The 288,358-nt window shown below is 41.9% G+C and overlaps 2 protein-coding genes across 2 annotated transcripts; both read left to right on the top strand.

The window, feature by feature from the left end:
• Positions 1-33,815: 33,815 nt before the first annotated feature.
• LOC126455935 (glutamate receptor ionotropic, kainate glr-3-like) lies at positions 33,816-103,408 on the top strand. Its single transcript, XM_050091694.1, has 7 exons — positions 33,816-33,917; positions 51,130-51,429; positions 54,215-54,276; positions 63,674-63,844; positions 66,911-67,134; positions 88,494-88,720; positions 103,151-103,408. The coding sequence occupies exons 1-7, from the start codon at positions 33,816-33,818 to the stop codon at positions 103,406-103,408; spliced, it is 1,344 nt and encodes a 447-aa protein (XP_049947651.1).
• Positions 103,409-120,156: 16,748 nt separating this feature from the next.
• On the top strand, positions 120,157-240,847 carry LOC126455934 (glutamate receptor ionotropic, kainate glr-3-like). The gene is made up of 8 exons (XM_050091693.1): positions 120,157-120,179; positions 121,524-121,659; positions 167,145-167,444; positions 177,001-177,092; positions 191,777-191,947; positions 194,843-195,063; positions 202,032-202,258; positions 240,827-240,847. Exons 1-8 carry the CDS (start codon positions 120,157-120,159, stop codon positions 240,845-240,847), a joined length of 1,191 nt encoding a protein of 396 aa, XP_049947650.1.
• The last annotated feature ends 47,511 nt before the right edge of the window (positions 240,848-288,358 follow it).

The following is a 288,358-nucleotide window of genomic DNA, read 5'->3' as shown; positions in this document are numbered from 1 at the left end:
CCATCGACCAGTTATGGGACAAATTGAGAGGTGAATTCATGCACAAAATCCAGCACCGCAAACACTTCCACAATTATGGATGGTTACAGAAGCAGTATGGCTCTGTATTTCTGCAGGGGGCTTCCAACGATTTGTTGAGGACATGGCACCTCGAGTTGGAGCACTATGCCAGCCAAAAGGAGGCCCGACTTGATACCTTATTGATTGTATCCTGATATTTTTATTAGATAGTATATGTATGTATGTACACCATAAAACTATTCATGCTGCTAGTAACTGGGAGGAAATCAAGTGTGCACATGTGCATTAAAGGCATTCCACTGTGGAATAGAATGTGGAAAAACGAACAATGTGCTCATTAAACAGTGACAGGCAATGGCTATCTGTGTCTAGGTAGCCCAGCTGACAGGTTTGGCAGTCAAATCCTCGTTCATTTTGTAGTACAGTATTGTGACTTATGTGATGTATGAATATGTTACAGTACTTGTATGATTCATGGATGGGGATTTCATACTGTGATACAAATTCTAAAAAAGTCATAAAATTATTTGTTGATATGGGTGCTATTGTATGATGAAATATTCTAAAAGGATAATCACATTATTTTGTATAGTGTGTGGGATGATAGTAAAGATTTATTTTGGATGTATGCTAGGGAATTAGAGTCGTGTAACTGAAGATATTGGAACAGTTGATACAGCCTGCATTCTATGTTTATTAGCAGCTGGCTGCTTCTGATAGCATACTGATCTTATCACTTGTGCGTGTGCTCTCTTGTGCTGGTTTTCTGTGTTGCATGGGTGATGATGTTGGGTTAGCATCGTCTTGGAAGGGGGGGGGGGGCGCTGGAGTGAGCCTGGAGAGCAATGTAAGGTAATGGAACAAAAGCTGAATGAAAACTGCTGTTAAAGTTTGCAAATAAATTAAAATGACACTGAAGTTAAATAATATAGTTAAAATGCAATCTTCGTAAGTTATTCCGTGTCCCTGTGCCGTTTGATATGGCCGACAGCAATCAGTCATAGGCTCGTGCTGTATTGCGTTTTCTGATACTCTGAAAAAATAAGCTATTAGTTTCCTGACATGTATGGATGCTAAAGATACATAAATGAAGGTTTTAAGAGCAAATAAACACACATATTTAACCAAAATGCAACAAAATATACTTACAATGTCTCTAACGTCTACCCTCACCCAAGGTCAAGACCAGAGTAAGTAATTACATACAATCAGTCGACTGTTTCACAGTTATTAATATTTATAATATAAAACAAAGAATAATCTACAAAGAAACCGATATTGTATTTATGCAATTACGTTGAATGATAAATGTTTTTCTGTACATGTTTACGTAATTCTTTCAAGATTCATAAAAGTCTTAATTCATTTTACTTTTTGTAATTCCATATGAATAAGAATTATTCTCCCCAGGGCAACCAGTTTAATGGAAACCTGGGATTATTACCTCACAAATTCGAATCGTATGTGTGGACAGTAATTCCACTAGTACTGGTTCTGCACTGTCACAGTTGATTGGCTTGGTCGTACTTCTGAAAGACACATTTAACATTAGTTTGAGTTCATTATTACAATTTGTATGATCTCCTTTTCAGAATGTTCATGATTAGCTATAATTATTACATCAATCGAATGTTCAACGTTTTTAAAAGTTTTTAAATATCATAAGACATTGAATATTATTGGTTATATACATTCCTTGCGTAGTTATTTGAGTTTATATGGGCACTATATTCTTGGTTTATGGTCCCCTTATAAATTACAACTATCGAAAACAGTTCAGCAAATTTACATTCTCCCAAAAGACATTGACCGACATCCCATTCGGGTAAAGGACTTGGTAATTATTATGTAAAGCTCCATCATTTACAGTCAGACTGTGAATGATGGAACTTTGCGTAATAATTACCAAGTCCTTTACAGGTTACGTTATTCCAGTTATTATGAATGCGGTAAAAATCAAAATTATTTTGTTATGATAAAGAAATTTACAAAAACATATTTGTTATATAAATAACATTACAACATTCGTTTGCAAGATTGTCTTTTGTATATCAGAAACAGGAACGAATTCAAAAGTCTTTCTCAATAAAGGTTTGGTAAACAGTTCATGCTAATAACTTTTGCGGAATTACGGAGTTTTTACAATCTTAGTTCGTGAATACATAAGTAATTCTTCGTTAATTGAGTTGGTTGCTGCGGTGTGGGGGCAGTGTCCTGGAACAGAAGCCATGGTTCGACGTGTGGCTAGCTGTAGGGGTGCGACGGCTCGAGGTCAGAAACACGCCCTACTCGAAAAATTAGCTGTTGCGGCCGGCTCCACCCCGAGAGGCGATCAGTTGGTCTGGTTCCGCACTCCCAATTGGTTTAGCTGTTAGAAGTTTTATTAGTCTGCATTCATTCTAGGGCTTTTGATAAAATACCGATATACAGATATTTATTCCTGGAAATGTTGATATATATCGGCGATATTTTTTCCCACGGTACATCGATATATCGATATACCTTACTATCGATGTCGTTTTTCATGACGTCTATCTCATTCTCGCAGTTCCTACACGTACGTGGGTAATTGTTCCGCATATACTCGCAGGCTATGTGCAATAATTTCGGCCGGTCATAAGTAACGTTTAACTCCCTATACTACTGTTGTGCAGGGCACTTGTCTGTGTCATTGGCAGTTCTACAGTTCTATCTTCATTCCTTAGCGAACAGCCAGCCCGAGAAAGGGCTATTTTGGCATCCCTCTCTCTCAAGATTTCCCATCCCAAGATACAGGGGACCGCCAATTTTTTATGGCTAGGAATGAGCATTTAATTGTTTCGTTTTCACTTGTACGTATCAAGGCCTCCACGAGGTTCTGGATTCTTTGTATACGTCCACCCATGGCTCTGACAATTTTGCAGTTCTGCACCGGCAATGACGGTAACATACGTACCTGGTTTATGCACCTGAATAATTCTGAATTCATCGTGGATACACTTGCACCAGTGTCGATAATGATATTCACAGGCATTCCATGAATTGTTCCCTTAATCGCAGCTCGCACCAATTCAGTGTTCAGCTGGCCACATTTACGTGTATCAGCGCACAACTCCTTCTTCACGTCCAACCCCTCGTTGTACCTGAGCATGGATACATTTATTTGACAATTGCCGCCCATCCCCCTTTGCGCCCCTACGGCCATATGGGGAGAGGTTACATACGCTATGTGATCAAAAGTATCCGGACGCCCCCAAAAACATACATTTGTCATATTAGGTCCATTGTGTTGCCGCCTACTGCCAGATACTTTGTATCAGCGACCTCAGTAGTCATTAGACATCGTGAGAGAACAGAATAGTGCCCTCCGCGGAACTCACGGACTTCGAACGTGGTCGGGTGATTGGGTGTCACTTGTGTCATACGCCTGTACGCGAGATTTCCACACTCCTAAATATCCCTCAGTCCACTGTTTCCCATGTGATAGTGGAGTGGAAACGTGAAGGGACACGTACAATACAAAAGAATACAGGCCGACCTCGTCTGTTGACTGACAGAGAAATTGTTCAAATGGTTCTGAGCACTATGGGACTTAACTTCTGAGGTCATCAGTCCCCTAGAACTTAGAACTACTTAAACCTAACAAACCTAAGGACATCACAGACATCCATGACCGAGGCAGGATTCGAACCTGCGACCGTAGCAGTCGCGCTGTTCCGGACTGTAGCGCCTAGCACCGCTCGGCCACTGCGGCCGGCCCGCTGACTGACAGAAACCGCCAACAGTTGAAGAGGGTAGTAATGTGCAATAGGCAGACTTCTATCCAGACCATCATACAGGAATTCCAAACTGCATCAGGAGCCACTGCGAATACTATGACAGTTAGGCGGGAGGTGAGAAAACTTAGATTCCATGGTCGAGCGGCTGATCATAAAGCCACAAATTAAGCCGGCAAATGCCAAACGACGCGTCGCTTGGTATAAGGAGAGTAAACACTGGATAATTGAACAGTGGAAAAGCTTTGTGTGGAGTGACGAATCACGGTACACGAAGTGGCGATCGACCGGGGGCGATCTTCTCGCCCCAGGAATAAATCTCCGGCCAGTACGGGCTCTCCTCCAAAGCACAGGGGCAGGGTGAAAATTCAGCCACCCTGATCACTGGCTCCCATATTACAGTGGAACCTGAATGGGTTCAGGAAACATGTGGCCGAATTACAACTCCTTGTACGAGAGCGCCCCTTGTGCTTATGTCTCCAAGAGACACATTTCCGGGCCACTGATGCTCCTTCTTTACGGGGCTATACCGTGTATCGAAAAGATGATCTGATGGGGGAAAGGGCAAAGGGTGGTGTTGCGGTTTTTGTCCATGACATGCACCACTCATCTGAGCTCCATCTCGTTACGGACTTGCAAGCAGTTGCAGTGGACCTTCTTGTGGGGCGGAGGCTCACAATTTGTTCCGTTTACTTACCGCCTCAGGATGCAATAGACTCTGAGGCTCTCACAGACCTTATTACCCAACTTCCCCGTCCATTTCTCCTTCTGGGGGACTTCAATGCTCATAATGTCTTCTGGGGCTCTACGACTACTTGCCCCAGGGGTCGCATTCTGGAAAGCCTCATGGCATCCGAAGAACTGTGCATCCTCAACTCTGGTGCTCCCACTATTTCTGTACTGCTTCTGGGTCGTCGTCAGCTATTGACCTTTCCTTTTGCTCTCCAGCACTTGCGGATTCTGCTCTGTGGGAGATTGCCGCTGACCTCCATTCTAGTGACCACTTCCCCCTTTGGATTCGCCTCCTGGATGAGACTGTGGCATTACCAGTGCCGCCAGGTGGCACCTCTGCAGAGCTGACTGGACACTTTTCAGCGATTTAGCTGTTTTGGAACACCGTGCCAGCGTCCACGAATGGGTCGACCATGTTACAGCCGTGATCTCCCATGCTGCTGAATTGTCGATCCCACGGTCCTCAAGTCATCCCAAGAGGCGCCCTGTCCCTTGGTGGACCACTGAGTGCCGCTCAGCCATCCGAGCCCGCCGTGCAGCTCTGCGCCGCTTCAAGTGCCGTCCCTCAGCTGACAATCTTGCGGCCTTTCGGGTGGCAAGGGCCAAGGCGCGGCGAGTGATTAAAGAGAGCAAACGACGGTCATGGCAATCGTTCCTGAACTCCATCTCCCGCTCCACTAGTTCTACAAAAGTATGGGAAGCCATCAGGAGGATTTCCGGGAAACGCAGCCAACTACCTGTCACGTCATTGCTGCATCAGGGATGTCTCCTCACGGCGCCGAAAGACATAGCCCAGACACTGGCCATGCATTTTGCCGAATCTACTGCCACTATTAACTGTGATCCAGATTTTTGCCGCTACCGCACTGCCATCGAGAGGGATCACTTGGACTTCCGGTCTCCAAATTCTGAACCCTACAACTGCCCCTTCACAATGTGGGAACTGGATTCGGCGCTGTCTGTGGCTCATGATACTGCGCCAGGTGATGATCAAATCCTGTACAGCATGCTGCAGCACTTGTTGCTGCCATCCAAGGAAGTTCTCCTGAATTGTTTTAATATGATATGGTCATCCGGCACGTTCCCTGACTCGTGGAGGGAGGCGATTTTGGTTCCCCTCCTCAAACCGGGAAAAGACCGAATGCATCCCAGTAGTTGTCGAAGTATTGCTTTGACGAGCTGTGTCGGGAAGACATTGGAACGCATGGTCAACCGTCGCCTGGTTTGGCCACTCGAGACCAGGCAGCTCCTTAGCCACTCTCAGTGTGGCTTTCGGAGATGTCGTTCAACTATAGACAACTTGATCCTGCTTGAGGCGGCCATCCAGCAGGCATTCCTACGTAACCAGCATTGTCTAGGGTGTATTCTTTGACATTAATAAGGCGTATGACACTACTTGGCGCCGCCTTATCCTCAGTCAACTCCATCAGTGGGGCTTTCGTGGCCATCTCCCCATCTTCATTCGGTCCTTTCTTTCCCGCCGCCTCTTTCGATATCGGGTTGGTAATGTGCTATCTGATTTGTACGTGCAGGAGAATGGTGTTTCTCAGGGAAGCGTTTTAAGTGTCACCCTCTTTGCCGTCGCCATTAACAGTATCACGTCCACTATCCGGAGTCCTGCCCAGTGCTCCTTGTTTGTGGACGATTTTGCTGTTTTCTGTTCTTCCTCCAGTCTTGTCACTGCTAGTCGGCAGCTGCAGCTTACGATAAAGCGATTAGAGGCATGGACTGCGAAGACGGGTTTTACCTTTTCTGCAGACAAATGTGTGTGTGTTCATTTTAATCGTTCTCGACGTGCTTTTACCTCCCCTGAATTGCGTCTGAGGGACACCATTCTTCCTTTTAGAGACACTGTGAGGTTCCTGGGCCTCACTTTTGATTCCAAGTTGTCGTGGTTGCCGCACCTTAAAGACCTCAAGGTGCGGGCCCTGAAGGCGCTGAATATTTTGAAGTGTCTGAGCCATCGGTCCTGGGGAGCAGATCGGGCGCGTCTGCTGCAGTTTTATAGGGCTTTCGTCCGGTCGCGTCTTGACTATGGATGCACTGTGTATGGGTCAGCGAGGCCTTCGTATCTGAAGATTCTTGACGCAGTACACCATGAGGGTATCAGGCTGGCTACTGGTGCCTTCCGTATCAGTCCCATCCCCAGCCTGTGTGCTGAGGCAGGGGAACCGCCGCTCGCCATCCGGCGGAAACTCCTCATGGTGCGACGGGTGTGTCAATTCCTTGCCTGTCCTACCTCCCCTGCATACCCTACTGTTGCCCGACCGCCTATGGAACGTCTCTTTTCCAGTCGTCCAAGGGCAACGAGACCATTTGGGATTCGTGCCAAGCATTTGCTTGAGTCCCTTGGTGTGGAGCGTGTGGCACCCCAACTCCAGGGTTTTACTCGCCTGCCTCCCTGGTTGCTCCAGAGGCCCAGCGTCCTTTTAGACTTGTCAGAGTACCGGAGGAGCTGCACTCCTGCGTTTGTTTTTACCTCCTTATTTTACGATATTTTAAACCAGCATGCCGACCATGTACCAGTATTTACGGATGGCTCTAAACAGGGGGACTCTGTTGGTTGTGCTGCTGTTTTCCTTGATCGAGTCGTCAAGTTATGGCTTCCTGCAGCGTTTACCATCTTTGATGCCGAATTGTTTGCGATCTTGCGGGCATTGGAGCAGATGAGATGTGTTCCCAGTCTTAAATTTCTCATCTGTTCTGACTCCCTGAGTGCCCTTCAGACCATGCAACACTTGTACCCAGCGGATACGGTCGTCCAGAACATCCATGATGCCCTACTCCACCTGCAACGGCAGGGGAAAGAGGTTTCTTTCTGCTGGGTGCCGGGGCACGTGGGTATTAGGGGAAACGAACTGACGGATGTGGCTGCCAAAGATGCATGTTCCCTCCTTCACGTTGTTGAATGTGCCGTCCCCCTCCATGCTGTTACCTCCCTTTTGCGTTTTCGTGTTATGCGTCAATGGGAAGAGGAGTGGCTGGCAGTCGGTGAAAATAAGCTGCGTCTGGTCAAGGCCACCACGTGGCCATGGCGTACGTCCTACCAGTCATGCAGGCGGGATGAGGTTCTCCTCACTCGCCTCCGCATCGGGCACAGTCCCTTAACGCACGGTTTTTTACTCCGGCGGGAGGGCGCCCCAATCTGCAGTGCTTGTGGCGTCCAGATTACTGTCCGCCACATTTTACTTGACTGTCTTTTATTCTCTGACCAGAGGGCGGTGGTTTCCTTGCCACCGGATTTGCCCTCTATTTTGCAAGACGACGCAACGACTGTGGTTAAGGTCTTACGGTTTTGTGTCCTGTCCAATTTGTTGCCTCGGATTTTAGGGAGAGGATTTTAATGTGCTGCTGGGTGACTGGCTCACCCAGGCTTTAGGTAAGAGGTCCGCCAGTCACGATTACCTACTTGTTTCACTTCGATTTCTGTTCTCTTTTCCTTGTGTTTCCTTTTCTTTTTTAGTGCGTTTCTTCTCCTCTTGTTTTGCCTCTGTATGTGAGGATTTGTAACTGCGTCAGGTCTGTGTCTTTTAGCCGTTCTCCTTGTTCGCTGTTCGTCTTCGTCCCTTCACTGCATGTGTTCCTGTTTCTATGCGTTTGGGCGCTGATGACCACGCTGTTTAGCGCCCGAAAACCTCAAACCACACACACACACACACACACACACGAAGTGGCGATCCGATGGCAGGGTGTGGCTATGTCGAAAGTCCTGTGAACGTCATCTGCCAGCGTGTGTAGTGCCAACAGTAAAATTCGGAGGCGGTGGTGTTATGGTGTGGTCGTGTTTTTAATGGAGTGGGCTTGCACCCCTTGTTTTTTTGCGTGGCACAGGCCTACACTGATGTTTTAAGCATCTTCTTCCCACTGTTGAAGAGCAATTCAGGGATGGCGATTGCATCTTTCAACACGATCGAGCACCTGTTCATAACGCACGGCTTGTGGCGGAGTGGTTACACGACAATAACATCCCTGTAGTGGACTGGCCTGCACAAAGTCCTGACATGAATCCTATAGAACTACTTTGGAATGTTTTGGAACGCTGGCTTCGTGCCAGGCCTCACCGACCGACATCGATACCTCTCTTCAGTGCAGCAGTCCGTGAAGAATGAGCTGCCATTCCCCAAGAAACCTTTCAGCACCTAATTGAATGTATGCCTGCGAGAGTGGAAGCTGTTATCAAGGCTAAGAGTGGACTAACACCATATTGAATTCCAGCGTTTCCGATGGAGGGCGCCACGAACCTGTCATTTTCAACCACCTGTCCGGATACTTTTGATCACATAGTGTAGGTCGCTAGGAGTTTGTCACTTGTGACGTGCTGGGCTGGGGTTCGTCAATAACCTCAACAGTCCTAACGCTGTGAGTGGATCCCAGGGCACGTTGGTATTCGCGAAAGCGTGGCAGCCGATATAGCGCCCGAGGCTGCAGTCTCTCTTCCTCGGCCCGCTGTTTACATGGTTCCCTTTGCTGATCTACAGAGCGTTATGTCGTCGTGTTTTTCTTTTATCGCACACGCATTGGGTTACACTTCCCGATAATAAATTACGGGACGTAAAACCTCTTGCCTGTGTCTGGACCTCTTCCTCCCGGCCTCGTCGTCGAGAGGAGGTGATTTCAACTAGACTCCGGATAAGGCACTGTCTTTTTAGCCCTTGACATCTTTTTAGTGCTGATCCTCCCCCGCTTTGCCCCCTTTCGACGGTCAGACACCTTTTACTTCAGTGCCTCTATTTTAATCCGCTACGCGCCCGTTTACAGTTGTCGCCTGATATATGTTACCTTTTAGCAGATGACACGCGCTCAGCCGGTCGCATCCTTGAGTCTAACAGTGTCAGTGAGATGTCTTCGGTCGTTTGAAGCTCTTTTTTGGGGGTACAACCTCCCCCCCCCCCACTTCAACAAAAGTTTTGTAAAATTTACTTCCGTTTTTAGTTTCCCTCCTTCTTGAGTTTCACTCCCGTTGCTGCTGATTTAACATTCGGTTTTTTTACCCTTCCCTAAGCCACAGAATGGGAGCTAATGACCGTAGCAGTTTTGCGTTCTCAAACCACATAAAAAAAAATTAGTGCTGCATGTGCGGCGGCATTTCGTTTTGTGGCGGTATCCACTGTTGCTATTGGTTAGGAGGTGGCATTGGTATTACATCGACATTATTTACAAGATGATTTCTATACCGTAATGGATTCGACTGCCAGTTTACTGGACCTGCTCTTTGTCCGGGGTCATTCATTTCACGTATGTTTTTAGGTTGGAATTGGGCAGTATAACCATATTCATTCAGTCTTCTTCTGTTAATATTACCGTTTCCACTGCGAAACTGATTACTGTTCGATCGGTAGTTAAGATCGATGTTATCGTTAGGGTGGTTTACATGTCCGTTTGGTTGTTTACTGTTATTCTACATATAGTAATCACTACTTCTCTTTTGACCGTTCTTATGTGGATTGTTGTCATTCTGGTTTTTGCTTTCGGCGTAGTTGTTTTGACCACAGTTGACTGCTTCGCTCTGTTTCGCATCCTCTTGGATAAGATCGAGCGAGTCATCTGTGTCAGTAAACAATTTCAGGCCCGTTTCAGGTCTGCGGTAGCGATCGATAATCTACCTTTTAAAATTCTTAAGACGTCGCGCGAAAACATGGATTCATCCCAGTATTACGTTTTGTTCGAGTACGTTTCAAAGTACTTGCGCAGGTTTCTTGCGTTGGGTTGTACGGATCAGGGTTATAAACTCGTTTTCTTAAGCGTTATTGTGCAAACTTCGAACAGAACTGACCCAAGAATGCCTTCTCAAATTCGAAAAATGTTTGTCAGCTATCAGCGACGTCCATCGCCCACTGCGCTTCATCGTCAGTTATAAATTAGATCACGAACAGGATCTTTTGTCTTTCAGTCCATGACATAGGCAGTACATTCCGGAAACTCTTAATAAATATCACGGAACGCACAGTTCTCCTCTCTTCCGAGAAGGTTTGGAACTGGCGGTGTTTTATTAATGAGTCCTCATGTTTTATGTGCGCCAATGTTGGCAGCTCCAGTGCTCGTCACGCCAACAATGAGTTTTCGCTAAACGGACTGTACCTAACATTGTGATTCAAATTCTCGCAACGCTTAGCCTTTGTTGGACTATTTCGATGCAGATAAATCGTATGTGGGGTCTCAGTACTTTGTCGATACCTATTGTCATTGTTCTCAAGTTCTGTCCCAGGCATAGGCTGCGGTACTTCATGCCCATTAGAGATGGGCAAACTGAAACACGTAACTGTTTCGAAACAAATGAAACAATACAATGTAATGTTTCGATTCGCTGTTTCGAAACAGTGGAACAGTTTGTATTTTGTGATCTAATAAACACATTTTATCATCTTGAATGCCTGCTGTATAAGTATGTCCATATAAACACAAATGAGGTGCGAGAGCGCTAATCATGTCGCAGAAAGTATGAAACTATCACTTAGGCGTCTTGGCAGTTTCGTATTTACTGCAGCAAATGCGCTGCTTTCGCGTCGTGTGACTTTCATACTTTTCAATTGGCTGAGGACAACCATAGCTGAAGACAGAAGAACCACCACGAACGGAACTGGAGGTAGGAGCAAAGTGCAGAACCAACGGATATGGTACTGGGATTCCCACATTCCGTTAGTATGGGTAATATACCCGTCCTGCTAATTTCCATGCACACAAAGGGAATCATTGTGGATAACAGGCACAGTGACTATAGAGTCACAAATAACGCCAACTAATTCGAATATATAACAAAATATAACAGAAAAAAATTTTGTCTTTCAAGGTGTTTCGAATCGTTGCTATAAATTCACCAAGCTTCCCAGCCCTTCCCGTTCACCGTTACACTATCAGTGATATGTCAAACAGATTGCTTGCAATTATACCTACATCAAATTTATGTATATGTCTAATAACGGTCACTCTACGCCTTTTTTTATTCAAAATGTTGTAGGCTTACTTGCGTTTCTTAATATGATTAGTATACATGAACAGAGAAGCGTATGTTATTAAAAAATGTGTAATTTAACTGAATGATTTTCACATATTTATAATTTTGAATGTGAATAGTATGCGTTGTTTTTAATTGTTTGGTTAGTGTTTATACAGCAGATGTTACGCCATTTCGAAATAGGACAGTCAGCTAGAAACGAAACTTTATTTTAGGATATCTTAAGCTTCATGCTATTGCTTGTCAAAAAGATTTCGACACTCTTTAAAGTGTTTCGTGAAGCGGTATGTTGTGTTTCAGTACCTGTGCCAGGCCCGAATCTCGTCCCACACAGAGCGGAATGAAACATCACTGTTTCGAGACAATTAGTCTGTTCCAAGCACACATGGACTGAAACAGCCTTACTTTGAAACAACGATACAGTTTCTGTGTCTGGCTCGAGATCGAATCTGGTCCGGTTATCCGAGACAGCGGCGGAATGAAACACCACTGTTTCGAAACAGTGAACCATAGCCGTTCCGAAACACTGAAACAGTTCCACGTATCGATACACTGTATCGAAACATAGAAACAGTGGCCAAGTCTAATGCCCATCCTGTGTCAACCGTGTACTATATTCATTTTCCTCTCAACTCGCTGCAGTATTCATACGCTGCAGAGTCGCGGCCACTTCGGTTTCAGTTTTTTTTTATCTGAGTTGATAGACAAATTGCCTACAGCCGTTGTAATCTTTTTAACCTGTTCTTCAAGGGCTTGATGGGCTTTCACTTTGCTAGGCAAATATTAGTTTTGCGTAACAACTTCTTCGACCTGGGCGCACGTTTTATTGATTCATTTTTAATATGGTCAACGATTCGCTTATCTCGCGCATCGAGTTAATTTCAGTGAATTTACGTAGCTAACATAAAAGATAACCGTTATGCGGCAACCACAAGAATTTCATGAAAACTGCTATTAATCTTTGCATGTAAATTAAAATGTTTCACAGTTATTAATATATTTAACATAGAAGAAAGAATAATGTACATAATAAATCGACACTGTTTTTAAATGCAGTTACGTTGAATGATAAACGTTTTTCTGTACATTTTTACGTGAGCCTTTCAAGAATCATAAAAGTCTTAATTCATTTTATCTTTCATGATTCCATATGAATAAATATTGTTCTCCCCAGGGCAACCTATTCATTTTCGCTTGTAGGACAAAACTTGCTCAAGCAAGTCTCAACTTGCTTACTCGAAGTCATGATTAGACCTTCTAATGTGTTTGCATATATATTGATGGAATTTCCGAACATATCATATTTGCCGAGTCAAAATGAAAGCACATGTGCAGTAGTGGCAATCACCATATTAACTGACCATCGCCCCACCCTCCACTATATGCAGGGAATGGTGTTCAGTTATTCGTGGAAGAATCTGTGTGAATGAAATTCCAATCTATTCTGTTCCTCTCTGTCATTTCCCCACTTCATTGCCCCACACGATAGAATCAACCATGCATTTGGTGTAATAGTAGTCACCCAATACACATATAAATGGTCAGCCAGTGGTGCTACAATGCAGTTTTAAGAACCAGCTGCTGAAACCCCCAGAATGTGATACCCTGAGTGGGTGAGACTCCTGGTGGCCGACACACCCATTCTTTTCACCTCCAAGAGCTGTCACCCTAGTGGATTGCACCTACTGCGCATACACACTGTCAGCTTCTAGTGTTAAAATTCTGTTTTTTGTTCCAGTAATAGTCATCCACTGTCACGTTATGGCACAAAAATTGTCAGGTTACGGCACATACACTGTCAAGTTACGTCACATACATTGTCAGCTCCTGGTTTTACAATACTGTTTCACTTCTGAATGCCTATTTGATTGACTCAACTATCGCTGCCTGCTTAGCATTATATTTTCCACTACGTGACACCATAAATTAGCATTATCAGCAGATTACGACAAACGTTTTGTATTACAAGAGTCAGTTAATACTACAGCACGAGATTTATCGTAATGTTGAGCATTATCAGCAGAAACTAACAAACATTTTGTACTGCAAGGTATAAAGGCAATGCCCCAGCTGTAATGTTTGGCTGACTTTGTAAGTGGGTAATTAACAGCTTAGCAACCATTGTTTCTTACCTATATTAATGTGTATTACTACTGTTCAGTTTGATATTCAGGAAAAAATGTTTCAAACGCTCTTGTTACTAGTATGATGTGTCAACAAAAGAACTTGCTGATGGTAGGCATTCAGATCATACTGCTATGCTAAATGCATTCCAAGCAAGAGAAGACATTTGTCCAAATGGTGAACTAGTTGAACTGCTTTATGTTAGCATAAGGTCTTGTCAGTAGTAGCATCGTGGGAACTACATTTTTTATGTTGGTGATTCTTATCAACAAGAGCACTTTAAGCTAGAAGTTGGATCAACAGTAATGGCGGAGTATGTTTTGCAATGTTACAGAACCAATTTTTATGTGTTTCGATCAATGAATCATTCAAATAGCAAACTATAATTTATGCCCATGGTCACAATCAGTGAGCCACGTGTATTTTGATTATACAGTCAATTCGTACATGGAAATATTTAATTTTAGGATCGATTGTGCGTGAAAAATATCGTATGAAAAGTTAACTTCGGCCGTCAGCAAGTGCTGCTTATCCCATAAGTTTTATCAGCAATGCCAGTACATAAAACATGTTTACTTTTTAAAAACTCTTATGGAATAATTAAATAATGGCAGTAGAGGCATGTGTGTTTTATGCTTCGAGAGTTACCCATTTTGACAAACAGTTTTACTTTCGTGAAAAGTTCGACTTTTCATTTACAATGAGAGGTCTGTGATTATACTTGCATATTATGATAAACAACTTGTGTGCGTGTGTTTCTGTCTTTGTACTCGAATTTGTTGCTTATTTCGATAAATAATGTAGTTATGGTGCAGAGATTGTGTTTTTGAGATATCGACCTATTATCCATGCCTACTCCTATAATTTTCTTTGGCTATGATTCATGTGTTTCGTCAGTTTGTTTGTCTTCAGCTATCTTGTGTGTTTTCACACGCATTTTCGAGCATTCCAATCAGTTTTTTTTTAGTATGATTCAGTAACTGGTTGCGTGTCTTACATGTCTGATATTAGCTTATGACTGTACGATGTTTTACTGTCCTTTTGCGTATACTGGATTTTGACTAGATAATTCTGTTGTTATTATTCTTTTCTCCATTACGGCCGGCACCTGCAAAAGAAATGGTATTCAGTTTTTCCATAAATAAGCACACACAAGATGTTGCTCGTTTGCGTGATTGCTTATTAATTTTTACGCTTAAACCGTTGGTGATGTGCAGGGTTTGCGGAGAGCCTTCATTTCCTACTATGCCCATTTAGATAATTACTGATAATTTACGTAATTTTAGTAATGGATTTGCAGTGAGGTTCAGTGGGAAAATATCACCTCAGTCAGTTCTTCTTCCAACTCATGAACTTGGATAGCGAGAACCTTAATTTACAAATCAGCGGCGGGAATGGCTACATCCGTCGCCGTGGTGCGGCTGCTGGCGACATTGGCGCTTTTGGAGAGCAGTGACTGCCTTTCGCTTCGCAGTGACACAGTGGCTGAGACTGTGCTTTCGCTCCACGAGCGGCTCCACTTCAGCTGTGTCTATATTGTACGCTCTCAGCAGGAAACAGGTAACGCTATGTCATAATAGAAAAACAGCAGATATTTCCTTAAAACCAGAGTAATATCGTTTCATGTATATAGAACCTTCTATCCTTTAATTAATATACTACTGCCCATTACTATTTCTCAATGTACAGTTCGAGTTTCAAAACGCTCTACAAAGAGAACCACTGCTCAAAATGACTTCAAATTTGAACAGCATATTACTGACGCTGGCGGATACGTCACCGAACAAGAAAATTTAAGGAAAATTTGACGAAGAGATGGCACTATAAGCGTCAGAATATGCACACAAACAGACGAGCGGCGCACGTCTGTTGCTCAGGTTGCGTCCGAGACACGCCCAACATGAAGGGTCGCGAGCTCCTGGTAAAGCTGTTTCACAAGAACGGTGACTGTGCGCCAGTACTCCTGCAGAAGTTCCAGACAGTCACGGGTATGAAAAAAGTCATTGCTCCGATGTCTGCTAAGGGACTGGAGAGAATGAATACAAAACTCGAAAAGGCAGGTTCTTTTGAATTGCAGTGCGACAGAGGGAGGAAAGCATTTGACCCGACGTCTGTCGAAGCAGTGGCCACAGCATTGCAGGAGTGGTCGAGCGGTGGTGTGCAATGGTGCAGTGCACGGGGAATTTCCTAATGTTGGACATGAGTGCGAGCACCCTGAAGAAAATCCTACGAAACATCGTGCATTGCTGCCAACACAAAATCACCTATATTCAGGAGTTGCTTACTGCTGACTTACCACCAATACAAATATTCGTTCTAGAATTTCTTTCTCGCGTGGAAATGGGCAATGAATGGCCATGGAACATTCTGTGGACAGGCGAAACCCATTTCCATCTCCAAGGACGTGTCAGTACACAGACTTGCAGAATATAGGCAACGGGTAATCAGCACGCGCATCAGCCGGTACCTCTTTATTCTGCAAAGCTGACTTTGTGATTCTGTTTGATGACATCGTTTATCGTAGTGTGGTAGTTTTTCGAGGAGCTGAGTCGTATGCATCCTGTTACCTGTACCGTCACTGCTAAATGCAATGAGAGTCTTTTGCGCACCAGAGTCATTCCAATCCTTCAATAACGTGGACGTATGGGTAAGATGATTTTTATCCAAGATGGCGATCTTCCGCACATTGCACAGCCAGTGAAGCGGCTGCTGCAGAGGCGTTTCGGAAGTGTTAGGGTTATCAGTCGTCATATCCTTACAGCCTGGCCATCCAGATCAAATGGTTCAAATGGCTCTGAGCAGTATGGGACCTAACTTCTGAGGTCATGAGTCCCCTAGAACTTAGAACTACTTAAACCTAACTAGCCTAAGGGCATCACACATATCCTGTGACCGTAGCGGTCATGCGGTTCCAGACTGTAGCGCCTAGAACCGCTCGGCCATTCCGGCCGGCGCCGCCCAGATCACCTGATCCTAATCCGCGTGGCTTCTGGCCGTGGGATTATCTACAGATGTGTTAAGTGTTCCAATTACGGATGTAGCTGAATGTAAAGCACACATTGCGCAACGCATTCTGAAAGTTACCCCCGAGACACTCCGACCTTTTGGGGAACATGCTCTTTTTCTATTTCAGCTTGTGGCAGAAAACGCTGCACCAGTCTCACGGCAGTTAGAGACCGTTGTACACTACTGGCCATTAAAATTGCTACACTACGAAGATGACGTGCTACAGACGTGAAATTTAACCGTCAGTAAGAAGATGCTGTGATATGCAAATGATAAGCTTTTCAGAGCATTCACACAAAGATGGCGCCGGTGGCGACACCTACAACGTGCTGACAAGAGAAAAGTTTCCAACCGATTTCTCACACACAAACAGCAGTTGACCGGCGTTACCTGGAGAAACGTTGTTATGATGCCTCGTGTGAGGAGGAGAAATGCGTACCATCGCGTTTCCGAATTTGATAAAGGTCGGGCGTAGCCTATCGCGATTGCGGTTTATCGTATCACGACACTGCTGCTCTCGTTGGTCGAGATACAATGACTGTTAGCATAATATGGAATCGGTGGGTTCAGAAGGATAATACTGAACGCCGTGCTGGATCCCAATGGCCTCGTATCACTAGCAGTCGAGATGACAGGCATCTTATCCGCATGGCTGTAACGGATCGTGCAGCCACGTCTCAATCCCTGAGTCAAAAGAAGGGGGAAGTTTGCAAGACAACAACCATCTGCACGAACAGTTCGACGACGGTTGAAGCAGCATGGAGTATCAGCTCGGAGACCATGGCTGCGATTACCCTTGATGCTGCATCACAGACAGGAGCGCCTGCGATGGTGTACTCAACGACGAACCTGGATGCACGAATGGCCAAACGTCATTTTTTCGGATGAATCCAGGTTCTGTATACAGCATCATGATGGTCGCATCCGTGTTTGGCGACATCGCGGTGAACGCACATTGGAAGCGTATATTCGTCATCGCCATACTGGCGTATCATCTGGCGTGATGGTATGGGGTGCCATTGGTTACACTTCTCGGTCACCTCTTGTTCGCATTGACGGCACTTTGACCAGTGGACGTTACATTTAAGATGTGTTACGACCCGTGGCTCTACCCTTCATTCGATCCATGCGAAACCATACGTTTCAGCAGGCTAATGCACGAGCGCATGTTGCAGGTCCTCTACGGGCCTTTTTGGATACAGAAAATGTTCGACTGCTGCCCTGGCCAGCACATTCTCCAGATCTCTCACCAATTGCAAACGTCTGGTCAATGGTGGCCGAGCAATGGCTCGTCACAATACGCTAGTCATTACTCTTGATGAACTGTGGTATCGTGTTGAAGCTGCATGGGCAGCTATACCTGTACACGCCATCCAAGCTCTGTTTGACTCAATGCCCAGGCGTATCAAGGCCGTTATTACTGCCAGAGGTGTTTGTTCTGGGTACTGATTTCTCATGATCTATGCACCCAAATTGCGTGAAAATGTAATCACATGTCAGTTGTAGTATAATATATTTGTCCAATGAACCAATGAATACCCGTTTATCATCTGGATTTCTTCCTGATGTAGCAATTTTAATGGCCAGTAGCGTATTTTTGCTTTTTTTAGCTGTTTTTGGGCTCAGGACAGTTAAAAACAATTTTTCATATCCGATGTGGTACGACCTTCTGCGGTGAACAGATTCACCTAACTAACAGTACCACAACTGTTCACTGCCAAATATGTGTAGTCGTGCACCTGAATAGTTCGGATGGTGTAATGTGCAACTCAAAACCACAGCCATCGTATTGAAACTCATCTGTAATTTGTAGTCGACCCCATTTACGTTAAGACGCAAAAGGCACCATCCATTCGTAAAATTTTCCTTAAATTGTTTTCTTCCATGACGTTTCCCCAAAAGTCAATAATAAACTGTTGAAATTTGACGTCATCCTGAGCAGCGGTTTTTTTCTACAGCTTTTTGAAACTGGAACTTTGATTATCGAAGCTCTGTATTTCATCTTCATTGAAATGTCCGGTTGAGATGATCATAACAGTTTTGTCATCAGAGATGGACGGCTCACTCGTTATTTGACATTGTTAGTCAGAAAATACGAAGTCATGTTATATCGGAGAGAGAAACTCAAAACATTTGTCTCTGAGCGGAAGGATATAGAGGAAACGTAGTTCGAATTTGGAAAAATATTTGACCATACTATGGATAGATACACTGAAGTACCAAAGAAAATAGTATGGACATGAGTATTCAAAAACAGATATATTTAAACAGGCAGAATACGGTGCTGCGGTCGGCAAGCCTGTATAAGACAACAAGTGTCTGGCGGAGTTGTTAGATCGGTTGCTACTGCTACAGTGGCAGGTTATCAAGATTTAAGTGAGATTGAACGTGGTGTTATAGTCGGCGCACGAGCGATGGGACACAGTATCTCCGATTTAGCGACGAAGTGGGGATTTACCCGTACTACCATTTCACGCGTGTAACGTGAATATCAGGAATCCGTTAAAACATCGAATATCCGTCATCGCTACGGCCGGAAAAAGATCCTCAAAGAACGGGACCAACGACAACTGAAGAGAATCGTTCAGCGTGACAGAAGTGCAACCCTTCCGCAAATTGCTGCAGATTTCAATGCTGGGTAATCAACAAGTGTCAGCGTGCTAATCATTCAGCGAAACATCAACGATATGGTCTTTCAGAGCCGAAGGCCCACTCGTGTGCCCTTGGTGACCGCACGACACAGGCTTTACGCCTCGCCTGGGCCCGTCTACAGCGACACTGTACTGTTGATAACTGGTAACATGTTGCCTGGTCGGACGAGTCTCGTTTCAAATTGTATCGAGCGGATGGACGTGTACGGGTATGGAGACAACCTCATGAATCCATGGACCTTGCATGCCAGCAAGGGACTATTCGAGCTGGTGGAGGCTCTGCAATGGTGTGGGGCGGGTGCACTTGAAGTGATATGGGACCCTCGACATGTCTAGATACGACTCTGGCAGGTGACACTTATGTAAGCATCGTGTCTGATCACCTACATTCATTGATGTCCATTACGTATTCCGACGGACATGGGCAATTCCAGTAGGACATTGCGACACCACACAGGTCCAGAATTGGCTCCGGGAACACTATTCTGAGTTTAAACACATCCGCTGCCCACCAAACTCCCCAGAATTGAACATTATTGATCATATCTGAGATGCCTCGCAACGGGGTGTTCAGAAGAGATCTCCACCCCCTGGTAATCTTACGGATTTATGGACAGCCCTGCAGGGTTCATTGTGTCAGTTCCCTTCAGCACTACTTCAGACATTGATCGAGTCCATGTTACGTCATGTGTCACGGCTCGCGGGGGCCCTACACGATATTAGGCAGGTGTACCAGTTTGTTTTGCTCTTCAGTACCTGTACATAGTAGAACAGTTCTGCATTTACATACTTACCCTGCCACCACTGTGAAGAGCAAGGTAGAGGGTTCTTAGCGTGGTTCCACATATCAGGGTTTGTTCCTGTTCCAAGCATGTATGGAGAGTGGGAAGAATGATTGCTGAAGTTCCTCTGTAAGTGCTGTAATAATTTTTGTTCTCAAGAATCTTCACTTACTATTGGCCCTTGAAACACTTTAAGTAGGTTTTTGCAGAACGATGTGCGCTTACCTTCAAAAGTCTGGCAGTCTTGGTTTTTCAACTTTTCCGTGAAGTGTCAGATAAAACTATGAAGATTTGTGTCACTCTTCTTTGCATTATTTCAGTATCCCCTGTTAGTCATATGCGGTCTGGGTCCCAAATACTTGAGTAATATGCTTAACTTGGCCGCACAAGTGGTTTCTAAGACTGACTGGATTTTCGCAGTATCCTACTTATGAACCGAAATCTGCTACCTGGGTCATCTGCTGTTGAGCCTATCTGATCATTCCATTTCATAGCCCTACAAATCGTCATACCCAGATATTTCAAGACTGATTATAATTGTGAATTTTCAGCGGTTTTATCACAAGGGCACAACTTTACTTTTCTGTACCTTTAGAACAAATTTCTAAACATTGCACCACTTTGATATCTTTTAAGACCTGACTCGATATTGCGCGTCCTTTTTATTTTAGATAACGCCTCATCTGCAAAAAATCTGAGGTTTCTATTAATATTGTTTGCTAGGTCATTAACTGATACTGTCATAAAAAAGCTAACACCCTGAAGGACTGTTCAGTGGCATCAGGTATAATATTTGTATACAGATTGGGTGTAGCGTCAGTAATTCATACGTCACGGTCAACAGCGATCAGATGGCGTGCGGCAGGCCAGTCAGTGCACCCTCTGTTTTGACTCTGCAGGCAGTAAGTGTACTGAGTTTCCAACATTCATTCTAGGCTACAACCATCATCGACTGCATACATACAGCTTCAGCCATTCGAATAGGGTCACGTTGAAGGCCTGCAGGGAGCTGGGTGGACGTATCGATGGATTCCCTGAACATGTTGGGCACAATGCATCAGCGATGTGTCCTTGCTATCAGCGGTGGTCTGTGGAACATTCCCACTCCTGCAGATCAGATTCTGAACTTTCACATAGTACAGACACACGTCAATATCGCCGTAATGTGCGAGCAGCGGTAGCCGACCAAACAACAAAAATGGTTCAAATGGCTCTGAGCACTATGGGACTTAACTTCTGGGGTCATCAGTTCCCTAGAACTTAGAACTACTTAAACCTAACTAACCTTAGGACATCACAAACATCCGTGCCCGAGACAGGATTCGAACCTGCGACCGTAGCGGTCGCGCGGTTCCAGACTGTAGCGCCTAGAACCTCTCGGCCAACACGGTCGGCGACCGAACATCATCCAGGGACGAAATCTGGGCATAAGCTGAGCCTTGTGTGTCATCAGTAGGCCCTGGATTTTAATTACCTAAGAACAGTGAAATATGCAAGCATTTATGACCTAAAACTTACATAAAAATGATCTTAAAAAATAAAATACGACTTAAAAGAAGTTTGTTTATTTAATTTTTTATTCACGATAAAGTAATACAAAATTCACTTCTCAAAATATTGTAAGTATAGTTCTTTCTTTCTGTAGGGTTTGTGGCTATTTTGCACCTATTTTTTGAATGTCTGAATGGTTTATTTTCTAAACACAAAGTACAGTGAAAAGGTCATCTATCGAAACAGTAAAATAATGTTTTTATTTCTACATAGTATTTAAAGCGTTTCACATTATTTAGTACCACATGTCAATCTTCAGTATTTGCAAAGTTACACTGGATCACAAGGTGCACTTTCAGGTTTTCCATTGTCAAAGATCTACGGTTGTCGCTGAGGATAGTTATCTACCTGGAAAAACTGCTTTCCACTTCACAAGACGTCACTGGAGCGTATTTGAAGGCAGTCACTGCACAACAATATTTTATGTTCGCGAAACGCCTGTTGTGGTACACCGATTTTCTGCTACAGTCCTGAGAAATAAAGCTGTGTACTAATTTATCTGCTTATCTTTCATAATAGCACGTTAAATATTGTCACGTGAACAACATATTCATTTTCTTATTCGTGTGTCCCGTAAGATACGAGAAAAACAGTATATGCATTTTTGGCAAAAGTTGACGGAAATATGACCTATTATATTAAAAGTTAGCCGCAATATGACCTATTACTAAAATTGGTTGAAATACACTACTGGCCATTAAAGTTGGTACACCAAGAAGAAATGCAGATGATAAACGGGTATTCATTGGACAAGTATAATATACTACAACTGACATGTGATTACATTTTCACGCAATTTGGGTGCGTAGATCCTGAGAAATCAGTACCCAGAACAACCACCTCTAGCCAAATAACGGCCTTGATACGCCTGGTCATTGAGTCAAACAGAGCTTGGATGGCGTGTACAGGTATAGCTGCCCATGCAGCTTCAACACGATACCACAGTTCATCAAGAGTAATGACTAGCGTATTGTGACGAGCCATTGCTCGGCCACCATTGACCAGACGTTTGCAATTGGTGACAGATCTGGAGAATGTGCAGGCCAGGGCAGCAGTCGAACATTTTCTGTATCCAGAAAGGCCCGTACAGGATCTGCAACATGCGGTCGTGCATTATGCTGCTGAAATGTAGGGCTTCGCAGGGATCGAATGAAGGGTAGAGCCACGGGTCGTCACATCAAAGTGCCGTCAATGCGAACAAGAGGTGACCGAGAAGTGTAACCAATGGCACCCCATACCATCACGCCAGGTGATACGCTAGTATGGCGATGACGAATACACGCTTCCAATGGGCGTTCACCGCGATGTCGCCAAACAAGGATGCGACCATCATGATGTTGTCAATAGAATCTGGATTCATCCGAAAAAATGACATTCATGCACCCAGGTTCGTCGTTGAGTACACCATCGCAGGCGCTCCTGTCTGTGATGCAGCGCCAAGGGTAACCGCAGCCACGGTCTCCGAGCTGATAGTCCATGCTGCTGCAAACGGCGTCGAACTGTTCGTGCAGATGGTTGTTGTCTTGAAAACATTCCCAACTGTTGACTCAGTGATCGAGACGTGGCTGCACGATCCGTTACAGCCATGCGGATAAGATGCCTGTCATCTCGACTGCTAGCGGTACGAGGCCGTTGGGATCCAGCACGGCGTTCCGTATTACCCTCCTGAACCCACAGTTTCCATATTCTGCTAACAGTCATTGGATCTCGACCAATGCGAGCAGCAGTGTCGCGATACGATAAACCGCAATCGCGATAGGCTACAATCCGACCTTTATCAAAGTCGGAAACGTGATGGAACGCATTTCTCCTCCTTACACGAGGCATCACAACAACGTTTCACCAGGCAACGCTGGTCAACTGCTGTTTGTGTATGAGAAATCGGTTGGAAACTTTCCTCATGTCAGCAAGTTGTAGGTGCCGCCACCGGCGCCAACCTTGTCTGAATGCTCTGAAAAGCTAATCATTTATATATCACAGCATCTTCTTCCTGTCAGTTAAATTTCGCGTCTGTAGCACGTCAGCTTCGTGGTGTAGCAATTTTAATGGCCAGTAGTGTATGACTTTATATGCAAAATCAAAATACATTTTTCGACACTAAAATGCCTAGATTTGTGTATAAATTGTTCTAAAATTCACCCTATAGTTCAGAAAAAAATATGACTTGTCATTAAAATCCGGGCCCTAGTCATCAGCGTTCGCTGAGAACCGTCTGCTGGAGCACGATTAAGATAATCTTTTCCGCTGGCCAGGCTACCATCGACCTCATAAAACCACCAAACAGGTACTCTGATGTCATGAAAGAGTTGACTGGAGAATGGAATGGCGCCCCGTTGTTTTCAGTGATGAAAGTACACGTACACGTATATGGCGTAGATGTGGTGAGTTGCCTATTCAGAGTGTATTATCCCACGACACAAATTTAACGTTACTTCACAGTGTATGGGGCCGCCAGTTACAGTTCGTAGTCGTATTTGTTTCTGCCCGCTACATTGCACAGGCTACAATCGCCGTCCTCTGCCGCATCTTCGACAAGAAGCTGATTTACTTTTTTGTTGGGCAGTTCACTTCCACATACTGCTGCTATAATGCAACGTGCTCTTTGAGGTGTACAACAACAACCTTCGCCAGCAAGATTACCAGGCCTCTCGCCAGTTGAACATGAATGGGACACGATGTAGCGGGAACTTACTCGTTCTCCAGCGGCTGCAAGAACCATTGCCGAATTGTAACAAATGGCTCAAGTATTGGGGCAAGGGGGGCAGCATTCCATCTTGGCCGCCATCTTGGATGACGTAATCGCCGCCATCTTGGATAACGGTACTTTTGAATGGTGTCCCCCTTGTCCCAATACTGGCTCAATATGCTTGGCGCAGTCTATCACAGGATCCCATTCGGCACCGTTATGATCGTTTGCATGGGAGAATACATACTGGGCACTGAAGCTACTGTTTGGGAACCCTTTACTTTAACATGTGTGTTTCATTCGGTCTGAATTTGTTATATACTCCTGTAATGATGGACTACATGTCAACCTCATTTGTCTTTAAAATGACCTTCTCATTGAGGCTGTTGAATTTTTTTCCCCGGTAGTGTACAGTATGAACAACATCTACATCTACATCTACATAGATGCCAAGCAAGCTGCCGTATGGTGCATGGCGGAGACTGCCCCGTACCACTACTTGTCATTTCCTTTCATGTTCCACTCGCAAACAGAGCGAGAGATAAACGACTGTCTATTTGCCTCCGTATGGTCCCTAATTTCTCATATCTGATCTTCGTGTTCCTTGCGCGCAATGCATGTCGGTGGCAGTAGAATCGTTCGGTAGTCAGCTTCAAATGCCGGTCTCTAAATTTTCTCAATAGTGTTTCTCCAAAAGAAACATGGGTCCCAACACAGTGTCCTGAGGCAAACCAGAAGTTATTTCTATATCCATCCATGACTCCCGACACAAGACAACATGTTGCGTCCTCCCTATCAAGAAACTCTCAGTCAAGTCACAAAATTCGCTTGCTACCCCGCACTATGGTACTTTCTATAGAAAACGTGTGCATGCTACTGAGTAAAACGCCTTTCGGACGTCAAGAAATGGTACATATACCCGACTCCCTCGATTTATGGCTTTCAGCATGCCAAGTAAGAAAAGCGCTAGTTGCGTTTCACATTAATGATGTCTTCGGAATCCATGTTGGCTGATATGGAAGAGGTAATTTTGTTTAAGACACCATTATTTTTGGGCTTAGAATATGTTTTAAGACTCTACAACAGACAGAAATAAATGAGATTAGATGCTAGTTTTGTGGACCAACTCTGATATCCATCTTGTAGATGCTTTTTATTCGAGTCACCTGGGTACGATTTTTTGTTCAGGCTATCTACGACATATTGCGGTTAAAACAGGAGGTAACTCGGTTACAAATCCTGTGTAGAATCTGTCAGGTATCCCATCAGGTCCTGTAGCATTGCTTACTTTCAGTGATGAAAGTGTCCTCTTCTTCCTCTGCATCTTTTGGAAGCAGTGAAACCTTGCAGCCATATTTTCCTCCTCCTACTTTATTGTGTTTATTGTGCTGCTGGAGCGGCTAGCTATTCGTGGAACCCTCTCAAACACAGCTGTTAATGAGAATTTTGTTTCCTCGTTTTTAGTTTCCAATCAAAATTTAGTGACATTGCATACAATTACACTTTCCTGATTATGAACTTCCCTGCACCTACGGTGCACAAAGACTGCAGTACCGTGCTATGTAGTAAACAGATAGCAGAGAAAACAGTCCAAGTGTACAGGTCAGTAGGCGGCGGTCAGCTGAGGCGGCCGCCGCTTTGGAACAGCAGGATGGACTCGCCCAACTCTCACGTCGAGAACGCGTTTCTGCACATGGGTCACCTTTATTTGCACAACTTCTACGAGACGTTGGCTGTACGACCCTGTACAGCTGAGTGAGCAATGCGTCTGTCCTATAGTGTGTTACTAGTGTCATGGCATTGAAATCCTGCTTGGCATTGAGTATGAACTCCTAAACTGAGCTATTTTGTATCCTCATAGCAGTCATCTCTCTTCTTCTGTTTTAGTAAAATTATTTTTTATAAGAGCAGATATAATAAAACGTGATAATTAAATCGAGACCTTACGCTATCGATAGGCTTAGTGCCCCTGCTGACTACACCCATTACTCGCGGCAGACAATCTGACCGAGTCCCGTAAAAGTTCGGGCAATGCGTGTGCATCCGCACAGAAGAAGCTCATGGCCGGTTAGCCTGAACTATATATGGAGATGTCCGAGAGAACAGATACCATCAGTGACCATGCAGCGCTATAGAAAGAAATGATAATTCAATCAAGACCCTAAGCTGTCGACAGGCGTTGATATACATGAACGGGGACAGTTGAAAATGTGTGCCCCGACTGGGACTCTAACCCGGGATCTCCTGCTTACATGGCAGGCGCTCTATCCATCTGAGCCACTGAGGGCACAGAGGATAGTGTGACTGCATCCCTTGCACGCTCCCCGTGAGAGCCACATTCCCAACTTAATGTCCACACACTATATTCGTAGTGCCCCTGCCCACTACACTCATTACTCGCGGCAGACAATCTGACCGAGTCCCCGTAAGAGTTCGGACAATGCATGTGCATCTGCACGGAAGAAGAAGGTCATGGCCGGTTAGCCTGAACTATATATGGAGATGGTATCTGTTCTTTCGGACATGTCATGCGGTGATAAATATGGCAAGAAGGGGTGGTTATACAATAATTAAAATAATCAAGTTTACTATAATAATTCATTCTGCTAGAGATCATTTTACAAAAGTACATAAGATAAGTCTTCCAACCCCAAAATACCTTTCATTTGCGAACAAATTGCTAAGAAAGAAGAATATTTTTTATTTTGAGGTCCATGTTTCTTCTCACGCTCTCATTTTGAATGCTGATGGTTCACATTACTTGCGCGTTATTGTCTGGTTTTTGCTTTGCGCTTTGCAAATGTTTTCTGTTAGAAGAACACCTCTCGCGTGTCAACAGACAGTGACCAAAACCATTTCCAGCAATGAAATCACTCTTTACCCTTTATTTGGTGTGGGGCGAGCGTTATCTACTTCGTCTCCTGTTTTAGCTTTTGGCTCGAAGTGATGGATGGATATGCATGTAATCCCCAGTAACAAATCGGCGTACAAGCTCATTTATAAGTGATCACTATAGCAAAATCTACTAATACCAGTATTGCTGACCCCTGTTTTGATCACAGCCGAGATAGATTCTTCCTACACGTCGGCCAGGGGCCTGAAAATGGCGTAGTAAAACGCTGAAACTGGTTGCCAAATAAAATTAGATTGAAAACTTGACAGCTGAAAGGTTTTTAATTTGACATGCTGTATCGAACAGCAGAGAACCACAACCATCTCTCAAAAGGTGGAGATATAAAGTCATTTGTAAACTTTTAAAAGGGTTCAAATATTGCTAATGAATTCGTTATCGCATGTTTTTTCGCAAAACGGAACAATCTTGCACAAAGCTTTTGATCATTAAATATTCAAGTAAAATGAACTGCACTGTTGTTCTGGCATGCCAATGGCACCAGCTATTTAATACACATTTAATCACTGGTCGTGAAAAACTGCGTTGTGTATTCTCTCCATGTTTTCGTCTCTGGTATTTCTGAGACGTTAGCCTCATGGAGGATCTTCGAGAGTAGTACCGTCGTGTTCAAATTCAGCTACCCATTCCGTAGCTGTTGAATGTGAAAAACTGTTCGTTCAAACTTTTTGAATTTTAGGTTGTGAGAAAGATGCTAAAGCACTGTATTTCATTTTATTCACGTAAACAGAGCTCATAGTACAACAGCATGGTCAAAACCATTTCACAATACTATATACGTGACATGTGACAAAACAATAAAGAGTCAATGATACAGTACCGTGTGCGTGTGACAGCCCGAAATTTTCGATTTGTCCTCGTAACTGTATATTGATGAGAATTTTCTCTCCATGATGTGTCAATAACCACTATTCAGAGTGATTCGTTCGTGGAAATGTTTAATACGCTGGTTAGATAGAACATACGCTTCCCTATGACTGGAAATGCGATCCAGTAGCGATGATGAAGTTGCAGGAATCGTCACTAGGCAGTTTTATTCGCAGCTGAAATACTTCTGCAGCAAATGTGTGAAGTACACTGGGTCCACTCTACGATAACTCGCCCAATAGCGGGAATAATCATAAAAGAGGTTGGAAACTACAAGTATCTTAAACACTCCCGTTAACGCCTTTTTCTTGTATACTCTGTGCAGGATGAACCTCTTGTCTCAAGGGTTTCTTTTTCAGAACTGAATAATTTTGAGTTTTAAGTGGCTAGAAGATAGACAAAATGTTATACGATAGTGTCGTCGCCAGAACTTTAATTCCCTTACGAACAATTATATATTACATACATCAATTTTTGCGTTGGTCATGTTAAAAAAAAAGTGAGATGTTGTGGGGTATCAAGTGAAATTTATGACTGAATTGACGATTTCTTGGTAGGGAGACCCAAAATAACGTGTTGGATGGATAGTAATCGTTAATAGTAACATCCAATTTTTTGCAGCTGAATGTAGCTGTCTGTAACAATATACTATCTGAAACAGGCAGCGCAAATATTCATTCAGATCTGGATAACATTTGAAAGTGGAGAAGTTATTGATAACTACCTTTAAATGTCCCGAACTGTAATATTTCGTACCTCACAAAACGCAGAAACATATTATCTCAGAACTACTATATCGATGAGTCAGAACTGAAATGAGTCAACTTGCACAAACATTTGGGTATAACAATTTGTAGAGATAAGGCGTGGGATGACTACAAAGGCTCAACCAGAAGTAACTGAGGGATCTAGAATATACTACAGCTTCTTATGTATAGCTTCTGTAAGGACCGCGAACACAGAGTAAGATTGATTACATTGTTCAAAGGTTTCATTGACGTTAGCCGCATATGGGCATTGAAATGTGTACGTGGTAACAGGTGGAAATTTGTGTCAGACCTGGACTGTAACCCAGATTTCCCGCTTAACACAACCGGTTGCCTTAATCACTTCGGCTATCCGAAAACGTTCCCTCCCCCCTCTCCCCACCACAAGTTCAAAATTCCCAGCCTTTTACACACTACTGCCGTACGTTACATTTCCGAAAGAACACACATCACATATAAGCGAGCTCGGATAATCGGCAAATCAGGGTTCCAGTCTCCACGTGTTACCATTGAGACACTTCAATGCCCAAACGCGGCTAACGTCAATGAAACCTTCGAACAGTGTGTTTATATTGCTGCTGGATCAAACAAGGTTTCTGCTCTTACGGACATGTCCGAAAGAACTGTCACCACATACACTGATCAGGCAAAACATTATGACCACTGCCCACCACGAGGCACGTAACGCAGTAAGGAAAGAATGTAAGCGGAAGAGAGACGGAATGTATCGCTACCGCCCAGGTCCAGACACCATCCGAAGTATACTTACGGTATCCTCAACGAATGTGACGAAAAGAGTGTAAGAACAACTTAACGCCTAACCTTATTAATATTTATGCCCGGCAAGAGCGTGAATAGAGCACATATGTGGCAGAGCGGACACAAGAAAGAACGATGATACTGTGGGGGACGGACTCTACACTTTCGTAAAATAGTTCTCTTAGTTCTGATTATTTAACAGCACATGACTCACAGCCTTATTAATACAGGATTGCGTGAGACGCGTTTGTAATCTGTTAAAAGTGAAGTCTACGTGGAGCGCTCATAGAGACAAAAACGTAAACGTAATCTCAGGGATTATATTTCGTGTTATCACATTAAAATATTGCTGCAGGATATCTTTACCATAGGAAAATTTCATGAAAAGGAACCTTTGAATTAAAGAAATTTTTCCTTCGTTTAAACTGAATAATCTTTGTTTTGCCGAGAACGGCCGATGTCTGTACTGAAATGAATGTTCTTAGTTTTTACTCGTATATATCACTTCACAGTGTCTTGAAAGGAGGATATAAGATGAACGTCAACAAAAGCAAAACGAGGATAAAGGAATGTAGTCGAATTCAGTCGGGTGATGCTGAGGCAATTTGATTAGGAAATGAGACGCTTAAAGTAGTAAAGGAGTTTTGCTATTTGGGGAGCAAAATAGCTGATGATGGTCGAAGTACAGAGGATATAAAATGTGGACTGGCAATGGCAAGGAAAGCGTTTCTGAAGAAGAGAAATTTGTTAACATCGAGTACAGATTTAAGTGTCAGGAAGTCGTTTCTGAAAGTATTTGTATGGAGTGTAGCCTTGTATGGAAGTTAAACATGGACGATAAATAGTTTATACAAGAAGAGAATAGAAGCTTTCGAAATGTGATGTTACAGAAGAATGCTGAAGATTAGATGGGTAGTTCACATAAATAATGAGGAGGTATTGGGTAAAACTGAAGAGAAGAGAAATTTGTGGCAAAACTTGACTAGAAGAAGGGATCGGTTGGTAGGGCATATTCTGAGGCATCAAGGGATCACCAATTTAGTATTGGAGGACAGCGTGGGGGGTAAAAATGGTAGAGGGAGACCAAGAGATGAATACACTAAACAGATACAGGAGGATGTAGGTTGCAGTAGGTACTGGGAGATGAAGAAGCTTGCAAAGGATAGAGTAGCTTGGAGAGCTGCATCAAACCAGTCTCTGGACTGAAGACCACAGCAACAACAACATATCACTGCACAATGGTTGGTAATTTACATTTATTTTGTTAGAAATAACATTTTCCTTTTTTACAAGGTTTCAAGTATTTCTACTGTGGGCATTGCTCTATCTTCCGCCCTTACACCGCTTGACGAGTGAGAACAGCTTGATAAGATTGAATCATCCCGGTAAACATTAGCTTTTTCCTTTATTTAGGTTACAGGTGACGGGAAAAAACCGGGTTAAAAAAACCTTCCCGGAGTCTTCAAACTGCTCACTCTCCCGCTACTCACAAGTATTGATTGAGAAATATGTTATCATTTGATTACCTTGATCTGACGATCATTTTTACAATAAACAGTTTTACAATTTTAAATCATTTTGCCGCCGGAGTGGCCGAGCGGCTCTAGGCGCTACAGTCTGGAACCGCGCGACCGCTACGGTCGCAGGTTCGAATCCTGCCTCGGGCATGGATGTGTGTGATGTCCTTAGGTTAGTTAGGTTTAAGTAGTTCTAACTTCTAGGGGACTGATGACCTCAGAAGTTAAGTCCCATAGTGCTCAGAGCCATTTGAACCATTTTAAATCATTTTATCGAGCATACAATATGAAAATATGCAAATCATACTTAATTTGACTCAGTTCGTTCACTTTTCAAAGCGCTTCAACTATCAATATACGTCCACTTTACATATGTAACATAATTTTTAGGAGATACATATAGCACAAAAACTGTTTTTAGGAGATACATACAGCACAAAAATTTTTTCATTCATGTCTCTCGCAGTGAATACTGCAGAATATATCAATAATTTGTGGTTATGGATTTTAACGTATTTTATAACAAATTAGGCCATGTCCTTGCCGCAGTGGATACACCGGTTCCCGTGAGATCACCGCAGTTAAGGGCTGTCGGGCGTGGTCGGCACTTGGATGGGTGACCATCTAGGCCGCCATGCTATGTTGCCATTTTTCGGGGTGCACTCAGCCTCGTGATGCCAATTGAGGAGCTACTCGACGGAATAGTAGAGCCTTCGGTCAAGAATACCATCATAACGACCGGGATAGCGGTGTGGTGACCCCACGCCCCTCCTATCCGCATCCTCCACTAAAGATGACACGGCGGTCGGATGGTCCCGGTAGGCCACTCGTGGCCTGACGACGGAGTGCTTTTTTTAATGACGAATTATTACGACGCTCATCATCGGTTGACATTGTTGTTCGATGCCGCTGGAATGATGGGCAGACGATTGGGTACACTGAGTTCACTTCCGTGGGATCCGAGGTGGTAGTCGAAGGCATCATGACAGCAGTGGACTATGTGAACATTATTGCGGACCATCGGCATCTCTTCATGCTTCAAGCCTCCCCCTGCGGCGAGGAATTTTCAGCAGGATAACTGTCTGTGTTGGAAGGCCAGAATTGTGCTACAGTGGTTTGAGAGACATTATAGTGAACTCATATAGATGTTTTGGCCAAGAAGTGTGCCTGATCTGTACCTACCGGAACATGTATCCGGCGCCAGCTGCTTGCCTGTAAACCGTCATCCCGCAATTTTCGGGAGCTGCTTGACGCCTGTGTGTAGACACCTGATGTCATCTAGTTCTGGAATCCGTCAAGTACTTACAGAAGCCATTTCAAGCAGAATTTCTGTTGTACTGTGTTTGAAAAGTGGAATAACACGGTACTAAACAGTTGGTCATAATGGTTTGTCTCATCGGCCTATACGGATATGGAAGATTAATTGCGGTGTGCACAGAGTTAATTCAGCAGTAATTATTCCTACACTTCATACGTCATACACGGGAGGAATCTCTTATGTTCACTTTACAGTGGTTTACAGAATGTAGGTGTAGATGTAGATGGTGTCGTGGTACTAAATTGTGTCCAATTTCGTATAAAATCAAGTAATACAGGGAAGTTTCTTAAGAGTGGTAAAATGTACCTACCCGAAGACGTGTGATGGTAACATTGGAGAGAATTCGAGAGGAACAAGGAAATAGGTGTATTTTAGTTTTATAATGAAGCTTGGAAATAGAACGGAATGTCTAAGTTCCCGAATAGAGTAAAAGAAAGTACTCGTGAATACTGGATGGCATTCTTATTCAGCCATTATAATTTCATTATAATTACTTCTTACACAATACGTTAGTTCGCCTCAAGGATTATTTAGCTGATCGAGTGACACAACTCCATCGTAAAATTCACACTTTCACGGACGACCGGCACTATTAAACATAGTAAAACATTCCAGGCTACTGTGTGGTTGTCCGACAGATTCTGTAGCCTTCCTGCGTCGATGCGGTAATGAAACCCTCGATCTTCAATTATCAGAATATGGTTGCAAACGACTCTCAGCATGATGTAACAAGTACTAAGTAGGAAGTCGAAGAAGGTATCCATCCGATATTGCTTTTCGTAAAGAAGTAAATTTTTGGGGACCACAAACTGAAAACCTGTCAAATGCGCTTAACATGACACACGACATGTGTACCTCATGCTTCGACTCTCAAGTGTTGCAAGAGAGGAGATGAGTAATTCGTATTGCGCTTATCGATCATAACAGAAGAAAAACGATGACCATTACAATAGTGTGCGCTATTCGGAAGTTAACTGGCTGTATACCCCCATGCTCATCAAAGTTACTTTAAATATGTGTAGTCACTTCTCCTTTAGCAAAGCCACAGTCGATTGCTCGCCCAGCATTGAGTCCTACTTGTTCACAGACACCACATGACAGCTGACAGGCTGCTGCACTCAGCCTCAGTAAAAGAAGCTACTAATCAAAATACATGTAGTCAACATGGCGATGTTAATTCTAAGTCAGAAAGCCATTCGTATCACTAAATTAAGTTTTTTCATGTTTCAAAATAATTTATGATATTCAGATTACTAGCACAGTGTTAGTTACCCCATTTGTTTTCTGACAATCACTTCGTGTGAATATACTTGAATAGACAATTAAGATTTTTAATGCTCTCCAGAAATGCTACGGAAATCAAGAATTCTATCAAAATTCCTCAGACAAATGGCAACATATCATCAGACGGGAATTATGCAGAATACATTCCAAAAAGAATTTATTCACAACTGTCCAGGAGTGCCGCTACTCATTGTGCCAAACAAAGATTTGCTCTCCAAGGCCTCTAACCTGACGGTAAGTGAAAAATCTCAAAAAAATTCTTGACCGATTTACTACAAATTTTTAGCCGATACTCTAATTAACATTCCGACGGGTACAGATGATGTACCAGATGGTTGTAATTGAACTTTTCCTATTTAACACTTTATAACACGGAAACAAATTACCGTACGAGGACCAAACTTGGCAACATTAATGTCAAGAACATGGAGAAGAGAAATAATGTAGAATCAACTCAAGTGAAACAATTTTAATTTGCTGCTACGGTACACCATACCATTACATACCGGTACTGCTACAATAGAGGCTCAATATGGCGTCCATCACTGTCCAGTAGAGCTTGAAAGCAAAGGATTGCATTCTGCACAGCAGAACGAAGCATGTCCGTAGATATACTGGCTGCCTCTCTTGATACGCTGCACTTCAGAGGAGCACATGTGTGAATGCGCTCCTAGTAAACTCTGTCCTTCAGGTAGCCCCACAACGTGAAATCACAGGGAGTGAGTCAGATGGTCGTGCCTGCCAAGCATTTGGAAACGATCGGCTGATATTTCGATCGTTTCCAAATGTGTTTCGGAGAAGCAAGTGAACTTCACGAGCGATGTGCGGTGAGGCCCCATATAGCATGAAAACTGTTCAGTTCAATGCGTCTCTCTCCTGTAGGGCGGGTATGACATGCTGGCGAAGCATATCGCAATAACGCTGGCCAGTCACATTGCACGTCTTTCGTCCTTGAGCGCCAACCTGTTCAAAAAAGAATGGGCCAGTCATGAAAGCAGCCGTGATGCCATATCATTGTGACACATTCACCATACAGAGGAACTTCATTTACGGTGACTGGAGGTGAAGATCCCCACACTCGGAAATTCTTGTGTTCACCTCACCTGTCAGAGAAAAATGAGCTATGTTCATAGGATGGTCCAGGGCCAGCCCTCGTCAACTTCAATCCTTGCCAGTGCAAGCTGCTGTACGATATGGATCTTGTAAGGATACCATCTGAAAATGATTCGAAGCACCTTCCGTTCAGTGGACCACGGGATGGTCAACTGTCGTGACGCAGCATGCACACTGCCTGACGATCGAGAATTGTGACAGCCTCGTCTGCCATAGCAACAGCGATTTCATCAACCACCAGTGGTGCAACCTGGCTATGAATCACAATGACTGATCACGGCACATTGTGGTCACAGTTGGAACTGGACGGTGGCGGTGTGACGCATAGAAATCATGCACCCCATACTCTGGATATTAATGCTACCAAGTTTGGTATTCGTACGGTAATTAGTTACCGTGTTATACCGTGTTAAATAGAGGAAATTTAATTATAACCACCCGGTATTTCTTTGAACAGATTTTGTGTTGAAATCGACTGCGAGGAAGCAAATGTGCTGTGTTGTACTATGAAAATGTGTGATTTCGGTTTCTTCCTCTACAACATCTGGGCACTGATACCACTGGACAAATTGTTTCTCCCACAAGCATTCTTTCTCATTTACAATTTTAAATAAAAATTGTATACACAACAATGTGTAATTTTTTTCCTTCCTCGCTTTCGGTTTCTGCAGAAAGTAAGAAAGTTGTATTTATGGTTTACCGGTTTATGACTACAATGCTACTGCGGTATGTGAATTGTCTGAAACTTCGTAATCCTATTCGTTTGTAGATTAACTTGTATGAAGTTACTATCTTAACAGATCCAGCAGCTTGAGAGATCTCTCTCATACCCTGTGTACCGATTTAAACATTCATTATAAATGACAACAGGGACAGAGAAAGGGGGGAGGGAGACAAGATGGACGGGGAGAAGGTAGAGAAGGAGATGGAGACAGGTGTGTTATGACGAGAGGTAGGGAGGTAGGGACGAGGAAGTGAACAGAGTGGGGGGGGGGGAGGAGGGAGGAGGAGGATATGGGTAAAGAGAGGGGAGGAAGAGAAGGTGTAAGAGACTAGAGGAAGAAGGAGATTAGCATGTATATCCAATTCTCATGTATAATTAGCAACTGTGAATGATTACTGGGTTTGCTAATGTTTTTATATGTTCTTGCAAAGTTTTGATGGCAGAATGACGAGCAGATTAATGTATTCTCAAACTATTGGTGTGAAATGTCGTAACAATACCTGCTTCTATAAATATTTACACTTTGATAATGATTTTCCTTTCCTTTCCGTCTGTTACGTTAACTGCGTAAGTTCATATAACTTAACTATCTAATCAGCTTTATTGATATTGGTTATGAGGAGAAACTTAATATCTGTGTTGTGTAAACATAATCATTGTACAGATAAAACCTTCTTTTGCTGGTCCGTGTCTGTGTAAAATAATATGGGATATTAAATGTAATTATTTGCCACTCACAGAAGGACACAACTGAACAGGCAGAAGACATAGAAGTTGAGTACACTGATAATACAACAGACTACATCACATCTGGAAAAAGAAGCGGGTGGTACACACAAACACATACTAAGAAAGTAATACATAGAACTGGAAACACAATGAAGCAAGGGGTAAGAACAGCATACAGTACAAAGAAGAACATGAAAAAGAATGACAGACAACAGAACTCCAGACAAACTCATTAGATCAAGTGCGTACCAACTCCCATCCACCTTCTGTCTGTTCCAATAATAGGATAAATATACAAGAATATCCGAACAAGGTACACAGTACTCATGAGAGCTCTAACGAGTAGTAGCACGCCCTCCCCTTAATAAATGAAAACCACCAGGCCACAAATATCGAAAATGATTTACACATTGTAGGCCACCCACACTTTTTGGGTAATGATCTGAGTATCTGAAGATATGTCTTCAAAATAATGCTCTTAATTTGTACCCCTCTCTACATAAACTTTTGACTCAGGAAGTAGTTTATATACAAGTAGCAATCTGGCTACAATTCATAAACATATTCAAGAGTAGGATATGATTACTTTGCGAAACGGAAAAAATTAGAGCATAAATGAATACCTGAACACAATTCAAGATTACTGTTACTTCTAGCATTTTCTTGATCTGACTTGGAGAATGTACAATTAATCTTCATTGTTGGAAGATCATGTCCAATAAACATTTATGGCTCCACCTGATAATCTAGCACATTTCCACACAAAACCTGAAATATTAAGATGTACCAAGCACGTCGAACATAGTCTGATAACCAGCAAGCTGCTTCAGAGTCTCCACACCACTACTTTCATTCTAAGTGTAAGGCATACAAAGAACAGAGAAAGGTGCCTGCTGACTACAGCTTAGAAGAGGCTTATATTGATTGCAGTTTTGCATTACACTGACAATCGTTCCTGCTGAAGACTGACTTCAGATTGTAAAAGAATACAAGGCACGTGCTATAAGCACAATCTAAGTTTACTCTCGGAACATTGACTGATGGGAGCAACTGTAAATGGGAAATGCCTTTACGACCACTCCCATTGTGTCGAGTATCAATTTAGTTTACACATACAGCACTTGCCTTTGGGCATTTAATTTCGTAGAAATAAACCTGATAAACTCCAGTTAAATTTATGATTATTGCGAGGCAGCCCATTTCTATTGATATGCGATAGAGTAAAATTGTCTGTACATGGAACACATGGCACACAAGCAGTTACATGAGAAAACAATGAACAAAGAAAAATTGAGTATGTACACTGGAAAATTCTGAACACATTAAAATATACTACAATGGAAAATCCAGGATGTAACGTAACAATATTGTGAAAAGGAAAGTTACTACCTACCATATAGTGGAGATGCTGAGTCGCAGATAGGCACATCAAAAAGACTGTTGCAAATATAGCTTTCGGCCAGTAACGCCTTCTTCAAAATTAGACGACATACACACACAAGCGCAATTACACAAACGCAACTCACACACACATGACTGCAGCCTCAGGCAAGTGTTGCCACACTGCGAGCAGCAGCACCAGTGCATGATGGGAGTGGTGACTGGGCGGGGGTAAAGAGGAGGGAGGGGCAGGGATAGTGGGATAGGGCTGGCAGACAGTGACATGCTGCTGGGGAGCACGCAGGGACGAGGTGGAAAGAGGGTAGGGCAGCTGTGTGCAGTCAGGCGGTTACACAGAGGGTGGGAGAGAGATGGGGAGAAGGGGATAGCGGAAAAGGAGAGAAGTAAGAAGACTGGGCGTGATGGAGGAATGAGGGCTGTGTAGCACTGGAAGGAACAGGAAAGAAGGGGATGGATGAGTGAGGACAATGACTAACGAAGGTTGAGGCCAGGAGATTTATGGGAATGTGAGAGATATTGCAGGGAATGTTACCACCTGCGCAATTCAGAAAAGCTGGTGTTGGTGGGAAAGATCCATATGGCACAGGCTGTGAAGCAGTCATTGAAATGAAGAATATCATGTTTGGCAGCGTGCTCAGCAACAGGGTGGTCCACTTCTTTCTTGATCACAGTTTGTGGGTGACCATTTACGTGGACAGAGAGCCTGTTGGTTGTCATGCCCAAATAGAATGCAGCGCAGTGGTTGTAGCTTAGCTTGTAGATAACATGGCTGGTTGCACAGGTAGCCCTGCCTTTGATGGGATAGGTGATGTTTGTGACTGGACTGGAGTAGATGGTGGTTGGAGGATGTATAGGACAGGTCTTGCATTTAGGTCTATTACAGGCATATGGGAGATGAAAAAGCTTGCACGGGATAGAGTAGCAAACCAGTCTCAGGACTGAAGACCACAACAACAACAACAGGCATATGAGCCATAAGGTAAGGTGTTGGGAGCAGGGTTTGTGTAGGGATCGACGAATATATTGCATAGGTTCGGTGGGCAGTGGAATACCACTGTGGAAGGGGTGGGAAGGATAGTTGGAATGACATTTCTCAATTCAGGACATGAAGAGAGGTAGTCGAAACCCTGGTAGAGAAGGTAATTCAGTTGCTCCAGTCCTGGGTGGTACTGAGTTATGAGGGGAATGCTCCTCTGTGGCCAGATGGAGGGACTTTGTGAGGTGGTGGGAGTCTGAAAAGATAAGGCACGGGAGATTTGTTTTTGTGCAAGGTTGGCAGGACAGTTACGGTTTGCGAAGGCATGTCTTCATTCGACTAGCGAAAGGCTATGATACCTTATATGCTAGAGAATATCCTTGCGACAAGCTTGCAGTTCTGAATTAGTAGAAGAATGAATACCGTTTGAGCCCTAATGGACCATAATTCCTCTTGTACAGAGCTCTGTTAATTAGTTGGAATTCTCCCTTTGTCCTTCTTCAAGACTTCTATGGTTTCCAGCAGTGCTGGATCTTCTCTCTGCCCAGCATTTAATGTAGGTGAAGTTTCACTCACGCTGCTGTGTTCCACTAAAGGATTCCTTGAAAGACAGTTGCCATCCTTGAGTTTGTGTACCTCTGTGAACTCATACTCCCGAGGCCTCAGTGCTCGTTTCGCCAGTGGATCCAATGGAACCTTCAAATTAGCCAGCCAGCAAACAGGATGGTGTTTTGCCACAACGGTGACAGGTTTCCCAAATAAGTATGGCTGCAACCTGTTGCACAATAGGTCATCTCGGATTTGGATACTATTCTAGAAGTGTAAGCTACACCTTTCCAATACCTTCCTAAATTTGCAGTAGAACTGCACCTATCTCATAACCACCAGGCTCAGTGTTTTGTTCTCTCTCAGCATTCTCGTCATACAATGCTAGGGCTCGTGAAGATGTTAGCAAAATTCGTGCCTTGGTAGGGAATTCCTTTACGAATCGCAGTATTAAGAGCATATTCTTAGAAATTGTCGCCCATCACGAATGTGCCGAGAAGTTCGAAAATCTGTGACCATTTTTATTTTCTCTATATTGGGGCGGACTACATAACCATTCAGTACCTGCTCCATACTTTTAATTTCTTGGGCAACAAATGCAGCTTTTAGGATTCAGGCCTAAATGTTCTTCAAATGTCTTCGAAAAACGACAGTTTCATTTAGATAGCAAAGACACGTCGTCTATTTAAAGTATCGAAACAGCTTGTCCTTCCTACGTACAGAGGTCACTGGAACAGTACATATTCCACAAAGAATAATTTTAAACTCATAGACGTTAACAGGAGTTATGAAGGCAGACTTTTTCGTGTAAGCCACGTCAACCTCGATTTTCGAGTAGACTTTATGCATGTCCAATGCTGAGAAACGCTTTTCTTCTTTCGAGCACTCTAGGGAGTCATGAATGTGCGACAATGGGAAGACATCTTTGTTCGTGATTTTTTTCTGTCATCGCTGGACGAGGCCATGTGCCATCCTTCTTCTTCACAAGAATTGTACAATAGGACCAAGGACTCTTAGGCTAGTCAACGGCATGCCAACTAGCCAAGTTTGAGCGCCTCCAGAGTGTGGTCAACCTGAGTGGTAAGCAGATCGACGAGACCACCTTAAAACTTCGCAGTGTCTCCCAGAAAGGTGCCTGTCGCACCCATCATCAGTGCAGTTGAACATGCAGCCAATACCCTACCTTCCAGTGTGGCTGAAGAGATCCATAGAGACACCTGCAGGGCACTCACCAAGACCAAGCCACCCAAATCCAACATCTCAGGCGACGAAAGCGTGGGGCTCAGGCAGCTCCAGGAGGATGACACCATTGTGGTGATGTCAGCAGACAAGAACAAAACGGAGAATGACAAAAAAATGGCTCTGAGCACTATGGGACTTAACATCTGTGGTCATCAGTCCCCTAGAACTTAGAACTACTTAAACCTAACTAACCTAAGGACATCACACACATCCATGCCCGAGGCAGGATTCGAACCTGTGACCACAGCAGTCGCGCGGTTCCGGACTGAGCGCCTAGAACCGCGAGACCACCGCGGCCGGCGGAGAATGACAGAAAGATACAACAGCTACTGGAGGATCCTGCATACAAAGCAATAGGAAGCGACCCAACAGACAAAAAGGACTAAAGACCAGGGCTTTGCTGAAGGAGATGGGTCTGCCTGAACAAGTCATCAAGAAGCTGCATCCCAAAGCGCCAGTACCACTCAGACTGTATGGACTCCTCAAAGTTCATAAGAATGAGGTTCCTCTTCGACCTATTGTTAGCAATATTGGCACAACCTTATACCCTATTGCAAAATACCTGAAAAAGTTGCTGACACCACATGTGGACAGATGTTCACACCACATTCAGAACTCGGAGGACTTCCTACAGCAGCTGAGGAACTACACATAGTGGACTCTGACATCATCGTCAGTTTCGACGTGGTGTCTCTGTTCATATGAGTGCCACTGAACGACTCACTCGATCTTACCGGAGAGAAGTTTGATGGGGCTCTCCTCGACTTATTCAGGCATATACTAACTTCAATATACACCCTATCTGGAGGTTAATTTACGAGCAAACGGAAGGGGTGACGATGCGTAGCCCTCTATCACTAGTGGTGGCCAACCTATTAATGGAAGGATTTGGAGAGGAAGCACTTAATTGGCCACATATCAAGCCAAGTGCCTTTTCAGGCATGTGGATAGTACCTTTGTCATCTGGCCCCGTGGCAGGGAGAAGCTAGATGATTTTCTGGACCATCTGAAATCACGCCACCCGAATATAAAAATCACGATGGTACTGGAGCACAGAAGAACGGAATGCCCAGAACTCTAGTCCACAGGGTGTGTACTCCGTCAGAACGCGACAGTTTGGCGACGGAAATAGAACACTTATAATCGGTGTTCAGCAAAAATGGTTTTCCATCTAGAGACATCCAGTAGGCACTTCGATCTGCCAGTCAGCCACAGGATCCAGAAGAAGAAACAGAAGAGGCGCTGAAGATAGTACACCTACCATATGCTGGACCGATCTCTGCCAAGATCAGCAGAATTCTCATGAAACATGACATCAAGAGCATATTTTGCCCACCCAATAAAATTAGGACGATGCTGGAGAATGTAAAGGATGATCTGGGGTTACGCAAGCCAAGTATTTACAACATCCCGTGCCAGTGTGGGATGTCACACATCGGCCAGACCACCAGAACTGTGGACACCAGGTGTAAAGAGCACCAGAGGCATACCAGACTCATACAAGTAACAAAATCAGCCATATAGGGGCACTGTTTTGAACTTGGTCACTCGATGAACTACAATGACTCCAAGATTATCACGCAGACCCCAAGATACTGGGACAGTGTCATAAAAGACTCCATCGAGATAAAGGTCACGGATAATTTCATCAACCGTGACACTGGGTACCAGCTCAACGCTGCCTGAGATCCGGTTTTTGAGCTTCTGAAAACTCAACGAAGGACAATTTAAGATTTCGGATGAAACAGAAGTGCAGATCGAGAAAACAGCCATGAGACAGAGCACCAGGCATTACAGGTCGGATTTGAAACACCTCATATGACGATCGCAGCCCCAGAGGACGGCGAGCCTAGTGTGAACTATGTTACAACAAAGGAATCCAAGAGTCGAAACTTCTAAAACGAGACGCAAGAGTCTTAACATGTGGTACTTGTGTAGAACAAATAGGATGTGCATACGTCCGGAGGTCTCTTACTTCGCTGTTGTAGACAGACGTTACACCTCGACTCGGACACAAATCTGAATACAGGAAACAGGCACGTAAATGACCGGACGGACAGCTCATAATTTTGTGAAAAAGAAATGGGATGATTTGAAAAAGGATGTCCTCCTTCGTAGTCCAACACCGTGACCTCACAACCACGACGCCGTTGCTATTCAAATTCGATCGACGTTGCTCATCTTGAGCTTGGACCGTTCACTGTTTCTATTTTGCTTCTTCTTTCACGGTTTAGTACACCTAAAAGCCTGAGCAGACCCATGATGTGATGCCTAACTATGCATCATGGCTCGGAAATAAAGCCAATTCAGAAAAAACTTTATTTAACATTTTACTCTTACTTTGATGCACTCGTTATACCCGCAAAGTGTGCACAGTTACTTTTTAATCATCCTGCATTCTATCTACACCTACATTTACATCTACATGCATACTCCGCAAGCCACCGTACGGCGCATGGCGGAGGGTACCCCTTACCACAACCAGTTGTGTCCTTTTCTGTCCCACTCGTAGATAGAGTGAGGGAAAAACAACTGCCTATACGCCTCCTTCTCGTATCTTAACTTCGTGGTCCCTACCCGAAAAGTACGTTGGCGGCAGTAGGATCGTTCTGCAGTCAGTTTCAAATCCCAGTTCTCTAAACTTCCTCAGTAGTGTTCTTCTAACTGAATGTCTTCTTCCCTCCAGGGTTTCCCACTTGAGCTCTCGAAGCATATCCGTAACACTTGCATGCTTATCGAACCTACCGGTAAGAAATCGAGTAGCTCGCCTCTGAATTGTTTCGGTGTCTTATTTCAGTATGATGTGGTGCGGATCCCAAACACTCTAGCAGTACTCAAGTACAGGTCGCACCAACGTCCTATATGTGGTCTCCTGCACAGGTGAACCACACTGTCCTAAATTTCTCCCAATAAACCGAAGTCGACCGTTCGCCTTCCCGACCACAATCCTCACATGCTAGTTCTATTTCATATCGCTTTGCAACGTTAAGCCCAAATATTTAAACGACGTGAATGTGTCAGAGCACTACTAATGCTGTATTCGATCATTACGGGTTTGTTTTTGCTACTAAATAGCATTAACGTATATTTTTCTACATTAAGAGCCAGCTGCCGTTCATCCCACCAACTAGAAATTTTGTCTAGGTCAGCTTGTATCAACCTACAGACACTTATCTTCGACGTCTTCCTGTAGAGTACAGCACAATCAGCAAACAACCGCAGGCTGCTGCCCACCCTGTCTGCCAGAATATTTATGTGTATAGAAAATAGCAACGGTTCTATCACACTTCACTGGGGCACTATAATGTCACCCCCGTCTCCGATGAATATCCGCTGTCGAGGACAACATACGGGTTGTATTACTTATAAGGAGTCTTCGAGCCAGCCACATATCTGGGTGCCTATTCCGTATGCACGTACCTTCGTTAATAGTCTGCAGTGGGGTACAGTGCCGAATGCTTTCGCAAAACTAGAAATACGGAATCTACATGTTGCCCTTCATCCATAGTTCGCAGTATATCATGTGAGAAGAGAGCAAACTGGGTTCCGCAAGAGCGATGCTTTCTAAAGCCGTGCTGATTCGCAGACATGAGCTCTCAAGGAAATTTATTATATTCGAACTCAGAATATTCTCTAGAATTCTGCAGCAAACCGATATTAAGGATATTGGTCTGTAATTTTGCGGGTCCATTCTGTTACCCTTCTTATATACAGGAGTCACCTGCGCTTTTTTCCAGTCGCTTGGCACTTTGCGCTGGTAGAAGGATTCGCGATAAATGCAAACTCAGGGACCAATGACTCTTTGTAAAACCCAACTGCGATTCCTCTCGCAGAATGGGTGTTAAATCTTGCGTCCTCGCCTCGTGTTTCTCCTGCCTATTACATAGCTTTACAAACGCTGGTTTTATTCTAGCGGCGGTAGTCAAACAAATTATGACCCGCTCCTCTCGCGCCACACACCATCTTCAAACCGTCATTCGCCAGGAAATCCCTTATGCAGTGGCCATTCATTTTACCAACCGCCCCTTTGACAGTTGCAGTATACTTCGTGGTTGGTACAACCCACTATTGATAGTGGCTCAGTTTTCGTCTGCACCAATCTGTCAGCTCCAACACGCCACCTCCTAGGGAACCATGCCAGCCTCTCTCGGGCACACACCAGACCCCCTATCTGTCAAACCTGCGAGGGTTAATATTTCGGTCCCCTAAGACCACCAACTTTTCCACAGATTACTCAATTTTTTGAATTATCTGGTCATCATCCTCTACTGAACGAACTACAGCTTCGACACATTCAGTCACATCAGTTGATACAAATGGCTGCAATAAGTGGTGTCACGTCCATGTCAGAACAATAGTGAATGTGCCGCTCATTGTGTCATGCAGTCCGTCAACTCGTCATCACCGTACATATGATGCCAACATCCTAAACATCATATTACTGTCTACACAGCAAGAAAAAAAAATTCTGCTGGAAATGTTTCACCGAATATATCTATTTGCGAAAGCATTGAAATTAATATCATTTTTCATAGAGTGTTGTTCTGCTAGAAATATTGTCACGTAGAAGAAGGTGTAGGTAGATGAATGAGGAGCACTAACTTCACTTAACGAAGGTTTATTCAGCACTTGCACATACAAGAGCGCCGAGCGAACTGCATCCGGCCAGAACACGTACGGTATACATACAGCTACACAACATTCTAGTACAATGATTCTTGCCATTTGTGGATACTTCTAGAATGTACTCGAACAAAATATAGAAATTTAAATTTTCCAGTTCAGGTAAGTTTTGAACTCACGAGTCTCCATGCAACAAACTAGCATCATAACCACTACACTACGGCGGCTGTGCTACTCGGCTTCTTCTGTGACATTGCTCCCTCCTTAAGCGAACAGCGTCTCGGTGTTACGTCGTCCTGATCCGAGAACGAGTCATCGGTCCTGCATACTCCGACTTCCGATGGCTGATGTTCGCCCTGGCGGTGATCTTCTTAGAACTTCCCTTGCCACTACGCTCTTCGTCACCTTTCCGCTTGTTGCCTGTCGCTGGTGCTTCGAATTTACCCTGGGTTGCAGGATCCTTATAGGACTTCATTCGAAGGATGTGGACCGTATATCTGATCGTTCGTCGTCTTGTGTCGGGGTCGAAATCTTCAACATCATAAGTAACATCAGACAACTGTCTTACAACCTTATAAGGTCCAAAGTAGCGCCTGAGGAGCTTCTCAGAGAGACCAACCTTCCGAACAGGAGTGAAGATCCAGACGAGGTCACCGGGCTGGTAGACAACAGGCCGGTGGCTCGCTTCATACCTTCGTCAATCGTTTTCTTGAGTCTGCAGCGTGCGGAGTCGAGCTAACTGCCGAGCTTCCTCAGCTCTGGTTAACACCTGGCCGATATAGTCGTCGTCCATGTCATCAGGATGTAACGGAAACGCAGTGGCCATCGTCGTCGTCGTCGCCTCACGTCCATGCATCAGGAAAAATGGCGTAAATCCTATGGTGTCTTGTTTGGCGTTGTTGTAGGCAAAGGTCACGAAAGGTAGCACCTCATCCCAGTTGCTCGGACGAACATTGACAGCATGCCGGCCAAGGTCTTATTAAGGCGTTCAGTAAGCCTGTTAGTTTGCGGATGGTAGGCAGTGGTCATTTGATGAGTAATGTTACACCGACGGCTTATCTCTGTCACAAGATTCGATTTAAAAACTTTCCCTCGAACCGTAATTAACGACCTTGGGGCACCGTGTTTTAATACAATGTCTTCTACGATGAATTTGACTACCTCGAATGCTTCGACTGTTTTCACGGCTTATGTAATGGCATAGCGTGTCAGATAAACAGTGCAAACAATAATCCATCTGTTGCCTCTGGCAGAAGTTGGAAATCGTCCGAGGAGGTCAATCCCAACACACTGAAAAGGCGTTTCGGCTGGTGGAATTGGTATGAGTCAGCCAGGTGGTTTCTGAGGAACTGCCTTTCTCCTCTGGCACTCTCGAAAGTGCCCAGAAAAATCTCTTGCGACCCTATCGTTTGTCTTAATAAATCCTAAATGCCTGGACTCAGGAGTGTCATGGAATTTCTGTAGAACATCTAAGCGCATGTGTTTAGGAATCACTGGTAGCCACCTCTTTCCAAACGGACCAAAGTTTTCCTTGCAAACAACCTTAAATTGTCCTTTCACATCCTCTGACCGATTTAAGACAAGCATAATTTGAGATATCTTGGCGTCCTGCTTCTGCTCAGCAGAGAGATCCTGGAGTGCAGCGAGGCAGTCACTATTTTCATCAAAGTCTTGAAGGTCTTGCAGAGGGTTTCTTGAGAGACAGTCGACATCTTGGTGTTTTCTTCCACTTTTGTACACTATGGTAATGTCATACTCTTGAAGACGTAGTGCCCATCTGGCGAGTCGTCCTGTTAGATCCTTAAGACCTGTCAACCAACAAAGTGAATGATGGTCCATTACAACTATGAATGACCTTCCATAGAGATACTGTCGAAATTTGCACATGGCCCAGGTCACAGCAAGACATTCTCTTTCTCTAGTTGAGTAGTTTCTCTCGGCTTGTGCAAGTGTTCTAGAAGCATAGGCTATAACTTTCTCTTTTCCATCCAAAATCAGCACCAGAACAGCACCGATCCCATCCCCACTGGCATCCGTGTGTAGTTCTGTAGGTGCTCTCTCATCATACAGACCAAGTACAGGGTCAGTCGTCAGAGCTTTTCGCAGCACATCGAAAGAATCTTGTTGAGCACCACCCCAGATAAATTTAGCATCGGGTTTTAACAACTCTTGGAGTGGCCTGGCTTTGATACAAAAATCTTTTATAAAACCACGGTAATAAGAACATAATCCGTGGAAGCTTCTTACATCTCTAATAATTTTTGGAATGGGAAATTCCGTTATAGATCTCACCTTTTCTGGGTCTGGCCGCACACCTTCATTTGACACAAGGTGTTCAAGTATTTTGATTTCTTTTGCTCCAAAGAGGCACTTTCTTGGATTAAGTTTCAGTCCGGCTTGTTGGAGACACTTAAGAACGGCCCTCAGTCTTCTTATATATTCATCATCTAAATAACAAAGACACATCGTCCGCTTCAGGTGCCTTAAAAGATCATCCATCATCCATTTAAAAGTTGCTGGTGCATTACACGAACCAAACGGCATTACCTTAAACTCATACAGGCCCTCAGGGGTGACGAATGCAGTTTTCTCACGATCAGCCCCATCTCCATCCGAGTACATGTCCATAGTTGAGAAAAGCTTGTCCTTCAGGCAATCTAGTGTGTCGTCAATTCGTGGAAGAGGGTAAACGTCCGTTTTAGTTATGTTACTAAGCTTCCTGTAGTCAACACAAAAGCGCCAACTGCCATCCTTCTTCCTGACGAGAACCACTGGTGACGACAATGGGCTCTGCGAAGGCTGAATGATTTTTAATCGTTTTCTCTACCTCGTCGCGAATTATTCGACTTTCCGTTGCTGACACACGATATGCTCTCTGGCTTATTGGTTGATGGTCTCCAGTGCTAATCCGGTGCTTCACCGTCGATTTGTCTAATTTTCTCTTCACTTGTGGATTGAAGCATTCAGAGAACTTGAAACGTCCCCTTTGAACAATTATACATGACTGTGCTTAAACTGACACACAATATTTTTAGCGCAACGCAATCTGACTTTCAATAATCCCTACAAAAGAGTGGCCCTGACTAACATTAACCTATACCTTTCACAAATCACTTACCTCACAAAAATCTTCGTTACTCGAACTACTGCAATACAGCGAGCGCCACTACTGCCAGCTAAATAAAAGATTCAAACTACGGAAGGCACTAACTGCTGATAGGCATAGTTAGCAAATGAAAGATTTTAATAGAGAACAAACAATGTATTTACCTTAATAGTGTTGAAAAATCATAATATACATAGCAGTTCATGACATCCAGTCTTACAAATTTCAAAACTCCGCCATTTCTCTCCCCACATCCACCACTCCTGGCGGCTCACCTCCAACTGCGCCACGCTACGCGCTGTAAACATCCAGCTGCCCAACACTACAATGGCAGACAACAATGCAAACTAGCCACAGACTGCACACAGCACAGCCAGTGATTTTCATACAGAGCGCTATGTGGCGTTACCAATAAAAAAACCTAAACAGCCTACTTACAAACTCTTGAAGAATGGAAAGTAGCTTTTTCTGTTGTTCCTTAATGAGATCTGGTAATAGTCAAGCTAGAAGATCTTGTCTCGTAGTGGTAGCGCCAATTTCGCCCACAGGCTCGGCATGGGAGGTTTCTATGACGCTCAGCTGTTCTGCAATTAACGGCTCGATGTTTGCTACACACATGCGTCTTGAAATGATCTGCGGTTCTCGGCGACAGTTCACTATCCACAATTCACCGAATGCGTTCTTAAACGAGACGACAGAGGCTGGGATGACCAAGTTATTCTTCAGTGGTATGCTTCTCTTACATTCCACTACAAGATCCGTGGGTTGGTGCATGGCTTGGGACATGACAGTTACCTTTCTAGCGATGACTGCAGGAATGATCACTTCATCCAGCACACATAGTCTCCACACACTCGGATGCACATCTTCCTGTCCACAGCATCTCATCCCGTCTAGCATAATCTTCGAGCGACCACAATCTATAATATCCTGAGAAGTTTTCAAAAAGTTCTATCCGAGAATGACGTCATGACTACACTCTTGTAAGATGATGAATTCTAAGGGCTGTGTATGGCCACTTATACCCACATTAATGGCACATCTTCCTAGGTTTTACATATTTGCCAATAGCCACCTTCAGCAGAGATGTTTTGCTGTCGACGAATACGGTTTTCTGCAACTGGTGACAGTACTTATCCGAAATGACTGAATATAATGCTCCAGAGTCCACAAGAGCTTGGGCTGGTCGGCCATCCATGAGGATATCGACGTAGTTTCCTATTATTTTTGTCGTGATCGACGGCGGAGGATTTTTCTCTTCAGCCGCCTCAACTCCAAGGAAGGTTGCACCCTTTAGTTTTCCAGGTGGCGGCGCCTAGGTGATCGGCTGGAGCTTCTAAACGGCTAGGGAGACCTCGATCGACGTGTTGGGCAGCGTCCTCTCCAGCGGGCAGCTTGCGACGATGGTGACTTACGTCATCCTGCAACCACAACTTTTACTTCATATTCGTCGTCCCGGAGTTGGCGTCGGCTAAGATCGGTGTGCTGTCTTCTGGCGCGGGCGTCATCAAATATCCTCCACCTTTCTCGATAATAGCGCACCACATGTCCCCGTCGTCTTCAGTGGAAACATACTGGTTGGTTATCCTGGGTCCTCCAGACGTCAGTCTTCCTTGGTGCCCAAACAGGCTCCTCATGCCACATTGTAGGGCCGTAACTTCGCCTAGGTCTCGACTTTTTCACTGTTTGAAAGGGAAATGAAGGATGAGAGATTGGGTTCAATGTCTGTTCCACTTCCTCTCTTATGACGCTTGAAGCGTCTCGGTGTTTTGCTCGCCGTGCAATCAAAGTACCTTCTGAACTTCCTCTGTCACTATCTGACGAAGAACACTTTTGAAATCAGTTCCTTCCTCCATCAGAGACATTGATACGACGTTTGGAAGCCCTTCAGACTTCTTGCGTGTAATTCTTTTTTGATGCATTGTCTAGATATACTGGCACCATTTTATGAAGTCGCTGCTGTCGAAACCTCATTCAGGAGTGGGGCTTGATACATGACTTCAGCAACACTCTTCATGAGATGTGCAACCCTATCTTTCTCCTTCATTCTATGGTCCACTATTTTACACAGCTTCAAGACGTCTTGAATGTAGGATGCTGTCGTTTCTCGTGGACGCTGGCCCTGCACTTTAATTTATCTTCATCCTTGCAGTTCTGTCGTTGTGTGTCGCCGAAATACTTGCGCAGTTCCGCCTGGAATACTTCCCAGCTTGTGAACTTCTCCTCCTTGTTCTCATACCGTTGCTTGGCAGTGCCCTCCAAGTACAAAAATACGTTAGCCAAACACACGGTGTCATCCCTTTTGTTAAATTTGGCCTTACGCTCATATACCTTCAGCCACTTGTTTGTATCTTGACCATATTCACCAGAGAACTCGGAAGGATGTCTCATGTGGTGGCACACAGTTGCTGTCATCGTAACGTGCTCTTCTTCTACTGTCTCCGATAGATTGCCATCTGTTGAATATGGCTCGAATCGGGTTTCTCGCCACGTAAACGGCGGCTCTGTCGTGGTATGATGGGAGCCACTGCGTCGTCGATAATGTGTGCTATTACAAGTTCCAGTACCCAGCGTCTCCACCAGAATAATGTCACGTAGAAGAAGGTGTTGGTAGATGAATGACGAACACGAACTCCTCTTAACGAAGGGTTACTCTGCACTTGCACACACAAGAGCGCGGAGCGAAGTGTCTCCGGCCAGAACACATACGGTATATATACAGCTACAGAGCATTTCAGTGCAATAATTCTTGCCATAAGTGGATATTTCTAGAATGTACTCGAGCCGAATATATAAATTAAAATTTTCCAGTTCAGTTAAGTTTTGAACTGACGACCTTGCACGCAACAGTCTTGTAGTATACTCACTACACTATTGCAGCTGTGCTACTTAGCGTCTTCTGCGACAATGTAACTAATTTCAAAAATATATCTAATTCAGAACGTAATTTCCTTTGATTAGTAATTTTATATTTTTGTCCCCTCAGGATCTGTTTGAGAAGCGGCAGTCAGAGTTCGTGTGGCTGTTGCTGCTGAATGACAGGAAGCCAGATTTGGTGTTGCACGATCTGCACATTGAGTTCAACTCGAATTTCTACATCGCGGTGCCATCAATTCGGGGCCGACTCAACTTACTGGAAGCTTACAGGGTAGGCAAGGGATATCCGCTCATTATGAAGAAGTACTGCACATGGCGTGCCAGCAAACAGTTTATCTGCGGAAACGAACCCATCATCATACGCCGAAAAGACCTGATGGGATACAACATGACGGTGGGGATAATTACGGTACGTCATCATTCACTTTACTCAAAAATATATGTCTGACCTTCAAGAATGGAAAATCGTTGAATTATGACGCATTTTATTGGGATAGTGTATCAACTAGAAGTAGGCAGTTGTAATAGGGGCTGTTCAAAGCTAAAGGAACCAGCAGTGCAGAATGAACAGCCGTCTCCGAAATCAAAAATGGCCAATGGAGTTAAGTGACACTTAATTGTTTTATATAATCGAAATGAAAGTTCCATTTACGGTGACATGCACCGCAATGATACTTACTGCTAGAAATTACGTATGTATGAAACAAAATGTAGGATGTAACAACGACTACACATAGTGTTGCGAAAATTAAGGTGACACTGTGCGAGTATGTTTACATTTTAATTTATTCGATTTTTTCCTAATATTGTGTACACATGAACAAGGCCCTGTGTAGCTAATCTGACATGAGAAATAGAGCCGGTGACTTCCACTGGCAGGTCCATGTGGCGTCCTCATCCGTCACAGCCCCGTCGTGCTGGTGGGGCAGCGAGATTCGCACCAATTCCATCACAGAAATGACCAGTACTTACTGTCGGCAACAGTGCGCTCGTTGTGCAATGCGCCATTACCAGTCACGTGTCCTAAAACACTACCGCCACTGTGAGTGTGGAGATATGCCTTCTTCCTTGCCACGCTAGTCCGCGAATTACTGTTGAGTTCACTGTTTCAGAAAAGTAACCTGCCTTGCAGTATTGCACTGGCCTTGTTGAATTATCACAGTGACAGCATCCCACGTCCACCTGCTGTCAGTACTGCTGCCATACACCGCTCAGGCTTTCGCTGATATGCCCATATACGGTTGTTTGTGCAATATTCTCTGTTCTTTAAGAACATTTTTGCGCTCCCGCTGAACAAGTTGGAAGGCAGCGTTATCACTGTGTCGGCGTGAAGATTAAGACGTGCTCTTACGAGCTCATCTGTTTCTTTTCGATTAGATCCGTCAATTTAATTGTAATTCAGTGTAGGTGATCATTGCGTTATTTAAATTAAAACATGAAGAAAATAAATGATCTTTGTTGAAGTGTGAAGTGATAATTTTTCTAAGATTATAAAATTCTCATATTAATAATTAATCAGGGCTTTCGTAGCTGAACAGAACAAACAGCTGGTTAGATACCCAAATTTTCGTGTACTAATTATTACATTTTTTCTATGATTTTCGCAGATCGAACTTAAAGTGATACACTACCCATAGTAGTACCATCCCGTTATTTGCTACGTAACTTCATCATTATGAATACTTGCAAGTCAGAGGAGATGTTGGTAGTTGACACTTGTCTTTTTAGAATTTCACATGAAATTGTACGGAATGGAATCAGGATAAATCGAGATTTTCTATTCTCAACAACTAAAAAATAAGGGCAGGACACTTTTTAACTGGAAGAACACAATTGAGGGTTTAGAGTTCTTCCTCAATTTTCAAATTCTGTGTAGGTCAGTGCAGTGCACTCGATCGTCTTGTTCACTGTGTGAAGTGAAGACATTCAGTGCAGGAATCACATTCCGTCTCGATTGTTTTAACTCTAGTGGCGTCTGCCAATTATAATACATCAGACCGTTGGCGTTCATAAGGTAGGAAGACTACTCTAGTTATTCCTAGTACATGAAACAAGCAGTATATAACATTATATTCACTGGCTTATAGTCAGGCTGTCTAGCTGTCCTGCAAATGTGCACGTACATGAACTTTGGTAAGTAGTTAAACGTTTTTGTGGCTGATGTGTGATTTCTTACTTTATGTGTGGGTATTTGTGTGGTTTATTGTTGTACATGCGGGTATTTCAAATGTATTTTTTGTGCTTTCTTATTTTACATGTGGGTATTTGAAAATAAGCAGTTTAAGATGCTATCCAACTGTTATTCTTGGGAACCATATACCATACAGACATTTAAAAGGGTGGTCAGAAATAATCTGAAAAACTTGTAAGAATGTTTCAGGGTAGGTTGTGCTGAGAAATAATTGTTAAGATAGAATTTCAATATGTTGCGCAATTTCGGAGTTAATTAGTATTGAAGTATTGAAGTTAGACAATCAGGCGCTGTGTATGCAAATTCTGGCGACCCACCAGAGACAGTGTCCCGAGATGTGTTCTTCGATTGGTTCAAAAATCGCTCTAAGCACTGTGGGACTTAACATCTGAGGTCATGAGTCCCCTAGACTTAGAACTACTTAAACCTAACTAATCTATGGACATCAAACACATCCATGCCCGAGGCAGGATTCGAACCTGCGACCGTAGCAACAGCGCGGTTACGGACTGAAGCGCCTAGAAACCTCTCGTCCACACCGGCCGGCTCTTCGATTGGTTTCCTAAAACCGGACAAGTCAGCGATATAAAAATTGGACGTGGGGCATTATTAAGGATCGAATCCGAGCCAACAGCTGATCAGTGTCGTGCGTTATCATCTACGCTGCCAGAACAGCCAACACTAACTGTACCTGGCGGGCCGCTTAGCTTGGCGCATGCAAGACATGATTGGCTAACTTCAGTGTCAGTTAACTCGGAACCGGCGGAACGTATCGAATTTCTTTCTGAATAATTATTTCTCAGCACAACCTACCCTGCAACACCCTTATAAGCTTTTCAGACTGTTTCTTACTACCCTGTATAAGGAAGATTTGTACAGTGAATGTGGCGGGTCTCATAATTTGTAATATACCCTTTGATACGCATGACAAGAATCCGATATATAGCTATTTACAATAATTGTATTATTTCTTGGCGTCTAATACAATTCTCGGTGGTTTCAGGACTGGCCAGAAGTGACTTTCTTCAACAAGACACACTGTGGAGGACTTATTTGTGAAGTCTGGCAAGTTATGTCGCATAGACTTAACGTCACGTGAGTAGATTTTTCCTCAGGTAGCATACAGTGTGTCCAAGGAAGAAAGGACAATATTTCACAAAGTGAGAAAAGTGACAGAAAGGGCCTTACGAAGCAAAAGAATATGCGATAGCCATATCCATTTATTAAACACATCCTAAGATGAATCTGAAATGGCAGGTAGCATGGATGTGTGAGAGGTGTGGTGCTAAACTCAACACACCCAGACGTAAAAGAAGATTATTTACATTTATTCGCCTCAGCAATATTCGAAGAATACCGACGAAAAAGAACAACTGAATTCCGAAGAAAGATGATATTTCTATGAATACAGAATTATTTTGCCTTCTTCGAAATCAAGCGTTATAAGAGCCGCCAACGGGCTGTTAATGAAAGGTTCAATCAGAATGATTCTTCAAGTATTCTTTCAAACATTTGAAGCCGATTTTACAATTTTGCACACATGAATTTTACATCCCATAACAGTGAAAGAATAAATATCTACAGACTTTACAAGTTTCACAACAATTTTCCATTATTAAATACACTCCTGGAAATTGAAATAAGAACACCGTGAATTCGTTGTCCCAGGAAGGGGAAATTTTATTGACACATTCCTGGGGTCAGATACATCACATGATCACACTGACAGAACCACAGGCACATAGACACAGGCAACAGAGCATGCACAATGTCGGCACTAGTACAGTGTATATCCACCTTTCGCAGCAATGCAGGCTGCTATTCTCCCATGGAGACGATCGTAGAGATGCTGGATGTAGTCCTGTGGAACGGCTTGCCATGCCATTTCCACCTGGCGCCTCAGTTGGACCAGCGTTCGTGCTGGACGTGCAGACCGCGTGAGACGACGTTTCATCCAGTCCCAAACCTGCTCAATGGGGGACAGATCCGGAGATCTTGCTGGCCAGGGTAGTTGACTTACACCTTCTAGAGCACGTTGGGTGGCACGGGATACATGCGGACGTGCATTGTCCTGTTGGAACAGCAAGTTCCCTTGCCGGTCTAGGAATGGTAGAACGATGGGTTCGATGACGGTTTGGATGTACCGTGCACTATTCAGTGTCCCCTCGACGATCACCAGTGGTGTACGGCCAGTGTAGGAGATCGCTCCCCACACCATGATGCCGGGTGTTGGCCCTGTGTGCCTTGGTCGTATGCAGTCCTGATTGTGGCGCTCACCTGCACGGCGCCAAACACGCATACGACCATCATTGGCACCAAGGCAGAAGCGACTCTCATCGCTGAAGACGACACGTCTCCATTCGTCCCTCCATTCACGCCTGTCGCGACACCACTGGAGGCGGGCTGCACGATGTTGGGGCGTGAGCGGAAGACGGCCTAACGGTGTGCGGGACCGTAGCCCAGCTTCATGGAGACGGTTGCGAATGGTCCTCGCCGATACCCCAGGAGCAACAGTGTCCCTAATTTGCTGGGAAGTGGCGGTGCGGTCCCCTACGGCACTGCGTAGGATCCTACGGTCTTGGCGTGCATCCGTGCGTCGCTGCGGTCCGGTCCCAGGTCGACGGGCACGTGCACCTTCCGCCGACCACTGGCGACAATATCGATGTACTGTGGAGACCTCACGCCCCACGTGTTGAGCAATTCGGCGGTACGTCCACCCGGCCTCCCGCATGCCCACTATACGCCCTCGCTCAAAGTCCGTCAACTGCACATACGGTTCACGTCCACGCTGTCGCGGCATGCTACCAGTGTTAAAGACTGCGATGGAGCTCCGTATGCCACGGCAAACTGGCTGACACTGACGGCGGCGGTGCACAAATGCTGCGCAGCTAGCGCCATTCGACGGCCAACACCGCGGTTCCTGGTGTGTCCGCTGTGCCGTGCGTGTGATCATTGCTTGTACAGCCCTCTCGCAGTGTCCGGAGCAAGTATGGTGGGTCTGACACGCCGGTGTCAATGTGTTCTTTTTTCCATTTCCAGGAGTGTAGATGAGTTAATAAAATGCCCAGTTCATACATAAACAATGGAAGGATTAACAGTATTAAATCATTACTGAAGGAGCTGAAAACATACATATCGTTAATAAACAGTCGTTGACAGAAAGTGGGCAGTTTAAGATTAGCCCAGACATCGCTGGGTTATTTCATTCAATTCAGATTAGGTAGTTCAAAACACACACACACAGTAAAACTTGAAACTACGTACTCACAAGGTGACATAAACAAAAATGAATTACAGATCGCACACTGAAACGAATCGTATGGCCCTTTCTGGTCTTAGCTGTGAATGACTTTAATGTTTAACATTTCGGTTCTGTAATCTTGGTTCAAAAAGGTGTGTGAAATCTTATGGGACTTAACTGCTAAGGTCATCAGGCCCTAAGCTTACACACTAGTTAACCTAAATTATCCTAAGGACAAACACACACACCCATGCCCGAGGGAGGACTCGAACCTCCGCCGGGACCAGTCGCACAGTCCATGACTGCAGCGCCCTAGACCCCTCGGCTAATCCCGCGCGGCTGTGTTCTTGAATTAAAAAAAAAATAATTGTGGCAATTTAACGCTTGAGTGTTTAAAAGAGTACAAGCAGTTCAAAAAGATTTATTTCTCATGACAATTTTAATACATGGGCTTTTATAAAGGAAACACACCGTTGTAAAAGATGAAACCTTTTATTATACATAGCTGTGATTGCACCAAATTGTGAAAGCGTTTCCGTTTGGAAAGTATTCCTTTTTACAAGTGGAATAATAGCTCGTGACTGTTCTACTAAATCGGAACACTGATCCACATTGGGGACAAAGACAAATATGACAGTGAGCAATCAAAGCTAGACAGCATTACACGGGAGAACCTAAATTAAATTTTATAACAAGTCCTCCCTCAAAGAACAGGAGAGTTCGCGAATCACAAATAGCACTTTGGTCACTGGTAATTCAGGTGCCCATCAGTTTCCTTTTGCACCCGTCCTTAGTTGAATGCTAAATAGTAACAGCTCGGCATTCACGAACCAAAGCAGCAGAAATGAGAATGCACTGACTCTGAGCACGCGAACCTACAACCACAAAGGCACTGAGAAGCACAAATTCGTCAGATGTCATAGGCACGCTTTTCACAACTAATGATCGCCATCCATAACTTGAGGAACCGGACCTCAGTTTTCGTTGAGAAATCATAGTTACCACGTAGAACAGTTAGTAAACATTCCCTCTCGATTGAGCACGCGTGCAGTTAAATCCATTCGGTGAAGAGCTACACTGCCTGCTGCGGGATACCGATGAATGCACCACTACGATGTGAAGCACAGAGGAGTTTAACGAGTGGATTAGTATTAACGCATCTCCCCCCCCCCTCCCCTCCCTGTAGAGGTAACTTGGGGGACGGGCCGGAGGGGGAAGGGGTGCACATTTAATTAAGGTATAGTACGTCCTTCAGTAATCCGGTCAACAAGCTGAATGAATATTTGAATTAGGATTAGCCATCCTACAGTCACGACACTGACCGACTAATTTACTTATGTTGGAGCTCAAATTCCCCCAATTTAGATGCTCCCTCTTTTCATGATTGTTTTGTACGTTCCCAAATGGACTCTTTTCTTGGCTGCTCTGTCCCGGGCAAGAAAGTTGACTGAGGGTATAACCCGTAAGACATGATACGAACCGACAAAGCGGGGGGAGCCTCTTAGATGAAATCTTCTGACTATCATTACCATGTGTCCAAAAATTTTTCAGAAAGGCTGTGTCACTGGCTTTTGACGACATAGAGTGCCTCCTCGTGTTATGCCTTGCAGCCTCCTTCTGGGGTGGGGGGGGGGGGGGGGGGGAAGCGAGCGAGATGGCGTAGTCGTTAGCACATTAGGTTCGCATTTGGGAGGATTGCAGTTCAAATCCGCGTCCAGCCATCCAGATTTCGGTTTTCCGTGATTTCCGTAACTCGCTCCAGGCAAATACCGTGGTGATTCCTTTGAAAGGTCACGGTCGATTTCCTTCCCCATCCTTGTGACATTCCGAGGTTGCGCTGCGTCACTAGTGACCACGATGTCGACGGGTCGTTAAACCCTAACCTTCCTTCCTTCTGGAGCGTGAAGCGAACATTGTTCTTTTTAGCTTGCTTAATTTCCTTAACAACATTGTGATGAATATCTTCAAGCTGAAGGCCATTTATCGATCACAGTTTAATTACAGGAGAATTAATAGGATACGCAAACATCAACGTTTTCCTTTCACGAACTGCAGTATTAAAGGCAAAATTAAGCCATTTGATAGAATGGCCCTACTTTAACTGATATTCAGCGTAAAAAATAATAAGGGCCATGTTCAAAGTACTGATGACTTGTTCTACAAAGGTTGTCTGCTGCTAATATTATATAGCTGTTAAATGAGAAGCTGTAGTATTAAGGCGAAAAGGGCAAAAAGGTGGGAGCTTTGTTGCTTACCAGGTCGTTACAGCAGCGCAAACACGGAAAATATTTCTGCCAGATGACGGATGGTATTGCCGATTGTCATTATCTTTCTCGTGGCTAGCTAAATTAAACGAGTAAATGCATCAACCACAAGAAATATATACCTATTACCATTTTTTGTACGGGGAAGAGGCCCCAGATAATGGCGAAATTCTCTTCTAGCGTGTAATGTAATGAATCTTGACGGGTATTTGAATTAGGATTAGCCATCCTACAGTCACGACACTGACCGACTAATTTACTTATGTAGGAGCTCAAATTCCCCAAATTTAGATGCTCCCTCTTTTCATGATTGTTTTGTGCGTTCCCAAATGGACTCCAAATCAGGGTTTGTGAAGATAGTGACAGGGTCAGATCCTGGTGGAGATAAATCTTTAATTTACCTTCAGTGCCGGTTCGGTAAGACAAAGACATCCGTTAATGGAAAACCCTAAAATCTGCTGGGCGTCATTAAGTTGCTGTTTCATCTTATTTAACTACGCACCTTGGATCTGTTTATCCTTCACGGTGTTTCTCTCGAGACTGTAGAAACACACAACGGTTTCTGGCTGACTTGCAATTCTTGGGTTATTTCCATCTCACGCTGAAACATACGACAAAGAACACCAGCGATTTGGTTGTCAGTAGTCCTTTTATGTGTAGTTCGAAAACGGAAAGCAGAAATCCTAACAACCAAGCGGGTCCGTTTTATAGGGCTGACCAGTACCCTAGTTCAAAACGAGGTAATCCGCTTCTAGCTGTAACTGCTAATGCTCTGGATTGAATTTAACTTTCTCTAGAGCGAACGGTACAGCCAAGTCTTTTTCTTACATAATACGAGATGCAAATATTTCAATGAAAGTCTCCTCTATTACTCTCTGCGCCCCTCACTTTGAGAACGACTGTATAACGGCCTGTTCGCGCAAACCAAGTTGAACATGGCGCTATGGCTGATGGCAGCGTCTGTATCATTCCCCCCCCCCCCCCCTCTCCTCCCGCCCGTTCCACCGTGTGTGACTGAAGAGGTCAGTCTTACTTCAAGGTGCGTTTAAATAGCCTAGTACACACTACTGATTACCGTTGTTCAAACCTCATGAAGTGTAATGCATGCCCTGTGCCCTCCAGGAAGTGACTCAAAGTGCAAAGTGGTGAGAAATTTATTCACAAACCAGCTATACCCTTGGCCATAGTGGAATTCTTGAAAGAAACTTTCAGAGACCTATCGGATGTAAGCCTACTGAAGAAACGTCACCCTAACCAGACCCAGAATCCTAACTAGTCCATCAACAGCACAATTGGGCTATAATTCTAAACACAGTGTTTGTGTCAATCAGCACACTGCATTTTGCTATCTTTGATGCAGATGAAACGTTCAATGAAGGAAATGTTGCAACGTATGAGGTTCTGAAAAGACTGCTACAAACTGCTGGTCGTTTCACGTCAAAATAAGTGTTAAATTTAGATAAAGAAAGGATTAGGACAACAGAGGGAACTATTAGAGACTTTGAAACAAGAATAAGACATCGTAGAAAAGCAGAAAAAGGGAAACTGCAAGATAAGATGCAAGAGCATGCAGGCAATCCATCATATGGAGCTGGGATGTCTTGAAAACTTAAATGGTTCTTTCCTGTAAGCTGTAATTTTTAAGAATAAAGTGAACTTTTTCTCAGCTTCTACTACCAGAATTTGCTCAAAATTGCAGGTTATACTCATTTAAGTATTGTGCACATCTTAACAAAGGAATTTTCTTACTTTGTACATCTCAAAGAAATTAGAGTCTTAGATACATAGAAAAGTGTAGATACTTTTTAATTTTCATTTCCACCTTCTACAAAAATAATTATTATTTTAAAATTAATAAAAATTCTTAGAAATCCCTCAGCCAAAGTTGTTAGCAATGTGTGACCTATAAATCATAGTTATTCAAATTTTTATTCCCTGTGGTTTCTGAGAAAACGTACTTTTTATATGGATAAATTTTACGTTATTTAAAGTAGCGTTTTAAAATCAGTCTGCAGCCCCTCAATAACAACAAACAATGCCACTTAAATGCGATAAATATGTCAGGAATGAACTCACCTTTAGCATAGATTAAGAAACTGTAGATTTCGCTAATATTAATTGTAGGATGCCTATTTAGTGTTTTGGTTTGTGTAGGAAGAATATGTCACGATAAGGGCAGGGGTCCAAATTGGAAAGGAAGTATGATTGTAGGAATGTTTCTTTCGTATTCTGGTGTAACTATTTATGATATTTGTTCTTCTTTCTTCCCCATTCACCTCTTCCAAAATTTTTGGTAGGAGATAAAGAGTGGTTCCAGGAGTCCAATTCAACTAACAGAACTTATTCAAAGAAAGAAAACAGGCACAAAACTTTGGAATGCACAGTGTAATGCAATAAAATGAGAACATCCGTGATTACTGTTGGTGTGTAATATATAGGTTGAACCCGAATTCCAGCGACAAAATGTCGGAGCTTGTTTAGGGGTATTTACTGAGTATCTCGGCATAACAGATAAGTGGTCTCCAAGGGCTCATTACAGAGTAGTGATGTAATTACGATTTATTACAGTTTTTTAGAGTTGCTAACCCAGTTACCTTGTAACATACAGTCCTCAGAAGGTACAACACAGAGCACAGCAATCCTAAAAGATACTGTGATGTGGTTACTATGCCTGTGGAAACAGCCCATTTTGTTATGACTGAACAGAAAAAGTTTATTTCCAAACAAGATACATGGAACATAACGTCGACATTTGCACTGTTGTGCAGATATTTTAAAAGTAATACAGATAGATAAACGAGGGTAAAAGTTGAGACTAACGACAATTGTTATGTGACGAGCCACGGAGACAGTGGGTCCCTTACACCAGTATACTCATAAAATATTTGTGAACAACAGCCAAAACTTTGTCAGTATAGTCCAGGTTTCTCCCTGTATTTCTCTAGTATTCAATACAATCACATCGATTACTGTGATTTGTGCATTAAGTAAAATGAGGAACTATGCTAGAAAGTGTTTTTAATCACTCCTTTTGAATAAAAATGATGCATTATTGCCCATTAAGGCGTTCCTTAAAGTGTACCAAAAATTACATGCTAAGTGAACGGGAAAAGACGCGAGTGATTAGGCACCCCAGAAAACGCTCAGCAGTGCTGCACTCAGAGAGCGAGCTATCACGGCGCCGAGTGTTTGTAGGAAATCAGCACTCCATGCTTTCTGAGGGGCTGCTGCATTTTATGCCCTGCAGTGAGCAACACGGAAAGAAGGAATCGGTAATTAGAGGTGAAGAAATGGATGAACGGACGGGAAGCTTGACTTCCCTTCGAAAATAATTTTTATGAAAGGATGAATACACGTTTCGAAATCAATTGAGAAACAGCAAAGATAATTATCGATTATTACTGGAGCTTGTGCGACAGATTTTAATGAGACAGGACACTGATGAGGAAAGCACTTATTCTTCAAGCAAAGCTATCGGTTAATCTAAGAATCCATGCCAAGTGTGAATAATGTCTGTCAAAAAGACTTTACAGGGTGGTTATAATTATTCTTTCGCTTTTTTAGCCAGTGTAGAAGGAAAACTATTTATTATACGGTTACCCAACTTTATGGGAATGATACCCAGATTTTGCGCTGCAGGATTTGTGCTGTTAGCAATGCTAATGTCATTAATTGCCGTTAGGTGCTGGTACTGCTACCATGACGTAGAGTTGAAACACAAGTGTCATTGTGCATTACATTTGTAGACAGTCAGTATGAGTCTGGAAAAGGTGAACAGGCCTTTACTCTTAAAGCTGATTTATCAAAACAACAGCAATGGTGCTGCTGCTATCGTCTCATGAAAGGAATACTGAGAGGTTCTCTTTCTGCACCAGGGCCGAAGAACATGATTCGGAAGTTCGAATTAACTGGGATCTGGGAACTGCTCCTGGTAGAATACGTCAGCCATTAGTTGCAGAAATCACTGATGCCATGGCTGAGAATGCTTGACGTAATGTGCGGTCTTCAAGCAGTAATCGACTTCTGCCACGACTGCTGAACGTTCCATGGTACACCATTCGAAAAGTGCTGCAAAAAGTTGTGAAAAAGCATCTCTAGCACATTCAGTGCTGCCATGAAAGTAGATGCTCGTCACATTGAGCAACATTTAAACTTGGAAGGTAAACGTGGTACATAATTAACAAGTGCTGCCCTCTCGTGTGGAAATTAAAATGTGTTTTAAAGAAACAAATTTTAATGCTTCTTCCTCTTCCGCATGTCCTTGTAAATATTTCGAAAAAATTTCATTGTTCTACGGTCACTCGTTTTACACGGATGGCCTGTCGAGTAGCAAAAATTTTCCTACACTTTTCGTACGTAAACATCATCATTGTGTGCACCATTTCTCTTCGCGGCATCAGTGCAGTACTGTGAACGGAGAGTTCTAATTTTCTTTTTAATTTCCTCCTCTGTTACCTGCGGCCCACATTCTTTTTTATGTAGAATCTATATCGTTTCATGCTGTATCACGTTTTTGCTGTTGCGATGCTCTTTACTTCTCATATCAAAAAGACATTGCTTCAATTTATATTGTCAGTTAAAACACACACGTGTTTTTTGTGAAGAGTTGTTATATTATACCTTCTTTCTCGACTTACCCACTTTGTTAGGGAGCCGTGGGAACTACGAAATGCACATCTGCAAACGTCATCGCTTGAAGGCACATGTCTGAGCAAAAGCAGCAGCTTCTGTCGGAAGGATCAGTGCAACATTGTATGCGCTTTCACCCATAGATATAGAACTGCCTTTGGTTCCGTGCAACATGCATCAGCAAGGTGAGGGAGTATCTAGTTTAGGCAGTCCGCTCAATTCGGTGTATCGGTGTGTTCATGTTGTGCACTAAGAGAACTTGTAAAGAGGTACTGAGAGCAACAGCATCGAGTGTCTACGGTTCATCGAGTTTGTCTGTTGCGGACAGGTACAGTTTCGAAGGCAACGAGCTCTTCGGCAACCGGCTTGTGAACGGCACTTGGGAAGGCCTCGTGGGGCAACTGGTAAAAGGCCATCTAGACGTCGGGTTGGCGCTCTTAATGGTAACGCCGGAGCGCCAGAGTGTTGTAGACTTCTCGCTGCCACTCACCTTCTCGAGGTAAGTCATCCCTGGCTAAACTGAGAAGCTTCCCTTCTCATACGGCAGTTATACATAAACGTTCATGAAAACTCCAACACTTAAAACAAAAAGACCCAACCGAATGCAAACACTGGGGATGTCCAATATAGCCTTCTAACAATAAACGATTAATAGTACATAGTAATGACATGCTGCCTTTGTTCACTAGGAGGATCAGCATTAATAACGATCTCAATGAATGAAACTAAAACTAAAAGGAAATGTAAAGCCAAGTACTAGTATATTTCGTTTATGTGTACAGCTACAATATGAGATATTTGGACAGGTCATGGTGATCAGTCTCTAGGAAAAGCGTATGTGTGACTTTTAGATCGTACAGAGTATGCTCCTCAGACAGTCTGATTCATGTGTGGAACCACTAGATAGCAAATGTCCGTACTCAGCGTCGAGTGTTTTAGGGACCACAGGATGTGACCACAGCACAGAATAATGGATGCTACAAAGTTATCGTCAGTGTTTTGCAAGTTTCGATTCATTTCGAACGTGGTTTTTGGTAATACAATTTTCACAAGTGTATAAGACAGACTCGAAGTTCACACCAACCACAGTAGTACAAGTTTATATGCCAACTAGCTCCGCGGCGATTAACGGATTGAAAAAAATGTATGATGAGATAAAAAAAAGTATTTAGATAGTTAAGGGATATGAAAATTTAATTGTGATGGGGGACTAGAATTCCATAGTATCAAAAGAAAGAGAGGGAAAAATGGTAGGTGAATGTGAACTGGGGGAAAGGAATGAATGAGGAAACCACCTGGCGGAATTTTGCACACAGAATAATTTAATCACCGCTAACACATGGTTTAAGAGTCATGAAAGAAGACATTGGAAGATTTCAGATTGATTATATAATGGTAAGACAGAGACTATGGAACCATATTTTAAATCGTAAGACATTTCCAGGGACAGATGTGGACTCTGACCACAGTTTATTGGTTATGAACTGTAGATTAAAAATGAAGACATTTCAAAAAGACAGGAAATGAAGGAGATGGGACCTGGAAAGTTGTAAGAACCAAAGGTTCTTGAGAGTTTCAGAAGTATCATTAGGCAACGGTTGACTAGAACGGGGGAAAGAAATACAGTAGAAGACGAATGGGAAGCTTTAAGACATCAAACAGTGAAGGAAGCACAGGATCAAATAGGTAAAAAGACAAGGCCTAGATGAAATCCTTGGATAACGCTGGAGATATTGAATTTAATCGATGAAATGGAGAAAATATAAAAATTCAACCAAAAAATGAGATTGAGAAGAAGTGCAAAATGGCTAAGCAGGAATAGATAAACAAAAAATGTAAGGATTTAGAAGGATACTTCACTAGGGGAAAGACAAATACCGCCACAGGGAAATTAAAGGGACTTTTGGAGAAAAGAGAAGGAGCTGTGTGAATATCAGGAGCTTAGATGGAAAACCAGTCCTAAGCAAACATGGAAGGAGTATGTGCAGGGGCTATATAAGGGAGATGAATTTGAGGGCAATGTTATAGAAATGCAAGAGGACATAGATGAAGATAAGGTGATAAATATGATACTGTGACAAGGATTTGACATAGCACTGAAAGAGCTAAGTCGAAAAAAGGCCGCAGGAGTAGATGACATTCCATCTGAAGTACTGATAGTACTGACAGCCTTGAGAGCGCCAGCCCTGAATAAACTCTTCCATCTGGCGAGAAAGACGTATGAGATGGGCGAAATACCCTAAGACTTCAAGAAGAATATAATAATTCCAGTTCCACAGAAAGCAGGTGCTGACCGGTGTGAATGTTACCTAAGTATGAGTTTAATAAGTTTCGGTTGCAAATGAAGGAACACGCGAAGCAGTATTTATAGCATTTGTAGACTTAGAGAAAGGTTTTGATAATGTTGACTGGAATACTCTCTTTCAAATTCTGAAGGTATCAGGGGTAAAATGCAGGGAGTGAAAGACTCTTAAGAACTTGTATAGAAACCAGACGGGAGTAATAAAAGCCAAGGGTCATGAAAGGGAAGCAGTGGTTGAGATGGCTGTGAGACAGGATTGTAGCCTATCTCCGACGTTATTCAATCTGTACATTGAGCAAGCAGTAAAGGAAACCGAGAAAAATTAGAAGTAGGGATTAAAGTCCAGGGAGAAGAAATAAAAGCTTTGAAGTCTGGAGATGACATTATAAGTCTCTCGGTGACAGCAAAAAACTTGGGAGAGCAGTTGAAAGGAGTGGACAGCGTCTTGAAAGGAGGACGTAAGATGAACATCAACAAAAGCAAAACAATGATAACGGAGTGTAGCAGAATTTCATCAGGTGATGCTGAGGGAATTAGGTTAGGAAATGAGACACTTAAAGTAGTAGATGAGTTTTGCTATTTGGGGACCAAATAACTGATGATAGCGGAAGCAGAGAGGGTATTAAGTTTAGACTTGCAATGGCAAGAAAAGTGTTCGTGAAGGAGAGAAATTTGTTAACATCTAATATGGACATAAGTGTTGAGAAGTCTTTTCTGAAGGTATTTGTCTGGAGTATAGCCATACATAGAAGTGAAACATAGACGATGAGCATTTAGATAAGAAGAGAATAGAAGCTTTTGAAATGTGGTGCTGCAAAATAATACTGAAGATTAAAAGGGTAGATCACGTAACTAATGAGGAGGTATTGACCAAAACCGGGGAGAAAAGAAAACTGTGACACAACCTGGCTAAAGAAGGGATCGGTTGATAAACACAAATTATGAGATACCTACAGATCAACAATTTAGTACTGGAGGGAAGCGTGCGCGGTAAAAATCGTAATGGGAGACCAAGAGATGAATACAGTAAGCAGTTCCACAAGGATGTAGTATGTAGTAGATTTTCAAAGATGTAGAAGCTAGCACAGGATACAACATAGAGAGCTCCATCTAACCAGTCTTCAGCCTGGAGACGATCACAACAACAACAACAACAAGATGAATAATCTGAAAGCAAATGAATTTCTCTTTTTATCTCAGAAATAAATTTTCATTCTGTAGTTTACAAGAACTGATATTATGATTCTTATGTTGTGGTTGTAGGCTGATCCTATTCCTTGAGGAGCCGAAGGAGGAGGAGTTAACATGGGATAACTTTTTACGGCCCTTTGACAGACGTCTCTGGCTGTGCACCATCACCGTCATAGCCATCATCTGGGCTGTCCTCAGAATTCAAAGAAGATACAACAGAAGTTTGGGATGTCATGGCGGCTACAACCAGACGTACAGTGATATCTTACACGTCGCAGGAATATTTCTCATGAGAGGTACAGGTCATCTCTTATGCATTTTCTTAAAAATTGTGCATGAAAGGAATCAGTTCTATTGGATTATGTGTGCATAGGAACAAATAAACAAAATAGTAGATAAGCAAAGAGATGAATTCACATTTATGTTAGATGACCCATGGATTGGCACCCACGGAGAGTGAAATGAGACGTCAGGGCGACAGTAGATTTGTTCACTTAACTTGTATATTCCGGCCCTTGGCTACAGTGCATCAGGAACAGCTTGGTGACGGTGTCCAGCTGCCTCTCTTGTGAAATCTTGCACGTCCGGCACTGCTGACAGCGAAAGAAGTGGAGCCAAGTGTGGCGTCACTCGAATACTGCTGTTAGCAGCCCCATTATCTCACACGCTGTTCCATTTGATAACAAACCACTCCCGTTTAATTCATGCCTGTTTGCTGGCGCTAGCTTCCCCTGCTCGAAACAACTAGCTACTACTACCGTCTTGTCAAAGGTAGAGTACAAACATTGTGCATCTACCTGCTGAAAGTACAATCCCAGCTCGATGACTTCTTTGTTGCGTTCTCTTATCTGCCTTCGTCCTATTAGCAATTTCACTACGCAGGAATCCTGCCCCTCTCTTATTACCATATTCGCACAGACAGTGATTTCCCCGCGGTGAAATTTTGTAACTTTGCTTCTTCCATTTCTACACATCTTTCCTCGTCTTTTTTAATTAATAATAGTCGTCGCGTTTTCACTCTTACAAGATTCTTCAATATCCCCCACTTGACAGGATGCGTATGAACTGTGTGGCACTCGTGACGTCCTTGTTTTCCTGCTACTGGTATAGAAAACGAAAGATAAGTTTTTGTGCTCAGGTTTTAAAACCAACCCCCGCTCCGGCGGTAGTTCCCTCTGTACTTTCCTCAGACCCTCTAACTACTGCTCAGGCGACAATAGCTTTATCCCCAACTGACCTCTTGCACCCTGCTGCATAGCCTCCTGTAATTCTGTTACTTCCCTCGTGCTTCCCAAACACTAGCTTCTACACACTGCAACCATTTTGTCATTACTACTTGTCTATCTAAGAGTTCTACTTCGGTTTGTAGTTCCCTGACATTCTGATTAACTGCCTCTTCTGCAGCTCTAGTGTACCACATTACTTCTCCAGCCAGTTGTCGTAGTAGTCGTGTGTTAGTCAATATGGCCTTCTCTGAACTTTTAATATGCGTACTTGCATAGTGTGCCAATCACTCACGGCTCTTTTCCCTTTTCTCTACTGATTAACCCCTCCTACGATGTCGTTTACCGTTTGAATGTTTTCTTCATCAACAGTGGCAAGTATTGCTTTCATAAGGCGATCTCCAGCGTCGATCCAAGTCCTCTTTCTTTGCATGTGTGCAATAACCACCAGTATCTGGGTCATCTAACTCTTTAATTTCTCCTACGCACTATGTACTCTCTCACATACCCTGGCACTTCTTTTGAGTATCCAGTGCCTTTCCGTTCTCTGATTAAATTTGCTGAACGCTTCATCCAATCTTCTCACCTCGCTATGCATCTCCCATGCGTTGAATACTACCTGGTGATCACTACGTCTTCCTGCTCGGCGGACAACTCTTCGCCTTCGAGGTGCTGGTTCCGTAACGCTTCCACCCCAACGAAGATCAGTAGTCCTGCTGTGAACCGCATGATCTCGCCTTCTATGCACCTCACCTACAGGCAGGAACGCCTATTTCCTTCCTCCCCCTTAAAATCATTGCTGCTCCACAGCTGCTTTTACTAATTACACTACATCTAACCTAAAAAATATTAAATGACCCCTCCAGGGCCATAATCCATACGGGATTTACCGTTTCATTCACAACCTCTTGTTTATCTTTCAGATTGATTCACAACCACATGTTTATCTTCCGAGTCATTCACAACTTCTTGTTTATCTTCCTATATCTTTCTCCTCATTCTCCTTTTCTGAACCGCATCTCCTTTCCCAGGAAATCTTTCGGACTCCCTTGAAAAGGTTTCAACCGCCCTACATGTACAACTGTCGTTCTCATCGGCAACTGCAGCTTGACATTTGGTGGGTGACATAGTCTCTACCATTTGTTATGACCCCTGATACTTTGCAAAAAAACTTCTTTGTCGTTCCCTTCGGCGTAGTCAAAGTTGATAGCGTCACACACTGACCAAACTTATCCTGTGTCATTCTTGCCGTATGGCGCAATGCTTCTTCCTGTTTCTTCAGAGCTCGTGTATTTGCCCTCTGTACACTGTTCCAAATTTCCCTAATCACTCTGAAAATTCCTTAACAGACTCTTCAGTCTTCTCTTTCTTCGTTTTCAATATGTCGAACAGTGACGGCGTTTTACGACCATATACTACTCCATATGGCGATAGTCCTGTATTCCCATGCTGCCTTGAGTTGTAGGTGGAGAAGATGTACTTTATATAGGTATCCCAATTTGTGTGATGTGAGTTACCGTAGTATCCAAACGTATTCCCGATTGTCCTATACACCCTTTCAATCCTTCCGTTTGCTGTAGATGGAAAGGACTCGCCCTTAACTTCTTCCCGGCTGGGTCAGGGATTTTCTCTGTCTCTTGATGACTGTGTGTTGTGTGATAACCTTAGGTTAGTTAGGTTTAAGTAGTTCTAAGTTCTAGGGGACTGATGACCATAGATGTTAAGTCCCATAGTGCTCAGAGCCAATTGAACCATTTAACTTCTTCACATTCAATAGCTTACAAAATTCCTTGAACAGAGCTGACATGAAGTTCGTTCCCTGGTCTGTTCCTATTGTTTCAGGCAGTGCAAGGTTCAGTACCCAATTATTCACAAGTGCTTGTGCCACTGCTGCCGCCTGTTGGATTGGTATCGCGACGATTTCTACGTATCTTTAAAAATGTTCTTTGTTTATGAGTACGTACTTATTTCCTGCAAGTGTTTTACTGAATGTACCTAAAACGTCAGTTCCCAGAAATTCGAATGGTGCAAGTGCTTCAGGTAACCTGTGCAGTGGAACTCTTGGTCGGCACAGATCCGCTCTCTGTGCGCACTCTATGCAGTTCTGAACGTACTGCCGTACGTCCGTCTGCCCATTCCTCCACCAATACCTTTTTGCTATTCTTCTGCTGGTAGGTCTGCAACCTCCATGACCCGCTAATATGTGATCCTCTATTCCTTGGCTTCAATGGTACCACTATCAACAGTCCCAACTTGGTTTCTCTGAATAGCAGCTCTTCCTACATAGACAACTGTGACTACTTAAAATACTGTTTGAATTAGTCATCCTCTCCCTATGCCATTTCCCATTCCTTATGCTATCTGCATTACCGTGCTTCTTCCCAGGTTTTTGTGTGACTTCGAAATCAAATTCACTTAGTCTTAAGCCCACCGCGCCAAATTTAGAACCTTTTTTTTTTAACAATTATGTCAAATGTCTGGCAATATTTGCAAACCCTTTTACTAACCGGTGGTAATAGTTCGCAATTCCTAAGAAAGATTGCAACTTTTTTACAGATTCTGGGACATGAATTTCACATACAGCTTTAATTAATCTTCGGTCTGTCTTAACCTCACCCTAACGTATGATATGGCCCAGGTGCACCACCTCTTCCACGACAAATTTAGAATTTTCTATACTCAGTGTTAACTTCGCTGCTTGTAACCATAGGAGTACCTCCCTCAATCGTTGCTTATGCTGTTCCATATTACTCCCATACATGACTGTGTCATCCAAATGCACTGAGCATTGCCGTGATTTTAAACCTTTGAGTACTCCATCCAACAATCTCTGAAACGTTGCAGTTGCATTTTTAAATCCGAATGGTCTCGGAAAACGCTCTTTTGTGTCGATAGTGTGATGCAACCTCTATCTGGTGATAACCAGTCTTCAAATCTATTGCTGAAAATATTTGGATTCCCTAAATGATCCAAGGTTCCTGTGATGTTTGACAGATGGTAGGTGTCCATTATTGTCTTCGCATTTAGATGTCTACTCCCGGAAAGCTAGACTCAACATTGATCCAAAGTGATTTCCCAGTACCCTTAGGTACACAGTCGTGTGAATAAATTCTTCATGTGACCGTTTGCAGTTTAATTGGCTCGTCTTTCGCAACGGACTCCATACATCGCTACACATGCAATGGCTTCACCTAACATACTTTTTATCAAGTTTCACCCTATGTTGCCGAAAATCGATTAAGGCACAATGCTGACATAAGAAATCTGATCCTAGATTCATGTCGTGACCCTCACTCACGTGTGACACAATCTCTTCAGGCAAAAGTCTATGTCCACCGATCCTAAAGGTGCGACGTCTTGACCACCTGCTCCATTACACTCTGTACCATTGCTTGCATTTCACCAGTTCACTACTGGCAACAAACACATGCACCCCTGTGTGCAATAACATCCGGCATCTCTTTTTTCCTACTATTCCTCTTATAGCACAGTCCACCTCTACATAAGTTTTTGTAGCATCCAATCTTACTGGGAATCACTAGAAGAGGGTCTGGGGTCCCATTGGCGTTTAATACCTTATTCTTCCCAGTCCTCTACTTCTAAAACTGTTACTTCCTCTTACTTTATTGACATCGCCCTGAGGCTCGAGACACTACCTCCTTACATGTTCCATTCATCCACACCTGAAAATTTTTATATTACCTACGGAAACTGCTGGACTTGCATTCCAGTCATCAAATATATCTCCTCGCACTCTATAACTAACTACACTGCTGTGCGCAGGTCCTTTGGACCTCCTGTCTGTACACGCCTTGACGTTTCCACATGGAACCCTCTTAAAAAGCATCAACCCGAGTGCTCTGTACGCAGCATTGACCGTAGCATTCTGTCCTAAGTCATATGCACTTCCATTAATTTTCCTTATCCTATCGTGTGGCCGCAACAGCTACTACCCCTAACTGTTCCCTATAGTGTCTGGCAATATATAGTGTATCTGTGCATTAACAATTCTTTAAATTCTTCGAATATTGTGGCTCCCTTAAGACCTTCTATATACCGTAGATAAGTTTTACTTTCCACACTTAGTCTCAGTTTTTCAGCACTCAATAAGTCCTTATCAGACCAACCTCCCATTTCAGCCAGATTTCCAAGGACTCTCACAAAGGACTCATTGCCTTACCAGTAAAGGAGCAATTAAACTTGCGACTGACAAATTTAGACCCCAAAGTGATAACTTTGGTTCTACCAACCCACACAGTTCTGTATTATCCACTGTTTGTTGTGCTACCTTTTCTAACAACATTCTTAGTGCTTCCGGCTCTGACATACCTGCATCTCTGTTTCTGTCGAAGCTTTGCCCCTGACAACATTCATTTTGAGAACTAACATTCTCAAGACAAGGAAACAAAATATATTAATTTAATTCTAACGTTCATTAACAGGAATCTCCTTAAAACCGCCTTTCTATATCTGTTATTTTCATCCTCGTCACTACCACTACTACTACTATTATCTTTTTCGTAACCACTATTGCCATTTTCTATCTTTCTTTTCGCTCCCTCCCCCGTACCTCCAGCTTGTCTTTCACCTTTAGCCCACAGACGCTTGAGTCAGTCACGACCTTGGACACACCTGTAAATATGTCTTCCCCCGCGAAATCCAGCTTTTGTCCCTCTTCCGGCGAGCAGGTAAACGGAGCGCGCTCGGTCCTACAGGCGGCCACAATGGGACGGACCGGTTCCGGCGGCGGGCTCTTTGTGGCCCACGCGAACGCTAATGGCTCACTTCGACGAGTTCTGTGACCTGTTCTGCCAATCGCTGTTCCATATTATCCTCGTCTCTGAAACTTGGTTGCAACCAAACATTTCTTCCGACGCTATCCGAATCACTGGTTACTCTCTCCTAAGGGCAGATCGTGAAACACGACGCGGGGGTGGTGTGGGTGCCTATGTTCGCTCTGATCTGAGACCTACTATACTATGCACATCAGATGCAAAGGGAGAAGGAGAAGCAGAGTTCTTGTTTTTCGAAATAAATACAGCAAATCAGAAACTGCTAATTGGAGTAATCTATAAACCTCCAAACGTCGGTGCTATGTCCTCCTTTCAGTCTGCCCTGTCCTCGCTCGTGACACTGTATGAACACATAATCATTATGGGCGACACAAACATCGACTTACAGTTAAAATCTCCCTTTGCAGAAAAACTAAGGAGACTGTTCCACTCCAATGATATGAGTTTAACACCGCTGGACCCAACTCATCACACGCCACACAGCCATACACTCATAGATATAATAGTAACAAAGCGACCAGATAAAATAATTCGGGCCAATCAGACATCTGCTCCGGGACTCTCTGCTCATGACGTGATATTCTTAAATTACTCAGTGCATACTACCAAAGAAAAATCTCACCTGGTAACCTACAGAAACCTAAAAAATGTTAACCATGACGCTCTTCAAAAGGATTGCTCAGACATCCCTTGGCATGATATAAGCAATGAACCGACTTTAGACGGAAAAATTCGGGAATTATGTCGCAAAATTATTGCACTGTATGATAAACATGCTCCTCAATGCAATGTCAAGGTAAAGAGAGCTCCCGCTCCGTGGCTCACCACTGCATTACGCCAATTACTGAATAAATGTGATGCTGCACATAGGGCCTTCAAACGTAACCCAACTCCCGAGGCGTACGAAGCTTATAGGAAACTCCGGAATAGAACCAAGCAAAGCGTGAGGAATGCCAAAATCAGACATGCCCGCTCTGTCGTATTCGGCATATCAAAACCTGCTGCACTGTGGAAAAAGCTGCGCAGTTTCGGCATAGGGAACCGACGAGCTGACGCTGTTTATCAAGTGTCTGCAGAAGAATTAAACGATTTCTTCTCTACAGCTGCAAACTGCCACGAAGCGACAAATTACCAGCCCCAAGACATCAATCTCTCGAGAGACAAGTTTTTCCTAAAACATGTCACTACCGGCACAGTACACAAGGCAATTATGAGAATCTCTTCCGAGGCAGTAGGAAATGATTGAGTGAGCATTGGCATGATTAAAAACGTCGTAGACACTATTACTCCAGTTATCACAGACATCTTCAACCTGTCTCTTGTCAGTAGGACATATCCCACTGAGTGGAAGGAAAAACTATACCCAAGACTGACAACCCTAAGTCGCCTGGTGACTACAGGCCGATCAGCATACTTCCTGCAATATCTAAAGCCCTGGAATACATTGTCCATGAACAGCTGACGGATTACCTCAAAACTCATAACATCCACGACAAATATCAGTCAGGCTTTCGAAAGCACCATAGTACAGCAACTGCATTAATCAAAGTAACTGATGACATTAAACATGCTATGGACAGACGTGAAGCTACCATCCTAACACTGCTTGACTTTAGCAAGGCTTTTGATACAGTTGACTTTGATGTATTACTGATTAAAATGAAGCAGCTGAATTTCTCAAACAGCGCAATACACTGGTTCGACAGCTACCTCAAAAACAGAAGTCAACAAGTCATTTGTGGGTCGGAAAAGTCATCATGGAAACCGTGCGCTCTGGAGTTCCCCAAGGCTCCGTCCTTGGTCCATTACTCTTCTCACTGTACATTAATGATATTTCTTCAGTGATTCACTCCTGCAACTACCATCTATACGCCGACGACATCCAACTGTACATAAGTGCAAGCCCCAAGAACATTGCTGACGCAGTAGCGCGTATGAACGCAGATCTTTGCTCTGTTTCTCGATGGGCACAGAACCTAGGTCTGAAACTAAACCCCAAGAAATCCCAGGTCATACTTATATCTCATCCAAAGTTAAACAGTCGGTACTTTCGCGAAACAGTCCCTCAAATACTCCTCAATGGTACCCAACTACCATACCAAAAAACAGTACAAGACCTTGGAATAATCTTGGATGAACACCTAAACTGGGAAGAACAAACAGTCACAGCTTGCCAGAAATCGCTCTCCTCCCTACATGCAATTCAAAAATTTAGAAAAATATTTCCAACCCATGTTAAACAAAAATTAGTCCAAACACTAGTCTTGCCTAATCTTTACTACTGTGATGTAGTTCAACACGGCACAAATAGTGAAAATTCGAGATGCCTCGAGCTAGTGATGAATGCTTGCGTTAGATACGTATGCAATATACGGTTGTATGATCATATTAGTCCTTCATACTCCCAGCTAGGTTGGATACGCCCACATAAGGCATGCGATCTGCACACGATGTGCCTACTTCATCGATTTCTTAGCCACTGGTGCCCCCAATACTTATCTTCTCACATTAAATACCTATCATCATTCCACAACCGCAATACCAGATCGGATACGTCTAGCATCTTGGCTGTACCTTTACATAACACAAAATCTTTCTCCGTGTCATTCTCCATCTCAGCCATAAGACTATGGAACGCGCTCCCCTGTGATCTGCGTCTTATCCAGAACCACTCAACATTCAAGAGGGAACTCAAGACTTACATATTAGGGACGGTATAGCCACCATTGTTGTGCCCCTCTCATCTCTTTCTTTCTCCTCTCCATCATAGCTTCGAATTTTACCACTCTATTTCTCTTCCTCTAACCTATCTACCTCTTCTATATCTCTTTCACCCCATTCTATCGTCTTACGACTCTGCTTGATGAGAACAACTCACAAGCTGCAAGAATATAACGAGAAAATTCCCAACTAGCAATAGGACTGACATTCAAAAAAGAAAAATATGTTTACTTTCATATACATAGTCACTATTATTATTATTATTATTCTTGATTGTTATAATTATTTTTTGATTGTTATAATTATCATTGTACTACGTTTATAATCTCTATTTTTTTCTTTAACATAAATACTGTATAACATGTTATATGTCCTTAATGTTCTGTAGAAACTGAAATTTGTTGAATCTGAGTATGCCTGGTTAGGTGTAAGAGAGGGCCTGAAAGCCCTAATCTTGCCAGGTAAAATAAATGCATAAATAAATAAATTGAGCCATCTCGAGTCCTGGCTTTGACTAGCCATATGCCCTCAACAATTTCATGTACAACATTTTACTGGAGCTGATTCTGTACATTGCACTGTGTGGCCATCAAGGTTACACTGTGCATATCTAACAGGCTCTAACCAATTGTGACTTCCATTACATCTATAAATGGACAAATCCACTGGTTCTCTATTTGAAACAAAATCTAGTTTGCAAAATACACCACCATCAAATCTTTTCTCCGTGACCAAAATACAATGAAAAATTTTTGGTCTCTGTCTACCTTAGGTTGAAGGTTTAGATGTCACACTAAGGTGGTGACATCAATGATCTGACACCAGTGTTAGATGAACCATGGACTCCCACACATGAAGAGTGAAATGAGATCTCAGGACAACAGTAGATTTTCTTGATCAACTATTTATTCCAGCCCTTGGCCATAGTTCATCAGGAGCAGTTTGATGGAGGTGTCCAGTTGACTCTCATGCGAAACAATAGATGTCCAGCATTGCTGATAGTACAAAGAGCAGGAATGAGCTTGGAATGACTCGAATGCCTCTGTCAGCAATATCTCCAACTGTGACCATGACGACAGCACAACTGCGCAGCTGACAATTCTGTGGCTGTGACCTCCCTCCAATTAGCAGGCAGCTTTATGCTGCTTTCGTAACTTGAGGCAGGCTGCCTTATGCCATGGTCGAACAGCGGACCCAATACTCCATTTCAGGATGCCGCTCCAGAATTTAAAAACTCATGGTGTAGACTATGATATAGACACGAGAATATTTTTATACATGAATGGCTGAGTACTTATATGATCCAGTCTATGTTCGTTTAGGATTTAAGGCATATACTCTAAACACTTCTATGGTGGCAAATGAGGAAAGGCTTCCATCCTTCTGCTAGCATATTGCAGCGTTAGCTGTTGCTATAATGCACCGAGTTGGCTCTACGTGACAATGTTGTCAGCCACATTTTGCTTTGCAACACATAACACTCTTGCCTGTTTTCAGCTGGCTCTTTTACAACTCACTTCCACTCTGGCATACTTTTGACCAAAATCGATATGCTACGAGTACATTTAGAACACTTTTTGAGATATGTGTGTGTGTAACATTGAGATGTTATGAGAATTAAGAATTACTTGTAATCAATAATTATTCCTTACAGTCATATGGAATTATGTTCTGAACTTTTTAATCAATAAAGTTAAAAATAGTAAGAAACATAAATTGTTTGATAAATCTTTAAAAGGTTGCACTACAGAGCCATATCTTCTCTCCAGACATAAATAATGTAATTGACTAATTTCCTATTTTTGTACAACATTTATATTTATATTTGGTGGCTGAGCTTTTGAATAGGAACATTTGGAACAATACCTTCACATAAATAAATGGACCATTTTTCAGTCTCTGTCGTTAAAGTTGTAAGTAATAATGAATACTAAATATTTTATTTGCAGGTTATTGATACAAAATGTGAAAGGAATTTAAATTATCTATCAGGTGGATATCATAACATTAGATATTTAGATATTTGACAAAGATATTCTAAAAAAAGTAAGTGGAAAATATTTTTTATGAGATTTAAAGTTATAAAAACGAAAAATTTACATAATATGCATATACGGAGGAAGTGAGACATATTGATATGTATCATATTAAATGGTCTTGAGAAAATTAACTGAAGGAAATTGTGTGAAAAACTTTTACAAAAATGTCTGAACACATAAGGGTTTAAGGAAATGAAAAATGGAAATCGTAAACATGAAATGGAATTTTGTTCTAGTTGGTTAACTTTCTTTAAACATAGTCTAGTAATAAGAATTTTACACAAAAATCAGCTATTAATAAGCAGCTGTCATCATATTTCTCTATGAAAATATTTTTTCTTAAAAAATAATATTGAAGTGCAAAATTTTTCGTTTATGGTGTGTCATACGTTATCTTGACTACTTTTTAGCAAGACAGACCTTATACTTGTATAAGAATATTATCATTCCCATTTGATACACGAAGAGATAAACTGTTCTCATGTTGTGTTAATACAGTGATGTCTACTTAAAATTTAGTGCTCCAGTACCAAGCATAGACATTTCTGGACAACATCTAAAACACATTACATGAAGTGTACAAACGTACAGGAATCAGTTGTTGATGCTTGTATACATTAACTTCACTTATCTTGTCACAATGAAATTTCAAACACTATATCAAGAATATGAATGTAACTAAAGCCGAGAAGAATGTAATATAATAAAACTATGCTATGAGATGATAAACTCTGGCCACGTATAGCGGACAACAGGGTATACATTTATCTCTACATGCTGTACTGTAAAACCAGAATACCAAATAAAAACTTGAAAAAGTGGAAAATAAATAAAAACTACGAAGAAATGAATAATTATATTCAACTGCTGGAGAAGCCAAGAGCTGTACAGAAAAAAATTACATCGCAAAGTCGCAGGGCATATAGGCTTCAAGTACAGACAACACTTAAAAAGCTTGCTAGGTGACACAGAAAAATAAGAGAAAAATCTTAAAGTTATAATCATCACATCACATCGAAACCTACCATGTATTATGGTAGTGAGAAATTGGCCTGTGGTACGCTAGTCAGTTACCAGCATTAGACTGTTAAGACAATCAGTGCAGGCTGCAGTTGTCAGTTGATTGGTATTTGCCTCATTAACAGCTACTCTCAATGGTAATTCCCCTTTTTTAACTTATGAGATACATTCAAGTTATAACCCTCCGATTCTCCTTCTCTCAAACTAAAACACGAAAACTGTGAAACTTGCGTCACTTCTTGACTTAACTTTCCTGCAGCCCAACAAAACGTCAACCCAAGATTTCATGCCCACAGCGAACGCTTCTTTAGGGGTCTGGTTTGACCATTGGAAAATCACTGATGCTTTAGTGGCACGACTAGTGTTTGTACGAGTATCTTTCGTCCTTGGAAACATCCAAAAGTCGCTAGGAGCCAGGTCAGACGAAATAGAGAGCGTGAGAAATAATTCCAAAGTTGTTGCTACGAAGAAACTGCATCTTCGCGTTCGCCAGATGCACTGGTGCCTTGCCTTGCAGAAAGAGCACACGTGTCGTCTTTTCTGGCCATTTTCTTGCAAAGCTGGAAGGCTCCTATTCTTCAAAACGTCTTTGTAAGATGCACATATCACCCAGTGCTCTTTGGAATGCGCTGAGTAAGGATTACGCCATCGTTGACCGAGAACACGACCACGATAATTTTTTTAGTACTGTTGCTTACCCGAATTTTTTTGTTGCCAGAGAATGTGAGCACTTCCATTGAGCTGACTGGCGTTTCGTTTCGGTATTGGAAAACGGCGTTGTTGGAATTGTGTGAACAATATATTTCGTGTGTGCAGGCGCAAAGTGCACTGTGTAAAATAGACCTCTTTGGCATTGTCTAACACTCTTTGTGTGCGCTAATTATTCTGTTATGTTCGCTGTAAATTTTTTTGTTCTTGAATGTGCAAATATAGTTATCAGTAAAATGTCCTTTTTTTCTCCTTAATACTTATTCAGCTGCGCAAATTCCAATAGGCATCCATATCTCAATGAATGAAAAGAAAGTCCTATTCACTCCATTATGTCGTGTCAATATTGTCTGGAAACAGGCCACACACGCACTCTTGTGGTCATCCATCACCATTCATAGCAGCCACCTGGAGGACACTTCGCAAGTTCTTCATGGTTGTTTGCCCAGATCCACATAAATACCAACCTGTGAAGTGATGTGTTCCATACTCCCTCGATGGTCCTTCAAAGAAATTTTCTTCACTCTCTTAATCACATTATCAGACTAGTTGGTTATCACATGAAGTTCTGCATTCTCCAAACTGCCCCATCCACCAACGCACACTAAAGACTCTAGTGGCTAGTGTTGCTGTTACTGGATCAAGAAGCCCCAGGTTCGATTCCTGGCCGGATTGGGGATTTTCTCTGCCTGGGGACTGGATGTTTGTGATTTGCTCGTCATTTCATCATCATCATCATTGTTGTTGCTAGATTGGATTGAGTTAAAAATTGGACTGTGTAAAAATTGGGTCTTTGTACGGGCCCTGAAGAACACGCAGTTGAGCGCCTCCCAAACTAATCATCTTCATCGCCATCACATTAAAGACAGTCAGGATAACATCAATCCATGTGTGGCTCAACTGGTGATGAATTTCAATCGGTGTCACTTCATGCAAATGGCAAAACCGAAAGATTTCACGCTGTACTCGTAATGAAAACGTTCCCATTTTAAGTGTCAAAACAGTTCTCACTCACCGCTGCCACTAGAGTTCCATGTGCTGTACAGTGCTGCCAACTATGCCACGCTTCACAATAAACCCCATGTTTTTATTTGTTTTCCAGTCTTGAGAAAAAAAAATACCAGGAGTTATTATAACTTGAATGCACCTCATAGTTGGATGTCCTCGTCCAGTACTGCCACAGGCTGAATAACTTATTCACATTATTTATGTTCTAGCATTCAGCCAAGATTCCACTAACTTAAGGGAAAGCTAATGATTATCATCTCAGCTCAGAAATTTTATAATGAAGACTTCGCGAGTGTTGGCTGCTTTTCAAGAATGCAGATCTGCTCAGATTAAGAAAGTCTACCAATTAATTCCCCGCATGAACCATGGACCTTGCCATTGGTGGGGAAGCTTGCGGGCCTTAGCGATGCAGATAGCCGTAGTAGGTGCAACCACAACGGAGGGGTATCTGTTGAGAGGCCAGACAAATGTGTGGTTCCTGAAGAGGGGCAGCAGCCTTTTCAGTAGTTGCAGGGACAACAGTCTGGATGATTGACTGATTTGGTCTTGTAACACTAACCAAAACGGCCTTGCTGTGCTGGTACCGCGAACGGCTGAAACCAAGGGGCAACTACAGCCGTAATTTTTCCCGAGAGCATGAAGCTTTACTGTATGGTTAAAGGATTTTGGCGTCATTGTGGGTAAAATATTCCGGAGGTAAAATAGTCCCCCATTCGGATCTCTGGGCGGTGACTACTCAGGAGGACGTTGTTATCAGGAGAAAGAAAACTGGCGTTCTACAGATCGGAGTGTGGAATGTGAGATCCTTTAATTGGGCAGGTAGGTTAGAAAACTTAAAAAGGGAAATGGATAAGTTAAAGTTCGATATAGTGGGAATTAGTGAAGTTCGGTGGCAGGAGGAACAAGACCTCTGGTCAGGTGAATACAGGGTTATAAATACAAAATCAAATATCGGTAATGCAGGAGTAGGTTTAATAACACTGGTCAACACTCATTTTCTTGCCAAGGATATTTGAGTGGCTTTAGGATGGGTTAGTGGTGCTGAGGACGAATATAGCAACCATTTATGCAGTGTGGCTCTAGTTTTTGAGATAATGCATGATTTATTCAAAAAATTAGAAAAAATTGCTAATACTGAACTCGAGCGCTACAAACTACAATGAAAAAAGAAAATAATCTTTATAAATAGCTTCTATGAAAACCTGATAGGCATTTGTCCACGAATAAAACATAATTGAAAAGTTTCTCTATAAGTATATCATTTTCCGTCCATGACGAACCGCTTCCTGCACGCTTTCCTTTTATAGGTCTCTTCAGAACAGTCACGTTGCAGATTCCAGCAATAATCTGCCATCATATGCCTGTCCCATCTTCATTTATATCTTTCCTCTATTCCTTTCATATCTTGATGGAACCGCTCTCCTTGTTCCTCACTGAAATCACCTAGATTACGAGGAAATCGATCCAGGTGGCTGTGAAGGAAGTGCAATTTTATGCTCATGTTAGCTTCTAAGTTTTGAAAGTTAGTGAGCATGTTTTTGACCAGTTCCTCGTAATTGGGAGCTTTATGATTGCCCAAAAAACATTTTACAACAGCGACAAAACTGTTCCAGGCCGATGCTTCAGTGACAGTCATGACACTTGTAAAATTGGTATCGTTGATGAGCCTGCGAATTTGAGGACCATCAAATATTCCTGCCTTAAGTTTTTCACTACTGAGTCCAGGGAACGTATTGCAGATGTATGTGAAGCAATTACCATTTCTGTCTAAAGCTTTGGTGAATTGCTTCATTAGTCCTAACTTAATATGTAATGGTGGAAGAACAATCTTGTCCCTACTAACCAGAGGTTCATTAATGATGTTTGCTTCACCAACAGCCATATGTTCCCTTGGAGGCCATGTTTTCTGCTTCCAATGTTCGTGCTTTGCCCTACTATCCCACATGCAGATAAAACATGGGTGCTTTGTGTATACACTTTGTTGTCCAAGCAAGAAGTTCACCATTTTCAAATCAACACAAATCAACCACTGGTGCTGCATATACTGAATTTTCTGCAGAACCATCTTGATGTTAGCATATGCTTCACAAAGTTTTGTTGAGTGGGCAATTGGAATAGATGCGTAACGATTGCCATTGTGTAGGAGAACACATTTTAAACTTCTAGTGGAACTGTCTATGAAGAGACGCCAGTCCTCTGGTCTATATTCCGGCAGCCCCAATTCAAGTAAAAGTCCAGGTATATTGCTGCAATACACTATAACCTCTTCTTGGTTGAAGTATGGAAGAAGGTTTTCTTCTCTCGTCCGGTAAGCTGTTATTTTAACACTTGGATGAAGACAGTTCTTTTCCTTAAGCCTGGATGCTAAGAGTTCTGATGCTTGCTTTGAAAGATTGAGTTCTCGTATCAAGTAACTGAGCTCCTTCTGGTCGAACTGCTGGGGTTGTGTCTCACGTCCTTCGTATTCCGAACCACTACTTGTACATTCCTCGCCGTGCACATCGTCATCTGATGATGTTAGCGTGGGTAATGTTGTGAAGGTTGGTACAGGAACATCGTCGCTGTGCACCACCGGTCTTCTTGCTGACTCCAAATCGGGGTATTCCCACTTTCGTTTTTTGAGCCTATTAAAACCTTTCACATTAACAATGCAAAAATAGCAGTCATCTGTATGGTTCTTCTGCTCTCGCCATACCATAGGCACTCCGAAGTTTAAGCTTTTCCTTTTTCGTTTTGTCCACTGCCGTAAGCACTCCACACAGCATTTACAAACTTTATGGGGTGCCCACGCCTTGTCTTGATCTCCAAGTTTAATTCCGAAATATGCCAGATACGCTTCCTTCACAAAAGGAGTGATATTCTTCCTGTTCTTTTGAAGAACGTATTCACCACAAATGTAGCAGAACTCATCTGGATGGTTCACGCAAAGACAGCGTGAAGAACTCATGTTTTCCTAAAACAAAATTGCACAAATACTACATATTATGCAGAACTTTCTTGTATTTTCATGTCAATCACATCCAACAAACATCATTAATTGTTTTGTGTGAAATGAATACTCACCTCTTATTTGCTACGTCACGATGAAAAGGTTCTATCTCCTTGAAGCTGCACTGCACATGTGTGTGACTTTCGACCATCGCCATTTTTCTTGTTTACACTGAATGCTACCTATCGGCTGTTGCGGGGATTACCTCGGCCAACAAATGAATGTCGAGTACCGCCGAATTCAAATCTGCACAACCCTCAATATCTTCAACACACGCACCGCACAACAGGACTGAACACATGCTGACAGTGTGATGTTTGCATGATGTAATCCTCAACCACACAGATGCACTCCCTGAGCACAATTGTTTAATAAAGATAGTACAATATCACTAATTAAACAACAGGTAGCAAATACATTACACCATATATGGACCCTGCAGTCGATATTATCCACATGAAACTCTCATTTCCACAAATAACCTATATCTCAAAAACCAGAGCCAATTTGGAAAAAGTACAAATATACTGGGAATGAGTATCATAACAATATCCCATTTTCGTTCAAACTTCCCTGGCAACGAAAAAAAAATTATTTTGTAGAGTTGTGTAATGAATAGGAAAATAGGAGTGCAGGGAAGCTACCACAAACAACATAGTGAACGCATTGTTGTGGCCAAGATAGATACGAAGCCCACACCTACCACAGTAATACAAATTTATATGCCAACTAGCTCCGCAGATGACGAAGAGATTGATGAAATGTATGATGAGATAAAAGAAATTATTCAGATAGTGAAGGGAGGCGAAAATCTGATAGTCATGGGTGACTGGAATTCGATAGTAGGAAAAGGGAGAGAAGGAAACGTAGTAGGTGAATATGGATTGGGGGGAAGAAATGAAAGATGAAGCCGCCTGGAAGAATTTTGCACAGAGCATAACTTAATCACAGCTAACACTTGGTTCAAGAATCATGAAAGGCGGTAGTATAAATGGAAGAAGCCTAGAGGTACTAGAAGGTATCAGATAGATTATATAATTTTAAGACAGAGATTCAGGAACCAGGTTTTAAATTGTAAGACATTCCCAGGGGTGGATGTGGTCTCTGACCACAATCTATTGGTTATGAGCTGTGGATTAAAACTGAAGAAACTGCAAAAAGGTGGGAATATGAGGAGATTGGACCTGGATAAACTGACTAAACCAGATGTTGTAGAGAGCTTCAGGGAAAGCATTTGGGAACGATTGACAAGAATGGGGTAAAGAAATGCAGTAGAAGAAGAATGGGTAGCTTTGAGAGACGAAATAGTGAAGGTAGCAGAGGATCAAGTAGGTAAAAAGACAAGGGCTAATAGAAATCATTGGGTAACAGAAGAGATATTGAATTTAATTGAGGAAAGGAGAAAATATAAAAATGCAGTAAATGAAGCAGGCAAAAAGGATTACAAGCGTCTCAAAAATGAGATCGACAGGATGTGTAAAATGGCTAAGCAGGGATGGCTACAGGACAAATGTAAGGATGTAGAGGCTTATCTCACCAGGGGTAAGATAGATACTGCCTACAGGAAAATTAAAGAGACCTTTGGAGCAAAGAGAACCACTTGCATGAATATCAAGAGCTCAGGTGGAAACCCAGTTCTAACCAAGGAAGGGAAAGCAGAAAAGTGGAAGGAGTATACAGGGTGAGTCACTTAACGTTACCGCTGGATATATTTCGTAAACCACATCAAATACTGACGAACCGATTCCACAGACCGAACGTGAGGAGAGGGGATAGTGTAGTTGGTTAATACAAACCATAAAGAAATCCACGGAAGTATGTTTTTTAACACAAACCTACGTTTTTTAAATGGAACCCCGTTAGTTTTGTTAGCACATCTGATCATATAAACAAATAAGTAATCAGTGCCGTTTGTTGCATTGTAAAATGTTAATTACATCCGGAGATATTGTAACCTAAAGTTGACGCTTGAGTACCACTCCTCCGCTGTTCGATCGTGTGTATCGGAGAGCACCGAATTACGTAGGGATCCAAAGGGAACGGTGATGGACCTTAGGTACAGAAGACACTGGAACAGCACATTACGTCCACATGCTAACACCTTTATTGGTTTTTTTCACTGACGCACATATACATTACCATGAGGGGCGAGGTACACGTACACACGTAGTTTCCGTTTTCAATTACGGAGTGGAATAGAGTGTGTCCCGACATGTCAGGCCAATAGATGTTCAATGTGATGGCCATCATTTGCTGCACACGATTGCAATCTCTGGCGTAGTGAATGTCGTACACGCCGCAGTACATCTGGTGTAATGTCGCCGCAGGCTGCTACAATACGTTGTTTCATATCCTCTGGGGTTGTAGGCACATCACGGTACACATTCTCCTTTAACGTACCCCACAGAAAGAAGTCCAGAGGTGTAAGATCAGGAGAACGGGCTGGCCAATTTATGCGTCCTCCACGTCCTATGAAACGCCCGTCGAACATCCTGTCAAGGGTCAACCTAGTGTTCATTGCGGAATGTGCAGGTGCACCATCATGCTGATACCACATACGTCGGCGCGTTTCCAGTGGGACATTTTCGAGCAACGTTGGCAGATCATTCTGTAGAAACGCGATGTATGTTGCAGCTGTTTGGGCCCCTGCAATGAAGTGTTTGTTACAACACGCAACTGAACGTCGGAGGTTTCAAGCGTCAACTTTAGGTTACAATATCTCCGGATGTAATTAACATTTTACAATGCAACAAACGGCACTGATTATGTATTGGTTTATATGTTCAGATGTGCTAACAAAACTAACGTGGGCCGGCCGCGGTGGTCTCGCGGTTCTAGGCGCGCAGTCCGGAACCGCGCGACTGCTACGGTCGCAGGTTCGAATCCTGCCTCGGGCATGGATGTGTGTGTGATGTCCTTAGGTTAGTTAGGTTTAAGTAGTTCTAAGTTCTAGGGGACTGATGACCATAGATGTTCAGTCCCATAGTGCTCAGAGCCATTTGAGCCAAAACTAACGTGGTTCCATTTAAAAAACGTAGGTTTGTGTTAAAAAACATACTTCCGTGCATTTTTGTATGGTTTGTATTAAACAATTACACTAGCCCCTCTCCTCACGTTCGGTCTGTGGAATCGGTTCGTCAGTATTTGATGTGGTTTACGAAATATATCCAGCGGTAGCGTTAGGTGATTCACCCTGTATAGAGGGTCTATAGAAGGGCGATATACTTGAGGAGAATATTATGGAAATGGAAGAGGATGTAGATGAAGATGAAAGGGGAGATATGATACTGCGTGAAGAGTTAGACAGAGCACTGAAAGACCTGAGTCGAAACAAGGCCCCGGGAGTAGACAATATTCCATTAGAACTTCTGACAGCCTTGGGAGAGCCATGCCTAACAAAACTCTACGATCTGATGAGCAAGATGTATGAGACAGGCGAAAAGCCTCAGACTTCAAGAAGAATATAATAATTCCAATCCCAAAGAAAACAGGTTTTGAAAGATGTGAAAATTACCGAACTATCAGTTTAATAAGCCATGGCTGCAAAATACTAACACGAATTCTTAACAGACGATTGGATAAAATGGTAGAAGCCGACCTCGGGGAAGATCAGTTTAGATTCCGTAGGAATGTTGGAACACGTCAGGCAATACTGACCCCACGACTTATATCAGAAAATCGATTAAGGAAAATCAAACCCACGTTTCTAGCACTTGTAGATTTAGAGAAAGCTTTTAACAATGTTGACTGGAATACTCTCTTTCAAATTCTGAAGGTGGCAGGGGTAAAATACAGGGAGCGAAAGTCTATTTACAGTTTGTACAGAAACCAGATGGCAGTTATAAGAGTCGAGGGGCATGAGAGGGAAATAGTGGTTGGGATGGGAGTGTTATTCAATCTGTATATTGAGCAAGCAGTAAAGGGAACAGAAGAAGAATTCGGAATAGGAATTGAAATACATGGAGAAGAAATAAAAACTTTGAGGTTCGCCGATGACATTATAATTCTGTCAGTGACAGCAAAGGACCTTGAAGAGCAGCTGAACGGATTGGACAGTGTCTTGACAGTAGGATATAAGATGAACATAAAAAAAAGCAAAACGAGAAAAATGGAATGTAGTCGAATTAAATCGGGTGATGCTGCGGGAATTGGATTAGGAAATGAGACGCTTAAAGTAGTAAAGGAGTTTTCTATTTGGGGAGCAAAATAACTGATTATGTCGAAGTAGAGAGGATATAAAATGTAGACTGGCAATGGCAAGGAAAGCGTTTTTGAGGAAGAGAAATTTGTTAACATCCGGTATAGATTTAAGTGTCACGAAGTCGTTTCTTAAAGTAATTGTATGGACTGTAGCCATATATGGAAGTGAAACATAGACGATAAATAGTTTAGACAAGAAGAGAATAGAAGCTTTCGAAATGTGGTGCTACATAAGACTGCTGAAGATTAGTTGGGTAGATCACATAACTAATGAGGAGGTATTGAATAGAATTGGAGAGAAGAGAAATTTGTGGCACAACTTAACTAGAAGAAGGGATCGGTTGGTAGGGCATATTCTGAGGCATCAAGGGATCACCAATTTAGTATTGGAGGACAGCGTGGAGGGTAAGAATCGTAGAGCGAGACCAAGAGATGAATGCACTAAGCAGATTCAGAAGGATGTAGGTTGCAGTAAGTACTGGGAGATGAAGAAGCTAGCAGAGGATAGAGTAGCATGGAGAGCTGCATCAAACCAGTCTCAGTAATAAAGACAACAACAACAACAACAACAACCAGTTAATTACGTGAATTCCGACAAAAAGTTTCTCCACAATGAATCACACACCAGTAGGGTACAGAAATGCCTGACACAGTCTAATTGACGAGAGAATTGCGCAATGACTGCTTCGATCTCTCAGTTCATCTTTAGTATACAGAATGGACCAAGCAGGAGCTATATTTTTGGGAGTCTCACATGAAACACGAATTGCTTCCCATGCATGAACCTATCATACCCATTTGATCTTAGCTATCATAATTTTGTCCTAAATTAACACAGTAATATGATTACTCGTAAACTATAACAATGAACAGGAAGCCTCACGTCCTAGCATATCTTCTTAAAACATTTCATGCTTGCCTTCACACTGCTTATGATTGTCAATGGGGTGACAGGTTGTGGCGGTGGTAGTGACACGAAGTGGCGTGACAGCGTGCGGACTTCTCTGTTGGTGGCGTCGATGTCTGCGATGGTGGTTTACACTGCCTATTGCGGCACCCTCACCGCCTCCCTGGCCACCCACCGGCTGAAGATGCCCTTCACAGACCTGCAGGGCCTACTGAGGGATGGATCCTACAAACTGCTGCTGACATACGCCTCTGGAGAGATGGCCCTTTTCGCTGTCAGTATGGTCCCAATATATATGCTTGTCATTCATTTTTGTGTGGGCTATGATACACTAATTTGTCAAAACTGGAGCACCAATAAGAAGAAATTTGCCTGGAAAGAACTTTGTAGCACGAATCATATACATGGCAATAAACATATAATTATAATGACATAAATGAAAATGACTGGAATACTCTCTTAGAAATTCTGAAGGTAACAGGAATAAATATAGGTAGCAATGAGATTCCTAAAATTTATGCAGCAGTTAGAATGCAGTTATAAGAGTCTAATGAGATGAAAGGGGAAAAGGAGAAGGTGTAGCGGAGAAGGGAGTAAGACAAGGCTGTTGCCAATCTGCCATGTTAGTCAACCTGAACGCTGAACAAGCGCTGAAGGAAACCAAGGAAGGACATGGAAAGGGCATTAGCGTTTAGGGATAAGAAATAAGTCATTGTTGTTTATCGATGATATTGTAAAGTACTTGGAAGATCAGTTGAGAAGAGAGATTGGTATCATACAAAGGGGTTATAAGATGAACATTAACAAAAGTAATACTATGGTAATTGAATGTAATCGAATGAAATTAGGTGATGATAACGAATTTGATTAGTAAATGAGAGTCTTAAAGTAGTAGATGAATTTGGTTATTTATACAACAAAAAAACTGATGATAGCCAATGCACTGGGATCACATAGTACAGACTGTTAATATGAAGAAAAGTGTTTCTGAAAAAGAGAAATTTACTATCAGGGAACATAAATATTAGATATTTGGAAGTCTATTTAGAAATTATTTGAGTAGAATGCGAATTTGGAGGACAGGAGTGTTCGTTTATGGTAAATTGTGTTGTGGTGAGTTACCGATATATTACAGGATGAAATATGAAATATGAATTTCATGTTAAAGGTAAAAGCATCACAACTGTATAACGCAATCCCTCTAACGGATTTAAGGCAAAAGCTAGACAAACAATAAAAAAATTTAATGCAATATTGATAGATTGAGAAAATAATTATTATGAATTCCAAAACCCCACCCCTACACACAAATTCACAGAGAATTACAATCTATTCAATAATCTATTACACTGACAGCCCTACTTGTTTTCTCAGTAACAAACTGAATATGCTGCTGATCAAATTATATTTACATTTTAGAAAACTGTAGGACATTCGTTCACACTATGAAAGACATAAAAATTCCCCAGGAAGAAAAGTTTGTTTGATATAAGCAACCTATACACAAACATACCAGTAGCAGAAACAACAGAAATTATAAAGAGGAGCCTGATACACTATGGGAAGGTACCTACCATTGAGTCACACTAAATAATAAACTTATTAGAAATGATTCCACTAGAAAATTGTTTTAAATGCGAAAATAAAATTTACAAGTAAACTTATGTAGTAGCAGTGGACAACTAAATTGCCAGCGCAACTGTAGATATATGTATTAATACACTAGAAAAGAAACTATTCAGTTCGAATTTGCACCTTTTAAACACAGTTATTTACTGTCATAAATATGTAGATGGTAGAAGGTGATGACAATGACATCAACAATTAAACAGCTGGCATCCTCAAATTAAATTTACAATGGAATTAGAACAAAAAAGGTCAATGAAGTTTCCTAATATAACGATAAGTTGTAATAACAACTACCACAGCTGTGAAAGATATAGGAAACTCATCACAACAGACATTGTCATAAATGAACAATCCTGTCATCCAAATTCTCATGAATAATAAGCATTGCTGGAGAAAACTGTCAAACAAATATAAGTGCTATATAAATGCTATTATAAACGTGGCTGATAGCATGAGAAGGTAATCAAAAAGATATTCAAGGATGCAATATGTAATATTTGGTACTTCAAAACCCTGAGACGCAAAACAAGTAAGCATAAATATATATGTAAGCCATAAATTCTAAATTGTACTACAGATGTAAGCAACATACTTTTATCGGACATTTTTACGAAAGAAATTGTATCATCATTGCAGGATTACTTGAAAATGCCGAAACGAACTCGTTATGATAGACATATAGCGAAGTAATAAAGTGTCAATTAAAGAAACAGTATAAAATTGGAACAATTTATGTAATATGTCGTTCTTCCGATAGTCAAATGCAACACAAAACCTAAAAAAAATTGCTGTGTCTATCTCTTCTTCTCCTATTACAAAGCAGTTTCCTCATGCAACGTCTGAGCTGCGAGAGTTGTCTCAAACAAGCGAAATTCTCTTACATTTATCTATTAAAACTATAAGCCAACTTCATCCCAGGTATCGAATGCAAGTTGTTAAGATACTAATAAATCGGATGAACAAACTACGGAAATTTTTGGGCGCTATCTGTCTATTCTAGAGAAAAATTCAAAATCAGCAGTGCTCTTGCGGACAAACCTTGAAACACTCATTATTCACATGATAGTTGGACTCGTATGTTGGCGGCAAAAAAGCCGTTCTACGCATGCGAATGATCACTCCATAGATATTCCTACTCTATGTTTATTTCACAGAATGCAGCATAGCAGATGCTGCCTCTTTCTGGAATATTGAAAGTGCTGTTCTACGATCTTTGAAACGATGACCAGTACAGCAAGCTTAGAGCAGAAAAGTTTTTATGATCTAAGGACGACTCTCTGAGTGCACCATTGCTTGACTAATCTTCAAAATTTACTCTTTCATTCGAGCTACCTCATGGCGTTGTAGAATTTAGCAATCTCAGATAAGAAACTACGTCAGTGGATTCTTTTCAGAAGGAATTATTCAACTGCACAAATTGTAAAATTTTGCGGTATTAGCAACCATGGACACAATTTCCTTCCTGTAATTCTAATTGAGAACTTTACACAGCTTTCACTCATATTTGTAGTTACTTAAGCCAGTTTGAATACTTGATTTTTCTTCTGAACAATCTCAAAATTATACCATTCTTTTTGTCAATAATTACGTGTCAATTTTCTTTAAGTGGATCTCGACGTCATGTGGGCGCAAGAAATGGATTTTTTTATTTAATAAAATTTTGTGATTCTTTCTGGTTCTAAAAATGTATAGTTTATATATAATATCCAATCATTTTCGTGTTTAAGTGCCTTTCTAAATCAGTTACGGCACGTGAATGACAAGTTGTCGCACTAATGTCAGACACGAAACATTGCCTACAATGTTCAGTTATTCACTTTTGGCGCCGCTGTTTCCATAGCAACTCGTTTGTTTAATATCCTTAAAGAACATGTCGATTGTACTATGAACAGTGATTTTATTAGATATTGACTCTCATTAGTCCTCTGTGAGATTATAAAGTTGACCTTTTAATCAAATACACAATACACCACATTCCCAGGAACACACATTTTTAGGGACCCTTTATTCAGCGATGTACATAACGAAGATCAAGGAGAAAACAAACTATCATACATATATCACATCAAAGAGTAAAATATGAATGTTCCCAACACCCCTACAAGTTCTCGAAATGTCAATTCGTGAACTCTGAAAGTCCCACAGCTTGACAGCACCACTGATGTTTACCTTTAGGCAGCGCCTTTGTCAAAAAATCAGCTTGCTGCTTATCGGTATTTACAGGTTTCACACTGAATTTTCCTGTTTTAATTAATTCACGAATATAGTGGTGCCTCACGTCAATGTGTTTTGTTCGAGCGTGATGCAAACCACTGTGACTCAGTGCAATGGCACCTCTATTGTCACAGCATGCACTTACTGGTTTTTCACTATGCGTAAAACACAATTCACAATTCACGAAGCAATCCTTGAAGATATACCGCTTCTAGCGCTGCTGCCGATTGAGCCATATACTGAGCTTCTGTAGTTGATAGAGCGACGGTTTTTTGTCGGTTTGAAGTCCAGGAAACTGCTGTCCCAGCTAACTTGAAGATATAGCCGGCCGTTGATAGCCGCTGATGAAGGTCTGATGCATAATCGGCACCACAGAAACCTTCAATTTCAGTCGTTCCACTTTTTCGGAAAGTTAGTCCTACATTGACTGTGCCTTTAATGTATCGCATAATTCGTTTGACCGCTTCCCAGTGGATTTTCCTATAATTAGAATTGAATCTGCTTAGAACCCCCACAGCATATGCAATGTCCGGTCTTGTGCTTTGAGCTAAATACAGTAGTGATGCTACGGCTTGCTGATAAGGAATGCGATGTAACACAAGGTTTTCCTCATCTGTCAATTTATTTTCACATTTTTGCAGCTTTGAACCTGGTTCAAATGGATATGCAACCGGACTACAATCTTCCATACCAAATTTCCTGAATATTTTTGCTGCATATTTGCTTTGATCAATACTAATCGTCCCTTGTTTCCTGTTTCGTTTTATTCTCGTGCCAAGACACCAACTAAATTCACCAAGCTCTCTCATCTTAAATTGATTCATTAATCCTTTCTTCAATTCTTTCTTCCACCTATTATTTCTATTAGAGAAAATGATCAAGTCGTCTACATAAACGGCTATAATGAGTTTGTTTTGTTTCTCAATTCTTAAGTAAATTCAAGAATCATATTCTGACTTCTTTAGGTTCATTTTATGTAATGTCACATCTAATTTCGTATTCCAGTCGCGTGACATCTGTTTTAGACCATAAATTGCCTTCTTCAGCTTACAAACCTCCATCTCCTCCCCCTTCTTCACGTAGCCTTCACGTTGACGAATGTAAACTCCTTCATCGAGATCACCATATAGGAATGCAGTTTGAACATCCATGTGTTCAATGTCAATATCAAATTCAGCTGATAAAGCTAACAGGATGCGAGGTGAAGAATGACGAACAACAGGCGAGAACGTTTCATCAAAGTCTATTCCTGGTATTTGGGAATAACCTTTCGCTACAAAACGAGCCTTATAACGTTCAATTTCACCATTTGACGTTTCTTTCACCTTGAACACCCATTTCTAATTAATTACCTTCCTACCTGGTGGTAAATCAGCCAAAATCCATGTTTCATTTTCAAGTAAAGATTTATATTCAATATCTAAGGCTTCCTTCCATTTTTCACAGTCATCTCAATTCATTGTTTCTTCACACGAATTTTCTTCAGAAATGCAAGCAAGACAAGCAAAATCACCATTAAAATATTTAGGAGGAGGAGGAGGAGGTTAGTGTTTAACGTCTCGTCGACAACGAGGTCATTAGAGACGGAGCGCAAGCTCGGGTTAGGGAAGGATGGGAAAGGAAATCTGCCGTGCTTTTCAAAATATTTAGTCTTTAGTTTTCTTTCACGTGATGATTTTCTTAATTCTGGTTGCATTTCTGGCTGCGCAACTTCCGTATGACTATGTACGTTGCTATTTACTGTTTTCTCGGCGTCACTTTGTGCTAATTCAAGATAAACTGCATTTCTGTCAACTTCAGCAGGTTGTGTCAGTTCAGTTGCCTCTTCAATGATGTTAGGTGCTGGCGCTAGTTGACGACTGTCCATACGATTACTGTTTGGAATACTGTTTCTACAAGTGCACTTTGAGTTTTCGATGAATTGCACATCACGGGCTTTCACAATCGTCTTTGGTGAATTTGGATCAATCAGGCGATATGCTTTAGATCCACAAGTGCACTTTGAGTTTTCGATGAATTGCACATCACGGGCTTTCACAATCGTCTTTGGTGAATTTGCATCAATCAGACGATATGCTTTAGAATCATCGCAATATCCAACAAAGATAAGTTCCTTAGATTTGTCTTGTAATTTAGTCCTTTTTTCTTTTGGTATATGTACAAATACCACTCCGCAATTCCTCAGGAGTGACATTCTTAACAGCTTTTGTTGAAGATCAATTCTTCAAATAAATATCTGTGTTTACAGCTTCAGCCAAAATGTTCTACTTAGACCTGCATCTGTTAACATTGATCTTGCTTTTTCAGTGATTGTCCGATTTAAGCGATCTGCAACACCATTCTGTTCTGGCGAGTAAGGAGTTGTTGTTTCATGTTGAATTCCATTAGTCTTTAAAAATAACTTCATGGGCCGATAGACGAACTCTTTTCCACTGTCTGTTCGAAGTATTTTGATTTTTCGACCAGTTTCATTTTCTACTCGTGCTTTGAATTCGATGAATGTGTCACAGACTTCTGTTGTTGATTTTAGCATACAACCAAAATATTTTCTTGACAGATCATCCGTAAAAGTGAGAAGATATCGTGAGCCTGCTCACGAAGCCAAGCTCATTGGTACACAAACATCAGAACGCACAATGTCAAGTAGAACTTTTGCTCTTCTACTTGATGTTTTAGGAAAAGGTTGTCGAGACTGTTTACAATTTATGCAGGGAATACACGGATCTAAAGTGAAGTTCGTCCAGTTCAGTCCATCAGCAATTTTTTCTTTTAATAAATGCATGCTTACACGATTCAAATGTCCCAATCTTCGATGCCAAAATTCATAACTGTCAATTTCTACAACATTTGCGTAATGATGCACTTCATGTAATCGATACATACCATTTACTTGAGTTGCAGTTGCAACTGGTGTTCCAGAAACAATTACATCACTTTTATTGCATACACCGCACGGCACATTGTCAAACAATATACACAATCCACGTCTTGTCATCTGACTAACCGACAGTAGGTTGTAGGCAAGGCTTGGAACATACGCACCATCATTAGCAGTTATCTGTTTATTCTTGTCGTCACAAGTAACTCGAAGATGAACATCGCCTTCTCCAGTAGCCTGAAAATTAAGAAACTTCCTAGCGGATTAAAACTGTGTGCCGGACCGAGACTCGAACTCGGGACCTTTGCCTTTCGCGGGCAAGTGCTCTACCGACTGAGCTACCCAAGCAGGACTCACACCCCGTCCTCACAGCTTTACTTCTGCCTGTATCTCGTCTCCTACCTTCCAAACTTTACAGAAGCTCTCCTGCACACAGTTTTAATCTTCCAGGAAGTTTCATATCAGCGCACACTCCGCTGCAGAGTGAAAATCTCATTCTGGAAACATCCCCCAGGCTGTGGCTAAGCCATGTCTCCGCAATATCCTTTCTTTCAGGAGTGCTAGTTCTGCATGATCGCAGGAGAGCTTCTGTAAAGTTTGGAAGGTAGGAGACGAGATACTGCCAGAAGTAAAGCTGTGAGGACGGGGCGTCAGTCGTGCTTGGGTAGCTCAGTAGGTAGAGCACTTGCCTGCAAAAGGCAAAGGTCCCGAGTTCGAGTCTCGGTCCGTCATACAGTTTTAATCTGCCAGGAAGTTTCATATCAGCGCACACTCCTCTGCAGAGTGAAAATCTCATTCTGGAAGCCTGAAGATTGCTATTATCTGCTAGTGTCACTTTAGCAACTGTGGTCGATTGGAAAGTGTTGAACGAGTCTCTTTGATTCATCATATGTCGTGAACACCCGAAATCCACATATCAGCCATCACTATGATGCGAAGATGCAGTTAGAACCAATAACACAGTTTCGTTTTCAGTTCTCACTGCAACCGCAGAATTTGAACATTTATTTGGTTTCTTCTTTGTTCTACACTCATTCGCCTTGTGACCAGGTTTCTGACATTTATAACACTTAAAAGGCTTAATATTTCGCACATCACGTTGGATATTCGTCTTCTGGTGTTGGTGTCCTGCTTACTAGCTGCCAGCGCCGAATCTATGGTCTCATTTGTGGATGCAAACTGACGTTTCGTCGATTCTTGAATTAATCGCTGACTTATTAAATCACTAGTAATCTTGACACCCGAATTCTCAATTTCCATAATCAAGGGATAGAAATCTGCTGGAAGTCCACTTAGCATAATTGCAGCTACGAAATCATCGTCCATTTTCTTAGCAATGCTTCGAATTTGTTGAGCAAGTGACATAATTTTCGACAAATACGCCTCCATATTTTTCTCAGAAGCCAATCGTACATACATTAAGCGTTGTAACAGGTTAATATAACTAGATAAACTCTTATCTTCAAATGCAGATTGTAAATTTTGCCATGCTTTTTTAGCAGTCTTTGCTCCACGAAGTTTTGGATACACAGATGAATTTACAGATAAACTTAATTTCGATCATGCTTTCTGTACATTCTTCTCATCTTCGTCAGTGCTAGCAATTGTGTCCCATTGTCCCTCATGTTTCAGGTACATTTCCATCGTGAATTTCCAGTTGCTGTAGTTTGCCATACCGGTCAACTTTTCAAAATTAAACAGTGACTGTCCACCCAAAGCAATCTTGAATACGTTCAGATAGTTAAACAAATAAATCTTGAAAGTTTCTCTGTAAAAAAAATAAAAAAAATATAAAAATAAAAATAAAAGAAATACGATATCAACACGTTGAACACACGCGAAAATTATGTAACCTTGATTTATCAGATTATTTCTTCGGTATGGAAAGTTCACTAATCTCTCCTATTAGATATTGACTCTAATTAGTCCTCTGTGAGATTATAAAGTTAACCTTTTAATCAAATACCCAATACACCATATTGCCAGGAACACACATTTTTTGAGACCATTTATTCAGCGATGTACATAACGAAGATCAAGGAGAAAACATAAACTATCATACATATAACACATCAAAGAGTAAAATGTGAATGTTCCAAACAGATTTATTGTAATCGATCTTTCTGTCGACTCAAGTAGATTACTTGGGTTTCAACTTTTTGTGACTGTGTATTTCAACCATTTTTCATCGTTAGGTTCCAAAACGAAGAAATCTAATTGTAGTCGTACATTTTATGGTAATTTAGTAATAGCAAGCTTGAGAGGCACCCACATGCCTTGCTCATACTGTGGCATCAAGCAGTCAGGCCTGCAAGATGAGTGGTCTGCCAAGCGAGTGGATTCATTCTTATTTATCGAGTAACATGAACTCTAGTACTCACAATTAAGTTACAAGTTATCCTCCTATATGAATAATACGCAACGGAAACACGCATCTGACTATCAGTAATTTACAGAACTCCGACTGTTCACTACGCACTGGCAATACCAAATTTTCTTTCTTTTTTATTTAACGGCTTTTGTCAACACGTGGCCATCGCACTGAATATGAGTGGCGCACACCTTATAAATTCTGGATATCATGACAACATACAATTCGAAGGAAAAGGCCACCAATCTTTTTCTTTTCACTATCTTATTTATTCCGATAAATTCTATAACCTAAACACATAAATTCTATAACCTACAACAATAACACATGAGAAATTCCGCCCAGTGGGCATGGCTTTACATTGGTGATTCTCTACCTTATGGTCTCGTAATTATTTAACGCTACAGTGCACTTTCTGGATAGGATGGTGGATCTTTTATTATATCTCACACTTTGACTCTCACAATCATCATCACGAAACTTTCCTCCAGACCGAGCGGTACAAAAGGAACATGCACAACCCACTACCTCTGCAACTACCTAGCTACTCTCCCATGCAAACCACACATACCCAAATTACATGACATACACCACACTACAACATGGAATACAACACAGGGATTAGTCACAACATTATCACTTTCAGCTTTCCCACTTCAATTAATATTTATCCCAGTTTCACACGACACTGCCCCACTACGTAATTGTACTTTCCTACTATGAACTCTGGAGATATATGCACGTCTTTCTGTGCAATGCAAGCCAAGTGACGTTGCTGGATAGACGGCTGACTTACCTTGTTTCTCTCTCAGAGTATTATAGTTTGAATCAAACGTCACACGGAGACATATCTCGCAAAGTAATATTAAGAACATATTCATCACACACATGAGTCCTCAACTGATACCATGGACGAGTGCTTCTCTTTATCCTTTGTCTCATACACAGATTGAGACTCACACAGTACTCACCACGTGGAAGTACTCATCTCTAATTTCTAGTCCTGCACACGCCATTGCTTAAATATTTCAACTTATGGTACACACGCTATTTCGTAAATATTTCAACTTATTGTACACACGCTAGTAATTCAGCTTAACTTAAGCACACGGAAGTATTTCAACTTATTGCTACACGTGGTTTAATTGTGACCATTGGTCACTTCCGAAGATTACTATGATCCCATTAATATTACCTGACTGACATTTAATTCTCCCCACAAAAGTTCCTGAAATAGAGAAATTATTATTTCAAACTACTCTTAAATATTCCACATGCATACCATGTCTCCACTCTTTTGTCTTTACGGAGCACACCTAAGACAGGTCTTAACAACACAAGATCCAGCGGCAGAGTGCTGAAACATGGCCGTTCTTCAGGTCCTCTCGCACCTCTGCTGAAGTGGGGGAGCACCTTGCTACCGTATTGGTCAGCCACATTTCAGGCACTCAAAGCTCAGGTAAATTTCATCTCTTTGGTCCCACCAAAGGTGGCCAAAGGATCGTCTCAAAGATGATCATATATTCACATTCACTATCTGCGGTTAGCAAACGACCATACATTCATTCATATCACAGATCTCACCAAACTGGATGTAGGGATTTATTTGATGGGAGTGCACATGTGATCAATTAAATAAATAAATTGTCATTCTTTCCAACACTGGTATCCGGCTTCGCTGTATTAATTGAAATTGAGTTATTTTACAAAAAAATGTGTTGTTCTGACAAAAATAATGAAGTATGTCGTACCTATTTTCAATGTCGGGCGGTACTGTACCCTTTCAAGCTATCAGAATTGATTTCATCTGTTGCTAAATGTAAATACTGTAACAGTGAAATAGCCTTGAGATTCAGTGAAGACGTAGGTTAAGTAAGAGAAAAGGCCTATCCAGTAAAAAAGTCGTGGAATGTCAAGTGTGTGAAGTAGCGAAATGTACAATGACATCTCCTAAAACACGCACAATATGTAATGAAGTGAATATTCGCCTAGCTTATGCCATGAGGTGTATTGGGAATGGAAGGAAAGCAGTCCAGGTATTCTGCGCTATGATGAATCTCCCACTGCCAACTGCTTAATGTGAGAGGTATTATAAAAGTTTGCATAACGCCATAACAGAACTCAGTGAAGCATCTGTGCAAATAATAGCGAAAGAAACTATAGACATTTGTCAGTCTGCTGATATTGTTGCTGCATTGCACTGCTCCTGGCAGAAGCGAAGCCACACGTAACTGAAAGGAGTCATCACAGCTACCTCCGTAAATACAGGTAAGATGCTGGACCATGAATGTTCGACAAAAAATGGCAAAAGTTGTGCCAATAAGGTAAATGAACACAAACGTGACAAAAACTTTGAAGATTTCAGTGGTGGTAAGGAATTCAGGGTTGCAGCCTTATTTTTAGTAGTTCAGTTGCTATAAGTGATGTGTGATACATTCACTATCTTGGTGATGGTGATACTAAAGACTTCAATAGAGTTGTTGCTAAACTGTATGGTGAAACTGAAATTAAGGAAATGGAATGTATAGGACACATGAAGAAGAGAATGGGGACAAGTCTTAGGAAACTCTGTAAGGACATGACAGGAAAAATCTCTCTGATGGCGAAGCAGTTGGTGGACAAGGCAGATTCGCTAAATCAGAAATAGGAAACCTCACAAAATATTATGATCTAGCCATCAGGAGAAACAGCGAAAACGTCAGTAAGATGAGAAAAGGAATTTTGGGTTACTATGTTGGTGTGCATCCACAGCAAGGCCCCCACCCATATGAATCTGTTCACGGTGCATGTATAATAGATGTGAAGAAAATGGACATAATATTATAGCTCTTGCTTGCACAGCGAATCATGTTATTAAACAATGTATTAATTATTTTAAGCTGGAGCATGTCACATGTTTTTCAGTTATTAAATGAAAAAAATTTTTTGAAAAATGCATAGAACAACAGATTGCTCAATATTCATGGTTTACTGTTTCAGCAAGTTAATAATTAAAAGAACAAAATTTATTTTGCCTTTTGTTAGAAATAGCCTGGAAGTACAGTGTACATAAAATAAAAATTACGTGTAACTTAACGCATAAGATAAAAACGAATATTCAGTGCAATATGTATTCTACAGTATTTAAATTTTCTTCACATGGAGGTACAATATACTAATTATTTGGTTTCATTCCAGTATCTATTATAGTTTTTGAGTTATTACATTTCAAAATACTAGTAAAAACTACCGGTCATGATGTCCAGGTCCCTAAAACACGTCCCCAAAATGAGGTTATCTTCTGCAGCAGGGTCTAAATTATTTTATCTTTCATCACACGATATCTTTCTAATCCACATTGTTTTCTGTCCCATACACTCATTCAATGCTAACAGCAAATATGTTGGGCATTACTGCTTACATTAAAGTAAGCCTTTAAAACCAAATACCAAATTAGAACAAACCTTTAAATTTGGATAATATAAGCCGAAAAGAAAATATTATTAGGTTTTACACAAACTCAATTACAATGTGTGAGCTATTCGATCACCTGTCAGACGTTAAATATATTGGTACTTGTTCGAGCAATCCGCTTCTTCTCCTGAGGTGCCATATGCTAATATCACTCCCAATGCTTACTCCCCACAACAGACAGCCCTTATACCTGACCTCCTCTCCAGCAGACTGAATATTGCATATCATCTCTTCATTTTCTGCTTTAATGTCCACTGATTTTCTAAAATCTGAATGCTTTTACCCTCGCTAGGGGAGTGGAGGGGAAAACATAGATTAAAATCATACAGAATGTGCTATCTAAGTTACTTTCTGTAGATAACATACAGATAAGAAGAGATTAGCACAAGTTCTAAAGACATGGTATATGGTATTAAACCAGTCAAAAGACTTAAACTGGAATTAAGTTACCCTTTACAGTGATATGTGTATCTCCCTTGTTATAGTCAGTGGTATACGTACAACTAAGTGTGTTATTTGTTGTAGAATAAAAGATGTGCCCAAACGAAAAGAAGGTTACAGTTATATGTAAAAACTGTTAATAAGAGTGTTATAACTACAGTTCATGTGAAATAATTCAGCTATCAGTAATTGTCATTGACACTGATACACCGATCTCACAGCGTAGGAAGAGAGTAGATGGCTTTAGTGTAGAAACTCCTGGGTTGCTGACAGATCCAGTTTTCATTGGTGTCATGCACTTCCTGGTCACAGGTGGACCTCTGACGTCACAGAGATCGTTTAATGGTGCTGAAAATTTGTGAGTCAAACAGGGATATTTGGGGGCTGTAAGGAGGATGTTCCAAGACCACCCATCGAAATTTCTGAAGGAGCTCGAGGTCATTCTTGGTCACAAGTGGTCTAGCGTTGTGCTGCATTCGAGAGTTTTCCCTGCGCTTATTCGTGATGTCCTATCTTCATGATAGCCTATTTCAGCCTCGACAATGTGTTTCAGTGATCGGCATTACCTTTTGCACCCCTTATTCGTCGAAAAAGAAACTGAGCTTTATTTTTCCAGCCTTTGGAGCAGAGTGGCCATTTCTTGTACAAAAGGAGGCGGGATGTGGCACCCCATGTAGATTCATTTGGAGGTAGAGTTGAAGTGGCGACATAGTATTTTATGACATGCCACAATCTGAGTAATGAAATCCATCCCTGGCTCCGCGTATCTCAGCACATGGGTCAGTCAAACACCCACTCTCGCCGTCTTCTGATTTTCCGAAAGATTCTTGGTTTCCCACTGTGCACTACCTTTGTGATAATGAAGCATCTCGTGGTTTATGTGATACAGAGATCCTTTGCTTATGGACAGTTAACAGCTATACCACGTGTGGTAATCTAGCGATTCGTCCGTATGAATTCCTCCACAACTGAAATCATGGCACTGGTGGTGACAGCCTGTGCCAGCGCAAGGTATGGCATACCCTTGATATTTACACGTCCCGCCTTGTTCTCAGTACACCTCTTCCATTTTTTTTAAGATTTGTGGAGCATGTTGGATTCTGCAAAGAAATTAGATGATCGTCGTTTGTGGTCATGGCGGAGGGCGGGGGGGGGGGGGGGGGGTGGCAAGGGTCAGGGGGAAATCCATCATGCAAGGAACTGCCGAAACAATTCTCCGGAAATGAACATATTTCTTTGAAGTTGTTAACGCTGCTTGTGCACCTCCAATACCATACACGCAGTGTGTCGACACATTCATTGACTGGGATTACACAGAATGCCACTACAGCGGAGGACTTCTTTTCGACTGGGCATGCCTTTTATTATTGCTATCTTTGTCAGGCCTATGAAAGACCAATTTGTTGGTATAGAGATCAGTGGCCGGCCGCGGTGTCCGAGCGGTTCTAGGCGCTTCAGTCCGGAGTCACGCGGCTCCTACGGTCGCGGGTTCGAATCCCGCCTCAGGCATGGATATGTGTGATGTCCTTAGGTCAATTAGTTTTAAGTAGTTCTAAGTCTAGGGGACTGATGACCTCAGATGTTAAGTCCTATAGTGCTTAGAGCCATATGAACCATTTGAGAGAGACCAATAGTGACACCAATATTTTCTGAAACTATGAGTTAAATTTTTGAGTTCTACTTCCGATGATAAGATTCTTTAATTTATTTCAATACAGAATGCTAGTGACGCAGTTCTCTCGTCGGTATACGAGAAGCACGTCGAGAAAGAAAAGATTCCAGTACGCAACAAGGAATTGTTTGATAGACTATGCAGCTCGCATAAAAATGCAGCAATGATAACAGAAGTTATCTACAGAGGATACAAGAGGCTTGCAAAATGTCCTACAGTAAGCACTCAGGAGCACATAAATATTCAGACGGCTATCGCCCTCAGGAAAAGAAGCCCTTATCGGGAACTGATTAATTACCAGTAAGTATTTTTTTAACATGTTACAATCTATAAGTCACTTCATTTTCACATCATATTCAAATTTGGGTAACCATAGGCAGTGTGGGGAAGGTGTTACGTAAACAGTTGTATATTCGTTTAGTACTTTCTTTCCTCATTTTTGGATGTGATAATTTATGGTACAAGCTGTTACTAGCCTTATGAATTTCTCAATCATTTTATATGTTCTTTGCGTCTGTGCTATTAGATGATCAGGGGCTGATTGGGGGGCTATTACTTTTTAATGCTCTAAGGTACACTGTATACCTAGTTCTAAAATTCCTACGTGTTTGTCCCACATACACAAACTGATAGACATGAAAAATTACGATACTGCATGCATGCCATTCTATCATACTTTTTACAAACACAGGCACTGCAATACAGTATTTATCCGCCGATACCAGGCTAACGACTTTCCATTGAATGCCTCCCCTGTACGAGAATTACAGTAAGTGTTCGAGTGCAGGTTAATGACACATATACAATGAAATTTGAGCCTGGCCGTGAAGCGCGCATGGATAGCCGGAATGGTTAAGGCGACCGCTCGCGACAAGCGGGAAAATCTGGTGTCGAATCCCGCTCCAGAATAAATTTTCGGTGTCATCGTTACATTCTACAGTTGGAGGATTCCCGCATCCGCAGCTATGAATCGATTTCCTGTAATTACAAATTAATTTGCAGATACCATGCTGGCCATGTTTATTATTGTAAGTGGTTTGTCTACCAAGTCTGATCTGTATCACAGTATTAGTTCGGTATGGTACAGTATGTTGCACCCTTGTCTCTTCATTATGTTGTCCACCCTAGTTGTGACTGGTGCTGTGTGTCACTATGTGCCATTTTTTGATTACGGTCTACTGGATTATTGTGTGTTGTGTTGTATCTGTCTGTGTGCATGTTTCCTGGTTGTGTGTCGTCTGTTTCTGTATTTTGCTGTTTATTTTATCTTCTGTCTTTGCATGACCACATAGAAACACTAAACAGAATAAAGCAAATTCCACAGCATAATTTTTCGGAATGCGTACCTCACTTCTGAGATAGTTGTGCCCATAAATGCCATGGTTACAAGATACTGTTATTAAGAACGCCATCAAATGTTGCTTCCTCCACGCAGATGTGTGGAATTTAATGTGCTATACGCTTATAGTTCTTTTACCACAATGTGGGTAACAAACGCACAAGTGACGAAGATAGCTAATACCTAAGTCATGAAACAAAGTTATCATTTCAAAAATAAAAACTGCCTGAGCATGAAAATCACTTTCCTCAAGGAATTCACAGCGGCTGTGGATCAATTTGTATACAGAAAAGACTGTTGTTGTTGAAGTCATTGACTGCTAGTGATGCCCGCAAGAAGTTCCATCCAAGAATAACATTATGAGTAAGTTCTGTTAAAACGACAAATCCGAAAGGCTGTGTTCTGTCGTTGATAGTCATCCTTGCAATACACATACCTGTCTGTTGAAAGTATTTCCTATTTGGGACCTTGAGCACTATCGCTTTCATATAACGGAAAATAGTCTTCTTTAGTTGGTGATGATAAGCATTACTTTATACGACCTGCCAGGGTAGCCGAGAATGCTGACGTGCTGCTTCCTGGACTAGGGTAGAAGCTCTGGCCTCGGATCGAATCCGCCCGACGGATTAACGACGAGGGCCAGTGTGCCGGCCAGCCTGGATGTGGTTTTTAGGCGGTTTTCCACATCCCGCTAGGTGGATACCGGGCTGGTCCCCACGTTCCGCCTCAGTTATACAGCTCGCAGACATCTGAACACATTCACACTATTCCATGGATTACACTAAATGCAGACAGTTGGGTACACTAATTCCTTCCCAGGGCGTATGGGGTGGCGACAGGAAGGACATCCGGCCACGCCTTAGCATTAACATGCCACATCCAATTAACCAGCAGACCCCGCTAGTCGGGAGAGAGAGAGTGAGTGAGACAGAGAGAGAGAGAGAGAGAGAGAGAGAAGCATCCCTTTATACAGGAAAGGAAGCCCCTGAATTGGCTAGCATCTGGACGGATTGGCTGTCAATGATGACATCGATGAAATTTTTTGACTCCATGGTAACTGTCGTCCATGGATTATTTCAGCTGAAGGGGCCTCACATCTATAGATGGTCACAGTGGCTAGTTATCCTCAAACAGGAAACCAGGCGAAAGGCTGGTTGTGGTACCACATATTGGTACCACACTATGGGTGTCAAAGCTGGCAATGCAAGTTTCTGTCAGACACTGGTAGCAGTCGTATGGGATCTAGGGGACCCAGTGGAACGTGCCCGCTGAACCACACCTCCACTGGCTCACACCACAAACGGTCTCTCTGCATCTGGAATATAGAAAGGCCGTCGGCAGACACACACCCCCACTTGCGACCAGAGCGGCTTCCCTACGTGATGCTATACAGACGCCGCCTGTTTGCGGCTCTGACACCATCGTTCGTGCTTTAGTTGAGAGAATCTCATCCTTGTTGCTATTGCATCAGACGGACTCTGTTTCTTACTGCATTATTTGTAATGAGAAATACAAGTTAAGTAAATCTTCTGTTTACTATTATAACTTGTTCACTAATCAGTTCTGCTCCTGTCCAACTTTTCTATGAAGACAGTTGCCACATGACGCTGTAGCCCACCTCTGCTTACCATTGAGTACGAAGTCGTGCACGACACTGGTACCCCTGCATGGCAATGGGATCTGACTACAGCGTGTTGAGGAACAGCTTAGTCATGGGTACGGCGAAGGGCTTCGTCAACAGGTCGACTACAGTTGTCTGCAGTTGGCCGGCGGAATAGGACTCTAGTGATGCGTGACTTTTGCGCCATAATAATCGTCGAAAAGTTACTTTCTTTCTTTGCAGCAGTGCACATGTTCAGGATGTCAACAGTGGTAACATACCGATGGGTTGTTCTCCGTCCCACAAATTTTGTTCTTCTGCATGGATTTATACAGGGCAGAGGAACTGGTTGCTTCCAAGAAATTGGGTTGTCGTTCGACAGCTCTGGTATAAGCCTGAGTTGGCGGCGTCCATCACCGAGCGAGGTGGCGCTGTGGTTAGCACACTGGACTCGCATTCTGGACGACGACGGTTCAATCCCGTGTCCGGCCATCCTGATTTAGGTTTTCCATTATTTCCCTATATCGCTCCAGGCAAATGCCGGGATGTTTTCTCTGAAAGGGCACGGCCGACTTCCTTCCCCATCCTCCCCTAATCCGATGAGACCGATGACCTCGCAGTTTGGTCTCTTCCCCAAAAGAACCCAACCTCCAGCCGCGGCGTCCGTCATTCATGGCGCATTGGACTGGTGGCGGAGATTGGCGCCAAAGACTAATGCATCTCTTACTCAACGTTCTCTGTTACCTCTTGACGTACTGAGTCTACAGTCGTGACTGCTATCACTCGTGCAGTCGGTCCTACACTTCTGGTTGCCATAAACTACTGTTTCTCTTCTCTTACGACGTGGTACATACTCTCTTCCACAACTGCCACAGGAGCCACATTCTGGAGCAGTCACACGTCTTTCATCCCACTCTTTTTTTGTTTTGGTTCCTCGATGCGCCGACATCACTCGTTGAATTCCTCTGTTGTTTTGACATTCTTAATCAGAAGAGCCAGTTACATGTCTTCTGCGATTGCTTTAATCAAGTATGAGATATTTGTTGGCTTCTGTGATATTTGTACTCACAGGGAAATAATGCTACTATTTTTAGATGTTTTGGTACAATGAAAGTCAGATGGGCGTCTCGGTCACCCTCTGTGCCTTAAGCCGACCTACACTGACTTATGTCAGTTGTAATTTAAGCGCAGCTGCTCATAGAAGTGCAATGTGGGATGCAATTGTTGTATAGCATTGAGTCTTGGTAGATATGCTTATCCGTTGATGCGGAACCAATTTAGGCGGGAAAAAATGAGTCTCTATTTCGGCCACCAGGAGCAAATCTGGCCACTGTGAGTCCAATAAGGACGTACAGCAGTTTCCCATATGTAATGGATAAGGGATGGAATGCGAGCAGCAAAGATCAAACAAGGGAGAAAGGCATAACAGTGATTTTATTATTAACCGCCGCTTACACAATATGTTGAATATTAGCATCAGAGACGTCGACGAGATGCTGTAAATCGCCAGATTTGCGCCTAGTGACCAAAATTTGAACTAATTTTTTCCCAGCTTAAATCGGTGCCACGTTAACGCTTTAGCATATTACTAACTTACGCTGCAATACGATACTTCAGCCTATACTGAACCTCCTTGAGCAGCTGCACTTTAATTATAACCAGCGTGGAGAACTTCCACCATCCAGAGGAGAAGAAAGTAGATTTAAATGCAGTGATGTGCAGGGCTGAAACTGTTTCTGACGAGGACCATCTTAATTCTGAAATTAATCATCTGTAGCACGTGTTCCGAAAGACTGCCAGAGTTCACGTGGTACAAAAAGTCAGCGCTCTCCAAGAAACGTAAACGTGAAAAAGACAGAAAATCATGTGATGATCCACCGATGGTGGTTCTTCCGTTCGCGGGGTTACATCTAGCACAACAAGCATAGTCCTGGGAAGACTAGGAATAAGACGTATTTTCTGACCACCGAAGAATATGAAGGAGACGATGCACCTGGTTAGTGACAGTCTCTGCCTCACATGGCTGGGATTTTTAATATTTCCTGTGAGTGCGGAGTAGCTAAAACAGTCAGTTCATTAATATCGTTTCCTATTGCTGTGCAGAACAACACCACATCATTAAAAATCGAGAACTTGAGAAAATTGCAACTACGGAACACAGCCTCACAAGCAGACAAAAAGTGTCTCACTCAGTAGGCATACTGAGTTGTTACAATCAACTGCCTTTGTATGTACAACATTATTGTAACGGATCCAAAACCGCTACCAGGTTCGAAGCAAACACAGGGAGTTTGCACACCTACGGCAACTCGCTGGCGGACAATGCGACCTATTGTTCTTCGAGGAGGGACGAAACGCGGCCTGTCCTTAGCATCAAGTAGCATGTTCGCCAGTGACGTCAGGAGGTGATAAAGTCGACTTGCAAACTCTTTGATACAGTTCCAAATGCACCGTTAGCACCATTCGACGGAGCACACTTCTCTCAGCTTCCTGTGCTGGCGCAATTTTGTTATCCGAGCCACTAAGATGTCCCATTCCGCCATCCATATTATTCCAAGAGGACTCGTAATAATTTCGTTTCATTTACAAATTTGTTGTAAGGGTAGCAAATCGGTGGAAAAATTTTCTCGTCAGTATAACTGTATTTATATTTTTGTCAAACGTAAATAAAGTTTAGATTTAATGCTAACATTGTGGCGCTTGGGAAACTGACTAGCATACTGCGTTTTTTTGCATTACTACGGCTGTAATGTTGATGTTTATTATATGTATGAATGTTATTTCTAAGAACGTTGAGTATAGATGTTGTGTTTCAAGGTAACTGAGTGTTTTGGTTCTTGATACCGCAATTTTCTAAGCGTTGTTGTATCCGATACATTCTGGACAGTGAGAAGTGGCTCGTCACATAGTTTCTAGGTTGTGGAGTACGACTGAAAATGAATAGCATAAATAATGTACAAGGAACAGAATTTTCTCATTTTTTCGATTAGTTTTAGCTTGCTTTAGACTAGAACGACGCATAACAATTTTCACTATTGTGCAAAACAAACGACAGTTTAAGAGGGCATTCCCACAATGTCAATCGAAGCAGAAGGGTCAGAGAAGTGCTTTTCAACTATGAAACTTGTTGTGACTTGGCAAGACAGCCAAGCCACTAGGAGGTGAAGCCGAAAGACACGCGTTTAAGCTCACGCAGGCTGGTGTGAGGTCTGGAACAGGACAAGGTAATGAATATAGCCAATAACGTACGTAGCTGCTGGAATACTTAACTTTAATCCATAATTGGTGAACATCGGTCTGTCGGTACATGCATCACAAGATAAATAGCAAATGATAATGGCGCCTTGCTAGGTCGTAGCAAATGACGTAGCTAAAGGCTATGCTAACTATCGTCTCGGCAAATGAGAGCGTAATTTGTCAGTGAACCATCGCTAGCAAAGTCGGCTGTACAACTGGGTCGAGTGCTAGGAAGTCTCTCTAGACCTGCCGTGTGGCGGCGCTCGGTCTGCAATCACTGACAGTGGCGACACACGGGTCCGACGTATACTAACGTACCGCGGCCGATTTAAAGGCTACCACCTAGCAAGTGTGTTGTCTGGCGGTGACACCACAAACTAAAGCAACAAACCTCTATTTTCCCGTCCTCTGTCTAATTCACGATGTAATCATGCAAACAGTCAACAGATGTCGTTACCAGCGTGTTCTGCACGGAAGATGGCATTCCGATCAACGGGAATCACGCCAGCAACGACGTCAGGGCTCTTATCAAGCGGGCTAGTCTTTGCAGGGTAGTCGCACATCCACAGTCGCTGTGTACACCGTCACAGACGGTGCAGAGCAGACGGCTACAGGCTGTCTGCTGTAGAGGGCCGTAGCAAGAATGGAAGCGGGGAACAGTCGATAACTGATGTGTCCTGATGGCTTAATGTGAATCGTTCTGTTGCTTCTCGGATGAGGCGACAGTTTGTAGAGGCCGAAACTCTATACCGGAGTCCAGGACAGGGCCACCCACCTGTGACATCAGAAAGAGTTGACCGTTATTTGGCTGTAAGAGTACTGCACTGCAACTGGCATCTGATCTCGCAGCATACCTTGGACGTGTTTTATCGTGAGAACGCTGTACAAAAGGGTTCAGCAGAGTGGCCTTTAATGGTGGAGACCTGCTGTCTGTTTACCTCTGGCGTGTCTTCACAGAAGGGAACGTCTAGAGTGGAGCCGTCACATTCCATCTGGATGGTCGAACGGTGGGCCAATGTTTTTTTCACAGATGAGTTCCGATTTGGGAATGATTCTCGACGGATTCGTATCTGGAGGGCACACGGAACACGATTATGGCACCCAAACATTGTGGAAAGAGACCGATATTGAGGAGGATCCCCAATGCTGTGGGCAAGGATTATGTTGACCATTCAAACACCTCTTCATGAAATTGTACCAATGAATCAGGTACCGTGAGGAGATCTTGGGATCTCATGTGCAGTTTTTTCGAGATGCTGTGGGCCCCGACGTCATATTTATGGACGATTATTCTCGACGTCACAAGAGCACGGGTGGTTGATGTTTTTTTGGAAACAGAAGATTCTGCTCGAATGGCGTGGACTGCTCGCTCTCCCGATTTGAATTCCATAGAGCACGTCTGGGATGCACTAGGGAGGCGGGTTGCATTACGTCAGCATCCACCAACCACTGTCCGAGACTTGTGAGCAGCTCTGCAGGAAGACGGGTCTTTATTGTCTCAACAAGAGATTGATGACATCGTTCACAGCAAGTCCCGTCGTTTTCAGACCTGTATTGGTGCCAGAGGTGATCACGTTCTATACTGAGCACCTTAACCAGTTGTCAGAATGTGTGCAAATCCGTTACGTTGGAAAAAAAGAAGAACATTTTTGTCTGTCGTTATGCACGTTGCAATTGTTTACGTTCTGTATTTCTAGTTCACTGTCACCTGTTTATAATGTTTTGTGGCACAATAAACGCAACCTTGCAAAATTTCCGTTTGTTCCTTTAATTTTGAAGAAAAGTGTATGTTTTCTCTTATTTCAAGTGTTTTAAACGACGGATGTATTTCGGTTCTACTATGAATGTAGCTCATTATGTAAAGATAGTAGTTTCCCTAGTTAATGGGTAAATCGTGGCACGCTCTTTGTCACAGATACTTTCTGTCATTGACGTCTCTCATAAGTTCTCGCAGGATCGTGAACCGGATTTTAAAAAAACTGAATTTTATGACATTCATACACCATGAATTCTAGGGATGTTTGCATGTAACGAATGTCCAGTCGCCAGACGCCGAAATAAAGAATTTTCTCCTTTGTAAGAATTTCACGTAAAAAGGCAACATTGAAACCCTGGTGCAACACTCAACTTCAGACACTACAGGCCGCCAGTTGTGACAACAGTGTGGGTGTTGCACGACGTAACTGCCGAGCAGACAGAAGCTGTCCGTGGACTATACAAGACCACCACAGCAGCGGCCGAGACAGTCAGTGCTTCCTGACAATGAGGATGGTGGTTATCGTCAAAAGCTCGAAGCTTTAGCCTGAATGACTTGGCAGCAAATCCGAGTATATTTTATACAAGAACGCCGTCGCGAAAAACTCCCTTCTTATTTGGTGTATAAGAGAGTGTGTTGTCCCATGACGCTGGGCCTTGTTCTTCAATAATTACTCCACTAAGCAGACTTGCTGCTGATAGTAACCAAATGTCTTCTTTAGTTCAGCCCGGAATTTGTGTCAGCTGTCGAGCTCCAGCTGGCCGGAGTGGCCGTGCGGTTATAGGCGCTACAGTCTGGAACCGCGTGACCGCTACGGTCGCAGGTTCGAATCCTGCCTCGGGCATGGATGTGTGTGATGTCCTTAGGTTAGTTAGTTTTAAGTAGTTCTAAGTTCTAGGGGACTGATGACCACAGTAGTTGAGTCCCGTAGTGCTCAGAGCCATTTGAACCATTTTTTTTTTGTCGAGCTCCTCTTCGTCGTACTTGAACCATTGTTGGGCTGTGCCATCCAAGTGAAAGTACCATTTTAACGACGAAAGCCCGGTTCTGCAGATAGCTCGCCAGAAACAGAACATACGACCTCTCGATGGCAAGGTCTATTTGCACAAGAGCTCCCTGTGCCATACACTGTCAAACGCCATGGTAACCTCCAGAAATATGTCCCCGCATTACTCTGGCTGCAGAGTGGCTGGGTGACGAGCTAAATACTCTCCTGGCGGAAGGACACCGATTTTGCGCTCCAGAGCCAGCTGACTTCTAGAAGCGAGAAGCTGCCCTTGTCTGCAGCGATGCTTACGCTTCTGGCGGCGAGGCTGATGCCACACGATACCGTGGCGGCTGCCAGAGATTAGACTGAAAACAACTTGCTGTGTTTGTGTTGACGTAGGATTGTTTTCGTTCGATCTTCAGAGGTTGTGTCGAAATGGTTCAAATGGTTCTGGGACTTAACATCTGAGGTCATTAGTCTCCTAGAACTTAGAACTACTTGAACCTAACTAACCTAAGAACATCACACACATCCATGCCCGAGGCAGGATTCGAACCTGCGACCGTAGCGGTCGCGCGGTTCCAGACTGAAGCTCCTGGAACCGCTCGGCCACATCTGCCGGAGAGGTAGTGTCGTTAGCAGGCCAGAGTTTTGGCAACCCACGGTATGGGTCTGAATGTTTGGTGGCTGCGGCTCAGGCGGTAACCTGGGGACGCAGAAAATACTAACAGAAAAATTTGCTCTTGATCTGATTTGAACTGTAATTATGATGTGTGTTCAGGCACCTCCTCCATTGAGGACGATATGCAAGACTATAGATTCGGTCTCTTTCGGATTCAAAATTTGTAGAGCAATTCCATTTCCATCGTCGGTTCGAAGCAGATGTAGAACCCATCACCAAGGCGCCAGAATCAACTATAAGGACGTGCTATCCGCTCATCTGCTCGCTATTGATTCCCTGCCATGTTTTCTTCTCAAGTTAACAATACCGACGCGAACTTTCTGAGGAAACGGTTTAAACGGTGTACGGTGCACGGTGCAAGTATCCAGCTGCAAGCTACCAATTGTTGCATTCTCTTTTTATTGTTTTTATTTTTAGAGCGCAACGTTAACACAAACATCACTGTGGCTAAGCTTCTGTGAATTTAGTAGGCAAGTGTCAGCTCGACAAAGCAATATATCACTACCACTATAATATTTCACGGATACGTTCTAGAAACAAGTCAGGAGAACTAATTGCTGGTCACCACTATTAAAGATTGCTATCTAGATTTTCTTTCATCAGTGGTGTGTATATAGCACTTAATTATACGCGTATTAAACTGATAGTGACAATATTGCGTTGACTGGTAACAATATTTCAAATAGCGTTATTCTTGTCCTTATTAAATACCACAGCATAGATCCTAATCTGACTTTACTTATCTGTTCGTAACTGATTTTTAAAACTAAATCAACTCTGATAAAAAAACTGCAACTGACTAATCTTTTCGTAGCAGTTATTACCGACATTTAAATGAAACTATTCTGCTGAAAGAACGTGAAATATTTCAGGAGATTCTTTTCCAGAGTTAAAATTTTTATCAAACGTTGTGTTGCAGTTCATTACTAAACAATTATTCTGCATACAAAAAACGACTACTTAGGTATTTAAGTTTATCTTTTTACTCTTCTGTTTCCTTTTCACTAAAGTTTGGCACCGTGTGACCGCTACGGTCGCAGGTTCGAATCCTTCCTCGGACATGGATGTGTGTGATGTCTTTAGGTTAGTTAGGTTTAAGTAGTTCTAAGTTCTAGGGGACTGAAGTGAAATGTCGTGTGGCTAGGGCCTTCCCTTCGGGTAGACCGTTCGCCTGGTGCAGGTCTTTCGATTTGACGCCACTTCGACGACCTGCGCGTCGATGGGGATGAAATGATTATGATTAGGACAACACAACACCCTGTCCCTGAGCGGAGAAAATCTCCGCCCCAGCCGGGAATCGAGCCCGGGACCTTAGGATTGATATTCTGTCACGCTGACCACTCAGCTACCGGGGCCGATGACGTCAGAATTTAAGTCTCATAGTGCTCAGAGCCGTTTGAACCATTTTTTTCCTTTTCAACTGAACCAGATTATAGTGGGCAAATTTAATTCTATTCTTAAATATTTTTTCCTCGTAATGATAATAATGTTAAACACTTCCTTATTTTATTTTAAATCAAATTATCAGAATTAGCCTGAAATATAACATAGCCCACATTACTTAGGAATTCACTGACAAAATATTCAGGGTTGCTGTCTGCTTATTAAAAATTCGTCTTTTCTACTTTAAACAAAAAACACATTCGTTACTTGTTTCACTTACACTCGTGGTGTTACATTATGAGAAAAGCAGAAATTCTGTTTATGCTTCTGTCCATCGCATTTACCTCGTACCTGCCCTACAAAATAATATAAAATAAATTATTTCTAATAAAAGGTGCCACTTTAACCTACCAAACAAGTTTAGCTTTTCCACTTCAGGCGCGATTTGTCTACCCTGACTCATCCAGTATTAAACTAGAGAAATTACTTCACTCCAGCTCGGTGTAGATTAAGTGTTGATTTTTGCTGTAGGTTATAGCAACAATGCTGCAGAATTGCGACTCTCGCTGGATCCACATCTTCTCCAGATATCAGATGATAGACAACCACTAACTTCTAACTAGGCCTAACTGCACAGTGCTTTGACCCTCTTACAACAGTACATTCCATTATAGAACCACTCAAATGAAGTGCTAATCCGTGGCCAAGTTCATGGATGAATTATACGAGCGTTATTCGGATAGAAAGGCTCTATCGGTCGCGAAATGGAAACCACTGTGAAAATAAGAAACGTTTTATTTGCAATAGTTACTTACACCTTTCAGCTACTTCTCTACATAGTCGCCGCTCCGTTTGAGACATCTGCCGTAGCAGTGTACGAAATTATCGATATCCTCGTCGTAGAAGACAGTTGCCTGTACTTTCTATCAGTTTTCCACACTGGTCTGCAGCTCGTTTTTCTGTGCCAGAATGTTGTCTTCACAGCCAGCGGTTCGAGTGAGCGGAGATGAAACGCAGAGGGAGCCAGCTCGGGCTGTGTAGCAGGTGAGCAAAAACTTCCCATCGAAAACATTGCAAGAGTGTCCTCATTGCACGTGCCATGTGTAGCCGAGAATTGTCATGAAGAAGGAATTGCACGACAGTTGCTTGAAATCAGGTGAAATCTCTCACCAGCAAGCCGTACGTGGCGGGAGACACTATTTTCTAGCCATTTTTAAGTCCTGACTGTGCACTCAGAAGTGAAAAGAGTGACGTGATGCGATCGACAGGCATACTAGGGACTCTTACGAACACATCGGCGTTAAGCTTCATCAGATTGTCGCTGTGGTTTCCATTTCGCGACGGGTGGACCTTACTTTCCGAATAACTCTCGAATGATATTCGGGTTCAGGTCCTGCTTTGGTTCTCTCACTTGTTACGGCGACAGGTTTCTTTATTACCTGCCAGACACCGTGACCTCAGTAGCTGGCCGGATTGTGGTTCCTGTCACTGCCACAAAGAGCCTGTCAATACATCAGTAAACAGATTACAATGTCTGTAACGAAGATTCATTATGCCTATTAAAAATATTAACACTTTGTGTGCATATACCTCGTTATGTACTATTCCTGGCGTAATAGCTTCAGTAGAGCATCTCCTCCCAAGAAAGTGCCATGTTAAATAAATCGGGCGTTACAATATCTAACGCCTTTAAGAGGCAGCAAAATTTTTATTTTCGATGTTTCACACAATTATCGGCCGAATTTAAATATATAAAACGCTGTCATAATCTGCTCATTAAGAGATAGCTTTATGTTAAAGGTTTAACACAGTAAGACAAATATGAGTCACAATCTATGCATATGGCTTGACGCAACGCAAAGTACGGTGGGAAAATTATCCGGATTTTATTCAACCAGTATTTGAAAATGAGTGCACGTATTGATTCCCAAGAACATTAGACGTAACTTCATACCTTTTCGTAACTTTTTCTCGCTAACATTTCCATGAAATAATGAAAGGAGCAATGTTTACTTTTATTATATTTTCGCTGTCCATACAGTAAGACTTCGGTATGAAGTTTTGGTTTATTACTTCTTTACCACTAACTGTATCCGCAACACGTTTTTGAGACCGTATCTACATATATCATTGAATGTATCTGTAACATTATATCACTCTACGACACATAGTTTGGGAGATATGACGTTTGATACGTGGGAGTTCAATTCTGTAAAGACTCTACAGTACACTGGATGTGGGCTACTGATCATATTCGAAGCCTCTCTCCTATTTAACACTTCTCACAAATTATTTACATGAGAAATGAAATTTAGTTTTGTTATTACTATAATTCAATCAAACTGTTAAGTACTCATTAACTAAATAAATATCAAGTCGGGCGCAATTACTCACTTTTGTTATACACTGAAGAGCCAAAGAAACTGGTACACCTGCCTACTGTCGTGTAGGGTCCCAGCGAGCACGCAGAAGTGCCGCAACACGACTTGGCATGGACTAATGTCTCAGGTAGTCCTGGAGTAAATTGACACCATGAATCCTGCAGGGCTGTCCATAATGTCATAAGAATACGAGGGGGTCGAGAACTCTTCTAAACAACACACTGCAAGGCATCCAAGATATGCTCAATAATGTTCATGTCTGGGCAGTTTGGTAGCCAGCGAAAATGTTTAAGCTCGGAAGTGTGTTCCTGGAGCCACTCTGTAACAATTCTGGACTGTGATGTCTCGCGTTGTCCTGTTGGAATTGCCCAAGTTCGTCGGAATGCAAAACGGACATGAATGGATACAGGTGATCAGGCAGAATCCTTATGTACGTGTCGCCTGTCAGAGTTGTATCTAGAGGTATCATGAGTCCCATACCATTCCAACTGTGCACACCCCACACCATTACACAGCCTCCACCAGCTTGAACAGTCGCCTGTCGCCTGTTGACATGCACGGTCCAAGGATTCATGATCTTGTCTTCATACCCGTACACAACCATCCGCTCGATACAATCTGAAACGAGACTCGTCCGATCAGGCAACATGTTTCCAGCCATCAACAGCTCAATGTCGGTGTTGACGGGCCCAGATGAGGCGTAAATCTTTGTGTCGTACAGTCATGAAAGGTGCACAAGTGGGATTTCAGCCTTGAAAGCGCATACGATGATGTTTCGTTGAATGGTGCGCACGCTGATATTTGTTGATCTCCAGCATTGAAATCTGCAGCAATTTGCGGAAGTGTTGCACTTCTGCCACGTTGAACGATTCACTTTAGTTGCTGTTGATCCCGTTCTTGCAGGATCTTTTTCCGGTCGCAGCGATGACGGAAATTTGATGTTTTACCGGATTCATGATATTCACGGTACACTCGTGAAATGGTCGTGCAGGAAAATCCCCACTTCATCGCTACCTGGGAGATGTTGCGTCCCATCGTTCGTGCGCTGATTACAACATCACGTTGAAACTCAATTAAATCTTGATAAACTGCCATTGTAGCAGCAGTAACCGATCTAATAACTGCGCCAGCCACTTTTTGTCTTACATAGGCATTGCAGGCCGCAGCGCCGTATTGTGCCTGTTTACATATCTCTATATTTGAATACGCGTGCCTATACCAGATTCTTTGGCGCTTCAGTGTAGGTGGTAGGTTATTTTGCAATGTGAATGTGGACCATATAGATAACGCTTCGACATATAACACAACAGTTGAAAAAAAAAGTCAAATATCGGAAACGATTTTTGCTGTTTTCTTTACATTTTAGCGTTGATTTCATTTCACTGGCCTGATCAAATGTCAGTTTTCGATTGTAGCTGCTTTGCATGAATGGTACCTGTAATTCAATTGTTCCAATTCCATTAGCACTTTAAAAAAAGGGAAACAGGGATAATGTTGATAATTATAGACCTATTTCTATGCCATCGGTGTTTGCTAAAGTTATCGAGAGGGTTGTATATACAAGGTTACTGCAGCATTTAAATTCACATAATTTGCTGTCAAATGTACAGTTTGGTTTTAGAAATGGCTTAACAACTGAAAATGCTATAGTCTCTTTTCTCTGTGAGGTTTTGGATGGATTAAATAAAAGGTTGCGAACGTTAGGTGTTTTCTTTGATTTGACGAAGGCTTTTGACTGTGTTGACCACAAAATATTACTGCAGAAGTTGGACCATTATGGAGTAAGGGGAGTAGCTTACAATTGGTTAGCCTCTCACTTTAAGAACAGAAAGCAGAAGTAATTCTCCGCAATATTGAGAGTGGTAATGATGCTCAGTTCCAATGGGGCACTGTTAAATGGGGTGTTCCCCAAGGATCGGTGCTGGGGCCACTGCTGTTTCTTATTTATATAAATGATATGCCATCTAGTATTACAGGTGATTCAAAAATATTTCTGTTTGCTGATGACACCAGCTTGGTAGTGAAGGATCTTGTGTGTAATATCGAAACATTGTCAAATAATGTAGTTCCTGAAATAAGTTCGTGGCTTGTGGAAAATAATTTGATGCTAAATCACAGTAAGACTCAGTTTTTACAGTTTCTAACTCACAATTCAACAAGAACAGATATTTTAATCAGACAGAATGGGCATGTTATAAGCGAGACGGAACAGTTCAAGTTCCTAGGTGTACGGATAGATAGTAAGCTGTTGTGGAAAGCCCATGTTCAGGATCTTGCTCAGAAACTAAATGCCGCTTTATTTACCATTAGAACAGTATCTGAAATAAGTGACATTTCAACACGAAAAGCAGTCTACTTCGCATATTTTCATACGCTTATGTCATACGGTATTATTTTTTGGGGTAATTCTTCTGATTCAAGAAGGGTATTTTTGGCTCAAAAACGGGCTGTTCGAGCTATGTGTGGTGCAAGTTCGAGAACCTCTTGTCGACCCCTATTCAATAGTCTGGGAATTCTGACATTGCCCTCACAGTATATATTTTCTTTAATGTCGTTTGCTGTTAGCAATATTAGCTTATTCCCAAGAGTTAGCAGCTTTCACTCAGTTAATACTAGCCAGAAATCAAATCTGCATGTGGAATGCACTTCCTTGACTCTTGTGCAGAAAGGAGTGCAGTATTCTGCTGCATCCATTTTCAATAAGCTACCACAAGAACTCAAAAATCTTAGCAGTAGCCCAAACGCTTTTAAGTCTAAACTGAAGAGTTTCCTCATGGCTCACTCCTTCTATTCTGTCGAGGAGCTCCTGGAAGAGCTAAAAAATTAAGCAAATTCCAGTGTTACATTCTTGATTTTCTTTATTTAAACTAATGACGTGTCGCCTGAATATGTTTCTTATATTTCATTTTATCTGTTTCTACAAACGTGTTATAATTTCATGTATTGACTCGTTCCATGACCATGGAGACTTCTCCATAATTTGGTCCCACGGAACAATAAATAAATAAATAAATAAATAGTAGTGGTACATTCATGTCGTATATCTTCTTTCTATAAATATATATAAATTAAAATACCCACGTGGCCTAATCTCAGGTTTTTGTTTTGTAAATATATTGTGCTAATTTGGTGAACTATGATGAAGTAAAGTCCCCTCCGCTGTAAAAATGAAGTCATTGTCGTCTATTAATGAGTGGCAAAATTCCTTGGAATCGCAGGAGCTCGAACAGTCCGGAAATGCTGCGGGGCAGGTACCAACTTTATGTGGCAGAGGGTGCTTTGTACCGATGTTTCATGACAGAGGATCCTTCCGACCAACGTCACACAGGGGGATATTGCAAAGATATCGCGTAGTAGGGGGTACTTCGTGTCAATGTTGCATAACAGAGGGTGCACCCTACTGACGTTGCATGGCACAGGGTTGTTTGTACCAATGTTACGTGGCAGAGAGTGTTTTATAACGCATGTTACATGGCAAAGGGTGTTTTATAACGTATGTTACGTGGCAGATGGTGTTTCTTATCAATGCTGTGTGACAGAGGGTGCATGCTATTGATTTTGAGTGACAGAGGGTGCTTTGTACGAATGTTGCGTGGTACAGGGTGCTCCATAGCAAAGTTACTGTGCAGAGGGTGCTTCATACAAGTATTGTGTGGCAGAGAGTGCTTCGCACCAATGGCTCCATAATGGCGCAGGCGCCAGGCGGTCGGTATGTGGCCATAACTCATGCTGGACCTTTAATCACAACTCTACCCAGTGGCCTATAAATAAAATTACCGCTACCCTAGATAAGTCGTCAGGCTGTAGATACTTAGTTTCATCCTTCAAAGCTGGGGCAGATCGCTAGTTTCCAATAGAGAGAGAGAGAGAGAGAGAGAGAGAGAGAGAGAGAGAGAGAGAGAGAGAGAGAGAGAAAGAGAGAAAGAGAGCGTAGTTTCACTACAGTAAGGAGAAGGAAATAGTTCACGATTTTTTTTTAAATTTATCCATGCCGTTTAAAATGTGTGACAAACTTTTATTGCACCCATGTAGATATTGTGTGGAAAAAATACGAAGTGAACACTGATGGAATGTACTCCATCATAGTTGGAGACAAAGAATGTCTAGAAAACTTCCAGATTATTGTACTCCACTGTTATCGGAGACTCAGAAAGCGCAGAAAACTTCCAAATGAGAGACATAAATCATTATTCCCCCAACCAGTATTAGTGAAAACTTATCATTGGCTATTGGGTATGCACGAAAGCCTTGGCTTTTACAGATGGTTTCTGCAGTTAACAAATTTGACAAACCGGCCACTGTGGCCGAGCGGTTCTAGGTGCTTCAGCCAGGAATCGCACCGATGCTACGGTCTCAGGTTCGAATCCTGACTCAGGCATGGATGTATGTGATGTCCTTAGGTTAGTTAGGTTTAAGTAGTTCTAAGTCTAGGGGACTGATGACCTCAGGTGTTAAGTCCCATAGTGCTTAGAGCCATTTGAACCAAATTTGGCAACTGTGTAGAATATAGGGTTATTGCCAGTGATTTACATTTTGGAAACTGAGTAAATGTATCATCATTCACGTACCTTTTTGCATCTAATAAAGCTGTGAATAAGTTCAATGTCATTAAAGTACTATTTTTTCCATTACTTCACACAATATCACTCTATCCTCATGAAACGAAATTTTGAAAAGCAAGTATTTTATCTGGTGACCCAGTCACGACTAAGATGAGTTAAGGCGCTCAGATGGGGCGAGTATTAATCGAGTGAGTTGAATCCTGAAGACAAAATCCACATTTCTAATGTGGATCTTTGGAATGCTTACATTACCAACCAGACGCGGTAGTGCAAAACAGTTTATGGAAAACCGAACTTGGGATTCCATGAAAACGTACTGTCAGGTCTCATAACTATTCTGTAAGATACATGAAATATATGAGAACATGGTCAATTTTTGTATACAGATTGTGTCGTTTCGTTTGAAGTATTTGAAGGTATCGGACTGCGTCTTTCAGAGGCGGTTGTTGTGCTGTTTTTCATGTGAAGTAATGCCGTATTATGGTTCACAGCCTGCTGCAGATGCGGAGTGAAGGGCTGATTCATCGCATCTACTGGAAATACTGGCTACTGAGCGATGGTCAGGAGATGCGGGAGTCTCTCAGGCCGGTGACCATCCAGAGAGTGGTTCCTGCTCTCGCCGTCTTGGTAGCCATGGCGCTGCTGTCACTGTGCTTGCTGTTGCTCGAGAGGAAATTCTGCGAAAGGCCCGTTCTGAGCGACGCCGCCACGAGCACTGACTAGAATAGCGCATGTGAAGTGCTGCCCATTGCAGCTGTTGCTGCAGTCTAACATATGCAGTAATGTCACTCATTGCTGTGATATTTCTTACCATCTGAAAATTTGAGAGACTAGTGCTTCAAACAGCAAAAAAGTCGAATGTCTCTTAAACCTTTTGTAGCTGAGAGGACACATATGTCCCACCTAAGTAATACACAGTTTTTAGCTTTGGGATGTCTATGTCCCATATCTGTCTTATCCCATTATGTAGCGAGATGCTTTCAGAAATTGGAGGTAAGTAAGATGCATCGTGGGGTGAATGTATAGAAGGCCTTGAGTGATCAGATGGGGCGATGCGTGTTTATAGTTGAGACAGTGCATCTGTTTCACAAAAATCGGGTCAAATCACCGTTTCCTCTCTCCAGGAATATCTCAAGCAACTGACTGTTTTTCCTTATAAATCACAGACAGTTCTGAAACATAATTGACAGCACTTCTCAGTAACTAATCTGGCTTGTACGTAACTTATATTTTGAAGTTGCATGTCTACAATTTCTGTGCGACATCTCATGTTTTTCACTGTCATGAGAACAAATATATCTTGGTACTGATTTGTTATACTTTTACCCATATTTGTCATCTGTTAGAATCACTCTATAAACAGAAATTTAACTTCAGAAATAATAAGCTCACATGGAAACGTGCACCTAATTAAGGTCGTAGGACACATGTGTTCCATCTCTTCGATTTTCAAAATAGGTTAACTTTAATATTTTTATCACTGAAAATGTATTACTTGCTTCAATCGAAGATTTTCGCCTTATTCTTGTCAAATATATGTAAAGCAGTTTTTAACTATGCACTTTGTGATTAATGTGTGTTTTTAGTTCTTTTCTACGATAAAGTTATCACTGCCCGCGAAAACTGAAGCACTGTAGTCTCATAAACTTGACTTAAATAAAACACTTCATATTATAATAATAAAGAATAGTAAAATAAAGAATATGAAATAGGAGAAAAATGGATAAACGCAATACATTCATTCAAATTTAAAACAATTTTATTTGAACTGTGTTGCCAGCACTTTCTGTACGACAACCCAAATGTTCTGCGAGCTTGAGAATACTTGTGTCTTGCTTAACTGCTCTCTCACATTGGCTTGGACCATAAAGAGGGATGGCTCTTAAATTCTATTTGTCACGTAAAAAGAATTTAAACACAAAAACTGAATGATTAACAATGTGTGATCTATGGCTTCCTACAAATAAGTTACCAAGAAAGATGCAGTTACCTTGTAAAATTTTTAATCTGATATAACGTCACAATATATGAAAGACTTTGTGCTCAAGCCAGTAGTTGCAGCACAATTTACACATGTTAATGCTTTATTGAGCCCAATCACGGGAACAGTCAAACTTCGAATCCTGTTCCTTTGAACACCCAGACCCGAAAAATGACTACCGGAAGAGGGAAAAATTCGCATCACCTCAGACAAAGACTAGGTGACACATTCGCATTAGCGATTTAATATTATCTTTACAATGATAATAATACCCACTTTTATCAGCGATTAGTTAAGTCAAAATTATACAAATACATTTCGCAATACTGCTCGTAATGATGACAGGACTCGTCTGAAGGACTACAAATGGAGTCATTACATAGTTTGTCACTATTTAAATCGCCAAACCAGTTTCTATTTGTTTACATCAGAACCGACAAGAATTGTAAACGAACGTCTCTGTGATTTTACTGTCTTGCAGTTACCTGATTATTTAAGAAAAAGAGAGGAAATACGATAAACTAAAATTCACTCTTCGTAACTGTCTTCATATTGTGTCAGTTATCCTAGAGGAAATTTTGTGGCTTTACACAAATAATAAAAACTATGTGCCAAGCCTTTATAGGTACAACGTACCAGGATGAATAGATAACTGAAAGGATATTAGTTTTCATCCATATAATCACTATACACTTGTAACGTACATATAAATATAACAGCAACTTTTATGCAATACAGCACTTTCGTATAATAGGCTTATTCAATGATGCGGTATGTGTGCTGCTGTACCATTACGTCATTCAGGGATTTGAGCCTAATTTTTATCATTCTGTTTCTGCGTCTATAGGCAACCTTCATATTGACATTCAAGGTTTTTCTATGTCGCTGTTCTCCGATTGTTAGCCTTGTATACATGCTGTGTTCGCACATGTCCTGACATCTGGACTTGGTCCACAGGAAGCCAGCAAAAACTGTGAATCGGACGCTCGAATCCGGTGTCTCATTTTTCCGTTGTTCTTATATATGTTTGGAGACAGTGGGAGACAAGTCGCACGAGACTGCTCAGCCTTTGGCTTGACGTTCCACGTCCAGTTTTTGTATCACTCTCTTGTACGGTTTTAGGAGACCAAATGAAGAACAGGTTTGGCAATATCATCACTGATGATCCGCTTGAATGGTCTGCTTGATCAACTGCAGTGCCAATTAGCTTGGAAATGGAGCAACGTATGGCGTTTTGTTAACAATCATTACTCAGCACAACATACACTGCAATACCATTACAAACTTTTCAGACTGTTGCGGACTAAGCTGTATACAACACTCGTTATTTCTTATCGTGTTTATTTGGCAATGATGTCCTGGGATAACGAATATGAGTAATTTTCACCCAGCTGATACGTATGCGCAGTTCCTACCTTACTGCCAAAATACTGCTTATGTTGTTTTACTTCATCAATAAGTATAATAACAGCTTACCAAATTTTTCCTCCACTGCTGATTCATTATGTGGAAGCTTAAGAATAAGTGAACATCACTCATTGTCGCCAGGTTGGTCCAAAAGTTTGTGGAAGTATGAGATACGTTGTTCATCATTTGTTCAAACTGACTGAAATGATGGTACCAGGGACTGTACTTGATGAACCCGTTTAGCTCTCAAAATACATTTGCTGCAAGGTTGTCTCCAACGTTATAGTTCTATGTTAATATTTGCCATATTTGCCTAATACAACATTCTTGCAGGAGTTCTTGCATTTGTTACTAACGAAAGTACTGTTATTTTCTGAAAGAACATCTTCAGGCTGACCAAAAATAGGCATACAATCATTTTGAATTTTTCAATTGATGGGTCTGCTTGTAGCAGTATGAGTCGTATATAGCCTACACACTTCGGAAAAATATCGTACAAATATACCACAAACATCACTCCTCTTTTACTTCTAGGCAGTGCTCCACAAGTGTCAGTAACCACTATCTGTAACGGTTTTGCATGTAAGATAGGAAGCTGTTCACCCTTCCCACATATATTTTAAGATTTTGCCTTCTGGCAAATCAATTGTCATCCTGCTACATGAATTAATTTATACAATGAGTGGAGCTTTTCTTTAACGGTCCAAGTCGACATATTATTTGCTCCTTTTGCACTTCCTCGTAAATATGGCTCCATATTACAAAACTCATATCCTTTCTCACGTTCTTCCCTTGATGTGCAACCAGGTGTATGTGATGCATATTATCCTGTTGAGGCTGGTAATTGGTATCTAGAGCCGGAGTCATCTACATTTCATCTGCTCTAGTATTCTTCTCACCACACAGCACACTTTAGCCATGTCCTTTCTGAGGCATACAACAAACTGCACTCATGTGAAGACTATTACAGACTAAATTTTCAATAAAAATTATTATCACAGAGCAGTGGTCAGTCTTCCACTGTATGCTTGTAACTCATGCGTCACGAATAGAACTGCAGATTGTTCACTTCTAACTCCATACAAAAATGATAACAGATTGCCTCCTCAGATCACGACAGATACATTGGTACTCACCTTCTGCTCTGGCACAGTCTCTAAATTGCTGGGCCCTTACATGTCATCGGTATTTCCCTCTTTCATAGATCCTAATCAGGATGCAATTATACAAAAGTTTTACAATACTAAGTTCTTTGAGGTATATCTGCACAGTTCTACTTCAAGAAATTTAAGTAAAAGAACACTTTACAATAAAACTTTACAATATTTATATGAGGCGAAACTTACCTGAAACAGGCTTAGCAAATTATTTTATGAAAATACAGGGTGTAGATAAAGTCCGGGAACACTTTCAATTATTTATTGCGCAAGAACGAAACATTGTACATATATCATACATATGTCATTTTGAAGAGAAACCCTGAAAATTTTTTTTCATGTCTGCCGCCACAGCGTAGTTTGGTAATTTGCCGATAGTCACTGCTAGTCGCAAACACGGGGAGTTCGAGAGCGGAGTCAGCTTTCTGTTTGTTGTAGTTCATGGAATGGTCTCCCCGATCACCAGATCTCACTCCGTGTGACTTTTTTCTGTGGAGACGCATTAAAGATCTGGTGTATGTACCGCCTGTACCACGTGATGTAGCAGAGCTCCGAGAGAGAATACGGGAAGCGACTGCCACAGTCGACGATGCCATGCTGACACGGGTATGGCAAGAATTGGATTACGGTATTGACATCTGCCGGGTCACTCACGGTTCGCATACTACCGTTTGTTAAAAAAAAAAAAAAAAAACTTTGAGAGTTTCTCTTCAAAATGATGTATGACGTCTGTACAACGTTTAGTTCTTGTGGAATAAATAACTGAAAGTGTTCCTGGAACTTATATACACCCTGTACGTAAGACAGAATAAGTACAATTAGCTTTTATGTTTGTGTGTGTTTAGTGTGGATACGTTACACACAGTCCGCATTTCTTTTAAGACTTCTGTAAAGGATAGCTTCAAAGAAATGTTCCTGCATGCAAAAGATTGCGATGAAGTGTTAATTAACAAATTCATTGTGTATCTGTTACACTTATAATTCATATGTAACCTTTTTTCAGTTCAGAATCATAAGTCACATTAATAAAAATAATCGTTTTTACAAAATATTAAATTGCCCAATATTTAGCCTACAATTCAATGAATGTAACTGTCACATAGACTTTAAGAATTATATGGTGTAAATAGTTACTATGAATATGTACACTATTTACACTTCTATGTGCGTGTTTGCGAATTCCTCCAGGACCAAAGCGTTGAGGTCATCGGTCGCTTGACTAACACTACTTAAACTAACTTACGCTAAGAACAACTCACACACCCATGCCCGAGGGAGGACTCGAACCTCCGGCGGGAGGGGCCGCGAAATCCGTGACATGGCGCCTCAAACCGCGCGACCACTCCGCGCGGCTACATTTCTATGAACAGAAAAACAGATAAAGCTTTGATGACTGATTACCTTCAGGTGGCACTCCCCATGTTGATCCAGCCAGTCGACGTATAACAGTGTGTCTTGGACATATTTTTCCCTTACTCTCAGTGCAATGTTTTATTTCAAAAGATAGTTATTGGTCTATGCTCACTACCACGTGTTCTGAGGTGGTGCAGTGGTCTAATCTAACCTGTCTCCATTCTATTTCCAACTGTTTTGTGGCTTCTCTATTACGCATGCTGCAATTACTTGAGTTTTTCGTGTATTAGGCCACAGGTGGTTTTTTCATAGCATTTCCCCAAGGGGCACTGTCAGTTTTCTTTCAACCTCTTGAAATGCTCTTCCTTCGGCAGTAATAGCAGTGCCATCTCCATAGACAGATCTTTTTATTTCCGAATAGTGTGACTGGACATTTGTGTATACATTGTACAGAATAGCAGGAGAACACTCTCTTGGGGTATTCGATTCTTTCGGTTTCTGCGTCTGTTTTTCTTCCCTTGGATGATTACGCAGAATCTCTGGTCACTGGTGTAAGTACTGGTGGTAGTCGCAGTGGCCAGGTGTCTGGTGTGGCTATAATGATCACATTTCTGCATCGTAACCAGAGCCAAGTCCAAATCCGAAAGTAGGTTCTTCAATGAAGCACATCATTTAGCACTGAAAGCACTCTATTATGAACAACAACGTACATCCTGAACGGAACTGAGCTGCTGGCGGAGAGTGCACCTAACTATACAACAACCAAAGAATTTAACAATGTTTGTATTTTTAGAAACATCAAATATTACAGAACATATAAAAATTCCAAACATAAGGTTTTTCCATGGACCTTCCAGAAAAGAGAAATACTAAATAACTGCTGGTGGTCAGGTTTGAACAGGTGACCGGCAGCATGCCAACCAGCGACCCTAGCCACTACACCACAATGCAAGCACCACAGCTCATGGCATTGTTTCCTCTTCTCCAGAAACAGCTACCCTCCGTTTAGAAATTCTCACTGGAGCCTACTACAGTACCTCTTCGTATAGATAAATCATCAGCAATGGCAGCCAAAAGCTTTCGGCATAAGAAGTCACCCTCATTGAGTCAGCAGCTTTGTCAAGGAGGGCGGGGAGCGCACAGAGTTTCAGGGCACTCTCTTGCCGCTGGGATGGGAAACAGCCACTAAAGGTGGAAGAATCAGCAATGACTGACAGAATGAGGATGCAGAAGGCAATGAATTAAAGGCACATGATATGTATCCACAGGACACGTCGTCTGTAATTGAAAAAAGCGTGATGACGAGCTCTCCATTGGCAAAAGGTTCTGGACTAGTCCTCCATTAGGTGCCTAAGCTATAAAATCTGAAAAGGGTATTGCTAAGGCTCAGTCTAGATGTAGTGGGCGTCATTGAAGTGAAGTGGAAAGAAGACAAACATTTCTGGTCAGATGAGTATAGCGAAATATCAACAGCAGCAGAAAATGGTGTAACAGGAGGAGGATTCGTTATGAATAGGAACGCAGGGCAGAGAGTGAGTTACTGTGAACATTCCAGTGGTATGATTGTTCTCATCAGAATCGATGGCAAACCAACACGGACAACGATAGTACACATATACATCCCGACATCGCAAGCCGAAGGTGAAGAGACAGAAAAAGGATATGAGGATATTGAACAGGTAATTCAGTACTTAAAGGAAGATGAAAATCTAATATGCATTATGGATTGGAATGCGGCTGTAGGGGGAGGAGTAGAAAAATAGGTTACAGGAGAATATGGGCTTGATTCTAGAATTGACAGAGGAGAAAGTATAATTGAGATCTGGAATAAATTCAAGTTAGTAACAGTGAATACTATGTTCAAGAATCAAGAGAGGAGAAGGTTTACTTGGAAAAGGCTGGGAGATACAGGAATATTTCATTTGGATTACATCATGGTCAGGCAGAGATTCCGAAATCATATAATGAATTGTAAGGCGTGCCCAAGAGCAGATATAAACTCATGTCACAACTTAGTAGTGATCAAGAGTAGGCTCAAATTTAAGAGATTAGTCCGGAAGAATCGGTGCACAAAGAAGAGGCATACAAAAGTGCTAAGAGATGTACCAGAAGTTCTATAAGTCTATAGATATTTCTACGTGAATAGCTCAGCAAGCAGTTCAGCTGAAGAGGACTGGACAACTCTAAAAAAATCGTAGAAGTTGGAAAGGAAAACATATGTACAAAAGAAAGTAACTGCGAAGAAACCATGGGTAACAGCAGAAATAATTCAGTTGTCGATGAAAGATGGAAGTACAAAAATGTTCAGGGAAATTCATGAATACGGAAATAGAAGTCACTTAGGAATGAAATAAATATTAAGTGCGGGGAAGCTAAGACAAAAAGGATGAATGAAAAATGTGAAAAAATCGGAAAAGAAATGATTGTCGAAAGAATTGACTCAGCTTATAGGAAAGACAAAACAGCCTTCTGTGAAATTAAAAGCAAAAATGGTAACATTGAGAGTGCAATGGGAATTCCACTGTTAAATGCAGAGGAGAGGGTGGATCGGTGGAAAGAGTACAGTGAAGGACTCTGTAATCGGGAAGCCTTGCCTGATGAAGTGATAGAAGAAGAAAGAGGAGTCGATATAGAAGAGACAGGGGATTCAGTATTTTTGAAAGAGCTTTGGATGATTTAAAAGCAAAGAAGACAGAAGGGATAGATACACTATGTGATAAAAAGTATCCAGACACCCCCAAAAACATACGTTTTTAATATTAGGTGCATTGTGCTGCCACCTACTGCCAGGTACTCCATATCAGCGACCTCAGTAGTCATTAGACATCGTGAGAGAGCAGAATGGGGCGCGCCACAGAACTCACGGACTTAGTCAGGTGATTGGGTGTCACTTGGGTCATACGTCTGTACGCGAGATTTCCACACTCCTAAACATCCCTAGGTCCACTTTTTCCGATGTGATAGTGAAGTGGAAACGTGAAGGGACACGTACAGCACAAAAGCGTACAGACTGACCTCGTCTGTTGGCTGGCAGATACCACCGACAGTTGAAGAGGGTCGTAATGTGTAATAGGCAGACATCTGTCTAGAGCATCACAAATGAATTCCAAACTGCATCAGGATCCACTGCAAGTATTATTGTAGTGAGGCTGGAGGTGAGAAAACTTGGATTTCATGGTCGAGAGGCTGCTCATAAGCCACAAATCACGCTGGTAAATGCCAAACGACGCCTCGCTTGGTGTAAAGAGCATACATAAACAGTGGACGTTTGAACAGTGGAGTGACGAATAACGATACACAATGTGGCGATCCGATGGCAGGGTGTGGGTATGGTGAACGTCATCTGCCAGAGTGTGTAGTGACAACAGTAAAATTCAGAGGCGGTGGCGTTATGGTGTGGTCCTGTTTTTCTTGGAGGGGGCTTGCACCCCTTGTTGTTTTGCGTGGCACTATCACCGCACAGGCCTACATTGATGTCTTAACACCTACTTGCTTCCCACTGTTGAAGAGCAATTCGGGGATGGCGATTACATCTTTCAACACAATCGAGCACCTGATCATAATGCACGGCTTGTACGGAATGGTTACACGACAATAACATCCATGTAACGGACTAGCCTGCACAGAACAGTGTTGGGATGGTTTGTAACGCCAGGCCTCACCGACCGACATCGATACCCCTCCTCAGTGCAGCACTCTGCCAGTCCCCAAGAAACCTTCCAGCACCAGATTGAACATATGCCTGCGAGAGTGGAAGCTGTCATCAAGGCTATGGGTCGGCCAACACCATATTGAATTCCAGCATTACCAATGAAGGGCGCCACTAACTGGTAAGTCATTTTCAGCCAGGTGTCCGGATACGTCTGATCACAATGCGTAACATTCCATGAGAATTTCTAAAATTATTGGGGGAAGTGGCAACCAAACTTGCAGGTGTGTAGAATGTATGAGTCTGGTGATATACCAACTGAGTTTCGTAATAACATCATCCACATCTGCAGATTGCAAGAGCCGACAAGTGCGAAAATTATCGCACAAGCAGCTTAACAGCTCATGGATCCAAGTTACTGACAAGAATAGTATACGGAAGATAGGAAGGGAAAATTGATGTAAAGGCACCAGAGAGGCAGTTCTGACGTTGCGATTGATAATGGAAGAAAAACTACAGAAAACATTCGTCGACCTGGAAAAAATACTCGACAATGTAAAATAGTGGGAGATGTCCGAAATTCTAAGAGAAAAAGGGGTAAGCTATAGGGAAAGACGGGTGATATACAATGTGTACATGAGCTTAGAGCGAACAGTAAGAGCGGAAGATCAAGAACGAAGTGCTCGAATTAAGAAGGGCGCTAGACAGGGATGTAGTCTTTCTTCCCTACTGTTCAATCTATATATTGAAGAAGCAATGACGGAAATAAAAGAAGTTTGAAGAGTGGAATTAAAATTCACGGTGAACGGATATCATCATAAAATTCGCTGATGACATTGTTACCCTTAGTAAAAGTGAAGAAGAATTTCAGTATGTTCTAGATGGAATGGAAATTATAATGAGTAGAGAATACGGATTTAGAGTAAACTGAAGAAAGATGAAAGTAATGAAGAGTAGCCAAGAACAGTGAGAAACTTAACATCAGGAATGGTGATCACGCCGGCCGCGGTGGTCTAGTGGTTCTAGGCGCGCAGTCCGGAACCGCGGGACTGCTACGGTCGCAGGTTCGAATCCTGCCTCGGGCATGGATGTGTGTGATGTCCTTAGGTTAGTTAGGTTTAATTAGTTCTAAGTTCTAGGCGACTAATGACCTCAGAAGTTAAGTCGCATAGTGCTCAGAGCCAATGGTGATCACGAAGTAGATGAAGTTAAGGAATTCTGCTACCTAAGCTGCAAAATAACCCAAGACGGACGGAGCAAGAAGGGCATAAAACGGCATAAAATACAGACTAGAACTGGCAAAATGGGCATTCCTGGCCAGCAAAAGTCTATTAGTGTCAAATATAGACTTTACTTTGTGGAATAAATTTCTGAGAACATACATTTGGAGCACAGCGTTGTATGGTAGTGAAACACGGACTGTGGATAAACCGCATCGGAAGAGAATCGAAGCATTTGAGATGTGGTGCTACAGAAGAATGTTGAAAATTTGGTGGGCTGATAAGGTAAGGAATGACGAGGTTCTGCACAGAATCTGAGAGGAAAGGAAGATATGGGAAACACTGACAAGAAGAAGGAAAAGGGCATCTGTTAAGACATCAGGGAATAATTTCCTGGTGACTAGAGGGAGCTGTGGAGGGCAAAAACTGTAGAGGGAGACAGAGACTGCAATACATCCAGCAAACAATTGAGGACGTAGATTGCAAGTGCTACTCTAAAATGAAGAGGTTGGCCCAGGAGAGAAATTCATGGCGGGCCACATCCAACCAGTCAGGGAACACGAAAGTGTTGCCAGTGCAGGGTTTTGTGCACAAACTGACCTCTCGATTATGTCCGATAAATGTTCGATGATACTGATGACAGGCGACCTGGGTGGCCAAATTATTCGCCCAAATTGGCCAAAACGTTCTTCAAACCATTCACAGATAATTGTGATCCAGTGAAGTGGCGAGTGTTAGCGATACAATTTCCATCGTTGTTTGGGAACATTAAGTGTGCATGAATTCCTAAGGAACCAAACTGCTGAGGTCATCGGTCCCTAGACATTACTTAAACTAACTTATGCTAAGAACAACACACACACCCAAGGCCGTGAGAGGACTCGAACCTCCGGCGGGAGGGGCCGCACAATCTGTGAAGGGGCCGATGATCAGGTAGTTTGGTCCCTTTAAACTTCAAAGAAACCAACCAACCAATCTGAGACATGGCACCTAAACTGTGCGACCTCTCCGCACGGAACATTAAGTCCATGAGTGACAGCAAATGGTCTCCAAGTAGCGCAGCATAACCATTTCCAGTCAGCGATCGGTTCAGCTGGACGAGAGGACTAAGTCGATTCCATGTAAACACGGCTCATATCATTATTAAGACACCACCAGCTTCCACAGTGCCTTGTTGATAACTTGGGACCATGGCTTGATGGGGTCTGAGCCACACTCGAACTCTACCATCAGCTCTTACCAACTGAACTGGTGACCCATCTAACCAGGCCAAGGCTTTTCCAGTCGTCCAGTTTCCAACCGATATGGTCACGATTCTAGGAGAGGGGCTGCAGGCGATGTCCTGCTGCTAGCAAAGGCACTCGCATTGGCTGTCTGCTGACATAGCCCATTAACGACTTATTTCGGCGCACTGTCCTAACGAATACGTTCGTCGTATGTCTCTCATTGATTTCTGCGGCTATTTCTACATTGTTGCTTGTCTGTTAGCACTGATAACGCTAGACGTATACCGCTGCTCTCGGTTGTTAAGTGAAGGCCGTTAGCTGTTGCGTTGTCCGTGGTGAGAGGTAATGCCCGAAATTTGTTATTCTTGACACACCAGTAAGACTGTGGATCTCGGGCTACTGAATTTCCTAACGATTACCGAAATGGAATGTCCCATGTGTCTAGTTCCAACTACCATTTGGCGTTCAACGTCTGTTGATTCCGGTCGTGCGGCGATAATCAAGTCGGGAATTTTTTCACATGAGTCCCCTGAGTACAAATGATAGCTCCGCGTATGAACTGGTCTTTTATACCGCATGTACGTGATACTACCGCCTCCTGAAAGTGTGAATATTGATATCCTTGACTTTGTCACCTCAATGGATAATCAATGGTCCTTTGTATGGTGTCCCTGGCAGATCGTGCCATTCTGCTCGTGGTGTTGTACCTCTTCACAATGATGAGCGTAGAAGACGACCCCTCACGTTCGATCGTTGAGTGGGTCTTCAGTTTCCTTGAATCCCCATCACTGATCTGCGCCTCTGGACTGTAGTAGGTCTTCATATAGATTACATGGGCAACGTCTCTTCCCTTTTGTCTCCTTGATGGAGAATCGCCGTTTTCAATTCCATGTGTGACGTGCGACAAGCTACAAAGGATGCAATTAGGCCCAAAGTTGTGCTTCAGTAACTTTTCTAATAGTTCCATGTTCCTCACAGCCGTGAAAATCTGTGGTGGCCGCACCTCCATACACAGAGGCGAGTTGTGAATATACATTCTGTATGTTCACAAATTTTTAGATTTAGATAACTCTGAGATTGTGAAATTAATATCATCTGCTGCATAACAGTAGCGCTTATCAACAAGTTTATAAAACTACAGCCGCTGCCAGTAATAACAATAACAATAATAATAATTATTATTATTTGCATGACTTGGGTGGCAAAAGAAAGAATTGGTTTTGTCGAATTTTGTTGTTTTATACACGATTAAGTACAGTTTATGGCAGGAACGAACTAACATGTAAACTTTCGCTACGCTGCATTTCGAATTTTTGTGTAAGTGAGAGTTTTCGTGATTTTTTTTGTATTTTTTGGCCAAATATACAAGATTCATAACACATGTATTAGTCCATGAATTAATGGAAATCATATATCCTTATGTTGCACCTACAAACAACTGTCGCTATTGTACACTCCTTTGCCAGCCGGGGTGGCCGACCGGTTCTAGGCGCTACAGTCTGGAACCGCGCGACCGCTGCGGATGGATGTGTGTGATGTCCTTAGGTTAGTTAGGTTTAAGTAGTTCTAAGTTGTAGGCGACTGATGACCTCAGAAGTTAAGTCCCATAGTGCTCAGAGCCATTAGAACCATTTTTTTGTACACTCCTTTGTTAAAAGTACGATTGTTCAGACGCTTAATTGATTCGTCACTTCCTCAACCAACAGAACTAGTCTGTGAAGCCCTAATTCCTTTGCGGCTAACTTTTTCTGCTAATTTTCTCTTTGTTAGCACTCACAAACAGATTCAATAGAATTAATGTTGACACTGCATATGAAAGCCGATTCTTGCACAGTAAACAACCGCACACCGTCGTCAATCCCACATTTAAGTGAATATAAGAGAAACCAGGGAGACAGCTTTTCGCGAATGTTCATATATACACTGTGAGTCTGCAGCACAGATAAAAGTGACTCACCACAAGATCAAAAAATTCAGAAGCATGAATAAATACTACACTTTCTCAATCGACGCTGATGTGGTGTAGGCCCTTATGGTTCTCACCGCCTCCAATGAATTACTGTATGATACAATCCAAAACTTAATGTACTGTAACTCATTCACAAACCCACAAACTAGGTTTTTCTATCAGTATAACTATAACATATACTGACGTCCGATGTAATTTTATTAAATAGTGAGTGAATTGGCATATATGAGGAATATGCTACCTTCTAGCGTGATTTAAGCAAAGCAAACGAGGATAAAAGTCCGCTGCAGCGTGCTGCCACCTGGTGGCACCGACGTAAACTTGTAGTTGCTTGGTGGGAGATAGCTGTGCACGCGGAGAACTGTGCACATACTTTATCAAAGCCGTATGTTTTTGACCCAAAGGCAATGACGTCACGCCATTTGCGAATGCGCAAAATCTCCTTAAATTTGCACAGCTGAATATGTGCTTGCGACGCTGATGCCAAGTTTCACGCAGTCTAGAGGAGCAGCAATACATAGCGCAGTAGATTTAGTGCCGTGTATTTCAGATTACCGCGTCTGTGTTAGTTTAACAGCATTCAAAGAAAAATAACAAATAAATCCGCAAGATGTCAAAAGTGAGAGTGTTCACGTGCCCTTACAAGGCAGCCGTCACTGTCCACAGAATGTCGCCTCGGTTAGTTTTCCTGAATCTGTCAGCTAGGGGAGCTACTTGTACCTCTGTGCGGTGGCGGAAATTGGCCGCGTCAGACTGGACCGTTCGTTGCTTTCATAGAAATATCTCAGCCTGAAAATCGTCACATGAACTCAGGCGTTTCTAAAAGAGATCCGTTAAATTTCGATTACATGAAAAATCATACAAATTTAAACGCTGGCATTTCAGATGAATACCTATGGATTGCAATTACGAACAACTTAAACTGAATCGAACCCGTAGAAAATGTTGTAGGTAAAGTGAACCAAAGACTGCGTTTTATTGGCAGAATACTAAGAAAAACAACAGATCTACTAGAAAGGTTGTGTGCACTACGCTGTCCACTCTCTTCTGAAGTGTAGCTGTGCGGTATGGGATCCTTACCAGATATGTTTGATGAAAGACATCGAAGAAGTGCAAGCAAGGGCAGCTCGTTTTGTATTATCGCGAAATCAGAGAGTTTGTGTTATGGATGCGATATGTGAGTTGGGCCAAGATCTTTTTTCGTTGCGCCACGAAAATTCATTCTCCAACTATCTATTCCGAATGCAAAAGTATTTTTGACACCCATCTACCCGGTGATCAAAAAGTCAGTATAAATTTGGAAACTTAATAAACCAAGGAATAATGTAGATAAAGAGGTAAAAATTGACACTCATACTTGGAATGACATGGGGTTTTATTAGAACAAAAAAAAAAAACAAAGTTCACAAAATGTCCGACAGATGGCGCAGGACAGCAAAATGTCAGTAACTGCTACTGTGACGGATGAGAGGTACGCCGATATGTTACAGAAACGCATCATCCCAAGCCTGGCTGATAAACACCTGCTGGAACGTACGATGTTTATGCAGGATGGCGCTCCACCCCATGTTGCTAGACGCGTGAAAAATCTCTTGCGCGCGTCGTTTGGTGATGATCGTGTGCTCAGCCGCCACTTCGTCATGCTTGGCCTCCCAGGACCCCAGACCTGTCCGTGTGATTTTTGGCTTTGAGGTTACCTGAAGTCGCAAGTGTATCGTGACCGACCGACATTTCTAGGAATGCTGAAAGACGACATACGACGCCAATGCCTCACCATAACTCCGGACATGCAGTGCTGTTCATAACATTATCCCTCGACTACATCTATTGTTGAGGAATGATGGTGGACATATTGAGCGTTTCCTGTAAAGAACATCATCTTTGCTTTGTTACGCTAATTATTGCTATTCTGATCAGATGAAGCTGTCGGACATTTTTGAACTTCTGTATTTTTTTGGTTCTAATAAAACCCCATGTCATTCCAAGCATGTGTGTCAATTTGTACCTCTCTATCTATATTATTCCGTGATTTTCAAATTTATACTGACTTTTTGATCACCTGGTACATAGGAAGAAACCATTATCGTAATAAAACAAGAAAATCAGAGCTCGCATGGAATGATTTAGGTGTTAGTCTCTCCTGTCTGCTGTTCGGGACTGGACCGGTAGAGAAATAGCCTTGAGGTGGCTCTCGATAAACCCTTCGCAAGGGACTAAGTGTGAACTGCAGAGTAGTGATGTGGCCGTGGATGAAGGTGTGATGGATGACGTCTTGCAGTAGTTGTCGAAAACTCATCTCCTTTTCCTGCAATAGGTTACATGTCGAGGGCGTACTTCATCTTTATGTTTTTCTGCAGGGCGAAGTACTTTGCAGAGGAATTGCTTGTACCTGCGATGGTCGGGTGAGCAGCATAAGTCCTAGATGGCCTAGCCTGTTCTTCCTGACACGTTCGGCTGGTGGCGGAGACTGATACTAAAGCACAGTCCACCACTTCTGCCACAGTCCCTGTTACCTTTTGACTTTTGGGATCGACATTCACTGGCTCCTTTCTCTTTCTACTCGGACGTACAGACCTGGCTGTCACCGAGCGAGGTGGCGCAGTGGTTAGCACACTGGACTCGCATTCGGGAGGACGACGGTTCAATCCCGTCTCCGGCCATCCTGATTTAGGTTTTCCGTGATTTCCCTAAATCGCTTCAAGCAAATGCCGGGATGGTTCCTTTGAAAGGGCACGGCCGATTTCCTTCCCCATCCTTCCCTCACTCGAGCTTGCGCTCCGTCTCTAATGACCTAGTTGTCGACGTGACGTTAAACACTAATCTCCTCCTCCTCCTGGCTGTCGTAAAATGCTGTGTGTGCTCTCTTACTACCTGGCGTATGGGAGAGACGAAGTCGTGGCGCTCTTCCACAGCTGACATGGGGACTACATTGGGGAGATGGTAACAATGTCGTCCGTTTCTTCTGTTAAATTTCCTCGATGTGCTGGAATCACCTGACGAATTACTCGCTTGTCGCGATATCCTTTACCAGAAAGCTCGTTACACGTCTTCTGCAACTTCTTTCATCAAATGTGAGATTTTGTCGGCTTGTTCCATATTCGGATTCACAGTGTTTCAAAGGGCCAGAACATTGTGCATGTGGGTCTGCGTTGTTTTCCAGTGACTTTGAGCACTGTTTCTCAATAGTTCTTCCACTGAGCAGACTTGTTACTGACTATAACGAAAAGCTTTCTTCAGTTAGGCCTACAGTCTGTCTTAACTAACGAAATTCTCTTCTTTGTTTTCGAATCACTGCTGAGTTATGACGTCGAAGTAAAATTAGCATTTGCCAAATACATCGTCATGCCATTTGTTGTATTTGGCTACTCAGCCAAATATTTTCGTCTGTTTCGCTGCGTACTGACCAGCGTCTCAGGAAAACAGTGATGGGTGGCTGATGTGCAGCTGACTTACTGCTGGTGTGGACTCCACTGATCTTCTGAATATGTGTATCTTGCGAACGATGCGCTCCTGTGTGCAGGTGACGGCTCTTACGTTGCGTAATTGAAGCCACAGTGATGTAAATGTTTTGAAGTACCTGTCGTCTCCAACAATCAATCTCACGTCGAAGCCATAATAAAGCACAAATCCGAAAGCAGGGTCGTCATTGACGTACAGCACTTCGCTCTTGAAGCACACCAGAATATAGAAACATTACAAACATAATAAACTTCAAGAACCTCCTAATAGTGATAAATTATAAATACGAAATAACTTCTGGTGGTCGGGATGGAAGCGGCGACCCTTAGTACCCGAACCAATGTCGCTCACCCATACATAACATAGCACGCAGCATGGCGCTGGCAGTACTGACTGATTACCACACGACGTTTTCCCACACTTTTGCAAATGTTGGATTGTACCCACAGAATTCTCTTTTTATTTATGTTTTGCTCTGTTATGGGCAGCACTGTTTTCTAAAGAAATCGCAGTGAGTTTTTCTTTAACTAGGCACACGCAGTATGTTTATCGTTTTTCTGTCCACAGTGATGAATAGCTCTCGAAGAACTCATTACATTTCTACCATTTCTGTTTAGATGATTACTGATAATTCTTTTCAATCCAGTAATGGTTTTCACGGTGAAGCCCTGTGGTAATAAATTCACTGCGTTCACCTTTTCTACCGACTCATGTATTTGAATAGCGAGAACTTCAAGTTATAAATCAATGGCGGGAACGCCTGCATCTGTCGCCATCGTGCGCCTGCTGGCGACATCAGCGCTTTTGGGAAGCAGTGCCTGCCTCTTGCTGCGCAGCGACGCGGTGGTCGAGATTGTGCTTTCGCTTCAGGAGCGCCTGCACTTCAACTGTGTCTATATTGTACTGTCTCACCAGGAAACAGGTGAAAGTATGCCATAATAGAAAAAATATCTAGGATTCCTTAAGACTAGAATAGTATTGTGTCGTGTATGTAGTGCCTACATCTACATCTACATACATACTCCACATTTCCACCATACGGTGCGTGGCGGAGGGTACCTCGTACCACAACTAGCATCTTTTCTCCCTGCTCCCTTCCCAAACAGAACGAGGGAAAAATGACTGCCTATATGCCTCTGTACGAGCCCTAATCTCTCTTATCTTATCTTTGTGGTCTTTCCGCGAAATGTAAGTTGGCGGCAGTAAAATTGTACTGCAGTCAGCCTCAAATGCTGATTCTCTAAATTTCCTCAGTAGCGATTCACGAAAAGAACGCCTCCTTTCCTCTAGAGACTCCCACCCGAGTTCCTGAAGCATTTCCGTAACACTCGCGTGATGATCAAACCTACCAGTAACAAATCTAGCAGCCCGCCTCTGAATTGCTTCTGTGTCCTCCCTCAATCCGACCTGACATGGATCCCAAACGCTCGAGCAGTACTCAAGAATAGGTCGTATTAGTGTTTTATAAGCGGTCTCCTTTACAAATGAACCACATCTTCCCAAAACTCTATCAATGAACCGAAGACGACTATCCGCCTTCCCCGCAACTGCCATTACATGCTTATCCCACTTCATATCGCTGTACAATGTTACGCCCAAATATTTAATCGACGTGACTGTGTCAAGCGCTACACTACTAATGGAGTACTCAAACATTACATGATTCTTTTTCCTAGTCATCTGCATTAATTTACATTTATCTATATTTAGAGTTAGCTGCCATTCTTTAGACCAATCACAAATCCTGTCCAAGTCATCTTGTATCCTCCTACAGTCACTCAACGACGACACCTTCCCGTACACCACAGCATCATCAGCAAACAGCCGCAAATTGATATCTACCATATCCAAAAGATCATTTATGTAGATAGAAAACAACAGCGGACCTAGCACACTTCCCTGGGGCACTCCAGATGATACCCTCACCTCCGGTGAACACTCACCTCCTACCTTTGTCCCAATATACACTCTAATGAAAAAACAAGAACGACACACCACGAAGAAATTAGACGAGTAGGACGGAAATCATTAGATGCGATTTCCATGTACAGACAAACAAATTATTACAATTTCAGAAAAATTGGATGATTTATTCAAGAGAGAGATTCACACACTTAGGAAGTAAATAACACGGTGGTCGACCTATAGCCCTTACGCAAGTAGTTATTCGGCTTTGCATTGATTGATAGAGTTGTTGGTAATCCTGAGATGGATATCGTTCTAAATTCTGTCCGACTGGCACGTTGGATCGTCAACATCCCAAAACCCTTGGAAGGCCCTGCCCACAACGCTCCAAACGTTCTCAGTTGGGGAGAGATCCAGTGCTCTTGCTGCTTAAGGCTTGGTTTGGCAAACACGAAGGCGTGTAGTAGAAACTCTCATCATGTGCGGGCGGCAATGTGGGAATGTAAGCCCAGAATGGCTTACCATGAAGGGAAACAAAACGTACGTAGAATATCGTCGACGTACCGCTGTCTTCAAGGGTGCCCCTGATGGCAATCAAAGAGGTCCCGCTATGAACAGAAGTGGCTCCCCAGATCATCACTCCTGGTTGTCGGGCCATATGGCGGGCGACAGTCAGGTTGGTATCCCATCGCTGGTCGGAGTGTCTCCAGACACGTCTTCGCCGGTTATCGGTGTTCACTTCGAAGCTTGACTCATCATGGAGGCAATTCTATTCCTGTCCTTAATGGTCTTTGTTGTCGAATCGGAGATAATGATGAATCAAGGGCTATGAGTGCTTTTCTGGCGATTGCTCAGTTCTGAAGTTCTGTCGTCTCTCTTGGTCGACTGCTTACTTCTTGATGGTGTGTTCAGCCATGGTTCACCAATTCCTGCCATGTCGTCGAATAGTGCCATCGCTCCTACTCAAATGACGAGCAATTCGCTGGTTACTCCAATCGGCTTCTCTGGGCCCAGCTTCACGTCCTCTCTCAAATGCTGGCACCTACATATATTGTTCATGTGCCTGTCTTTTGGGCTTAGTTACTGCCCAACTGATTACACGTATGCCCTGGTATCGACATGTCCCCTTTTACTATGGTGGCCAGCTACGGGCAAAACTGTGCTGCAGCGTCACACGTTCATCCATCGGCCGCCAATGTTTACATTGCTGCATTCCGTCAATACCTATTTGAGTACAAGTTTGAGGCCAATTTGCATAATTTCTTAGTCATACGTCTTCTTAGAGTGTATTTACCCAGTGGATCAGTCTTACATGTAAATCTTCACCAAGAAACATACACCGCGACCCATGTCAGTGCGTGGCATAGTACTACATATTGGTGTTTATTCCCGTTCCAATCGCGTATGGAGCGCGGGAGGAATGACTGCTTAAATTGCTTCTTTGCGTGCATGTCTCGGGAGCATAAGCATGCAAAAAGACGGTGGAAATCAGTAAATTAAAGATACACAATGTGTATCCAAAGGATGTGTTGCGTGTAATCGAAAAAGTGTCGTGATGATCTTTCTATTGGTAAAAGAATCCGGATCAGTCTCACACTTCGATCTTCGGGAGGAGACTGCCAAGAGAAGGTGACTACGAGAAAAAGACAGAATTGCCAACGGAAGGATAACCTACTACAGCTGGGAGCATGGAATATCAGGAGTCTGGACGTAGTCGGGAAGCTAGAAAAGTTGAAAAGGGAAATACAAAGCTTCAGTGAACTGAAATGGAAAAAAGATAAGACTTTATGGTCAGATGAATACAGGGGAATAACAGCAGCGGAGAATGGTATTATAGTTGTACGACTCTTTATGAATAGGAACGTAGCGAAGACAGTGAGTTGTGAATCAAGAGTTCTGGGATAGGATTATTCCGGTCAGAGTAGACAGGAAACCAATTCCAACAACACTGTGTAGAGATGTGAAGTAGAATGATCACACAGGCTCAGCTATAGGTAAGTATGTGGCAGGCTTGGGTTTATTGGCGGCATACTGGGAAAACGAAATGAGTCTACAAAGGAGACTGCTTGCAAATCGCTTGTGCCGCCCACTTTGGAATACTGGTCAAGAGCGTGGGACACATTGTTGCTGGTGCAGGTGTAAATGCCGACGTCACAAGCAGAAGATGAAGAAACAGGAAAAGTATAGGAAGATATTGAACGGAAACTTCAGTACGTAAAGGTAGATGGGAATCTAATAATGACGTGCGATTGGAGCACGGTAGTAGGGGAAACAGTAGAACACAGTATTACTGCAGAATATGGGCTTGGTGGAAGAAAAGAGGGAGGAGAAACTCTAATCGAGTTCTGCAACACAAAGTGCAGTTATTAATAAGGAATGCATTATTAAAAAAGAACAAGAAGAGGAGGTATACTTGGGAAAGGCCAGGAGACAGGATAGATTCCAAATGGATTACTTTATGGACAGACAAACATTCTGCCATCAGATATTGGATTACGACGCGTTTCCAGTAGTAGATATCAAATCATAATTTAGCAATGATGAAGAGTGGATTGAAATTTAAGCGTAAGAATCAACGTGCAAAGGAATGGAATACTGAATAAATAAGGAACGATAAGACGTGTTTATAGTTCTCTGAGACCATAGGTACAGAGATATGAATATCACAGTGGGTAGTTCAGTTGAAGAGGAATAGATATCTCTAAAAATTACAGAAATTAGACAAACGAACACAGGTACCAGGAAGGCAACAGCGAAGAAAACTTGGGTAACAGAATAAATGCTTCAGCTGATCGACGACAGAAGGAAGTACAAAAACGGTCAGTGAAGCTCAGGAATACAAAAATATATCACTTAGGAATGAAATTATAAAGGAAGTGCAGAAAAGCTTGTGCGTAATGGCTATAGAAAAAATAAGAAGAAATCGAAAAGGAAATGGACTTTTGAAAGAATGATTCAACATATGGAATAGTCAAGACAGGCTTCGATGAAATTAAAAGCAAGGGCGGCAACATTAAGACTCAATGAGAATTCCACTGTTAAACGCAGGGGAGAGACAGGTTAGGTGGAAAGATCACAGTGAAGATGTCTATGGTGGGGAAGGACTTGTATGATGACATCATTGAGGAAGAAATGGGATTCGAAGTGGAAGACTTGTGGGATTCAGTATTCGAATTATTGTGCAACAAACCTTTGGGAGACGTGTGATAAAATAAGGTAGAATGGATAAAAAAACATTCCTTCAGAATTTCTAAAATGAGTGGGCGAAATAGCAACCAAAAGACTTTTCAAGCAGGTATGTAAAATCTATAAGGTAGGAGAAATACCATGAGACTTTCGGAAAAATATCAACTACACACTCCCGAAGATAGCAAGGGCAGATAGGTCCACAGTTATCGTCGCACAATTATCTTAATGGCTCGCGCATCCAAGTTGCTGACAGGAATAATATACAGAAAAATGGGAAAAAAATGAGGATCCGTTAGATGACGAACTGTTTGACTTTCGGAAAGGTAAGGGCACCAGAGAGGCGGTCCTGACGTTGCGACTAATAATGGAAGCACTATTAAGAAAAATCAGTACATGGTCAAGAGTGTATTTAAAATTCAGAGCGAAAGCATATCAATGATAAGAATCGCTGGCGACATTGCTATTCTCACTGAAAATAAAAAATTACAGGGCATATAGTATGGAATGAACAATTTAATGAGTACAGAATATGGACTGGGAGAAAAACCGATGAAATCGAAAGCAGTGAGGAGTAGCAGAAATGATATTAGCGATAAATGTAGTAGTAACATTGAGTGCTAGGAAGTAGACGAAATTAAAGAATTGTGCTATCTTTGAAGCAAAATTACTCGTGAAGGACGAAACAATGAGGACACAAAAATCTGATTAGCACAGACAAAGCGAGATTATTTGCAAGAGAAGTCTGTTAGTATCAAATGTCAGCCTTAGTTTGAGGAAGAAATGTCTAGGAATGTAAGTTTGGAGCACAGTGCTGTATGGTAGTGAATCATGCACTCTGGATAGTTCGCAAAAGAAGAGAATCGAAGCGTGTGATGTAGTGATAGAGAAGGATGTTGAAAATTAGATGAATTGATGAGATAAGGAATGAGGAGGAATCGGCCAAGAAAGAAATGCGGTTACATGGGAATCACTGACAAGAAAAACGTACTTGGTGATGGGGTGTGTGTTAACACATCAGGGAATAACTTCCATAATGCTAGAAGGAGCTATAGAGGATAGAAACTGTAGAGGAAGACAGAGTCTGGAATAGTCCTACAGCCAACACATAAGTGAGGAGGATGTAGGATGCAAGTACTACTCTGGGATGAAGAGGTTGACAGGAGACAGGAATTCGTCGTGGGCCGCATCGGTCCAGTCAGAAGACTGATGACGCAAGAAAAGGAAGCAATTAGTAGGAAATCTTTAGAATCTTCACTTAATACTTATTTTTGTTTTCTGGGTCAGTAATACACAACATCACCAACAAGGATCCTGACACACTGACGAGGGGCTCATCAAAAGTTATTTCGACATCTGTGAATGATTCTCCACCCAAGGTAACATATTGCGTCCTCTCCACCAAGAAATTTTCAATCCAGTAACAAATTTCGCCTGATATACCATATGATAGTACTTTCGATAATAAGCATACGTGTGGCACTGAGTCAAATTCTTTCCGGAAATAGGGAAATACTGCATTCAACTAACTGTCTTGATTCTCGGCTTTCAGCAAGTCTTTTAAGAAAAGTGCATGTTGGATTTCGCGTGAGCTATGTTTTCGAAGTTCGTGTTGGTTGGTATGGAGGAGGTCATTCTATTCGAGATATGTGTCAATGAGATTAGACGGTGGTTTTGTGGGCAACTTCTGTTATCCTTCTTGTAGACAGATATCACGTGTGGTTTTTTTCCTGTCGCTGGGCACGGTTTTTTGTTCGAGAGATATACGATACTTTATGGTTAAAAAGGGAGCTAAACAGCTGTAAATACTGTGTAGAATGTAACTGCTATCCTGTCTGGCACTGGGGTGTTTTTTAATTTTAGATACTTTAGCTGTTTGTCAACGGTATTGTTCAAATGTGTGTGAAATCTTATGGGACTTAACTGCTAAGGTCATCAGTCCCTAAGCTTACACACTACTTAACCTAAATTATCCTAAGGACAAACACACACACGCTCATGCCCGAGGGAGGACTCGAACCTCCACTGGGATCAGCCGCACAGTTCATGACTGCAGCGCCTTAGACCGCTCGGCTGTCGGCGGTATTACTCACGAAGTATCGACCATGATACTCACCCCCAGATGTAACCCAAAAGTTTTCAGATAACCTCCTTTCAATAGTATAAACAATCCCCAATCATATTGTCATCAATGGAGGAGACTATACAGCGTGGTCCATTGATAGTGACCGGGCCAAATATCTCATGAAAAAAGCATCAAACGAAAAAACTACAAAGAACGAAACACGTCTCGCTTGAAGGGGGAAACCAGATGGTGCTATGGTTGGCCCGCTAGATGGCGCTGCCATAGGTCAAACGGACACCAACTGCGTTTTTTTAAATAGGAACCCCCATTTTTATTACATATTCAGGTAGTACGTAAAGAAATATGAATGTTTTAGTCGGACCACTTTTTTCGCTTTGTGATAGATGGCGCTGTAATAGTCACAAACGTATAAGTACGTGGTATCACGTAACATTCCACCAGTGCGGACGGTATTTGCTTCCTGATACATTACCCATGTTAAAGTAGACCGTTTGCCAATTGCGGAGGTTCGAGTCCTCCCTCGGGCATGGCTAAATGTGTTTGTCCTTAGAATAATTTAGGTTAAGTAGTGTGTAAGCTTAGGGACTGATGACCTTAGCAATTAAGTCCCATAAGATTTCACACACATTTGAACATTTTGAACCAATTGCGGAAAAGGTCGACATCGTGTTGACGTATGGCTATTGTTATAAAAATGCCCAATGGGCGTGTGCTATGTATGCTGCTCGGTGTCCTGGACGACATCATCCAAGTGTCCGGACTGTTGGCCGGATAGTCCCGTTATTTAAGGAAACAAGAAGTGTTCAGACGCATGTGAAACGTCAACTACGACCTGCAACAAATGATGATATCCAAGTAGGTGTTTTAGCTGCTGTCGCGGCTAATACGCACATCAGTAGCAGATAAATTGCGCAAGAATCGGGAATCTCAAAAACGTCGGTGTTGAGAATGCTACATCAACATCGATTGCGCCCGTAACGAAAAGTATTGGGCAACGGAAAATGCACAATGGCTGCGACAAGTGGAACATCAGCGACCTTGGAGGGTTAATGTATAGTGCGGCATTATTAGAGGAAGGATAATTGGCCCCCATTTTATCGATGGCAATCTAAATGGTGCAATGTATGCTATTTCCTGCGTAATGTTCTACCGATGTTACTACCAGATGTTTCACTGCATGACAGAATGGCGATGTACTTCCAACATGATGGATGTCTGGCACATAGCTCGCGTTTGGTTGAAGCGGTATTGAATAGCATATTTCATGACAGGTGGATTGGTCGTCGAAGCACGATACCATGGCCCTCATGTTCACCGGATCTGACATCCCCGGATTTCTTTCTGTGGGGAAAGTTTAAGGATATTTGCTATCGTGATCCACCGACAACGCCTGACAACATGCGTCAGCACATTGTCAATGCTTGTGCGAACATTACGGAAGGCGAATTACTCGCTGTTGAGAGGAATGTCGTTACACGTATTGCCAAATGCATTGAGGTTGACGGACATCATTTTGAGCATTTATTGCATTAATGTGGTATTTACAGGTAATCACGCGTTCTCAGAAATAATAAGTTCACAAAGGTACATGTTGTAACACTGGTGACACTAAATGTAACTGGGTTTTCTCTTTTGATGCTAGTCAGTTGTCAGGATGAGCATTACTGCAAAGGGCATTTGATTCTAAAGCATTACGTCAGGGTGAAAATACTAAATAAATTAATTTTTCTCTCTTAACAACATGTGGGCAGGGTGGGTTCTTTCTTGGCTCGGGTATGAGGTAGAATGAAACAGCATTTTTACATAAGAGAACTTTTATTGAAAATTTTGTACAACTGTTTCCTTACTGGATGTTCTGGCTCGGAGAGCGGCAGCTGTGTCGTTTGCAAAGCCTTCTGCTGCGGCAGCGGCGGCGTCTGATTACGCGTGGCGGTGTGCATCTCGTGTCGCCGTCTCGCCCAGCTGACTGGAGACGCACGTCGTGCTGTGGCCCGTTTAATTATTGAGAACGAAGTCGTGAATCGGACGGTGATACCTTGGATGTGGCGTCCCAGTGCTTCTCTTCTCTAAGCGGCCGCGTATGTCAGTGTTGTGCGTCGGGCAGCGGAGCGGCGCGACGGGGGAAGGCCAGTGTCCCGAACTCGAACAACGGACTCCTGCTTGCCAGTCTTCGGCTGTCAGATCTTCATCCCAGCTCACAGGTGACTGCTGGTGTGAGACCGTCTCCTTCCCGTCCTCACGAGTCACCCGGGTACGTAAAAATCAGTCTTCAAATACCTTTTAACTTCTGTCTTCTGGCGCCGAGGCTGCTGCTTGATATTCCATTACAGCGGCGGACTTGATGCGTCTGTGTATGATGTAGTCTCTTCTTTCATGACGGTCTTCAGCACCGAAACTGACTGAAAACTACTGCCACTCTCTGTCGTTGGGCCCACTGTGTCTCGTGTATTTATTCACTTTAGTTCACTGGAGGTGAACGACTTCGCGGTCATTGCCTCTTCTGTCACGTTGAAAAGCTTCTCGAAGAATCTTCTTAACGTCGGTCATTGGCTCTTGGAATGTAGGCGAGGGCCTGTGATCACATGTGACAATTTAGAAACATGTGAGCCGGTCGGGCGATGCCCTGACGGCTGAATCGACTGCGTCCGCTTATGTGGAGAGGGCGATGGCTTCTTCTGTCACGTTGAAAAGCTTCTCGGAGAATCTTCTTGACGTGAGCCAGTCGGACGATGCCCTGACGGCTGAATCGACAGTTTCCGCTTCTCTCCTGAACGTGCTGACTTCAAGCGCCGGCCTTTGCCACTGCTACTTTGCCCGCTGTTTGGCAGTGTGTAATTCTTCTAAACTAAACTAAGTTTTGCATTTATTTTCTAATTTCTACTTCACTCCACATTTGTTTCACTAATTTATTTACCTATCTTAAGTACCACTCAACAACGTATCACAATGGAACAACCGAAATAAAATGTTCAATTTTAATTTAAAAAACCTACCTGTTACCAACTGTTCGTCTAAAATTGCGAGCCATACGTTTGTGACTATTACAGCGCCATCTATCACAACGTGAAAAAAGTGGTCCAACTAAAACATTCATATTTCTTTACGTACTACACGAATATGTAATAAAAATGGGGGTTCCTATTTAAAAAACGCAGTTGATATCCGTTTGACCTATGGTAGCGCCACCTAGCGGGCCAACCATAGCGCCATCTGGTTTCCCCCTTCAAGCTAGACAAGTTTCGTTGTTTCTAGTTTTTCGAAATGGTTCAAATGGTTCTGAGCACTATGGGACTCAACTGCTGAGGTCATTAGTCCCCTAGAACTTAGAACTAGTTAAACCTAACTAACCTAAGGACATCACAAACATCCATGCCCGAGGCAGGATTCGAACCTGCGACCGTAGCGGTCTTGCGGTTCCAGACTGCAGCGCCTTTAACCGCACGGCCACTTCGGCCGGCTATCTAGTTTTTCGTTTGACGCTTATTTCGTGATATATTTGGCCCGGTTACGATCAGTGGATCACCCTGTATATGCAAGAATGTTTACAGGTTGTTTGCAGCTCTTGAGGCTCTTTCTCACAACCACTATCCAAACCTCTCAGTTATTGTATAAATCTTCACCCACAGTCCTTCATTGCATATCACCCTCTACCTGATTCATCCATTATGCAAAAATCTTATTCTCTTGTGTGGAGGTTGTATGGAGGTTTTTCGGCCTTCGTCCATCGCCTGTTTTCCATCACATGCCCAGACCACGCTAAACGCCGTTTTTCCACATGTTCGTAGATGTACGTGGAAGTTTTCATTCATTTCCCGATTTCCATATCTGAGAACGTTGCGGCGGGGCAGTTGGCCTCTTGATCGCTAGCACTGAGTGAAGGAAGCTGCAAAATTAATGTCCACCTGCCTCAGTATAGCGTTCGTTCACCGTCCGTTGCTCTTCATTTGTAGGTACTATGCAGAAAATGTTAAAAGCAGCGTTGAAGAAAACCATCGTCCATACTTACGACTGCATAGTCCGGGTAACTCAGGTAACAAAATAAACCTGCAAATCTCTAGTTTTAACGGGCATAAGGGGATGCATCCTTCCTTCATTGAAAATGTCCGCTTATTGATACTAATATTGTTTATTGTCTTTTTGCTGTGGTGTCAATAAGCCCACATTTACGCTGATAGCACATCCACTACTAGAATGAGATTTTCACTCTGCAGCGGAGTGTGCGCTGATATGAAACTTCCTGGCAGATTAAAACTGTGTGCCCGACCGAGACTCGAACTCGGGACCTTTGCCTTTCGCGGGCAAGTGCTCTACCATCTGAGCTACCGAAGCACGACTCACGCCCGGTACTCACAGCTTTACTTCTGCCAGTACCTCGTCTCCTACCTTCCAACTTTACAGAAGCTCTCCTGCGAACCTAGCAGAACTAGCACTCCTGAAAGAAAGGATATTGCGGAGACGTGGCTTAGCCACAGCCTGGGGGATGTTTCCAGAATGAGACGAGGTACTGGCAGAAGTAAAGCTGTGAGTACCGGGCGTGAGACGTGCTTCGGTAGCTCAGATGTTAGAGCACTTGCCCGCGAAAGGCAAAGGTCCCGAGTTCGAGTCTCGGTCGGGCACACAGTTTTAATCTGCCAGGAAGTTTCACATCCACTACTAGTTCATGGAGCTTATGTCACACGTAAGACAGCCAGAAATGTGCTAAGTCCAACCCGAAATATTACCATATTAATATAGTCAATACTCTGCTACGAAATGAGTTACACACTCGGTCCAGTGGTTAGCATACTGGACTCGCATTCGGGAGGACGACGGTTCAATCCCGTCTCGAGCCATCCTGATTTAGGTTTTCCGTGATTTCCCTAAATCGTTTCAGGCAAATGCCAGGATGGTTCCTTTGATAGGGCACGGCCGATTTCCTTCCCAATCCTTCCCTAACCCGAGCTTGCGCTCCGTCGCTAATGACCTCGTTGTCGACGGGACTTTAAACACTAACCACCACCACCACCACACTCGGTCGTTATCAGTGGATTCTTCAAATGAAGATGCTCGCCAAAAATGTTCTGTAAATGCATACTGAACACGCCACGCAGTATTCTTTACAAAGGCCGATAGTTTCACACGCGGTTTTCTCTACAACAAACACTCCAAAATCTCCCAAACTTCACAGAACTGTCCGTAACAGCATCTGCTTGCATGGCGATACAAATCAAACGAGGTACAACAGTCTTTTCTTCATTTTACAAATAATTTTTTCGGACACGTCTAACATGACCTTCTTGTCCAGTAGCTAGTCCACGACTGTCTGAATGCCGTTGCTTTCAGGGTATATAACTCATCCCAATGCGCGAGAAAGACTTTACTCTCATTGGTTGATCAAAACGAACAGCCAATCAGATTAATCTTTCGTGATAATGTTCGTGCTCAAACTGCTTTACTCCAATCAACATTCGCAGGTGCATCTACGTCTTTTCATGCTGCAAGTATTAACAAAATGTTCCACCAAACCAAACCAAACGAAAACTAAGAGAAAACTATGCTTGAAATATACTTTAGAACTGATTATCCTCTTACTACCTTTCTAATTGCCTTATTACAGAAGCAAACATTCATAGACAAACGTTATCAGCGAGTTAGGGGGATTCAAAGTTTTTTCATGACCGCCTGGTGGCGTAACACTTGCTAGTTACGTAAGGTGTAATACAATATAGAATTGAAATTTGACGTATGTCCCACATACACACTCGCATTAACTCTCATTTACTCTCACCCTAACACAAAATATAAATATTAACTTTTAAACTGTTATTTCCATTACGAATGAAAAATTATCGAAAGTTTAGAACTGAAAATCTTTATAAAATAAATCAGCGCGCTAAGGGTGCTACCACTGGTTTCAAATAGCAAAAGAAATATAAACTGTTATTATTACTATCTGAATTTATTTTCTAAAGTGTCAGTTAAGTACTTTTTAATAGGTTTTCTTCTATCTCTGAAACTATTATGGGTAGCCGTACCAAACTTCGTCACAAAGCTCGTCGGAATAACATAAGGTCATGTACCAAATTTGGAATAAAACAGCTAGTATTTAACGTAATTATTTAGTTTTTTAGGTGAGGTGAATAAGTGATTTTAGTACGTGCCACAGTGAGCATTCTCACAGTGCGCTTTGGCGACTGGTGGGGCTATGAAGCATACGGCAGGCCACATGCTGGCCGCCACCGAACGCTAGTATACTGCAGGATTGCAAAACAGCTCGCCATAACGTAACAAACTTACTACAGAAATCTGCACTCGGGTAAGAGCTGCGACGCTACAACCTCTGTAGCAAAAAATCCATTTGCTTGGCTTCTGATGTGTTTTTTGTGCTCCCACGATTCTACTCCAAATAATGAAATGGTACTCATTCATATAACTTTTGTTGTCTCTTTCTTAATTTTATGTGTCTAGAGGATGGAAATCATCTTACTTATTGCTTGTTTGGCTTGTGTTGTCCCTTGGCTTTCTTGTTTAGTGGAACCTTATCTGAGATTATAACTCCTAGATATTTATAGTTTTGACGTGCCTCAATAACATTTCCATCTATGAGAGTGCCATAATGTTTACTTCCTATGTAGAGAGATATTTTGTTTTACAATTATCTATTGTTACTCGTGTCTTATTGCATGCTTGTACGATTTTCTTCACCATGTGCTCTGTATCACAGTCTTTTGCAGCCAATGTAAAATATGGCAGTCTTGATATTAATGCGGAAATTGCTGAATTAGTGAAAGACCTTTGTATCGCTAAGTTATATTTCTTGTGTGTCAAAGTCAATTCTGGTATTCAAATTACTAGCAGATACTAGTTATTATGTTTGATTTTCGAAAAGCACTATATGTGAAAATACTTGGCTAGAAAATGATGATTTTTTAATATCCTCCAGACACGCTAAGGAAGTCAAGAGCTCTAACGGACTTGCTCAGACAAATGGCAACATATCATCAGACGGGAATCCTGCAGCATACGTTCCAAAAAGACTTTATTCACAGTTGTTCAGGAATGCCGTTGTTCATTGTGCCAAACAAAGATTTGCTCTTCAAGGCACCGAACATGACGGTAAGGGAAATATGTTTTTATGTTCAAGCACCGTTCTCTTGCAAAACTTTGATGACGAGTTGAAAAATAAATGTTCGAAAGATGTATGTCAATTATCGTCTTAATACATTAATCTGAAAATATTTGCTTGTGCATATATTCACACTTTTTCCCCATTCAGTCTTTTATTCTAACATGCCCAGGTTCTTTGTAACTTCACTAGCTGATTATCCTAATCTTGTACTGGATTAGGAAAGGAACTGAATAAGTATGTAGTGTAAAAACAAACAAACATTACCCACTTGACTTCTTCTTTTCTTGGTTCGAATCTACCTAAAACATTCTAGAATTTTGAGTCCCATTTGAAGCAAACACATCTTGTTCTCAATTTTCGGAACTAGTTTCGGAGATATACCAACATTTTAGTGGATTTCTTTATTCTAAATCGTGAAAACAACAAGGCATAAAAGTAAAAATGAAAGGTAACCAGAATGGCCACTAAGATTCAACTAAAGAGTCTGGAAACTCACCACATCACATATGCAAAAAAAAAAAAAAAAAAAAAAAAAAGCAGATACGCATATAAGAATAAAATAGCACATAGAACTGCAAATAAAATCAAGAAGCAAGGGATTACAACAACATGCATAACGAATAACACAACACAAAACACTAAGATCATAAAATGGTACTACAGACAAATTCAGCAATGCAGGATGATGTCAACTAATATCCAACTCCTATCAATCTAAGTATATAAGAGAAACATGCAGAAATTCCCGAATACGGTACACAGGACGCATGGAAGCTGTAAAGAGTGACATCTCTCATTCCCCTTTCTCAGATCACTTAATATATGAAAACCACCAGCCACAAACAATGAAACGGATCTACGTATTGTAAGCCATCTACTCTTTTCGAATAATGACCTGAATACATGAAGGTATGTCTTCAGAACAATGCCCTGAAAGTGTTAACCTCCTTGCATCCAGTTTTGTCCCAAAAAATAGTTTGTAATGTAACCTGACCTTCATAAATATATCCAAGAATAGGATGTGCTTACCTTGCGCAACGGAAATAAACGGTGGCGCAAATGAATACCTGAGTAAAACCATTCTTACTTCTAGCAGTTTCATAATCTTACTCAAAGATTAATTTAGAAACCAAACCTGAAATATAAAGATGTACTACAACCACATCGAACATTGTCTGATAACGAGCTCAAAAAATGGCTCAAATGGCTCTGAGCACTATGGGACTCAATATCTGATGTCATCAGTCCCCTAGAACTTAGAACTACTTAAACCTACCTAACCTAAGGACATCACACATATCCATGCCCGAGGCAGGATTCGAACCTGCGACCGTAGCGGTCACGCGGTTCCAGACTGAAGCGCCTAGAACCGTGATAACGAGCAAGCCGTCTCACAGTCTCCACATCATCCCTTACCTTGTAAGCTGTAAGGCACGCAAAGAGCAGAAAAAAGGTTTCTGCTCTTTACAGTTTTGAAAAGGCTTATACTGGCTGTAGTTTTGCCTTACATTGCCCAACATTCCTACTAGAGCTAGAATTTTGATTAAAGTTCGTGCTTGAAATTAATTCCAGATTGTAAAATAAATGCAAGGGCACATTAGTAGTTGCATCTTGGGACACGAATTTCGTAAGTGACAGAGGATAGAAAATAAATCGTGGAAGCTTCAGTTAATAATTTATGATCACTGTGACTCAGTCCATAACCATTGATACATGAAACAGTACATACTCTCAGTCGCAGTATTTAGTGCCGTAAGACACCGGCTTTCAGCTTCTCACCTCTCTAAGCAATTAATTGTTGAAAAGAAAAATGCAAAAATATGTTAACAGACATAAATACACAAACGAATCTGCTCCACCTAAGGAAGAAATCTGATGAACAACGTTGAGATAGAAGCAGCATACCGCCGCTTGCGCGAAGCCGGTCGGAAACACAGTCAGGAACAGAATAGAATGCGTTGTTCCTCGTTCAAAGAAGCCCACAAAACAGATCAGGGAGCCCACACAGACCCTTGATTGGCTCGCACTTGCAGCCACCGAAGTTCTCTCTAGCAGTCTTGCCTTCACTCGACTAGTAAAAAACTGTGATACCTTAAGTAATAGACTACTTGGCACAAAACATCTTTGGAACACGGTTGCGGATCAGAATTTGCAGAAGGACGAATACATTGAATGTTAGCAGTCTGACAGGCAGATTTCAACATTCCCAAGCACACCAATAACATATACTATTAATTAACATTAGAAGACAACTATTATATACAAAAGGTTCTTGTTGAAGGTAAAACTGTAACAAATGAACATTCAACACATTGCAACAACACATTCCTTAGTGCTTTAAAAGAAACAACACGTAACACGGAACGGAAATAACACACACACACATACACACACGCACGCACACATACACACAGTATTAATTGCTCCGCTCCACACTGACCAATGTCTAATAAACAGAACTTGTCAGATGTCTTACTGCACCTTTCAAACTCCTCGCGATGTGCTATATCTTTCGCGATACACGTCAACTGCAAGATGGTGTAATATTTGAATTACTGTCAAAGCTAAAGTTTTGGTTTTTCTCGAATTCCTTCAGCCAACGAGAGCTCACGACGGAATGCGCTATAACCCAGTGCCCACCAAAACTGTTCTCACTAGACAGCCGCAGGTTTCATTTTCATAATACAAATATTTTCAAGTTCATATTTTAGATTTTGTTAATGACAACTGCTCATTCCTTTGCAGGTGACGTACTGTATGCCTAAAAACACAACAATCGTAGAAACATGCGATGACTATGAGATAAAAAGGTAGTATAGGACTATTCGTACATGTATCTGGAGTCAAACAGTGCAACATATTGTAACGGTTTTCGTCATCTAATGTAACTGTTAATATTTATGTTCTAGAATAAGAAGACACACTGAAGAAACAAAAAGTGTTTGCCGGCCGGAGTGGCCGTGCGGTTCTGGGCGCTACAGTCTGGAGCCGAGCGACCGCTACGGTCGCAGGTTCGAATCCTGCTTCGGGCATGGATGTGTGTGATATCCTTAGGTTAGTTAGGTTTAATTAGTTCTAAGTACTGATGGCCTCAGAAGTTAAGTCGCATAGTGCTCAGAGCCAAAAAGTGTTTGCATCAAAGGGACCCACAATCCCATATTGTAAAAATAAATTTAGTTTATTTACTTGCTTTTAACAGTTTTAATACAGTATAGTAAGTAAAAAGTCTTTTAAAAATTCATTGGAATGTTAGTCTAACACAACTATTATTTCCCTTCGTGTTGTGAGAAGAAATAAATTCTTCGACAGACCTATTCTGAGTAAGCTACAGGCACTAATACCAATCATATTCCTTATCTTACCATGCCATCACTCCCACGTCCAGGTGTGCTGGACAAGTCTTATGTCCACTGTCTTTCCAGGCTGTGAATTAAATGTCCAGCATGTTTGATTGCCTTGCACATTACACACTGTGCTTTACGTGTTACCTACACCTTCCCATCCAAACCCTCACAGCTATTCCATTCTGTCACCAGCCATCCTAGAAGTCCCAAATACTACCCAGGCAACAGTAAAGTTATGTGTGACTTCAATGGTCAATAATGTGGAAATGCGCTCTCAAATTTCAATACGAGCTTTGTCTGCCTAGATCGCAAGTTTAAAATGTGCTATGACCGGTTGTCGATTTTGATAGCAATCATCTTCAGATAACAAAATTCGCTATAGAGTATAGCACTTCACGTTGTACGGTCAAGTACTGATCCATTTAAACTGTTATAATGACTCAGTACATGATATTCATTGTGTGACACGTTAAACTCTGTGACCATTTATTATGATAGGAAGATGATTAGTAGCACAATCTAAACCGGGCATATAATTTTATAAACTCGCAATCCAGACAAATAAGGTTTATATAACACAATCGATATTTGTTTTAAGGGGGCCTGGAACGTCCTATACCTCCAATGTTAAATGTAAAGAACATTTTCTTATGAACTATTAACACCAGAATGATGAAACTTTTACAGTATAATATTACATATATTTAATACCATGTAAGATATGGATTTTAATTTATTGGTGTTTTTTGGTAAGTTATTAATTATTTTGTTACTGAAAATAATTGAAACATTTTTGGCATAGTATCTTTGAAATAAAATCTGTTATCAGTTATCTATCAAAAAAGGCTATCATACAAGGTGTATATTGGCACTGTTTACATTCCTTGAAAATTTTAAGTCTTTATCTCTAATAGTTTAGCAGAAAATGTTCCTTATATGGAAAAAAGGGAACGTGTGGAAAACGAGTTTCAAAGTTTCACTAACATTTTAGTGGAGTCCAGCACCATAAGATGGGTTTTCACTGTCACTAGACAACTCCCCATCTAGCCTTCTTTTCACACCTTTCATTCTTTGTCTGGCTTGCCTCTCAAACTCCTTTTCTTTCCTTTCAGCATCCCGTTTCCTCTCATTGTCTATCGACATCATTGCACTCACCATGTACTTTCCGGGCATCACGTCCAACTTCTGCAGCACATTGCACTTTATAATGTTACCTTTGTTGTACGTAGCAATGGCATCATATACTCCAAAATGAAGAGTATGAAATTCCACAAACACTTTTTTTGGGATTCTTGTCCAAATTACATTATTGACACTCTCATTTTGATTTTGTGTACGTTCATGGAGACATTTCTTCAAAAGTTCAGTTGAAGAAAGATCTCTGAAAATTGGTTTTATAGCCTTCATGACAGTTTCTGGTAGACTGTGATGATGCTTGTATACACGTTCAGATCCCTGATATTTGTTGTACTTGCACCAGGAATTGGGCATAGTCCATGTAGTGGTTCCTTGTCAGTCGATAAGGTGTGGTAGTAAAGTGTCATTACAGCCTTTTCCATTGCATCAACGCTGTGAGTATTTTGTCTTATTGCCGGTCCATAGTCTCTCTGCAATCTGTTGATTACCACGTCTGTCAATCTTTTAGCTCCACCCAAAGGTTTTCCATCACTGAGTACTTGGCCTTTCATTGTGGTCTTCAGTCGACGCAGCCTTGTTCCCATACGTTTCTGAACATGACCTATGCACTCCTGTTTAGTATGGGTAACATCATTTCCATAAGGTTTCAGCTCAGATACAGCAGCAAAAGACTTCGAATCACCATCACCCAGGAACTGTAGGTATCTGACCTTGTACCACAGAAGAGAGCGACTGAAAATGTCTTTCACACCGGAAACTTCCATGGCCCCACTAGACCCACTGTAATTCCTTCTACAGTTTTCTGCATACTCATACATCACTCTTTTAGGACACCTACAGTGCTTGGATTTAATTACAACATCTATAACTTTTGTAGTATCAGTACTTGTTGCCATTATTACCCCATTATGTGGTTCAGATGGCTCTGAGCACTATGGGACTTAACTTCTGAGGTCATCAGTCCCATAGGACTTACAACTACTTAAACCTAACTAACCTAAGGACATCATACACATCCATGCCCGAGGCAGGATTCGAACCTGCGGTCGTAGAGGTCGTGCGGCTCCAGACTGTAGCTTCTATAACCGCTCGGCCACGCCGGCCGGCCCCCATTATGTGAAGTGTGCCCGCGCTTCTGCCACGTACCATCTAGTGCGACAGTCAGGTCCCGAGGATTCTGAAAATCTGGAATTTCTTCATTCACCGCCACAGCCTCCTCCACTGCTTCTTTCATGGATTCTTAGGCAATATCTTCAATACAGGATCCAACAACCGAGTTATATTTTTAGAATTTCGTTGGTGGTGGTGGTAGATTCATTACACCACAAAACATTTGACCAGCAGAGTATCCCTTACCGATTGACCTTAGAGCATAAACACATCTAATATTTACACCATAGTACTTGCTTTTCTCACTATCAGTTTCACTTTGGCTTATTTCGAAATATTCTGAGTTCCAAAATGAAACACTGTAATGACAACTAGTACAATGGAAACAGATTTCTGCTGAAAGTCCTATAAGTCGCTTCACATTTACTGACTTACTCAATTTACAACATTCCTTACACAGTACTGAACTCTCAATCACCTTTGAGAGCAATGAAATGTTAATTATTTCGTTCAAATTATCCTCACTACACTTCTCCAATAAACTGCAGTATTTTTCAGTTGATCCATGCAACTTCTTGCTTGTGCTAGTGACAGGAGTAGATCTCACTTCATGAATAACCTCACTATTTTCAGAATCATTTCCCAAGGTCGGAGAATTTGTCACAGTTCCACTAATGTACCTCGGAGGAGGCTTCTTCCTCTTGTAAACTCTGTTACTAAATCGAGGCATATTTGATAAGGTCCAGTTACGCAATAGAAATACAACACAAATCGTGCAATAACCACCAAATGCTCAATGTAAACAACAGTATCCAAAGACTACAATATGCAGACAAAACAATTGCCTATCAGATCGTGTTGCCAAGATAATATAAAGTCTTTGGAAAGACCGGAAGTTTTGAAAAACGATGTTTTCAATGAAAATGTGTCCATGGAAATTCAATGTCGTGACATGACCTCTACAGCACATTATTGAAAATAATATTTTCGATACTTGGAGTTGAGCTACAGGTAAGATTAATTTGTCATTTTAAAAAGGAAGATCTGCAGTATTTTATTTCACAATAAACTGAAAACCCGAAATTTCATCATTTTAGGTTCCGGGTTCCCTTAAACTATCTAGAAGGCTCTACCTCGCCACCCTCAGCTCCATCACAACCCATCGGTATTAATGTCATCGGAACTGCCTTCAGTGACCTTGTTGTTGTTGTTGTTGTGGTCTTCAGTCCTGAGACTGGTTTGATGCAGCTCTCCATGCTACTCTATCCTGTGCAAGCTTCTTCATCTCCCAGTACCTACTGCAGCCTACATCCTTCTGAATCTGCTTAGTGTATTCATCTCTTGGTCTCCCTCTGCGATTTTTACCCTCCACGCTGCCCTCCAATACTAAATTGGTGATCCCTCGATGTCTCAAAACATGTCCTACCAGCCGATCCCTTCATCTGGTCAAGTTGTGCCACAAGCTCCTCTTCTCCCCAATTCTATTCAATACCTCCTCATTAGTTATGTGATGTACCCATCTAATCTTCAGCATTCTTCTGTAGCACCACATTTCGAAAGCTTCTATTCTCTTCTTGTCTAAACTATTTATCGTCCACGTTTCACTTCCATACATGGCCACACTCCATACAAATACTTTCAGAAATGACTTCCTGACATTTAAATCTATAGTCGATGTTAACAAATTTTTCTTCTTCAGAAACGCTTTCCTTGCCATTGCCAGTCTACATTTTATATCCTCTCTACTTCGACCATCATCAGTTATTTTGCTCCCCAAATAGCAAAACTCCTTTACTACTTTAAGTGTCTCATTTCCTAATCTAATTCCCTCAGCATCACCCGACTTAATTCGATTACATTCCATTATCCTCTTTTTGCTTTTGTTGATGATCATTTTATACCCTCTTTTCAAGACACTATCCATTCCTTTCAACTGCTCTTCCAAGTCCTTTGCTGTCTCTGACAGAATTACAATGTCATCGGCGAACCTCAACGTTTTTATTTCTTCTGCATGGATTTTAGCACCTACTCCGAACTTTTCTTTTGTTTCTTTTATTGCTTGCTCAATATACAGATTGAATAACATCGGGGATAGGCTACAACCCTGTCTCACTCCCTTCCCAACGACTGCTTGCCTTTCATACCCCTCGACTCTTATAACTGCCATCTGGTTTCTGTACAAATTGTAAATAGCCTTTCGCTCTCTGTATTTTACCCCTGCCACCTTCAGAATTTGAAAGAGAGTATTCCAATCAACGTTGTCAAAAGCTTTCTCTAAGTCTACAAATGCTAGAAACGTAGGTTTGTCTTTCCTTAATCTTTCTTCTAAGATAAGTCGTAAGGTCAGTATTCCCTCACGTGTTCCAACACTTCTACGGAATCCAAACTGATCTTCCCCGAGGTTGGCTTATATCAGTTTTTCCATTCGTCTGTAAAGAATTCGCATTAGTATTTTGCAGCTGTGACTTATTAAACTGATAGTTCGGTAATTTTCACATCTGTCAACACCTACCTTCTTTGGGATTGGAATTATTATATTCTTCTTGAAGTCTGAGGGTATTTCGCCTGTCTCGTACATCTTGCTCACCAGATGGTAGAGTTTTGTCAGGACTGGCTCTCCCAAGGCTATCAGTAGTTCTAATGGAATGTTGTCTACTCCGGTGGCCTTGTTTCACTCAGGTCTTTCAGTGCTCTGTCAAACTCTTCACGCAGTATCATATCTCCCATTTCATCTTCATCTACATCCTCTTCCATTTCCATAATATTGTCCTCAAATACATCGCCCTTGTGTAGACCCTCTATATACTCCTTCCACCTTTCTGCTTTCCCTTCTTTGCTTAGAACTGGGTTTCCATCAAAGCTCTTGATATTCATGCAAGTGGTTCTCCTTTCTCCAAAGGTCTCTTTAATTTTCCTGCAGGCAGTATCTATCTTACCCCTAGTGAGATAAGCCTCTACATCCTTACATTTGTCCTCTAGCCATGCCTGTTTAGCCATTTTGCACTTCCTGTCGATCTCATTTTTGAGACGTTTGTATTCCTTTTTGCCTGCTTCATTCACTGCATTTTTATATTTTCTCCTTTCATCAATTAAATTCAATATTTCTTCTGTTACCCAAGGGTTTCTATCAGCCCTCGTCTTTTTACCTATTTGATCCTCCCCTGCCTTCACTATTTCATTCCTCAATGCTACCCATTCCTCTTCTACTGTATTTCTTTCCCCCATTCCTGTCAATTGTTCCCTTATGCTCTCCCTGAAACTCTGTACAACCTCTGGTTCTTTCAGTTTATCCAGGTCCCATCTCCCTAAATTCCCACCTTTCTGCAGTTTCTTCAGTTTTAATCTACAGGTCATAACCAATAGATTGTGGTCAGAGTCCACATCTGCCCCTGGAAATGTCTTACAATTTAAAACCTGGTTCCTAAATCTCTGTCTTACCATTATATAATCAATCTGATACCTTTTAGTATCTCCAGGGTTCTTCCATGTACACAACCTTCTTTCATGATTCTTGAACCAAGTGTTAGCTATTATTAAGTTATGCTCTGCACAAAACTCTACCAGGCGGCTTCCTCTTTCAGTTCTGTCCCCCAATCCATATTCACCTACTATGTTTCATTCTCACCCTTTTCCTACACTCGAATTCCAGTCACCCATGATTATTAAATTTTCGTCTCCCTTCACTACTTGAATAATTTCTTTTATCTCATCATACATTTCATCAATTTATTCATCATCTGCAGAGCTAGTTGGCATATAAACTTGCACTACTGTAGTAGGCGTGGGCTTCGTGTCTATCCTGGCCACAATAATGCGTTCACTATGCTGTTTGTACTAGCTTACCCGTACTCCTATTTTTTTGTTCATTATTAAACCTACTCCTTCATTACCCCTATTTGATTTTGTATTTATAACCCTGTATTCACCTGACCAAAAGTCTTGTTCCTCCTGCCACCGAACTTCACTAATTCCCACTATATCTAACTGTAACCTATCCATTTCCCTTTTTAAATTTTCTAACCTACCTGCCCGATTAAGGGATCTGACATTCCACGCTCCGATCCGTAGCACACCAGTTTTCTTTCTCCTGATAACGACGTCCTCTTGAGTAGTCCCCGCCCAGAGATCCGAATGGGGGACTATTTTACCTCCTGAATATTTTACCCAAGAGGACGCCATCATCATTTAATCATACAGTAAAGCTGCATGCCCTCGGGAAAAATTACGGCTGTAGTTTCCCCTTGGTTTCAGCCGTTCGCAGTACCTGAACAGCAAGGCCATTTTGGTTAGTGTTACAAGGCCAGATCAGTCAATCATCCAGACTGTTGCCCCTGCAACTACTGAAAAGGCTGCTGCCCCTCTTCAGGAACCACACGTTTGTCTGGCCTCTCAACAGATACCCCTCCGTTGTGGTTGCACCTACGGTACGGCTATCTGTATCGTTGAGGCACGCAAGCCTCCCCACCAACGGCAAGGTCCATGGTTCATGGGGGGAGGCAGTGACCTTAGGGTCTTCGAATACTTCATATTTCACGGTAATGTCAGTACTTCGAATGTCTTTACATACTACTTCTGTTTTGCCCCTGAACCCAGTTAATATCTTTCGTGATTTTTACATACTACTGCTATTGAACACCTACGTCCACCCCTACCATCACTGAAGCGTCACCGGAACTGCCAATCACACTAGCTACTCCGAAAATTGTGGATTACACGCTAGTATCGGTCGCTTTCGATTATTTTTACATGTAACCTCCTTCCAACCTCACCATCGCTTCCAAGTATAATAGGGGTGTCTTAATCGACAGTATTTTCTCCTAGACAGTAATACGGCTATGTGCTAAGATTCGTAGAATTTACTCCAGCCATATCGGAGTGTTGCCCACATGCCAGTCGCTTCTCTCCCCTACCCTAAAACATCCCTAGGAATTTTAGGGTTGACTTCGTCACACATAAGAGCGTTAGATAACTTTCAACGAGCAGAACAAATGAACGGTAACTTGTTAGTCAAAATATATCATTTCCCAGCGACGCTACTGTACCAAAAACCCTATAGAGAAATATCTTAGCTCTTTCCTACGGCATATCTAGGCGGGAACTGTATTCTAAGATACCTTCCAGCAGGACTAGGCACTAAAGACGTACGTGGTCAAAGTACGGCCATTTTTATAGCAAGAACTTCGAGAACGTTTGCATAATGAAATGGGAATTATGAAAGAGCTCTTCTGAGTCTTGGATCTCATAAACAGGTTTCAAGAACTATTCATAGGCCACATTAATCACGATTTTGGCTATGTTTGCACCTTTTATGTAAAAAAAAGAGGCATCTGCAAGATATTCCGCGTCACATCAACATCAAACTGCCTCCGACGGAGCGGAAATTCTAGGGTAAAAAGTGGAAGCACTTACGGAGGAAAAGTACCATGCCCATATTCCAATCGAAAGACAGCTCGCTGTGGGGCGACGTCAGAAAAGAAGTATTTCCTACGGAAGAGAGTCTCCACAAAATGTCTCAGAGCTAGGTCACTTTGCGAACGATGTAACCTGGTAGACATTCCTAACTCGTGGATGAAAAGACCGAATTTTGAACTGGACGAGGAAAAAGACGCGCGTTGATGAACAGAACGTCAGATACCACAATAAGCATCAACCATGCATTACATCTAGAATGGAAGCTATTACCTGACGCAAGAAACAATAATTGTGCCGCGATTATAGAACAATATGTTTATTATACACTAAAGATGAAAACACAATAACGAGAAATTGCATCATGAACCTAGTGGAAGAACACCATGACATTAAAAAAAATACACGACATATAAAAGATGGATGAATGAATTCCTGCTAATTGCATTATAAACAGAAAGAAAATGTTTGACTTTTTTAAAATTTTTGCTAAAAAAGATCTCAGTTTTCACCGTAAAATTATTCATCAACAAAAAACGCCAGAGCCCAAAATTTTGATTTTCAGTGTGTTTATGTCTAAAGAAGAGTTACCAAATGAGAAGAGGAATTATTTCAACAGAAGCATTCGTCAGCTCAGCAGAAGTGCTTGTATGTCCCCAATTAATAAAATTATTTTTTAAAAATTTTTTTGAAGTTGTCAGTTCTCGTGATCGTTTGAGTTTTAGAAATAATAAAGTTTTGTTTAAATTTTTTAGAACAGTGAAGACTCCAATATAAACCTCGAGTGACATTTTAGTGAACGAAGAAATTTTATTTATTTATTTTTCTTCATTACTTTAAGAACACCTTTGAGTTTCCCAAGATCATTGAGGTTTTAAAGCAGACATTACACCTAAGAAATAAAAGGACTTAAGAGATAGCAGAATGACAGAATCTTACCGATAACGAGTCATTTACGGCATAAAAGTGAGACGATAGAGGCTAGACGACAAAAAATGTCGTTAGAGCACTTGTCCAAGAAAGGGAAACGTCCTAGGCTCGATTTCTGGTCCGGAACACAGTACTGATCTGCTAAAATTTCCCCATTTAAGGATATCGAAATTAACTAACTTTAAATGACTTCGGTAATAGTATACATTTCTTCGCCACTGAGTATCACGCTGTTACAAGCACAGAGTGGGTCTTTACTCTTGCATACTCGCCTCGTGTAACTCCTTGATATGGTCCTATCGCGTATTGGGTAAATTCATTACTACTGATTTTATTCTTGCGGCGGTCCCGAATTATACACTCCTGGAAATGGAGAAAAGAACACATTGACACCGGTGTGTCAGACCCACCATACTTGCTCCGGACACTGCGAGAGGGCTGTACAAGCAATGATCACACGCACGGCACAGCGGACACACCAGGAACCGCGGTGTTGGCCGTCGAATGGCGCTAGCTGCGCAGCATTTGTGCACCACCGCCGTCAGTGTCAGCCAGTTTGCCGTGACATACGGAGCTCCATCGTAGTCTTTAACACTGGTAGCATGCCGCGACAGCGTGGACGTGAACCGTATGTGCAGTTGACGGACTTTGAGCGAGGGCGTATAGTGGGCATGCGGGAGGCCGGGTGGACGTACCGCCGAATTGCTCAACACGTGGGGCGTGAGGTCTCCACAGTACATCGATGTTGTCGCCAGTGGTCGGCGGAAGGTGCACGTGCCCGTCGACCTGGGACCGGACCGCAGCGACGCACGGATGCATGCCAAGACCGTAGGATCCTACGCAGTGCCGTAGGGGACCGCACCGCCACTTCCCAGCAAATTAGGGACACTGTTGCTCCTGGGGTATCGGCGAGGACCATTCGCAACCGTCTCCATGAAGCTGGGCTACGGTCCCGCACACCGTTAGGCCGTCTTCCGCTCACGCCCCAACATCGTGCAGCCCGCCTTCAGTGGTGTCGCGACAGGCATGAATGGAGGGACGAATGGAGACGTGTCGTCTTCAGCGATGAGAGTCACTTCTGCCTTGGTGCCAATGATGGTCGTATGCGTGTTTGGCGCCGTGCAGGTGAGCGCCACAATCAGGACTGCATACGACCGAGGCACACAGGGCCAACACCCGGCATCACGGTGTGGGGAGCGATCTCCTACACTGGCCGTACACCACTGGTGATCGTCGAGGGGACACTGAATAGTGCACGGTACATCCAAACCGTCATCGAACCCATCGTTCTACCATTCCTAGACCGGCAAGGGAACTTGCTGTTCCAACAGGACAATGCACGTCCGCATGTATCCCGTGCCACCCAACGTGCTCTAGAAGGTGTAAGTCAACTACCCTGGCCAGCAAGATCTCCGGATCTGTCCCCCATTGAGCATGTTTGGGACTGGATGAAGCGTCGTCTCACGCGGTCTGCACGTCCAGCACAAACGCTGGTCCAACTGAGGCGCCAGGTGGAAATGGCATGGCAAGCCGTTCCACAGGACTACATCCAGCATCTCTACGATCGTCTCCATGGGAGAATAGCAGCCTGAATTGCTGCGAAAGGTGGATATACACTGTACTAGTGCCGACATTGTGCATGCTCTGTTGCCTGTGTCTATGTGCCTGTGGTTCTGTCAGTGTGATCATGTGATGTATCTGACCCCAGGAATGTGTCAATAAAGTTTCCCCTTCCTGGGACAATGAATTCACGGTGTTCTTATTTCAATTTCCAGGAGTGTATTAAGACGCGCTCCCCTCACGCCACACACTGCCCTCAAACGGTCATTAGTCAAAGAAGTACTTACGCAATGGCCTTCGTGGTAGCTACTACCTGGCAATAACAGTAGCTCAGTTGTCTGCACAAATCTGTCAGCTCCGGCACGCCACCTCCTAGGGACCCTAGGCTCACATTAGACCCTCACCATCAAACCTGCTTGAGTGAACCGTGCCCAAATACAAGTAAAAGATATAGCACATTGACACTAAAATTAGCTGTCCTGTAACCAAAAAGATTACTTTTTCTGTGTGCGTCTACCTAAAATTACAAACTTTGTTACATATTAGACAATATGCTGAATTATATTGTCATCATATCTCTCTTGGATGAACAACAGCTGTGACACATTCAGTAGTAAAAATTGTTGTTAATGACAACAATAAGTGGTGTTACATCTGTGTCAGGACAGTATTGCACACGTCACACATTATGTTGCGCAGTCTGTTGACTCGTCAGTATCGACCATAGATGATGCCAACACCCTGCACTTCAGACTATACACTGAGAAAAAAACACTATTTGAGAAATATGTTACTTAATAAACCCATTTACGTAAGCAATGAAATCAACATATTTATGGAAGCATTGTTCTGTTAAAAATAATTAATTCATCTCATAAATTCCTTTGATTAGTGATTTTGTTTTTTGCACACACAGGAACTGTTCGAGAAGCGCCAATCGGAGTTCATATGGCTGTTGGTAATGAATGATAGGGAGCCGGATTTGGTGTTGCACGATCTGCACATTGAATTCAACTCGAATTTCTATGTCGCTGTGCCATCAGTTAAGGGTAGACTCAATATACTGGAAGCTTACCGGGTGGGCAAGGGATATCCGCTGGCTACGAAGAAGTACTGCACATGGCACGCCAGCAAACAACCTACTTGTACAAACGAGACCATCGGTATGCGCCGGAAAGACTTGATGGGATACAACATGAAGCTGGGGGTAGTTGAGGTAAGTCACCTTTCGATGTACTCAAAAATACATCTTCAACTGTATAAAACCGAAAAATAATTGAACTATTTCTGACGCGTAGTACTGGTACAGTATGTGTGATAGAAGTAGATATTTTTAATGGGGGCTGCTGGTACCTAAAAGAAACAGCGGTGCAGACTGAAACACCATCTCCGAAACCGGAAGTAACGAATGAAGCTAAGAAACACTTAAATTTTTTGTGTAATCGAACCGAAATTGCCTGTTATAGTGACGTGTTCAGCAATGATCCTCTTGCTAGAGGTTACGTAGGTGTGGAGTGAAATGCAACATGTAACGGCGGCACTTAGTATTACACCCGTTAAGGTTTTCGTACCACGACACTGAAATACAATTTTCTCGGTTTTCTGGACCCTCAGCTCTCACTGACTCATCAATGTTTCGGAATAAAAATACCCCCTTCCACCTTCTGGCGCAATTCCGGTCATACAATTTGTCTCTTTATGTGGTTATCGGCTGCGAAGATTTACATTCTGATCACTGCAACGGCTCATCCTCAACATTATTTAAGCGGGAGTCCCTCACCTGTAGAGGCGATCTTTTGGGTGGAATTTTAAAAAACCGTATTAACGCTCACTGAACCAGATGCGTAAGCGAAACGTCCATGAAATGCCAACACGGGAAGTATTTTCCAGGTGAAATTCTCGATAGCTTACATTACGTTTGTAAATAATCTCTTCTGTTTATCTGTCTTCATCCCGTACCTACGCAGGGTCGGCCCGTCAAACGGGAAATTTGATGTTAGTGTGTCGTATGTTCTTGCTTGCCAACCCCCAGTCCTCCCATCCCATTTTCCCCATTCCCCCCTCTTCTCTATCCCCCATCCCTCCCGTTCCACTCCTGGACGGAAATTGTATACTACGTCTGTTTGTGTCTGGAGTTAGCCGTGCGAAAGTGTGAGAATCATGCAGCTGAGGTGGGACATGGGTATCACCCGGGCATTCAGCTATTCAGCTGTGGGAAACCTCCTAAAAGCCACATCCAGGATAGTCAGCACACCAGCTCCCGTCGTTAATCCGCCGGGTGGATTCCATTTCCATCTGGGACCAGAGCACTTGCCAGAACGCCGAAAGCGGCGTGATAATGAGCGCGGCTATTCGGACGGGTCAACATTTATAAACACGTCGGATGCACCACAGCTGTCGACAGGGACAACTACCTACCGTTTCTGGATGTTCGCTTGTAGCAGAAATCTGTTGGTGCTCAGGGATGCGGGGTACACAGTAAACATACTCATACAGACTTGTATCTGCCAGCAACGAGCTGCTCTTATCCAGAATAGCGATTTTCGTGTCTGACGACCCTAGTACAGGGCAAGAGGAGTATGTGTGACGATAAAAACGATGCATGTGGAACGCCCAAAAATGACTTTTTATTTGATCGGCTACAGGATCGGCTACCGAATTACAGTTAAGACCAAAGAAAGAGACCGAAGAGTGTCCTCCTTAACGTCTGCAAGAATCGGCAGAGACCCAAATGAGAAAGACATCATATTCTGACGATGGTCAAAAAATGAGATATCCTTGGGCTTTCTGCATCTGGAGTCTATCGCACTCTTAGCGAATGCGCCAGGCCTTACGTCGGAAAGACACAGTGGTGATTAACTGTACGTTGTACTGAATATACACTAATGTAAGACTTGGCCAAAAAAGTAAATCGGGCATTCGATCTCGAGAAGACATCTGTTACTTGTCCACGAGTAGTTGCTGGGACAGTACAGCGTTATTAATAAGTACCTCCGAGGTTTCGGGGAATGACTCAATGAAAACGGCAACAAATCCAGAAAACAGACAAGTATCAGTGCTCTTGCTCTTCTTAAATTCACACTGCAAGTGCTCAGTATAGGCACCGACTGCGATGCAGCAAGCGCCAATACTGTAATTATACTCTTTGCGTACAAGTAACACTTCATGGTCTGTATCAGCGACTGCACTGATTCTCCTTCCTTGGGCAAATGTTCCACGTGAAGTGACCATGGAGGTAGGGACACATGATCTTTGACATAACCCTGTGAGAAGAAACACAAAGAAAGGAGAGTGTGGGGGTTACAAAAGGTAAGGGGAGTCATGAATGGAGGCACGTCCAATCTAGTGCTGAGGCAGTTCGGCATAGAATAATCACGAACATCTGCAAGATAGAGTGGTTAGGCTCTGTCTTGCTGCTAACTGAAGTCTCCAGTGTCTTACTGTAATAGTGGCATAAGCCATTACTGCAGAATTCCCGGGTGCACGAAATGACTTACAGATTTCTCTGGGAAGAAAAATCCATATCCTTTTGAAAAGGACATGGCACAAAATACGTTAGCTTCTGGTGATATAAGGATGTGACCTACAATCTGCTGTGGACGTTCTGTAACCCAAACATGCACATTGAGACTGTTCACTGTCGGGGCGCAAGAAACGCGGCTTCGTTGCTGAAATCAACTTCTGTGAAAAATCGTCTTCCTGCAGTAGTGGCAGCAAGTCATGGCAAAAGTCAGAACAAAGTTCGTGCTCCATAATAGTCAGCTCGTCTAACAACTGCAGCCGATATGGTTTTACATGCAGTCTGTTGCGTAGAATGCTCCAGACAGTTGAGTGCGGGTTCTGTAGTTGTCTGTTGGGACGCGTCGTCAGTTTCTTGAGGCTCCTGACGAATGACTCCTGTACACGCTCTACCTTCTCTGCTTATGGTCTCAACCGCTCTGCCCTCTTCACACGTGATAGGTATTGAGATTTATGGAATGTGTTGTGCCACCCATGGATTGTTTAGTCTGTTGGAGTTTTTACCGGATATTTGGTACGAAATCGGCACTGTGCCATCACAGCTGACACACACTTAGCGAAATCAACGACAAAAAATGCACATGTTGCTCTATTATACATCATACGCAGAAACCCCTACCCCCTGCAATTACTCCACAGCGCATACATATTACGAATCTGGATTTAGAGAGATGTTCTGTCCATTGCCACATGCCATTTTTCCTTATGGCTTGCAGTTTTCGCGGACTTGTCCTGTGGAACCCCAAGGTACTTATGAATAACCCTTTTTCTTTAAGGAGACATTATAAATACATGTGACACCAAGACTAGTGCATCGTTGTTGGTGTCCTCAATGTACCTTCTCAACGTGCGTTGGAAGTGACATCCTGCTTTTAATGGGACAGTGACGGACAAGTTGCCGCCAGGTTAACACAGGGCCGCGTGTCGGATACAATGTTATGGAGCGGCTTTGGCATGGTTTCAAGTGTCAGCCTACGCCGTTGATTATAGAAGGAAATAGACCGCGAGACACCGACCTTTTCGGCTCAGATACTCCATACAGTTCAAGCAAGCCATCAACTTGACGGTATTTCTGTCTCAGTTGTGCATTACGTTACTGTACATTAATCGACTTATGATTAGTTACGTAAGAATTATAATTAGTTACCTAAGAAATAACAATTTTAATGTGACAAATAGTATTAAAATAAGTTGAGTGTCTGTAGTGACCATGTGAGTAAATAATATTTACCACAAAATAATAAAGTTAATACTGGTAGTACTTCTACTACTGCTGCCGCTGCCATTAGTAGTGATAATAGTAGTAACAATAATAAGCGAGACACAAAGGGATTAAAGACATAAGCTGCCAGTGGTCTTTGATTTACATCATCGAAGCAAGTTGAAAATTTGTTCTGGACCGGGATTCGATCCCATGTCTCCTACTTAGTAAGAAGATGCGCTGACCACTATGGCATGTGGACAGAGCGGTCACTGCAAATGCACCGACTACCCTAGCACACCTTCTGTGAGACCCAAACACTCAACTTACACTACACATTACTGATGTAGTGCTCCTGCTCAGTAACCTCGTAATAGAAATGTCCGGGAGAATAGACAACACATATATAATTAAGGCGATGACGGCCAATGATTCCTTCAGAGCAGATGCACACCAAGCTCAAACTCTTACTGAAATCAGCGAGATTCTTCTAGTAATGAGGCTAATAAGCAGGAGCACTACATCAGTACTGTGTGGCGTAAGTTGAGAGTTTGTGTCTGATGGGACGCGTGCTAGGATAGTCCATGAGGTTGTGGTGACCACTTTGTTTGGATGGCTTAGTGGTCTGCGTCTTTTCCTAGTTAACAGTAGGCCCAGGTTCGATTTCAAGTGTGGCACAAATTTTTTGTGTGCCCTATTGAAATAAATCAATTACCATTGATAGATAAGTTTTAAACATGGCTGCGTGGTCAGCGACGGTTCACAAAGTAAAATTAAAGCAGTGACAGACCTCGGTCGCAAGAATTAAGTCTTTAGACATGGTTTCGGCACTACTATGAGTACCTTCATCAGACGTAAAACATTCAAACAAGCACGTCACGTATAAAATAAACTTCAAGCGATAAAGCTTTAGTCTACTTCCAAAATTTTGTGACTAAAGCTTTATCACTTGATATTTATTTTATGCATGGCATGCCAGTTTGAATGTTTTACTTCTGATGAAGGCACTCATAGTAGTGCCGAAACCAGGTCAAAAGACTTAATTTTGCAACCGAGGGCTGTTATTGCTTTAATTTTACTGACAAATAATGTCTTAATTCCTTTGTGTCTTGATGCGTTGTAGCTGCTGCAGCAAAATGGCGTCTGTTCTTTTCGACATGTCTGAAAGAACAGACACTACATATGTAATAATAATAATAATAATAATAATAATAATAATAATAATAATGATAATAGTATCAATAATGATATTGACAGACGTAAAAAGAATTATAGACTTACAAAATAGATATTTTCTGGTGTAGCGACTTCCTGGGAAAGGAAATTTTAGAAGACTACTCCAGCTAAGGATACTGGGAAATGATGGAGATCTGGTTCGAAAGAAAAAGGTATAAGGGTGATGAGTGCATACAGGAGCAATGCTAATCAGTATTGTTGATTTATTAGATATGTCTTCTGAACCTGAACATGTTATTCAGTTCTCTGAAATAATGCTAGAATTATTGCAGACTTGTGTTCATGCTACTGAGAAGGGCTTCAAGAAAGTGGTTGAACAATGTAATGGGACAGAAATGACTTTACTCTGATGGGAATTGGTGTTTCTGCCATGTTATTCAGACAAGAGCGTTACGGTCGAGGAGCGATATGAGGGACAAAGCACGCTGAGAAGACAGCAGGAAAGACAGAGGGTAAGGAGATCTCTGTGCTTGTCTGCACACAGCCAGGATAGCTGTGCATGTGATCGTGAAATATGATACAACGAACACAGGCATTCATAATCAGTTCTATTCTCTGTGAGCTTTCCTGAGGAAGCCCTTGCAGAAGTCTGTTTTTCAGGTCAAGAAGGAAGAGATTTTTATATTTTTGTAAGACGTGGAGAGATGTTGATGCCTTCTCGCACCTTGCAGTTATGTGCTTAGCCCAATTTTGGATCTTCATCTATTATTACTCCTACACTCTTTGCTAAGGAAGAAAATTCGGTATTTGTCAGATATAGAGTCAAGGATGGTAGTTCAATCCAGATATTTCGAGCTAAAGGGCCTAGAGTGACCAACCAGCTCCACTTTGGTTTTGGATAGGTTGAGCTTTGACCCTATATCTTGCAGCCATTTTGATTGTGCACACAGGTCAGTGTTGAGATTCTCGATAGCTGTCTTCGGGTTTATTGGGCTGGCACTTAGATACAACTGGAGGTCATCGGTGTACATGTGATATTTCCATTAGGACAAAACTGATATGGAGGTCCCTCAACCGCCTAATAGTGGGCCTCCTCCGATGCAAGTCCAACCCAACTTCTTGCGACTGCGGGGCTGAGGAAGATTCAAGCCACCTACTTGTATGCCACCTCCTGGACAACCCGTGCACAGTACAAGATGTTTACGAAGGAAATGACAAAGCTATCGCAGCTGCAATTTTTTGGAAATGCTGACCAGACAAGGAAATGAATGATTTCAATGCCCGCTAAAATACTTAGCTGTGACTGAATGTTTCATTTTGATAGTGCACTGCGATTGGCTGAAGAGGAAAGGGGAATGAGAGAGGGGGAGTGATGGGAAGGGGAAGAGGGAGAGGACGGGGGTGTGAGATCAGAAAGGAAGTGGGTATATCGACATAAAAGTTTTCTGGGTTTGGTACCGCGTCATATTGTAAAAACTACTGCTGCTGGAGAAAAACCAACGTTTCGGCCATGATTGCAGCGTTCTTCTGGGTCTAATGTGGGTATAATTTCGCCGACCTCCTGATTTTTCCGATGCCATATTTAAAACTTTTTGACTAGGTGGCCCAGGATTGCCATAGCTGGACTACTTTTATCTGTATAGAAGAGGTAGTGTATTGAGTATTTATTGAGCATAAATTTATGATCAACTGAAAATGTCATTCTATTTTGAAGTGCTCATGTAGCTTACACCATGTAAAAGCTGATTCAAAAGCAATTGTATTTTATCTGTCGTGTCTTCTTGTGAATTTCACGTAACTGATATGTGGGACTAAAGTATTTACGTAGAGTCTACCAAAAGTATTCAGAGACAAAATTTATCAATTGCGTGTCCGCTAATAATTGGGGATAATATCGTTTTCGAATTTCATTGCTAAAAGTTAATAGGTTGATGTTATTTCGTCATAGTTTTCCTTTTATCTACTACTACCTTATTACGCGCCCTTTTGACTAACAGCAACGTGTCAGAGGTTTTCAGCCACTATGACTAGCCTTACAATGTAGTCTTTCAATTGGATTCTACATTTTTGATGAAGGTACTGATTGTATCACAGTCAATAATTTACAGATAGTTCGGTGTGCTGTTACTATTACGCATAGCATGAACAATCAAGAGATTTTTGTTGCATCTACAAAGTCCCATGTCACATACGTAAGAATTTTATCTAAGGCAGATTCTTAATGTAAAGGTGGAGTATGTGTTATTGTTATGACTTAATGCAATGTTATATCGTCCTTTGGAGTACTGTGTGCACAACTCATAGATTAACACACATGTCATGCAATATGATCTGCTAAAGTAGGTATACATGAGTAAAATCTGGATATAAACATCAATTTTTTCCTCGTTTTCCCGGGCAAAATAACTATTTCAGCTGAGTCCCGATAATGGACGATCGTCGGGTTACGGACCAAGTCGAGCAGAACTGAGTCTCCATTTCTGAAACAAAAAATATGAACTGTTCACTTAATTAATAGTGACACGATATCCTAAGTATAGTAATGGCATGACTGATCAGAATCTTTATGGAAAATGCAGAGGTCCCCGTCCTAATTCTAGATGAACTACCACGACGCATGGCGACCAGTTATATTCGTTCAGTGGTCAGGTCGCCGTGCAAAATATTCAAGATTAAGAATGATTCCGAAGAACACGGGTTACATATAGACTCATACTAACGACCGTACAGTGACAGGAAAAACTTGATTTGTTTTACAATATCTGAGATGGATCCTATCTACTTAACAGAATAAATGGACACCATCTTCCCCAGCTTGGAACGTTGAAAGATAAACATGCTGTGGCGCTTGTTAGAAGAGGATGAGGCAGTCGTGAGCAGCGTCAAGATTTAGGTGACGTTGTCGTGGCATTCTCCAAGATCAAACTTGCTGTGAAACACCAGTGGAGTGGATTGGTTATGAATCCACCAGCGAATATCACGTTCACCTACTCGTGATTATCGTCTTCCGCAAAGAATAATGCTGGTTCCATTGCTAAAATTGATCGCAAATTACTGGAAGACACAATTGAAGACTAAGAGTTATTCTCAGTTTGCACTTCTGTGTATTTTAGCCTAAATGAAAATCAATAGGATATACTCGATCGTCTTGTTCACTGTTGTTTAGACTCTTCAACTTCCTTCTAATGGCGTTTGCGTATTACAATACACCAGACCATAGACGTAAATAGGATATAACTACTTCAGTTATTACTATCACATGAAACAAACAGTATACATACACATATATGTTTTTTGCTCGAGTATCATGTCGTTTTTGGAAACCCAGAATCTACTATGTAGGAATCAACATGGATTCCGGAAACTGCGATCGTGTGAGATCCAACTCGCCTTATTTGTTCATGAGACCCAGAAAATATTAGATACAGGCTCCCAGGTAGATGCTACTTTTCTTGACTTCCGGAAGGCGTTCGATACAGTTCCGCACTGTCGCCTGATAAACAAAGTAAGAGCCTACGGAATATCAGACCATCTGTGTGGCTGGATTGAAGAGCTTTTAGCAAACAGAACACAGCATGTTGTTATCAATGGAGAGACGTCTACAGACGTTAAAGTATCCTCTGGCGTGCCACAGGGGAGTGTTATGGGACCATTGATTTTCACAATATATATAAATGACCTAGTAGATAGTGCCGGAAGTTCCATGCGGCTTTTCGCGGATGAAGCTGTAGTATACAGAGAAGTTGCAGCATTAGAAAATTGTAGCGAAATGCAGGAAGATCTGCAGCGGATAGGCACTTGGTGCAGGGAGTGGCAACTGACCCTTCACATAGACAAATGTTATGTATTGCGAATACATAGAAAGAAGGATCCTTTATTGTATGATTATATGATAGCGGAACAAACACTGGTAGCAGTTACTTCTGTAAAATATCTGGGAGTATGCGTGCGGAACGATTTGAAGTGGAATGATCATATAAAATTAATTGTTGGTAAGGCGGGTACCAGGCTGAGATTCATTGGGAGAGTCCTTAGAAAAAGTAGTCCATCAACAAAGGAGGTGGCTTACAAAACACTCGTTCGACCTATACTTGAGTATTGCTCATCAGTGTGGGATCCGTACCAGATCGGGTTGACGGAGGAGATAGAGAAGATCCAAAGAAGAGTGGCGCGTTTCGTCACAGGGTTATTTGATAACCGTGATAGCGTTACGGAGATGTTTAACAAACTCAAGTGGCAGACTCTGCAAGAGAGGCGCTCTGCATCGCGGTGTAGCTTGCTCGCCAGGTTTCGAGAGGGTGCGTTTCTGGATGAGGTATCGAATATATTGCTTCCCCCTACTTATACGTCCCGAGGAGATCACGAATGTAAAATTAGAGAGATTAGAGCGTGCACGTAGACTTTCAGACAGTCGTTCTTCCCGCAAACCATACACGACTGGAACAGGAAAGGGAGGTAATGACAGTGGCACGTAAAGTGCCCTCCGCCACACACCGTTGGGTGGCTTGCGGAGTATAAATGTAGATGTAGATACATAGCTTCATTCGCTGGTCTATAGCCTCGTCCTCTAGCTGACCGGAAAATGAGCGCTTGCCTGAACTGTATTGATCAGACACAATTTCTCTGTGGTTTATGTTGAAACTTTCTCATTTTACATGTGTGTATATGAAGAAAACTATTTGAAGACTCTGTCCAACGTATATACACGGGGACGAAATATGTGGCCAACTACATAAACAAGGTTGTATGTGGTGTTTACCTCTGATCTGATAATGTTTGACGGACTCTTCGACACTCTTATTAAGAACCTGACATACAGCTCTTTGCCACAGTTGTGTTCTTTCCATACATTTAATTCCCTGTTGGGTTGTTTCAGGACTGGCCAGATGTGACTTTCTTCAACAAGACACACTGCGGAGGTTATGTGTGCGAAGTGTGGGAAGTTCTGTCGCAGAGAATTAATGTCACGTGAGTGTAATTTTGCTTACATAAAGTACATAGTGTCTGGGGAAGAAAGGGCAATATTTCACAAAGTTAAAAGGACTTATAAAGTAAAAACGATCCGATACGCATATCCTCTAAATCGATCGCTTCTGCAGACAAATCCCTCTAATTTCTTTTTATGTTTATAAAAATGTGCCCATTTTATGTGTTAAATACTATTTTTTAAGTTTACAAGTATAAAATGACGTACATATGGTTTTTGATAAATTTTGAATTAATTTTCAAAGAGCTCGATATCACTACCGACTACTTAAATCGTTGAGGAAATTTTACCATTCCTAAACGAAAAATAGCAAATGTGGCTAAGCACAGGCTAACATACACTTTACAGTGCTTTACTTTCCTGCTAGATACCAAATCACATCAATGTGAGTACTTAGTCTTCATCTAATTATTGACTCAGTTTCCCCTTGTCAGTATCACAGGAGTTTATTTCAGACAGCAGTCTTGGAAAGCCATTTCCTAAGAAAGTGATATGATCCCTGTAGGAAGTAAGTTTTTATTTAATTCACATAATGCACTCAGAAAGTGAATGTTAACTACGCTACATATCGGTGAGTTGTCGGTAACAAAAACATTTTTACTGCCTATTGACTTCATATCCTAGATCTTGTGCTGTTGGCCGGACGTATCCTTCAAGACTAACCATATGGTTTTAATTTTATCCAGAGACGTCAACAAAACCCGACGTTTTAACTTCTCAGAATGGGCAAAAAGTTAGTGAAACTGAACAGTCCCAGTTTCTAGGTGTTCAGATAGATGGCAAACTGACGTGGAAAGCCCACGTTCAGAATCTTGTTCAAAGACTTAATGCTGCCATTTTTACTACTCGAACGGTATCTGAAATAAGTGATCGTTCGACACGAAAATTAGTCTACATTGCTTGTTTTCATTCACTTATGTCGTTTGGTATTGTATTTTGGGGTATCTCTTCCCATTCTAAAAGGATATTTTTGGCTCAGAAATGGGCAGTTCGGGCAATAAATGGTTAAGTTTGCGAACCTCTTATGGACCCGTGTTCACTAATCTGGGTATTTTGACCTTGCCCTCTCAATATATATATTCTTTACAGTCGTTTCTTGTTAACAATATCAGCATATTCCCAAGAATTAGCAGCTTTCACTCAGTTAATACGCGGCAGAAATCCAATCTGCATTTGGACCGCACTTCCTTAACTCTTGCGCATAAAGGTGTGCAGTATACTGCTACATCCATTATCAATAAGTTACCACAAGAATTCAAAAATCTTAGCAGTACTCCATACGCTTTCAAATCGAAACTGAAGAGTTTCCTCAGGGGTCACTCCTTCTACTCTGTTGAGGATTGCTTTTACTTAAACTTGTGGCTTGACTTTTTTCAGCTTCATAAACGTTTTACTTTATCTGTTATTACTTTTACGTTGTAATTTCATATAACGACACATTCCATGACCTTTGAGATTTGCTCCTCACTTTGGTCCTACGGAACTAGACACGTAAATAAATAAATAAATAATTAGCTATTCTGTTTGCATATTACACTCTTTTTCCTCATTATTGACATTTTAAGTAGCTTACAGTACTGTTTGTAATGACTACGTAGCTCGATTTTGGCTATTTCTAATTTTTTGACATAGCTCCCATTTTGTTGTATATGATATCCTTATCACATTAGTCAGCCACCGATGTGGAAAATTTTCTCCGCCCAGGGACTGGGTGTTGGGCTGTCATTATCATCATCCTATCATCCTCATCGACTGCAGGTCACCAAAGTGGCGTCAAATTGAAAGACAGGCACTCGGCGAACGGTCTGCCCGACGGGGAGCCCTAGCCGTACGACTAAATAAACAAATAAGCGCTATTGAATGATTTTAATAGCAAATCGGAATACCAACTTGAATGTGGATGAATGGTATACATTTTGTGTTGCTTTCACTACTAGTTTAAGAATTTAACTCTTATCAGCTTCAGAGGATACAAACTGTACACGATTAGCGCTCATATTCAAGCTATACAAAGCACACTTACAGAAAGCATTTGATTGCAACTGAAGTCATCATTTAATTTCGTCTTAGCTGATGGCATTCCAAACTTATTTTACTTCAGTGAAATTATGAGACAGCGAAGTATCCAAAGCAATCTATAGAAGTATGAATGTTCATAAGTAAACTGCAGAAGTAGAAGGTTTAAATAGCTAAACGTATTCCAACAGTAGTGAGAAATATAGAAATAAACAAACTACTCTCTAATAAATGAATATATATGCATTCACTCATTTGCTTAGGAACTTGTTCTCTCTCTTACACCTGCCTTCCCTCTCTCTTTCCTCCCCAGTTCCTCCCCATTTTCCCATTTTCCTCCTCCTCCCTCTGCTTCTTTCGCTCACCAACACAAAACTGTTAAAGAAGAGAATGTAATACCGCGCCAAATTTTTGGTGCTGATTGAGAGCTGCTCGAATTATTTTGTAGATTGTGGTGTGATATAGTCCAGGATGTAAGCGGTGACGTGAATCATCGTCAGTGAAGAAAGTTGGAGGATCGTATATGAGATTAGCGTCGAACTTTACATCAAAATACGGGATCACGGTCTAGATGAGGTGATGGAATTGTGTGTCTTGGAAGCAAATTTGTGCGTGACGGACAAAGCAAGGTGGACGTGGCGTAAGAAGCAGACTATCACAGGCTAGTAAGAAACTAGGGCTCAATGTGAGGATGAAATTTCTGAGTATGTGCTTGCAGATCACAGTATTGTGTGCAAGTGATTTATTCAAAGAGGAAGAACCGAAAGAGAAGGGAAGAAGGGAATCAAAGCATTTTAGATGTAATGCTATAGAAATATGTTGAAAATCAGGGGGACTTGTAAAGAGATAGCGAAGTTGTCCACAGAATCGGGGAAGAGAGGACTGGAAAACAGTGACAACAAGAAGGGACTGCATGATAGCATACGTAATAAGACATCAGAGAATGAGGTCTGTGGTACTAGAGAGAGCTACGTAAAACGAAAAATACAAGAGAAGAGAAGTATTTGTTCGACTCACGAACACGAATAGCTATCCGTTGGGCAGACGGCATCGAGCTTCGGACTGAGCTTATAAACACAGTCAAAGCCTCGACTGTGTTGTACGGGCATTTCTAAAAAAACTCTACACCATACCAGTCCTACGAAAATTCATTTACTTCGTAGAATTCCCACAGTGCTGTAATTTAGAACTTAGTATAATCTGTCATAGAGCGGTTATAATAAAGTAGCGAGAACGTTTGTGTTTGTGATTATTTTGTAATTTGGCGCCGTTTTTTAGTTCGAATCCAACAATAAACATAAATTGTTAAAAACAGGTCTTTTGTTCTGTGATACAAAACATATTAATTTCCAGAATGTTCAACTCTTGCTGGCAACGAGAAAAGGCTGGGAGCGACGAATGATATTATTTAAGTGAAAAGATTAGGTTCAAGGCTATAAAGAGACACTCGCATTTGCTTCCTTATTCAGAAAGCACACTGGAACTAAACTGTCTGTTTATCTATAATGTGAAGTTCCGTAGATATCAGATAAGTTAGTCTGCAGCATGGCTCACATTAAAATGACAGTTGCTGGCCAATACTAAAATGTTCTCATCATTATTTTTATGGATTAAAAAAAGTATACCTTCAGTGGAGTTACTGAATCGACAAAATACAGTATTTAAATACTTTTAGTAACAGGGGAAAATATTCGTTAATTGGCATAACAATGTGCCGAACTGACAGTGAATATAAGAAATAGGGTACCGGCAGTCCTTAGCGTATAGTAGCTTACAGGTGAGACTAATTCATGAACGTGGGATGTGAACAAATGAATCACTAGAATTTGGCCAGAGATAATGGTCACAAGTTTGCTGATTGATCTTTATATGAAACCCCCCTAGGTGGACTAGGGGTTGCATCGCAGCCTCGAAAACGGTGGTCGGGCGTCCTAGTCACGAGTGTGGATTTTAAATATACCGTTACTGAATAGGTCTGTCATAGTGGCAGAAAGTAATGACAAACAAAAGACAGTCAAAGGAAATATATGCAAAACATGAACTGACTGAGCCAAAAACGATAAAAATTTGTTTACTCGAAAAAATATTAAATGATTAATGCATAATTTCTGGATATCAAACATTTATTGATGTATATTTCACAATTGGTGCATACTTGAGTGTTTCCCACATTTAATTTTCGGTCTTCTTTGGCACTCATATCATCAAAGACATGTGTTTGTTTCAGCAATATCACACTTGTTATTATTTGCAGGATTCCTTTCAAACGAAGCAAATTCATTTGTGCTTCCAAATACACGCGTCAAAAAAGTTTTGCATCACCTCGGTTCCGAGAGTTCCGGAACCTGTACAGAAAAGTGGAATAGCGATCAACAAAAACATCATTTCCGCCATTTTTATTGCTCATGAAAACCACACATTGCATCTTGTACCACCAAACAGCGAGACATTCAGACGCGGTGGTCCAGACTGCTGTACACACCGGTACCTCTAATACCCTGTAGCACGTCCTCTTCCATTGATGCATGCCTGTATTCGTCGTTGCGTACTATCCACAAGTTCATCATGTCACTGTTGCAACAGATTATCCCACTCCTCAACGGCGATTAGGCGTAGACCCCTCAGAGTGGTTGGTGGGTCACGTCCTCCATAAACAGCCCTTGTCAATCAATCCCAGGCATTTTCTATAGGGTTCATGTCTGGAGAACATTCTGGCCACTCTAATCGAGTGATTTTGTTATCCTGAAGGAAGTCATTCACAAGATGTGCACGATGGGGGCGCCATTTATCGTCCATGAAGACGAAAGGCTCGCCAATATGCTGCCGATATGGTTGCACTATCGGTCGGAGGATGGCATTTACGTATCGTACAGCCGTTGCGGCGCCTTCCATGATCACCAGCGGCGTACGTCGGCCCCACATAATGCCCCCCCCCCCCCAAAAAGAACAACAGCAAACCTCCACCTTGCTGCACCCGCTGGACAATGTGTCTAAGGCGGTAAACCTGACTGGGTTGCCTCCAAACGCGTCTCCGACGATTGTATGGTTGAAGGTATATGCGACCTCATCGGTGAAGAGAACGCGATGCCAATCCTGAGCGGTCCATTCGGAATGTTGTGGGGCCCATCTGTACTCCGCTGTGTCGTGGTTGCAACGATGGACCCCGCCATGGATGTCGGGAGTGAAGTTGCACATCATGCAGCCAAATGCGCACAGTTTGAGTCGTCCTGTGGCTGCACAAAAAGCATCATTCAACATGGTGGCGTTGCTTACAGGATTCTTCCGAGCCATAACCCGTAGGAAGCGGTCATCCACTGCAGTAGTATCCCTTGGGCGGCCTGAGCGAGACATGTCATCGACAGTACTTGTCTCTCTGTATCTCCTACATGTCCGAACAACATCGCTTTGGTTCACTCCGAGACGCCTGGACGCTTCCCTTGTTGAGACCGAGCGAGGTGGCGCAGTGGTTAGCACACTGGACTCGCATTCGGGAGGACGACGGTTCAATCCCGCGTCCGGCCATCTTGATTTAGGTTTTCCGTGATTTCCCTAAATCGCTCCAGGCAAATGCCGGGATGGTTCCTCTGAAAGGGCACGGCCGACTTCCTTCCCTGTCCTTCCCTAATCCGATGAGACCGATGACCTCGCTGTTTGGTCTCTTTCCCCAAAACCAACCAACCAACCCTTGTTGAGAGCCCTTCCTGGCACAAAGTAACAATGCGAACACGATCGAACCGCGGTATCGACCGTCTAGGCATGGTCGAACTACAGACAACACGAGCTGTGTACCTCCTTCCTTGTGGAATGGCTGGAAGTGATTCAGCTGTCGGACCTTCTCCGTCTAATAGGCGCTGCTGATGCATGGTTGTGTACATCTTTGGGTGCGTTTAATGTCATCTCTGAACCGTCAAAGGAACTGTGTCTACGATACAATACCCATAGTCAACGTCTATCTTCATGAGTTCTGGGAACTGGGGTGATGCAAGACTTTTTTTTATGTGTGTTTTTGAGCAGACTGTTGGGGATGATTGCTTCAAACCCACCACACGTTTGTAACTCATCAAGAATAACACCTCTGTCTATCACTTCAAATGTTTACAGGTAATTTTTTGAAACTGTTATTGATATTCATTCAGTGTACTTCCCATGAGATCCATTATAAAAGAATTTCAAACATGCTATTATAAGTCTTGAGATTACGAGGGCGATTCTATTAGTCATGGCAACTACGATATATTGTGCGAACGTGTAACACCGCTGAAATCGCAGTAAATTTTATGGCTGTCCGGGCGTGGCAACCATAATTTGGATATGGAGTAGGACGTGACCAGGTTGTGATTAAAATCTGGTGGCAGGAAAACGATTAGTGACAAATAAGCGCCAGCTAGTGTAAAACAGTTACTTAGCTTTATTGACAGCGATGAGTGTACCTTAGATACAATTCCAATTAGTGTCCAGAGAATATTCCTGATTCGTCGCCTAAGTCGTTATACATTACCGAATCACACAGCGAGTTAGCTAAGCAGACAACGAACGACGGCACTGACGACTGCAACGAGCTGTCTGCAAGACCCCCTGACTCGAGGCCAGCGCTCCTGTTATGTCGTGTAGCCAGAGGCCGCTGTAGGCCCCAGCCCAGCAATGGCGCGACGTCTTCGGTCGGCGGCAACGCGACGGGAAACAGTGGCAAGCGATGCGACGGCAGGGCGCGCGCGCTATTCGGTTGGGTCTGCAGATACAACAGTAAATACATTCTAAACAAACACGACAAACATTACCGAAATCAGCTAAGAGATCGCGACCGCATGTGGGGATGGCTTGGTAGGAGCGCCTGAAACATTCAATGTGAGGTAGGCCGTGCTACAACATGGAACCCCCTCCCCCCCTACCCACCCAACTCACCAGACGTCAGTCCACGCGATTTCGACCCTACTCCATAACTGAGAAACCATTGCGAGGAAGGAGCTTTGCAAACAGGGAAGATGTGCTTACAGTATTTCGGCGACAGGTGTCCCACAGTTATGACAATGTCACTGGCATTCAGCGCCTTCCTCATCGTTGGAAACGCTGTTTGTTTGTTCGCACTGGGGAACTATTTTGAAGCACAGTAGTTGATTCTGATTTGTTTTTGTTTCTGTTGTACTCGTGCACAATAAATTTACACAAGCTTCAATGCGTGTGCTTAATTTCAACCCCTACCATGACCTCTTGCACTGGTACCACATTTAATGTTAGCATTCAGGGTACACACTACCATACTGGTTCAGTACACGCCGTGGAATTCTTATGTTGTCGCATTTTCGCAAGATATATCATAGTTGCCATGACATATGAAGTGACCCTCGTACAGTCTTCGACCAGAGCTATAGTTATCTTATCTGTGAATCCATTCATCAGGTTGTTGCTTTGGCGCTTTGAACTGATAAATCTTGATGATACTCTTCTCGGGCATGAGTCAAATAATAATTTCAAAGAGGGGATCCCGGGTTCGAGTCCTGGTCGAGGCCCTCATTTTCAGCTGTCCCCATCGAGGTATATCAACAACACCTGTCAGCAGCTGAGGGTTTCATTTAATTATCATTTATTCTAGAGAAACTGCACGGTCATCAAAGGTATCTGTTCTTTCGAGAACAGTTACTATCTTCATATATAATGTATTCATCTTGACACAATATTTCAACGGACCAGCTGGACGCTATCATCAGGTGAGTATGCCGATGCACAGTATCGCCGAAACAGAGTTTCCCACAGTATCGGTGGCTCTTTTATACACCGTAGCCAGAACACCGTGCCTGCGCGAGCAGCAGCGTTGCTGTCCCGATGCACAAGTGAACCAATAGTGCACTTGTGGAAGAAATAGGCAAAGCGATGTATCGCTAGCACAATACTAATTAAAAGAATCCACTGGTTGAAATGAAGACCCTTGCTTAATATCAGATGAAATCGGATCCCATGTCTTACTCAAAGGAAAACCGTTAGCCCTGTTAATTACATTATCAGTTAATCTAAATACAATAGACTCCCTTAGAACACATTCCCAATAGCAGGAAGCTGAAGCGATAATTTGCGTCTTATTATACAACATCTTATGTCCCTCATTAAGACAGTGTTCTGCCACTGCAGATTTTTCTGGCTGGAGAAAACGAGTGTGACGATGGTGTTCTATACTTTGGTTATGAATAATACTGATAGTTGGGCCCATATAAGCCACCACATTATGAGAAGGAATTTTGCATACTCTGGGTTTCCTCAGTCCAAAGCCATCCTTTACTGATCCTAGAAGGGCTCTAATCTTTGCAGGTGGCATAAATACACTTTTGGTGTAGTATCTTTTTAAAATTCTTGAAATTTTAGGGGATATACACCCAGCAAAAGGTAAGAAAGGAACAGATTTACAAGTATCCTCCGATGGTTTCCCCAGCAGTCTGAATTGAAGAACACCACATATTTGTTGCCCAGTGTAAACATTCTACATAAAAACAACTTCAACATGGTATACTTTCATTACCATAATTTCTGCATCGGAAATCGTATAGGCTCTCTTCATCAAAGTCTGCAAGATCTCCGTGCGCTGGGGTGGTGGATGACGGTTGCATGAAGATAATTACCAGTACGCGTAAGTTTACAACATACATTATGATCCAAAGTCCTATCGCCATTTCTGTGAACTAAAACATCTGCTCGCGTACATGCAGTGGATTAGACGTAGTGTATAAAGGATCTGTCGATCCTGTTGGAAACTCAGTTCCAGCGAGATTATACGTCAGTACATTCACCTGAAAACGGCGGCCACTTGGTCCATCGAAATATTTTGTCAAGATGACTATATTATCTGGCTGCCTACCCGAGAAAGTATCACTGGCACATTTTGATGCATCATTATGTATCTTGTGTTGTATAATCCTCTTGAACTTGTAATGTTCCTGGTGTATTAAGTCCTGGAGAAATTTGTAGCATTTCTTCGTCACTACTTGTGACGAGATTAATAAATGAAAAGATAGGGTATAGTTATTACATACAACACCTTTGATTAAAATGGAAATACCTGAAACTCCGCTACTCCATCTTGCAATTTTACAGGCCAGTTATGGCATACCTGCAAAAATTATGAATCTCCCTGACCGGAACTAGCAACCTACAGTGGATGTTTGAACTGTGGCTTATTGGAGTTTCTTGGAGGCTACAGAAGAATGGCAAAGGTGTTGCAATTTAATTCAAAAGCCGTGATTGGAGTCAAATACCAGGGAAATGGTGAGGCAGTCTGCAAAATAGGGGGATGCCTATTAATTCTCAATCCTGAATTCCTATTCATACAAAGAGGCTATCTATTGGGAAAGGAACACAGAAAAAAAGAAGAAAATAACAATGGGGATCGTTCCAGCCGTTAAGGAAAACTATGAGATGCATCGAAAGAATGGACTAATAGCAAGGAAGTAATCATGCCGTCACTGAGCATTGAGAGAGATAGACATGAGAATGAGGGCGCAGGTGCATGAGCGCATTGGTTGCCTCAAGAGAGCGCATATGTCAACTTTTGCACTGTTGTACAGTAGAGACCAGAAACGCAGCGACTGCGAATTTAATGTTGCAGGTTGCATAATTTTCACGTCAGGGCGCAACCGTTACATCGGTGGCTAATACGCCTCCTTCGTTCCGCGAGTATGACGTGTCTGAGAAGTGTGGCGCTGCAGTCGCCTGACACTCGTCGTCTGGTTCTCTCTTACTGAAGCATGCAGGAGTGTAAGGCGAGTCGTGACTAACTTGTTACTTCAGCCCGCCCTGTTAGCCGTGCGTGAGGCGTGCCGGTCCTCGGCCCGAATCCGCCCGGCTTGTAGCTTAGCCCATCATTCGATTCTGTAAATGTTTCGAAGACTGTTATAAATTTATTTTAACAATTAACCCCCAATTAGAGATTGCACTTCGTCCTCATGTCATATTTTCTGACACTACTGTTACAGCTCAGTAACGCCTCGGAAGTGTGCGTGTGTCAACGTAGTTGTTAAACATTCTCAGAATAGATATTAAATATTAAGGCAGGTCGGACATTTTGTGACATTTCAGCTTAGAATGGATATGAAGCCGAAATTATGATTGCGTGAAGAAAATGAAATTTACAGACCAATGAAAAAAATTTCTTTCTCTTTGGTTGCATATGTAGTGGGAACGCCGCGACTCCGCGTTTATACCCGCAAACTCGTGCAGTCGCCCTCCTTTCTGAGTGAGTCGAGCCTACTTGTACCCAACAAGTGATAAGTGGGCAACGGCCGAGACTCATTAGTCGAGGCTACGAGCTCATGGAGACGGTGAGTTCGGAGATAACATCGTAACACTCACTGGCGAGTTTAAAGCGTGAATACGAATCCCATTTCTGATATCTACGGTGTAGTCGTCAATTTAAAGTGCCGAAGCAGATTGTCCATCCTACGTCCAGAGGTCGCTGGAGCATTACATACAGCACAAAGAATAATGTTAAACTCATAGAGGCCATCAGGAGTTACTCTAAGTGATCAAAGTACCCGGACACACCCAAAAACAAACATTTTCATTTTAGGTGCATTGTGCTGTCAGCTAGTGCCAGGAACTCCAGATCAGCGACCTCAGTCTGCCCCAGCGAGCTCAGTGGTCAGCGCGACAGACTGTCAATCCTAAGGGCCCGGGTTCGATTCCCAGCTGAATCGGAGATTTCTCTCTGCTCAGGGACTGGGTGTTGTGTTGACCTAATCATCATCATTTCATCCCCATCGACGCGCAAGTCGCCGAAGTGGCGTCAGATCGAAAGACTTGCACCAGGCGAACGGTCTGCCCGACGGGAGGCCCTCGTCACACGACATTTTTATTTTAGTAGTCATTAGAAATCGTGGGAGAGCCGTATGGGGCGTTCCGCGAAACCCACGGACTTGGTCAGGTGATTGGGTGTCACTTGTGTCATACGTCTGTTCGCGAGATTTCCACACTCCTAAATATCCCTAGGTCCATTGTTTCCGATGTGATAGTGAAATGGAAACGTGAAGGGACACGTACGGCACAAAAGCGTACGGGCCGACCTCGTCTGTTGACTGACGGAGACCGCACACATTTGAAGAGGGTCGTAATGTGTAATAGTCATACATCTATCCAGAACATCACACAGCAATTCCAAACTGCATCAGCATCCACTGCAAGGACTTTAACAGCTGGGAGGGAGGTGAGAAAACTTGCATTTCATGGTCGAGCGGCTGTTCATAAGCCACACATCACACCGGTAAATGCCAAACGACGCCTCGCTTGGTCTAGGGAGCGTAAATATTGGACGATTGAAGAGTGGACAAACCTTGTGTGTAGTGACGAATCACGGTACAGAATGTGGCGATCCAATGGCAGGGTGTGGATATGGCGAATGCCCGGTGAACGTCATCTCCCAGCGTGTGTAGCCCCAAAAGTAAAATTCGGAGGCTGTGGTGTTATGGCGTAGTCGTGTTTTTCATGGAGGGGGCTTGCACCCCTTATTTTTTTGCGTGGCACTATCACAGCACAGGCTTACATTGATGTTTTAAGCACCTTCTTACTTCTCACTGTTGAAGAGCAATTCGGGGATGGCGACTGCATCTTTTAACACGATCGAGCACCTGTTCATAATGCATGGCCTCCGGAGGAGTGGTTACACGACAATAACATCCCTGTAATGGACTGGCCTGCACAGAGTTTTGACCTGAATCCTATAGAACACCGTTGGGATGTTTTGGAACGCCGACTTCGTGACAGGTCTCACCGACCGACATCGACGCCCCACCTTAGTGCAGCACTCCGTGAAGAATGGGCTACAATTCCACAAGAAACCTTCAGCACCTGATTGAACGTATGCTATCGAGAGTGGAAGCTATCATCAAGGATAAGGGTGGGCCAACACCATAGGATTCCAACATTATCGATAGGGTATTCTAGGCAGCAGTTTAGCTACGATTTTTCATCTTTTCTTTGCATTAAACATCAGGTCCAAGTGCCTATTTACGCGTTCCTTAAAGCACGCAACAAACAGCTCGCTAAAGCGACTAGAAAAAGGTTGTGTGTGCTTAGGCGTGCCTCTAAGCACACAAAAACAGTACACACACTGGCAGCTAGCAGTCATGACGTCGAGTGTTAAAGGAAAAATATCAAGAAGAGGAAGAATATTCGTTTCTATTTTTATTGAGAATAGGTGATAATAATTACTGACTTGCACTTGATCTTGTGCTGCAAAAATTGATGAAGAAGAATACAGATGAGAAATAAAATTACTTCTTCCTTGAAGCTATCAGTTATGCTATGGTTCTACGCCTCTGGTGTATCAAAAGTTTGTAAAAATCTGTATTTCTGGTACATGAAGGTCCTTTCTACCAGTGCCACTTCTCTTCGAGATCTCATTGGCACCTACCTCGGCAGTGCTGCGAATATGTTTTCATTTTCTTTTTAATTTCCTCTGACGTTGTCTGTGGCGCACAATCTTTCGGGGAATGGACTGCAGTGATGGTGTTGGGCGGAGTCGACCAGTGGCTCATCACAAGAACATCTCTGGCTAAGAAAGTCTAATGACGGATAACAGAGGCAGCCCTGGCTGCTGACCTCCTTCTTTCGCTACAGTGGAAGACATACCGAGACACAGAGGGTCGAACAATGGGGACTGGCATGGCTGAAGACGATGGTGTGTGCCCGCTATGGCCGATGAACAGCAACAAAGTAGGCTCACCTCGGACAGCAGACAGTACAATGCAGCTGGGGAGTTAGATGCCACAGGTTTGAAGCTACAGTCCACGAGCAAGATGGCAGTTAGGAGAAGGTGGTCATCCTTTTGGTGACTTGACAGTGGAAAGGCGCCTAGTTGACAGCATACAGAGTTATCTCAGGCACAGCTTGAAAACTACTGGCAGCAAAGTTTGTCAGTGGTGACTGTCTGCTTAATCTCACACTGCAAGCAGTCTTCTTTATGTCGTTATTGACTCACATCGACTGTATAATTGCGCATACTAGGCACAACTAAACATCACTGAGACTATGCCTATCAGAAACACAGTGATGGAAGCAGTGTTATAAGGGGGGGAGGGGGGGGGGGCGTCGCTACGCTCGGTCACGTATTAAGCCATGTTGAAAACGGCGTGCCAGCAGCAGCAGTCGTCAGCCAAGAAGGTGGTGCATGGCGATGGTGGTTGGCAGCATGGTGCTGGAGACAGCTCAGTGTTAGAGCATAGGCACAGGGTAGTGGCAGCTACCAGCGACTACAGCACACGCAGCTCTGACCAGTGGGCTGCTTCTGTACCAGTGGCAGAAGCAGCACTGGGTCAGGTGGGGTCTAACTGTGGCCTCCATTATGGCTGAAGACGATGATGTGTGCCCACTCTGTATGATGGACAGCAATAATTTGGCCCATCGAAGGCAATGGACAGTGATAGTGCATCTTGGTAGCTAGATGGCCCAGGTTCTATCCTGCTACCCAACAGGGAGGTGGCCAACACCTGTTGCACAGCAAGTGACCCAAAGGGGTGAAGACACCTAGTTGACTTCACACAGGTTTAGGCAACGGACCGAAACTACTGGCAGCAACATCTGTTAGCGGTGGCTGGCTGCTTCATCTCGCACAGCAAGCACTCTTCTTCATGTGATTTTTGGATGGCATTCACTGTGTCACTGGGCATACTGTGCAAAACTGAAAGCTTCAGGGGACTAAATTAGGTGGCACATATAGCCAAGCTGGCTAGTGTTTGCACAGTGGCAGCAGTCCTTGTGTGTAAGTCACAATAGGTTGGAGCAGCCGGGTGTAATCTTTGATCAACTATGATTTCATACACCCTGGTTTTCCTGTCTCGTCAGCTCCTTAAGAAGCCCTGTTGATGCTGGAAGATCAGAGACGATGGCTGGCGTCTTCCACACCGCCAGTGTACCGATGGTTCAAATGGCTCTGAGCACTATGGGACTTAACTTCTTTGGTCATCAGTCCCCTAGAACTTAGAACTACTTAAACCTAACTAACCTAAGGGCATCACACACATCCATGCCCGAGGCAGGATTCGAACCTGCGACGGTAGCGGTCGCGCGGTTCCAGATTGTAGCGCCTAGAACCGCTCGGCCACTCCGGCCGGCGCCAGTGTTTCTATGTAACGAATATTCACTCTTGTGCCATGGTACCAAGTTATCGAGCTGGTAGGTGCTTCTCCCCTTAATGACGTCATTCTGTCGAACTGAAACAGGAGTAATTTGTTACACTGGGCTAGGCTGTGGTACAATACCGATGTGATAACCTTTACTTCTTATGTCAAAAACCAATGACTTCTGTGCATGCTGTCAAGTCAAGCACTCCCGTGCTCTTTACAATTTTGCTGTATCCTACCTTCTTTCTGGCTGAAACCATTTGTAAGTGATCCACAAGAGCTATGGAGTGCACAACCTCAGACGTCTTCACCACTAGAAGGAACACCTCTGAGTAAATTCTTCGCCTTATATCGGCATTCGTGCAACACTAAATGAGCTTTCAGGCACGGATGTAGACTGGTGTTTGGTTCCGTACAGCATGCAGCAGCAGGGTGGGGCCTAGCGCCTTAGCTAGTCTGCTCAACTTGGCGTACTCGTGTTGTGCACCTAAACGAACGTGTAAAGAGGCACTGAGTGTTTACTGTTGAGCGAGTGTGTCTGCTGCTGACAGGTACAGTTTCGAAGGCAGCGCGATCTACGGCAGCCGTCCTGTGAACGGCACTTGGGAAGGCCTTATGGGGCAGCTGCAGCAGGGCCGCCTGGACATCGGGTTGGCGCCCTTGATGGTGACGGCGGAGCGCCGGAGTGCCGTGGACTTCTCGCTGCCTCTCGTCTCCTCACGGTAAGCCTTCGCTGGCAAAGTTGTGGCATCTTAACTGTCATCCAGCCAAATTATTATAAAATTCTTGTTTTTAAATGAGGTATAACTGCATAAACCTTTATTTGAACGTTTGTTGTTGTTTAAATAGTGGAAAAAGATTTCTAACTAAAACGAGACAGCCGGCCGGAGTGGCCGAGCAGTTCTAGGTGCTTCAGTCTGGAACCGCGCGACCACTACCGTCGCAGGTTCGAATCCTGCCTCGGGCATGGATGTGTGTGATGTCCTTAGGTTAGTTAGGTTTAAGTAGTTCTAAGTTCTAGGGGACTGATGACCTCAGATGTTAAGTCCCATAGTACTAAGAGCCATTTGAACCAAAACGAGACACAGTAAGAAAAGATTTTCTAGGACCTGCAATTCGAGATATTAATAAAACATAGATCTATTTAAAAAAGGTGTTTTTGTGTTTGACAAACATATGCAATCTGTTTGTACAGCGTGATTCTTATTAACGTTTACAGGCCTCTGAAGCAACGTGGATGACGCCAAGAAACATGGGGCCGCAGATGTTGGGAAATACCTCAAAAGAGGCGTAACATTCTGTCAAACCAGATCATCCCAACACTAGCCAAGTATTCACGTCAGTGTGGCTCCAGGCCACGTGCGTGACTTCAACACGTGGGGCTCAGGAGTTCGAAACTTGCGTCGTTTGGCTGGCAGTATTTTTTCATTGAGTTAGACGACTATCTGTTTACATTGTGATAAGATTTATTATTTTGTTTACCGGTGTTGCGATAAAACAAAATGGCTCAAATGGCTCTGAGCACTATGGGACTTAACTTCTGAGGTCGTCAGTCCCCTAGAGGTTAGAACTACTTAAACCTAACTAACCTAAGGACATTACACAATCTATGCCCGAGGCAGGATTCGAACCTGCGGCCGCAGCGATCGCGCGATTCCAGACTGTAGCGCCTAGAACCGCTCGGTCACACAGGCCGGCACACACAGCAACAGAACTACCAGCGTGACTTCAAACATTTTGTTACAGGAAATGTTCAAAATGTCCTCCTTTAGCGAGGATACATGCATCCACCCACCGTCGCATGGAATCCCTGACGCGCTTATGCAGCCCTGGAGAATGACGTATTGTATCACAGCCGTCCACAATACGAGCACGAAGAGTCCCTGCATTTGGTACCGGGGTTGCCTAGACAAGAGCTTTCAAATGTCCCCATAAATGAAAGTCAAGGGGGTTGAGGTCAGGAGAGCGTGGAGGTCATGCAGTTGGTTCGCCTCTACCAATCCATCGGTCACTGAATCTGTTGTTGAGAAGCGTACGAACACTTCGACCGAAATGTGCAGGAGCTCCATCGTGCATGAACCACATGTTGTGACGTACTTGTAAAGGCACATGTTCTAGCAGCACAGGTAGAGTATCCCGTATGAAATCATGATAACGTGCTCCATTGAGCGTAGGTGGAAGAACATGGGGCCCAATCAAGACATCACCAACAACGCCTGCCCAAACGTTCACAGAAAATCCGTGTTGATGACGTGATTGCACAATTGCGTGCGGATTCTCGTCAGCCCACACATGTTAATTGTGAAAATTTACAATTTGATCACGTTGGAATGAAGCCTCATCCGTGAAGAGAACATTTGCACTGAAATGAGGATTGACACATTGTTGGATGAACCATTCGCAGAAGTGAACCCGTGGAGGCCAATCAGCTGCTGATAGTGCCTGCACACACTGTGCATGGTACGGAAACAACTGGTTCTCCCGTAGCACTCTCCATACAGTGACGTGGTCAACGTTACCTTGTACAGCAGTAACTTCTCCGACGCTGACATTAGGGTTATCGTCAACTGCACGAAGAATTGCCTCGGCCATTGCAGGTGTCCTCGTCGTTCTAGGTCTTCCCCAGTCGCGAGTCATAGGCTGGAATGTTCCGTGCTCCCTAAAAGGCATATCAATTGCTTCAAACGTCTTCCTGTCTGGACAGAAACCTGCTTGACTGAGTGTGATTTCATTATTCCAAAAGAATCTACAATAGGCTACTTAAATGTTAATACTAATGTGATGATATTACTTCTTAGCCTCAACTATATAAACCAATTCTGAAAACTACACCGTTCATCAACTTCTACGCTCAAAAACAAATAAAATTTATTTGTGACAGAAACTCAACAGCTACACCACTCAAGTTCTATCACATGTCGAAGTGATTCTGCGCTTTCTTCGACGCACTGCGTGAATTTGGTGCCTATGGCCAAATCCGAGAAGCACCAAGTGATCCATGCTTGCCGCTAGCCCATCCTAACTGCCATTACCCCATTAATACGGAGCGATGACGTATGCACTGGCCTACTTTGTATTGCTAGGAAGGTCAGAGTTAAAGGCAATTTCAGTTAATGAAGATCCACAAAACTAAGACGTAATGTAAAACCAATTTACGGTATGTTTCATTAAAGTTTCAATTGCAATATGAAATAATTTGTCCAGGGCAGAGTGATAGGACTCTAAGAAATCGGTTTGCTATAGCGTGACGTTGTAGATCGTACAGAGCATACTGCTGAGTCGCTCTGATTCATGTGTGGAACTGATGTATCGGTATGATCTGTACGCAGCGACGAGCGCGTTTTCGCCACAGAATGTGTCCACTGCACTGAGTAATCGTAACTTAGCTAGCACAGCCAGAATGGACACTACAGCGCCTTTATCAGTGTTTTACAAATTTGGCTGCATTGCCATCATTTTGTGATATTAGAATTTTCACAACTGTCTTCAGTAAATAGCCTGAAAATAAATAAATTCATTGTTTTATCTCAGAAATAATACTTCACCGTATAGTTTAAATGAGATCAGTTGATGGAATTAGATGAACTGATATTATGACTTTCATTTTCCGGCTGTAGCTTGGTCCTACTTCTTCGGGAGCCAAAGGAGGAGTTGATGTGGGATGAATTTTTGCGACCCTTTGATAGATACCTCTGGCTCGGCACCATCACGGTCATAGTCCTCATTTGGGTCGTCCTCAGAGTTCAGAAGAGATACAGGGGAGGTTTGAGGTATCACAACGATTACATCCAGACTTACAGTGATGCTTTACACGTCGCAGGAATATTCTTCATGCAAGGTACAGATAATTTCCTTTGTATTTTTCAAAATTTATAGCTAGAGTTAGATCGGATGTAAGGAATAAACTGTATTAGTTTATGACTCTAAACATATCAATATTTGAATAAAATAAACAAAATGTATGATAAATAAATAGATGAACAAAAATTTAGAAGAAAATATGTTAAGAGATAAAATCGATTAGGATTAATACAATTTAATAATTAATTGTAATAAATTGTACCTGCTTAAAAAATTAAAAATCAGTATACATAATTTAGCGTAGAACTTTATAACAGAAAACACACACACACACACACATACAAACACACACACACACACACACACACACACACACACACACATACATACACAGAAAAAAAACTAAAGCACAAACATGAAACCACGTAGCACAAACAGAAGACGAAAGATAAACACACAGCGACAGTTGGCAACACTAGACGCTGTAAGCACACACACGTTCAACATACAATGAAAGCTGCAAGTGTATTGTAATAAATGTGAGTGAAAAACGCTGAAAATCAGGCATCTGGAGTATGGGGATCGAGGAAACTCATCTCCGGGACCACACTGGAAATCATAAGTAACACCAAACGATAATTTAACCTCACGATGCTTGTTGTTTATAATCTGAAAAACAAGAGCACAGCATGAGAAAACGTAACATAGTCACTTAATTGTAATTACTATGGAATGCACTTTAGGTAAACGAACATGTATTAAAGACCACTAAAGATTCGTCATAAATAAAAGACGCGAAATACATATAGCAAAAAACAAAGCATCTTCCGTTTAGTTTCAAAGACGGAACGTATCTCCATGAACTTAGAAGCAATTAAAGAACGGCGGAAAACGGAAAAATGACGATTTTAAACAATACTTTTCAATATATAAATTGATCACGTAGTTAAACTTGGAATTAATAATAAATTTTAAATTTGTAATTCTAATGTTACTGATACAAAATACAGGAAAAACCTAAATTATCTTTCAGATTGAGACCTGATATTTATGTTTAGATACTTGATGAAGATATTTGAAGAAAGGTAAATGGAAAATCTCTATTTATGAATTTAAAGTCATGAAAAATCAGTAATCCAACATAAAGATTATTTTTTTTATCAAGTATGTGAATATGGAGGAAATGAGGGATAGTAGTATGTACGATATCAAACGATATTAAAAAATATATAAATAGTAGAAAATTACATTAAAAATTTTCATAAAAATATTTTAACCCATAAATGTCGAAGGAAATGAATGTTGTTCTGTTTAGTTAAATGTCTTTACAAAAAAATCTACCAACGAGAATTTTACGAAAAAACAGCTATTAAGAAAAAGTTATCTCAGAAAGTGCTCTTTTCTTAAAATTAATTTTTGTAGTACAGAGTTTTTCCTTTAGAATATGTCATACATTTCCCTGATGATAAAGACTTAAAATTCGGTTTCTTTACTACTTCTTGTTTTTTTCTTACAGCTCTGTGGCAGGTCATGTTACCAAAGTCACTTTCTCAAGAGTCGTGGTTACTCATATATTTTACCAACAACACCTTTTGAGTAACATCATTTTGTTGGTTATTTAGTAATAGGACATCTTTCCATTTACAACTTTATATATACAGGGTGTTTCAAAAAATCACCGACAACTTTTAGTATGTTGTGCGGGAAGGCAAATTGGTGTGTTTTCAAGAAGAAACCCACATTCCGGAAACGCACGGTTCGGGAGCTGAAGAGGGTCGAAGTCTGAGTTGGGTGTGCTTTCCAATTAACGTCAGTAAGCCCAACATGAGCAGCACATTGCGCTGTCTATAGTACAAACAAGCTTAGAGCTGCATATCTCTTACGTCAATTCACAGCCTACGTCGGTGGTACTGAGCCTAACTCACATGAGCCAGCACGTGCGGTTGTCTTTGAAGTATTTCAGTCCCTCCGTGGACTCGAGGAAAAAGATGCTCTGCTGACGTTACAGGGGTGCCATATACCACACTATCCCACAGAAAATAGTCGAGACGTGTCAGATATGGCGACTGTGTTGGCCATAGAACTGGTTCACCTGTACAAAATATTCTAATGTGTGTAACTTCTAAGGGACCAAACTGCTCAGGTCATCGGTTGCTAAACCTGCACACTACTTAACCTAGCTTATTCTAAGAACAACACACACACCCATGTCCGAGGGAGGACTCGAACCTCCTGCGGGAGGGGCCGCGCAGTCCGCGACAGGACGCCTCAAACCGCGCGGCCACTCCGAGCGGCTCACCTGTACGAATCCATCGATTAGGATATGCGTCGTTGAGGTGATTCCACACGTCGACATCAAAGTGTGCTGGAGCTCCGTCATGTTGCAGCCACATGTCCATCCGAACATTTAGTGGCACTACATCCAACAAAGTAGGCAAAACATTTCTAATAAATGTGAGGCACATCGGTTCCGTTAGAATATTTGGCAACAGATATGGCCCAACAATACGTTCATCAATTATACCGGCACAACTGTTAATACTGAACCTGTCTTGGTGATTTTGAATCACCTGTGCAAGCGGACTTTCGTCCTTCCAGACATGCTTGTTCCACAAGTTCAATATGCCATCTCTAGTAAACGTACATTCGTCCGTGAGTAGTACCAAGCTAGGGAATTGTGGCTGGAATATGCGCTGTTGTAAATAGCACTGCGCAGACTGGGCATACTATGTGCAAGTACCAAGCACTAGACTTTCTGGGTAGGGTGGGTTGATGTGGGGGAGGAGACCAGACAGCGAGGTCATCGGTCTCATCGGATTAGGGAAGGACGGGGAAGGAAGTCGGCTGTGCCCTTTGAAAGGAACCATCCCGGCATTTGCCTGGAGCAATTTAGGGAAATCGCGGAAAACTTAAATCAGGATGGCCGGACGGGCAATTGAACCGTCGTGCTCCAGAATACGAGTCCAGTGTACTAACCACTGCGCTACCACGCTCGGTGTGGACTTCCTGCAAATCGCATGGATGGAGCCGGTGTTCACGGAAAACTCGCCACACGGCACTTTTAACCGTGTGCAGCTCCTGTGCTTGCCGCTGAGTGCTGGTGGTTGGGTTTTCTCTGAACATCGTCATCACGTTCTCCTCCAACAGCAGTGTTCCGCCGAGACTGGACGACCCGGATCACGTTTCGTCAGATACCGGAGAACAAACAGCAGACTGGGCATAGTATTTGCAAGCACCGAGCACAAAGTGCTCTTATTTTACTTTACAATGGGCACGTCTCAGGCATAAAAACCCTACATACAACTTTCAGGTCCCTCTGAGGCGTCTCTCGATGGCCGCGATCTTTTGTAAAACGTTCCGCATACAGTCTTGCAAGAGCTCTCCCACTGCAGTCGCTTTGCTGTGTGCAAGCACCATGTCGGTCATTTCCGCAGCTGTGTGCTGGTACATGACGCACAGAGGTCCGCAGTAGGATGCGCACAGGGGCTATGTGGAGGAATACAGGGCATCCGCGGGAATGTTACTAGGCTCATGTCGTCAATCAGCCGTTATCACATGGATAAAGAGTTGCATGCATTCCCTATTCAGACACCAAAACGAATCAGAACAACCGTTCGTTCTCAGACTTCGACGTCATCCAGCGCCCAAGCCGTGTGTTTCCAGATATGGATTCCTTCTTGAAAACCGATCAGTTTGCCTTCCCGCGCAACATGCTAAGCGTTGTCGGCGTTTTTTCGGAACCCTCTGTATATAAATACTTTATTCATATTTGGCTTACATGAAGGTAAAGTAGTCTCATATTGGGTATACGACATAGCGACTTCTAGTGGTCCAGTGTCAAGCATAGGCATTTCTGTATGATATCAAAAACTCATGAAGCAGTGATTGTGTGCTTGTATGCTGCTACCGCATTTGCTCTGTTACAATGAAACTGTAAATGCTACAGCCGGCTGATGAGTCTAATAAAAAGGAATTGAATATAATAAAATAAAGAAAAAATATGCTGTGAGAAGACCAGTCGCTAGATGCCCACAACAAGTATGCAAGTAACACGTCAGTCGCAAGCATAAAAGGATGACATGGTGAATCAACCTTACAATCAAGTGGAAAATTCGATAAAGATTTTCGCTCCTATCTCTAAATGCATCTTTCAACAGCATATACAAATTGAAATGAACCGAGAGAGAAATTAAATCAGCAATAAACAATATCAGAGCTGACGGTAAACTCTGGTCGTATCTAGTGGACTATATACCCGGGTTCCCGGGTTCGATTCCCGGTGGGGTCAGGGATTTTCTCTGCCTCCTGATGACTGGGTGTTGTATGATGTCCTTAGGTTAGTTAGGTTTAAGTAGTTCTAAGTTCTAGGGGACTGATGACCATAGATGTTAAGTCCCATAGTGCTCAGAGCCATTTGAACCATTTGACTATATATTGGGCTGTAAAACCGAAATACGACGGAAATTCTTGAAAAAGTCTGAAGTAAATGAAGAGTCCGAAAAAATGAGTAACATATTTCAATTGCTGGAACAATGAAGAGTTATACGGAAAAAATTTACAATCGGATGTTTCAGGACATGTAGCCCTCCAGGACAGGAATCAGCTAAAGTTTGCTAAACATAATGGAAAGAAATACGAGGAAAGATTAGAATTAGAATCATCATATTAAACTGAAACTTACTCCGTTTTGTAGTAGAGAAACAAACTAGTGATTTGACAGCGCTGGACTATTACGGCATCAGTTCAGTGATTGTCAGTTCCTTGGTATTTATCTCGTTAGCAGATATTCTCATTTGTCACACCCTCCTATCCCTTGGTTGGGTTTCTCCGTTAGGTGCTGCCATTACCGAACATCTCCTTCACATTACTTGCGTACTGCATACAGCAGATTCCACTGACGTTAAGGAAAATCTAATGGTTGTTAGACCAGCACATAGACTCTTTAATGAAGCTCCCGCGAGTTTTGGGCGTTTTCCAGGAATGCAGATCTACTCAGCTTAGGAAAGATTACAAATTAGTTATACACCTTATGACAAACGCTGTCTCTCAGGGAAGTGACTAAACTGAACCTCTCACAGGCAAGGTACAGGAATGTCTGCAACCGTTTCATTGACGAATTACACAATTAGCGCTGTGACCTCTCGCTCCATCTTTAGTGTATGAAATGAACCAAGAGATAGATTTACAGGGTGACAATTATTGAACTATATGAAATAAAATTGTCATAACTTCTGAACGGTTTGCGTTAGGACATTTAAGCTGCACGACTGGCCTCGGGGGATGCATCTACATCTACACCTACATTTATACTCCGCAGGGACCGATGACCATAGCAGTCTGGTCCCTTTAATCCCCCCCAAACCAACCAACCAATACTCCGCAAGCCACCCAACGGTGTGTGGCGGAGGGCACTTTACGTGCCACTGTCATTACCTCCCTTTCCTGTTCCAGTCGCGTATGGTTCGCGGGAAAGACGACCGCTGGAAAGCCTCCGTGCGCGCTCTAATCTCTCTAATTTTACATTCGTGATCTCCTCTGGAGGTATAAGTAGGGGGACGCAATATATTCGATACCTCATCCAGAAACGCACCCTCTCGAAACCTGGACAGCAAGTTACACTGCGATGCAGAGCGCCTCTCATGCAGAGTCTGCCACTTGAGTTTGCTAAACATGTCCGTAACGCTATCACGCTTACCAAATAACCCTGTGACGTAACGCGCCGCTCTTCTTTGGATCTTCTCTATCTCCTCTGTCAACCCAACCTGGTACGGATCCCACACTGATGAGCAATACTCAAGTATAGGTCGAACGAGTACTTTGTAAGCCACCTCCTTTGTTGATGGACTACATTTTCTAAGGACTCCCCGAAAGCATCTCAACCTGGCACGCACGTTACCAACAATTAATTTTATATGATCATTACACTTCAAATTGTTCCGTACGCATTATCCCAGATATTTTACAGAAGTAACTGCTACCAGTGTTTGTTCTGCTATCATATAATAATAAATAAAGGATCCTTCTTTCTATATATTCGCAATACATTACAAGCTACATGTATGGTTTGTTTAGCGACGATGCCCACTTTCATTTGGATGGGTTCGTCAATAAGCAAAACTGGCGCATTTGGGGGACTGAGAATCCGCATTTCGATATCGAGAAGTCTCTTGACGCTAAACGGGTGACTGTGTCGTGTGCAGTGTCCAGTTATGGAATAATCTGTGCGATATTTCTTGATAGCAAGGTGACTACCGAACGGTACGTGAAGGATTTGGAAGATGATTTCATGCCTATTAGCCCTTATTTCATGCAAGACGGAGCTCGTGCACATCGAAGCAGGAGAGTGTTTGATGTCCTGGAGGAGCACTTTGGGAACTGGATTCTGGCTCTGGGGTACCCAGAGGCCACTGCATGGGTCTCCACTGGTCGCCATATTCTCCGGATCTGAACACATGCGACTCCTTTTTGTGGGGCTATATTAAAGACAAGGTGTACATCAATAAACGCAAAACCATTGCTGAGCTGAAAACAGCCATTGAAGAGCTCATCGACAGCATCCATATTCCTACACTTCAGCGGATCATGCAGAATTTCGTTATTCGTCTGCGCCACATGATCGCCAAAATGATGGCAGGCTTATTGAAGATGTCATAACGTGAATTCGAATATCTGTAGTGATATTGAATGATGTTGAATGATGTTGAATAAAGCGTGTGCACACCGTAATTTGTAACTAATTTACGTTTGTTTTTCATATAGTTCACTAATTGTCACCCTGTATATGGAAGAATATCTCATGAAAACCCAATTGTTTCTCATACTAATTTGATGTTACTCTCGATATTTTGGTACTAAAAGCACACAGTAATACGGTTACTGAATAAACTGTTGCACTGGACAGCAAGACTCACAAGACACATTATCCTAGTGTATCTTTTAAAAAATGTCCAAATAAATAACAAATTTGTAAACTATACTACTTACGGATGCCAATGGGGTCGACAGGTTGTGGTGAGGGAGGAGACACAAAGTCGCGGTGCAGCGTGCGCTCGTCTCTGCTGGTGGCGTCGATGTCTGCAATGGTGGTGTACACCGCCTACTGCGGCGCCCTCACCGCCTCATTGGCCGCCCATCGGCTGAGGATGCCCTTCACAGACCTGAAGGGCCTACTGCGGGACGGCTCCTACAAGCTGCTGCTGCTGTACGCCTCTGGAGAGATGGCTATGTTCGATGTTAGTATGGTCCCAATATACCTTATTCTCTATCATCTTCGTATGGCCTATGCTACACTAGTCTTTACCAGAACTGAAGCACTAGGACGGAAAACATGTGGTTGAAAGAAATTATATAACACGGATCACGTACATAGCAATACAGAAATGATTAAGTCTACATAAATGAAAATGACTGGAACACATTCTTTGAAATTGTGAAGGTAACACGAATAAAATACAAGGACCGAAAAGATACCTACACCTTGTCCTGAAACCTGACTGAATTTATAAGAATCTAAGGAAACTAGAGGGAAGGTGTAGTCGAGAAGGAAGTCAGGGAAGGTTATGGCTTGTTCTACCTGATATTCTATCTGTACATTGAGGAAACAGTAATGGTAACCAACGAGAAATTTTGAAGGTGAACTGAATTTTGTAGGCTTGTCCATCATATCATTTTGTATTATCACGTAATAAGGGAGAGAGTGTGGCACATATGATACGCGGGTTGGAATGGAAGTCATTAAAGCAAAGGCTTTTTCGTCGCTGCGAGATCTATTTACGAAATTTCAGTCACCAACTTTCTCTTCCGAATGCGACAGTATTTAGTTGAGCCCAACCTACATAGGTAGGAATGATCATCAAAATAAAATAAGAGAAATCAGAGCTCGAACAGAAAGGTTTAGGTGTTCGTTTTTCCCGCGCGCTGTTCGGGAGTGGAATGGTAGAGAGATAGTATGATTGTGGTTCGCTGAACCCTCTGCCAAGCACTTAAATGTGAATTGCAGAGTAATCGTGTAGATGTAGATGTCAAAGATGGGAAAAGACGTGGAAGACAAGTTTAACCGAATGAACAGTGTTGTAAAAAGGATTTATGAGATGAACATCAACAAACTGAAGTAGCAGAGAGCTGCTTGTGAGTTGGTAAGGTTCTGGAGGATTAAACAGTATTTCCATTATTGACAATTTATTATCTTTAAAGAACAGAATCTATTAATAATTAAGGATAAAAATCAAGCTGGAAGAACCGACGGCCTTTTGTAGCAAAAATTTAGCTGAAAACTGTTAGTTATAGTTTTCAAAATTTTATAAGCACGGAACAACTGCATAAGTATGGCGACGGCTAAAATAAAATTCAAAACGAGTCAAGATAACACTAGCAATTTACGATCAAGAGCTTCTGGTCAAGCAATAACAATAATAATAATGATGATAATAATTATCGGCCCAGGCCCAATCAGTTTGTTGCAAAGTAATTCACTAGAATATAAAAAGACCCATCGAAAATATGTGTACAATGTTAATCGAAATACGCCATTTCTTGCTGAGACGCAGCAATATTTTTTGAACACAATTAAATTTCCTGCCCAAGACCAATAAGGTATTTTTAATAAGTGAGGCCTCTCGAAACGTCGAACTTACAGAGAGTACTGAACTTAGGCGTAGGTGAGGCTCACTGCGAAGGCGAAAATGATTTTAAATTTTAAAACACTTTGTCGCCTGCAAATACAATAACATACCAACAGTCACCTCTCGATGATGCAATCAGAGATTTTCACAAATATTAGATTGGTGCATAAGTTCGTAGCGTTTTTGTTTTGCATGTTGGTATTCCGGTTGTTATGGGTATATTTATCGATGGTCAGTTTCAATTTGCACTTCAGTGTTGCTGTTTGAGTTAACATATTGTCATTTCGTCATTTGGAGATACTGAGTAGAGCTGTGAACGCTAGAAAATATTGTGCCAAGTGCAGAAATCGGAACATTTCCGACATATTCCATATTCTTCTGTTGCAGTTCAGTAGAGGGGTAACAGCAGCGGAAGCAGCCAGAAACATTTGCGTCGTGTATGGGGACAATGCCGGTGGACCGAGCACGGCAAGAAAATGGTTTTCTCGTTTTAAGGAGGATCATTTTGACATTAGTGACTCTCCACTATCAGGAAGACCTTCGGGATTTGATGAAGATCGTTTCAAATCTTTAATCCGCAATGATCCACGTTAATCCACTCGAGAACCGGTAAATGTGGTGAACTATGATCATCTACATGCAATGAGGAAGGTTCAGAAATCGGGTGTACACGTACACATGCTCTGAGCCAAAATCACAAAAATCTACGGATGGCCATATGGCATCTTTACTTTCGCGTTGTCAGTTGGCTCGTGAATGACACCGACCATTCCTATCCTGTATAGTTACTGGTGACGAGAAATGGTATCTTTGTACTAACAAAAGGAAAAGAAAAGAATCATTGGTCCCAAACAAAGCAGCAACCCCCTACACAAAGACCCACGCGCATCCACAGAAGATAATGTTATGCATCTTGTGGAGTAGCCGCGGTGTGGTGTACTACGAATTGCTTCCCTGTAGTGTATCCATCACTGCTGACATTTATTGTCATCAACTGAAACGTCTTGCATAGACTTTCCAAGATTAATGACTAGACAGTCTCCGTGAAGTGTGGCTACTCCACGATAACTCCCGCCCACATTCGATAGACTGACAAAAAACGCCATAGAGTAGTTGGGTTGGGAATTCATTCCACACTCACCTTATTCACATGGTCTCGCGCCCTCAGATTTTCACCTTTTACGCTATCCATCGAACAACCTTCATAGAACTTCCTTTCCGAATGAAAATGCTCTCTGAACATGACTCGACGAGTTCTTCGCTTCAAAATCCACATGTTTCTAGAGCCGCGAAATCATTGGTCGACTGTTGTAAATAGTGAAGGATGACGGAAGTCTCTGTTATGTGTATCTGCTGAGTTTAAACTTCTGGAAAAACCTCACGAACTTACGCACCAACCCAATAGCTTACTCAAAAGGATTTGACACAGCCTTAAATAATTAAGCTTAGCACCAGTAATTCAGATTATTAAGAAAGTTATAAAATTAACTGTGAGCACTACAAGATACTATAGCAAAAGATCATCTGGCAGCACAGCACAGAAATTAAAGCAACACAGCCTTGAGGCAACTAAATTAAGTGAAATGCTCGGTTAGAGGAATTAACAGTTAAAGCATTTAATGGTTGTCTACAAATTAATACATACACTAAATATATCAGATTAAACCAACTGGGGAAACAGAGGGAGACAAACAAGTATGTAATGTGATAGTAGCACAAGAGGCGAGCACACTCAACTGCAGAAGAACAGTAAACAACATGTATGTGGTAAGTTTACACTCTTATTTTTCCACAATTTTGCACATATTTTCCGCGTTCGAATTACGAAATTCATAACCTAACAATAAACCTTTTCGTGACAGGAGTGTACATTTCATCTCATTCAAGAGAAGAAAGAAAATACGTATTAAGACAAATTACACCTGATGATGGACCCACAGGGTACGAAATGGATCGTGTAGTTATTAAAACACTAAAAAGTTGTGACTGAAGGCGTTGTTTAATTCATACCTCAAACATGTAGTGAAGTGCATGCAAGAAATTAACTGTGCAGCTGCTTCACAAAGACAAAAGATACCTCTGTCTAATCGCGCATAAAGTGTTAAACAGAACACCAAGGTGACTATTCTTTCTATGCGCGAGGTAGCCGCGCCGTCTTAGGCGTCTTGTCACGGTTCGAGCGCTCCCCCCCCCCCTCCCCCAGTCCTTGGTTCGAGTCCTCCCTCGGGCATGAATGTGAGCGTTGCCCTTTGCGTAAGTTAGGTTAATTTAGATTAATTAGAGTGTAAGCCTAGGGACCGTTGACCTCAGCGGTTTGGTCCCATAGCCCTTACCACAAATTACCAATTTATTTTTACTCTTCTTTCCTTTCCTTTTTTCCCAATAGTAAATCTAAAGACTGTCCCACATTCGCCACAAGCCACGAAACGTGCTCAGAATGGATAGAGAGGGCGCAATACGAAGACAAACGAGTCCACACACGTCTCACACTGTATGAGGCCTGCCATAGGAAAATCACTCGCAAACTAGAGAAGTAACTAGAGGGCTCTGGGCACAGCATTTTTTTTATCATATTCAGAATTGCTGTCTGTAGAAGGAAGTGGGCGCTCACCATAAAATCCGGAGTCCTGAGGCGAGACGAATTCCCAAGCCAAGAATGTTTCCTCCAAGTGGTTGAGTGGCTGACAGTTTGGATTTCAGCAGGCGTCTCGGTGCCAACAATGGTCAACCCAAGCAAAGCTGCCGACTTCACGTGATGTTCGGCCCACAAGGATGTCAATACGTCTGTAGGAGTGGCAGACCCCGAACTATACACAGTCCTGCCGATAAGACAAGACTTCCCGAGTGTGCCTCTGGGCGCTGCCTCCCTGTGTCTTAATATAAAAACCTTCTTGGTTTTCTCAGAAATTGGTCAGAGACTTTCGCCGTGTATGGTTGCATTGATATAAGCGAGTGGACCCGATTTGGAATGCGCACAACTCGCAAATGTAAAACGACATTAATGGAATGTACACTAGTGTCCAAAATTAAAGCAACAAACAGGAAGGTTGCGTTTATTTTGTCACAAAATAGTATAAACAGGTGATAGTAAAGAAGAAACAGTGTAAGAAATACGGAACATAAACAACTGCAACATACATAACCGCAGCACAAATGTTCTTCGTTTTCCCCAACTTCACGGATTTGCACACACATTACGACAACGGGTTAATGTGCTCAGTATGGTGTGTGACTACTTCTATCAATACAGGCCTGACAATTATGGGACATACTGTGAATGATGTCATTCTATACCTTCCGTTTCCGAGAAAACATCAGCCACCCGTGCTCTATGAGGTCCAACGCTATCGTCCATCAGTACGAAGTCTGGGCCTACAGCACCTCGCAACAACCACATATGATGTCCCAAGATCTCGTCACGATCTCTGACAGCAGTTAAACCTCGCCATTTCACCTGCACAGTTTCATGAGTAAGTATTTGAATTGTCAACATATTGTTTGCCCACACCGTTAGGGATCCTCCTCGATATCGATCTCTTTCCACAATGTCTGGGTTTCAGAATCATGTTCCCGTTTCCTCCAGATGCGAATCAGTCGGGAATCACTCTCAAGACAAAATTGGGACTCATCTGTGAAAAGAACATTTGTCCACTGTTCAAGCATTCAAGTGGTACGTTGACGACTCCACTCTAGGCGTTCCTTTCTGTGAAGATGCGTCAGGGTAAGACATACAGCAGATCTCTGACAGTAAAGGCCACTCTGCTGAAGCCTTCTCTACATTCTATGCCTCAATACAATACGTCCAGTGGATCCTACGAGGTCAGACGCCTCTTACCGTACAGTACTAAGGCAGTACTGTCGTGCCCTTACAGCCAAATAGGAGTCCTCTCTTTCTGATGTCACATGTAGTCGGCCCTGCCCTGGGCTTTGGGATACAGTTTAGGTCTCTATAAACTGTCGCCACATCGGAGAAACAACAGAACGATTCACAGTAAGCCATCAGGCCACATCAGTTTGCGACTGTCCTGCTTTCAATCTTCCTATGGCCCTCCAGCACAGAGAGTCTGACAGGAAATTCTCTCTGCCGTGCTCCACCATGTGTGACTGCGTACACAATGATTGTGGATGTAGGACTACCCTGCAAATATTATCCCGTTTGATAGATGCACTGATGTCATAGTAGGCGTGGTTGTCCGTTGACCGTAATGCCATTTTCAGTGAAGAACTCGATCTTACGGATGTCTGTTGGCGGGGAAATGGCGATATGTCGCTTTTATTTTGTATCAGTGTATCTAAATGAAATCAGTTGATGGCGAGGAATTAGATGAGTAAATGAGACACTGAAAGTAGTAAATGAATTTTGCTATTTCGGCAAGAAAGTACTGATGATGGCCAATGTAGAGAGAACATAAAAACTACATCTATATCCATACTCCGCAAGCCACCTGACGGTGTGTGGTGGAGGGTACCTTGAGTACCTCTACCGGTTCTCCCTTCTATTCCAGTCTCGTATTGTTCGTGAAAAGAAAGATTATCGGTATGCCTCTGAGTGGGCTCTAATTTCTCTGATTTTATCCTCATGGTCTCTTCGCGAGATATACGTAGGAGGGAGCAATATACTGCTTGACTCCTCGGTGTTCTCGAAACTTCAACAAAAGTCCGTACCGAGCTACTGAGCGTCTCTCTTGCAGAGTCTTCCATTGGAGTTTATCTATCATCTCCGCAACGCTTTCGCGGTTACTAAATGCTCCTGTAACGAAGCACGCTGCTGTCCGTTGGATCTTCTATCAACCCTACCTGGTACGGATCCCACACCGGTGAGCAGTATTCAAGCAGTGGGCGAACAAGTGTACTGTAACCTACTTCCTTTGTTTTCGGATTGCATTTCCTTAGGATTCTTGCAATGAATCTCAGTCTGGCATCTGCTTTACCGACGATCAACTTTATATGATCATTCCATTTTAAATCACTCCTAATGCGTAGGGGCCTACTCGCAGATAATTTATGGAATTAACTGCTTCCAGTTGCTGACCTGCTATTTTGTAGCTAAATGATAAGGGATCTATCTTTCTATGTATTCGCAGCACATTACACTTGTCTACATTGAGATTTAATTGCCATTCCCTGCACCATGCGTCAATTCGCTGCAGATCCTCCAGCATTTCAGTACAATTTTCCATTGTTACAACCTCTCGATACACCACAGCATCATCTGCAAAAAGCCTCAGTGAACTTCCGATGTCATCCACAAGGTCATTTATGTATATTGTGAATAGCAACGGTCCCATGACACTCCCCTGCGGCACACCTGAAATCACTCTTACTTCGGAAGATTTCTCTCCATTGAGAATGACATGCTGCGTTCTCTTATCTAGAAACTCCTCAATCCAATCACACAATTGGCCTGATAGTCTATATGCTCTTACTTTGTTCATTAAACGACAAAGGATTTCGCTTTTATTAGCAACAGACAGAAAGAACATTTTCATGGGAAGAATGGGGTAAGTCCAAGATTTGTTTCCATTGTTTACATAACACCTGTTAAGTAAGGTGGGTTACGGCTGCAGGCGTCATCGCTTCAGTTTCTTGCTCTGGTTTGTTTCCTTAGAGTAATAGTGCTTAGTCTGAGATGTGATAGTGGTGTGGTCCTGTTAGGATTTTTAAAATGTGTTGATTAACATAAGCTGAATGTGAGAAGCCATCTATTAATCAGTCAGTGTAAAAGAGGAAAAGTTATGGCAGAATAAGCAATGTTTCTAGGGACTTTAGTGCAATGTCTCATGAGCTAGGTAGTGACTGCAACTGATAGTTGTTCGAGTGCTTCAAAGCAAATCAAACCCCACGAAAGAGAACAGCTTAACAAGAAATTTAATTTCTTAGGTAATGGAGATGATCAATCTTCCTATTTAACCAGCTTAATTTCTGTAACATTAATTGAAGGCTGGAAGCGAGAAACGTGAATGTGCCAAAAATAAATATTTAGGAACATGGGAAAAACTTTTTGGAAGCAACATTACAAACAATTTGTATTTAATGATATATAAATTCTGATGTTTATTATTACTGTTAATATTTCACCCAAACTCATTTTAGAAAGGAGGTCTTTATACTGAGAAGGGTCCCATAAAACTTAATACTTCAGTAAGGTTGAATGTGCCATACTACTTAGCGAAGGAAATGCTGAATGTGAAGGCAAACTCTTACATTCTGATATTATAAGTGGTGGCCAGAAAGTAATTCACCGCATTTTTTTCTTCGACAATTCTTTATTGAAAATGATGAAAATTACACACACGAAGGAATGGTGTTTTGTCTACACACCCTATTTTTGCACCTAATCACCATCCCGTTCTACGGCTTTCCTCCAGCGCGAAACAAGGGCGTGTATGCTCTGTCGGTACCAATCCCTGTCCTGTTGGCTGTGTGAATCACCTCCTCATCATCCTCAAAATGTCTTCCACAAATGTCTGTCCTCGCGAACGACAACTGCAGCTCGCTGCAGTATGTCAGGTGTGACGGCCGTGGATGGTCTCCCCTACCGCTGCAAAACGTGGAGCGCCTCCGAACTGCCTTCTGATGACCTCACCCTCCGTGCCCAGCGACTAACAGTACTTCTGTCGACAGCAGATGCTCCATAGGCTTTGCACAAGCATTTGTGAATATTTCCCACAGTTTCTTCCTCTGCAGTGAGAAATTCAATGACAGCACGTTGCTTGTAACTTACATCAACTACAGACGCCATTTTGAAACTGTCCTGCAACTATGCTATCTGTCAGAAGTGCCGGAAACTCGGTGCACTCACTCAGGAGACTTCAGATAATACATAAGTAACTTTTCGCATCCGTAGCATTGTTTTCCAATGAAAAAAAATGTGGTGCATTACTTTCTGGGCAACCGTCGTACTTACAAAATGATTAATGAAATGTCTATTTGTCACTTGAAGAAACGGAATCATAGGTAGTAGGTCCTTCTTTTTCTCTTCAGTTAGTTTGCTTGACTGTGGAAGTTGGGGCACATTTTCTAAGGATGGCAGACCATAGGAGTATTGTCCCTTTTGGAACAAAGAGAACTCAGTCCACTCCGTTTCATTCAAATGAATTTTCATTAGAAGCTTGCCTTTCTTGTCTGAAGTGAAAGGTATTACCGAAACTTTGGTTGTCTTTAGTTTTCTGGTGTTAAGATATGTATTAACTAAGCAAATCAGATGCAAAAAAATCTCCTTCACGCATGTTGATCACTAAAAAAGGATTTTGTTCTGTAGCTCTCGATACCATTTTTTCCAGTTCTTCGGGCTCCATGCATTTAACACTATTTTCCCTTTTGTCTATAATGTTAAAGTCTCTATCGGAAGCCCTATAACTATGACCAGACATTAAAAAATTTGATTTCAACACTTTCAAAGATACTCTTTGAAACAAGTAGTATTAAAGCCATCACCATAATGCGATTTTTGTTCTGTCTGCAACAATTATCACACCACAAAATGAGTTTCTTTTTGTGTGCGAATCCCAATGCTATAACGTTTAATACACAGGATGCCACTTAATTACCTCCTCGACCATCAAGGCCCTCGAGCAACATGCACATGAATGATTTGCGCTAATTAGCATGTATTCTCAAGTTAAAATTTGAGAGCTGTCATGAGTACAACGTACTGCTGTGTGTCGACGTAGATGAAAACATAAATTTTTCCTAGTCTATGGACACAGTGCATGTCTCACTTAAGGGCATTTGTGAATTTGTAAAGTCTATTTTCGTCGAGTCCTGAGGTATCTTGGAATTTTCATGATTACTTTACAATGCACATTTCACAGGTTCCTCAGAGGTAATTTTAGCCTCTATACTCAGTTAATCACATAGTTCACATGTATCATTTGTTGGTGTACCGAAAGAAACATTACTGAAGAATTTCTTGACGATGTTAGAAAAATAGTAAGTCACTGAAGAAACCACGTGTTCTTCTTTGATAGAAGGATGAATACAGCTTATATTGAAATCCAGGCTGAAATATTCTTTATCTGATTTTCTTGTGCCGTAGTGTCTTCCTTCTCTGGGAAAACTATTAATGAGTACTTTAATTTGATTCACGTCATCATCGTTGAACTTTTTTCTGTGACCATGAGAACGTCAGTATGTCCTCTACAGCCCTTGCACATTGTTTCCGCCTTTTTAAGTATCTCTTGAAGAGTCTGTAGCTGCCGGAAAGTAATTCTAAATATATCTGAGAACGCTTTTACTACATAGTTGCATGCGTCCTCCTGAACCATTAGGTAACGTGTAATGCATGTCGGCTTGCCTTCTGCTCTCACAAGGTTGATCATATGTACCGTGACGTCTTCTGGCAACAGGAGTTAATTGAATGCACCCGCAAAGTATGTACCCTGTTGCTGTTCAGAGAGTTGTTAACGCTGCACAAACAGAAGCTCTTTTGATTCATGTGATAATTATTTGCAGGAATACCTGCATTTCCACTGCACATGAAAACATACTTCTATAATAGCAGTGGGAATAGAAACAATGAAACTAAAATAGTAATATTACTCAAAGATATGCAGTTATGTAGTCCAAAACACATCGTAATATATTTGGTTCGAATTTAAATCACGTGTTGTAGGTTTTTAGGAGCAACAGCTGTCCCTCTGTAAGTTGAATATGGGCTTCTTAGTTCTGAGATTATTTTTAAGTTAGCAACTTTTTTTTCCTTTCTTTTCCATTGCAGTAATAAACATTATCAATACAAATACACAATATTCAAAGTACTGCAGTGGTAGGAGCTTACACCAGAGACAGGTTACAACAATCGGTGCCTTTAGGCGCGAGGCACATTCAGAGTCCACCGTGCCGCTGCTCGGAACATCCATTCTCCAGCATCTGTCAGATATCTTATGAACTAAAATGAAACCTGTGTGGTACTTCCAACTTTTTATGTGTTGTTCTCCTTCGCAAATAAAACTATTTCCATGAAAAATCTGACATTGCACAATTTTAGCACTTCCTGCAGTTCCCATTTCCAGTCTTCACTTGTTCGTAGATGGCTTAGGCATGACGACTCCAATGCCAAAGATTGCTTTTTCCGATACAGTGTAGGAACGAAACGAAATAATACCATGAGTGAAATTGCTGTTTGCCAAAAGACCTTGATTGCTTTCCATGGAATAAGAAAGCGCAGACTGCAGACTATAGTCAATCAAGTACAAAGGATACTTGAATAAAAAAAATACTATTAAAAAAAAAGGGTCGCAACCGTTATAATCACATATGTGCATTTAAGGGGAGAAAGAGCCACTACGGAAAGAGAAAGGCAGACGGAATTTACCACCCAGAAGAAGTATTGATAAAAAATGTCATGAATTGAATAAAGAAAAATACCCTGAATTTCCTGTAGCATATGTGACATAGAGGAAAATAGTTAACAGCAAATTCAACTTATCGTTTGGATAACCACATATAGATACCTGCTCAGCATGTGACAAATTTCAAACAGAGTTAAAAGGTCTGAATGCAAAAGCTTTCACAAAAGTCTCTCTAAAAGAAAAGTTAGAAATTACAAATAAAATTATAGTACTTAGTACGGAAGAATGTCTTTACAAGATAGCGGCTGTTGCACTTTACTCAAGAAACCGAAATCCGACGAAAGAAAGTAAAAAGATGGCGGTAACTGAAGTAGTATATAAAAATAACTACTATTCTCAAGTATCAGTACTAATGATGGTTATGACATGGGCCAATAATCGTTTTGCGGTTTTAACATTCATCAAATGACCAACATTGATGCAATATTTTATGCTTGTACTGAAGATGTATGGAGAAAAGAAGCGAATGAAGTTATTAATTTTTGCATAATTATATGAGTGAAATCCTTGATCCTAGAGTAATGGTTCTTGTAATATTTTGTGTTTCGTCCTCAGGACATAAGAAGAACTATCCAATGATCTTGTACTTTTACTGTGTCGTTCATACCATTAAGTGGTCAGTGTAAGAATAATATTTCCAATAAGCGGACACTCTTCTGTAGAATGTGGTAAAATCTTTGGTCTGATAAAAGAGAATACTATTGAAGAGTCATCAAAGGACTGGGGTAATGCTTTTGAAACCGTAAGAGTGAATCTAATGCATTACAAAGTGATTCCTGTTCAACAAAAAATTATACGAGACTGGACAAGCTCTTAAGAAGCATTTACAAATGGAAGTGTTCTTTCAAGATATGACCACTCAGAGAAGTTCTGGTTGTAAAGGAAGATAAGCTGTTCAATTACAGGATTACCTAAATGGAGTCTTGTCTACAAGTAGACGTCGAGACTGAATATCAAGTTCAGGGACATGACGAATTCTTATAGCCTCATCGGCCATATAATGGTAAGTTTTTTATAACATGAAACTTTCTGTACGGTAAATCAATATTGTTTTCCAAATAACTAATTGCAGGAGTATATTTTTAGAGCTCCTGCCACTATCATAGTATGAAGGCTTTCACGACCGGATGACATATCTTCTGGTAAACCTTCCGGGATGTAAGGTCGTGATCCATGAAACTCTTCAGCTCCTTGCCGAGTCTTGCAAGACTCACCGGAGGAGAAACACCCCTCTGAAGATGTCCAGCGCAGCTCTGGACGAAACGTTAGGAGCTGAAGAGTTTCATGGACCACGACCTTACATCCCGGAAGGTTTACCAGAAGATCCTGCCACTATCTCATGAAAAAATGCAGATTTTCAAGAACTTTAACAGTTTTGTGACCAAGACTCAAAAAATTTATATTCCAATCTACGACATAACGAACCGATATCCAAGACCAACAAAATGAATGTAGCAAAGTCAAACAAGACAAAGAAAGGGCGAAAACGTATCACAAAGTGATGGACTTCTCAGTCTCTTTTCGAATCAAAGGCATACTTTCTTTGCGTGTTTGTTTTTATTTTTATTATTATTACATAATTTCAATGATTATGTTTCCTAATGTGCTTCCTCTGCAATTATTAAATTTGGCATCATAATTATATTGCTTATACTTGTCTGGAATGTTTTAAGTACTTTTTTGTAAACTTGAAAATTTGAATTTCCTGCCCTGAAAAATATGCAAAACGTGACCTACCCGATTTTTTCCGTGTGCTCTTCATTTGTGATAAATTGCAAATTTGTTCTATGTCACAGTTACAGATACGATGTTTTTTTCGGAACATTTTCAATTTGGTGTACGGTGAAGGTATTTGGCAGTGCTGCCATAGCGTAATTTATTAAATCAGATAATGTGCAATACAATCAAATATACTACGAAACCCAAAAAATAGCTGTCGGTATCCCTACTTCTCTCATAGCAAAACAATGTGTAACATCTGAACTGTGACAATCATTGCAAACAAGCGAAGTACCCTCTAATTTATCCCCTGCAAGCTATAAGCAAAGTCCACGCCAGATATAGAATGCAAGTCATTGAGAAGTCAATGTCAGGCATGTTCAAAATGTTGATATTTGTCTATACTAGCAACCTAATTACATTCAAAATCTGCAGGGTGTTAAGCCGAATCTTAGTGAAATGACGAACAGGGCCGAAAGCTCAAACCAGAGGAGTTTCCATGATGTGAGATCGCAGACGCTGAGTTCCAGATTGCACTCTTGCTTGAATAATCTTTAAAATTTCCTTTAGCGTTCCAGTTTTTGACGATGTTGACGAATCCAGTTAGACAATTACTTTAACATCAATAGGGCTACGATGACCGACGGGACTGTAGAATTTCACAACTTTTGGGATCTTGCAAATTTAGCAACCGCGGACGCTATTGTATTTTTTGACACTTGTCGGTTTATTCAAAGAGTATAAGAACCTGACGATTAATATACTCTTCTTCCAAAATTTCTATGTTATAAATATGTTACCTCTTTACTCTGACTGTAGTCTGCAATTTTAATTGAGACGTCACATAGATTTACTCCCTTTTGTAGATAATTCATCTAGTTTGAATACTTGATTTCACTTCTGTACACTGTCAAAATAACACTTGTCAACAACTACATGTCAGTATTAATTAGGCAATTCCGGGGAATGAGTTCTCTTCCGCAAAAAATGGTAAATTAATTTTCTATTTCATCATACAATATACTTGACCTTCACTTTGTTTTCTGTTTCATACACTCATTCAAAGCTAATGATAAATATTTTGTGTTACTGCTTACAATAGAGTTATATTTAAAACCAAACACAAAATTTTAAAGATATAATACGGAAAGAAGTTATTAATATCTTTTTTATAATATTCGTTACATTTCGTCTGTTGTTCCATCAGCTGTCAGATCCTAAATATATCAGCTATTGTTCAAGTAGTCAGATTTTTTTCCTTATGAGAAATTTCCACGTATTAATTTTAGCCCCTCACAGACCCTCCACAGCCGGTGGGCCTTATGCTCGCCCCATTTGCAGTAATCCCGGTACTACATAATAACTCTTCATTTGCAAGTCCAATTCACTTTCTACAAACCGGCTGGTTGCCCTTGAGAGAAGAATGAAAGGGGGGATGTATATTAAAATATACAAATCTTTTATATAAGTTTCTTTATGTAGAGAACCTACAGATACGAAAAGAGTTGTCAAAAGACGGAGGTCGGAATTGACTTCCCCTTTGCTTTGATAGGTGCATATCCCTTGTTATGACCAACGATAAACATAAAACCAAGTTTGTTGCGCGTGATAGGCTATTAACTACATAAATAGAAATTTAAAGGTTCGTTTGTTCAGTTGGTCTATCTCCGACAGTTCTTGGCCGATTGCGTTGAAATTCTGACACCGCGTTGCATACTAATACAGGCATGTTTTTAGGTACCTATTTCTTTAATGTATGTATGCAAGGTGAACGTTATTAAAACAGACGAACTGCAGAGACAGATTCCTGACTGGAAATTGAGGAATAAAGGCCCTATGAACATGTGTCTGGAGGTGGAAGGCGTGCGTGCAATGACAACAAATCTCCCCGAAAATCAATACAGAGCATCCACGTCGGAGCAGGTGTTCAGAGTGGTCACTATCGGATGCAGTGCACGCGTTCTCAGGTCAAATTATTGATTGCTGCCCTCTTTTGCACGCTCCGACATCTTTCCGAATACCGTGACAGGCGTGGTGAACACACTGCTGAAGAGTATGCACATCAGGAACTGGTTCAGCATACACAACGTTTATCAGATGCCCGCAGAGGTAAAAATCCAGAGTGTTTAAGTCCGGTGATCGAGCAGGCCATGCTATAGGGCTTCCCCGTCCTATCCAACGTCTGGGGAAGGTGTTGTTGAGGTGTCGGTGAACCGTAATGCGCAAGTGGGGCGGTGTTCAAATGGTTCAAATGGCTCGGAGCACTAGGGGACTTAGCTTCTGAGGTCATCAGTTCCCTAGAACTTAGAACTACTTAAACCTAACTAACCTAAGGACATCACACACATCCATGCCCGAGGCAGGATTCGAACCTGCGACCGTAGTGGTCGCGCGGTTCCAGACTGTAGCGCCTACAACCGCTCGGCCACCCTGGTCGGCTGGGGCGGTGTTCCGTCACGCAGAAGCCAGATAACCTATCGTGTTGCCAAAGGCCCATTCTAAGCAGACCAAGCGCAGAATATTCCGCAGGAAGTCCAAGTACGTTCTTTGTCGAGGCATTTTGGAATAATAACCAGTTCAAGTATGTTGTTGGCAACAGAAATCCCATAATTGTGATAGTCTGGTGCAAAAGCCATTGACAGAATCCTTCCGACAGAGGGAAGTCCGCTGCTGATAATCCTTACACTCGTTGCAGGTGATAGGGGTAGTAGCAATTGTCATCGTACTTTCGCTTACATGATGTTGGTGGGCCACTTGTCTGGTGCTTGAACTTAGGGTTCGTCTCAGTACCCTGTACTCCAAATCTTATGTAGCACAGCCAGCCGCCTCTCTGGACGTTCATCTGTCTGATAGGACCCATAATCACACAAACACCCAAAAAGGGTTTGAAATGATGTGTGATGTGGTTGGTGTCTGTGAGGATACTTGTTATGGTATAGCCGTGCTGCCTCTCTGCCGCTTCCATCTGCTTGACCCTACACAAACATCATCTCGGCTTGTTCCCGACATGAATGCCAGATCTTTGTGCTGCTTACAGTACGCTTTGTCAATCACACAACCTACAACGTGGTCAGAGGAACTTTCGTCATCGCCATCTACTGTGGCAACGATGGATTTCCGGACACTTGGACACAGGATCATTTTTCGTCCTTTTCCAGTCAGAAGCGCCGAAGAAACCGGTATAGGCATGCGTATTCAAATACAGAGATATGTAAATAGGCAGAATAGGGCGCTGCGGTCAGCAACGCCTATATAGGACAACAAGTGTTTGTCGCAGTTGTTTGAGCGGTTGCTGCTGCTGCAACGACAGGTTATCATGATTTAAGAGGGTTTGAACGTGGTGTTATAGTCGACGCACGAGCGATGGGACACAGGATCTCCGAGGTAGCGATGAAGTGGACATTTTCCCCTGAGACCGTTTCACGAGTGTACCGTGAATATCGAGAGTCCGTGTAGAACGACACAAAGCTTTACGCCTCGCCTGGGCCCGTCAACATCTACATTGGACTGTTGATCACTGGAAACATATTGCCTGGTCGAACGAGTCTCGTTTCAAATTGTATAGAGTGGATGCACGTGTGCGGGTATGGAGACAACCTCATGAATCTACGGATCCTACATGTCAGCAGGAGACTGTTAAAGCTCATGGAGGCTCTATAACGGCGTGGAACTTGTGCAGTTTATTTCTTATCTGAAGCAAATAGGAAATATATATATAAATAGGAATATATATATATATATATATATATATATATATATATATATTACTGAAACATTGTTAGCACACAGGAAAGTTGCATTTGTGACTTATTGGTTGATGATTAAAATACTACCACAGAATCTGCATTTGAAATAAAAATAAACAAGGTTCAGTGTCATGGGGAGGGGGAGAGGAGATGGACAGAGGGGTAGGAGGAAATGGACCTAGAAAACAGTAAGAAGGAGATGGACAAAGAGAGGAGGAAGTAGGAGAGCCTGCCAAGGTGGCCGAGCGGTTCTAGGCGCTACAGTCTGGTACCGCGCGACCGCTACGGTCGCAGGTTCGAATCATGCCTCGGGCATGGATGTATGTGCTGTCTTTAGGTTAGTTAGGTTTAAGTAGTTCTAAGTTCTAGGGGACTGATGACCTCAGAAGTTGAGTCCCATAGTGCTCAGAGCCATATGAACCATTTTTGAAGGAGGAGCTAGAGAGTGAGGGAGGAAAAGGTAATGAACAGAGAGAGAGGGGCGGGGTTGGAGGTAATGGACTGAGTGATAGGGAGAGGTGGCAGGAGAAGGTGGGTAAAGAGGGTGGGGGGAAGAGAAGACAGAGACAGTAGGAGGAGGGGGTGATGGACATAGAGGGGGGGAAGGAGGAGCAGATGGACAAAGAAATCGGGAGGGGGAGATGGGCAGAGACAGGGTAGAGAAGGAGGATAAATCGAATTCTCGTAGATAATAGAAACGTGTGCTTTCTCTTTTATTTCTTTCCCATTTAAGCAGACTGAGACACAGCAAAGCCTGGCTTGGTACAGGTAGTTAGTTGCTAATGCTTAAATCTTTGTTAGACCAACCAGTGACAAATTTGTTAGAGTAAGGGTCAATAGCGACTTTCTTATCTTCTGAAACTGTAATTTAAATTTATGCAGTTCACTTTTGTTGTTCACATTTTTTAATTTATTTCAATACAGAATACCAGCGACCCAGTTCTCTCGTCGATTTACGAGAAGCACGTCGAGAAAGAAAACGTTCCAATGCGCAGCAAGGAAATATTAGAGAGAATATGCAATTCACATAAAATTGCAGGAATGATACCTGCCGATATCTACAGAGCATGCAAGAGGCTTACAAAATGCCCAATAGTACGTGCTCAGGAGTCTATAAATATGCAGACAGCTATAGCCTTCAGGAAGAGAAGCCCTTATCGTGAACTGATTAACTGCCAGTAAGTATCCTTTAAAATACTTCACAGTCAACAAGACACTTTCATTTTATGTGAAATTTCAATAATGTTTGCTTTTTTTCGTAGCATATTTCTTTAAATATGATTTTAAATTTGGAAAGCAAAATTGAAAGAGAAAAAATAAGAGAAGATATATCTGAAGAGGCGTATTGTGCGAACTTTCTGCTGTACATGGGGAAGTTGAAAAGTTCCGAGTCCACAATAGCTTCCCCGTTGCAAAATCCCTCCGTGAAACGGTGCAACACACATTTTCAATGCAGGCCACTTCACGGGCATTGGCTTTCACTCACTGGTGTGATACCAGTTTATTTTCGGGAGAAAAGAAGTGACTCACTTCTCGTTCACAATAACAAATAAGATGGATTCTTCTTAAAACGGTCCACATGTCGCCAAGAAATTCATGCTCGTATTTAGTTTTCATGGATGTGGTACCGAACTTGCGTAAAGTTTTGTTATAGTGTAAAATATGCCGAACACATTGCTATATGACACAAAGGTCTCTCGTAATGTAAAATACGGCGAACTCATTCTTATATGACTAAGACGTTAGCTATTTCGCACAGCTATAATCATTAATGGTACCGCTGTGACGGCGCAATGCTGCTTATGACGTGGCGTATTATAAAGAGATCTGACGAAATTGGCAACCATAGAGCTGGACAATCGGGCATTTGGGTCCGTGTCAAAAACAAACGACGAAGGCAATGATATTTTTGAAGTGGGTCATACTAAAGTAAGATCTGGCGTCTCTAAGTTTAACTGTTAGTGAACGGGAAGGGGAACCTGTGGCTGCAGAAATGGGGCTCGGGTACTCAAAGAATCTTCTGTACACTGACGAAATTATCACTGTACAGCAGATCGCTGCAGTGAATCTAATTAATCTAATTACAGACAGTAAATAGCACATTGGAGAGCCACCCTAGAAATCCCAAATACTATCCAGGCAACAGTAACATTATGTGTGACTTCAATGGTCAAGAACGTGGAAACGCGATCTCAAATTTCAATATGAGCTTTGTCTACCTAGATTGTAAGTCTAAAATGTGCTATGACCGGTTGTCGATTGTGATAGCAGTCATCTTCAGATAATAAATTTCGCTATTGAGTGTAGCACTTCACGTTGCACGGTAAAGTACTGAATCATTTAAACAGTTATAATGACTCGGTACATGATTTTCATTGTGTGACATATTAAACTCTGTGACGATAAATTATGATAGAAAGATGATTAGTAGCACACTCGAAACCGGGCATATCATTTTATAAACTCGCAATCCACACAAATAAATTTTATATAACAGAAACTTTATTTGTTTTAAACTATCTATAAGGCTCTCCTTCACCATCCTCAGCCCCATCACAACCCACGGGTATTAAATGTCATCAGAACTGCCTTCAGTGACCTTAGGGACTTCGAATACTTTACATTTCACGGTAATGTCAGTATTTCGAATGTTTTTACATGCAACTTCTGTTCAGCCTCCAAACTCATTTAATATCTTTCGTGATTTTTATATGCTACTGCTATTGCACTTCTACGTCCACCCCTACCACCACCAAACCTTTAGGGCTGAAGCGTCATCGGAACTGCCAATCGCACTAACAACTCCGGAAATTATGAATTAGACGATAGTGTTGGTCGATTTTGATTATTTTTAAATGTAACCTCCTTCCAAACCCCACCATTGCTTCTAAGTATAATAGGGATGTTTTAATCGACAACATTTTCTCCTACTAGTAATCTGGCTATGTGCTAAGCCACATCGGAGTGTTGCTCACATTCCAGTCGCTTCTCTCCCCTACCCTAATACATCCCTAGGAATTTTAGGGGTGACTTAGTCACACATAAGAGTGTTCGATAAGTTTCGACGAGCAGAACAAATTAACGATAACTTGTTAGTCAAAATATATCATTTCACAACGACGCTACTGTACCAGAAAAATAAAACGAAATATCTTAGCTCTTTCCTACGGCATATCTAGATGGGAATTATATTCTAAGATTCCTTCCAGGTGGACTAGACACTAAAGACGTACGTGGTCAGAGTACGGCCATTTTTATAACAAGAACTTCGATAACGTTTGCATAATCAAATGGGAATTATGAAAGAGCTGTTCTGAGTCTTGGATCTTACAAACAGGTTTCAAGAAATAATCATAGGCCACATAAATCACGATTTTGGCCATGTTTGCACCTTTTATGTAAAATAAAGGCATCTGCTAGGCATCACGGGTCACGTCAACATGAAAATCGTTGTCACCTAACAATCATGTTACTGCCTCCAAAGGAACGGGAATTCTAAGATAAAAAAAGTGGAAGCACTTACGGAGGAAAAGTATCATGCCCATATTTCACTCGAAAGACAGCTCGTTGTGTTGCGACGTCAGAAAAGAAGTATTTCCTGCGGAAGAGAGTCTCCACAAAATGTCTCAGAGCTAGGTCACTTTGCGAACTACGTAACCTGGAGGCCACCTTAGCACATTCTTGACTTGTGGATGGCAAGACCGAATTTAGAATTGGACGAGGAAAAAGACTCGGGTTGATGAACAGAACGTCAGATACTATAATAAGTATCAACTACGCAGATCTAAAGGGCCAACAAATTCAATGTGATTTCATTCCCAGGTTTCTACAGAGGCAGGTTAGGAGAAGAAGATAGCTCAAGGAGCCGACAGCTGCTCTATTCACCTGATACAGTTGTGAACAAGTGCCTCTGTGTCTTTGACGGGCCTAAGAAAGTAAACATGCTGCTGAGCTAACTTCATCATGCTTGTCATTCTCTGATGGCTCTGTTGCAATAGTGCCAAAACTTCTGGTCTCAGGGTTAAGGGAATGATTTTTGGTGCTGCTCGTTGTTGACACTCAATGCAAGGATGTCATCCACTAACGATAATAGATTCCATAGCGGGGGAAAATGTACGTAAGTGACGAGATATTTTGCCTCTATTTCATGGTTCGCAATAAACACCTTTTATCTTTGTGGACGATTGGGTATAGATCCACTGGCAGACTTTGCAGGGTACAGAAGCTAACATGCTTCGTGGTCAACTTGTAATAAAATGTCATAGTGATACAAGGTTGAAGGCCAGCTGCTGCAGCCCCTCTCCTGCTTTTTTAAAGATGTTCGACTGTTGTCCAAAGAGACTACCAGTAGCTTGTGGTATGTTATCAGATGAAGCTTAGCACCATACAAATAGACGTGCAACATAATATGATCATGCTCGTTTCTCTATTTGGGACAGCGTTTTAGATGCGTAGGCGATTGGTAGCTCTGAATTAGCTAAGGTCCTGTGGGGTTAATACTCGATACTGTGTACAGTCAGTATTGTGATGCGTCGACAGCCACTACCAGTTTTTACCTCAATTGCTTATAGATAGGCAAGGTAAAGATTGCCACTTATATTTTAATGCACGATAGGCCTGCTCGAATGCCTCAGTTCGGTAGGAAAAGGCGTTTTTTTTGTGGAAAATGGGAAAATTTGTGGTAATTTCTATGGGTCATCGGTCCCTAAGCCAAACACTATTTAATCTGAGTTATATTAACTTACGCTATGGACAACAAACACACCAATGCCCGAGGGAGGACTCGAACCTCCGACGTGGGGAGCCGCACGAACCGTGACAAGACGCCTGAGACCGCGCGGCTACCACGCGCGGCTCGTATTTTTGTGGTAAGGTGTTCAATGAGGGCACGATCTCCTGCGTGAGGTATAAACTTGATATCGTAGAAAATGAAGAAATAGCTTCTTTTATACAACTTCAGTAACTTTATATGAATTTCTATTGCCGATGAACTGTCCAAAACATGAAATTTCATGGTAGCGTAGTATTCAGTTCATCTGTTTGTATCAAATACACGTTCCACAGTTATTTCAAACTGCCGTGTAAAAAAATGTAAAACAAGTTGACATCTATTCTGAAACATGTTCTAACATAATAACAATTCTATCATATTAATTAGTTTCTCGTCAGTTGCATAATGGCAGAATATTTAAATGCACACGTACGCTGTAACCTCTACGAGTGTGTAAAATATAAGATGTTTCAAATGACTGCAAGAATTATATTAAATAAGTACCCTATTTATGTATTTTCTGGTGAGTGAACTCTTCACTGTCCTAAACTGTAATATCTATAGATTGTAGCTTGTTTTAGTTGAACTTCGTCTTTTAGCCTTTTAGTTATTGAAAACCTACGTGGCTCCAATACTGACAACGTGAATATGAAAATTTGCTTCTTTGTGATGTTTAAAAGTATGTTTCTTCGGTGTAATAAACGTCCAGGGAAACATTTCGGAAAATTTTGAAAGAGATGAGATTTCGTTTCAGAAACTGCAAAAGTAACAGAACCATTCCAAAAGAACGTTCCGACGTTGTTATAAAGCTTCGCGAATACTTGAGAGCAATCAGAAATGATCAAAAGAGGCCAAAATAGAGGAGTGGTATACGCATCTTGAAAAAATGCTGGCAGCATGTAAAAGTTCCGGGTGTAATGACTAATAGCTGTGCTGGCCAAAGTGCTATTGGTGTCCGCGCTGGAAAGACCAATCTAAAACCCAAGATTATCACGCTGATGTGAATGGGGATAGTTATCAAGTATGGTTAGAAGGTCAACTGATTCCTAACATCCCCGCTGATAGCACTGTTGTTCTTGACAAGGCCCATTATCATACTGTGCAGACAAATGGAACCCGCGATAGTGAGGGTCGGAAAAGGACATAACGGAATGGATCACTCAGTTTTTAGCCGAGCCTTACATGAAATGGGCGTTTACAAACTACTCATTACAATACGTAGAACATGTTTTTAACGCAAATACTCATTATGACTGGCTGCACTAATCTTGATGCTTTCGTGCAATATTGCCGCCTCCAAAATTCTTTTTCTTCTGTTCCCTCTTTGGATGGTTCTGCAGATGAAGATAGGTAGTCTGGACAGATGTAAAAATGCCTAGCATGGCATCTGAATCAAGCTTCGGTTTTGAAAGTGGAGCAGTTATGTTTTCTCAGTCTGTGGTTATTATTTCCCAAATAATGTACCTAGACTTGAAATACTTGTGAACTTCCCGAAAAAATGATCAGTGAACAGTAAAGTACATTAATCGTAATATATTCAAGCCAAGTGATAATAATAATATACCATAATTCTTTCGCTTTCTTTCTTTCTTTCTTTCGTAACCGCCTTTATCCCGCATTGTGCGCAGGGTCGGCAGGGTTAAGCACGGATGTGGCATGGTTAATTGTAAGGAGTGGCCGGATAATAATAACATACCATAATCTAAATCATTAATTACTAAAGTGCATTAAAAATATCAACCACTGAATAATTAGTAAGTGCGAAATCTTGCCTAGGTATTGAGTAGAGCTTTTTCTGTCTCATTATATCATATTCAGGAAACTTGAACACATGAACCTTGTTTCTTGCTGTGTAATTTCCATTAGCTTTTGGCATGTAACGTTTCATATTCGTAATGAAACTGAAACTGCATGATATATTATGTTGCGTTTAACTCACACAGGCGCATTTTAGTAACTCACAATACGGCTATTGTGTATTTAAAGAGCAATTTCGTAACAATTACGTAGCACAACGAGTTCTTGCGCCCAACACGTTGTTGATACTACACGAGACAACTGTTGACTTTTGCCGCTTCTCGCTGACGTCATAAGTTCGACGTCCGCGTTGTTCGACCTTTCCATCTAGGTGGTGTTGATTACGCCACGGTTCTAGTTCGTCACCGGAAGCAATAAGATTATTTTTGTTCACTCGTTCGCCATGAACATACGTCCGCTATATGAATATGAAAGCAGCGGCGTTTTGATATTACTATAAAGAAAAAAAATCTATTTCAGTGCAAGTGCATACTCACAATAATTTTATGAACAAAGGAAAATAAAAACACTAAGGTAAACTGAAAATCTATTCTGTATTTTCTCTGTGTTTTATTCAAAAGAATTTTATGTTCTCACGACTATATTCACAGAACACAAACAAGGTATATGTTGTTATGGTGTTCCAAACCACAAGTCAGAACCGATACGGTACATAACTGTATTGTCACATCGTAACTACACTCAGTTCCAAATCCAAAGGATAGGTCATCGATGAAAGACAACACTTATCATTGAAAGCAAGTTTATTACAGACATCAACGTGCAGAAATACCTCCGCGACGTTGAGTGCTGCTATTTTTAGAAACATCCAACATTCCAGAATATCTAAACATCGCAAACAAAGAACTTTCGAGATCTTTTTAAAAATGATAAATAGTAAATAAAAAGTTATTGTTGATGACTGCATTTGAACTGGCAATCCATAGCAATCCACCTAATAATGCTAATCACTACTTTACATTCCACATAACTTAGCATACTATCTCAGTCCTTCCGAAACAGCAACCTGCTGTCTCAGAAGTTCTCTTTGGAGCCGACTGCAGCATTCCAACGTCCAGATCCTGTCAGAAGCCCTCTGTATGGTAGCGCTGAGTATTCTCAAGTTCTGGTCGTGTTGCTGCATCCCCTTCGTTATGACAAGGTGGCCCCACCCATTGAAGATTTACGATCACTGAGCGGGCCTTCAGCTGCCTCGAAAGAGAAGTTTCCGTCGTCAATCTGCACTTCAGGAATTTAGTACAGCTTCGTACAGAGGATATGGATGACTTGTCTGTTGGTAAATGGTAAATGTGACGCCCGACATGCGGATGAAGATACGATATAGCCAAAAGTACCGTTTTTATACTTTTGTCCACAGTTCCATTTTCTGTACAGGTGGAAAAATAGATGTCCAGTCTCCCAGGCTGTATCTGATTGCTGGTGATACGGGTTACAGAGCTCTCAGTCCTCCACCTGCGCACCCACAGACAATATGCGAGCCAGCTGCGTTGCTTCTCCAGTTCTGATGATGAGGTGTTTCATGCAATCGTCATACCGTCAGCTAGAAATGGGAACAGTGTATTCACTGCTGTTTTGGCTAAGCGATCGTGGACCAGAAAGAATAGCGTGTAGCCTGGAGTGTCTTGCTTCACTGTGTAGTGTGTATATGTTTCGATGGGCAGTATTGCATCCCAGTCTCCCTTTTCGACATCAGAATACATCGAGAGTATTTCTGCCAACGTCTTATTAAGCGTTCTGTGATGTCATTTGTATGAGGGTAACAGGTAGTTGTCATACTGTGAGTGATGTCACAATGTGAAATTACGTCTGATACCAGTCTCGAAAGGAAGGCTTTATCACAATCAGAGATCAGCACACAGGGTGTTTTGTGCTTTAAAATGTTGTTTCCTACAAGGAACCCTACACTTTTCGGAGTTTCGGCAGTTGGCACAGCTTTGGTGACAGGATAGCCGGGGAGGTAGTCTTTGCAGGGTATTATCCGCCAATTCCCATTTGTTGACTTCGGGAACCTCTGTAAGAGGTTGACAGCAATCCGTGGAATGGTGCTGCTGCAGACGAACTTGGTATCTGTCGTCTTAGAACTAACCGCTGCTTGTGCTTCCATTGATGACATTCCTTATAGTAACTCACATACCAGGTGAATGGATATTGGAACATCGTCAAAATACGTCATCATAGATAGCTGTACATGAGCTGTGGTGATGAGCAGTCATTTCCAAGCCACTGGGTAATAGTAAAATTTTCCATTTATTAATTCAAATTTTCCTTTGGTCGGGTTTTCCTTCTTCAAGGCTTCAATGGTTTTCCACAGCACTGGATCATCCGTTCAGAAGAATATCTTTTAGTGCAGTGACGACTGAGATTTCCGTCACACTGGTGAGTTGCGCCAAACGATTCCCTGAAAGGCAATTGGCGCCCTTGTGTTTGTAATTGATTGTGTATACCACTGTGACTTTGCACTCCTGAAGTTTCAGTGCCCATCTCGCCAGTCAGCCCTATGGATTTCTCAGCCATAACTGAGAACTCTTCTCTGTCACAGTGGTGAATTTTTTTTCGAAATAAATGTGGGCATGACTTGTTGATGATTTGAACAATTGCAAGAAACTCTTTCTCTGTTGTAGAGCACTTCATTTCAGATTTGGAGAGTACTTTGGAAGCATGAGGTATCACCTTTTCAGCACCATCCTAATTTGCATTAGAACTGCATCTATCCCATAGCCGCTGGTGTCAGTGTGAAGCTCTGCCTCAGCATTCTCGTCACGAAAAGCTAGGATTGAAGAAAATGTTAGCTAATGCTTATGGACAAGGAAAGATCTTTCTTCCATCTATTTCCAGGAAAATTTGGTGCCTCCTGGCAAACATTCTTGCAGGGAATATACCTTGGTACAGAAGTCCTTTTGTGAATTTCCAGTACTACCATATCATTCCAAGGAAACTTGTTACATCACGAATGTGGCGAAAAGTCTCAAAATCTGTGACTGCTCTTGTTTTTTTCTGGATCAGGTCGGACTCCGTCAGCATCGACAAGGTGCCCCAAGGTTTTATATCTTCAGTGACAAAAAGGCACTTCTTCGGATTAAGGTGGGAGCATGCTGTCTGAATGGTCTGAACACACTTCAATATGGTTATCAGGTGGCTTACAAACTCTTTAAATGTCTTCAAAGAAATTGAAATATCATTCAGACATTAAACACACATCATCCATTTAATTTGTCGCAGCAGGTTGCCCACCATACATTCGAAGGTTCCTGGAGTTTCACGTTGCCAGATAGCACAATTTAGAACTTTTTTCCCAGCCAACCTTATCAATTTGCCAATACGTTGTTGCACGTGCATGGTTGAGAAACATTTTGCTCTTTTCAAGTGCTCTAGAGTGTCATCAGTGTGTAGCTATAGGTACGCATATGTTTTCATGTTTTTGTTAATTTATCAACAGTCAATGCAAAAACGCCATGAACTATTCTTCTTTTTTATGCGAACCACGGGAGAAGACCAAAGACTCTCTGGAAATTCAATAGTGCCATCTTACAAAATCTCTGCACTTCTTCCTGATTTATGTGTTGTTCAGCAGACGATATGCTGCTCCAGTGCGATATAAATAATGGATAATCGCCATTGATGATGTGCTGTTTTACCAAGGACCAGTTGGCATGTCTTTTCTCTACTCCAGATTTGAAAGCATCTGAAACCGGTCACAGAGTTCGATAGCAGCTTCCTCCACTATGATCTCCGCAGTGACAGCAGAGCACGATTCTTCTTCGATGTCATGGAGCTGCCCACCCTGGATTGGTTTAGCTGTTCCTATTGATATACCTTTAGGGATGAGTTGTGGCTGCTCATGACAATAAGTGATCCAAATTTCTCTTTGACCATCAGTAATTCTTATGATCTGTTCTGCAATGTAGATTGTTTATGTGTGCCTGAGTTGCTATCTGCAGTCAATAAAAGCTTCAAAGTTTAACTAGGTGTCTAAATTCATGACTGAATCTTTTCTCGTTGATGATGGTGGGATAACAGCGTCTTTAATTGCAAACAACCACACACAGCTCTCTTTGACCTGTGTCACCTAAATCACAGAAACATTTTAACCACCATAGGCTGTCAGTTTAATTCCATTAACGCACCATGCATATGAACTACATTACAGGTCAGTTTCTGCAATAGGCCATTATCAAAATATTCAAATGTGTGTGTATTCCTAAGGGACCAAACTGCGGAGGTCATCGGTCTCTAGACTTACACACTACTTAAACTAACGTAAACTAACTTATGCTAAGAACAATACACACACCCACACCCGAGGGAGCACTCGAACATCCGGTGGGAGCGGCCGCTCAATCCGTGACATGGCGCCTCAAACCGCGCGGCGACTCCGCGCGACAGGCCATTATCAAATTTGTGATATTGGTTATGTAGATGCCGTATTTAAAAAAATTATTTCGTGTTATGTTGGAACAGGCACATTCGCACACATACACATGCTGAATGCTATAGATATGGTGTTGCACATACCAATTAGTTTACAAGAACAACTTTCATGTTCGTAAAAACGTTACTAACAGGTACCGTACAAGCCACTGCACATTGGTTTATCAGCATGTCACATACTGTTCCGCTCTCATATATACACATAACACAGTAACTGAGTTCACTGAACTGCTCTTTGGTTGAATGGTTGTAGTCAGATGCTGAGCAAGGGTGGCGGTGTAATATAAAATTCCACTCGCCTTAGATAACAAAGCAACATATACATGCTGCACAGAGCCAGGAACCAGAGAAGAGTGATCAGAACAGCTGCTACATCACGTGCTAGTCTACAGGCTAAATGTCCATTGGATGATACACTCAGAAGACACTCGACCAGGCTCCTCAACAGTACAAAGATCGTGACCACCTTTGTTCTAGATTGGTGCAGTATCACCTTTGCTTAGCTGGTAGCTGAGTGGTCAGCGCGAAGGAATGTCATACCTAACGGCCCGGTTCGATTCCCGTGTGGGTCGAAGATTTTCTCCGCTCAGGGACTGGGTGTTGTATAGTCCTTATCATTCTCATTTTATCCCCATCGACAAGCATGGCGAACGGTCTACCCGACGGGAGGCCATAGCCACACGGCATTTACATTTTACTTTTGCATAGCTTCTGGAAAGACTACTGTAGTTCATAAAATAAAATAAACTGAAAATTTAATTGAAAACTGTAAGTAACTATTCAATAGGCAACTTTCAATGTCGAATGATATATGGTGATTCTCATGTAAGTGCAATTACCTGTTGTCTCAGAATAGTTTCGACAATGAATAATTCAATTTTTGTCTGCTTCGAAGTTAAAGGAAGGTTGACTGGAAGAGGATATTGACCGTGTAGATGAGAGGAAAGAATTTCTCTAATATGGGATATATGCATATATACAATCTGTGCTGCTCAGAGATATATATGTGATGTTAACTGAGGGCAGCATATGTGGAAGAAGTGAATTATTGTCGTTATTCGTGTACTGCACGTAATATCTTTTATCTCATGTAATGACAAAAATAAAAAAAATCGTATCAACAGTTACTTTAGAAGAGGAATTATTGGGATTTTCATTTATGCAATCTATGGTCTCACAGTCTCTCAATAAAATGTAACATCATAACACAGCATCACTACAACCTCTTTAACTTCCCTACACATGGGTTTGTAATTCATGATTACTATCTCTTGTGTGCTCGATCTAACATTTCTGGACTCGCATTCGGGAGAACTACTGTTCAATCCCGCTTCCGACCATCCTCATTTAGGTTTTCCGTGATTTCCCTAAATTGTTCCAGGCACGTGCCGGCGTGGTTCCTTTGAAAGGACACGGTCCTTCCCTAATCCGAAGAGACTGCTGTTTGGTCTCTTTTCCCCCCCCCCCTTCCCCCAACAGCCCAACTCTGACATTTCTGGCGGTCATAAACTGCCGCATTTCCTCTCTTACTACCTCTCGTCGAGGCCATGTTGGTTTCCACAGCTGCCAGCTGCCATAGGGGCCACATTCGTAAGCGTGTCATATGCGTTCCGTTCGACATTTTTGTGTTCAATTTCTTTCATGAGCTTGCTCTACTTGATGATTTCCCCTGTCATTGTGACATCCCTTACCAGAGGAGCTTGTTACATGTTTACATGTCTTCGTCGACTCCTTCCACTAAATGTGATGTTGTGCCACAATCGGTTTCACATTGCAGCATAAAGCCAAAATGTTACACTACTGGCCATTAAAATTGATACACCAAGAAGAAATGCAGATGATCAACGGGTATTCATTGGACAAATATGTTATACTAGAACTGACATGTGATTACATTTTCACGCAATTTGGGTGCATAGATCCTGAGAAATCAGTACCCAGAACAACCACCTCTGGCCGTAATAACGGCCTTGATACGCCTGGGCATTGAGTCAAACAGAGCTTGGATTGAGTGTACATGTACAGCTGCCCATGCAGCTTCAACGCGATACCACAGTTCATCAAGAGTGGTGACTGGCGTATTGTGACGAGCCAGTTGCTCGGCCACCATTGACCAGACATTTTCAGTTGGTGAGAGATCTGGAGAATGTGCTGGCCAGGGCAGCAGTCGATCATATTCTGTATCCAGAAAGGCCCGTACAATAACTGCAACATGCGGTTGCACACTATCCTGCTGAAATGTAGGGTTTCGCAGGGATCGAATGAAGGATAGAGCCACGGGTCGTAACACATCTGAGGCGTAACGTCCACTGTTCAAAGTGTCGTCAATGCGAACAAGAAGTGACCGAGACGTGTAACCAGCGGCACCCCATATCATCACGCCGGGTGATACGCCAGTATGGCGATGACGAATACACGCTTCCAATGTGTGTTCACCGCGATGTCGCCAAACACGGATGCGACCATCATGATGCTGTAAACAGAACCTGGATTCATCCGAAAATGACGATTTGCCATTCGTGCACCCAGGTTGGTCGTTGTGTACACCAACGCAGACGCTCCTGTCTGTGATGCAGCGTCAAGGGTAACCGTAGCCATGGTCTCCGAGCTGATAGTCCGTGCTGCTGCAAACGTCGTCGAACTGTTCGTGCAGATGGTTGTTGTCTTGCAAACGTCCCCATCTGTTGACTCAGGAATAGAGACGTGACTGCACGATCCGTTACAGCCATGCGGATAAGATGCCTGTCATCTCGACTGCTAGTGATACGAGGCAGTTGGGATCCAGCACGGCGTTCCGTATTACCCTCCTGAACCCACCGATTCCATATTCTTCTAACAGTCATTGGATATCGACCAATGCGAGCAGCAATGTCGCGATACGATAAACCGCAATCGCGATAGGCTACAATCCGACCTTTATCAAAGTCTGAATCGTGATGGTACACATTTCTCCTCCTTACACGATGCATCACAACAACGTTTCACCAGGCAACGCCGGTCAGCTGCTGTTTATGTATGAGAAATCGCTTAGAAACTTATGTCAGCAAGTTATAGGTGTCGCCACCGGCGCCAACCTTGTTGAATGTTCTGAAAAGCTAATCATTTGTATATCACAGCAGCTTCTTCCTGTCGGTTAAATTTCGCGTCGGTAGCAATCCTCGTGGTGTAGCAATTTTAATGGCCAATGGTGTATTTATGTAAGACTACGTTGTTTCCCTATTACTCTGGGTCCAGTTCTTCAGTACTGTTGTTTCGCTAAACGAGCTTGAAGCTGATTGTTACCACATGTTTCCTTCAGTTAGATCTGGGGTCTGTCCCAGCTATCGAGCTCCCCTTCGTTTTTCTTCAACCACTGCTGGGCTGTTCCGCTGAAGTAAAAGTATGCATTTCCCGAACAGATCTTGCCGTCCCACCTGCTGTGCACTGCATGGCAAAATAAGTGAAGTACGCAGAAAGGGAGGAGGAAACGAAATTAAACGTCGCAGGTTGAGAGGGTATATGATGTTACTCCAATGATTACACTATCGAGTTAAATTTACAAACAACTCAGCAGAATGAACCCACTTATCATTACTGTGTTGCACTTCTACTGGCACAGATGCATGCACTGATTCCGTTGCGAAAGGAATTATAAAGCCGTCATGTTTTCTCCTGACCCAACGTGGCATACAACTATTGCACTGGTCCTTGACATCTTCGATAGTGATAGTGACATGGAGTTGACTAGTTGATGTTGGACCTCATCCTACATATGTTGTATTGGGGACAGATCTGGGGATCTTGCTGTCTTGTTGAAAAATGGCATCACGATACTAGCACATGAGAGATAAGACTTGAGGATATAGGATTTCCATGGAGCACCGTTGTGCTGTTAGGCTCCCCTCATTCACTACCACCTGTAAACAGATGTAGCACCCAATGGCTTTTTACACACTGACGCTAGAAGTAGCGCTACTGTGATTATCGAGAACGCTCGAAGAATGGGATCTGTTAATGCTCTTCTGAACTACATTGATATCGTGAATATACGGAGCTTGGGGCCGGTATACATCTTATATAAGGTACCTGCATATGTAGGAAATTGTTTTTACGTTGCATGATTGCAGTCATTCTGGTGTAGATATTTTGAAGTTCCCTGCGTCTTTACCAAAAAATGTCACGTCGTGATCACAATCGAGTCTACATCCTCAAGACATCACTTATCACTGAAAGCAAGTTCATTATGGACACCAAACTGCAGCCATAAAAGAACTGCCTCCAGGATGCAGAGTGCAGCTATTTGTACAAACGTGGAATTTTATACAATTTGCAAACAATACAAACATAAGAAATTTCGAGAAGGTTCTCGAAATGATAAATACTAAAAACAAATATTTGCTGGTAATTGGAATTCAGCTGGCGATGTGCACCATGCCAGCCAGTGACGCTGACTGCTGTTCCATGTTGCATGAGACACTGCTCACGGCAATATAATTTTGACGTGTCAAATAAAATATAAAATTCTAGCTTAGTGCCCGCTGCTTCGTTGCATAGATTTTATGGTCTGCACAGATTTTTTTGGGTATTCTTTAATCGAATTTTTATGTTCACCAACTGCGACATCCTCTAAATGTTAACGCTAATTAAGGCAATAGAGGGATGGTCTTTTCCAAATGTACATCCGACCAAAAAGCGATTGTGGTAGCTGGAGTGCAAAGTTTTCGCTAGTCATGCCTTTTGCGTCTTGTGGAATATTTCCATAGAAGCTATTATCCCTTAAGTCATATTTCTTTATCTCTAACCCAGAAGTGAAGTACCAGTTTTCATAGATCTAACTTTAACATTTTTTTAGCATAACAAAGTATTTTCTTAAAACCTTTCATCCTCTATTTCACCCCTTAGGGATTGGATTTCCAAAAATAGTGAAACGCATATTATTTAATTTCTAAGAAAGATGCCAAACATAAATATTCATAGATTTAGCTTTGAAAGTGCTTTCATAATGGAATAATTTCATGAAAGTTTTCATCCTTTATTTTAATCCTTTAGAGGGTTGAATTTAAAAAAAACGATGAAACACATGTTTTTTAATTTCTAACTCAGAAGCCAAATATCAAATTTCATAGTTTTAGCTTCAAAAATGCTTTCACAATGAATATTTTCATAAAACATCTTACCTCCTTGGGGGTTGAAGTTTGAAAAACAGCGAAATGCATATATTTTTTTATTTTTTTGAATTTCCAACAGAGAAACCAAATACAAATTCTCGTAGATTTAGCTTCAAAAATGCTTGCATAATGAAATATTTCCACAAAACATTTCATTGCTTGTTTCACTCAATAGGGGTTGAATTTACAAAAGCAGTGAGACAGATGTTTTCTTATTTGCTACTCAGAAGTCAAATACCAATTTTAAATGATGTTTTTAAAAACATTTCGTTAGTGCTTAGAAATTATTTAAGTGACGAAATTTTCACCCAGTACTTCATCCACAATAGGGGTCAAATTTCCAAAAATGATGAAATGTATTTCTTAATTTCTGAATGAGAAACCGTATACCAGTTTTTGTAGGACTATCTTTAAAATATTCAAATAACTTTTCATCCCCTATTTCATCCCCTTAGGACTTAAATTTGAAAAATCCCTTCTCTGAACATCACCTATACTATGAAATGAACACCCTTTTAAATGCAGGGTGAACCATTTTAATCCATAGTGGGAAATAAGTTTGGATGGAGATGGAAAAACAGTAAATTTTTTTAGATAAAAGTCGTAGGTGGCAAAGAGTGTTATGAATCGCTACTTATGCCCATGACCTCGAACGCTATTTTCAAGTTGATTTGGAGGTTGAAGTGATTTTTTAAAATGGGAACCCTAATGCTTGATTTAAGATTTGAGGAGAGCCAAATGTTCTATCTATAAAATGATTCTTTATTCAAGCTCATAGCAAGATAAGAAAATACAGTTTTAGTTCTAGTAGGGATTAAATCATAGTAGAGGAGGGATACAGCAAAGTACAATATTAGATACAAATTGGAATGGGCATCGTGAGGTATGAGAGGTGAGGGGACTCATTTAACAGACTTATAAATAAATGATATACTTTTTATTTGTATTTGTTCTGTCTTGAAATTGTCAAAGTAACATTTATACATTGTGATGTATTTATTTTTACCAAGAAACATGTTAATTAAAACTTTCTAAATCCGACGTCACAAATAGGGGTTTCCATGAAGCAGAACCCAATTTTCGAATGATAACTACCTTTAAGTTAAAGTTACTGGCAATGGTATGTGACCCCTTATGCTCCTTCTAATTTGCGTTTTACGTTGTGTTTAGCTGTGTCCCTCCTATATTCCGAGTTAATCCTACTAGAACTGAAAACAATTTTGCTTATTTGAACTTCATTGAACCTTTCTATGACCTTCAATAATGCATAATTTTATATGCAAAATTGTCCTCTCTTTTCAAATCTTAAATCAATTATTAGTATTCCCTTCTAAGACCTTGACTTAATCTCCAATTCACCTTGAGAATAACGTTCAAGGATACGGCTATTAGCAGCAATTCATGACCTTCTTTACCACCTAAAACTTTTATCTAGAACATTTTGCTGTATTTCAATTCTATCGCAAGTTATTCCCTTCTATGGATTAAAATGGTCCAATGTGCATATAGGTTTGATCAATTCAGGTAAAATACTTATAACTGCAAAAGAGTAGAGAGAGAAAATTAAAGCTACCATACAATGTTAACTACACTGCTGTCTTTGACCATGATATGCAGAAATGAAATATGAACAGTGAATCGCATACACACCAATGTACATATCAGGAGTTCTGTTCCACACTCAAATTCACCCAGAAAATTATAAAAGAAAAACTAGTCGTAAATTACATCCTTATTATTGCAAATGAATAGGGCTAGGTAGCCTAAAAGAATAACGATGTTGATGTTGTGCAATAAACAGACAGTAAAATAAATTCAGATGGATTAAATTAATCCTGGACATTATAATGCCATGAACTTACCATTTGTAAATGTAATTCCATTCATTTTACAACTATCTTTGTTAAAAGAATCTAGTATCAGTGCTGTGATCTGCGAAAATAATTACATCTCTGAAAATAACTCCATAACTGTAGGGGTCCAGCCTTCTATAATTTTAACTGGTATCGGTGTAATAGTAGAGTTTATCTCTCACCCAGTATTACTAGAATAATTCCATTTCCCTCCCCTAACAGTTCGATATAAATGCAGAACTCATGATCACTATATCCTATCCATTCATTAAGTGGTTAATGATTCCCTCTTACCTTTATTTCATACGGATTCTTCGTGTTAACATTGTGAACTTCGTAACCTATTTTACTAAATGGCCAAAACAGTACACAATACAAATTTAGGAAAACAGGTTGCCTATCTGATGACTTCAGAGAGCAACAAAAGTTTGATATAATTATATCCTATAAGTACTGATAGAATTTAATAATTTCGAAAGGTATCATAATCTACTTATTAACAGGTGTAATCTTATGTTGAAAGTTCAGTGCAATAAGACAAGTACTAAAGTTAGAAATATCTTGAGACTGTGTAAATAATGGGGCCAAAATTACCCAGATTTACATCATACAGTCTTCGAGAATGAGAGCACTTTGCGAATTTTAATATACTGTAGATATATTTTCAGTACATTTCGAAAATTTTCTCGCTGACACTTCATACAAAGTAATGAGAGGAAAAAAATGTTCTTTGCTAACGACATTTTCGCATTTTATTCAGTAAAATTTCAGCACTGAACGTGATATTTCAATTTGTTAATTCTTTTGTATTAACTCTATTCTCAACACGTTTTCCAGACAGTATACACATATACCACTGAATGTACATGTAGAAGTATATAATTGTACAAGGGAAAGTTTGGGAGATATGACATTCTGTACACGGAAGATCAATTTTTTAAAGAGGGGGAGTGAATTGAATTACTGTTCATAACCGAAACTTTGTTCTTATGTAACACTTCTCACATAAAACTTAATTGAGAATGAAACATAGTTTTTCATTCTCACAGTGCGTTCAAACATTGAAGTACTCTGATGAAAACAAATACAAAGTTCAACAGTTACTGACTTTCACAATAGGTGGCTGCTATTTTTCGACATGTATGTGGAGTAGACAGAAAGCACTTTGACATGTGACACAAAAAGTGGGAGAGAAAAAATCAAATTTAATTAGTTTAACGAGTTAGACCCTGTTATTCGCTTTTCTTATAGATGGCAGGTTACTTTCCACCATGTTGATATGCATCACTAGTAAAGGAACACAAAAATCAAAGTATAAGGCCTAATCCCTTTAACACAGTTCCTCAGTTTCGCAATAGGTGGCAGGTTATTTTAGATAGTGTGCACTGTGTAGGCACCACACTGAAATGTGACACAATTTTCAGAAGGAAAAACATCAAATTCAGAACCGATTTCCGCTGTTGTGTTTAAATTTTAGCTTTGACTTAAATTTATCCATGTTATATGGAGCTTTAGGTGTTGCAATTATCGTACATTATTTTAATCTGACTTTTGATGTGGTACATTTACTGGGTGCATCAGTGAGGCCACATTACGAAATATGTCTGTGGCTTAAGTGAACTGCATCTATAAAGTCATTTCATTAGTGTATTTACTTACACTTTTGCTGGAAATTGGTCTGGCACCCAGAGCACCGTGACAAACGCATAATCACCTGACACTTCCACATTCACATGTTTACATCATTCCAGAGACTCTTAACTGCTAAGATAAATTAATTTCAGTTGCTATGATAATACAAACAATGAGTATGAAATCATTTCTGCATAAGAATATTTATGTTCACACATATGAAACAGTTTGATTATTTGGTATTTCTTAATAATTTAAGGCGTTTTTTAATAAAACAAGCATTTTACATTCTGTTCTGTTCATTGAGTGTATGGAGTATATTGTTAAAATGTTTGTTTCTGTCTACCAAGATTCACTGCTGAATACGAAAACAATTTGACACCCACTTCCTGGCCTCCTGGACATGAATATCAGCAAATAAAACATTTTATATTCATTCAAAGTTCACAGAAAACAGCAACAGGCACCACCATATATAGCTCGTCTTGCCACCCTACTGTTGTTACTGTTACTTTCTAGCTTATCTTTTAGCAACTTGTTGCCATGTACTCTTCCATCTCTAATAGTTTATGCAAGCCCATTTTGTGTGTCTTGTCCATTTGATGTAATGTATGAACATCATTCACTGTGCTTATTTTATTAAAAAAGAATTAAAATTACTGTATAACCAATAAATACCAAATAATCATGATATTTACTGTGTGTCAAAACATAAATACGCGTATATAGTAAAAGTTTCATGTTCTTTGTTTGTATTGTCTTAGCAATGGTACTTAGATTACCATAGCAGTTAAGAGTCTTTAGCATGAGGTAAATAACTGAAAGCGAAAATGTAAAGCGATGATGCATTTTTATGATGCTTTCTGAACCAGGCAAATAAATTTCCAACAAAAATGTAAGTACATACCACCCTGGAATGATTTAAACATACAAGCACTTTAGGTAGAAGCTAAAATAAATGTATATTTTTATACAAGGTTATATTTTGTTGCATAACATCACTGTCGCACTGAACAAATGAATTTCAAATTAATGTAATGCACTTCTGACTATAATGCAACTAATGATGGTAACATGTCATTGAAATGTATTGAGCTAATAAATGTTAGTAAAAAGTGAGGGAGGCAGTAGAAATTATTTCATAAAGTTTGTATGATTTTACAGGTCAGATAAAATTTCATTTTCTGAATGCCAGTTGTATTACATGATTGGTGTTTGTAAGCCAGCTGTTCTGATTCCATTGACATAATGAAATGCGTTATAGTTACCGATATGTGTCGTTAACCTTATGTCGTCAATATTGGACTGTTGTAAGGAAATGCGACTCTTTATGACAATAAATGTTCACATATTACGATTATCTGCGTCAGTCGCTCTTTTTATCTCACCCCACGACTCGTTTCGACAGTTTATATTCTCATCTTCAGGTAGAACAATGATATTGTGTAATATTTCTGCTAGTTGCATGCAACCAGTTGTTTGTTGTAGCTTCGTTTTGCTACAGAAATAGAGTAATAAGACATTAAGATTATAAATTTTAAGCCGTGGAACAAATTCTAATTAATGCTATCACCGTTTAAAATTTTAGTCCCATATTACGCTAACAAGCGTCTGCTGTAATAATTTGTAGCAAAATTGAACCACAACAAACAACTAGCTGCATGCAACTAGCAAAAATGTAACGCAATATTTTTGTTCTACCTGACGACGAGCCTGTAAACTCTCGAATCTGGCTGTGAGATGAAATAAAAGGAGTGACTCATGCAGAAAATTGTTTTATGTGAACTTTTATTACCGGTATGTTTGTTATATTTTTCATAAATAGAAAGTAATGTATCATTCTTATCAGTAAATTCGAAAGGAGAAGGAAGTAGTTCACGATTGTATCTGTTAAAAATTGTGGTCATGGTATTTAAGACAAGCGACATCTATATAGATAGCATGTGGAAAAGATGTGATCAGTTATGGAACAATTCTGTACTTCAACGTTGTGGGAGAGTCAGAATGCACAGGAAACTTTCAGATGAGGAAGATAAATTACTGTTCCTGCAAACGACTTAATGAGCATTTATCACAAGCTATATATTGTGCATGAGCTATTTCGTCTTCAATGTTTGTTGCTATGATTTACAAATTGGACAGTTGTGAAAAATTTGAGGTTGTTTGCAGTGAATTTGTTTTGGAAATTAAGTAAATATCATTTATCCACCATTATTCATCTAATAATTATAAAACAGTATCTCATTAATAAAATAAAGAATGTGAATAGCTTACAGCTCATTCCAGTATTCCTTCTTTTATTTCATTCCACGCAATACTATCACAAAAAGGAAGTAGCTTACCTGACAACCCAGCCACTATTTCAAGGTGTCCCGACACTCATGTGAGACGAACATCAATTGTGGGAGTTAAATTTCGTAATCTGTTGCTGTATTTCTAATACCGATATTTGGATGCTTATATGACCTAGGGTGGAAGCATACTGCGATATCTGTTACTGGAAAACTGCATTTCGGATCCCACGAAAACAAATTAAGTGTCAGGTCCCGTAACTAGTCACTAAACTACATAAAATACTTTGAGCTTCTTGACAGATTTTGCCTACAGATTGTGGCTTTACGTTTCAAACGTGAAAGAGTATAGAATTACGTTTTTCAGAGATGTCGTCCGTTCTGTTTCTAATGTGAAGTAATGCTGTGTGATGGTTCGCAGCCTGCTGCAGATGCGGAGTGAAGGACTGACTCACCGCCTCTACTGGAAGCACTGGCCAGGGGAGGACGCCCAGAAGAAGAGGGAGTCTCTGAAGCCAGTGGCCATCCAGAATGTAGTTCCCGCACTCGCTGTCTTGGCGGCCGCAGCGCAGCTGTCGATATGCTTACTTCTGCTTGAGAGGAAATCCTGCAAGAGGCCCAGTGTGAGGAATGTTGGCACAAACACTGACTAGCACACCACATGAAATGTGCTGTCTAGGGAAGTTGTTGCAGTCTAACATTCTGTTGTGGCACTCATAGCTGTGAAAGTTTCCACTGTCTGACAATTTCAGAGACTACTTCTCCAAGCATCGATAAAGCCAGATGTCCTTAATCTTTCATGCTTGACAGGACTCATATGTACGCAATTCTGAACGTTGGCATAGCTATATCCCATATTTGAGTAGTGATACCATGCAGCGCGATTCTTTTTCAACTTAGAGGAAAATACTACAGTCCATGGAATGGATGCATAGAAGGCTGCATGTGATGAAACAGTATGGTGTTTCACCAATCAAATCACCGCCTTCTTTGTTCCAAGAATGTTAGGGCTAACTAATATGTTTTCTTATGTATTATAAAAATTGTTTTTATAGATTACTACAATCTGGTTGTCTGCACATAATTTGTATTTAGTGGGAGGTATATAACCCATGAAACTTCGTAGAATGTAGAAAAGATTGGTATGTGGTATGCTGAAGCCAGGTTGAAATGTTATATTGAAAATTTCTGTGCCATATTTCATGATTTTAACTGACACTCAAATAAATGTGCGTTGATACTCTTGTATGGTATCAGTTAAATGATACTCTGTTACTTCAGGAGAGTTACTCTGCTACAACAGTTAATATTTAATCTAGACAGAGCCATCGCGGCTCGCTTGCGTTTAGCAAATGCAAAATTGTCCTGTGTCGTTGCATGAGAGGAGCACACAAACCACTGTTACTTTCATATATTTGCGTATATAGCTCTGCATCTTTTGCAACATATACAAAAGCAGCCACTATGAATAACACATTATTTCATACCACAAAAAGGTCATCATATTACTATCACAGTCACAAATGGAAGATGGAAGAATCTCCTTCTTCTCCTTGGAAATTCACAAGAGTATGACCAGCGACTGCGTGCCTAAGCTCTCATTGGCGTCTGCTTACATGCCAAATAACCTCAGCTGACATTTCAAATGTCTATCACTAGGTACACGAAGATGGAAATATAACAAACATCTTTCATCAGACTCTCCTGGAGCCAAAGAGTAAACTCACAATATTTTCTGTGAAGGAATCAGCATTCCACATTACAAGCTGACTGCTTAAGCAACTCTAACTGGCAGAAGATGAACCCAATCGCCAAGTGCAAGCAGAACTTAAATCTTTCATGATCTACTCAATAGTCGTCTTGTTAAACCACAACATATACCTTTTGAAATTGTCGTCAACTTTTCTAAAATTAATGATATTCTACAGTCTGAGTGTAAAAATCATATCCATTTTATGCTTGAAATACTAAGTTAATGAAATTTAATAACGATCTTAAAAAGTTACTACACCGAAGAGCCAAAGAAACTCGTACACCTGCTTAATATATTGTAGGGCCCCTGGGAGCACGCAGAAGTGCCACAACATGAAGTGGCATGGACTCAGACTAATGGATAAAGTCGTGCCAGAGGGTATTGACACCATGATTCCTCCAAGGCTGTCAGTAAATCCGTAAGAGTACGAGGGGGCGGAGATCTCTTCTAAATAGCATGTGGAAGTCATCCCAGATATGCTCAGTTATGTTCATGCTTGGAGCTCTTTGGAAGTTTTTAAACTCAGAAGAGAGTTAATGGAGCCACTCTGTAGCAATTCTGGACATGTGGGGTTTCGCTTTGTCCTTCTGAAATTGCCCATGTCCGTCGGAATGCATAATGGGCATGAATGGATGAGGGTGATCAGACAGGATGCTCACGTATGTGTCGCCTGTCAGAGTCGTATCTGGATGTATCAGGGGTCTCGTATCACTCCAACTGCACACACCCCACAGCATTACAAAGCCTCCACCAAGCTGAACAGTCCCCTGATGACATGCAGGGTCCATCGATTCATGAGGTTGTCTCCATACACATACACGTCCATGCGCTTGATATAATTTGAAATGAGACTCGACAGACAAGGCAACACGTTTCCAGTCATCAACAGTCCAAAGCAAGTGTTGACGGACCCAGGCAAAGCATAAAGCTTCGTGCCGTGCAGACATCAAGGGTACATGCGTGGGCCTTCGGTTTCAAAAGCCCATATCGATGGTGTTTCGTTGAATGGTTCGCAAGCTGACACTTGTTGATGGCCCAGCACTGCAATCTGCTGCAGTTTGCTGAAGGCTTGCACTTCTGTCACGTTGAACTATTCTCTTCAGACGTCGCTGTTCCCATTCTTGCAGTATGTTTTTCCGACAGGAGTAATGTCGGAGATTTGATGTTTTACCAGATTCTTGATATTCACTCTTGAAATGGTCATAAGGGAAAATCCCCACCTCATCGTTACATCGGAAATGCTGTATCCCAACGCTTGTGTGCCGACTATAACACTATGTTCAAACCCACTTAAATTCTGACAGCCTGCCATTGTAGCTACAGTAACCGATCTAACAACTGCGCCAGACACTTGTTGTCTTATATAGGCGTTACCGACCGTATTCTGCTTGTTTATATATCTCTGTATTTGATTACTCATGCCTATTCCAGTTTTTCTGGCGCTTCCGTGCAGAAGGAAGTTATCCACCCTGGAAACAGGACTGGAGTATAATCTAGATTATTTACAAATAATGTAGAAATTGTGCAAATACTTGGATTAAATCAGATCTTACATAAAAGACATGTATAAATCGCAACAAAAACGGGAAAGTATATGACAGAAATCATAGATATAGCCTCGCTATGGCTGTGATGCGATTGAAACACCCATTCACAACATGTGAAAATAATACAAACATACGCAAGTGGGTAGTGTAGTAAGTTAACTAAAGATGTGGCGTCACTGTGTTCTGACCCAAGTTTAACAGTCATAAAATGATCATGTAAAAGTAGCTAAATCCAGCAATTTCAGCCACATGGAGACTGAACAAAAGCAGTATGTCATTGAATAATAGGGCTATGATGTCAATTATGCTACTTTAAAAAGATTACAGAATGGTTTCTAATGTTGTCTAATGATATGCTAGGTTACCTCTGTTGATACGTTCAGATACCTACCTAAAGAGATAAGTAAACATTGTTGTCAGGATAATATTTACAAAATTATTGGATAAATTACCACATCTCTCTAAATGAGAGTATTATTTAATCAAGATTATTCACAATCGCAAAAATTTGGTCCATTGTCTTATTCAATGAGAGGAGGTGAAAAAATGGTTCAAATAGCTCTGAGCACTATGGGACTTAACATCTGTGGTCGTCAGTCCCCTAGAACTTAGAACTACTTAAACCTAACTAACCTAAGGACATCACACACATCCATGCCCGAGGCAGGATTCGAACCTCCGACCGTAGCAGTCGCGCGGTTCCGGACTGCTCGCCTAGAACCGCTAGACCAGAGGAGGTGAAGTTATAACTATTTATTTCTACATAATACTTCGAAAGAGTTCTGTAACATATAGAGGACTAAGAAGTGAGCATCTGTTTACAAATTCGGAGGGGTACATACATTAATATCACTCACATCATCATGGTTCATAGCGATAGACTTGGCAACTGTCAGACAAATGTCATGGGAACTCATCTGGAAGCCATTTGTCCATGTAAGCTTCATGACACTTCCCACTGTTCCTGTATATGGGTTGGTCCATACAAAACTTTTGTTTTCCTTGCCCTTTTGTGTTCCATATATTAGCTTCGTCACCTCCTTGTTCACTGAAACATATTTTCTTATGTGCAATGTAAATAAACAATTGTAAGTATTGTGATTATTATTACACCTTACGTTACAATAATGAATTACTCCATGATGATGATGTAGATGTTTGATTTGTGGGCCGCTCAACTGCGCGGTCATCAGCGCCTGTACAATGTCCCAATCTTTACACAGCCCAATTTTAGCCACGTTCACGAATGATGATGGTGGGTACAACACAAACACCCAGCTCCAGGCAGAGAAGATCCCCAACCTGGCAAGGAATCTAACCTGGGACCCTGTGATCCAGAGGCAGCAATGCTAGTCAGTAACTTCATGCTAAGTGTTCTACTCAGCTCTTTATGCTAACAAAATGATTGTAAATAGATTGTTATTAATGATACATATTATACAGAGCTTATCTGTTTTTGTAATTGTTTTCTCCCTAATCTTGCCAGCTGTGTTATTGTACATGTCACCAAACTACACACAAATGCGCTAACTACCGCAGACTACACTTTCTACAACACCTTCCAATGGCAAATAAATGTAAACATAATACCCCCTTCATAAATACACATTCACAGAACTCTGTCATTATTCAAGAAATGCAACACTAAAGCAGAAATCATGTGAACCAATGTCTATCCTCATAACTAGCTCTTCCTATGCATAAATACTGGTGATAAAAATATAAATACACAAGTTGTCACATTCAGCATAGATGAGAAAGTAAACGTGAAATTAATTCCATTTGTGAACTCTTTACAAAACACCCATGCTGCACTGTAGACTCTATCAGATTCTTTCAGTTCTCATTGGATTTCAGTTACAATTAGCACCTCTTTTACATTCCTCCTTTCCTTGTCCTTCATTATTACCCTTATTCCTTGTCAGATTGGAAGGAATAGGACCTTTCTTTATAGAATCATTCACAACATGTCAGTTATCTGAAAATGATTATGTAGAATTGATGTGTAATCATAAGCTTCTCATCAGAACTAAACTTTACCCAACTTCATCTCATGCTACTGCTCTCAATCGTCTGTACTTTGAATATCTCTACATTGCAAAAATGATTTATCCCCTCGCTTTTCATATTCCTTCGATCAAATTTTGATGCACAATATGCTAACTCTGTATGGCACTAGACGATATAGGAAAAATTATGTATTAGTAAATGTCATCTACTGGATAATTTTTTATCTTATCAGCACCTTTTGTCTCACCAATACATGCTTTGCTATTCTACCATATTTATAATTTCTTTTACGTCGACTGATGCTTCTTAAACTTAGTTTCACAACCTCATAATGTCTCTATTTGGTGCTTGTGCAAATGGTATAATTTCTCGAGTCTTATCCTTATGGATATGATTTTTTAGAACCTGAATTGCCGTCACTGACGTCGGATCAGCTGGTAACTTAGTGATGACTTCTTAAAATTGATGAATATAGGAATCCCACAACTTGTATCCCCTATGACAGCAAAATCTGCACAGTTTTCCTAGGTCCATCATTACATATTCTGAAGGACTCCTAGCTGGACGATACAAACAGATGTAAATTGGTTTCACATCGTTATGACGCTGTGTCCATTGTTATACTACAGATCTGAAGTGTGGATCATTTTCTGGTATCACCTTCTCCACACATACAACTTTGCACAAGCAATGGATGCAGAATGACTATACAACAGACTGACCTGTAACTCTCCTTAAGTACATGAGAGACACAAATTTGAATTCAACTCAATAGTAATAATCACCTTATCAGTTCTTGGGAGGGGAACAAAGAAATCAATGTCTATGAACACCTTTAGTCTCAATGGGATAATCAGAAACTGAACTGTATGGTGAGACACCACAGGTAACCACTTTTGACAGGACATGCATGTACCTGATATCTTAGATATCCATTTTTCCATGTTCAAAAAGTAAAAAGTTTCGCAAAGCTCGCGAAAACACTTCATGGCACCAAAATGTGAAATGATCAACCCTTTCACAGATACAGGCATACACGTATGCCTAACAGTTAGAGCATCCAGACTGCTATGAGCATACTTGTATGTTTGGCAGGTTGATGTTCTATAGGGCTACTGGCACTCATTTATGCCCTGCAGAAAGAAAAGCTTCGTCAGGCCTTCATGTATGCCTGGGCATAGGAGCAGGCGAATGTGCACAATATACTGGCATCTCGTTGTTGACTATGTTCATGCCAGTGCTGTCACTATCTGCTCTTCTTTGTAGTGTTGGAAAGCGCTGAAGGTTTCACCTGCTCCTGTTTCCTTTCTCTTTAATCGTCGATTTAATAGATATAATTTTATTCCCTAAGCTACACAAGACAAATGACATAACCATATATGACATGAAAGGCAGGTATCATCCTGATGAACTGAGTAGCTCAAGTTATAGTACAGCAGATACATATAATTTCTCAGCAACAGTTCCAGCTGCACAGAACAGAAAATGGCACACATGGCCAAGTAAAAGTACTTTCGTTTCCTAATCTACAAAGTAAACATGATACAAACATATATAATGTGGAAGGACATGAATTACAACATAGAAATCATGTACCACATTTTGAAAAATGCGAGCAATGCAGCAAAACAAGAGCATTTTCTCACCAACAACTGTGGTATAGAACAGAAAACGGCACACATGGTTAAGTAAATTTAATTTGATTTCCTGATCTCAAAAGTACACATCATACAATTACATATAATGTGAAGGGGAATGAACTATCGAACAAAACTCACTTATCAATCTATATGAGTGATATCTGCAGACATGTTCAAAAAAACAGACTCTAACATATATATGGGCCATGAACATTGAAATGATCATCCAGTGAACAGCATTCTCTGCCTGACCTCGTGTGAGACTTCACATGATGCGACAAGGAAAAGACAGTAAAGAGCTAGGGGACACTACTTTGGTAGTGTGGCAAGTGGGAATTTGGATTGAGGAGAGAAATATGCTTGGTTAGTCAGTGCAGTTGTGTCTAACCACTGAGCAAAGTGATGCGAATGCTTAATGCAACTGCCTAGTAAGCAGGAGACTCAGGTTTGACTCCAAGGATTGGTACAAATTTTCATTTGTCGCCAATGAATTCTTTCATTGACCAAATGTGGCAGAGATCGAGATTTCTCTTTTATAAACATATTCAAGTGTCAGATGCTGCTAAAGGTGAGTAGTGAAAGAAAACATGTACAGTTTCTCAGCAACATTCACTGCTATGCAGAACACAAAATGGTCAGAGTATTGGGCGTCTTCAATAAGAACTGTCGACTTTATAACTATGTACACAGATACATATTAGCCGAATGTTAGTGAGGTTTTAATGGGTTACAGGCAGATATATTGGCAGCGTAAATCTCAGGTAACAGAATTTGCCAATCACAAATAAAATAGTTCTTGTTACTTTCTCAGCCCAGGATAAACTTTTAACTGAAAGACTCCATTAGTTCTGAAGTTATCTTTCATGACTATCAGAAACTGCAACCTCTGTGTCTGCACAGTATGATACTGATTTTATGAAGAGTACTACTGAAGAATGGTTCTATGAGAGTTGGAATGTGTGACCAGTCTACAGTGGCCATGCCTGGCATTTGTCATAGGACTGTGGCAACTACCCACCAGCGAGATGAACAGTTGTTTGCCCCCTTTATCTAGCCAGGCAGACAGAACACGTGGCTCTTGCAGCTATAAAAAAGAGTTCAATAAGTAAGCCAGATACTGACAGGTTCCAGATAGATTACATAATGGTAAGACAGAGATTTAGGAACCAGGTTTTAAATTGTAAGACATTTCCAGGTGCAGATGGGGACTCTCATTACAATCTATTGGTTATGAACTGTAGATTAAAACTGAAGAATCTGCAAAAAGGTGGGAATTTAAGGAGATGGGACCTGGATAAAATGAAAGAACCAGAGGTTGTACAGAGTTTCAGGGAGAGTATAAGGGAACAATTGACAGGAATGGGGGAAAGAAATACAGTAGAAGAAGAATGGGTAGCTTTGAGAGATGAAGTAGTGAAGGCAGCAGAGGACCTAGTAGGTAAAAAGACGAGGACTAGTAGAAATTCTTGGGTAACAGAAGAAATACTGAATTTAATTCATGAAAGGAGAAAATATAAAAATGCAGTAAATGAATCAGGCAAAAGGGAATACAAACGTCTCAAAAACAAGATCGACAGGAAGTGCAAAATGGCTAAGCAGGGATGGCTAGAGGACAAATGTAAGGATGTAGAAGGTTATCTCACTAGGGGTAAGATAGATACTGCCTACAGGAAAATTAAAGAGACCTTTGGAGAACAGAGAACCACTTGTATGAATATCAAGAGCTCAGATGGAAACCCAGTTCTAAGCAAAGAAGGGAAAGCAGAAAGGTGGAGAGAGTATATAGAGGGCCTGTACAAGGGCAATGTACTTGAGGACAATATTATGGAAATGGAAGAGGATGTAGTTAAAGATGAAATGGGAGATACGATACTGCTTGAAGAGTTTGACAGAGCACTGAAAGACCTGAGTCGAAACAAGGCCCCGGGAGTAGACAACATTCCATTAGAACTATTAACGGCCTTGGGAGAGCCAGTCCTGACAAAACTCTACCATCTGGTGAGCAAGATGTATGAGACAGGCGAAATACCCTCAGACTTCAAGAAGAATATAATAATTCCAATCCCAAAGAAAGCAGCTGCTGACAGATGTGAAAATTGCCGAACAATCAGTTTAATAAGTCACGGATGCAAAATACTAACAAGTATTCTCTACAGACGAATGGAAAAACTGGTAGAAGCTGACCTCGGGGAAGATCAGTTTGGATGCCGTAGAAATGTTGGAAAATGTGAGGCAATACTGACCCTACGACTTATCTTAGAAGCTAGATTAAGGAAAGGCAAACCTACGTTTCTAGCATTTGTAGACTTAGAGAAAACTTTTGACAATGCTGACTGGAATACTCTCTTTCAAATTCTGATGGTGGCAGGGGTAAAATACAGGGAGCGAAAGGCTATTTACAATTTGTACAGAAACCAGATGGCAGTTATAAGAGTCGAGGGGCATGAAAGGGAAGCAGCGGTTGGGAAGGGAGTGAGACAGGGTTGTAGCCTCTCCCCGATGTTATTCAATCTGTATATTGAGCAAGCAGTAAAGGAAAGAAAAGAAAAATCCGGAGTAGGTATTAAAATCCATGGAGAATAAATAAAAACTTTGAGATTCGCCGATGACATTGTAATTCTGTCAGAGACAGCAAAGGACTTGGAAGAGCAGTAGAACGGAATGGACAGTGTCTTGAAAGGAGAGTGTAAGATGAACATCAACAAAAGCAAAACGAGGATAATGGAATGTAGTCGAATTAAGTCAGGCGATGCTGAGGGAATTAGATTAGGAAATGAGACACTTAAAGTAGTAAAAGAGTTTTGCTATTTGGGGAGCAAAATAAGTGATAATGGTCGAAGTAGAGAGGATATCAAATGTAGACTGGAAATGGAAAGGAAAGCGTTTCTGAAGAAGAGAAATTTTTTAACATCGAGTATAGATTTAAGTGTCAGGAAGTCGTTTCTGAAAGTATTTGTATGGAGCATAGCCATGTATGGAAGTGAAACATGGACGATAAATAGTTTGGACAAGAAGAGAATAGAAGCTTTTGAAATGTGGTGCTACAGAAGAATGCTGAAGATTAGATGGGTAGATCATATAACTAATGAGGAGGTATTGAATAGAATTGAGGAGAAGAGAAGTTTGTGGCACAACTTAACTAGAAGAAGGGATCGGTTGGTAGGGCATATTCTGAGGCATCAAGGGATCACCAATTTAGTATTGGAGGACAGCGTGGAGGGTAAGAATCGTAGAGCGAGACCAAGAGATGAATACACTAAACAGATTCAGGAGGATGTAGGTTGCAGTAGGCACTGCATTATTAAGTCCCTTGGTGTCAGCCATTGAGAAACATCTGAGTCAGCAAGTTCCACGAGTCTGGAGGCCTCATTTTCGCTACTATTTTATAGCATAGACCATTAGTATCTCGCTGGCTGAGTTTAATTTTTTGCATTATATACTACCTAATACTACTCACAGGTACGAACCGACAAGTTCAAAATGACGCAAGTCAAGGATCATCTAACAATAAAAATTGACCTGACAGTCCCTTTATAATTATTCACAGACAACTCAGTTATAAAAACAATGGAAAGTCACAAAATTCCCTCCTGTAATCACAAAGAACCAGTAGAATGGGGACTATAGCGGAAAATGTTGTCACATTAAAAATATTAAATATGATTAAAGCATACTCATATAATCGAAATAATTAAGAAACTCCTGCAAAAATTCATTTGTAGCCGCTGTCCAGACTATCTCAGTAATCTCAGTTGTTTCACAAATCCCTCAGTACACATGTATAGCACACGTCACATGTATAGCACACTAAACAGACAAACCAAAACTTAAGCCATGTAGAAAATCTGTAACCAGAAAATATAGTGTAACCACAATATTCACAAATATATAGTCAGCTTGAAAATTTCCACAATCCAGTTTCTAGTAAAATGTCGATGCAAACCTTTTAGAGTGGGGAAGGAGTTGTTCTCAAATATGGCTCACAGAATCAATCAACCTAACTGCTCTACTGCACATTCTATAGCCTAATTGCTCTATCACACAACGAGCAATAGTTTAGAAAAATAAATCATACGCAGTCACAAAAATGGAGAATACACATCAGCACTACTAAAAATCAATTTGCAAAAGATACAAAAAAATAATATCAGATACTTCTCGGAAGTTAAGATGAGTTTCACATACTAAATTTTCGTCAAAATGCACATTATTCCATGAAAAGAAATTTCCACAAAAACTATTCTTCCCCTTCTCTCCCTCTTATAACTTACTTCATATAGAACATAGAATTGTTATTGTAATTTTATGTTAAAACAAGAATTTGCTGACTTTCATAATCTCCAAAAGCCCTCTTAGTGTTCCACACTTTATGATTTTACTTTGCTAAAGCTGCGTTGACTACAAGTGGCAGTTTAAGGGGACTGGTGATAATTGCATTGCTGATGTGTGTTCGGCATTTTTATGACTTCGTATGATTTATTTTACAAAAATAGTGTTAATCGTATGGCGGAATAGGCAGCAGAGCAATTAGGTGATTGATACTGTGAAACATGTTTGAGAAAAAAATTTGTGACTTTTCAAAAATATGTAGCTCAAAGAACAAGAGTCATAAGCCCATGTCATGCTTACCATCTTTTAACAGATCTTTTAGGCACAATTTTATGTATGAAATACAACTGTAGGTCTTACTCTTTCTTCTGAATTGTATTGTGTGTTGTAGGTGAAAAAAAGCATTTAAATTATTTATGTGCAGCATAGATACACATATCTTGAAATAAAAGTAAAGTAGAACTTAGTTTTTCCTCTACTTTTCATTCTATTATGTTTAAAGTGGACTTTTAAGCAGATCCAGCAATTAACTCGTAGTTTTTCTTTAAAAAAGACTTAAGTTTTTGAATTTAAGTCATAAGAACAGGCTACCTTTTTAATTAAGTATGTTTTAACAAAATATACACAATTTCAGCTTTCTATCTTTAGTAGTTTTTATCAGTGTGTACCATAACATAAAAAAATGAACTTCTGGAAAATCCGAGCTAAAGCTAAGGATCGTTTCTCTACCTACCCTGCACAACAATATGAATCCAAGATCCATATCCAGCACGTATCTCATGTCATTCTTCCTCAATTTTCTTTTCCAGTTTTCTTTGACTTGTTATTATTTCTTTAGTGGCTCCCAACACTGATTTCTCTGCATTGAGAGTCTCCTGCAGTCAATCGCAATTAAAGTTCTTTGTGTATTTAATCCAGCAGGCACGCCCATCAATTCCATAACCTTAACTATTACACCACACCATCATTGAAACATAATAGAACATCAAGCACATCTGTTTCCAAACTATTTAATCATGCCAGAAGAGTTTAATGTATCCATTGCCATATAAAGTTGTTAAAACTCTCATTTGGATTTTGAATCCTAGTAAGTAATTACTTCTCTAATAATCTTGTGACATTACAGATTAAAAAATCATGTAAACAAAGAAGTGAGAAGAAAATTCTGCTGTCTGCATGACAAGGAGGATTCGCTATGTGTGCAGACACTTTTAAATTCCTCTAATTGTGGGGCTTTCTTAGGTACAAATTCCTCACAGTAAATTTTTTATTGTTCAGAAAAGTACAAAGTTAATTTTTTAAGATAAATTTAAAAATTCGATTTTATGACACTCACATGCTAGCCCCAGTAACGAAAGTCTATTCATACTTTACTGAGCTACACTTGTTGACAAAGTTCCACTTAGAAGTTTCTCTGCCTGCAAAATGAATACACCCAAATTAATATAATGAAATCTGACTGGTCACACTTGTGGTTCTCATACACTGATACTTAAATACCAGAACTGATATTACATTTGAACCCTAAGATGCATATTGCCGAAAACACACATGAATGCATATGCAGGGCCTCCAAGGTCCTAATTTAAAAATTTCCTCTTTTCGTATAATCATTCTTTGAGGTTAAATTTATTTCTGGCAAATTTATTGTCGTATTGAAAGATTCCTAAGATGCAGTAACAGGATCTGGTGTGCCTGATTAACATTTTATTAATTTTTTTAAAAACTCTAAGAATGAATTTTTATTAGTTACATCCATTTACATACAACATATACAAGTAATTTTATTAATTCACTTATAAGTTGCAGTTTACATTTTATAACATTTATTAAAACCAATTTCTTCAACTAAAACATTCTCATTATTCACAATATTATGTTTATAGGCAATATTTTGACAAAATGTTATTATTCATTGTTCACATAAAATTGCATTTTTCTTAGTTTTCAACATGTGACAAACAAGAAGCACAAAGAATGCCATTATTTTCCTTACAAATGTTGGTTTTACACTTAATGCATGTCATAGCACTTTTCCTGTGTTTATTATATGGACAATAACTGCATCTTCTTCTTTTTCCTGAAACAGGTAGTTGGTTCGGCAATATGATATCTTTTTGAACACCACATCTTTGCATGGCATCAACGATTTTCTTTGGAAGATTAGGGATCTGAATACGAAGTTTCATTAGTGGTCTTACCATTTCCTCTGCTAAATTTCTTAGGAACAAACGCCTTTTATCAATTCTTCCACTATGGTATGTTAGATGTTGGGCGGAAAATAAAATTTCACTGTTCATTGCTGTGACGTCCATCATATTCATCCATGATGCAAATGACCATCTTCTTGTTTGTCTCTTGCAAGTGTAATACCGAATTTTCTGGCCCATTTGATCTACTCCACCCTTCATAGAGTTATAGAACTTTATTATATCTGCTTTCCTTTTTGCATGAGTTTCATCAATGTTTCTGTCGTGATGCATTGTGCTAATGAGAACTACAAACTTTTTCTTTATGGGAACATAACTCGCCATTGTAATGTCACCTCTAAATGCAAACAAAGAGGAATGAATCGCTATTGAGGCAGATGGTTTCATCCCATTAGGAATTTCTGGTTGATTTTGTTTGATTGTTCCCATCACTGTAATTTGCTTCTGAAGCATCTCTTCTGCCAGCTGCACACCAGTAAAGAAGTTGTCAACAGTAATATTATTTGATGATCCTTCAATGCTTTTAGCAAGATCTTTCACCACACTCAATCCAAGATTTTTCTGAATATGTTCATAGGGCTTCCTTCCCGTGTAAACAATTCTGTCTAAAGCATATGCAGATGTAGCATCACAACCAAAATATTTTTATGCCATACTTGGCTGGTTTAGAGGGCATATACTGGGTGAATCTGCATCTTCTACGGAATGGGACTAGCTGTTCGTCAACTGTGAGGGTATCATTGGGAATCATTCTATTTCTACACTTGTCAAGAAATAGTTTCCATACATAGCGAACAGCTGCAAGTTTGTCATCTGCAGATCGAGCTTCACGGGTATGCCTGTCATCAAATCTAATCATTCTCCTTATATCCTCGAATCTATTTACTGACATGGTGGCGTTATTTGTAGGATTTGCCTTTTCATCCAAGAATAATCCTCTAATAGGGACATCACAACTCTTCTCAACACCAGAAAGCAGTAAAAGACCACGAAAACCCTCCATTTCAGCAAGCGAAACGTTTTTCCACGTTTTACCACGTAAAGCAGCCACTCTTCTGTCTTCAATATTTGTGCAGTTGATGATTTCCTCTAGTATTTCCTTGGAGATGAAATAGTCCCACGCATCCTTAGGTTTACAGGTTTCAAACCACGGGCTGGACCAGGTGCCTTCTTTACAATATTATGGACAGGCGTACGAAAAGTTGCAGGAGGGTATAATTTCCAAATCATTCCATTCCGACTAATGTATGTGTGGTCTTCTATACCTTTTTGTGGTGGTCCTTCATTTTCAGACTCTGATGAAGTAATTTTATCGGAAGGACTGTCATCTGCCTCAATATTCACATCTGCAGATTCATTGGCTGATTGTTCACTATTTGCATCTTCAAAAATATTTCCTTCCTCGCAAGAATCATTCCCTTCAAACCACTGAGCCACAACACTTTCAAAATTAGCTGCATCTGCACGTACTGACTCTCTTGCTTTGCATGTCGAAGCCATAGCAAAAGGCGTGTCTCTCGAACAGCACCTTGTGCAGCACTAAACGAGTCATACTCGTAACAATATGGGCCTTGCAGCAACAAACAAACTACAGTAACAATGAGGCTGACAAGAGCAGCACAGGATAACAATACTATGCAATAATAAAACATTTGATAGCAAAAAGATCAATAATACATCGACATCGCCAATATGTGAAAGTAGTGTGTATTACTTTTTAGTTATACTGTTACTGCTACAGCTACTGCTGCTGTTGGCACTCCTGTTGCTGGAAATACCACCACAGTTATTGTTGAATTAATAACTGCTCCAAAACAAATGTTGAAGACAATATAGGCTGATGAACATTTATAAATGTGTGAGGGCTTCTGAAGCCCTGCTTATGCATTCACAGTGCATGGGTAAACATATTGAATTATACAAAAAAATTAAAAAGGTATCTCGTTCAGACTTGATAGGAGGAATGTCACAGTGTTAGTGAAAGAGTACTGGAAATCAGTTTGAAATCAAACAAAAAATTGCAGAATTTTTTAAAAAATGAAGACATACAAGGGCCTCGGAGGCCCTGTATATGCATCCTATTGTTAAATACCAGAACGGATATTACATTTGATATCTGAAATACTAATTTAATTATGGCCTCTGGTTAACTTTCCTTTTACTAAAACCAGAATAAATCTTTCTAACAACATTAGCTCTTCACTAATTAGTAAAATATGGTTCCAAGTTTGTGCATTCATCTATAACATGATTATCTTCCAGTGTCTAGAACTTGTAATGTCCTTATAACACATAATACGCACTCAGAATACGATGTAGTGCCCTCTCGAAGTTCTTAATGGAACTTACCTTGCGTGACCTGCAAACAGCCTAATAATACAAAGAGTTGCTAGTTTATGAATATTCGATACGATGAAAAGTGATTTGGACGAAGTATGAACTGAATCGGTCAGAAAATATTATTTTACTTACTTCTGCACAAAGCATTTGTGGAAGGCCTTACATCTGTTTGTATTAACTGAAAAAAAGAATGGTACCTCATTTAATTGAGTTCGTGAATGGTGTGGCTGTGAAATAAAAGGTAACACAGTTACGTTAACTTGGATTATTTTTCTGTCACATACGAGGCGTGATCAAAAAGTAACCGGATTTTTTGAATTTAACGGACTTTATACAATAAGAAGAATCTTTCTTACCTCCCAGAAAATACTGCTCATCCATAGTAAGAGACTGGTGATCAAAACAGTTGAATTCCTTCTAAACCAGACCAAACATTACGGGAAGATACACATTTCTATTTGTTTTGGTCAACATTTTTCAAATGACGCTCATTTGTTGCACAGAACCATCTCATTATTAATTATTCACGTAAAAATATATTATACCCTCGTGAGCGCCCTAATGCCCTAATGCGGCTTCTTTCCCTTGTCGAATGCGGTTAATCTATGTAGCAATATGCTAAAGGTGTCATATGTAAAGCAGTGTCAAGCTTTCTATGGGAGAATAAATAATTCTTAGTAGTTCAGGATTGAATATAGTAAGATTGGATAGAAGTATGTACTCATGACTGTGCAGTACTTTTAAAGCACTGGATATAATATATCACTGACACCAAATTAAGTGTATTTTGGAACAGTTGAAGAAAACTTCTGGAATAATTCAATTTTATCAAACCATATGTTATATAATTGATAATTGTAAAGGAAGACCAAGAGATGAATACACTAAGCAGATCCAGAAGGATGTAGGCTGCAGTAGGTACTGGGAGATGAAGAAGCTTGCACAGGATAGAGTAGCATGGAGAGGTGCATCAAACCAGTCTCAGGACTGAAGACCACAACAACAACAACATATGTTATATATAGCAAATCAAAGAAAGAGTTCTATTTACACACTTTGCTTTGCTGCTACGAATTACTACAAACTGGCGTCACAGTGTTGTAGCATGTTAATTTGATTTACATTGTTAACAAAACTCACCAAAAACCGTTTGGCCAGTATAACTACCATAGCCGAGGAAGATGGAGAACAGTAACCCGATATACTAGCGTTGGCATAACAAACCCTTCGCAGCGTAAAATATCTGACGAAAAAGCTGTAGTCTCTTTAGAATCGATAGCAAATGATTAAACAGCAAAAACGCCAGCTGAGTGCAGAAATAAGTGAAAGAATATCGTTTATTCTCCATACCGCACAATATTTCACAGCTGACATTTCAGTTTGCAGTACTATGGTAGATAAAAAATTATTTGTTAAAATACAGTCACATTAAATGATTTGGCCGCTCAATGACATGATCCTACATTCAGAATACTTGCAATACCTGACAGCTGGATGTTTGGTATATGGTTACAGTTAATTCACTTAGTACCATCCATGCCATGTTATTTTACGTACTTTTCATTAATTTTGAGTCCAGAAACAGTGCGACTTTACAGTGTGTTAGTCGACCATCATTCTACGCAATTCTGTGAAGTTTTCTAGCGTGCTTTGATGTGTAATCCAGTCGTATACACCTATGTGCTCATCCTCCCCCGCCGAATGTTGCAATATTAGATTTCCATTTTCCACTGCTAAGCAGTTACCCTACAATGGAGGCAGTTATGATGACAGGCGGATACGTCGGGAAAGACCAGATCCATGTCTTGCTCATTTCTCCAACTGCAGTCCTGTGGAGTATTATTTATGGGACCGCCTAAGATAATTAATTTATGCAAAATACATTCCTAATGATAAGTATCATGGAAGCCTGCGAAACCATTGAACACCATCCAGGAGTGTTTGAAAATTTGCGACAGTCAGTAGTATAATGGGGACACACACGTGCAGAGGCAACAGGACAATATCTTGGACATCTGCTGTTTGTGTCTTGTTTCAGAACTTTGAAAACTGTTCTTCCACTAATAACAATAAACGAACATTTTTGATTTATGATTATATTGCTCTGTCGCTCACAAAAGACTCGTTACTTCTCAGTTCAGAGAATATTTTTCACATTTAACCATGAACAGCACAGGAATAAATTTTTATTCTACTGCAAAGAACTTGGGGGTAATTCTGGACCATCTCTCAGACTGACCAAACACACAACTGCAGTCTGTAAGACGGTGTCAGCATCATTTTCTTCGCTAAAGGAATATATAAAATGTATTTCGTCTAGAGCTTCAAAAGAAACTCGCAGAATCATTAATACTCTCCATCCTTGGTTATGGTGATCGTATGCTCCAAGAACTTTCGTATGGTAGCTGACCCCAGTTTTCTCGCCTTGAATGCTTGTGTGCAATACATTTATGACTTGCGCTATTTGGCCATATCGCTCCTGCTTGTGGATAATTATCATGGTAATTATCATGGCAATGTGCCGTTAAGTACAGAGATTATCATATCCTCTGTTCACTCTATCGTCTTCTCAATCACCGTATTTCCTTTTATTTATCTTTAACAGTTACACTACTATCTGAACAACACAGCAGAAATATTCGTTTTGAACCAAGTAAAATTCTCTCTGTACCATCACATAACACTGTCCTGCTGTCTAAATAATTTTTATATCAGGAACCCGATTTTGGAGCAATATTAATCAAAATATTAGAGAAATTAAAGTACTTTAAAACTTTAAAAGACATATAGTGACTCACCATCTATCACAATAGGTATCTCTTCCACAAAAACTGACTACAAATCACTCGTGTCAATCTCCTCTTTCCCACCACGTTTCCCTCCCCTTGGCTACATGGATCTCTATTGAAATTCGTTTCTTTCCTAACAACTATGGTCACTTTCACTTGAATCTTCTCCTCTTACATTATTCATTCCAATTCTTCTACTACCAAACTAATCAATATCATTCTTAATGCCTCAATTATTTTATTAATATTATTATTATTGCCAATTGTTAATTTTATTAATAATGCAAATTATTATTATTGAGTTTGTTACATAATAACCAATGAGTATCATTCTTAGTGCCTCCTTATTTTATCGTTATCAGTGTTACCATTATTATTATTATTATTGCTAATTATTATTTTTATTAATAATGCAAATTACTATGAGTGTGATTGTCATGTAATATTTTCTTTGTATGTGTTGCTCACAGTCAGATGTAAGAGAGGGCTTTAAGGCCCTAATCTGACAAGGCTAAGAAAGCAATACATAATTAAATAGGGGGTGATCAAGCAGTTTCCGTTTGACGGCTGTACAATCCAGAATCGGTATGCCAATCAGGCAAAATCGCGATAAGCTCTGAAGCAAACGTCCCACCGATGCACCAGGCTGAAGACACCCATTTCCTGCTGCATGAAGAAGTCCATAACTGCCTGCTGCACATCCTGGTCCTGAAGGTATCGTCGGGTCTTCAAGACCTGTTTCAAGGGACTCAAGGTGTGATGATCACGTGGGGAAGGATCCGAGTGGGTGCTCAATTGTCTGCCAATTGAGTTGGCGTGACTTCCCATTTGCGATTTAGAGTTTTGCGCTATCATGAAGCAGCAGCACCTAACATGGTGCACATTTCTACATTGGTGGTTTTCGAGTGATATGCGACCCCATACACATTCTGCATTAAACAGTTTTTGATGTAGCTGAGCAACAGTCATAAGCAAATTTTTAAGTGAATGCACTGACATTTAACTGTATTGTTGTTAATTTAATTACGACCTAGATTTTGGCATTTTATGCCATTTTCAAGTGATTGAGTTTAAGCCATTAACATATATTGCAGGGCACCAGGCTCAATACTGGCCGTAAATTAAATAAATAAATAAATAAATAAATAAATAAATAAATAAATATATATATATATATATGTATATATATATATATATATATTGGCCCCTACGAGATGCCAGGTGTAAAATCATCTTGTAAAAAGATATGTAAATAATAAAATAATCATGGCATATTTAGTCATATTTAATCAGTAAATATGACGTGCTCCCACTATTATTCGCTGTTATTATTGCAAGATCATGATTCTATATCTGGCATTTCGTGGGGAGCCAATAGTTTCTTAATTTAATTTTAAGTTTGTATGTATTTACAAACCTACATTCACTGTTTTAAGAAAAATTATGGAATTAACACTATTTAAATTAAACAAACAGTACGTATTGAAGAAAATAAACAACATTTGTTTCACATTTTGCAACAAACATAGGGTGCAAAGTACAATTTCTTTCTTTACTGACATCAGTACTCAAAATAACGTAACTTTTTAAGGTAATATCGCTAAAATGTCTAGACATTTCTCCCAGTAAATAAGCAATTACTCATTTTTGCCTTCTTCACTCAAAGATATGTCTGTATCAGACTCTGTAAGTGTAGCCTGTGAATTAATAATATCTTCATAGAAGCTGTGATGGATGGGAGCACCATATTTCATCAGCTTCCTTAAATTTTTAGCTTTATCATGTGTCATTGTAGGTTTCTTGCCCTCAGATAACGTCGAACGTGTGACATAACCTGGTTGATGTATTTGACGTCGTTTCCTGGTTTTCTTGCAATTCATGGACCTGTAGGACATATCTCGATTTACTGTTTCAGAGAAATCGATTTCAAAAGGTTTTTCCTTGTGAAATTTCAGCCGCTGCATCTTCAGTCGGTTGATTTTGTCACCATCCATACGCATTTTCTTCTTAACAGTTATATATTTCAAAGGCTTGATGCTTTTAAAATCGTCTTCCTATAGATGAATCACTTGAAATTTGTTTCCTTTCCACTTTGCCGCCCCAATAATTCTAATAAGACTACCAGCATCAAAAATGTATTGCTATTTCTTCATCCCATTATCTACACATAAGAAATCCTGGTCACAGGCTATGAAAGAGTGTCCGGATACAAAAAATTTCAGCTCAATTGTCTCGACACTAATTTCTGGATTCGTGACCATATACAGCAACATAAGAGACAGATTGAAATTTCGATTTTGTCCACCACAAGTATCTCCATAACAGACCAATTTCTTTACATGCAAAGGGAAAGTTTTTCACGTAATGCAAAATACATGAAACAACTTCTTGCGATCTTCTACCTGCTTGTGCCACTGCCCAGAAATACATGGAAGCTTTGTCTTTCACTCGATTGTGGATACAGAATTTGAAGCAATTTAACTGCCGTAGATAGTATATCTCAGAAACTGGGAGCTTAGATAATGAAAGAACACTCAGCAAATCAAATGCTATAACACACATCTCAGATCAGATCTGACCAGTTCTACATCTTCCTTCGTCTGGGACCTCACCAGTTCAGCTCTTCGAAGGCGTAGTTGTTGTGACAGTTCCAACATTTTCTTTTCATGAAGCTGCTATTTCTGTTTTCTTAATTTCACAACTTTTACACGTATCAGAATGTGGTGGACAGAATGAAAGATTGAAGTCTGAAGCAAATACCTGACGGCAAAGATAATCCTTCACTGGGGTGTAATCTCGTTCTTTACACCGATCCAAATACAAACGATGCATTTTGGCAATGTTCAGTTTGGGATTAAGGTATCCACGATTTGTACTGTCCTTTCTGGAATAGTGTGAGTGGTACTTTGAGAATGATCCTACGTGTTCTTTAACTTGATGTTTGACTTCTGCAGGAGTTTTGATTATAGGTTCACATTTACCACTATTATCTGAAGCAACTTCTCCTTTTTGTTTGTAAGAAGTAACTGCACGATCTAGTGAACCAGACTAAATTTGAAAGGTGTTTTGGAAAGAAATTTTGCACATATTAACATTAGTATCATCCTGTTTCTTTAAGGTGTATCTATGAGTGAATGTACGATGTGATTCGGTTGTACTATATGACCACTTCTTCATTGTGTGTTGCACCATTCAACTGATAAAACTTTTTTCAACTAATTCATCTCCATTGCCAAAGGAATAGAACGTTTCAAAATTGCACTGTCTCTCTTCTGTGGGAACATTAACCTCACAGTTTTTAGGACAATTGCAATAATAGAAACTAAACTTCTTGTACTTGCCAGTAACACGTCCACCTTCTTTACATTTCGTTTCCACAAATCAGAATTCATTGTTCTCTTGCTACGTTTTTTGAATGGAAGGAGGGTCATTTTTAACATCAATAAAGTTTCCACTCGCATCCAGATCAGCAATTTCATCCCATTCAGCGACAGTAACTGTTGTTTTAGTTGAGGTACTTGACATTTGTCTGTCATTTCCAGGATATGTGAGAGTAGGGTTACATCTTTTACTTTGTGGATCATTTATAGGTGCTGACTCAGCAGATGCTTGTAATTTTACTGTTGCAGCACTGGTTTGTCTTTTCACACTTATCTTTTTAAGCTTCCTTTTGGGAGTTTCATAATCAGAGTCACCTTCGCATGAAGAAGCGTTTGGAATATATTCTTGATCAGAACCAGAATCACTCAGATTTTCTGCACTAAATGAATCCATAGTGGGTTACCCCAATTTTACACTCAGTTAATTACAGAATAGTTGTCTTCAAGTTACATCACTAATGTTTTACTTATGAATGGCACCTGAAAGAAGTACAAAAATTAATGGGTATAAAAATGTATTGAAGTAACAACAAACACAAAAACATAAAAAATAGTATTTGTGGGTTACACCATTTCTGCACCAAATCCCTCAATTGAAACTCGGCAATCATGGTGTTCCCCATTTAACCAGTAAGCAGCCGTATCAGTGGATTCCAGAGTTTCTCATACTATTTCTGCACGTTGTGTCTGAACTCGAGGAAAATATCAGAATGCACTTTTCCCCTTCTAGGGGAGAAAATTGGGTGTATTCTTGCGATCTGATGCATTTGGACCCAAATATGAATCATGGAAGAAAAACTGTAGCGTATCATATTTTCTTGTTCTTCATTGTCTACTGGAAACACATTCCATGTCAGACGTAATGTAGTCTCAGTAAGACACCACAATTCTAGGATGTGCACGAATGTAAAGTACAAAGTTGTGCAAGAGGGGGTGGGGGAGGGGTGGGGGCATAGAGGGAGAGAGATAGTCATGCTATGTCTTCCTAGTACTTGGGATGGGTTTCAGCTGTGTAGTCTACAACCAACATTTGCTGCTAAGGGAAGAATGTATTGTCTGTAGACTGTACAACAGACTCCGCGCTTTAGGGTGTTAAAGCAGTTTTGAATGTTGTGACGTACTATAATTTTACTTATACACTGTAATGAAGTTATTTAGCCGGCCGGTGTGGCCGTGCGGTTCTAAGGGCTTCAGTCTGGAACCGCGTGACCGCTACGGTCGCAGGTTCGAATCCTGCCTCGGGCATGGATGCGTGTGATGTCCTTAGGTTAGTTAGGTTTAATTAGTTCTAAGTTCTAGGCGACTGATGACCTCAGAAGTTAAGTCGCATAGTGCTCAGAGCCATTTGAACCATTTTTGAAGTTATTTATGTTCATCTCCCTACAACGCCACCCACCAGTACTTCTGACTGAAATTCATTGGGTTGCCAGCTTCATCATAAAAGGTTCACTTCGTGAGAAAAGGGTAATTTTCTAAAGCCGAAGTATCAAACCCCTCTGACTGTCTCGAACACTGTCATAGGATCGACGAACTGCAGCGCATTAGAATAACAACTCTTCTGTTTAATTATCTCGTGTTTTTCTTTGGCTTTGTGCTCTGCCTTCACTGAGGTCGGCGTGTTATTTATCGTATTTCGTTATGATAGAGTGTGACCATGTGCCCTTCCTATCGCCACAATCCCCTCCCCCCTCCCGCCCTCCCCCTTCCAGATGGAATATGTGTACCGAAACTGTACGCGTCTAGTGTTATCTAACATGAAAGTGTGTGGACGTTTTGTAAATGTTTACGAATTGTGCAACTGAGGCGGTATTTGGGTACCAGCCCGGTGTTCATCTAGTCGAATGTGAGAAACCACCTAAAAAACACATCCAGGCTGGCCGACACATCGGCCCTCATGGTTAATCCGCCGGCGCATCCCCGAATCCCCGAGACGGTGTGCTAACGCGGGCCGCTATCTGTGCGAATTCTTCCGTTTACTTACATCTGTCAGATTCAAAGATTACGGAGAACACTGTAAATACAGCATCAACACAAAATACTTTTTAAAACGTTAAGTGGAAAAGACTAGCTGCTAAAGGACATGCAGATGTAATTTAATAGTGAAAGCTTCTTCATTTACCTTCGGTAATTACTGCCTCCCTATTGTCAAACACTTGGAAAAGTAAGGTTTAGATTAACCTTGGTGACACCCTTGAGGACTTAGAATTGCCGCCCAGGGTCCAGTGTACTAGCGGAGGAGACGTACCTGCGGCGTTCATCCTCCAAGTCAGCTCTGTTATAGCAGGAAGCATTCGGCACACGATCACAGCGGTCTCGCTTTTGCACATCGATGGATGTGGCGGTGCTGATGCCCCCTACAGTTGTTTAAATATACACGTTAAAAAAAGAAGTTTTCAAACACCTCGATTCCGAGAGTTCCGGAACATGTACAGAAAATTGGAACAGAGATCAACATAAACATCATTTCCGTCCTTTTTACTGCTCGTGAAAACCACACATTGCATGTTGTATCACCATACAGCGAGACCTTCGGAGGAGGTGGTCACGATTGCTGCACACACCGGTATTATACCCAGTAGCACGTCCTCTTGCATTGAAGCATGCCTAAATTCTTAGTGGCATACTATCCACAAGTCCACCTAGGCAATGTTGGTTCAGATTGTCCAACTCCTCAACGGCGATTAGGCGTAGATCCTTCAGAGTTGTTAGTGGGTCACGCCGTCCATAAACAGCCCTTTTCAATCTATCCGAGGCATGTTCGATAGGATTCATGTCTGGAGAACATACTGACCACTCTAGTCGATGTCGTTATCCTGATGTGGTTCCACTATCGGTCGGAGGATGGCATTCATGTATCGTACAGTCATTAAGGCGCCTTCCATGACTACCAGCGGCGTACGTCGGCCCCACATAAGGTCACCCCAAAACAGCAGGGAGCCTCGACCTTGCTGCACTCGTTGGACAGTGTGTCTATGGCGTTCAGCCTGAACGGGTTGCCTCCAAACACGTCTACAACGATTGTCTGGTTGAAGGCATATGCGACATCATCGGTGAAGAGAACGTGACGCCAATCCTGAGCGGTGAATTCGGCATGTTGTTGGGCTCATTTGTAACGCTCTGCATAGTGACGTGGTTGCAAAGATGGACCTATGCATTGGACGTCGGGAGTGAAGTTGCGCATCATGCAGCCTATTGGGCACAGTTTGAGTCATAACACGACGTCCTGTAGCTGCACGAAAAGCATTATTCAACATGTTGTAGTTGTAGTCAGGGTTCCTCCGAGCCATAACCCGTAGGTAGCGGTCAACCACTGCAGTAGTAGCCCTTGGGAGGCCTGAGCGAGGCATATCATGGACAGTTTGTGTCTCTCTGTACGTCCTCCATGTCCGAACAACATCGCTTTGGTTCGCTCCGAGACGCTTGGACACTTCCCTTGTTGAGAGCCCTTCCTGGCACAAAGTAACAGTGGAGTCCCGATCGAACCGCGGTATTGACCATCTAGGCGTGGTTGAACTACAGACAACACGATCCGCCTGCCGGAGTGGCCGTGCAGTTCTAGGCTCTACAGTCTGGAACCGAGCGACCACTACGGTCGCAGGTTCGAATCCTGCCTCGGGCATGGATGTGTGTGATGTCCTTAGGTTAGTTAGATTTAATTAGTTCTAAGTTCTAGGCGACTGATGACCTCAGAAGTTAAGTAGCATAGTAACACGATCCGTGTACCTCCTTCCTGTTGGAATGACTGGAACTGATCGGCTGTCAGACCCCCTCCGTCTAATAGGCGCTGCTCATGCATGGTTGTTTACATCTTTGGGTGGGTTTAGTGACATCTCTGAACAGTCAAAGGGACTATGTCTGTGATACAATATCCATAGTTAAAGTCTATCTTCAGGGTTTCTGGGAACTGGGGTGATGCAAAACTTTTTTTGATATATGTTTATAAACCGACCGTTGTGGCCGAGCGGTTCTAGACGCTTCAGTCTGGAACCGCGCTACAGCTACGGTCGCAGGTTCGACTCCTGACTCGGGCTTGGATGTGTGTGATGTCCTTAGGTTAGTTAGGTTTAAGTAGTTCTAAGTTCTAGGGGACTGATGACCGCTTATGTTAAGTTCCATAGTGCTCAGAGCCATTTGAACCAGTTTTTGTTTATATAAAAACACGTTCCTATCCGACTACAAAGATATGACACAACAACTTTGGCTCTGAGGCTGGACATTGCAATAGTCGAAGGGGATAGTGCAGCTATCTCGACATACGGTGTTTGTTTAGCGAAAAACATTGTTGACCGAATGTCTCCCACAACAGACTCGCACACACACATTGGTAATGACATGTTCTGTAAAGGTAGGTGCTAGTACAGTCAGTTCTAGATTATATGACAAACAGAAACCATAGACATCTTTCTAGCATCGTAACATTAATGTATTGTCCAGACGAAAGTATAGTGATATGACGGTAGATTCACTACTATAGGTAAAATTTTGCATCAGTTTAAACACGAATTTGGCCGATCTGGCTTGGGTGTGTGCTGAATGGGTGAAAGATGTTTGTGTTGCGGGCTGTGCGCTGTGTTCTTGCTTCTTCCATCGATACTGATCAACGTATAATCGTGGCAGATGTGAGATAGCGTTAATATTTGCACCTGCCGATTTCGATGTTTTTGCCCTTCTATTTAGTATCTAATGGTTCTGAGTAACTTCTCGCAAAAAGAACGCTTGCATACCTTCGTGGGGAATAGTGCCTCAGCCTCGTTACCCTGTTTCTCCAAAGTACTGTCATACCAGTTACAACGACGTCCTTGTGAAATGGGTCATTCGTTCACCAGGTTACGCTGAATACTATATGGCTACACTAACATACAGGGGATTTATGGGGAAAAAGAAGAACACAGATGTTGTACACAAGCATCATTCATTTCTGCAGATAGCTGGGTGTATATACGCTCTCAAATAAGATCGAAATTCTATGCCTCCACCAAGTGTTGTAAACTCATACATAGTTCCGCGTATTAACGTTCAATTCATACCGAAATATTGAGCTACATCTTCTTCCATGGGACTCGGAGTTTGCCAGCAAAGTTCGTCTGTGTGTGAGTGCGTGCGTGTGTATGTGTGTGTGTGTGTGTGTGCGTGTGTGTGTGTGTATGTGTGGTGGGAGCTTACGGGCGCTCAACGGCCACAGGCTGTCAGCGCCCTTACGCACATTGAAACAAACGAATGTGAAAATTTCCGGTAAACTGGTCCACGTAAGCTACAAACGTAAAGCTGCTTGCTCAGTCTCTGGTCGAGTGAGTATTGTGTACCGCTGCACCTTGAATTCTTAAAGGTCTGTTGCCGTATGTGAAAAGATTCCGTTTCGATAAAAATTTTCATTGTTCACGGAAATTCACCAACACTGATTTTGTGATCACCTAGTATCACTGCTTGGTTGAATTCACGATGAGAGAACGTTTTAAGGCTAAGAGCAAAGGCAGCTGAACTGAACTGTTTGAGAAGCTCAGTAATATGCTTTTTCCATTTCAAGTTTTCAACAACATGTATGTATGTTCAACAACAATTTGGAGCAATCACTCTATTTACTGAGTCCTGCTCATGTGCTACATCAATTCTTGGTACGAGTATATTTGTTGTACAGAACCGAATGTGGTGCGTTTTTCAAAAATTAGGGAGAGTCCATTTTCAGAGGACCACTGCATAATTCTTTGGAAAATATCATTTTCCAAATCTTCTGTTGCTTTCTCTCTGATGGGATTTATTATAATACTAGTAGCGTCTGCAAAAATTACAAATTTTGCTTGTTGAATGTTTAGCGAAAGGTGATTCACATTTATAAGGAATAGGAGTGGACCAAAACTTGATCCCTCTGGGACTCTATTTGTGATTTTTTTCCCATTCACTAAAATTTTTGCCTTCTGAAGTTACCTGAATTATTCAGCACAACTTCTTGCATTCTGTTCGTTAAGCATGATTAAAACCATTTGTGAGTAAAGCCATCTATTCCAAAAGCTTTAGTTTGTCTAAGAGAGTATCATGATCTACTCAATCAAGCGACTTGGAAAGATAAAAAAAAGTACCAACTGGTGATATATTAATATTTGAGGCTTGTACTGTTTGATGAGAGGGTGTACAAATGGCATTCACGAAAGTGCAGCCCTTCTGGAGTCCGAACTGTGATATGTAAATTGTTTCCACTTACGTGAGCGACTGCTCTTGACTACATTACTTTTTCGAATAGTTTGCAAAAAGATGTCAATAAGGACACAGGACGATAATTATTTAAGTCTGTTGCTTAATAACTGCATATTTTAACAAGTCTGGAACAATTCTATGTACCATTGATGCATTGCATATGTCACTTACCAAATTGAAACAACTTTTCAGAATTCTGTTTGAAATTCCATCAATCCCACATGAGCTTTTGTTTCTTAGAGTTTTTATAACTGAATTCATGTCAGTGAAGGTTGTTGTTACTATTTCTAGTTGCTTTAAGTTTTGTACGATGACTTTTTTAATACACTCCTGGAAATTGAAATAAGAACACCGTGAATTCATTGTCCCAGGAAGGGGAAACTTTATTGACACATTCCTGGGGTCAGATACATCACATGATCACACTGACAGAACCACAGGCACATAGACACAGGCAACAGAGCATGCACAATGTCGGCACTAGTACAGGTATATCCACCTTTCGCAGCAATGCAGGCTGCTATTCTCCCATGGAGACGATCGTAGAGATGCTGGATGTAGTCCTGTGGAACGGCTTGCCATGCCATTTCCACCTGGCGCCTCAGTTGGACCAGCGTTTGTGCTGGACGTGCAGACCGCGTGAGACGACGCTTCATCCAGTCCCAAACATGCTCAATGGGGGACAGATCCGGAGATCTTGCTGGCCAGGGTAGTTGACTTACACCTTCTAGAGCACGTTGGGTGGCACGGGATACATGCGGACGTGCATTGTCCTGTTGGAACAGCAAGTTCCCTTGCCGGTCTAGGAATGGCAGAACGATGGGTTCGATGACGGTTTGGATGTACCGTGCACTATTCAGTGTCCCCTCGACGATCACCAGTGGTGTACGGCCAGTGTAGGAGATCGCTCCCCACACCATGATGCCGGGTGTTGGCCCTGTGTGCCTCGGTCGTATGCAGTCCTGATTGCGGCGCTCACCTGCACGGCGCCAAACACGCATACGACCATCATTGGCACCAAGGCAGAAGCGACTCTCATCGCTGAAGACGACACGTCTCCATTCGTCCCTCCATTCACGCCTGTCGCGACACCACTGGAGGCGGGCTGCACGATGTTGGGGCGTGAGCGGAAGACGGCCTAACGGTGTGCGGGACCGTAGCCCAGCTTCATGGAGACGGTTGCGAATGGTCCTCGCCGATACCCCAGGAGCAACAGTGTCCCTAATTTGCTGGGAAGTGGCGGTGCGGTCCCCTACGGCACTGCGTAGGATCCTACGGTCTTGGCGTGCATCCGTGCGTCGCTGCGGTCCGGTCCCACGTCGACGGGCACGTGCACCTTCCGCCGACCACTGGCGACAACATCGATGTACTGTAGAGACCATACGCCCCACGTGTTGAGCAATTCGGCGGTACGTCCACCCGGCCTCCCGCATGCCCACTATACGCTCTCGCTCAAAGTCCGTCAACTGCACATACAGTTCACGTCCACGCTGTCGCGGCATGCTACCAGTGTTAAAGACTGCGATGGAGCTCCGTATGCCACGGCAAACTGGCTGACACTGACGGCGGCGGTGCACAAATGCTGCGCAGCTAGCGCCATTCGACGGCCAACACCGCGGTTCCTGGTGTGTCCGCTGTGCCGTGCGTGTGATCATTGCTTGTACAGCCCTCTCGCAGTGTCCGGAGCAAGTATGGTGGGTCTGACACACCGGTGTCAATGTGTTCTTTTTTCCATTTCCAGGAGTGTATATTCTCTTTCTTCCTCAAGTGAACCATTTAATTCTACATTTGCTGCTACGTTTCGAAAGTGATTGTTAAAATTGTGAGTTATTAGTCACAACATTGTCATTCAGTTTAACTTTTATGGAATTTTGTAGACTGACTAGCTGTCCTGTCTCCCGTTTGACAACTTTCCATATAGTTTTAATTTTGCTATCGGCGTTATTTAATTCTGTCAGAACATGCATAATTCTGAACATTTTAATGACCCAACCATAAAATCCTACAGTATTTTTGTAATATCCGTTATGTCAGCTCTTCACTTACTCTGTCCTTTATATAAATTTTCCATTTTCCCTTTCATGAGATTTGAAATTCAAAAATGTTTCAAATGGCTCTGAACACTATGGGACTTAACTTCTGAGGTTATCAGTCCCCTAGGACTTAGAACTACTTAAGCCTAACTAACCTAGGGACATCACACACATCCATGCCCGAGGCAGGATTCGAACCTGCAACCGCAGCGGTCGCGCGGTTCCAGACTGTAGCGCCTAGAACCGCGCGGCCACTCTGGCCGGCCAGATTTTAAATTCCTTACTTATCCACAGCTTCCTTGTTTTTTCCTGTTTTGTTACTGAATCTTGTGGATAATATTTTAGAAACGAAAATTCCAGTTATTGACACAAATTAACTATGGAATAAATTTGATTTGACATTAGCATCTATTTCTACATATGCCTTATCATCTGCCACCGCTTACTCTTACGACCAATTGGACGCCCTGTGTTATTCTCTACCGGCCCTACTTTGGTCGGTTCTGTGGAACACTGGCTACTAGGTGTAATATGCAGAGTGGTTATAATTAAACTTCCTCTACTTGAGCCAGTGTACACCGAAAAGTATGTACAGTATGGGTATCCAAATTTGTAGAAATGATGTTGCAGGATTTGCGTTGTCGGTTGTGTTGCTGTCATGAATTACCGTTAGGCGCCGGTACCGATATGGGGTCATAGGACTGAAACATAAGTCTCAGTGTGCATTATACGCTACTGGACATTAAAATTGCTACACCAAGAAGAAATGCAGATGATAAACGCGTATTCATTGGACAAATATATTATACTAGAACTGAAAAGTGATTACATTTTCGCGCAATTTGGGTGCATAGATCCTGAGAAATCAGTACCCAAAACAACCACCTCTGGTAGTAATAACGACCTTGATACGCCTGGGCATTAACAGAGCTTGGATGGCGTGTACAGGTACAGCTGCCCATGCAGCTTCAACACGATACCACAGTTAATTAAGAGTAGTGACTAGCGTATTGTGACGAGTCCGTTGCTCGGCCACCATTAATCAGACGTTTTCAATTGGTGAAGGATCTGGAGAATGTGCTGGCCAGGGTAGCAGTCTAACATTTTCTGGATCCAGAAAGGCCCGTAGAGGACTTGCAACATGCGTTAGTGCATTATCCTGCTGAAATGTAGGGTTTCGCAGGGGCCGAATGAAGGGTAGAGCCAAGGGTTGTAACACATCTGAGATGTAACGTCCACTGTTCAAAGTGCTGTCAATGCGAACAAGAGGTGACCGAGACGTGTAAGCAGTGGCACCCCATACCATCACGCCGGGTGATACGCCAGTATGGCGATGACGAACACACACTTCCAATGTGCGTTCACCGCGATGTCGCCAAACACGGATGCGACCATCATGATGCTGTACACAAAACCTGTATTCACATTCGTGCATCCAGGTTCGTCGTTGAGTACACCATCGCAGGCGCTGCTGTCTGTGATGCAGCGTCAAGGGTAACCGCAGCCATGTTCTCCGAGCTGATAGTCCCTGCTGTTGCAAACGTCGTCTAACTGCTTGTGCAGATGGTTGTTGTCTTGCAAACGTCCCCATCTGTTGACTCAGGAATCGATACGTGACTGCAGGATCCGTTACAGCCATGCGGATAAGGTGCATGTCATCTCGACTGCGTGATACGAGGCCGTTGAGGTCCAGCGCAGCGTTCCGTATTACCCTCCTGAACTCTTCGATTCCATATTCTGGATCTCGACCAACGCGAGCGCCAATGTCACGATACGATAAACCGCAATCGCGATAGGCTACAATTCGACCTTTATCAAAGTCGGAAACTTGATGGTGCGCATTTCTCCTCCTTACACGAGGCATCACAACAACGTTTCACCAGGCAACGCCGGTCATCTGCTGTTTGTGTATGAGAAATCGGTTGGAAACTTCCCTCATGTCAGCACGTTGTAGGTGTCGCCACCGGCGCCAGCCTTGTGTGAATGCTCTGAAAAGCTAATCATTTGCATATCACAGCATCTTCTTCCTGTCGGTTAAATTTCGCGTCTGTAGCACGTCATCTTCGTGGTGTAGCAATTTTAATGGCCAGTAGTGTATGTACAGACAGTCAAGTTGGCTCAGGGAAAGGTGACCTAGGGTTTGGTCGTAAAAACTGATTTATCAGAACAACAGCTGCTCTGCTCTTCGCGAGTATCGACGAGCTAAAGAAATACGGAGCGGTCTATTTTCGTATCCAGTTTGAAGAACATGGTTCGGAAGTTCGAATTAACTGGCGCTTTGGGAATTCCTCCCGGGAGAGGCCGACGGTCGATTGTGCCACAATTGTCGAAGAAGTTACTGTTGCCGTGGCTGAGAATGTTGGATGCAGTGTCTGATCTTCAATCAATACGTGAGGTGTGTCACTGTAGATAAACATACCATGCTCGACAATTTGAAAAGTGCTGCCAGCGATTGTGAAATGGTACCCGTAGTGCGATTCTAGGCTGTTGCAGATGAAAACGGCCGTCACATGGAGCAACGTATATAACGTGCAATTTAAAAATGGTACGTTGTTTACAAATTTTACACTCTCATGTGAAACTTAAAACGTTTCTTTCAATTATTTATTCGTTATTTCTCTTCCGCATCTTCTTACAAATATTTCTACTAAGTTTCGTTCTCCTACGGTCACTCGCTTTCCCTGGGGGCCCTCGCAAGCAGCGAAAGTTTAACCATAACCACCCTGTGCTTGATTCTGTTAATCAAATAATCATCGAGCTAAAGTTGCAAATAGAAAGCACGCGAGAAAGTTTGATTTCAAATCGTTCCGACACCTTTGCATATGTTGGTACATGGGGTAGCGTGATAGACAGCTGTAGATTTTACACCTGTTTATATTGGAATTATTCAAACTATTCCGTGACAGAACGTCCAGATATGGCATATAATGATTCTGAAATATTCTTCTACAGCTCTTTTTACTACTAGAAAATTTAGGTGGGAGTCTTATTTGTTTTATAGTGTCACGTCGCAACAATAGAAAGTCAAAAACTGAAAGCAGCGTAGTCAGTGAAGTTCAACAGTTAACAGTGAAAGCACATTTACTACGACCACAAACGTACAGCGGAAACAGAACTGAACTCCTGGATAGAGAGCGCTTTTATTTATACGATCGTAGAATACTACCTGAGAAAACCGTTGCCTGGGCTAGAGAATATGGCATGGAAGAATGCATGAGACCGATTTTAGATATGAGACGCATACAGATGTATATCTCTTGATGGATATTATGATTGGAGTTATCCTATCAGTAAGATAGTTTGGGGGCTGTGCCTATCAGTGGGCGAGTTTGGTGGCCAAAAATTCGTGAAATATTGAGCAATAAATACGCTTACGTAATGCTAAATAATAAATGACTTAGGAACCTAACCGTACATGTGACAATTTTGTTTCATTCATGATAGCATCTTAAAAGTGCTTCATCCATACTGTGGTCGGTGGAACTGGGTGACTGCGGTTGGCAGACATCTCAATATAATGAGCGGTGTGGATCGCTTAGTTCTCTTACAGAATGTCATATTCTTTATGACTTGTGAACGTTTCTGTATTAGTGAATGTACTCGTTTATACAGTCCTCACCCTGTTCCATCTATACTGGCATTAATAATACGTTTCGCAGATATGTTTAACCACGGCTAACACCACTAGTTTAGTAAAATTGTCTTAACACAATAATACATAAATGAAGCTGGAAAGGAATGGAAGTTTCTGTACTTCATTAGGCATTTAGTTTTCAATGGATATACGTAAGTATAAACTTTTGTTTTCACAATACTGGGTTATAGACTATATTTGCAGTACCTGACGGAAACGTGCTAAATTATGAAGAGCATTATACTCATAAAGAATAAGCGAAATTCTTATGCAAAATGTCTGTGGTGTGCCGTTCGATTATTCATTGGGCAGTTACTAGTATTTTTATCTTTGAGTCTATCTCAGTTTCTTTTTTGTTTGTGTCTCTGTTATTCTCAGCTCTAAACTGATTGACGAAAACGCGCTGAGAGGCTAAAAACTGATCTACTTGATATCACATGTCGTTGATAAAGTGTAATGACGAAACCACGCAACCATCGTATTATGTTGGACGAATGAAACAATAAATGCATTTTCACATGTACGGTAGAATTCGTGAGTCACAGAGTACATAACTTCTCCTAAGAGCATTCATTGCTCTCTATTTCTCGGATTTTTGCCCTCCGCACCTACCCACTGACACGTACATCGACCAAACTCCCTTACTAACAGCATGAGACACGGGCTAGTTCCCACCACAGCCACGAATAGATGGCAGAGGGCGGCGATGGAGAAAAGTTTGTCAGTACGTACACACACAAGGCTTTTATACAGGCTGGTCCATTGATCACGTATCTCACGAAATAAGCGTCAAATGAAAAAACTACGAATAACGAAAGTTGTCAAGCTTGAAGGGGGAGACCAGATGACGCTTTGGTTGGCCCGCTAGATGGCGCTGCCATAGGTCAAACGGATATCAACTGCGTTTTTTTAAAATAGGAACCCCCATTTTTTACATATTCGTGTAGTACGTAAAGAAATATGAATGTTTTAGTAGGACCACTTTTTCGCTTTGTGATAGATGGTGCTGTAATAGTCACAAACATATGGCTCACAATTTTAGACGAACAGTTGGTAACAGGTAGGTTTTTTAAATTAAAATACAGAACGTAGGTACGTTTGAACATTTTATTTCGGTTGTTCCATTGAGATATATGTACTTTTGTGAACTTATCATTTCTGAGAACGCATGCTGTTACAGCGTGATTACCTGTAAATACCACTTTAATGCTATAAATACTCAAAATGATGTCCGTCAACCTCAGTGCATTTGGCAATACGTGTAACGACATTCCTCTCAACAGCGAGTAGTTCGCCTTCCGTAATGTTTGCACATGCGTTGACAATGCGCTGACGCATATTGTCAGGCGTTGTCGGTGGATCACGATAGCAAATATCCTTCAACTTTCCCCATAGAAAGAAATCAGCGGACGTCAGATCCGGTGAACGTGCGGGCCATGGTAGTGTTCAGCCACTTCGACGACCAATCCACATGTCATGAAATATGCTATTCAATACCGCTTCAACCGCACGTGAGCTATGGGCCGGACATCCATCATGTTGGAAGTACATCGTTTTACAGTCATGCAGTGAAACATCTTGTAGTAACATCGGTAGAACATTACGTAGGAAATCAGCATAGATTGCACCATTTAGATTAACATCGATAAAATGGGGGCCAATTATTCTTCCTCCCATAATGCCGCACCATACGTTAACCCGCCAAGGTCGCTGATGTTCCACTTGTCGCAGCCATCGTGGATTTTCCGTTACCCAACAGTGCATATTATGCCGGTTTACGTTACTGCTGTTGGTGAATGACACTTCGTCGCTAAATAGAACGCGTGCAAAAAATCAGTCATCGTCCAGTAATTTCTCTTGTACGCAGTGGTATAACTGTACACGACGTTTAAAGTCGTCGCCATGCAATTCCTGGTGCATAGAAATATCGTACGGGTACAATTGATGTTGATGTAGCATTCTCAACACCGAAGTTGTTGAGATTCCCGATTCTCACGCAATTTGTCTGCTACTGATGTGCGGATTAGCTGCGACAGCAGCTAAAACACCTACTTGGGCATTATCATTTGTTGCAGGTCGTGGTTACGTTTCACATGTGTCTGAACACTTCCTGTTTCCTTAAATAACGTAACTATCCGGCAAACGGTCCGGGCACTTGGATGATGTCGTCCAGGATACCGAGCAGCATACATAGCACACGCCCGTTGGGCATTTTGATCACAATAGCCATACATCAATACGATATCGACCTTTCCGCAATTGGTAAAGGGTCCATTTTAACACGGGTAATGTGTCACGAAGCAAATACCGTCCGCACTGGCGGAAAGTTACGTGATACCACGTACTTATACGTTTGTGACTATTACAGCGCCATCTATCACAAAGCGACAAAAGTGGTCCAACTAAAACATTCGTATATCTTTACGTACTACACGAATATGTAATAAAATGGGGGTTCCTATTTTAAAAAACGCAGTTGATATCCGTTTGACCTATGGCAGCGCCATCTAGCAGGACAACCATAGCGGCATCTGGTTTCCCCCTTAAAGCTAGACGAGTTTAGTTCTTTGTAGTTTTTTCTTTTGATGCTTATTTCGTGCGATTTTTTGGGCCGGTCAGTATCAATGGACCACCCTGCATACAGATATAGATAGGTTCCAGAATTTGTAAACATCATTAACATAAGTAATTTTGAGAACTTTTCGGAAATGATGTATATTAAGTACCAAAGAACTGTAGGTGGGCGGGTTGGAAGCTACGAACTGCACAGCCCACCGACCAATGTCGCAGGGCGATACGCCACATTGCTCGCAGCGCAGCGGGCGACAGTATTAGCTAATGACTATTTGATGTTTATCTACAGTTTTAAATACGCTGGATTCCACCTGTATAAACCTCTTTTCATTATTACTTTTCTCTGTTAAGTGCAGCACTGTCTGTAAAAGAAATTGTGTTCAGTTTTTCTGTAAGCAAGCAAACACAGGATGTTTAACATTTGCGCGGTTATGCAACAACCGTTACATTTAAAGTAATAGTGGACAGCAGAGTTTTCAAAGAACTCCTCGTGTTCCTACTCTGCCCATTAACTTGATTACTACAAAATGGAGTACTCTGACTAATGAAATACATTTCACGGTGTGAAGCACTATTGTAAATATTTCTTTGCAATGAGGTTTTCTACCGACACATGAACTTGAATAGCGAGGACCTTAAAGTTATACACCAATGGCGGGAATGCCTGCATCTGTCGCCGTCGTGAGCCTCCTGGCGACGTTAGCGCTTTTGGGCAGCACTGCCTGCCGCTCGCTTCACAACGACGCAGTGGCCCAGATTGTGCTTTCGCTTCAGGAGCGCCTGCACTTCAGCTGTGTCTACATTGTACGCTCTCACCAGGAAACAGGTAAAAGCAGGCCATAATAGAAAAAAAACATATAGAATTCCTCGGGCGTAGAGTAGTACTTTTTCATTCATGTACAACTGTCCATCTTTTAATTAAGACATTATTGTCCATGACCTTATCTCAAAATGTTACAGCTTAAATTAAAAATACAGTTGATATGACTATAAAAATTACATCATCAGAGATGGAATGCTCACTCATTAATTATTTCCCGCAGTAAGCTATAGAAAGAGGGAGTCATATTATATCTCAAAGAGGAACTTAAAATAATTTTCTCTGCGTAGCAGCCTGTAGAGGAAATATAAGCCGAGTTTAGGAAGATAATTGACCATGCACTGGATAAAACACTGAGGTGACAAAAGTCGTGGGATGGAGAAATGCTCGTATGCAGATGACCGCGATATCGCGTACAAAAGTTATAAAAGGGCAGAGCTGTGATTTGCACTCAGGTTATTCATGTGAAACGGCGTCCGATGTGATTATGGCCGCAAGACAGGAATTCATAAACTTTGAATGCGGAATGGTAGTTGGAGCTAGACGTGTTGCGGCGGCGCGGTTCCTTCCGTCCCTTTGCGACGAACCTGCACCTACCTGTGAACATTGTCTCAGCAGATCATCAGTAGGGGAGCCGAGCGAAACCTACTGTACTTCGACGTGAGCCAGGCTGCAATTAAAGTCACTAATCTACGTTTCGGGAGAAAGTTTTCACACGAAATGAAAGGTTGGAAATTTTGTCCTTAGGTGAACAAGTATCACTGCCAAGCCCGTGCTAGTCTTAAAACAGTCACTCACAATCCCTTTCACTCACGTTAGCAACTTTATGGTGTTGCATTTCCCGAAAACGTAATAGCTACAAAAAATTCGGATTGTTTTTGGTTGAGGATGCTCGCCAAATATTATGTCTGTCGGTGCCTAATACAGTCATAGTTTTTAGCCACCGACCTGCTCAATACGCCACGCGGGATTTATGTATTTTCTCGTCAGAAAATTCACTTAAAAATTCCGACATTTCTACACACCCATCGGAATAATTATGTCGTCACTTTACCAAAATTAAAAAAAAAAGAAAAAACAGCCCTCAGTCACGAACGCAATTAATTTGTAACCTAGGTTTCGGTATCACAAGGGGACACCTTATTCGGACAAAATTAAAACTAAATGTTACAGTATAACGTACCAAAAAATATGAATGTTGTGCTCATACCTGACAGCGTCAGATAGTCAGAATAACATTTAGTTTTAATTTTGTCCGAAGAATGTGTTCCTTGTGACACCGAAACCTAGGTTACAAATTAATTGTGTTCGCAACTGAGGGGTGTGTTTTTCAAAATTTTGTATTATACAATAGTCGCTGATTGACAGCCAAGTTAAAAACCCTAACTTTACAACACTTTTGATGTATGAAACACTGCTAGATCCGGCAACTTATCATTTTCATCGGAACTACTAATACACACCTCCGAACTGTTTCATGGCTAGGCTCCTACTCCTCTCTAGAGTACTCTAAGCCTTCTCTACCAGCAGAAAAAGGCGCGCGAGGAATATTGCTTTACCATTGGTCAGTTAACTCAACAGCCAATAGCAAAACAACATTCTCCCGCGCCAGTCCGCGCTTTTCATCAGTAACCAGTCGCAAAATAGTAAACCTAACGACTGCACTTTTTACCGACGTAATTATCTAATATGCTAAAGATTTGTTTATGCATAAAGTTATTTGCTATTGTTATTTATACCTGAATTAACTTTTCCTTTACCATAAACTTACTTTACAAATCTATTTTACAAAAATACCCTTTGACCACATCCATACTTCTTAGAAATGTTCCCACACTAAATCCCACTACGTAACTCGTTAAACAATTATCTTCATATTAACCTTACACCACACTCACGAATCATTCATACTGCTAAAACACATTTATTAACATTTTACATACACAAAAAGACATAATAACACTTTATGAAAGTACTAGAACAGTTTCTGAAAAACATACTATTACTTTAGTGCACTCTAGTGGGCACGATCGAAACTAAATCACAGTCCCCTATCCAATACTGTCCTCTATAAACTACGTGCGCGTCCAGTCTCGCGTCACCATCTGTCACTATCCAGCTCTGAGACACATCTCCCACTTAACCGCCTACAAGGCAGGCTCAGTATACGGCGCTACGCCTCAGCGTCGGACATCCCATTTCAGAAATCGTTAGGGAATTCAATATCTTGAAATCCACAGTGTAAAGAGGGTGCCGAGAATACCAAATTTCGGGCAATACCTCTCACCACGGAGAACGCAGTGACTGAGGGCCTTCACCTAACGATCGAGAGCAGTGGCGTTTGCGTAGAGCTGTCAGTGCTAACAGACAAGCAACACTCTGTGAAACGACCGCGGAAGTAAATGTAGGACGCACGATGAACATATCCGTTAGGACAGTATGGCGAAATTTGGCATTCATGCGCTATGCCAGCAGACGATCGACGCGAGTGCTTTTGCTAACAGCAGCGCCTCTCCTCAGCTCGCGACCGTATCCGTTGGACCCTAGACGTCTGGGAAACCATGCCCTGGTCAGACGGTCCCAGTTTCAGTTGTTAAGATGTGTTGGTAGGGTTCGAGTGTGGCGCAGATCCGACGAAGCCACGGACGCAAGTTGTTAACAAGGCTGCGTGCAAGCTGGTGATGGCTTCACAATGGTGTGAACTGTGATTGCACGGAACGGATTAGATCCTCTGGTCCAACTGAATCGGTCATTGACTGTAACTGGTTATGTTCGGCTACTTCGAGACCATTTCCAGCCATTCGTGGACTTCATGTTACCGAAGAAAGATGGAATTTTTGTGGATGAAAATGCGCCTTGTTACCGGGCCATTGGTCTGAAGAACATTCTGGGCAGTTCTAGCGAATGTTTTGGCCACCCAGATCACCTGACTGCAATTGCATCGGGCTTTTAGGGACCTAATCGATAGGTCAGTTCGTGCATAAAAGCCTGTAATTGCAATTCCGCAATTATAGACGGCTGTAGACCCAGCATGGCTCAATATTTCTGCAGGGGACTTACCCGACTTGTTCACGTCACGTCGAGTTGCTGCACTACGACAGGAAAAAGGAGGTCCGACACTACGTTAGGAGGTGTCCCATGACCTTTGTCACCTCACCGTATAATGGGTGATCAAAACACTTCCGTTCGAAGGCTGTAGAGCCCAGAATCAGTACGCCAATCAGGTAAAATCGCGTCAATATTGAGACATCGTCCCACGCTGAAGATGCCCATTTGAGTGGCGTGGTGCGTGAAGAAGTCAGTAAATGTCTGCTGCAAATCCTCGCCCTAAAACAATCGTCAGCCCTTCAAGGTCTTTTTTTATGGTCGTGATAATCGCATCGAAAGAGATCAGGACTATAGACTAGTGGCGGGTGCTCGAGCATCTCCCAGTTGTCCGCAATGGATGAGGCTGTCCCCCAGATCGATTACGGTGTGTCGAACCATAGAGCTTCTTTATAAATTATTGCAACTTATTCCAGGCAGATAGACGACAAAACTAACTGAAAACACCTTATCTGGGAGGACATTTACTGTAAGTACAGGAAATGACACTATCTAACAAAAATTAATGAATAATGGTTTACCATCCTCGCTCCTTACTTGTGTAGTTTATATTTCACGTCTACAGCTTTGCTTACGCCGTTTTACAATAGATAGCAGTAGCAGCAAGTGCTGTTGCAGGTGGTACATTGCGTCATATAATAGTCTCATGTATTTGTAAACATAACGCCATCAGCCAATTCATCATTGCATCACAAAGTTATTCTCTATTGACTGTGTTAGCCTACGAGCCCAGTACTCGTCATTTTGCGGGAAGTTTTAATTTTCTTCTTTAACACGAAAAAATATGTTCATAAAATGCTGGGCGAGACCTGTGGTGAGGTAACTACTAATGAAAGAGAATGCAGAGAAGCTTTTCAATGCTTCAAGAACGATATCTTGATGTCGAACACCGGCGTGAAAGACAGTATGTTTTCTAAGCTGCTGCAACTGGTGGAAACAAATACAGGAGATCGTTATCGTAAGTAATTGATGAGTTTGAGCCAACTACTGAAAGACGAACGGCCGCAGTACTGCGACAGACATGAAAAGGCGATTCTGCAGCGCGATAATGCTCGACCCCATCTCACAAAACCTGGAGAAACATACATGGAAACACTGAAATCAGAAGTACTACCCCACTTGCCACATTCTTCAGAGATTTCTCCGTTTGGCTACCACCTTTTCCGACAAATGGCACCTTCCGGTCAAATGAATAAGTGCAAAATTGGATCAATTCGTGGATCTCCTCAGAAGACGACGCATGTCTTCCACCATGGGAGATTCGTTTGTTGCCCAAAAGATGGGAGAACGTACTGGCCAACTATCGCCCGTGGTCTAAATCGCGAATATTTTGTAAGTTTGGCAAAATAAAGCCTCGAACTTCGAGAAAACACAGCGGAAGCAAATTTGTGTACCTAACATCTCTGATACTCCTCGAACACAGTCCAGAAAATTTGGCTATACGGATGACTGGGCAATAGCAACCCATCTGAAAACATTCGAAACAACTGCAAAAAAATTATCTTCTGAACTAGACATCTTACGTCAATATTTAAATAAATGGAGGGTGCAACCTAACTCAAATAAAACAGAAGTTGCGCGTTTTCAGCTGTCCAATGTATTGACACAAGGAGCTCCTTGATATCTGGCTTCATGGAGACAAACTGCGACATAACATGTATCCAAAGTACCTTGGGATCAGGTTAGGCGGAAACATTCCTCTAAGGAACACTCGACACGAACATTTAACAAGCTCAAACGAAGAAATAACATTCTCCATAAACTCCGTGGCACTAGCTGGGAATCGTCACAAGACACTCTTCGCAAATCAGCACTCGGAGTGCTATACTCAACATCATAGCACTCAGCATCTTTCCGGCTAAATATTCCGTATGTGAAAAAGGTAAATTTATAACTCAACGAAGCCATGATCATTGTTAGTGCGTCACTACGATCTGTTCCCCTACACTGGTTATGTATCTTGAGTCACATTCCACCTCCTGATATTAGACAGAAGACTGTGCTGCTACGTGAATACCAGAAGATTGTTAATAACCCCGACCTTCCAATACTGAACAATTTTTTGCCTGTGGAGCGAAAAAACTTAAGATCAAGACATTTCTCTCTTACTGAAGTCAAGATTCATACTGAAAATAAATTCAGTGCCATCGATGAATGGAAACGCCGTTGCCAACAAAACATTCCGGCACAATACCTGAAACTACCTAGGGCAATTTGGACTACCCTGAAACGCATCCGAATGAGCCATGGAAGAAGTGCAACCACTCTCCACAGGTGAGTAAAATCTTCATCTCCATCTTGTGACTATTGTGTCGAATGACATGTACTAACACGTCCCACACGTGCCTACAAGCGTTCTTTCGAACACTTCCTGTCAATGACACATTAAAAAAAAAAAAGGAGAGGATGGAGGGCAGTAGACAGTGAATTCAGTTAGTAATATTTTTTGCAGTTTCAAGTAGAATCGTTCCGACATGAATCATTCATCATATTCCAAAGAAATGCTTCAAAATTCACAACAACGTGGTAGGTGGGAAGTTTAGAGTTTAACGCCCCAGAGACAACGCGGTCATTGCAGATGCGGCAGGAAGGATGGAGAAGTAAACCGGACACTTCCTTTTAAAGGAACCATCCCGGCATTTAAATTAAGCAGTTTAGGGAGCTCTGGATAAATCTAAATCGGGATGACTAGACGGTGATTTGAACCACCAGAGACCACGAACAAAGCTGTGGGGTACTGTGTGGCGTCATTAAAATCTGAATTTCTGCTTGAACGGTAAGACCTGCCTCATCGACCATATCGATAAAACATCTTCACTGGTGAAAAGCATGCTGCCTTAATGTTACAGGCTGTGAAAGAAATTTTTTGGTTGAGCCCTACCAAAAACAATTTAACAGCCTGTGTGACTCCACAACGTCCACAACGATAACAATGTGCATTTCGTGCCACACACAGAAAGTATTGCATGCTACGAACTATTTCCTGATATATGACTATTACAATTGTCAGTTTTTGCTAGCTGGGACGCCTCGCGGTAGCGATATAACTACGCTCAGAATACTACATCAAGTGTTGCTACGTCACGATACACCCGCTAGCATTCTGCTATTCTTCTGATCTATCACACTCTAACACATTTATTACGGTCCTTACAGTCACCAGGAAAGTAACTTCATATAAATGGGTTTCTGCTGGCGTGAAGTCAAAAAAGTATCGTAGTACTTCTACATCTACATCTACATCTATACTCCGCGAGCCACCTTACGGTGTGTGGCGGAGGGTACTTATTGTACCACTATCTGATCCCCCCTTCCCTGTTCCATTCACGAATTGTGCGTGGGAAGAACGACTGCTTGTAAGTCTCCGTATTTGCTCTAATTTCTCGGATCTTTTCGTTGTGATCATTACGCGAGATATATGTGGGCGGTAGTAATATGTTGCCCATCTCTTCCCGGAATGTGCTCTCTCGTAATTTCGATAATAAACCTCTCCGTATTGCGTAACGCCTTTCTTGAAGTGTCCGCCACTGGAGCTTGTTCAGCATCTCCGTAACGCTCTCGCGCTGACTAAATGTCCCCATGACGAATCGCGCTGCTTTTCGCTGGATCATGTCTATCTCTTCTATTAATCCAACCTGGTAAGGGTCCCATACTGATGAGCAATACTCAAGAATCGGACGAACAAGCGTTTTGTAAGCTACTTCTTTCGTCGATGAGTCACATTTTCTTAGAATTCTTCCTATGAATCTCAACCTGGCGCCTGCTTTTCCCACTATTTGTTTTATGTGATCATTCCACTTCAGATCGCTCCGGATAGTAGCTCCTAAGTATTTTACGGTCGTTACCGCTTCCAATGATTTACCACCTATGGCATAATCGTACTGGAATGGATTTCTGCCCCTATGTATGCGCATTATATTACATTTATCTACGTTTAGGGAAAGCTGCCAGCTGTCGCACCATGCATTAATCCTCTGCAGGTCCTCCTGGAGTACGTACGAGTCTTCTGATGTTGCTACTTTCTTGTAGACAACCGTGTCATCTGCAAATAGCCTCACGGAGCTACCGATGTTGTCAACTAAGTCATTTATGTATATTGTAAACAATAAAGGTCCTATCACGCTTCCCTGCGGTACTCCCGAAATTACCTCTACATCTGCAGATTTTGAACCGTTAAGAATGACATGTTGTGTTCTTTCTTCTAGGAAATCCTGAATCCAATCACAAACCTGGTCCGATATTCCGTAAGCTCGTATTTTTTTCACTAAACGTAAGTGCGGAACCGTATCAAATGCCTTCCTGAAGTCCAGGAATACGGCATCAATCTGCTCGCCAGTGTCTACGGCACTGTGAATTTCTTGGGCAAATAGGGCGAGCTGAGTTTCACATGATCTCTGTTTGCGGAATCCATGTTGGTTATGATGAAGGAGATTTGTATTATCTAAGAACGTCATAATACGAGAACACAAAACATGTTCCATTATTCTACAACAGATTGACGTAAGCGAAATAGGCCTATAATTATTCGCATCTGATTTATGACCCTTCTTGAAAATGGGAACGACCTGCGCTTTCTTCCAGTCGCTAGGTACTTTACGTTCTTCCAGCGATCTACGATAAATTGCTGATAGGAAGGGGGCAAGTTCTTTAGCATAATCACTGTAGAATCTTAAGGGTATCTCGTCTGGTCCGGATGCTTTTCCGCTACTAAGTGATAGCAGTTGTTTTTCAATTCCGATATCGTTTATTTCAATATTTTCCATTTTGGCGTCCGTGCGACGGCTGAAGTCAGGGACCGTGTTACGATTTTCCGCAGTGAAACAGTTTCGGAATACTGAATTCAGTATTTCTGCCTTTCTTCGGTCGTCCTCTGTTTCGGTGCCATCGTGGTCAACGAGTGACTGAATAGGAGACTACATGAATCTTGTACTTGTTGACTGTTTCATGGCATGAATAGACTCACTTATGGTTAACCGAATTTCGTTCACACAAATTGCAAGTCGCCACTGGGCTATGACTAAAAGGAAGCTGTTTCTATGATCTGAATAGAGTGAACGCTTTCGATATGCAGGTCGCCCCCTCCTACCTAGATGTACTATGACAAACGTGCGCAACGGATACAACTGAGAAATTAATGTCTCTAACAAACGAGTCATGGTCGAGGCCCTTGCCAAAATTAACAATAATCTAAGGAATTACGTTGATCATCTACCGGCCAAAATTAAAGGTGGGTGCAATTTGATCAACATTTACTGATATACAGTTCAAGAGGATACGAAAATACTGTTTGCACAAAATGTCAACCTCTAAAAACCAGAAATTAAGGGACAAATTGGATAAAAGAGCCCGTAAAACATTGAAATAAAATAAACCAGCACTAAGTGGCAAAGTCCATGGGAAGGGTAAGGGAAGCAACCAATACCAGCTCACATTCCACCAGAAGGAACTAAACACACGATTGGGAGATGGACATGAGCACTGCATCAGTCATAGTGGGGAAAAGGAGAATCCATGCAGGAGCCCCAAATACTTCAGTCCCGAGCGAGCCTTAGCGCATAACGTAATTTGTGATCAGATCCCCTCAAGTTTAGAACAAACACGCCTATCTCTGACTCTAATAACCCGAGACCGTACGTTCAGTGTGAGCTCATCATTGTGCTATTCTACGATAGAATGGACTTCACCCTAAGTAGCTGCAGAGGCTGAAGATGACGTCACGGTTGCAACCGAAGTGCCTCAGAAGTCGTATCAAAGAGAAAAATGCCTGCTATGAAATGACGAAGAGTGACGTTCAGCTGAGACCACTGTGGAAAAGAGACCGTTTCACAGCAGAATCCAGACACTCCTCAGACCTCCATGTTGAGGAGCTGCCAAAAACTATTTATCAGCCAATCATCAAGATTGTTATACAAGCTCCAAATGGGGTTGCTGCATAGCAACCCTGCCCTCTCTTTCCCAGTAAGGTTGTTAATCCGTCAGCCATAATATAATTTTGACAAGTTTAAACGAAATTTTAACAATTTGGAAAAGACTCCAACCCATTATTCTGGACTATGTTCAGTGCGAGTAAACTCAAGCTTCAGTAGCTTGGAGAAAGGCTGGCCTGACTTGCACTCTGTCTGTTATTCTAGGCTCCGACCAATCGCAGTTTTTCGCGGTCTGGACGGCAGGAAATGGTTCTACAACCTACATATTCTGGCACCAGAAAGGTGCGACGGCACTTCCTCAAACAACGGGCCGAACACCCGCAACTTTTACTCTTCCACGGACCTGGCACTGCTGTCTGTTGAGTTGGCCATCTGCTGTCTAGTCATTTACGACTGGCATATGGCCCATTGCTAGCAGATGTTACAGGGGACAGTGTGGGCGAATAGGATGGACCATGAAGAAATGTATAGGTCCTCTGTAGCTCTGAATGATTCTTTTATTCCATTCTTCCATGGTCATTTGTGTGGCCAATCCTCCAGATGTCTGCCTGGATCCCTGAAAAGCATCTCCCTACATCACATCAGCGGTGTCCATCTCACAAAGTGTATGCACCAGGCTGTCTGACCGCTCTTCCTTGGCTGAGGGGAAGGTGGAGCTACCTTCCACGATGGCAATCCCTTTACAATGTGTGACAGACGGCTGTCAGGGGAGATGTCCTATCTAGTCTGCAAGACATAGTGACCCTGCAAAAGCTTACTGAGTCCCAGCTGACTTAGCAACCTAAAGCCACTGGTTTACAGACCGATGAGTTGGCCAAACCCACCCCCCCCCCGCCCCCCCCCCCCTCCAGCTGAGTGCGTTGCCGACCCATCTGACTATGTATAGACACTATGCAGCTGTGCTGTTATTGTTCCATCTTTAGGGCGCTCAATATAACGGTCATCAGCGCCCGAGCATTGACTGTATGAGACGGATGGGCCTAGAGCACACAAAATGAGGACAGCATAAAACACAAAGTAAGACCACGCTACCATGTACTCTTTCTTACACGAACATACACGACTCCTCTGAACGGTGCAATGTAGCAATCGAGTGAAGGCAGACCATTAAAAACAACGGTATCAGATCTGGACAGCCACTAAGAGCCAAGTTCAGAAAAGAAGATTGGCAGACCACGAGAATAACAACTGGATGAGCCAATCGTCCTCTAACAAACTAAAAGCTTCGACCTAAGGGCTGAGGTAGAAGGGAAGACAAAACACAGAATCGTAAAACACTTGCCACATTCATTTCATTATCACCTAAAACTGATAGCAGGTCAGTCGATCAACCAGCTTGTAGTCTCTCATCATCACACAAAGTACAGTCGGTAAAAATGTGGCGAACTGAAATCAGCACACAACATGCATTGCGAACAGGCTGTTCTTCACATCTGAGGACGCCATGGGTCAAGGGGCTGTGTCCGAGGTCGCATTAAATAGACTTCATCTATTCTAACTGACCAAAAGGAGGTGCGCCATGGCCTCACAGTCTCTTTTATTGATCGAAACATTTTCCGTCACGCCCAACTGCTCTTTCTCCCAAAGATGCATGACGGATCTTCACAGCGATGACAGTGCGGGGTGCGGAGGGATAGGGCAATCGGTTACGTTGGGAAAGGGTACACACCTCT

The sequence above is a fragment of the Schistocerca serialis genome, chromosome 2 (assembly GCF_023864345.2).
Source record: "Schistocerca serialis cubense isolate TAMUIC-IGC-003099 chromosome 2, iqSchSeri2.2, whole genome shotgun sequence".
NCBI lineage: Eukaryota > Metazoa > Arthropoda > Insecta > Orthoptera > Acrididae > Schistocerca > Schistocerca serialis.
Note: the sequence above shows the minus strand (reverse complement) of the source record. Positions and strands in the feature narration are given on the sequence as shown.

Bases quoted from the DNA above. Each gene is read 5' to 3' on its own strand.
- LOC126455934 (XM_050091693.1), top strand. From the start codon at position 120,157: ATGGCGCAGGCGCCAGGCGGTCG. The intron at 120,180-121,523 runs GTATGTGGCCAT...TATGGTTCACAG, and splicing joins GCGCAGGCGCCAGGCGGTCG to CCTGCTGCAGATGCGGAGTG. The intron at 195,064-202,031 runs GTACAGATAATT...TGGGGTCGACAG, and splicing joins AGGAATATTCTTCATGCAAG to GTTGTGGTGAGGGAGGAGAC.
- LOC126455935 (XM_050091694.1), top strand. From the start codon at position 33,816: ATGCAGAATACATTCCAAAAAGAATTTATTCACAACTGTCCAGGAGTG. The intron at 51,430-54,214 runs GTACGTCATCAT...CGGTGGTTTCAG, and splicing joins TGACGGTGGGGATAATTACG to GACTGGCCAGAAGTGACTTT. The intron at 63,845-66,910 runs GTAAGTCATCCC...TTGTGGTTGTAG, and splicing joins CTGCCACTCACCTTCTCGAG to GCTGATCCTATTCCTTGAGG.